General features: G+C 37.5%; 3 protein-coding genes and 1 non-coding gene across 9 annotated transcripts in view; 1 reads left to right on the top strand and 3 right to left on the bottom strand.

Moving 5' to 3' along the window:
* Fnip1 (folliculin interacting protein 1) overlaps positions 1 to 98,869 on the bottom strand; it is a 104,857-nt gene extending 5,988 nt beyond the window's left edge. The window contains exons 1-16 of one of the 2 annotated variants that reach the window (XM_047556040.1): positions 98,697 to 98,869; positions 53,778 to 53,904; positions 42,171 to 42,305; positions 34,598 to 34,698; positions 34,303 to 34,377; positions 32,562 to 32,653; positions 30,402 to 30,485; positions 28,871 to 28,942; positions 25,854 to 25,989; positions 23,797 to 23,998; positions 19,180 to 19,265; positions 11,167 to 11,313; positions 10,151 to 10,320; positions 6,396 to 7,809; positions 5,448 to 5,616; positions 1,840 to 2,037 (exon numbers count right to left, since the gene is read on the bottom strand). In XM_047556040.1, coding sequence (XP_047411996.1) covers positions 1,840 to 2,037; positions 5,448 to 5,616; positions 6,396 to 7,809; positions 10,151 to 10,320; positions 11,167 to 11,313; positions 19,180 to 19,265; positions 23,797 to 23,998; positions 25,854 to 25,989; positions 28,871 to 28,942; positions 30,402 to 30,485; positions 32,562 to 32,653; positions 34,303 to 34,377; positions 34,598 to 34,698; positions 42,171 to 42,305; positions 53,778 to 53,904; positions 98,697 to 98,788 — 3,300 coding nt within the window. In that variant the 5' untranslated portion in view covers positions 98,789 to 98,869. The remainder of the gene's footprint in view (positions 1 to 1,839; positions 2,038 to 5,447; positions 5,617 to 6,395; positions 7,810 to 10,150; positions 10,321 to 11,166; positions 11,314 to 19,179; positions 19,266 to 23,796; positions 23,999 to 25,853; positions 25,990 to 28,870; positions 28,943 to 30,401; positions 30,486 to 32,561; positions 32,654 to 34,302; positions 34,378 to 34,597; positions 34,699 to 42,170; positions 42,306 to 53,777; positions 53,905 to 98,696) is intronic. The other variant, XM_047556041.1, reaches the window with a different exon arrangement.
* An 8,700-nt stretch (positions 98,870 to 107,569) lies between these two features.
* Positions 107,570 to 210,829, bottom strand: Meikin (meiotic kinetochore factor). The gene is made up of 12 exons (XM_047554798.1): positions 210,724 to 210,829; positions 210,484 to 210,574; positions 210,012 to 210,099; positions 207,836 to 207,896; positions 199,034 to 199,171; positions 194,314 to 194,433; positions 190,699 to 190,738; positions 154,947 to 155,019; positions 151,161 to 151,241; positions 133,959 to 134,078; positions 117,117 to 117,237; positions 107,570 to 108,007 (listed from the first exon to the last, which is right to left on the bottom strand). The coding sequence occupies exons 1-12, from the start codon at positions 210,827 to 210,829 to the stop codon at positions 107,976 to 107,978; spliced, it is 1,071 nt and encodes a 356-aa protein (XP_047410754.1). The 3' UTR covers positions 107,570 to 107,975.
* Trnaa-ugc (transfer RNA alanine (anticodon UGC)) lies at positions 172,807 to 172,880 on the top strand. The gene has a single exon. It is a non-coding gene; the product is annotated as a tRNA-Ala (tRNA).
* A 4,656-nt stretch (positions 210,830 to 215,485) lies between the features above and the next one.
* On the bottom strand, positions 215,486 to 273,847 carry Acsl6 (acyl-CoA synthetase long chain family member 6). Of its 5 annotated transcripts, XM_047555423.1 has the most exons (22): positions 273,675 to 273,847; positions 257,095 to 257,315; positions 254,032 to 254,146; positions 253,346 to 253,410; positions 252,974 to 253,075; positions 252,364 to 252,463; positions 251,615 to 251,793; positions 250,669 to 250,701; positions 249,332 to 249,383; positions 243,343 to 243,416; positions 241,804 to 241,881; positions 241,669 to 241,746; positions 240,258 to 240,392; positions 239,751 to 239,885; positions 238,400 to 238,495; positions 237,318 to 237,390; positions 234,190 to 234,278; positions 233,423 to 233,539; positions 230,268 to 230,411; positions 229,104 to 229,205; positions 228,131 to 228,202; positions 215,486 to 219,524 (listed from the first exon to the last, which is right to left on the bottom strand). In XM_047555423.1, exons 1-22 carry the CDS (start codon positions 273,721 to 273,723, stop codon positions 219,387 to 219,389), a joined length of 2,247 nt encoding a protein of 748 aa, XP_047411379.1. In that variant the 5' UTR covers positions 273,724 to 273,847; the 3' UTR covers positions 215,486 to 219,386. The 5 variants fall into 5 exon arrangements, with proteins under 5 accessions (XP_047411379.1, XP_047411377.1, XP_047411375.1 ...); XM_047555421.1 differs by lacking the exon at positions 241,669 to 241,746 and having other exon boundaries at positions 251,615 to 251,790; positions 273,675 to 273,846; XM_047555419.1 differs by lacking the exon at positions 241,669 to 241,746 and having other exon boundaries at positions 273,675 to 273,844.
* Between the last annotated feature and the right edge of the window lie 14,511 nt (positions 273,848 to 288,358).

Raw genomic sequence — 288,358 nt, 5'->3', positions numbered from 1 at the left:
GATTTTACTATAGACTATTTTTCAGTGAATGAATACTATACATGTTTGGTGGGCGGGGGGGACCCCAGGAGTTTCAGGTATTAAAACAAAATTCTGGCAGAGTGCATTCCTTTCCAATGAAAAGTTTTAAAGACTCCTAATAAAAGCCAATTATGAGAAAAACACAACTGAATGGATTCCTTAGCTCATCTATTGTTTTGTGGTGTGTATTTTCTCTATAATATTTGCTTAAGGGTGAAAATGCCAATCGTTAACTATGAAATAAATGAATATATAAAATACATAATACAGTTTATCATATTAAACATTTAAAAGTACATTATTCAATGGCATTGAAAGCATTCACAGTGTTGTACAAAAATCACCACCATTCACTCCAGAATATTTTCTCAGTCCAAACAGAAATTCCATACCCTTTAAACAATACCTTGACATTCTCTACTTCCCTCACCCCCTAGTAATTACTATTCTATTTGTAGTCTCTCTGAATTTCTTGGTACCTCATATACGTATTTGTTCTTTTATATCTACCTCATTTCACTTAGCATTGTTTCTGAGGTTCATTCATGTCATAGCATGAATTTTTTTTTTTTGTGGTGCTGGGGATTGAACCCAGAGCCTCATGCATGCATGACAAGGCAAGCACTCTACCAACTGAGCTATATCCCCAGCCTCTTTTAAAAAACAAAGAAAAAATACAAAACATTTTAGGCCAGCGCTCTACCACTGAGTTCAGCCATTTTTTAATTTAATTTTAATATTTAATTTTTTTTTTTAGTTTTGAGACAAGATCTCACTAAGTTCCCCAAGCTGGCCTGGAACTTGTGATTCTCCTGTAGGGAGAATACAGCTTCTCAAGTAGCCGGGATTACACTTGTGTGCCACTGTACAGGTGGCTAATTAAATATTGCACTGTATACATTATACCATATTTTCTTTACCCATTCATTTGCTAATGATAACCTGAGTTATTTCTAACCTTTAGCTATTGTGAATAATCCTGCTCTAAAAATTAAAATGTTTAAGTCACTACTTTTAATTCTTTGTGTATAAATGCAGAAATAGAACTGCTACATCCTATGGTAATACATACTTCGATAAACTACTGCACTTCCTATTTTGTTGTTATTAGTTTTTTGTATACTTGTTTTGATAACTAGTTTTTTCTTTTTTCTTGTTTTCTCCCCCCATTATTGTTGTAGTTTATTTGATTTGGTTTGGCCATACTAGGGACCGAACTGAGAGGCACTCTACTTGATGTGGCAGTGAGGGTTCAGAATGCACTGGCATTCTTCATAAAGCACAGGGATGTAGCATGACCATATTACACATGATCAAAAATTTTGGCCACTAAAATTACAGTATTTAGATGTATACACATAACTTTCAGCCTTAGCTCAGGTGACATAACAAAATACCACAGACTAAATGGCTTTAACAACAGAGATTTATTTTCTTACAGTTCTGGAAGCTAGAAGTCCAAGATCAGGGTAGGGTGAAAGCACTGCTGAGTACTGGTGAAGACTCTCATCATAGCTGGTGGACAGCTAACTTCTCTGTGTGTCCTCAGAGGGTAGAGAGAGAACAATCTCTCTTCTCTTCCTTAGCAGACCACCAATTCCATGATGTGGACTCCACCCTTAAGATCTGATCTACCTTTAATTACCTGCCAAAAACCCAGCTCCAAATACTGTCACAATAGGAGTGGGGAACAACAAACATCCAGTCTTTCAGAAAAACAATGAAGCTAAGCAGTAGTATTTAACACGGGCACATACTAAGTAAAATTTAATCACCTATCACAGTACTGAAAGTTTTTCAAGACTCACACATACTTACAAAATTTGGAGACAAGTTATGCTTATAAAGTTGAAGAGTGGAATGAAGCAGGTTAGAAACAAGACTGGAAACCAACACTTCTTTTCCCAATTTATTATCTGTCACTCGTCTCTGGCTACTGGCCACTTGAACAGTCCATTTATCCATATCAGCTATAATGCAAACAGCTTCTGCTATTGGTTCATCCAACACTGGATGCTGGGGGAAAAAAAAGATTTCAACTTATGATAAGCAAAGTACTCAAGGATAATGCAAATCGAATGAGGCAATGAAGAGATACTAACCAAAAACAAAACAAAACAAAAAAACGTTAAATTCTGACAATCAACAACAAAGAATCCTTGACAGGAAAATAAAATAATTAACTGTAACAAATACTCTGAGACATCCTATAGCAATCATCATAGAGACTTTGTACTCATTACCAGAACTCTGTATCTTTTAATCTAGAACTTCATTTTCATCACTCTTTTGATCATTCATTCATTTGAAAATGTACTATCAACTATGTGCCAGGCAACAGGGAAAATATGTTGTTTAGCTTGAAAGAGGTAAACTATTTTTTAAAAAGACAGAATTTACCCATACAAACAAGTTAATGGTAAAATGGTGCTTCCAAGCACTGATATACCTCAGCACCACAGGGGCTATCCCTTGATGACATGAAGTACCTTGTTGCCTGTGTGTACTAGAGTTTTCCATTTATCTTTTTACCAAGATATATATCCAGAGTAAGATATAGCACTTAAAAGCAGAGAAATGAACATGTACTACCATGGCTGTTCAACATACACTGTTAAATGAAAAACAAATGTCACCCTATTCACACATATATACACTATTATATCCTAGTTGTGTTTTAAAAATTCAGATCTACATCTAAATGAAAACTTATAGAAAAAGGAATGAAAATACTCAAATTAAGCTCTTGACCACAAAGATTTCTGTGAAGTAGGAATACTATAAGTATGAAGAAGGACTTCTGCTTTTTTACTCTGTATATTTTTGTATTATTTAAATTTTTATCAGAAGCATGATACTTTCATAATTAAAAAACTTAAGCTGTAGTTGAAAATATTTTAACTTACTTATATTGATAAAAAAGTCACAAGGCACAAGGCTGTGCCCTTGGTTTCTGATGGTTTACACAAGAGATCAAAGACAAGTACAGGTGGGGGTGGGGGTACATGCCTGTAATCTCAGTCGCTAGAGAGGCAGAGACAGGATGATCGAGAGTTCAAAGGCAGTTTCAGCAACTTAGTGAGGCTTACTATAGCCCTTAACTGCTAAGGATATAAGTTTGCTCCTAGAGAAGCATACATTAGGCATCCTCAAAGGATATCACTTTATCCAGTAATGAACAATCACTCTGCAAAGTCTCTAAGAGAGATCAAATGAAAACCTTTGCTGGCCATGGTCATGCATGCCTGTATTCCCAGTTAAAGTAGGAGGATTGCAAGTTTAAGACTAGCCTGCAAAACATAGCAAGACCATGTCTCAAATGAAAAATAAAAAGGGGCAGGAGATGGAGCTCAGTACTAGAGCAGCCAGGCACAGTATTGTGCACTTTCAGTCCCAGATACTTAGGAGGCTGAGGCAGGAGGAACACCTCAGCCCAGGAGTTCAAGACAGCTTGAGAAACATAGTGAGATCCCCACTTTTAAAACAAAAGGCTGAGTAGTAGGAGAATAAGAAAAAAATCAACCATAAAATAATCATGAAATAATCAAGAAACATTAATAAAATATTTATAAACTATGTTAAAATATGGGGAAATAAATTTGTTAGCTGCTCAGTGACAAAAGTAGAATTCAAAACAAATATAAAACCACACATGCTACATATACATACATGTATATATTCTAAATACAAAGCCTTGATTACACAAATATAAAAATATAGTATATATTCACAAATACATATGCAGACATTATATGTATATGGCTTCACTTATTTGGAATGTATGTATGGCCTCACTTATATGGTATTAAAACACACACACACACGTACATACAGAATAAGGATTAAAAAAAGATATGACACAGAATGCCTAATACAAAACACTACCCAACGTAACTCTGGTATATAAACATTACTATCACTTTATAGCTGAGGAAACATAAGCTTTATTAAATTAATTATTCTGAACCAGCCACACACCTGTAATCCCAGAGACTTGGGAGGCTGAGGCAATAGAACTAGAAGTTCAAGATCGGCCTGGGAAATTTAGCGAGACTCTGTCTCAAAATAAACAAAATGGAGTGGGAATGTGGCTCAGTGATAGAGCACTTGCTTAAGCATGTGTGAGAACCTGAGTTCAATCCCTAGTACTGAAAAAAAATTATTTTGTCCTAAGATATAGAGGTAGTATGTGGCCAAGTCTGTTTTATAAGCATCCACATGCTGCCTAATGACTGTCAGGAGGTGCTTTTGTTTTTATTTTGTTTTGTTTTTGGTGGTACTAGGGCTTGAACCCAGGTCCTCATGCACGCTAGGCAAACACTGAGTTACATTTCTTGTACTTTTTATTTTTTATTTTGAGATAAGAGGCTTGCTAAGTTGCCCAGTGAGCCTCAAATTTGCAATCCTACTGCTTCCACCTCCCAAAGTAGCTGGGATTGTATGCCACCATGCCTGGTTGTAAGTATTTATATTAAGAATAGCAGCCACTGTAAGGTAGAGTTAGAAAAATCTGTTTTTGGCTTTCTGTGTCACAAACAGGACATTACCAGCAACCTTATAAAAATTAAATAAATAAATAAATAAATGCACACTATGAACAGCTTTTTTCTAATAAATTAGAAAGTAGTTCAGTGTTAGAGCGTCCCTGGTTCAATCACCAGTACCACAAAGAAAAGATTAAAAACTAAAAAATAAAAAAAAAAAATAAAGACTTGAATGTTTTTCCTCTAAGATCAGGAACAAGACAATGATATAAGTACTGTCACCCCTTCCATACAACATTATACTACTATTAGGCAGAGGGAAAGAAAAAGGCAGGAAAGGAGAAAGACAGATAAAAGGCATCTAGATTTGAAAGGAATATGTAAAACTATTTACAAATAACCTGAGCCTGAAAGAAAAGCCTAAAATAGAACTAGTAAGATTCAGCAAGGTCTTAGGATATAACAGTAATGTATGAAAGTCAATTATACTTCTACATATAAATAATAAACAATCCCAAAAGAAGATTAATAATCCCATTTGCATTTAAGCACCAGCAATTTTTTGTATTGAAAATAATCTAGTTGATGACCATGTATGAGTATATAAAGGACCTTCTGTATTTCACATTTCCATTTTCATAGATTACTCTGACTGTATACTTGCTTTCACAGTGAAATGTACAAAGATGTAGGCACTGTATAGAAAGTGATGGATTCAGAGAAATCCCTGTTATACCTGACCTAGAGTATACAATCTGTGTTTTCCTCTTAGTATGGGCCACATTTATTGTGAACGGCCATTTCATTCTCAGTGATTACCTAACCCTAACTGACAGAAATTCAGGATTATGTTACATGGTCACATATGACCAAAAATACAAGGCAATTCAGGGTCTTCCTGAGTATGTTCTAAATAAAATGAAAACAGTGAAGGTCACTCACCTGCACAGCATGAGACAAATCTGACACCAAACACTGACGGAGTTTCTCATCACTCCCAATTCCTTGAAGAACAAAGTCAGGCACGTATGATGAGCAGTAGCCTCCCAGCAAGGATCTCCCAAAGTTCGCAATGTTGGGCTGAACAGCACTCACTTCAATTAACTTTGACCTGGAAGAAAGATTCCCAAAGAAGACAAATCTAATTAGGAATAAAGATATTTTACCAATAAAAACAAAACAAAACTGGGAATTCTACTAGTCCATATTTCCACTTCTTTTATTTTATACAAAACATACTCAGAGTAAAATCATCCTTAAATAAAAGCTTACTCAGGTGCTCAGACCACGAAGTACTCTCTTATTCAGAGAAGAAGGTTCAATAAACAACTTTGTAATGTGAGTGAGTCTTTCATTAGTATGTAGAGCTGTCCTTGTGTTTTTAACACAGTCCTAATATAATCAGATTCTAAAAACTGCTATTCAAAACAAAGTTGCTAATTCTGTTATCCATATCATATTTGGGAGTATATCATTTCTAAAGCCTGTTTTCTGCTCCCTGTTATACCTGACCTAGAGTATACAATCCGTGTTTTCCTCTTAGTATGGGCCACATTTATTGTGAACGGTCATTTCGTTCTCAGTGATTACCTAACCCTAACTGACAGGTTTTGGCCCTTTTAGGAACATAATTCACTCCATAATGGCTAGAAACTCCTAAACAGTAAGTAATCTATATATATATCAACTATATCTTCACAAAGCCTTTCTGGGGTGCTTGTGGGGTATAACCTTTAATACTCTGAGTAAGAGTTCATGATAATAAAAAAGAGAATATGGAAAGGACAATGATCTCTTTTTTATATTAGTTACTACCAACCTTTAAAGACCAGCTAAACAAAAGAATGGTACATAAAAAGGCCAGTTTATAGGTGAAAACTTTCTACTTACCCAGGAAAAGGTATCTCATCCTCTTCTGCCCAATCTTCTTGCTCTCCTCCATAGTAACTGCTGACTTGTCTTGGCATATCATGGCCCGTATCTTCACTTTCACTATCCCCAAGGGCACTATCTGAACTTTCATTTCTTGGAATGTCCCATTCAGTTCCTACAGCAATTTTTTTCTCTGAACTCTCTTTATCCCCATGGGGGACAAGAATGGAGAGTGTATCTCTTTGGTCCTGCTGAGGAAAGCAGGTTTTACACAAGTCTTGGTGAACTGTTTCTATACATTTACAAAGTTCATTGTTCTGTTTGCTATTTTTTGCACACAGTCTTTTTGAAAACTCTAACATACAGCAGTGTTCTTTACTGTCTGTACTTGTTTTAACTGGAACATCATCAATAGTCCTGGTTTCAATTGAATCATCATTAAAATATTCATCAAATAAGCTCAGACTTTCTGGGTCTGAAGGACTCCAACAGGGAAGTTCACAGGGCTCTCCAGAAATCATGTTTTGTATATCAGACTGTACAGATTGGTCCTTGTTTGGCTGTTTAGTTTCTTGATGTATATCATTAGCCCCTCTGTCTTTCTTCACTGGTTTGGTGTGATGCCTGGTAATCTGATCCACCACAGCCTGACTCCTGAGTTCAGTATCTGAATCAGGTGACATAGAATCCCCAATCAGAAAAGTAACCTTTGTCTGGATTGCCTCACAAGAAAATGCAGCAGGCACAGTCTTATCTGGGGGTTTCTTTTCCACAACTATTCCTGTGGATCTCATTGCTTTGCTTGTGTGATTGTCTGGATCTAGCAATTCCTTACTCTGCCATGTTTCCTCTGTTGCCTCTAAGTCTGTTTCTGACAATACACATTTGTCTACTGGAGCAGATCCTGTGCAAACAACAGTCTCTAACTTGGTGTCAAGGCAAGTTCTTAATTTATCTCTATACTGTTTAACATCGACAGCATTTTCTTCTTGGCAGTCAGAAGGAGAAAGCATTCTGCATTCATCCGAAATTGCCAGCAGTTCCTTGTTTGGAATATCTTCTTTCTCTTGCTGTGACACATTTTCTGAATTTTGCCCAAGGAGTGGATGACTACAATATTTACAATTACAATTAGAAGTTCTTGTCTCTTCTGACTCTTTAAAGAGCAAACTGCTTTTGTTTCTATGCATTGTGATAAGCACATACTCTGATTCTTCTATTTCACCTTTCTCTAAAGTGGTAGTAATCACTGTGCCTGGCATAACAATGGCTTCATCTTCTCCATTTTCTAAAAGATGGGTTTCTTGAAGTTCAGAGCATCTTATGAAGTAAGTAAGAAAATAAAGCAGCCTCTGGACCATGTCTTGTCGTTTGCCAACTACCACAGTCCTTGCTAACCGTACAGGAGAGCCAATAGCACCATACAAGTCCCCTGCAATAGAAAAATGTTAATGGACATTTTCCATACACAGCTAAGGAAGCTGTTTTCAATCATGAGAAAACTACTCTTATTGAATGAGTAGTAGCAAAATTTTACTTTTAGTTCTTTAAAAGAGGACTGACTATTCAGGAGAATAGGACAGGGAGAATGGTTTTAACCAGAGAGAAAGGTGAATGAAGGAAACAAGCCTCTTCCTTAAACACCTGCTATGATTTTAAAACTTCAAAGAGTCACATTTACTAGGAATATTCTCTATACCAGGCACCAGACAGAGAATCTTTACCTGGGTGGAGAAGTACTACCTGAAGTAGTTCATATACAAAGATTCTATAAGCTGTGTGCAACATAGAAAAAGAAAAGCATAGTATCTGGTAGAGACCAAGAAGAGGAAGGAGCAGTGGTGGTAAGGAGCAGAGCTGGAGTAGTCACATCACACATTCCTGTATTTATGCTATAATTCAAATTAAACCTGGAATCTGTGTGCAAAACAACTTACAAATGGAGAACACAAATTTAATAAATTAAATTTAATTCAATTTTTGCAAGTTGTCAGTATACACATTTAAAAATCTCTATTTTTCCTTTATAAAAACCCCATACTTTTTAAAGGAATGAACATATATAGGTCTCAAATAAATGTACGTTACAGATGGCACTGTGGTAAGTTTCCTCCTCTAAGACCCAAGCTCAAATATTACAATGCCATTGCTCCAAACTAAATCCAAAATTCTCACTAATTACCAAAAATTCAAACTGCTGATGACTGGCATGGCAAGTCAGTCTTTCACAACTGGTCCCACTTTACTTTTCCAGCTATACTTTCTTTGAATTAGTATTCTTGCCTGGATGTAACTTATCTACAGTTTTAAACACTATCAACTTTTTGAAGGCAAAGACCAAATTATTATTTATTTTTATATCCACCAGTGCTCTTTGCAGAATTGCAGGTTCAATCCCCAGTATCTCCCCCAAAAAAGTGTTCCAATTTTTGTGTACATGTATGAATAATGAAAAAGCAAATCCCATCATTATGTATATTATGCACTAATTTAAAAATGTGAAAAAATGACTACAGAATTGAAAATAAATTTGAAATGTCCAAATTAAAAAATACTAATGAATTGTTTTAAAAAATAATTAGTATCCATGTAAAAATGTTACTCAGCATTAAAAAGAAATATTAATACATACAACATAGGTGATTCTTAATTATGTTGCATGAAAGAAGTTAGACCAAAAAAGGTATGTATTATAACAGAAAATAAAAACTAATTTATAGTGACAGAAATCAGACTAGTGGTTACCTGGAGATGGGGGAGAAGGGTGGAACAAGGAGAAAAGAATTACAAGGAGAAGGAATTACAAGAAGGCATGAGGCAGCCTTTGGAAGTGATAGATATTTTCACCATCTTGATTATGGGGATGACATCAGAGATAATATCAATAAACACAGAGATAATATCAATTTGTATACTTCAAGGATTCATTTACTGTATGTAAACTGTAATTCAATAAAGCCACAGGAAGGGGAGGAGGAAGGGAGATTGATTAACATGAGTTGATAAGCTACATGCCAATCTGCCTGGCAAGCTCAATCACCAGAGTAACTTATAGGAAGTTTCTACCAAGTCACCAAAATGTTCTCGTCTTTTCTTCCCTTCACCATCTAACAGAAACAGAATAAAGTAGAAGTAATAGCTGTTTGCCAGACACTATTCTGAAGCACTTTACATGTATTATCTCATCTAATTTTCATAACTTTTTGAGGTATGTATTATACCCCTTTTTTAGTAAGAAAATTATGGTTCAAATGTGGTATGCCTGACACTGGGGAGTGCACTATGTTTCCTTCATGCCCAGAACTTATCAATCATCCACTCTCTTCTATCACCCATTTATTTAGTAATGCTTAGTAATAAGAAAGAACATTTTCCAAAGTAACTTATTCAACAAAAAGTGGAACAACAGAAATTAACTGTTTCTCAACTAGATTTTATTCTAGCTATCACAGGTGACTTTGTTGATTAATTCTTTCTAGACAGAGTGTGAAAATGCCTAACACACTGAAGACCCTGGAGATACCAGTAAATCAGTTACTGGTCTGCAACTCTTGCTTTACCTGCCATTCTCTACGTTCTCTAGTTATACGGAATGATAATAGGCTTAACATTGATAGGACAATTTAACAACCATGTAAGGACAAGTGCAGAAGAGATGCTTTAGAATTAAGGGGGTGAAAGAGAGGATTTTATTATTTTTCTTATAAAAAATTCAAGATAGTTACACAAAAGTCTAAGTACAATATACAGTGTAAGAGTTTCAGGTTACATACCCAGTTGTGCCCAGAGTGGATTATATGGATGAGTCTTTGCTAACATGTCCACACTCTGGGAGGAATGTTTTTCTAAAAATATTTTAATAGGTGGTTGTCCATTTGGCATGACTGTTGGAACCCAAGCAAGATGATTGGTCAAAACTGCAGTTATGAGAGCTGGCAAGAATCTGAAAACAAAAAGCATCCCATCAGATTCTATTGTACCTTCATGAAACCTTAGGTAAAACATTTTAATAGAATAAGCAGAAAGAGTACATATTTTCAAGGCCAAATAGCATAAAAAAGAAAAGGGAAGAGAGTAAAAGACAGGTACGCTACCAGAATGAAAAAGTAATAAATCTTTTCCTTGGGTACAAGTTAAAGAAAATCCTTAAAATAAAGAGAACATTCACTAGTTATTCTGAATCATAATTACAAAACAAAGATGCCATTTTACTTGAAAAAATATGGATTCTTTCAGTGTTTAATCTGCTTAGTTCATTAATGAATCAACCAGCAGGTTGGTTTCCAAATTAATGAATGGAAAAAATGAAGAATAGTATTAAGAAAACTTTGTCTACCATCAAAGAAAATAAAAACATCTGAATTACTCATGTGGATTCTGAGGACTTGGTGAATAGTTAAAAGAAAACAGTATGATAAAATATCACATTAAAAATATATCACTGGAAATTCCTAGCACTTCCTATGTACTTTTTATGAAGCTATCATAAATGGATATAATTCACAAAAAATGGGAAGTCTCAGAGAATTCTGAAAGATGTCAGGAATTTTGACGTAATTTAAGACATTTTTACTATTCTTCATGCACAAGTTTTGCAGCGCTCTTCCACACCCTATTGTTAAATTATTTTTAGAGTACTGTTTTGATTACTAATAATATGAAATAATTACAAAAATAATGGATCATCCTCCCAGTTCCATAATTGGGTTTGCTCACATTCTAGATATCTAGTTACAATAAATAACAAATATACATACATACAAATATAAACAAATAAAGCAAGTCATACTGATTTTTGGAAGCATTTTCCATTAGAAAAGTGAACTCCTTCATGAATCGATGACAAAGCTGGTTCTTTTCTGGAGTTCCCGACATCATTGTAAGCCACACAGGCTCTCCAATTCGTGGCATTGTGTAAAGATTACAAATTGTTGTTCTAGAAAGAATGGAACATTATGAAATTTATTGGAACTATGATATTTAATGGTTCCCCAAATTACCTACTCTTAAAGTTTGTTACCAGTTTAGGACTTATACATAGATTGTTAAAGCTTTTGAGAAAAGTCAATGAACCAAGTCTTTCCTTCTTTGTCATCAGCATAGTAGCATGGGAAATGTTTTGAACATACATTTAAAATACAATGGTTCTGGTGCTGGCTCTGCCTCTTAGTGACTGTGTGTCCTATAGTAAATTATTTGTCTACTTTAGATATCAATTTCTTCTAACTGTAAGACGAAAAGACAGGACTGGACAATTTTTAAAGCCCCATCAAGCTTTACATTTCTAAAGCATATGGAGCACTTAAGCATATTGTAAATAATTGACATATGCAAAATAAAAATATTCTGATAGGGTAACGGCTTATCCATCTACCCACTCAAACCAATAGTTCACCTGTAATTTGTTGCTCTTTAATATAAAAGTCTGGAGAATGATGACTCTACACAAACATGCTGTTTTATGAATCTAAACCTTCTGCAGTTTTCCCCTCAATCAACACTAAAGAAAATTAATGAACAATTAATACAGTGCTTTCTTAGCTGTCTCTTGGATTAATTTAGACAATACCTAGTCCTATGACTTGTATTATATCCTAAACACTTCAAAGCATATTCAAGTAGGCAAGTTTTTTCCTTTTATATCAATATATATTCAACCAAGTCCTATGTACTGAACAGGCAAAACAACTGCAAAGTTTGAGGTTTAAGAATCTTGTAAGTCTTGCAGAAACTACAAAATGGTGTCCTATCTTCTACTTTTTAGAACAATGCTAACAGAACTTTTGGCAATGATGGAAATACTCTAAATCTGCAGTGGTAGCTATCAGCCACATGTAGGTTATAAACACTTGAAGTGTGAGCCACATGACTAAGGAACAGAATTTTTTATTTAATTTAATTTAAATTAAGTAGCTACATATGACTAAAGACTCAAGAGTGTACTGGACAATACAGTCCTAGCAATTTTTGAGACCACCTCAAAAAATTCTGTTATTATCTACCTCAACATTATTTCTCTAACACCTAGAATAAAAATAAAAAAGGAAAAGAAAGAACCAACTCCAAAGTGTCTATGCAATGAATCTTTAACTAATGTGAACACAACTATTACAATAGACAGTAATAACAAATATAGACTAGTAAGTTCTTGGCAGGGCATAAAATTATCACTAAAAATTAAAGGATTTTTAAATTTTTTTAATACTGGGGATCTAGTACCCAGGGGTGCTTAACCACTGAGTCACATCCCAACCTTTTTTTTTTTTTTTTTTTTTTTTGTGGTGCTGGGGATCAAACCCAGGGCCTTATGCTTGCAAGGCAAGCACTCTACTAACTGAGCTATCTCCCCAGCCTCAACCTTTTTTTATACTTTATTTAGAGACAGGGTCTTGTTAAGTTGCTTAGGGCCTTGCTAAGTTGCTGAAGCTGGTTTTGAACCCAAGATTCTCCTGCCTCAGCCTCCTGAGACACTGGGATTACAGACATGTGCCACTGTGCTCAGTCTAAAGGTACTTTAAATAAGATCAAATAAGATTTTTATAAAATAAGAATTTGAGGTATTTCAGAGAGAAAAATGAACAGCATACAAGCTAGGAACATATAAAATGCTTATCTTAAAAGTTCAAATAGGACAGAAAACTGCAAATGATTATGCCCTTTCAGTTCCAAGGTTCCAAATGAACACTAATTAAGAATTTGGAAGCAGATAAACCACTACAACACGTAACTTTGAAAGAGAATTTTCATTAGTGAAAAATAAAAATAAGCAAAACATGTGAATGAAGTAGCACAGTGGAGGGAGCTATAGATTACAGTTGCATAGGAGAATGGGCAAGGAAGAGCTCATTTTTTTTTTCCACTAAGACAAAAAGAGGAGTAGGACTCTCAAATGCAGGTGAAGTAGAAGCCAATAGTTAAGATATATAACAGAAAAGTAGGAGACTAATTTAAGGTGTAAATGATTGGTGACCTGTACCTCCATTTCATTTCCCCACGGAATGACTACTTACAGGGAAGCAAAAGGAGCAACAGTCCAGTGGAATGATCTCCCTGAAATTCTTCCTGATATTTGTGTTTCATGGAGTATAAACAGAAATAGAGCATATCATATAGTATTAAAATTTCATTCTGGGAAGATGAAAGATTAGGGAAAAATATCTAAATATGTTCCTTTATGGAGTTTAAGAAACAATCTCCTAAAGTGAAGGTCTCTACTCAGAAGCTGTTTTGCACAGAACTCCCAAATACTGTCTAGTAGCCCACTCACAAAATATGACTGGGCAATCAAATAACACTGACATTTAAAGAAAGCCTGCAAGGAGAAAGAGGCAGAAAAAGAAAGCATGTGCACATACTCTCACATATAAAATGACTCTGGAGGAAACAAAAAATGCACAAAACAGAAGAGAGCTTTTAAATAAAATTCTACTGCATAGTCTGAAAGAATATGATAGAGGTTATATTTTCCACAGAAAAGGATTATCTGAAAAAAAGCATGAAAGGTTTTCTAAAGTTTAATTAAAAAACAAAAGGGACAGAAAAACAATATGAAAATAATATATTTAGAAAATGAATAAGACAGAATGGGAAAAAAACACACCTCAGATAGAGGTTAATAATCTCCAAGATATATAAAGAACTCAAAAAATTTAATACCTAAAAACAAATAACCAAATCAATAAATGGGCTAAGAAACTGAACAGACATGTCACAGAAGAAATATAACTGATCAACAAACATAGGAAAAAATGTTCATCATCTCTTGCAATTAGAGAAATGCAAATCAAACTACTCTAAGATTTCACCTCACTCCAGTCAGAATGCAATTATCAAAATTACAAGAAGTGTTGATGAGGATGTGGGGAAAAAGGTACACTCATACACTGTTGGTGGTACTACAGATTGGTGCAACTACTTTGGAAAGCAGTATAGAGATTCCCAAGAAAACTTGGAATGGAACCACAATTTGACCCACTCCTCTGTTTATACCCAAAGGACTTAAAAATCAGCATACTACAGTGATGCAGTCACAACAATATATAAAGAAGCTCAGTTCACAATAGCAAAACCATGGAAACAATCTAACCCTTCGACAGATGAATGGATAAAGAAAATACACAATGGACTATTACTCAGACTTAAAAGAAGAATGAAACGATGGCATTTGCAGGTAAATGGATGGAACTGGAGAAAATCATGCTAAGTGAAATAAGCCAATCCCCAAAAACCAAAGGCCAAATGTTTTCTCTGATAAGCAGATGCTGATCCATAGTTGGGGGTGGGTAGGGAAAAATGAAGAATTTTAGATTGTAGAGAGGGGAGTGGGGGAAGGGTGGGGGTAGGTGGGGATGGGAAGGACAGGAGATTGAGACAGACTTTATTGCCCAATATATGTGTATGAAAAAGTATTTTTTAATAAAAAAAAAGAAAAGAAAATGAGTAGGAAAACATTAAAGAGGCATAAAATAGCAATCCAGAAATGCTACCTTCTTTTTTTAAGAAAAAGGATTTCAGAAAGAAAAATTAGAAAAAAATAAATGATCAAAAAAGCCCAGGAAATTTACCAAAGCTGAAGAGTAGTGATTAACTTGCCAAGAAGATAAAGAACTAAGGGGTAGTGTGATCCACGTATTATGGCAGAAAATAAAATGATCTAAATTTGATAAATCAAGAAATAGCATATTCTATTTAACAATACAGAGGTAAATAACAGAATAAATGAGAGAAGATATTATTTCTGGTACAATACGGAATACTATTCAACATAAAAAGGATGGAATCCTGACATCTGCAACAACATGGGACAAAACTGGAAATCATTGTTCACTGAAATAAGCCAGGCACAGAAAGACAAGAAACACAGGTATGATTTCACTCACATGTGAAATCTATAAACTGTTTGCGGAAATACTGTTTACAATGACTTACATTCCACAATGTTATACATGTTTCAAAAGATCACATGGTACCCTATAAATATGGGTAATTTTATGTGATTTATTCACCAAATAAACAAATTTAAATTAAAAAATGTAGGGGCTGGTGCTGTAGCTCCATGGCATAGTGCTTGCCTGGCACTCATGAGGTACTAGGTTCGATTCTTAGCACCACATAAAATGAATTTTCCATAAGTTTCTTTAGTACAGTGCTAGGGCTACAGTCAGAGCCAGACCACTAACATTAGAATAATGGTCTACAGAGGGTCTTTGTTTTGGTGTTTAAAGGGTTAAATATGCGCTGTGACCCTAAGTATCATAAGTGAAAAGAATGCAAAGAAATTAATTACACATATTGTTTCTTACTATATACAACACTATGTTATCATTAACAACTCAGAAGTAATGATTTCTTCGGAACATTTCTTTCTTCCATCCTAATAACTGAGCCCTATTCTTCAATGATAAGAAAGGTAAATATTTTCAGTCAACTGTCCCCTTGTTTTTCCCATTCAGTGCCCAGAGAATTAAAGACATGATTTAGTCTTCTCTGATATGCATAAAGTGTAAGTAAAAATCTTAATCTTTGCCAGGCAGCAATATTAAATGAACATGCTTCCTGTTTCTCTAAGTTTCAGGGTTGCTGTATTCATCTGAATCATTTCCTTCCTGTTCTCAACTACCCAAAATGTATTAAGCATCTGGTATCAAATTATGTAATTGTTCATTTTTAATAATCACTATATTAAAAAAGTATGGTCTAGCTTTGTTTTTTGAAATGGCTTTTTTATGAAATCCATACAATACTGAAAAAGCTAACACTGAATCAATAGTGTTAGTTAAAATGCAGGGTTAGCTGGGTTCCTGTGAGCCTGTGGTCACAAAATCTCATGAATCCATCAATCAATCCATCTTTTTTTGTTTGTTTTTTGTTTTTTCTTGGTGCTAGGGATTGAACCCAGAGGTGCTTAACCACTGAGACACATTTCTAGTCCTTCTTATTTTTTATTTTGAAACAGGGTCTCACTAAATTGCTTAGGGCCTTGCTAAGTTGCAGAGGCAGGCTTTGAACTTGCAATCCTCCTACCTCAGTCTCCCAAGTCAAAACCTTGTTTTTCTGTGAGTCTCCATTTAAAGATACCTTACTTAATATATACTTTGATTCATTAACATTAAATTCATGGTCTGTGGCACTTAACTCATGCCTAAATGAAGCTTATCTAACACACGCATTTTTTTCTGTTAAGGCACATCACATCATTCTTATGCTTAGGAACAAAGATAGCATTTCGGCATTATGTTTTGGGGCTATTTTTAACCATAAAATCACTATCAAAAGGCACAAAAGGGGCTGGGGAGATAGCTCAGTTGGTAGAGTACTTGCCTTGCAAACACAAGGCCCAGGGTTTGATCCCCAGCACCAAAAAAAAACATGAAAAAAATGAAAAAAATGAAAAAAAAAAAAAAAAAAAAAGAAACTTGGCACTAAGTAAATATCAAAAGGACACTGTTTATGGTATAAGAGTTGAAATAGAATCACCTGTTTGACCTGATCCGGGAAACGTTTATTAGATGCCTCAAAACTTGTTACTATGCTCTGTACACATCTACAAATTACAACAAAACCACTTCTAATACACTTTGGGGTTAACATATAGATTTTATTGCATAGAATTCTTAAATAAAAAGTCCATAAATAATGAGGACTGTCTATATAAAATTAAAGTACTTCTAGGTAGACCTTTTATTAAAAATCATTATAAAACCTTATAATGTATTTTTTAAAATATTGTTAAAAATGATTGAGTTCCCCATGCAAGGGCAAAAATTCAAAACCTGCAATATTACAAAATGTGATACTTGAAAAAGTTCTTATAATAAGGATTGTTTTAGGTAAATAAGCAAATTGGTTGAAAACACATTTATAATAATTGCAGTGCAAAAAAGTACCTAAACAACTTAAATAAAAACATTAAAATAGGGCTGGGAATGGTGGTGCACACCTATAAACCCAGAGACTTGGGAGACTGAAGCAGGAGAATTGCCAAGTCCAAGACTAGCCTCAGCAATATACTGACAAACTTAGTAAGACCTTGTCTCAAAATTAAAATTAAAAGGGCTTGGGTATGCAGCTCAATGGTAAAGTGTCCATGGGTTTAATCCCCAATACCAGAAAAAAAGCCTAAAATTATGATATTAGAAAAAATTAATATATATGTAGAAGGAATGAGGGATGTAGCTTAGTGCTGTAATGGCAGAATTATCACTGCTAATGTAGTTTTTGCCTGCGCAAATTATTTCCTTCCAAAACCAAACAAATAATAGAACTTGAAATCAAATTCTGTTTCCCTACATTTCCTCTGACCACTGAAGTTACTATACAGAAAAGCAAGATTTATTAAACTTACTTTAAATGTCTTTTATCCCCAAAATTATGGTGAATAGAACAATGATTAGACATTTTTCTCCTCCTCAATCAATAGCTGATTATTACACAATACCCATAAAGAAAACTTTTTCAATATAAACCCACCACTCCTCTCATTCAATGTCATTTAAAGAAAAAGAGGTGTATATATGACATGCCTATATACTTTCAACAGCAGTATCACAGGTAAAAACAGCTTCTCATTTCAATATGTGATGGGCCACTTATACAATCCAGAAAATCCCTGCCCCAATAAGGGACAACACAGTTATCAACAACAAAAAATGTGATCGGTTTCTTTAAAAATGAAGTACATGGATTATAAGTAATTATAAACCCTCTGTGGTAGATACACATTTTCGATTTTAGTTATTATGAATTTACTTTTGTAGTTCATTTTAAAGTTAGCCTATGGCGACGAATATTGATTAACTAAAGTAATAAAGTTTCATTTAAAATAAATTTATCTAGTTATAAAAGAGGGGCAATTTAAAGAGAAATATTAAATTAAAATGACAGATAATAAATAGCCTTGGGAAAATTATGGAAGTATGATAAGAATGATTACAGTTGGAGAAGCACCACTATAGGTTATGTTTACCAGAGAAAAAAGCAGTGCCACTGATCTTTAAAACAATCTACTAGACTATTAATTTAATTTGACTATTTTAGACTTTTTAAAAAAAAAATACAGGGGTTGAACATGCTAATGGAGTTGCCCAAGGTCACTGAAGATAGTAAATGGCAGAGCCAGGGTGAGAACACAAGTCAGTCATTTCTAAAGTCTAAGTTCTTACTCTCTCTGCTATACTCTCTCTTCAGGCTAAAGAAAATAAGACTGAGATGATGAAGTAGACTTAAAATGAATTTCTTCAAGGGAGACACACATCAGTCATTTAGTGTGATTCCAAACTTAATTTCATTTGTAATATATTTGCCATATATTGACAGGGCAGTTGTGGTCATGTTGGGGCTTTAGGTACAATTTATGATGAGTCAGAAAATACTGTCAGAAGAAATCCTAGTCACTGTGCCATATCTAGAGAAAGGACCAAGCAACAGAACATAAAGTTCTTTCTGCTTATATCCATATATCTTTATATTCATGGAATATTTGTATCCAAGAACATCTGATTACTATCACTGGTTACAGAATACTTAAATTATTCCCTAAACCTAGGAACTCAGGAGAGAACAAAACATACTTCTGCTTAAACAAAGGATTTTTCAAGTCATATATGCTTTGTCAAATGGTCCAATACTAAAAACAATACCACTGATGACTACCAAACATGCTTTAATTCCAGCAACCCTCCTCTGACTATGGGACAAAAAACAAATGAAAAACTAAATTTTATTAGAAGTTAAAGAAAAGAAATATCTTCCTGGGTATACTATGAAACAACTCTGTTATTATGTAAAACTGGAAAATATGTACCTGAATTCATTTAGGGCATCAACTATTCGATTATATGCCAAACTCCTCTGACTGGCATCAGCTGATCTCCGGCTCATTTTCATAGCCTTGAAAACAATCATTACATAGTTAATTATGCCAATCATGGTCAAAAAATGGAAAAAAAGAAAAGAAAAAGTCATATATTTACACAACACTCTACCAACATTCCAAACTGGAAAGAAATAAAGAAGATATACCCATTTACAGAGGCATTCTCTTCTGAACCTTTAGTCAATAATTATGTCAAAATTCCAAATTTTCAACTGCTAGATCTCTTATTTTAATTATCAGACTGCAGAATATCAACACACAAAGAAAAGTGATGTCCAGAGTCTCTGGGTTACAGAAGAACAACTTTTTTTCCTAAACGAAAACACAACTTAATGATAACTTGTTAACAGTAGCTCTTGTATTTCACAGATAAAGCTTCTGTTAATGCTTATTTTTAAAATTTGGAATGTAAAATTTCTTCTGAAATGTATCTGAAGTTATTAGTAATATTTGTTTTCTTAAAGACTTAATCAGTCTAAGATGGGAAGCCTTGTTCTATGAAGACAATAATGAGATGCAGATTAGGATATAAAGGAAAAAAGAACTTCGGAATTTTTTACTTCATCAAAGAGAATTTAATTCTGCATTCTTTATGTAATTACAAATTTACTTAATTAAAAAAAAAACACAATTAGGAAGTTATACCACTTTATGCCAGAGATCAAGCATCATAGGATAAAAGTTTGTTTCTTTACACTGTTAAACTCACAATTTATAAAGATGTGAATATTCTTTTGCTAGAATTAAAGTAGTCTTCTTTAATCGTGTATTTTTAAATTACATTAAAATTTCAAAAAGAGGCACAGAATTCAAAATAACTGCTAAAGTAATCAGAGATAATTTACAGTTTTTAATTTTAAAAAAAAAAGTGAATAATTTGAAAGCTGAACCTAGACAGTAACATCTTTGGATGATCCATGGTTTACTAAATTCTATCACTAACTACTACAGAACTTTTAAAGTTCCATTCATTTATATAAATATATTTCGTTTTATCCTTTAGCCTTAATAAAAAATGAGATATTACTCATGAAGAAATATTCAGACAACTGTAAGTATTAACAGTACACACTTCAGGTTACAGAATGGTCAAAACACTAAAACATGAAAATACATAAAAAGTAATCTTTAATCTATTAAATCCCAACTTTTGAATTCAAATAGTATTTCAAAGTTACCTTAAGTGGTATACTTGTTGCTCAATTTAAATTTTTATATTTGTTCCACATCTGGGATGATGGGATAAAAGGGGTTAATGAGTTCTTCCTATCAAGTTTTGTTCAGAACTTCAAATATTTTTCCAACTAACTTGAAATGTTTCAGTCACTCTAATGTGTGTGTGATGAATTTGGTGACAAGAGTCTACAAAATGTGAGAGCAGTCAAGTGAAGAAAATTTAACCAGGGTCTAACTTCAGATAAATGAAAATGATCTTCAATTGTTCAGTAAAAAAGTATTGCTAAGTGACTATTTGTTTTTTTTCATAGAGTCAATGTAAACAATCATCTGTATCTTCTTCAGAGGCAGATAATCCATAATTACTACTGAGTTACTGAGGTGCATCCTCTGCATTCTAAAATCATTCTAATTATCTCCCTACCTCTTACCCCTAGTCTCTCTTAAATATATTGCCAAATTAGTATTCCTAAAATACACCTTGGAAACAGTCTTAAAAACAAAGTCAAAACTCCCTAGTAAGCATTCTAGATTCTTTGTGATTTGGTCCTCATAACTTCAGCAGTCATAACTCTCACTATTCCTCTTCATATTCTTTCCCTTCCACATTCTATCACAGGGACTGGGAACTTTGGTTATAGCCACTGACTCATTAGTTTAATTTCTGGGAATTTCCTTTAAAAAATAATCTATAAAGTTCACCAAGATATTATAAGCAGTAATTAACTGAAAAAGTACAAATGGCCCAATAAGGAAAATTAAGTAATTCACTAAAATACTTTTAATAATTTTTTTAAAAATTAAGATCCATTTATGTATATGTTACAATGATTCATTTTTTTAAATGGGTACATAATTTAATAAATATGGACAGTATTATTTCTACTAAGTACAATATAAAATAATATGCATAGCAGAGGACTAGATAAGACTTTCAGCAAAATACTAATGAGTTTCCTTCGGGTGTCAAAGACAACACATTTTCATTTGATATTTCAATATATCTAATTTTCAAACTTTATGTTTAAAAAATCCTACACATCTTCCAGATACAGTCCAAATGAAAATTTCCTCTAACAGGAAGGCATTTTTCTTTGTTCTGAATTCCTAAAAATAACTTTGCTAGTTGGGTGCAGTGGTTCTTGCCTATAATCCCAGTGGCTCAGGAGGCTGAGGCATGAGGATCACAAGTTCAAAGCCAGCCTCAGTAATTTAAATAGGCCCTAAGCAACTTAGTGAGATCCTGTCTCAAAAAAAAAAAAAAAAAAAAAAAAAAGAAAGAAAGAAAGAAAAGAAAAGAAAAATTTAAAAAGGGGTTGTGGATAGTCCTCAGTGGTTAAGCGTCCCTGGGTTCAATTCCTGGTACAAAAAAAAAAAAAAAAAAAAAAAAAGTTGGTGCAGCCACTCTGGAAAGCACTATGGAGAATCCTAAGAAAAACTGGAATGGACCCACCTTTTGACCCAGTTATCCAACTCCTCGGTTTATACCCAAAGGACCTAAAATCAGCAAACTACAGTAACACAGCCACATCAATATTTATAGCAGCTCAGTTCACAATAGCTAGAATGTGGAACCAACCTAGATGCCCTTCAACAGATGAATGGACAAAGAAACTCTGATATATATACACAATGGAATACTATTCAGCCATAAAGAAGAATAATATGGCATTTGCAAATAAATGGATGGAATTGGAGAATATCATGCTAAGCAAACTAAGGCAAGCCTAAGAAACCAAAGGCTGAATGTATTCCCTGGTAAGTGGAAAATTATATATAATGGGGGTGGGGGGTGGGGAATGAGAGAATTATGGGGGAACTTTAGAATATGTAGTAGGAAATGAGAGGGAGGGGGTATGAAAAATGGTGGAATGACATACATCATTACCCTATATACATGTATGATTACACAAATGGTATGAATCTGCATTGTGTACAACCATAGAAACGAAATTATGTACCCCATTTGTGTACAATGAATCAAAATGCAGTCTGTTAAAAAGTAAAAGCGAAATAAAAATAATAATAATTTAAAAAAGAAAAAAAATTTTCTTTCTTTCTTTTTTGCTTGTCCTCGTTTTGTTTAAGCTATTTTAGGTTCTATCTCATATTCTACAAAATTCTCTATTTACATATTTGTATTATATATACTTATCAGCAAAATGACACACTTTCTTTTTCGAACACTTTCTCCTTTGCTTCTCCTAAAAAAAATAGTTTTTCCTTCTAACTCGAAGGTCCGTCCTTTTTATCTCCCGTTGGTTCCTTCTCATTGCCTCAAAATCTTAACTTGTGAAATGCTCCACAACTCAAAACTAGGATTTTCTCTCTTCTCTTCCTCGATCAATCTCAAACCTTTTAAATACTATCTATATACTGATGCCTTCCTCTCTAAGCTCTAGAATCATAAAAACACGTGAATGTTTAGGAGGCATCTCAAAAAAGATTCTTGATTTTCCTCCATCAAATGGATTCCATATGGAGTCTTCCCCACTTTGGTACTAGCAACGCCATCCTTCTAACTATTCAGGTGAAAAGGCTTATAGTCAATCTCACTGCTCTTCACACCCTAATTCTATCCATTAGCTAATCTTATTGGCTCTGTTTTCAAAACACATCCAGAATCTAACCACTTCTCACCAATTCCATTACTAAATTGGCTTCGGTGTTCATAATCTCTCACCCAGATTGTTGCAACAGCCTCCTAACTGGTCCCACAACATTTACCTTTGTTCCTAGAAACCTATTCTCCACCAGCACTAAGAATGATCCTCGTAAATAACATCCTTTCTCCACTCCAGTGTTTTCCTATCCTTCCTAAGAGTAAATGCCAATACTCTTTCAGTGGAATCCTATAAAGCCCTACGTGATCTGCTCTCACTTCAAACCAGACACCCTGGCCTTCCCAAACACTCTAGTTCATATTCCCCCTATCTCCTATTTTATTTTATCAGTGGACTTCCTGACTTGCCTATAAAAGTTGATAATTCTTCCTTACAACACTCCTTAGTTACCTTTCTCTGTTTTTCTTTTCTCCATAGCACATACTACCATATACAAAAACCATATTCATTTATTTTGCTATCTCATGAGGTCAAGAGTGGTGCCTTCTTTACAACTTCTCTTCAGTTACTAGAATAGTTCCACTACATTATGGGTCCTCAAAAAATTAGTTTCTGAGTGAATGAATAGCCTTAGGTCTTCTAAAGATGGTAACCTTCTTCAAAAAGGTTGTATCTTATTGCCATCTTCAAGAACATTTTGTAAGTCATCTGCAAAGTGGCTTTTAATTCTTTTGCCAAATGAATGCTTAATTAGGAGAATAAATTATAAAAATAAATATCTTATAAGATATAAATAGCTACTTACCTGTTCTATAGCACTCTTTAATTTGTTCATGTGGCTTTCAAAGAGAGGAAAATGTGAAAAAAAGAATTCATTAAATTTGTTATTTTCATCTTCATCTTTGGATAACGAAAAAATTACCCCAATTGCAATCTTCTTTTTCCTCACAATTCCTGGGTTAGGGCCACAGCTTTCATCTGACAGATTAAAGCTTTCTTCTATAGACCTTAAAAATAAATGTTTTTTATTTTAAAAAATTAATTAAATTTGCAATTCAATCTTCTTGATAATTAAATGTAGGCAAATTAAAGATCTTCTGAATGTTTTGTCAAATAAATCTGAAATTTTATATCAATTTTGTCTTTGAGAAATACACTGGCTATCCTTTCATGCCCACATTTTTATAAGAACGTTTACTACAGATTCAGGCTGGAAATATTTTTGCCTAATTAGAGGTCCCTGAAGAAGCGGATGACCTCACTTCACAATTAAGCTACATATCTGAATTTTAAGGTGTTTAGATGAGGCTGGTATAAACTATTTGATGTTCTAGGATCTGGTGCTCCTTTCAATTTCAGAAGCAAAATCAAATAAGATAGATAAGGGAGTGAGTAAATGAGGAAGCAAGAAGTTTCATTATCTGTAGTATACTTAACATAGACTAAAAAAAGATCTTTGGAGAATAAATTGCCAAAATAGAAATACGAAAAACTGAAATATCAAAAACATACATGAATCAAAGATCTAAACATAAAACTCTCAGAAAAAACACAAAGGATAAAAGTCTCTTGATGCTGGATTTGGCAATTTTCTTGGATGTAACACAAAAAAACAGAGGCAACAAAAGAAAAAAACTGCTAAACTGAACTACATAAATATTAAAACTTGTGTATCAAAGATTATTATCAGCAGAATGAAAAGGCAATAGATGAAATGTAAATTCTTCACACTTGGAAATCAAATATTCAGTAAGGGATTAATATCCAAAACATATAAAGAACTCTTACAACTCAACAAGAAAACAAAACAACCTGATTTTAAAATGGCAAAGGAGTTTAAGAGACATTTCTCCAAAGAAGATATACAAATGGCCCACAGGCACTTGAAAAGATGCTCAATATCACTAATAATTGGGGAAATGCAAAGCAAAATTAAATGAAAAACTACTTTGCATCCACTATTAGCATGTCTATTAAAAAAAAAAAAAAAAGGCAGGGGGGTGGGGAGAAGAGGCTGGAGTATAGTTTAGAGGTAGAGCACCTGGCTAGCATGTGTAAGAACCTGGGTTTGATTACCAAACTGCAAAAACAAAAACAATACAGAAAATGTGTCAGGTGAGAACGTGGAGAAATTAGAACCTGTCTATATTACTGGTAGAGATGTAATATAAAGAAGCACTGTAATAAACAGTGTGGCAGTTATTCAGAAGTTAAAAGTAGAATTATCACTTGACCCAAGCAATTCCAATTCTGGGTATATACCCAAAAGAACTGAACACAAAGACTCAAACAGATATTTGTATACCCATGTTCAGAGCTACATTACTGACAACACTTAAAAGCAACCTAAGAGTCCACTGAGAGATAATGGATAAACAAAATGTACTTTTATTAAATGTTATTTAGCCATAAAAATGAATGAGTTTCTGACATACGCCACAACAATGATGAACCCTGAAGAATCTTACTAAGTGAAACAAGGCAGATATAAAAGGACAGGTACCATATGATTGCACTTACATTAGGTACAAAGAACAGTAAAATTCATGGAAAATAGAATAGTGGTTGCAAGAGGCAGAGGAAGGAGAACTGAGGTGTTATTGAGTTTCAGATTGGGAAGATGGAAAAGTTCAGGACGGAATTAGATGCTGATGATGGTGTAAATGTACTTAATACCACTTAACTGTACATCTAAAAATGATTAAAACAGAAAATTGTTTTCATAACTTACAAAATTAAAAAAGATACAATTTAAAAAGTCTTCAGTTCCAGACTTAAAACATTAAATACAAGTCCAGGTTCCAAAAACCCATATGCAATTGTGTTTAAGAATTAGTCAGTCTTGTTCAAATTCCAACTTACCATCTAGGAAATACCCCATTTTCCAAACTTGTTGTTTGGCTGCGTCGCCAACGTCTCTGGTAGCTGCTGGCACAACTTCGGGTAAGTGAGGAGTTTGGGGAGGGAAATGGGGTGATAAGCAAGCTGCTGAGAGATGCTGTTAAGTCAGAAGAACAACAAGTACAACACATAAGTCAATAATAACTAAATGTAATGTCAAATTTCTTTTTAACAAATTTAAGAGCAGTGATTCAATTTTTCATTTTGCCTTATGATCCTCTCTTCTAAAATTTCCATCAAAAATATATCATTCATGAAGAAAAATCACATATGTACTGGCAAGAAACTCAGACAATCCCCTTTTGGCATCTTTCCCCCACCCACCCCAGAAGAAAACATGACCACACTGTCCCCTAACTTTGGTGAACCTTAAAGGAAATGTGATGCCGTTCAAACAACGCAGTGGATAGATTTTTAAGAACAAAAGCTACATTTTGAAAGATAAGTGTCTGGCTTTCATACAGGTAATTTAAGAGCACTTATGGATCACTTGTGCACAGGTGTTCAAACTTACTGATTTGATTAAGAGTCACGACTGTATCTACTATGCTACAAAAAAGAGTAGACGCTACAGATTCATATCTGGAGTATTTTAAGGTGACAACACATTCCAGTAGATCTTACTCTAGTTATAATTGCTGCAATCTCAACTGTAGGAATTGTTCCTTTCCCAAACCCTTTCTTTGAAATTCCCAAGACCAGTTTCTTGCTTGAGAAATTGATAGCTATAAACCTCTATTTTTCCTTCGGTTAGAGATCTTCACCTTCTCCCCAGTAGATCTAAGGTATGCAATTAAGGGCTTACTTTGTTTGGCAATATTTTAGATTTCCATCTTTATAACCACATACTGAAAATTGGTGATCAAAACATAAAACATGGAAGTATTAATGTCTTCTATAATGTACATGCCAGATGATAAGTTATTTTGGACACCAGAATGGAAAACTGAGACACTAACATTATGAAGACCTATTCATTTGAATTCTGACAAGTTCAATGATATAGACTAAAGCTTTATGTACCACACAGTTTTCTCTTGAAAAGATCACATTTTTCTCAATTAGAATTTTAAGATTTTGTATTCTACAACTGAATATGTAAATCTAATCAGTATGACTACCCTAATTTTAGAAAATGCTACCCTAAATTTAGAAAAAAATACATTTTAATTACTCTCTTGTATTAAAAATAACCCTATTAGAAGAAAACAATTAACTTAAAAGGTATATATGTTAAATGAATTTAATGAGTTGAAGCAGTCTTACAGATTGGTTTAGCCAGGTCTTTCAATTTACAGATGAAAAAAATGAAGTACAGAGACACTAATTGTCTCCCAAATCCTAAATAAAATAATGAGAATAAAATTCCTATCCCTTATTACTTAAATACAAGTTCTATCAAGCAACATGATGGCTACAAGAATGATATATTCTTGAGGAATGCTAAGAGAAGGGAGGTTAAGTGTTTTCATTACAAAAATGATATCTATGTGAGAAAGTACGTATGTCCATTAATTAGAGTGAACTATTCCACGATATATATGTTTCAAAGCTTGTGCTTTAAGTAATAAACATGATTTTATCTGTTAATTTTAAATAAATAAATTTGAAAAAAATTCCTGACACAGAAGAAAAGTCTAAGTCTCTAGCTATATAGAAACAAGAGAAAAATACTCTAGATTCCCCACCCCCCCAAGAGCTGAGGACTGAACTCAGGGCTTTGCACACATTAGGCAAGTGCTCTGCCATTGAGGTAAATCCCTAACCTCTCTAGATTCATAATAACAAAAATAATAAACTCAATTAGAAAAAAAGCTCACTATACAAAATATGTAAACTCTTCGTTATTAGAGTAGAAATTCTATCCATCAGAATTGGGTTTCGTTTTTTAATGTTTTGTTTCCCAAATACAGATGCCTAAACACTTATCTAGGGTAATCATTCCTTAGGATCAGAGTTTGAACAACTAAAAAATTTTCTGGAGCTTCTCAATGTTACTCTAATGCACACTGAGTAATTATAATACATGGTAAGTTTCAACTTACTTTTATATTTCATTTACACTGAAAAATTGTACCATAAACAATTAGATAGCAGAGTCATATAACAGTGCACATGGATAATAAATTCACTTAAGATCATCACATCTAATGGTATTTCAAGTCTAAGATCACCTTCCTTTTAATTAACACTGATCTCCAGGCCCCAGTAAATAATTCTTATTTTACCTAACATACCTTTTTATATACTTTTTACCTGGATAACTTCCATTTTATTTCTCCAGACACAATTCAAGCATCACCTCTCTGAAAAGCCCTGCTGGCACGCTACCCCTTACCCAGGCTAACAGAGAGGTACCCTTTCATTGAACTTCCTTGAACAGGCCTATCATGAACACACCATTCAATGAATTAATGACAGAAGACTTTCCTGTTCTCCCAGTAGCCTCTGTACTTCTGTGCTCCTTAAGGGCAGAATCTGGGCTTTGTCTCACTACCCCAATATCCAGCATGTTTCTGTAAATGTCTGCTAGACATAGAGATTTTGAAAAGTTTCATACTTTAAAGAAAAATATACAACATTGGTTCATAATGCCTAAGCTTTTCTGGGCAAGAAACTATCTAAAAATATAAACTTTAGTTAGCAGCAAGTTAACTAGTTTTTTTCTTGTTTTGTTTTGTTTTCTATTATGGTTTCTAAGTATTCTTCTGAGCAGTATTTTTCTTTCTTGTAGTAGCTAAGCCTAAGATAACATGCATGCATCTAGGCCATATTCCACCAGGTACACTTATTAGTGAACATGAAGGTTAAATTTAAGAGGTATTTCTCTGCTCTTGCCACAATCCTCTTGTATGTCAAGTATCAATATTAATAACTGTACACATAAAATTAGATGATAAAAACAGGGGTAAAAAAAAATCAATGCAGCTAACAGCAATCTCGTAAAAAATGGAATTAGTACATGAACCCGACATTACCAGAGCGTGCTATGCCACTGTCTCTGTCCTCATTAAGCTCTCTTCCAGGCATGTCCATTGGGTTACTATGAACTGTAAATCAAGACAAAATCATCAGTTATAGAATATATTCATATTCAGGTGGATATTGCTCCTTTTAAAAAGCAAACTAAATCATGCTCATCTCATTGCATTCCTTTATTTTTTCAATAGCATGGCACCAACCCAACACCAAGAGCCATTACTCAGTTGAACAAGCTTTGAGATCTAAAAGATTTGAGATTTGATGCTGAATAATCTATGATACAATATCTAAAGAAGTTAGGGGTAACTAAAATCAATTTTAGAAGCATATTTAATAACAGATATTCACAATACACTAGTAAATGAAAAAAAAAAGCAAAGTACAGAACAGTATGAATGTTGACTGCTGTGGCTCATTGATGGGTTATCTTATGGTATACTTCACTGATTCTGACTATATCAATGTTTAAATGGACACATAACAAAAATAAACATTTTTATAATAAAAAAGAGAAATTTGAAATGTATACCAATTTTGTTTTTAAAAGATGGGGGGAAAAATAAAAATAAAAAATAAAAAAAATAAAAGATGGGGGTCTAGGGCTGCAGCTTGGCGGTAGAGTGCTTGCCTAATACGTGTAAATTCCTGAGTTCAATCACCAGCACCACAAACATACAAAAAAAAAAAAGGTATATTTAACCAACAAGATGGTTAATGCACTTTTTTGCCTATTTTTCATATTTTCCAAATTTTCTATGATAATAATGTATTGTTCACATTTAATATTTACAGGGAAAAGAAATAGTAATTAAAAAAAGAAAGGCTAAGTGAATACAAATCTGAGAACAATGACCAATAAATCTCTAAAAATCTCCACAAGAAGGTTACAATGCCAGGTCACTGTGTGTGAAATGTGTGAAAATATGGAATAGTACTAGATTCCTATAAATATAAAATCATGACCACATACTCTATAATAAATTTAAAGATATAAATGACTATACTCAGATATGCCTTTTACAGAGCATTATAATGGTGCTTGTTCATCTAAATCTTAGCTCCAAGAAACACTGCTTTTATGAAAAAATCTAGATCAGAAATTTTACAATAAGAGGATATTTTCTGCAATTGGTGAACTACCATACAAAAGCTGCTTAGCCATGGAAACAAGACAGTGTCAAATATAAAATTCCAAGTTGTAGTATAAGAAACAATGTTCATACTAAATTTTGGTTTAGGAATCTTAAGTTAAAATCATTATGACAAAATGGGAAAAGAAATGACATAAAAATATCGTTTTTTAATGAAAGGAAATTTCATAAAAATATCAACAGTACTGATAATTTCATGGAACCATTAGGAATATATTCAGCAGGAAGGGATTAAGTTCTTATAGTTCCTAAGTAATGCTTTCTTAACCACAACCTCCCCAACTGCATTCATCGACTCTCTTGTTTCCACAGCTTAACTACAGATTCTAGCCTCTAGGGCACAACAACTAGTCTACCCACACAGCACATGGCAAACCTGCAAAGAAAGAGGCGCTCCTGATCAGGCGGAGCGGACCCTGCTCAGAGAACGCCCGCCTGGGGCTGCAGAACTGTGAAAGACCTACATGGCAAAAATGTAAAATACACATGAAAGAGGGCTGTTAGAGAAGCTACAATGCGTCAGGGAAAAAAGATAAGGCAAGGTAGCACAAAAGCAGACTAACAGATATGGATGGAAACTTGTAACTTAAATAAGAATCAAATAGTCTTCCCTTTTTGAAAAAGGATGGTCTTCCTCTGAGTCGTGGTTCATGTCAACAATTTCTTGCCTATTTCTTAATAAGCCCATATATAATAACAGAAATATGTTTCTGCTATACAAGGTAAAAATTAAATTAAATATTCTATCCTTTCTAATGTAAAACAATTTTGTAAAGATTCAAAAGACAATAATGTCATCTACATAGGCCAAATAAATTTCTTTAAAAAGCCAGTTAAGATTACAGTATTCTCCTGCAACAACAATAAGAATACCATCTTAATGCATTTAGCACAAGAATAGAAAAGGGTCTTACTGACAGAGAAGCACATTTTTTGCATACTCTATGATCTCCTGTCCCTAGGTTTAGATACATATTGCTGTTTTTCTAAAACATTTCTTTCCCCAACTATCTGGCTAATCCTTCAAAGTTTAGATTTGACATCCTCAAGGAAGACCTCCATGACTCTCCAGGAATGAGTGAGGTGCCTCTCAAAATGTTCATTACATTACACCCTGCTCTTAATTTTGTCTAAGAATTCACTACAGTATATTATAATTATTGGTACTACTTTTTGGACCCCCACTAACTATAAGTTCACTGAGGCAGAAATTATCTGGTTTCTCTAGGCCTAGCAGAGTGCTTCACATATTACAGGTCCTCAATAAGCACTAGATTGATTGACTGACTGATTACAAATTTAAAGAAAATAAGAAATAGTGGGCTGGGGATATACCTCAGTTGGTAGAGTGCTTGCCTGTCAAGCACAAGGCCCTGGGTTCAAACCCCAGCACCACAAAAAAAAAAGAAAGAAATAGCATTCGCCTTTCCTTGAATTCCAATTAAGAATGTGCAAGTACAAGCCATTCATTATTTAAAGCCTGTTCTTTATTAAATGGATTTTCTGCTCTATTAGAACAGAAAGGATGAGTAAATGTAGCTTCAATAGTGTAATTTTCTAAGTGACAATAGATTTGTACTATTAAAAGGAGTAGTTTTTAATAAGCCCTCTGAGCTCTTAATAGTGTCAAATTATAAAGAAAAAAAGATCTAGTTATTTCTTTGTAACAGTCCTACTTTATTAAAATGAAGTAATAAAAACTAGTTGCCTAATATAGTTAGTTGCTCATCTGAAAAATCATGACTTACAAAAAATAATATTTACTGAGCAAAATGTAACAATGCTCAAGTTGGGAGAAAAATGTTTTCTGCTAATACATAAAACTAACGATATTTGTTAAATTAATTATAAAAAAGTTCTTACTAAACAAGGAATGAGAGAAATATCCATATTAGGTTAATTGCTGTCCACTCCCTGAGATTTTGTAGTTCTTTATGCAAAAGGGACATAGTGTAAGCGGCGGTTTAGTTGTGCTTTCTAGGACAAATGACCAGAAATTTCAGAAATAGTTTGTCATTTTAAAATGTTGAGCTTACAAAATAACAACAATTAGCTAACCACATTACTAAGTTGTTAGTCTAATACATCTTTTAAGAAACAACAACTTTGGATGTCTGCTCATTTGAATTACAGATCACAAAAATGAGAACCATTTTAAAATGACTTTTGTGGTTAGGAAAGAGGAGAGGTAAGGGACAATATCAGTCTTTCTTGGTTGAAATATTTAAGAACACCCGTATGGGATTTTCTGTATCAATGAAAGAACCTTTTAAACTACGTCAAATTTAAAAACAAAAATGGTGAAGACAAATTATATCTCCATCATTCTTTCAGGTACAAAATAAATATTACATCCTAATATAAGCAAATGTTTTCTAAATATTACAAATGGTGTATGTGCAATTTACTTGCATTTCCCAAGTATGGTATTTGAAATTCTTTAGTTTTATAACAGATTTGCATGCTTAAGAAATAGATGCAAATCCTTGTTACTGTTAACATTTTCTAAACTTATAAAGTCAAATGAACCATTTACCTATATTTCCAAGTAGTCCATTAATAACTGTGTTATTATCAGCCTTTAATGTATTATTGTCTTGATTGATGAATTCAAGACTGTCCTGTAACCTAGGGAGGGAGAGAAAAATATAAATTCCAAATTCATTCTATGCTTTAAGGGCAATTCTGTGTACATCCTAATGAAATTTTATAAGCAAAACACTCTTTAAGTATGTATACATATTAGTATTATAAACTATATATAACCAAGTAATCATTTAAATGAGGGGTTAGCAAACTACATACAGCCTTAGGGCCAAACCAGTCTGCTGTCTCTTTTGTTTATATATTGTTTATGGTTGTTTTAATGCTGTGAAGCAGGGGTGAGAAAGTACAACACACTGTGGCTCACAAAGTGAAAAATATTTAGCAACTGGTCCTTTTATAAAGAAAAGTTGATGACTCTGATTTACATTACCAACAAAGTTTTATTTTCTTTTTAAATATTTTTTAAAGTTGTCAATGGACCCCTATTTTACTTATTTATATGTGGCACAGAGAATCAAACCCAGTGCCTCACACATGCTAGGCAAGCACTCTACTACTGAATTACAACCCCAGCCCACCGACAAGGTTTTCCCTCAAATTTTGTAAGTGAAAATATTTTCTCAACATCTGGGTGTGGGGGGATGAGGGAAAAGAGGAGGAAGGAAGAGGCAGAAAAGGAGCAGGAACTGCAACCAATCAAAAAATATCTCTAGTATACACATTTAAAATAGCTTACATTACTACTTTCAGTGTATCTTTTAGAATAACAAAAAAATTATGCTGTTAGTGCAAGTACCCTTTCAATAAATTTCAGAAATTATTACAATAACTTAGAAAAGGTGAAACTGAGGTGATTACATCTAAAAATCAATGATCTCTAATTTCTACTTCACCGATAAACTCAAAATTCAGCATTTTTCACATCAAGATTTTTTTTAAAGTTTTCACAATATTTTTAAGAACATTTTCCTTTTTTTGGTTCCTGGAAGTAAAAGAAAGAGCTGCTGCAGGTATTAGAAACATAGCTAATAAAACTTCAAAACAGAAGCAGTTTTAAATCATAAACAACTAAGGAAAGTTCAAGAGACTTTCTCTAGTTTCCTTGCTGCCTTCTTTCCACCTCAGGTTGGGTCTTCACCTCCTGGATCTCCAACTAACCAGTGAGCTCTGATTTGGCACCCACAGAATTCATCTCTTGGGGTCCACTACCACCTAAGTCCAATCCTCATAGTTCATTTGTTAGGTTCTGATAACAGCCCATTATCCAGGCCTACCATTGTTTCAGCTAATCTTAGCATTCATAGCTTATCATAACCCCCACAGCTATTATTACATACTATGTCTGATACTGACATGGCTGCCTAAGCCACTCTTAATAGTCTGGAGTTAACTCTGCAAGGGATATGAAAACTGAAGAACACAACCCTACAAAAACTAACTTAGCACAGAACTGGAAAACTAAAAATCAGCAGGTTAACCTCAGATGAAAATACATTCAACATTTTCATTCCAGATATACCATCAAGTGAATTATAGAAACAGAAACCACATCTCCTATTTTTCAATTAAACTCAAATGATGCAATCTCCATAAACTTTCAAACGTGGGGAAGGCAAAAAAAAAAAAAAAAAAAAATCTGAAGTTGTGTTATAGCCCAAAGAGCGATTCTTTTATTTTCATATCTGTGTATCAAAACTAAACCATTTCTCTCTACATTCATATGCACTTACGTATTGAGACTTCCACATATACTGCTGCCAGTCCGTGCAGTAAAAACTTTGCTGAGCATGAGCTGTGGAGGTGAACTATGAAGAAACACAGAAGGTCAGAGAACTCTTTATTTTAAAGAAAAATTTGTGAATCACCCAGATTTTACATCATAACAACAAGAGCCATGAAGTAGCATTAAAACTATAGATCATCATAAATCACATGACATGCTCAATCTGAGTGAAAAATCAAATGAAATTATGTCATCTTCAAAAAGAACTGAATTCACTTTAAAAATTTAAGAAAACCCCTCACCGGATTTGATGAATTTTTAAGGTGGATCCTTTGTAGCTCATTGCTACCGAGCCAAACATCATCTCTCCAAGCATATTGGCATCAGAAGAACACCTTGAACTCTGAACAATAATCAAAACATTAGTAAAATTGCAAAAATTTAAAATCCCTATGACTTTTTCAAATATTGATTTTTATTTTAAAAATTTCTTTTGTTATAATATTCTATGCTGAGGGTTTTAATTCTTTGTATACACTGTTCTAAAACTTGATTTTCTTCATTTTACAATGTCTCATACAACTAACCATATTCTTAACACAGAAATTTAACTCATTCCTTTTAAAAGCTGTACCATAACTGGGCATGGTGGGACACACCTGTAATCCTAGCTACTTGGGAGGCTAAGAGTAGGAGGATCAAAACTCCAAGGCCAATCTGGGTAACTTAATGAGACCCTTCTTAAAATAAAAAAATAAAAAGTGACGGGGATGCTGAGTTCAATCCCTAGTACCACGAAATGAAAATACTATAAGGTTAGATCAGTTCCCTTTTCTGATGAATATTTAGGTCACTTTCAGGATTTTGCTAATAAAAAATTAACATTCATTTTTTAAATATTTTTTAGTTGTAGATGGACACAATACCTTTATTTTATTTAATTATTTTTATGTGGTGCTGAGGATCAAACCCAGTGTCTCTCATGTGCTAGGCAAGCACTCTGCCACTGAGCCACAACCCCAGCCCAAAAATCATGCTTGATAATGTATTAAACACATACAACATTTCTCCAGGAGAGATAACAAGTATAATTCATTGACTAGGTAGAATAATTCTACTTACAGGGTAAACTCTTCACATATGGAGTAAAGTATCCACATATGGGGTGATCTGTATCTATTTTGTATTAAAAATAAAAGGACTGTAATCTTCGATTCAATATAACTCCTATCGAAATCCTAATGGCATTTTCTACAAAAATAGGAAAACAGCCTAAAATTCATATGACCATGAAGTCAGGAAGAGCCTAAGAACCTAGAGAAAGAATTAAAGTCCATGAATAGTCTAACAACCTTGAGAAAGAAGAACAAAACTGGAAGCAACACACTCCAGATTTCAAAATACATTTCAAAGCCATAATAATCAAAACAGTGTGGTACTGGCATTAAAAACAGACATCAAAACAATGGAACAGAATAGAGAGTCAATATATAAATTTGTACCAACTGATATTCAACAAGGGTGCTAAGAATACGCAAAAGGGAAAAGACAGTCTCTTTAACAACTGCTTCTGGGAAAACTGGATATTCATATGCAAAAGAATAAAAGTGGGCCCTTACACTATATACAAAAATCAGCTCTAACTGGAATAAAGACTCAAATGTAATATCACAGGAGAAAAGCTTCATGACATTGGTCTAGGCAATGAATTCACAGATATGATGCTATAAAGCATGGGCAACAAAAGCAATAACAGACAAACAGAATCACATCAAACTAAAAAACTTCTCATAGCAAAGGAAACAAGAGGAAAAGAAGTCAACCCATGGAATGGGAGAAAATATTTACAAATCATATTTAAGAGGTCAATCTCCAAAATAAACAAGGAACTCCTAGAACACTACAGTAAAAATGAATAAACTGATTTTTAAAGGGGCTAAAAGACTTGAATAGACATTTTTCCAAAAAAGCATACAAATGGCCACCAGTTAAATTTAAAAATACTCAACATTATAATTAATCATGGAAATGCAAATCAAAACCACAATGAAATATTACCCACACCTGTCAGGTTGGCTATTTCTACCCCCCCACCACCACCACACATACAAAAATTTTAAAAATAACAAATGTTGATGAGGATGTAAAGAAACTGCAAACCCTGATGGTGGGAGTGCAAAATGGTGTAGCTGCTCTGAAAAACAGTATGGAAATTCCTCAAAAAATTAAAAATGTAACTACAAAGTGATCTTGCAATCCTACTTCCCAGTATTTTATCCAAAAGAATCGAAATCGGACTCTCAAAAAGCTATCACCATACATGGCACTATTCACAATAGCCAAAATGTGGAAATAACCCTAAATGTCCATTGACAGATAAATGAACAAAGAAAACATGGTATAACATACAATGGAATACTATTCAGCCTGAGAGAAAAGGAAATTTTAAAACGTAAAACACAGATGAATCTTAAAGACAACATGCTAAATGAAATAAGCCAGTCATAGAAACATAAATATTGTATGTTTCCATTTGTATAAGGTATCTAAAATAATCTAATTCATAGAATCGAAATCATAATGGTAACTGTCAGGGTCTGAGAGGGGGGGAAAGGGAGAGTTACTTAATCAAAGGGTAATAAGTTTTCATCGAACAATCTGATAAGCTCTAGAGTTCTATCTGTAGTGAACAGTGATATAATGTACACTTAAATTTTTAAAAGGGTAGATTCTCATATAAAGTGCTGCTAACATAACATATAAAAATAGGAGGCAGTACTGGGAATTTAGCCTAGGGGCTCTACAACTGAGCCACATCCCTAACTCTTTTTATTTTTATTTTTGAGACAAGGTCTCACTAAGTTACTTAGGGCCTCACTAAATTGCTGAAGCTAGCCTCGAACTTGCAATTTTTTGCCTTAGCTTCCCAAGTCGCTGGATTACAGGTATGTGCTAACACACCCAGATTAAAACAGACATCTTTGAAATATCAGAATGTCTGTTTTCAGAGAATTCTTCGTTAATATATTTCCATTCTTCTTTAATTGTCCTCACAGGAGTTTGAAAACAGTTAAAAAGACACACTTGATACCATTTACTATTCATATACTACAGCAAATATCACTAAAAAATCACCTACTAAATATCTATTCGCTACTTATTTTTTAAAATCCAATTAGTTTCAGGGCCCCAATGTACCCAGTTGGAAAAAAATTACATTTCACAATCTCACTTGAAAGCAAGAGATACAGTCATTTCTATAACACTGGGACTAATGATTGGAGTAGCAGTTTTCAGAAACACCAATTTACACATTTGACATGGATCTAATCAATGAGATATAAATGGGAAGTCACAAGAGATGGAGATGTTATGACCACAAGGCAACAAGAACACATCATCTCTAGCTGGGCATGGTGGTGCACATCTGTAATCCCAGCAGCATAGAAGGCTGAAGCAGAACTGCAAGTTCAAGACTAGCCTCAGCAACTTAGTAAAACCCTGTATCAAAATTTTAAAAAGGAGCAAGGGATGTGATTAAAAAGGGATGTGATTCAGTGGTTAAGCACCCCTGAATTCAATCACTAGTACCAAAAGGTGGAGGGGAAAGAGCATATCATCTCTGATTAGGTAGAAAAATAGGGGAACCTTAATCTCTGAGGACATCTTAAAACCCATAAATCATATCTATATGACATACCTCTGGACTTCTTGTCACATGAGGAAAACAACCCATAAATCTGTGTAAGCCACTTTTATTAGAGTGTTCCTATACAATTCCTAATTGATGCAATTACATAATCAATCAATGAGGAAGATGACCTAAATGACTATTTTTTTTTCTTTTTTTATTTTTTTTTTATTATTATTGTAAACAAATGGGATACATGTTGTTTCTCTGTTTGTACATGACTTTAAGGCATACCATTTGTGTAATCATAAATTTACATAGGGTGATGTTGTTTGATTCATTCTGTTATTTTTTTCCCTTCCCCCCCACCCCTCCCACCCCTCTTTTCCCTCTATAATAAATGACTATTTAAGATAGTAAATGAGCAATTATTCACAAATTTTACTAAAGTGTTTCATCACGGGAAAAGAAAAAGGACTGGGTCATATTCCCAGTCCTTTTTATTTTTATGTTGAGACAGTCTCACTAAATTGCTTAAGGCCTCACTAAACTGCTGAGGCTGGCCTTAAATTTAAATTCCCCCACTTTACTCTCTGAAGTCACCAGAATTATAAGGCGAGTGCTACCACATCCAGCAAACTAGAGAAATGCAAATCAAAACTACCCTAAGATTTCATCTCACCCCAATTAGAATGTCTGTTATCAAGAACACAAGCAACAATAGGTGCTGGTGAAGATGTGGGGAAAATGGTACACTCATACATTGCTGGTGGGGTTGCAAATTGGTGCAGCCACTCTGGAAAGCAGTATGGAGATTCCTCAGAAAACCCACCATTTGACCCAACTATCCCGCTCCTCAGTTTATACCCAAAAGACTTAAAATCAGCACACTACAGTAGTGATGCAGCCACATCAATGTTTATAGCAGCTCAATTCACAATAGCCAGATTGTGGAACTAACCTAGATGCCCTTCAGTAGATGAGTGGATAAAGAAATTGTGGTATATATACACAATGGAATATAATGCAGCCATAAAGAAGAATAAAATTATGACACTTACAGGTAAATGGATGGAGTTGGAGAATATCATGCTAAGTGAAATAAGCCAAACCCCAAAAAACAAGGCAGAATGATTTCTCTGATAAATGATTGATGATACAATATGGGGGCAGGGGGAGGTAAGGGAAGAATGGAAAAAGGATGGGTCATGTAGATGGAAATGAGGGGTAGGGAGGGGGCAGGGGAAGGAAAGATAATAGAATGGGACAAACATCATTACCCTATGTACATGTATGAAGACGCAAATGGTGTGACTTTACTTCATGTACAACCAGAGAAACGATAGTTATACTCCATTTGTGTACAATGAATCAAAAACAAAAACAAAAGTTTATAGTTTTCTAAACATATTATTTTTTCCAATGAGATAAAAGGTAGGGTAAGGAGTAGCAGATTTCAACTAAAATTCAACCATACCTACAAACTGTATCCCAAAAAACCCCAAAATCCATTGTCTGTAACATATTCTTATTATTCATATACATATACCCAAATACAACTTAAAGGAACAAATAAATAGTTCAAAATTAAAGCTCAGTCCCCATCAGTCCCACCCCCCCAACTTCCATTCAGTGGTCTTTCTATATTCTGATACTTCTGTTCTTAAAAAGCCAAACCTAAGTCTTTTCTGAAAATGAATAGACTTTATGGGACAAACAGGATATGGTGGTGGTAGAGAGCAAGGGCTCACCACCAAGCTGAGGCAGGCCCAGAGGTCCTCAGTTAGCATCTCCTGTGACAACATCAGAAAGATTTCAGACATGTTGCTCAGCGTAACAGGCATGAGTTTATTAGAAGGGGTATGAAAAGGGAAAAGGGGGACATTCTCAAGAGAAAGTGGGTCCTCTCAGAGAGGAGGACCTAAAATATTTTAAAATTATAATCAAAACAAGACAATGAGAATTCTGATTTTACAACTGAAAACTAGGGAAAATACAGATGCACATTATTTTTCCTTACATAGTAATGATTTTTTTAAACTCACTGGTATGTTTATTGTCTATTATAAATCTTTCTTACTATTTTGTGTTTAAAAATCTATATATTTGTATTTTTTTTACCTTCTCTGAAAAACATTCCATTACACATAAATATTTCATATTATTTTATATATATATATATTCATATATGTAATGCTATTTTCTTTCTCAGACCTATGTTCTTAATTTTGTTGTAATAAAGACATAAAGTTAATTTTCAGGAAAAATAATTTTCAGGAAAAATAATTTATACCCAGGTTCCTAATAGGAAGCATCTCTTCTATTCCTGGAGTTTGGTTCAGATTTAATTTTTATTTCAAGGCAAAGAGGTTTGTGAACTGAGAACAACATTTCAGAAATAAAGCAGAATAATTTTTTAATGATAAAGCAGTTTTTAAAGATTAATGCCAATCTTACTTGCAAACTAAATCACTATGGTCAAAATGAAAATCTTCCCTTATAAACTTATTTTTGATGTGTCTAATTCCATCATTATTTTGACTAAAATAACTTATTTTGACTAAAATTATTACTTCTTATACTAAGCAAACTATACAAATTTAAATTTTAAGGCACTTTTTCATTTTACCACTGTATAAAAATCATTAGAAAGCAAAATACAATAAAAATAAATTGCTATTTAAATGTTATGAGATCCAGGCTTGGTAGAGAAGGCTTGTAACCTTAGCAACTCCGGAGGTAGATGCAGGAGGATTGCAAATTTAAAGCCAGCCTTAGCAACTTAGTGAGGCCCTGAGCAACTTAGTGAGATTCTGTCTCAAAATAAAAATAAAAAGGGCTGGGGATGTGACTCAGTGGTTAAATATCCCTGGTGTCAATCCCTGGTACCAAAATAATAATAATAACAATAATATAAATAAATAAATTAAATAAATAAATAAATAAATTTCATGAGAGCATGTAATTTTCTAGGAAAGTTCTCTATGCCTGTTCTGACACAGATCAGATAGTTAAAATGAGTATCATTGGCATGTTATATAATTTAAAGTGACTTAATCCCCAATAAAGGTTACATAATTAAGAAAAGTATTATTACTGCTGGCTTTTTTAATCCCTTAAATTCAAGGCATTATCTTTCCAAGTACTCACTGATGGATGCTAATAATCTGTTACAGGCTGTGTATTAAAAAGATAATGTACTAGTTACCTGAGAACACACTTTATCAAGTACTGTGAACTATGCTTCAACCACTGAATGCTTTCTTTAAAAACAACAACAACAACAACAACAAACTTGAGATGCTCAGACAAAATGAGATTGTAATAACTCACTACCTTCAGGATCTCTCTAATCTTGATCAGTTTGCTAGTTATTTATTTTTAACCACATAACAGAAGGCAAGTCTGTGCAAATGAACACAAATTAGAAAACTTCCAAATTGAGCAAAATGGCATAAGGTAAATGGGCACTACATGGCACAGTATGTTAGAAACTGTTTAAGGTATCATGTCTATGATGAAGGAAAATGGAGAAAGCAGAGAGAACTGTGTAGTATCACTTAACAGCTATATTTGTGTAACTTCAGAGTCTTCATATATACTGCCTCACTGATAAAGTAGTGTTAAATTTTCATCAAAACAGAATTATCTCATTACAAACAATTAAAAAGTCCAAGATTCTATTTTGGTACTACTAAATATAAAATACGATTCATGCAAGCTTGGATGACATGAATAAATTCGCATTAAGTGACATTTGCTTAGCATGACACTGACCACTGATCTTAGGTAGAAAGTAGTTAAGTTTACAAAGAAGCTGCTATGAGTTACTGATTTGTTAATTCTATATCTTAAAAGAGGCATCATGTTACTTTTGAAAAATAAAAACATACATTTCTGGTGGTATGTATCTCCAATTATACTGTAATATCATATCATGAACTGTATTACTTTATATTTATCTTCATACTCCAATAATGAAAAGATACATAAAATAAATTATTCTGGTAGAACAATAAATAAGATTTGAAAAAAAGAAAGAGAACTCTTGGCTATCTATATCCATAGTTCTCTATACTTTTCCTATCCTACGATTTTCCAAAGTTCATAAAAATATTTAATTATCTGTCTCAGTATCTAAAATGTAAAATGCTCCAGGAAAATAACTATCATATCTCAGGTGTCTAAGATGGTGCTCTAAACGTATTTGTAAATCAATAAGTAAATAAAATCAGTGATCTTACCTGGTACTTAGGACACTGGTCTTTTACATCAGAAGATAAAGTGATAGAACTATCCAAAGAGGAAGAACTATCTCCTCCAGGCTTCAGTTGGCAGCATTTCCCAAAGACTTTGACTTGGGCATCACTGCAGAGTTTCTGAAATACAGTTGATATTCCAATTCATATTCTAATAGATTTTTTCACCATATATAATACAAATTTAATCACAGCATAAAAACCTTTGTAAAAACCAAGGATGAAATAACTAAAAATAATACAATCTTAATATAAACTCTATTTCTAATTTGCTGTTTTCTCCAGGACTATCGGATATTCTTTGACACAGAGATATAACATTTGTGGAGTTTGTACTGCACTTTTCTCACTAACTTTACTGAATCACAAGAAACTTTCTATATTACTATAGTCACAAAATTCATTAATAGTGACTTAATAATATACACTGGCAGTTTTCAAATCACTGGTCTTAAAACCCATTTTGTTCTTATAAATTATTGAGAATCCCAAAGGCCTTTTGCTTACATGAGTCATAGCTATTAATATTTTCCCATATTAGAATTCAAAATTGGGAAAGCTTATTTATCAACTCAAATATAACAATAAATTCATTACAAGTTAACATAAACAACATTGTTTTTAAAAATTACATATATATGTGTGTGTGTGTGTGTATATATATATATATATATATATATGCTGGGGAGAAAAGTAGAGATGGGAGGAGAAATGCAAAGGAGAGTTATTTTACCTTATGTACATATATATAGTATATATATGCTTAATCTTTTGAAGTAAGAATGTATTCATGTAATGAACATAAATTTATCATAAGAGTTGAACTTGCAACTAGAAGATTGTACAATCTAGTATGAAAGAATGTGTTTCTTTCTCTTTATTTCTCTTCCTCTCCTCCCCATTCCAAATGGGTTCGAGAGCTTTCACTGCTCACAACTACCAAAGCTGCAATCAACCAATGTAGATTAATGTCTGTTAACATTCAAAAATACTACCAATGTCTGTTAATACTCTAAAATAGTACTTCAGTGCTTTATCAGTCACCAGGATACTCATTCTTCCAAGTGAGAGGTCTCAGTAGGTTTTAAGAAGAAATAATTGAGATGGGCACAGTGGCACACACCTGAAGTCTCAGCAACTAGGGAGGCTGAGGCAGGAGAAATCACAAATTTAAGGTCAGCCTCAGCAACTTAGTGAGGCCCTAAGAAACTTGGTGAGACTCTGTCTCAAAACATAAAAAGGGCTGGGGATAGGGCTCAGTGGTAAAGGCCTTCTGGGTCCAATCCCCAGTACCAAAAAAAGAAAAGAGAAGAGGAGGAAGAAGGGGGTAGTGGGAGCAGGAGGAGGAAGACCAAAGCAGCAGCAACAGTTACCATCATCAAAGGCTTTTCAAAGAGGATATTTAATAACCTCTAAATCATCTCTAACCAAATGCTTAAGGGGGAAAAAAAAAAAAAGAAGGGCTTTTGAACTAGACATGAATTAAAAAACTAGATTTATGGTCAATTTACTTGATCTCCCTGAAACTTCATTTGCTATCTGTTTAATGAGAAGAAAAGCCCTACCTAATGACATTTAAGGAAAAATGTATGCACACAAACACAAATATATATATGTATATATATGTATATACATATGTCCACATATATGTACACACACATTACACACAGTATTACAAAATAAGGTAATTTAGAGAACTAGCACATGCTTACTGATGTTTAGTTTGTAACTAGAAAAAAGTTAAACTAGAGAACTAACATAAATCAAACGACTCGGACTTCACTATGTATTTCCATTTACATTATTTAATTTAAACACTAAAAATATTAGTATTTTTAGCATAAGCACCCTTGGCCTCATCCTAGTAACATTACTACTTAACTGATCACAAACAAAATGCTAGGCCTTTATGTACCTTTTCTCTACTACTCAGAAAGATACTATTAACTCTTTTGCATACAAAAAACCTGAAGCCCAGAACGGTTAAAGCAACTTCACCAAGTTTATAAGAGCTACTAAGGCTATTATCTACTTATATCTGAAACCTAGTCTGCTTGTCTCTTCTACTATTGCAAGCCACTCTTTCATCAGTCAACAAAAGTACAGTACAGTATGTACTATGTGTACCAAGCCCTACTGAACACAGGAACTAACAATCTAACAGGAAAAAGAGATATTTAAGTAACTATGCAAATATGTATAATAAAGTATATATTTCATATGTCTAATATACGAATAATAGCAAAAGCTAGTTTATATAAGCACTTACTATCTGAGTCAGGTACTATTGTGATTTACCTAAATTTACTCTTTGATTAAACTTAAATCTCTTAATAAAATTTAATGAATAAAATTTAATAAAAATATGCTTTAGCGGGGAGAGGTACCAGAGACTGAACCTAAGGTTGCTTAACCACTGAGACACATGCCCAGCGCCCCCTGCCTTTTACATTTTTTATTTTGAGATAGGGTCTCACTAAGTTCCTTAAGGCTTTGCTAAATTGCTGAGACTGGCTTTGAACTTTTGATCATCCTGCCTCAGCCTCCTGTGTTGCTGGGATTATAGGTGTGTCCCACGGTTCCTGGCTCTCCCTCCCATTCTTAAATCATGGCTCTTTTGAACCAAACAGCAACAATTGTAGCAGCAGATGGTCCTCTAAGGAGGAAACAATGCACAGTTGACAACCCAGACTAAGAACAGTTCTACTATGAGAAGAAATTGTAGGAACAGGGGCTCAATTTTCTTACTATTTTACTTTCATTCCTAAGGAAAGTGATGACATACTTTAATCAAGCAATATCCTCTGCTTACGCTTACGAAATGTTATAAATATTACTAAAAAATAAATCTTTTTATAACTGACTTAGAATTTTATTAGCCATTTATACATTCTCAATCAGAAAAAAGTTGAAAGTTTAGTACAGAAAAACTTCAGTTTTTCTGAATCACACAAGAGTAAGTTGCCATTTTGATATGTGATCAGCTCTGAATAATGTGCATTTCCTCAAATCAAGGACATTACTCTCTACATTTCTAGAATATAACCAAAAATTCAGGAAATCATATTTGATACATTATAATCATCTAATCCTCAGGGATCTATTAAAATTGGCCAATTGTCCAAGTAGTATCCTATAGAAGGAAAGAACCCAATTCAGATTATTAAATTTAAATGTTTGTTATCTCTCTTTAAACTCATTCAGTGTGGAAAATTCTTTAGTCTCTTTCTGACTTTAATGACTGTGGCACTTTTTGAAGATTTCAGGGCAGTTATTTTGCAGACTGAATTTGTCTCATGTTTCTCATAAGATTCGGGTTATGCATCCTGAGGTGGAATATCACAAAAAGTGACAGGGTCCTCACTGAATCCTATCATGTAGCAATGATTTCAATTTGTCCCATTAAATGATTACATTCTTAATAATGATGATCACTTTATTTAAGTGCCATCTACCAAGCATCTTCACTATGAAGAAATTCTTCTTTGTAATTAATATTTTGGTCAGGGGAGATTCAGAAACTATATAAATACTCTGTTCCTCAATGTACTTTCAATTTATTCATTGACATAAATATAGACTCATGCATTTATTCATGAATTTTAGTCTGCTACTATCATTATTTGGTTTTGTTCCAAAATTTTCTTCCATTTGGCCAATGAGAGTACCTTCAAAGTGGGGCTTTGTTTTGGTTTTTGGTAGGTATTTTTTTGCTTGTTTGTTTTATGATACAGGGACTGAACCTAAGGGCACTTAACCACTGAGTCACATTCCTAGTCCTTTTTATTTTTATTACTTTTTTAAAATTTTGAGACAGGGTTTCACTAGCTAGATTGCTTACAGGCTTGCTAAATTGGTGAGGCTGGCTTTGACCTGCGATCCTCCTATCCCAGCCTCCCAAACTGCTGGGATTAACAGGCATGTGCCTACCACATCTGCCTCCATCTATTTTTGATATGTTCCCATCACTCTCGGAACTTGTAGTACAAAAAGTTTCAGACTTAACTTTACCTTTTCCTGCCGCAAACAGCCCAGGCACAAGTCATTTCTGCAAGAAGACCTGGTTATTTTTAGCAGAGAATGGAATTTAGGAAAACACAAATCTGGATACTATGTATGTTCATTATAATGGGGTCTCATTGCCCCCAGGGTCTCTCAATGGACAGAAGTAGAAAGTGTATTTTTGTGTCTACATATACACATGTATATTTACATTTATTGTTTGTATATGTATCTGCATGTACATGTATTTTTAAAAAATAGTTCACACCAAAATCTTCAGTCGCACTCCACGACTACCATACAGTTCCTGTAGTTTTCTCCATTTCCTAATTTCTAACTCCCTTCTCTTATACTTAGAAACAAGTTTTCTATCATCTTTAATGTGCATTTATTTGATCAGGGTCCTGGGATATAACCAATCTCCCATTTCTCTAGTCTTCATGAGGAATGAATGCCCATGAATTCGAGTGCTTTCTCCACAAGCTACAATACCAAGGGTGAGTGCCCTCCTCCTTCCACTCAGGCATGATGTTAGACTACACCTTATGCAGATATCCTCTTCAACCTACCTGGGCTCTAACACCCAGCTCTGGGTCAGTGTGCCTCTACCATGTGATTTCTGTGCTCTGCTCTACTGGTATTAGGACTGAATTGTTTGGATAAAGGAGAAGAAAAGGAGGAAAGGAGACATGAGGTATTAAAATGTTTAATCTAGGTATATAATCATGTGACATTCCAATTTTCTATCACAATCGAAATTCAAATAACTAGCACTTAGTTTTTCAATTTTCTTATAAAAGTCCCATAAATTTTCAACTTTTTTTGTATTCTGTCAATTTTTAAAATTTTGTTTTATATAAGTAATATGTTTATAAGATTCAAAACTCAAAACAATATAAAAAGGTATACACAAAGAAGTCTAGGTCCCATCCTTATTCAACTACTCTCAGTCTACACATTCTCAATAGGTAAAATAGATTTTGTTGTTTTTTTTTTTGGGTGCTGGGGATCGAACCCAGGGCCTATGCTTACAAGGCAAGCACTCTACCGACTGAGTTATCTCCCCAGCCCCGGTAAAATAGTTTTTATTGATTTTTTATCCTTCCACAGTCTGGTGTTGTAAATATAGGCATAATACTTTTCCTCCTCTTTTACAGAAAAATTCAATTCTGTTCCTTGCTTTGTTTTTCACTAATATACTGGAGAATTTTCCTGTCTTTAGATAGCTCTTCACTCTCTTTTGATATAGGTGAACAGTAATAGAGTGTGTAAGTACACCACAGTTTATTCATCTATTAATGGATGGCTGGTGGAAGTGCAACAGCTGGGAGTTATAAATTACAAAAGTGGGGGCTAGGGATATAGCTTAGCTGGTAGAGCGCTTGCCTTGCAAGCACAAGGCCCTGGGTTCAAACCCTAGCACCGCCAAAAAAAAAAAAATTACAAAAGTGGGGGCTACAGCTTATGGCTCAGTGATAAGAGTGCTTGCCTACAAGTATGAGGCACTGACTTTAATCCTCAGCATCACATAAAAATGAATAAATAAAGGTAATGTGTCCATCTACAACTTTAAAAAATTTTTTTTAAAAATTAGGAAAGTGTTTTCCAGGTTGTCATGTCTTTAAGTTTTCCTTATGGTGTTTTCTGTTTATATTTTTTTTTGTTTTGTTTAGTAAAAAAAACTTTTTTTTTTTTTTTTTTTAAATGTGGTTCTCAAATTTACCACTCTTCTACTTTGTGGATTCTGGATTATAAATCATAGCTACAAAGGTCTTTTCCATTCCACAGATACTTAGAAATTCACTCACGGTTTCTTTTGTAACATAAAAGTTTGGTTTTTTGTTTGTTTGTTTGTTTTTTGTTTTTAACTGAGACCTCTGAAACCTCAAGCCCCCAAATAAACTCGTCCTCCTCTAAAATTGTTCTTGTCAGGTCTTTTAGCAAACAGCAGCAGGGAAAACAAATCAAAACAAAACAAAACAAAAAACCCTGACTAAAACACAGTTTCTTGGTTCAACCAAATGCAGAAATGGATGAGAATTCCACTGTGAAATAGTGTCTTCCCTCCCACTACACATAAGTGGGAATTATGATCCTCTATTATCTTTACAAGGAAAACTGCTATGTGTCTTACATATTTATATGGACTTGTAAAGTATTTTTACAATGGTCATTTTTTAATACTGAAGTAGCTTCAAAGTAAACAAATGTCATTAACATGATTTTGATTTAATTAATTACAAATTTATTAAATCAAAATGTAACTATCAGAACTCTGAGGAAAGAAATTGAAGACCTTAGAAATTGGAAATATGTCCCATGTTCTTGGATGGGCAGAATTAATATTGTTAAAATGGCCATGGTACCAAAAGCGTTATATGGATTTAATACAATTCCTTTTAAGATTCCAATGACATTCTTCATAGAAAGAGAAAAAGCAATCATGAAATTCATTTGGAAAAATAAGAGGCCCAGAATAGCCAAAGCAATCATCAGTGAGAAAAGTGAAGAAGAAGGTATCACAATACCAGACCTTAAATTATACTACAGAACTACAGTAACAAAAACAGCATGGTACTGGCACCAATACAGACATGAAGACCAATGGTACAGAATAGAAGACACAGAGACAAACCCACATAAGTATAGTTATCACATATAAGACAAAGGTGCTGTGATAATACATTGGAGAAAAGACAGCCTCTTCAACAAATGGTCCTGGGAAAACTGGAAATCCATATGTAACAAAATGAAATTAGACCCCTGTCTCTCATCCTGCACAAAACTCAACTTAAAGTGGATCAGGGACCTAGGCAACAGACCAGAGACCCTGTGCCTAGTAGAAGGAAAAATAGGCCCAACTTGCCATCATGTCAGCCTAAGAACAGACTTCCTCAACAGGACTACTAAAGCACAAGAAGTAAAATAAATGGGATGAATTCAAACTAAAAAGCTGCTTCACAGCAAAGGAAACAATAAAGTGAAGAGAGAGCCTTCAAAATGGGAGAAAATCTTTACCACATGCACATGAGATAGAGCATTAATCTCCAAGATATAAAAAGAACTCAAAAAACTTATCACCAAAAAAACAAATAACCCAACTAATAAATGGGTAAAGGAACTGAGCAGATACTTCACAGAACAAGAAATACAATCAATTAATAAATTATATGAAAAAATTTTCAACATTTCTAGCAATTAAGAGAAATGCAAATCAAAACTACACTGAGATTCCATCTCACTCCAGTCAGAATGGCAACCATCAAGAATAGAAGCACCAATACTGTTGGTGAGGATGTGGGGGAAAAGATACACTCAGACCAGGGGACTGTAAATTGGTGTGATCACTCTGGAAAGCAGTAGGGAGATTCTTCGGAAAACCTGGAATGGAACCACCATTTGAACCAGTTATCCCACTCCTCAGTTTATACCCAAAGGACTTAAAATAGTGATGCAGCCACATTCATGTTTATAGCAGCTCAATTCACAATAGCTAAGCTATGGAACCAACTGAGGTGCCCTTTAGCAGATGAATGGATAAAGACACTGGCATATATACATAATGGAATATTGCTCAGCCTTAAAGAAGAATGAAATGATGGCATATACAGGTAAATGGAAGGAGCTGGAATAATATCATGCAAAGTGAAATAAGCCAATCCCAAAAAAACCAAAGGCCAAAGATTTTCTCTGATATGTGGATGCTAATTCACAATAAGGGTAAGGGGAAGAAAAGAGGTATTGTGGACTAGAAGAGGGGAGTGATGGGAGGGGGCGGGGCATGGGGTAGGAATAACCATAGAATGAATTGGACATGATTACCCTATGTGCATGTATCATTACATATCCAGTGTAACTCTACATCATGTACAACCAGACATGATGTAGAGGAATGAGAAGTTATACTCCATTTATATATGATGTGTCAAAATGCATTCTACTGTCATATATAACTAATTAGAACAAATACATAATATATTTAAAAAATTGCTACACATGGTGGCACACAACTGTAATCCCAGCAGCTAGGGAGGCTGAGGCAGGAGGATGGTGAGCTCAAAGCTAGCCTGAGCAAAAGCAAGTTGCTAAGCAACAAAGTGAGACTCTGTCTCTAAATAAATACAAAATAGGGCTGGGGATGTGGTTCAGTGGTTCAATGTCCCTGAGTTCAATCCCCAATACCAAAATAACATAACATAATATAACATAACAAAAAAATAACATAACAAAAAAAATAAAATAAAATTAGGTTGACATATAGGGGTAAGTTTAGACTTGGTATTAAATTTTGGGTTTGGTTAGGTTTAGGAAATGAATATGTATATCAGGAAACATGAATATTCCTAAGACTGCAACTGGAAATATGAATATATGATCTGAAACAAAATGAAACAATAAATGTTGGCGAGGATGTGGGGGAAAAGGTATACTCCTACATTGCTGGTAGGACTATGAATTGTTGCAACCACCCTGGAAAGCAGTATGGAGATTTCTCAGAAAACTTGGAATGGAACCACCAATTGACCCAGTCATCCCACTCCTCAGTTTATACCCAAAGGACTTAAAACAGTGATGTGGCCACACCAATGTTTACAGCAGCACAATTCACAATAGTTAAGCTATGGAACCAACCTAGGTGCCCTTCAGCAGATGAATGAATAAGAAAATATGGTATATATACATGATGATCATAAAGAAGAATGAAATGATGGCATTTGCTGGTAATGGATGGAACTGAAGACTATCATGAAATAAGGCAATCCCCCAAAACCAAAGGCTGAAATGTTTGCTCTTATAAGTGGATGCTGACTTGCAGAAAGCATGGGGGGGTGAAGAGGCAGTGAGAAGGGGAGGTTCACTGGATTGGACAGGGCAGAGTGGGGGGAAAAAGTGAGGGATGGGAAAGACAGAAGAATGAATCAGCCACAACTTTCCTAGGTTTATATATGAATACACGACCAGTGTATCTCCACATCATGTACAACCACAAAAGTGGGAAGTTATACTCCATGTATATATGATATGTCAAAATACATTCTGTCATGTATAACTAAAAAGAACAAATTTTAAAAATTGGAAAAACACAAAATATAATTATCTTCTACTGGACAACTTTCAAAAGAAGTCTTTTTCAGATATAATCTAAAATTCAGATTAAGGTTGACGTTAAACTAAGAAACTTATAGCTGCTTCCAAATGATAATACGTTCACTTGTTTTTGGTAAAGGGAACAAAGTAAAGCAAGTAAGCCTCATATCTAAAGCTTGGATTTCTATTTATAATTCAAAATTACACTATGTTCAACATTAAGACCTTTTTTAAATCTCATTTTTAGTAAACTATATGACCAAAATACAATTCTTATTCTTTCATAAAGATGCTTTAAACTAAGATATTTTATATATTTTTAAAAATCAAAAAAAATCAACACATTTAATTATATAAATTAATGAGATTCATTGTTATTTCTATATGTGCATCACTGTGCATTGATCATATCCATCCACCCTTCTTCCATCCTCACCACACATACCACACTGGCACCCTTCTCAGTCATTAGTAATCACCTCAAGAAAGACATTAAATAAACTAAGAAAAAAATGAAGGGTCATGGAAAATGAGTCAAACATAAACTATAGCACAGCCAGGCATGGTGGCTCATACCTGTAATGCCAATGGTAGGAAGACTGAGGAAGGAGGATCACAAGATCAAAGCCAGACTCAGTAACTTAGCAAGACCCTGAGCAACTAAGTGAGATCCTGTCTCAAAATAAAACAATAAAAAGGGCTGGGGATGTGGCTCAGTGATTAAGTGCCTTGAGTTCAATCCCCAGTACCAAAACAAAAAATGAACAAAAAAACTCATATACTATAGCAGAAAAGATTATTATTATGCAAGATGAGAATAGTCAATGATTTATTTTCATCTTGTGAACTACTAATGCCTATGGACCAAAATATTGTACAAAAAGTTTAGAACATTAATTATACCACCTGATTCTTCTTTGACTACACGGAATCCATGATTTGATATTCCAAAGGTACAGGTAGAATAAACAAACAAAACATCCCTTAAAGATTCGAGTGGCTTAAAATTGGTTGCAAATGGGTAGTTCAATGTATTCTGTACTGTTCAAAAGCAATATATGAAATTTTCAAGAAAGTATTTAGCAGATTTTGAATAAACTTCTGAATAAAATTTATAATTTGTTTGTTTTTGTGGTACTGGGGATTGAACCCAGGGCCTCATGCATGCTAGGTAAGTGCTCTGCCACTGAGCTACATCTCCAGTCCTAAATTAATTAAAATATGACCTGCCTACTTACCACTCATGGGCAGTATAGAATTTAGAAAACATAGGTGAATAACAGGTAAATTTTTTTTACTTTTCAGATTCTTTTTCCTAATCTAATAATACACACACAAAGACAGTCATGGTATATGAATGTAAGCAAAGGATTATGAGAATTCTTAAGGAGAAGAAATATACCTAAGGGAAATCAGAAAGGATTTATAAAAGTTGTAGGTAAAATGAATCTTGGAGGGCAAATTTTTATCTAGGAAGATAGCATTAAAAAATCAGACTGTTGGTATTTATTTAAGGTTGTTTGATTTCTAGGCACTGATTAAGTTAAAAGTTTAAAAAACTTCTTTTTAAAAGTTTAAAAGCTGAGTAATAAGTGGATAATATTAGAATAGAGCCAAGAGACAAATTACTATTGAGAGGGGAAACTAAGACACACCAAGGAGAGACCAACAGATAGAAAGGAGAGACTAAGATGAGAGAGGAGACCAAAAACCATGAGGATAGCCTGACACAAAAACAGAGGCATCAACAGACACCAAGAGGAACAAAGGGTAGAGACAGAAAGAGAGAAAGGCACAGTTATGGACTGAATGCTTGTGTGTCCCCAAAATTCATGTTAAAATCTGAATTCCTAATTTGATGGTACTAGGGAATGAGGACTCCTAAAAACTATCTTCTCATATGGAGTTGAATAAGTCATGAGAGTGGAGCTGTTTGGGATTAGCTTCCCCATGGAAGGAAACCCAGAAAGGTTCATGGTAGGATCTTTCTTAAGAGCCTAACATTCAATTTGATGAAAATCTAAGTTCCTTCCTTTTAGCAACTCATAAGCATTCTATAAGTTTCTTTCACAATACTTAATCACAATTCAGAATTATTTATATATTTATTTGTTCAATGTCTGCCTCCCCAAATGAGGTGAGGTACCCAAGAGGGCAGAGCCTGGTAAATTCCAGGTGTCTGGGATCTTGTCAATAGTTATTTGCATAAACAAATGCTTCCCCCCGCCCCAGAATGAAAAGAAGTATGGTATCTAAAAATATAATATATAGAGACATAAAGGTCAAACTAAAATAGTTTCTGGTCAGATCGATGACAAATAATACAAGTATTTTCTTTTTAAAGAAATCGCAGAATCAGAACTCTGAACTTTAAACATGTTCTATACTGACAAGATACTTTTAACTGACAAATGAGTATCACAACTGAAATTCTACTCATTCTTTCTCAAATTATTAAAATACTTAACATTAAATTTCAAACACATCAATAATGATACTCACTGATACTGACGTGTCCTCATTTTTTCTCTTAACACTGGAGTCAAACAAGACATTTCTCCCTCGTCTTTCACAATCTTGATATACAATCAGTCGAATCTGGCTTGGATCAAACTCTGGCAAAGGCCAACTTGAAAGAAAAATATATATTAGAAGCACTTTAGTAATAAATATTCCATATACATTTTTATAAGTACTTAAATAATAGGGCTGAAAATTATATTATTACCAAGGAACACATAGCATATCTTTATATAAACTATCATTATTTAGTTTGGGGCCAAAAAGTTATATAGTTCTTACATTTTAGATTAAAAATAAAGCAAAACCAAAATTATTTTGTTTTAAATTAAAATTTGTAACTAACATTTAGTATATACATATAAAATATAGCCATCCTGTATGAATACAAAAGGAGCTAATAAATATATATAAGTACATTTAACATAATGAAAATATAGGCTGATTTCATGGCATGGACCTAGATGACATAAAAAGATTAAACCCTTATTTTAAAATAGTTTTATTTTTTCTTCAATATGGAAATGTGGAAACAAAAAATTTTCATTTTAAGATACAAGTTTTTAAAAAGTGATAATCAAGTGTTATAAAAATTCTTCCACAGTTCTAGTGTGAATCAAAACCGGCACAGTCTCTTCTAAAAACTCTGTGTGTGCGCACATGCATATGTATGCATGTGCATGTGTATTTGTGTGTTAGTGTTAAATGAACAAAAATTTACTAAAAATGAAGTTAACTGGAGCAATTCCACTCCAGAAGAGTTTACTATAAGATAAAAATGTTCACAGAAGAACTGTTCTTAACAGCTAAAACTAGAAACAATCAAAATGTTCTATAATAGCAGAATGGGTAAATATATTGTGGTGTACTCAGACTATTAAATATTATACAATGAACACAATGACTGAACATCAGACATAAGACAAAAACAGGGACAGACTATGAGCAAAATAAATCAGACACATACAAATAGCTACTATATTTTGCCATTTATATAAAGGTTAAAAATATGCAAGGATGCATAACTAGTTTTAAAAACTGTAAGAAAATGAGCAAAAGGGGCATACTGGGTGGAGTGGGTCAGTGAATTTTTTTTTTTAAACTACCAGGAATTGAATCCAGGTGCACTGAAAAGTTGAGCCACATCCCCAGCCCTTTTTTATTTTGAGACAGGGTCTTGATAAGTTGCTTAGAGCCTCACTAAACTGCTGAGGCTGGCTTTGAACTTCCAATCCTCCTGCCTCAGCCTCCTGAGTCACTGAGCTTACAGGCATGCATCACTGTACCAGGTTTCATGTGTTCTACGTTTTGACTCAACAATACCTACACAGATGTTCCCTTGACATTCTATATTAGTAAAAATCATATCACTTTTATTTTATGCACTTTTATACATGCAAAATATTCTACAATTTAGAAGAGTAATGGTGTGCATGAAGTAGAGAAGAGAAAGGAAGATAAAAAACAATGAAGGGAATGCAGGAGAAAATAACCAGGTTAACTGAATGCACTATTGACAGGAAAATTGTTAAGAAATGGAAGACCCAAAATGAAAAGAAATTGAAGCTATTGGTCCTAGTTACATCAGGCTAAATGGTCAACTCCTCAGACAGTTCTTGATTGGGTTCCTGCATTTCCTTAAGGGAAGTTTACCTCCATTAATGCATGTGAAACTAACTATAACTGGCAATATAAAACATCTACATCTCAAATTATTGACAGAAAATACAATTTTAGTTTTCTCCTGTCCAATCCTTAGCAAATGTTTGGTGTGTTAAAAACTGATGAAGCCTTACTCTAGACATTCAAGGTAAACCAGAGACTCATCCTTAGACCACAGTGATTAGCATCACAGTGAACTGCTTTTACAAAACTTTTTTCACGTTATGTCAAGGAAATGTCAAGGACTTTGACAGGCAAAAGGGACAAAAGGAAAAAAGGACCATAAAGATGGAAAAGACTCCAATAATATAGTTGAAATGATGAACAGCATAATCTAAGCTAGTTAGGAAAGGCAGTAATAGCAGGAGGCTAGCAAATTTGAAGTAAATGAAGATACAATATTCAAAGTACTAAGAAAAAGGAACAAAAATACACAAAGCAGAGTGTGTATGGGAGGTAGGACAAGGAGTATGAGATTACATAGGGTGGAATGTTACAGTTAAAGATTAATTTATAATATGCTTTAACATGTTCTCTTTAATTAATTAAGAGAATTTCAAAAAGTGAAGAATCAATAAGCCAGAAGTTGGGGACATTTCAGTAACTTAAGAACAGAGAAGAGAAGCAAAGAAGCCAAGGAAGATCAGTGAAGACATATCATCAGAGAGAAAAGATCCATGGGAAAGTATTATTTCAAAACCAAAGTCAAGGAAGATAAAGGAAGGGCAGTGCACAGCACCAAATGTTGCCAAAAGGCCAAAATTCATGAAGACTGAAAGAGTCCTTGAAATTAAGCAATTTGGTGGTGTGGGTACTTGTTTTAGTCAGCTTTTTTGCTGCTGTGACTAAAAGGACCTGGCCAGAACAACTGTAGAGGAAGAAAAGTTATTTGAGGGCTCACGATTTCAGAGGTCTCAGTCCACTGACAGCTGGATTTATTCCTTAGGTCTCCAGGTAAGGCAGAAAAACATGGCAGAAGAATGTGGCAGAAGGAAGCAGCTCACATCATGATCAGAAAGAAGAGAGAGATCTCCACTTGCTAAATACATACATACATATCTCCTCCAAAGCCACGCCCACCTCCTCCAGCCACACCCTACCTGCCTTCAATTACCACTCAATTCACTAACTGGGTTTTGCATAGACACATACATGAGCTTTTTGGGTCAGCTCACATCCAAACCATAACAGTACTCTTGTTAGAACAGTGTCAGTGGAGAAAGAGAGGAATAAGTAGTTATTAACCACTGAAAAGAACTGAGAACATAAGAGAGCAAGTAAAGGTTTCTCTATGAAAAGTAGAAAGACAGTCAACAGTGCTGATAATATAACTACCATCTAAACTACTAAGTTTTGAAAGTAAAATGGAGCCCTAAACAGACAGGAGGAAAGTGTGATTATTTGGACAATCAAGTTATAGTCACCCCAGACAGATAGAAGAGATGAGGCTATATGAGGCATTTATTTTGTAGGACAAAGGTGTATGTGTACAAAATATATAAGAATATGTAAGGAACCAAAGTATACACTTAAGGTATATATTTCTAAGTCGAAGGTAAGGAAACAGAAAGAGTAAAAGGTAACTAGATGGAATTGCTAAATTAAGATCCCAGAAAAGTTAGGATAGCATCCTGGACAAGGGTGCCAATAAGGAACTGCCAAATATACTTAATGAGGCAAGAAAAATGACCTACAAATGAAAATTACTGCAAATGGGTTTGCAGGTTGGAGAAACAAAATTGAGCATTTACATTTGATCACTTTTTTTTCCTGACAGGTAGGGATCATTCATATGTATAAACATCTACGAAGTGGGTGGCCTGAATTGAGGTAAAGGGTTTGAAACAAAAGTCTAGCAAAGTAATTGAAGTGCTAACTTGACAAAATTAGAAGTACAGTCAAGGTGAATTAAAAATCTCAAATCTGTAACAGGACTCATTTTCTGTCCTACCACAGAAGATCCCAGATGTGGAAGAGACAAAGATAGACAATAGAGGTTTTCTGGGCAGATACAAGGGAAAACAGGAAGTAAGGCTGTTAAGAGTAACTTACAGAAAAAGAAGGTCTGGATTTACTGAGAGAATGTGGCCAGAATGGACCTGTCAAAGAAAAGGAAGAATAAAACAAACATGTGTTCTCAATGAAGTTAAAGAGCAAGTTTGAATAAGGATATAAAGTTATGGTCAGAATAGAAATATCTCATAATGAGCAGATTCAGCTAATAAATATGGTATAGTAGCCACGAGGAAAAGATAGAGGTATGAAATCAGGAACTGAGAGGTCAGAATGTTAGATGTGTGGGCTTCCAAGATGATGACACAAAGTGATGTGCAAAGACAGACTATCAGCTAAGTGTTGAAGTTCTAAACAATACTAGAGAACTACATGCTACAGGTTTACTAAACAGAGCAAGGGTGTGGTATAATGTCACAGGTCTAGAAAAGAAGTTGTTTTCATGAGACAAAAATAGTCTCCAGGCAATAATGGTGGGCGCCAAGTTATAAATAAGCCCAGGGTTGGGTAGTTTGAGGGCAATAAACATCCTTTACTTAAGGAAAAAAGGAAATATGGTCTGTGAAGGCAAAAAAAAAGTACAGAATTTGTGAAGAAAGTGGGGATACATGCAAAGTATTATAAATAGTACAGAGAAAAGGCAGCATACGCATTGGGGAGGATGGAAGAAAACATGAAGAAGGCTCACTACTTGGAGGGGATTAGACTCTAGAACATGCCTGAATATTCCCACGGGAATGGAATAAAAGAGTAAAAATAACACAAACTATATTTAAATCAAAATCTGTGTGAATCTGTTTTGGTCTAGAAAAGACATTCATACAAAATTCTAGTTCAAAACAGCAGCAGTAGCAATTAAGAAATGCTGATCAAAACTCATTGTGGGGTGGAGGTTGGGGGTTGTGGTTCAGTGGTAGAGTGCTTGCCTCGCATGTGTGAGACACTGGGTTCAATTCTCAGTACCACATAAAAATAAATGAATAAAATAAAGGTCCTCAACATTCAAAAAAATAAAAAAACTCATTGGGGAAGACATCTGTGCTTTGACAGAGTACATGATGAAATAGAGAAGGGTTACTAATAAAGCCCCAACTGTATTTACCTAATAATGAAAAGAAGTTGTGAATTAGGAAATCTATAGTCATAAGAGAATGACAAACATATTATCAAAAAGTGACCTAACAAATTATTGTATTTGCAATATACTAGGAGAACATAATATTAAATAATAATAACTCCAAAGAGGTTCATTCAATAGGCAAATTTTAAATGATAATAGTCACCCAAAATTTATTCATTTTCATCAAGTGAAAGAAAAGCATAAAGGACCTACCTAGAGTTATGTTCTGGATAGTGCTAGCTGATCTCTCTTCTTTTCCCCTCTATCCTTACTCTACCTTCATTGACGGTACTCAGCACTCAAATTGTTTAGATTCCTAAGTCTTCTAAAATCTAATCCACCAAAGTTTGTTACTTCATCATGTTGCCTCTTATCAAAATTTAATGGAAGACATATCCAAGCCAAATCATCAGTGGTAAACATACCATCATCATTTACAAAAACTACCTACAGAGAAACTTTCCTCAGTTTTAAGTCACAGTGTTCACTGTAACATTAATTTAAACATTGGTAAATGTATTCAGTGATGAACCACTAACTATTTTAAGACTCTACACAGATGTTATTTATACTTCATGTCAGCTTATCTTCTCTGCATGTTTTATTATCTGACACATTCAAAGAATGCCAACAGAAAATAAACATGCTGGAATAGACACCCCCTTTTATACACCTTCACTGAACCTTAGGAGACCATGTGAATACGTGTAAAAGCATGTCACTACCAAAATGGGGCTAAATCATGCTTTTGGTGGGGGGTACTTGGGACTGAACTCAGGAGCACTCGACCACTGAGACGCATCCCCAGCCCTATTTTGTATTTTATTTAGAGACAGGTCTCACTGAGTTGCTTAGTGCCTCACTTTAGCTGAGGCTGGCTTTGAACTTGAGATCTGATCCTCTTGCCTCAGCCTCCCAAGTCACTGGGATTATAGGGTATAAAGTATGCATTCTTAATGGGGGTGAAATGACTTACAGGGGGGCAAGTTGGTTCTTGGAGGAGTGTAGGGAGAAAGACTTAGATATTAAAGGGACTGTAGCCTTCCAAAGGGTCACGGGACATAAGCGAATCACAGTATAACGGTAATATCAAAAATTTCATAAGCAGGGGAAATGGTTATTAAGGAAAATGGGAGTAATAAAGGCTCCTTAGGGGGCCTAAGGAAAAATGGGAAAAAATGAGAAACACTGAGATAAATACTAGTTTATATAAACAATTGTCACCCTCAAAATTTGTAAATCACTTTTTTTCTTACATGACCAACTCTTCTGCCTCATCGATCATCTTAAAATTTAATTTCATGCCACTGTAAAAATATACCAACTGATCTCTTCCTCTGTCCTGCTTTCTTTTGATTATCCATACATTTTCATTTCTATGTAGCATGAAAGGGTGTTACTATACAATAAACTAATCAAATCTGAATTTTTTTTTTTTAGTAAATTCATTCAGTAATCATCTGTAACACACTAATCATGTGTCAGCACTGTTCTTTCCTGAGCTTTATTTATCATTGTTATATCTCAGTGAAATGGAAACAAGCACAATGATGCAGGCTAGCTCTAAGAAACCATTAATGTCCTATGCTCCTGCATGAAATGGTGGAAGATAGGAACTAAGTTTCAAAAGCTATGCATGTAGTTAGGGACTTTCCCTCCCCACACACAAATGAAATACCTGAAAAGCATTCTCAGTTTGGTATAGGAGAGAGAGGTAAAGGAGTGAGAGAAGGAAGAAAAAAGGGGAAAGAAGAATGCAAAATTAGGCTATAAGAGACATATAAAAAACATTCCCATTGTAATACCAACTTGTCGAAAACTGGTCACCATCAGAACCCAAAAGCATCACAGTCACTTCAAAAAATATTTTCTATTCATGGGTCAAAACTTCTGAGTTCTTAAAATCCTGCAGGCAGACTATGCTTTAAAACAAATCTGCTACTGGGGCTGGGGCTGTAGTTCAGTGGCAGAGTGCTTGTCTAGCATGTGAGAGGCACTGGGTTCAATCCTCAGCACCACATAAAAATACAGTAAAGGCGTTGTGTCCATATACAACTAAAAAATATTTAAAAAAAAAGAAACCTGCTACTAACTAGTCAATTTTAAAATGCGTCGCCTAGTTGGGCATGGTGGTGCACACCTGTAATCCCAGAGTCTGGGGAGGCTGAGGTGGGAGGATGGAAAGTTCAAAGCCAGCCTCTGCAACTCAGTGAGACCCTGTCTCTAAATAAAATACAAAATAGGGCTGGAGATGTGGCTCAATGATTAAGCGTCTTTGAGTTCAGTCTCTGGTACCAAAAAGTAAAAAGTGTCTCCAGAAAGACACTTTTATATATAGTCTTATATAAGTCTATAAAACTAAATTCTGCCACAGAAATTTTCATTTCTGTGCAATATTTGTCTTCCCCATTTCCCTGTCCACATAATCTTATTTCATATCTTCTTTGCCAAGTGTTTCCTTATTACTTCTGAGTCTATTTCAGAAAGCACTTCTTCCTGCATCCGTTGAGGATGCCAAATTATACCTAAAATTTTTGACTCCAACTAGTAAGTTTCAGAAATCAAATATTTTTCTGAGTCTTCAGATTAATGTTTTCTTTTCTCTATTCTACGGTATTTTTTTCCCTAAAGTTTTTTCTTCTCCAGTTCCACCCCTATACCCTTTACAAGGAAAGAAATTTTCATTCTGAGATGTTTAAACTGTCCTTGACCTCACTCTACTGTTCGGTTGAATGCTTGCCAAATCTGTTATTTATCCAGGAAGCAATTCCTAGCCCAAACATCATAGTCTAGAAAGGTTCTATCATTGCAACTCCACTACATTGGAATTAGAATACTTTCACTGTCAGACTTTCTGGCATGCTGAACAAATGAATTATATGAATAAACAATTTCCTGAACACACAGACATCAAAACAAATGCCTACAATTTTTTTTTTCTTTTGCCGAGGTGGTTTTCTTAAAAATGTAGTTCTCAAAGAGTAAATGAAGAAAGGTGATGATTAATAGATGAAAGGATAGGTGAATCCTATAGCTTTCTCAAACAGTGAGAACTGCATCAGATACAGTTTTATGATTGGCACAGTACTTGCATTATTGCCAGGATCACATAACGAAGAAATGCTTGATTTTTTTAGCTAAGCAAGTACCATCATCAGTTACAGCATACCACTATTGTACCAACTTTGTTTTCTATAAAATTCAAAATGATTTTGTAAACAGCAGAAATTCCTCCCAGATTGAAAACTGGCTAATCACAAATTAACCTACACACTATAGAGAAGATGGGAGACACAGGAATGTTAAGGAACCTCAATTAATACCGGATAAATTGAGGACCATGTCAGTAAAATCTTAAAATAACTATAAGAATAACTGGATTATGATCAACAGTTTAATACAATGTTGTTTTACTTAGAAATACATCCATGGACACATACACAAAAAAACACTGCTTTCCAAGTATCTGCTGTCAGTTTTTCTATGCAAACAGAACAAAAAGGAAAAGGATGTGACAGAAAAGAGGATCGTAAAACACATACATCAAGTATTAATATGATAGTATTTATAAATTATCTATTTTTAAATAATGATAACATCTGCTTAAAACACTCAAGTAATCTAATAATGCAAATTACAACTATTATTCAAATTAACTTGTCATAAAATAAGTACATCTAACATCTTAGCATTGAAGTTTTTATGTTTTAAAGTAAATAGATTACCAAATTTGTAACTAGACAAGGTGATTTTTATGTTGATACATAAAAATAAATCTTGAGTTAAGCTGTACACTGGTGGTATCCTATTTCTATTAAGCAGTTCCACTTTTCAAAATCCCTAAAAACTCCAGTTATGCACAACTGCCAACCCAGGTTAATAATAGCAATGAACCAACTCATCTGAAACCACAAGACTGTCAGGTGACATAACAAGAAGGCTGGATTTAACTCAAATAAAGTCTCTCCATGCTGCAATGCACAAAGGCTTAATCCCAGCTACAGTACCATGAGGGCCTGCAAGTCTTTAAAAAATTTGTTGTCCACAATGAAATCTATTTTTACAAAAGACTTTATCTATACAGTCCTATGGTTTGACAAGTAACATCCTGCTTGTTTCACTGAAGAGTATGGGATATTTACAGAAGCAATTTACAAAAGTATTTCAATTCTTTCATCTCTTCTACTTTAAGTGTATGACTAAGAAAAATAATCTAAGCATTCTGAAAACTAAGTGCTGTCCTGGCAGTTGGTACAAACCAGTAAGGCCAAAGTAATTTTTTTAAGGGTGGGCTTTAATTCAATAAGGACTCTCTAAGCTGAATGCTCAGGCAACCATGGCTAGAACTCAGCTCTTCAATAATCCACATCTATAAGGAATTCAGGATTGTCTACTAAATAAGAAAGGAGAGTTAACTCCTTTCTCAATTTGTATGTCTACACTCTGCAATTTCAGAAAAGACCACATACACTCTTGGAACTCACAGCAGGATTGTATGCTACCTGGATGGCCAGTAAATTTGGAAAACCAAGTACTAAAGATCATAGTCCTCAGAGTGATCAGTATGTAAACTGCCTCACTAATTTGAACCTTTAAGTTGAATTTAAGGAGACAAGTCTAGCACAAAATTCTGTCTCTGAATTTATAAACTTCAATAAAGCTATTACAGTATTTGGCTAGTCCATGAAAGAGACATTTTAGCTCACTTGACTTTCAGTTGGCTTTGTATTTTAACATATATTAGAGTGTTCTTCCAGAACGCCAAGGGCTGTCTCTGTGAATGTACGCTGATATGACTAATGGAGTAACAGAAATGCCTGAACACAATGGACTATTAATCCCAACCTAAGAAACAATACTCTGAGAACAAGAATCATTTACCACATCCAATACAGCAGAAATAGAAGAATGGGCTCCAAATTAGCTGAACTTGGATTTAAATCCTAACTGTGACACACTGTGATTTTTTTTTAAGATGTTGATAGACCTTTATTTTATTTATTTATTTATAAGTGATGCTGAGAATCGAACGCAGTGCCTCACACATGCTAGTTAAGTGCTCTACCACTGAGTCACAACTCCAGCCCCACACTGTGATCTTAAAGAAGTGCCTGAATGTCTCTAGTCCTTAGGTTTCTCATCTTAGGTTTCTCACCTTAGGTTTCAAAACTACTTCTAAAATAGGGAAAGGGATATTTTAGCTCTTCAACCCTTAAAACAACACATCACATATCAAGAGTTTGATAAAGTCTCTTTTGGTTCATTACTACAGCTACTTGTCCATTCAAAATATAATGTCTCAGTTATAAAAAACTATATTTTAAATTGTAATACTCAATGTTTAATTCTAATAATCCTACTACTTGTTGAGATATATAAAAATTAGTCACAATGGATCCAACAATTTCACCACAGTTCATTAGAAAGAAATTTAAAATCCATTTTTGATTGATTAAGTGAGAAACCTATATGCAGACACAAAAGTAAATTGAATACTTTCACAAGGTCTTGTCCAACAAGGCAAGAAATACTGCCTACCTAGAATCTTTGATATAAAATATGTGAAGCAATTTACTGGTTAAATTACTAGATATCAAGTTCAGAAATGTCCTAAAGCTAAAAACTGGGTTTAAATTTGTTTCATATTTACACATCTACTGAATACACGGCATAGTGCTAGATGACTCATATGTACTACTTCCAATTCCTGTATCATCACTGGAAGCAACCATTTTATTTTATATAGAATTACACCTAAGGTTCCACAGCTTGTTTAAGATAGACCATGATGCAAACCTGGGTTTAATATAATCACATATAGAACAAGCATGTTTATTGTAGTACTAAATGTTTTCAGTGGGAAAGAACTAAAAACTAAACTGCCCATCAACAAAAGACCTGGTTAATAAATTATGGTATGTTCATTTACAGTGTTACATATAATGGAATAATCTGAAAGCCTTTAAAAGGATAGAGCTATTCGTGAAAACCTTCAAATTAATTATCACATGAAGAAAAGCAAAGTTCAGAACAGTATGCAGCTGGGTTCAGGGGCACAAGACTGTAATCCCAGCTGAGGAGGATAAGGTAGGAGGACTGAGAGTTCAAAGTCAGCCTCAGCAACTTAGCAAGACCTTATAAACAACTTGATGAGGACCTGTCTCTAAATAAAATATTTTTAAAAAGGCCTGGGGAGGTGGCTCAGTGGTTAAGCACCCCTGGATTCAATCTCTGGTACACACACACACAAAAATAAAAAAACACAAAATCACAGGAGGCCAACATACAAATATGCTTTTATGTGTACTACATAGTCTCAAGGAAGATAAATGAGAAACTTAATACAAAGATACCCAACTGCTAAAAGAACTGACCTCAAGGAAATAAAACTAGAATTGGAGAAAGAAAAGGAGACATTTATACTTTCTGCATCATACTCTTCTACAACTGTAGTCTGGCACCAAAACTTCACATTCATTTCATTTAGTCTGGCACCAAAACTTCACATTCATTTCATTAAGCCCTTCTTTGATTCCCCAGGTTTTGCATATCCTCTGCTCCAAGGAATACAGAATGACTTGATTACCACCATACTCTTAGAACAACATGATCTTTTTTTTTTCTCTGAAGGGTTTCAGGACAGAAAATCAAAGGTCAGAGAAAAGTCTGATGACACTAGCTTGAAAACCAGCCAAGTGCCACAAAATGAAGAAGCAATCAAGCAATATGAAAATATTCCACAGAAAAGCCAGTAGTTGAATTAAAGTTAATTTCTCTAATGTCAACCTAGTAAGCTTCAATTCGCCACATGTTCAAACAAAAAAATCTAAATTTCATCAAGCTCTCTTGTTTCTATCACCTAAATGTTTTAAATCAAACCACCACAACCACACTACCACCATTCTGGTATGAGCTACCATAAACTTTTTATTCTTCTGGCCTCTCCTGCTTTTCTGCAATTCATGCTCCACCCTGTCACCATAACTAAAGTGGGAAAATGTTAACATGTCACTCACTCACTTAAAAATCCCTTGTCATATCACATTCTTTTTAAATATATATGTATTAATTTTTTTAGTTGTAGATGAACACAATAACTTTTGTTTTCTTTATTTTTCGTAGTGCTGAGGACTGAACCCAGTGCCTTACTTGTGCTAGGCAAGTGGTCTACTTTTTAGTAGACTGGGGCTTGCCCACCCTCTCCTTAGCCCATCCCTTGCCCACACCCAATAGGTTCTTCAAACGCAGAGCTTTCAATCCAAAATGACCTTCATTTATCCAGACATGGTGATACATTATAATGCCAACTGCTTGGGAGGCTGATGCAGGGGAATCTCAAGTTCCAGACCAGCCTGATCAGCTTGGTGAGATCCTTTCTCAAAATAAAAAATAAAAAGAACTGGGGGTGAAGCATTTGCCTAGCATGAATGATCCCCAGTACCATGAAAACTGTTTAAAAACAAAAACAAAACAAAAAATACCTCCTTCATTGTGTTTGTCCTTTGCTCTGTCATTTTCCCATCTGCCTGGTTAATTTTCAGGTTTTAGCTTACAAGAAGTGTTCCTGATCCCTCCCCACTGCTCATCCTACATCTGTAATATTCTCCCTCTCATTTGCCTCCATAGCACCTCTCTCCTTCAATTGAGCACTAGATTGACACCCTGTATAACCACCATTTTGTGCTTAACAGAGTAAGTTGTAAGTGCCTATTTCCAGTCTCCATTCCCACTAAACCAAGGGCCCTGTTGAGGATTCTTGGTATACAGCTGTATTCCAGCCTCTAGTAGTATGGCTGACATTCAGTAGCCTCTCAGTAAGTGGACATTACATTTTGAAGAAAACACTAATAAAACTTCTTATCTTGAGATCAGTTTAATGATAATAAAACACTAAACAGGATTTTAGTAGGTTTTCTTTATGGCGAGATAATACTTTTGAACCTTTTTTCTCATACTTTGAGGTATGTGATCATTTCAGATAGTACTATGTATATCCCCTCATTCTTTATCCTTAACATTGAGAATAATCCTTCTAAAGATAATATTAACTAACTGTACAATCCTCTTCTCTCACTTTCACTAAATATAAGAGGGTAGGAGGTAAGTTATAAATATTAGATTTTATGGGAAACTACCAAAATATTTAATTTTAAATATCCCCTTTCTTTAACTTTCCTTCTCACTGCTGATCAAACTGAAAGTATAAAACCTTTTTAAAAAGTATTTAAAATATGTGGAACTCACAGGAGCTGGCCTTCAAGTTTTATTATTTTGGCTCCCTAGAGAGGACTTAAGCTTGAAATTCTCTATTTACACATCCATAATATGGTTTATAAAACTTATCTCTTCTACCAACTTTTATCATATAATTGCTGGGAGAATCAAATAAGATGATATGCATAAAAGCAACCTATAAGCTATTACTCATGGCTTTGCCTTCTTGGGGACAAAGCATTCATCCTGTAAGAACCCTGGAAAAACAGCATGAATAAAGACAGATAACAGGTGTGCAGAAAGGAACTGACAATGGCAGGTCTAAGACAAGACTGGCCTTTGGTTTGGCATCAGAAATCCAATTGATAAACAGTTTCCTGTAATAATATGAAACTTTTCATAAGTCCAAGTGTAGCTTACTTTGACTAAACTATTTGTATGAATAATGTGGTTTATGCTGAACATCTATATTTCTTCTTAGTGTCTAGGTTTTGGTATGTGCTAGTCAGAGGCACTTTTGTGATTCAATCCCCAGTAAAAAACCTGGCACCATAATTAAAACTGTCAATAGTCCACCAGAGTTTGCTTTCTCCTTTCCTTCCTTTAAACAATAGAACTACCAGAGTTTTCAGAAACATGGCTACCTGGCTACAAACTACATTTCCCAATTCCCTCAATATAAGTAGCCAGGTTACTAAGATAAGCACACAGAAAGGAATACTAGAGGAATTGGCATGTGTAAATTCTAGGCCATGTCCTTAAAAACAAACTTCTTTTCTCCTTACCTCTTCCAGACAGCTGGGAAACACAACTAGAAAAGCCTCCTTGGGCTTCAAAAGGAAAGCCTCACATTAAAAATGACAGAGACCTTGTTGCTGACTTACCAGTTTAGATTACTAGATGACTTCATGCAATGGCACTACCTGCTAAGACTACCACCTACATTTTTTTTACTATCACATGAGAAGTAGTTTTATCTTACTTTACTCTATCTCATAAGTTTATAAAGTTTAGCTTGTGTCCTGATATGTATTTAAACCAGTCCAGTTTCAGATTTGAATCTTGCTTCTTAAACAAGTTACTTTCCCTTTCTAAGGTCAGAATCCATAGAAGACCACTTCCAACTCTATGATTCCAAATTTATTATTCAGAATGCCCTGTCAAACCAGACTTTAAAAAATTTTAATAATATTTTTATGTAACCACAAGATACAAAATACTATTTTTCAACATCTATACAAAATTTATGATAGCTTAAATACTGTTTTCATAGTAAGTATTAGAAACCTGTTTTGCATTTATTATATTTACAAAATATCACTAGCCACATTTCAAGTACTCAGTAGCCACACCTGCCCAGTGGATGTGGCATGTGGGATAACACTGATGTAGTACATCTAATAGAATACTGTTCATAATAGAATATATACTTTTCAAGACATGTTATATTTTTAAAAACTGACCTCATGCTAATTTACAAAATAAGTCTGATCAAAATTTAAAAGAATCAGTGTTACACAAATCATTTTCTCTGACAATAATACAATCATGCACCATATAACAACATTTCAGTCAACAATGGGTTGCATGAATTGACAGTGGTTCTTTAAAATTATAATGGAGCTGAAAAATTCCTATTACCTAGTAATGTCACAGCCACCATAATAAAATGCAATACTTAGGGGTTTGTGATAATGCTGGTGTAAACAACCTTACTGTACTACCAATCCTATGAAAGTACAGCACATATAAGTAAACACAGTATATAATACCTGATAATCCTAATAAATGATTGTTACTGATTTATGTATTTACTACACTTTTTATCTGTTACAGTACAGACCTTCTACTAACTAAAAAGTTTACTGTATGCTGTGATAACACCAGCAGCAGCCTTCTACATCTTGAGTTTACTACATCTCTTGATTGCCTCAAGAGGTCATGTGAAGTGACTGATACCATGTAGACTTGTATAAGTCTACTATACTATTACATTTGTAAAATAACACATTTCTTAGAAGTCCCATCACTAAGTAGCACATGACTATACATTATCAGAAACTTTGAAACTTTATTAAACAGCATGTGGGTCAAGTTACCAGACTTTTTATTAATCATGCAATGATGGAATAGGGTGGACACTATGGTGTTTTTGGGAGTATGAATTTAAGAGACTAAGCTTCATTTTTATAACCAAGTATCTAATAATGGGATAGTCTTAGGTTAAACTTAAAACACATAAATTCTCAAACTCATAATTAAGGGATGTAAAGGCAGACCAAGGTACAAGTGTTATTCTCAAATTTATTAATTGTACTAGTAAATGTTATAAAGATTAAGGTAAATACCAATACTTGTTTTTGTACAATTGTTACCAGGATACAGAGGAACTTAATATTATTATGAAGCACTTAGCACAATACCTGGCATATTGCGAATAACCAATAAAAGGTGGCTGCATTTTATTCACTAAACACACCTACTGTGCCAAGTCCCAAACTATGATTAAGAGAAGATATTAAAATATCCTATTATTCTGTGCTACAGAAATACTACCTGTGTAAGTTATACATAAAAATGAAAAATAGCTTCTATAGAATTAAAAGCAGTCATTACAGACTTAGAAGAGACTATAATTTAATTAACAAGATAGGAAATATACATATTATTATATAATCTAATATTGGAACATGAAATACATCCTAAATTCTGTAGAAAACTATACCTGAAAAAGCACTGTAACATGGGAAGATAGGCAAAGCACTGACTAGGACTTACAAAAATGAGACTAAAATATAAGTAGCAAGTTCACAAACTGACTAAACCCAAGGGTTGTATTCAGATATGGAAAGAATGGAAAAGTAAAATTCATACACTAAAATTGTCAAATATAAAATTATAAATTTTTTCAGATGAGTCAAAATTAAACCCATATCTCTTAGATATGATGACTCCTTTCCCATCAGGATCTTGTATGTTCTAGTCTTATAACAACTGCAACAGTGATTCTCAGACCTCTGATTCCAATTTTTCCTCACTCTGTTCCATCTGAAATAATTTTCTAAAACACAAAGTTCATTATAATACCACTGCTAGTTTCCAACTGCCAGTAAACATATTTGAGCCTCAGCATTATCCCAACCTCTCATTTCTTGCCATTCCTTTCTATGCAATATCCAGACACTCTCAATCATCACCAAATTTGCCATATCCCTTTCCTGAGACTATGCCTAAACTAAATTTAGGACACCTTCCCTAACAGAAATAGAGGTAACCACAACGTAACCTTTCATATGTACCTGTAGAATAATTTGTAAGCACATTATAATCATCTGCTTAACACTTCCTGGGCACTGTGGGATTATGTACATGCAAAGATAAATGAGACAAAACCCCTGCTCAGATTCCCACTATAACTAGTTACTGAAGGGTCAATCTCACAACCTAAGAGCTCTTGGGGAAGGGATTCTTAATGTGGATTCTACTTATAAGGATTATTCAGTGTGGCAGTGTACTTGGATGAGGAAAAATGCTACCTTTACTTTCACTAACCTCGAACTACAATTTAGCATTTCCTTCTAAAGACAGGCAACAAACCTTGGTGGTAAAAGCAGTTCTATAATGATCACCAACAGGAATCATAGTCTCACTGCTACAGTTGATGGAGATATACAGAAAATAAACCCATCAATATTCAAAATTACAATACTTATTAGATCCCCTGTTAGGTCTCATTAATGAGTTAATGCAGTACATACTATATATCGCAAATTTAATATTTTGACAACTATTTTAAAATAATGAGCTTCCCTCTGTAATCCTATGTATTCTATTTAAATATTTATAAACATTTTTTTCCTAGAAGAGAATCTTTACATTTTTACCAGGCTGCCAAAAAGGCATTTGGCAGGAAAAATTATTAAGAATGCCACTGTGTTATGATTCCATGGAGAAAATGTGTCTAGCTGAGGGACACTGAAAAAAGAAAAACTGATGATTTGAGATGTTCAAGAAAAACTTAGCCAGATTTATATTATTTATTATCATTATCATCATCATCATCCAGTACTGGACTGGGGAATAAACCTGGGGTATTTCTACCACTGAACTATACATCCAGTATAAGATTTATTCTTAGTAATATTTTAGTAATTGTGAAAAAAAATCAATTTAAAAGATTTCCTGCCATCTTTTTCACCTGTAATTAAAGTGTACTGACACACTTAAAAATGCTATTCTCCTTTTCCTTCAGTCCCTCCATTTCTTTTTCCTAACACTTTGTATTTTCTTTTTTCACCTCCATTCTTCCATTATCCTCCTTTCTCCACCATCTCTGTTCATTACATACTACATTTTTACATTCAACTTCATGCATATGTTAATAAACTGGAAATTGTAATACAGATATTTCTTAAAATGTAACATTGTGGGATGTACTTTGTAATGGACACATCACTTTAAAATGTGCATTTTTGTTTCTTTCTGTAGTAGGACTCTTGTCCCATTTATTGTAATTACTGTGTTGGGATGCTTTTCTATTTATGCTGTAACTACCTCGTTTACACTCAGGTGAAAATTCTATAAAATGCTTAATTCTATAGAGCATTTTGGATTAAACACATAAAAAAGAACCCTACCCTAGGAGATCTCATTCTTTTATATGGGTGTAGCACAGTGTCTGGCAAAAAAAAAAAAAAAAAAATGCCCAAGGTGCCCACAAAATGTGCTGACTAAATGAATAAAACATGTTTGAAGTCAATTATTATTTAACTCCTTTGCATTTTTAAAAAGTCAAAACAGTCTTATTTTTCAAATAGTGTAAAGGAAGTATATGTATATATCAGATATGACATTTCATGCCATACCTGTAAAAAGGTAATAATGAACAAGCTTTGGGGAAAGACTCTTAAAGAGTTCTAAATACACATCTGATTTTTTTTCCATTCCACATTTTTCCTTTTTGTTCTGTAGGATTCTGAAATATTCATTCAAAAAGACTTTTTGTTATTATAAAAGACTGATGAGGTCAATTCACAAAGGTCACTCCCAGAATAAAATGAGGCCATCTAAATGCTTAGGTCTGCATGTTGAAGGCAGAAAGCAAGGTTAGACAGCTGTTAAATACAAAGGAAAGAACAGAAACACAACTAAGGTTACCAGTAATATGATTTTTTTAAACACTTAAAAATTTTTAGAGAACTAGAATATTTAGGATACATCATGAACATTTTAAGAAATAGGCACTAAACTTGAGATTTCTCCCCAAAGAAGGTCTTTTCTTGAGGAGGAGTCTGGGAAACTTCTAAAGTCAGACATACAATACTAATAAATGTTTCATCATGCTCTCTCAATAACTTCTGAGAATCATGAAATATATTAATTTGTTATTTATTAGCATTACTTAGCTTTTATAAATATATGAACAAATACATTTAAATGTAATACTTACTTTGTGTTGTTATATTAAAAATGGTTTGACCTAAGGTACTAGTATTTTAGAAGTATATGTGCAAGTAAAAGTAATTATAATCAAAGAAAGACTCTAATGCATAGTTGAGCTACAGTGGAACATTAGTATTTGTTTAGTATTCAGTTTCTAGTTCCAAACTACTATAAATAAAATATGAGACAGCAAACAAACCTACGTAATACCAACTGGTACTAGAAGACAACAGGGTCCCCACCCCCATGGCAAACAGTTATTTTATTGTGCATGCCATGTTTTCAGAAAGCTAAATAATCTTTCCTCTTAGCTTTTAAAATTAACAAGTAAATATATCAGTATATACTCAACTTAAGATTTTGGCAGGAAGAAATGTAAAATCTTAAAGCATCTTTTCTACACAAATATAACAAAACAGTAAGGTTAAGAAATAGTTCATTTAAAAATAAAATATCTAATTGATTATAATTGAATTTAGCACTCTTGGCAGTTATTTCTGCTCTCTAGGTAAATACAGAATTTTATACTAGTAATTTTAATTTGGTTTTTGTCAAAATTAATTTGGAAAAAGTGAATTTAGTAAATAGTCAAATATAAAATATTTCTAACCCATGACTTCTAAAATATCTTCCCCAGTTCTAAAATTTAAATTCTGAGATACCTGTTATAATATTTAAGGAAAGTCAAATTCATGGTTAAGATCTATTTACATTTCCTCTCACTATAAAGCCAAAGAAAAGATCAGTAGTTGCCAGCAGTTAGAGGTAAGCACAGGATCTATTTGATAGAGGAGAGGGAGCATGAAAAAATTCTTTAGGGCACTGGAATTATTCAGTATTGGTGGTTAACTCTAAAAATCTGGTCATGTGTAAAACTCACAGGACTACAAGTAAGTACATATACATATATGTTCTCAGTAGCACCATTCACAAAAATCAAAACATGGAAGAGTCTATCAGTGGATGAGCATATACATACATAATATAATGTACTATTAGTTATAAAAAGGAATGAGTACTGATCTGTTCATGGTACAATATGGATGAACCTTGAAAATATATTAAAAGAAGTTGGAGAGAAAAAGTCAAACGTTGTATGATTCCATTTATATGAAATATCCAAAAGAGATAAATCCATAGAGAGAGTCAGGGGGCTTTAGAGGGAAGTTTGGAAATAGAAACTCCTGAAGAGACAAAGGGCTTTGCTTTGGAGTAACAGAAATGTTTTGAAACTACAGAGAGGTAGGTGGTGGTTACAAAACATTGAATGTACCAAATGCCACTGAATCGTTCACTTTAAAAGGGTTAATTCTGCTGGGCATGGAAGAACATGCCTATAATCCCAGTGACTCAGGAGGCTAAAACAAGAGGATCACAACTCAGGTCAGTCTTGGCTACTGAGACCTTGTCTCAAAATAAAAAATAAAATTTAAAAAAAGGACTTGGTACTAGAGCATCCCTGGGTTCAATGTCCAGTACTGCAAAATAAGATATAAAAATAAAAGGGTTAATTTTATGTTATGTGAATTTCACCTCAATAAATTATACATATATAAAGTGCATATATCTACATAAATGTCTTTTCACAGGTAAGGAACATGACAGTGACAATGACTATGAAGCTGACACAGTGTGATATGTGCTTTAAAAAAACAGAAAAGTCATGTCTACATTCAACAGGATTACCATTTAAAGACTATGCAAAATACTGAAAAAGTTGAATAATACTAAAAAAGACAGAATGAAATGGAAAAGAACCAAAGTAACACCATTTTGTTTGGACCTGACTCCACTGTATGCTTGCTTGTAATGCTTTGTTTTTCAGCCTTCTGACAGAAGCCTGTTAACAGAACATTAGGACTGTCCTGCATCCCTGACTATGGTCCTGATGTATACAAGATGGCTCTAAAATGTATAATCGAAACAATTCTCTCATGTAATCAAAATATCTGTCTCAACGGGGTCTTTCTGACCTATAAGTGCCTCAATTGTTCTTATTGTTTTGCCTTTATAAACTCTGTACTTTCAAGATTCAGGTGCTGGGAGTTCTTTGAGGCATTAGTCTGCTTCCAGCCACTTGTCTGGCATGTTTGTTCAAGGACCTTTTTTTCCCTTTCAACTTGGTTCAATATATATGGTGGTTTGTAATTCTCGGGCACTCCATAACAAGACAGAGAGAGGACTCCATTCATCTGTAAAAATATAGTCATAACACAAAAGGAAAAAGATTCTCATCTGATTCACAAGTTTTATTTTAATGCAAAATTTTAAAATAATGTCAGTAATCCTCTGGAATCATAGATATTGGTCATTTGATTTGCCAGCTCTGTCAGGATACGAAATTCACCAAGAAAGTAAAAACATGGTGTTGTCTACAGTACTCATGAAGTGGGGCAGGTGGTGTGGAGGGAGGCCTTACCACCAAACACATGAAAAAGCAGTCCCTGATAGGTAATCAACAGCTTCTCAATTACCAGTGTTGGGTACTATGACATCAGAAATCTGGGATATTAAAGCTGAGGCCAGACTCATGCCTTCATTCATTACACAACTGTCATCTTTTATGTGTCATAAATGTGGGAACAGAAAGAGAGTAAGACACAGGTCCTAAACTTTGAACCTTCAGAATTCAAATTCAAGTCTCATGAGGATGTGGAACAAATACAATGCTCATATGCGGCTTGTAGGGTGAAAACTGATACAACCACTTTATAAAATAATGTGTCAGAATCTAATAAAGCTACATATATCCGTCTTATGACCTATAAATTCAATCTGAGATATATATTTCAACAGAAATGTGTACATATCTTCTCTAAAACACTTGCACAAAAATGTTCATAACAGCATTATTCATTAAAACCCCAAACTGGAAAGGACTCAAATATTCATCAATGATGGTATAAGTAGGTAAACTATGGCATACACATACCCTGGAATACTATATACTATTGTAGTTTTCAACCAGGATTGATTTTGGCCCCAAGGAACATTTGGCAATGTCTGAAGATATTTAAGGTTGTTGAAACTGGGTGGTACCACTACATCTAGTGAGTAGAAGTCAGGAATTCTAGTAAACATTCTAGGATGTATTGGAGGAGCTTCCCACAATGTATTATTCCATCCAAAATGTCAATAATGCTGAATTTGAGAAATCCCATCCTACAGCAATGAGAATGCATGTATAAATTAAAATATGTTGAGAAAAGAGTCAGATAAAAAAGAACACATGGATGATTCCATCTGTATAAGCCTTAAAATCAGGCAAAATTAATTCCTGATGTTAGAAGTCAGAACAGTAGGGGTCATGATGGGAAATTCAAGGAAACAGGCAATGTTCCACTTCTTGAGTTAATTTTTTAGCTAAATAACTGTGAGCTGAATAATAAATAATTGTACATTTTCTGTAAATATGTTCTTCAATAAAGTTTATTTTAACAAGTCCAAATGACTATATATTATAAAAAGGGAATTTTACAGTATTCAAATTTTTAAAATAGAAGTGTTTTTCCTATTTCAGATCAGCTAAACTTCCTATTATGCTGGTGAATATTTCTATGAAATGTCTCCCTTGGAGTCTGATAATTCCATATTCTTGCTCTGCCACTTACCAGCTGGGCTGACCTTGAGCAAGTTTTTTTTTTTTTTTAATATTTTTTTAGTTATCAACGGACATTTATTTATTTATTTATTTATTTATTTATTTTTATGTGGTGCTGAGAGTCGAACCCAGGGCCTCACGCATGCCAGGCAAGGGCTCTACCACTGAGCCACAGTCTCAGCCCCTTGAGCAAGTTTTATTTCCCATATTTATGCCCTTTTTTTTTAATTACAAAAGCACCAAGAGGTTTTACGACAAGGGAATACGAACAATAAACAAATATGAAATATAAAAAACCTCATCTTCACAACCTTTCCCCCCAATGTAATTACTACCAACATGTTTGTTTCCTTTTGTCTAGGTGTTTTTCTTACACATACATGGATGTACCTATTATAGAGTTGGCATACATAAACTTACAAAAGTAAGATCATATTGAAAAATACCCTGGAAATCTCTACCAAAACATACTACACAATGTTCTAATGTACAAACAATAACTTATTTAAACAAACCTAATTACAGACACAGCAACAACTTAAAACTGGAAACAACCTCAAATAATGCTTCAAATAATTCCTCCCAACGACCTCTCCAAATAGATGGACTCATTATACTCCAAACATAAAAAAAACAGGGCTTATTTTTAACCACTCTTTTACCAGAGTAAATTGTTTTTCCTAATCTTTATCAAGCTAAGAATTCAATAAACTACAGACTTGATATTTTTATTTTTTAAATTTTCAATGTTACATATCATTCAGAATTTTAAAATGGCTTCTGTGTATCTTCCTTGTCATATCACTTGTAAAGTTTTTAATTGCATTAATTTTAAGTTTTATTTTTCTCATGCACAAAACTGACCTAACACCAATTAGTTTATAGGACTTTTTAGAAGTCAAATGTAAAAGTAAGAGAACATAATCAGTGTTTGGTAACTAGAGCTATACCTCAAAATCACATTGGAGAGCTTTAAAAAAAAACCAGAAGAATCATACATCCAAAAATCTATCATAGAAGATTGAGAATGAATTCCAGGTAAGACAACCTGAAGATTTTTTTACAGAGGTACCCAAAGTGATTCTGTTGCACACCTGAGAACTACTGGCAAATTAGAATTAGAATATGAACCTTTTCTCACATATTACCAAAAATGTATATTCTTTTTAGATATATGCAGAATCTCTGCCACTGGATTCTAAGTTTCTTGAGGTTGAAGACTATTAAATAAAGTCTCCTATGGCTTTCCCCACAACACTGCTTAGACTAGTTGAATAAAAAAGCTTTCATTTTATGAAGTGCTAAATCCCAAAGCAAGCATTCTTACTTAGTAAACATATTCTACACAGATCAATGTGCTTTGACTGATTAGAATAAAATCTCAAAATTTCTTCCTATATTTCAAAAACATGAATGATCATATTAAAGTATATGATGAATATATGACCTCTCAGAACATTCCCTCTGAACTATAGAATGTATCAATAAAAGTGTGATATGTGTTAAAAGAGTCTAATTAAGCAAATATCAAAAGAAAACATCTTTTCAACAATTGGTGCTGGATGAACTGGATAGTCATAGAAAGAAATATGAAGTTCAATCCTATCTCACTCAATACATAAAGTATAACTCAAAAAGAGTCATAGACCTAAACAAAGAAACTAAAAAATGATAAGCTTCTAAAGGTCAGAGGAAAATGTCCTAACTTTACAAAAGTGCAAAATTTTCTTGCAACCAAAAAACACTTACTATAAAACTTGAAAAATATAATGAACTAGACTTCATCAAAATTTAAGACTTCTGGGCCAGGTGTTATGACACACGGCCTATAATCCCAGCAACTTGAGTCTGAGGCAATAGGATCGAAAATTCAAAGCCAGTCACTCAGTGAGATCCTGTCTCTAAATAAAATACAAAATAGGGCTGGGGATGTGACTCAATGGTCGAGTACTCCTCAGTTCTTCAAACTCTGGTACCCAACCCCAAAAAAGATTTTTGGTTTGTGAATGACAGCATTAAAAAATAGATAAACCAGAGACAATGAAAATTAGCAACACATGTAATCTAACAAAGAACTTTTATTCAAAATGTATAAACAAGTCTTAAAACTTATAACAAGAAGCAAATAATTAAAATTTTAAATGGGCAAAAGGGTTGGACCCTTTACATCTTTACAGAAGATATACAAATGGCAAATAAGTTTTAAAAAAAAATCAGTTCAACACTAGGCATCAAGGAATGGCAAATGAAAATTACAATGAGATGCCATTTCACACCCAAAAGAATCACTAAAAGACTGATAACAAGTGATGATAACTGAATTATCATACATAATGTTCATAGCAGCATTATTCATTGCAACCCCAAACTGGAAAGGACCCAAATATCTATCAATGATAGTATGGTTAGGTAAACTATACATAACAGTAGGTAAAAACATACATAATATGTATTCTATAAGACATAATAGTCTCCCAAACTGGAAATAATCCAAATATCCACCAATTGATATAGGGATGAACAAATTTTGGTATTATCAATATAATGGAATACTGATCTTCAATAAAAACAATGGGCTACTGAAACAAGCAGCAACATGGTTGAATCTCAAAAACATGCTGATGAGTGAAAGAATTACACACAAAAGAATGTTTAAGATTTCATGGGTTGGGGTTATGGCTCACTGGTAGCATCATCACCTAGCGTGCGTGAGGCCCTGGGTTCAATCCTCAGTACCACATAAAAGTAAAATAAAGGTATTGTGTCCACCCATAACTAAAAAAAAATTAAAAAAGAAATTTTAGAACAGGCAAAATTAATCTATAATGACAGAAAGCAGACCAGGGATTTTCTGCAGGGGTGGAAAGGTAGTCAGGGTGGTAAATGACTACAAATGGGCAGATACACAGGAACATTTGGGAGTCATACAAAGTTCTAAATTCTCAACTGCAGCAGTAGTCATTATACTGCTGTACACAGTGGTCAAAAATTCATTTAAGTATATTGCTTTAAAATATACCAAGGATTTGTCTCAGGTACGGTCATACATGCAGATGACGACACATAAATGATTATAAAGAAAGAAGACATTTAAACTCAAATGTCTCTAGAAATAAGAGGAATACACCACCACCCCACCACCCCCCACTCCCCGCCAATACATGACCACATGGGGAAGCACTACAATTGGTTAGGAGTCAGGAAAACATAGCATGAGCCTTTACTGTAGTTTTCATGGGAAAGAATGGGCAAGGCAAGTTAAGAAAACTAAGCAGGTTTAGGATTGGCTAGCTTGAATAATTTCAGGGGTCAAGAGGGTATGCAGACTACCTTGGTAGCTTGATCTGGCCCTGCAGTGACTACAAGAGCAGGACAATGGCCCAGACATCTAAGGAAGTGTAGTTGGAGGCTAGAGCTCTAAGCTAGGTTGTTTGCATGTGAAAGGCATCCTTTGCTATCTCTAGGAATTAGCTAGCTCTTAGAAGGGACAGTCTCCAGGACAGGTAAGTCCCCAGATGTGAAAACTGGAAAATACAGAAAAAAAGAAGGTATGATTAATATGTACATACTTAAAAAGGTGTATCTTGTCAAATATATTTTGATAAAGTTGATCTAAAAAGAAAAATTTTAAGAACAAAGATACATCAAAGAACTAATTAAAAAGATAACCAATACCCCCCCCAAATTACTTAGTTTAAAAAGAAAAAGAACCAAAAACCATTCTAATTTTCTGTAACAGAAACATGATCTAAATCTGGAATTACTACAGAATATGAATTTTAGCAATTAAAAACTCAAAAGTGGCCACCAAGATCAGTAAGATTTGTTTTTCTTTTTGGTTATTTTTCTATGGTTTATGCAATCATCACTGGTTGCTGTAGTCCTACAGCATCTAACCGAAGGTGTCATCTTTCCTCTTATTTTCTTGTCCAGTGATTCTAATCCCCAGCTACACATTCAAGTCTGATAAAAATGGTCTGGAGGGAGGGCTGGGTGTTAGAATCTTTTAAAGCTTCCTGATAGTTTGTTTTTGCTTGTTTTATTTTGTTTTTTTGTTGTTCTGTTTTGTCTTTTGGTGCTGGGGACTCCTGCAGGCTAAGCACATGCTCTACATCTGAGTTTACTCCTAACTCCTTTGCATTTTTATAAGGCACACTAGCTCCCATAGACCCACAACAGTGAAAAAAGAAGAAAAAAGAACTAGAGATCTTAAAATGAGAAACCAAGCATCTCCCCTTATAGAAATTGAAAAGTTTATAATTCAAAGGACAAGTGATAGGATCCCAGTCAACCAATTCTAAAAGAATAAATTACTTGGCATGAATCATTACAGTCATTTGACTGGCTTCTAAGACTCTGAAGACAATGACTTTCCCTCCTGCTCTGGAGTCTTCAAACTACAGCCCAGAAATCTCATCATATAAGTTCCTATTATAATCTCTCACATACATCCCTTGTCACATATGGAAGAGTTTCTCCATTAGAATACATATAAGGAAACATGTATGAGTCAGAATAGACTAGGATATACTATTGCAAAGACAGGAAGGAAGAGGGAAAGTGGAAGGAAGGGAAAGAAGGAAAGAAAGAATCCAACAGTAGTCGAACACATAAAAATTTCCTTCTCACCTAAGGTTCAATTTAATAAGACCAGCTGCTCTCTACTGCAACTTCCTTTTAAAACGTAAGTTAGGAATGTGGACTGTTTCAATAGTAGTATACCAAGCTTCAGTCCAGAAACAATACAAGAGAATGTAATTTTAGCTAATGGCCACAACAGTAACATGGCCATGTCTGAGTACAAGAGGTGGGAAGTAGGAAAAGGTACATGAAAATCCAGTGAGAAGAGAACTGCCTTAGGAGTGGAACTGATGGGCCACAGTATATGAGCATTTCCTACTTCATTAAGTGATGCCAGTTTGCTTTCCAAAGAGGTTGTACCAATATATATTCCCATGAGGACTATAAGAGAGTTCTCACTGTTTTACATTCTCATTAATATTTGGTACCATTCAAATATGAGGCCTTTGACAAACTTATTACATCAATCTGTCTGCATGCCACTCTTTCCCTAAATATGCTGGCTGTGGTTTCAGTAGACATTCTTATCTATCAAACATGACCTAAACATTACAAGATTAAGAAAATTCCATAATTTTATCATAAATGGGAGCTGAATTTTATCAATGAATCTGCACCAATTGATTAATATTCTGGTCTTTCTCTTTTAATAAATAATAAGAGCAACTAACACATAATTCAATATGCTGGACATTGTTAAAAGTACTTTACATATACTGATTCATTTAATTCTTTCAACAAACTGATGAAGTATTATTTCATTGAACAAATAAGGAAATTGAGACACAGAGATTTAATTACTTGCCCCAGGTCCCACCAGTTAACAAAACTGGCATTCAAGACAAATCGAAATGTAGGTTCTTTGTATTAATCCATTTTCTGTTGGTAATAACACAATACCACAGTCTGAGTACATTATAAAGAGAAGTTTATTTGTTCGTGGTTCGGTCAAAGGGCAAGGGGTTGAATTTAGTGGTGGCCTTCTTGCTGGCATAGCTACAAGGCAGTGAAGGGCATCCACAAGACAAAAGATAGGAAGGACACATGTGAGTCATCTCTCTTCTTACAAAGTCACCAGTACTCAAAAATGGCTCCCCTGTTGACTTTATCTAATCCTAAATTACCAAAGGCTGTAACTCTAAACACCACATTCAGATTTTATTTCCAACCTCTAATACCTCAAATGTGGATTAAACTCCAACATGAATTTTAGAAGAGACAAAATATCTTCAAACCACAGCATGCTCCATCTCTTGCTACCTGTCAGGTTTTCAGAAATTTCTCAGTTGCCTCATCTATTTTATAGGGATAGTATTACCTATCTCATAGAGCCATTTTAAAAATTAAATGAATTAATATACTTGAAGTCCTTAAAGTTCTGCCCAGCATATGAGCAATAAATAAATATTTTACTATAAAAGTTAATAATAACATTCTTTTATCTTTTTCATTTCTGCTTATCTATAGAATTTTTATTCTTAATTTTATCTAACTCTCATTTCTTTTCCTTTATAGCTTTTTTATCAGGTTCAATACATCTCAAAGAAAGTTTTTGGATTCTTATTCTACTGTACATTTGTTTTCTATATGGTTATTTTTTGGCCTTTAGTGTACTACTTCTATTTTTGAGAGTTCTATTCTGTTTTCCAACTCCTTAAGTAGAACACTCAACTCATTGAACTGTGAATCTTTCCTCTTTTCTTAATAAACAGTACAAAAACTTCACTGTAAGATTTCAGTTACTCATCAAGTTCTGTAACATTATAATTATCATAATTCAGTTCTAATTATTTTTAAATTCCATTTAGGGTTTCTTCTCCTTTGATTCATATGCTATTTCTCCAACTGTTCTATGAAAAAGAAGAAAAAGATCACGTTTCCTCCAATTGCCAAGGTCAGGTTTCTATATAAGTTCATTATGTCAAATAAATGTGTTAGTTTTGTTTTTAAAATATTTTTTATTCTTTTGTTTTTAAAGAAATGCACTTTATCTTATTTTGTTTTTTAATTTTTTAGTTGTATATGGACACAATACCTTTATTTTATTTATTTATTTTTACATGGTGCTAAGGATCGAACCCAGTACCTCACACATGCAAGGCAAGCGTTCTACCACTGAGCTACAACCTCAGCCCCCAAAATATTTTTTATTCTTAATTTTTTTTCCTTCTTAATCTTTAATAGTTAAGAAAGATATAACATCTCCTAAAATAATAGTGGACATGTCCATTACTCCTTGACAATTTTTGCTTTACGTATTTTTAAAAGTGTTACATATTTATAACTTTCTGGTGAGTTAGACCCTTTGTCATTACATTTACCAACACTAATTTTTTGGTTTTAAAATATATTTTATTTAAGTGGTGCTATACCAGCTTTCTTTGGGTTATTTGTCTAGATAGTTTTTCCTAATCTTTTGTTTTCAATATTTCTATATCTGCATTTGTGTGTCTTAGGGATTTATTTTTTTGTAACAGCAGTCATGCAGCTGCAGTTTATTTTTTCCAGCCTATGAACTTACTGTCTTAATTCTATTATATAGTCTGTTTCCACTTATGCTGAAATTTATTTCTACTATCTTCTGCTGCTTTGCCCTTGTTCTGGGACTTCTATTTCTATATTCTTTGGACTTATGTTTATCTAGTCCATTTCCCCTTTATTCGTTTGCAAAGTTTATATCATTCCCCTTGGAATCCATAGAGGACTGATCTAGGAACCCCTACAGATACCAAAATCCAAGGATACTCAAAGTCCCTTTATAAAAGGGTACAGAATCTGCATATAATCTACTGCACATTCTTTTATATGCTTTAAATCATCTCTACAGTACCTAAAATACCTAATAAAATATAAATGTTATGGAAATAATTGACATACTGTATTGTTTAGGGAATAGCAAGAAAAAAGTCTATACATGTTCCAGTATATATTTTTTCAAATATTTTCAATTCACGATTGATTGAATCCATAAATGTGGAACACACAAATATGAAGGGCTGACTGTACTCTTCCCCCAACCCCAAACACTGAGAAGTGAACCCAAGGACTCTTAACCACTGAGCCATATCCACAACCCTTTATTCTAAGACAGGATCTAGCCAAGTTGCTTAGGGCCTCACTAAGTTGCTAAGGTTGGTTTTGAACTTGAGATCTTCCTGCCTCAGCCTCCTGAGCCACTGAGATTACAGGCATGCACTACTGCACCTAACTGACTATACTCTAGTACGCATTTAGCATGCAAACTTGAAAATTATAATGTCCAGACTATATGCTTTTAAGTTAACATTCTTATCTTCCTCTGAAAGATAAAAGAACTTTAGAATACTTTAATTCTACTCCATTCGCTCCACCTTTACCATTTGTTCCTGCCTCGCCCCGCCATTGAAGATGATGCAATACCTTTATTTTTTTTAATTTATTTTTTATGTGGTGCTGAGGCTCAAACCCAGTAAACATGCCTAATTTAGTGGTGACCTTCAACTTTAAAAAGCAACTAATAAAACCCATTTCTTATGCCTGCATCCAGTAAACATGCCTAATTTAAAAATAAAACCTTATTGGGATAATTCATGTACCATACAGTTCTCCCATTCAAAGTGTTTGATTCAGTTGTTTTTAGTTATTCACAAAGTTGTGCAGACAATACTAGAATCAATTTTAGGGCATTTTCGTCACCTAAGAAGAAAACAAGTTTCACTGGATGCCAAATTTAGGTTGATATTTTCTCTCAGCACCACAAAGATATGTCAGTGGATTCTTTAGAAAATAACTTGGTATTTATTCAAAAATTTAAACACACAGATAACCGACATAATCCAGCAATTACACTAATCAGTAGTAACTCTCAATAACCCTACTCTCTGCCATTTATGTTCCCCCAGCCTTCGACAATTATAATCAACCTAGAATTGGTATCTAGTGGAGCTTATTTGCTAGGCAAGTGCTCTACCACTGAGCCACAACCCCAGCCAGACCATTTCTTTTTGCATCTCAAACATTTTTCTAATAATACATTCTTTCACCTTTTGTCTTAAGAACATACATGCATACACATAAACAAGCTATTTTAATTCTCAAATAAGCTCCACTAGATACCAATTCTAGGTTGATTATAATTGTCGAAGGCTGGGGGAACATAAATGGCAGAGAGTAGGGTTATTGAGAGTTACTACTGATTAGTGTAATTGCTGGATTATGTCGGTTATCTGTGTGTTTAAATTTCTGAATAAATACCAAGTTATTTTCTAAAGAATCCACTGACATATCTTTGTGGTGCTGAGAGAAAATATCAACCTAAATTTGGCATCCAGTGAAACTTGTTTTCTTCTTAGGTGACGAAAATGCCCTAAAATTGATTCTAGTATTGTCTGCACAACTTTGTGAATAACTAAAAACAACTGAATCAAACACTTTGAATGGGAGAACTGTATGGTACATGAATTATCCCAATAAGGTTTTATTTTTAAATTAGGCATGTTTACTGGATGCAGGCATAAGAAATGGGTTTTATTAGTTGCTTTTTAAAGTTGAAGGTCACCACTAAAACTATAGTCAACAGAACCACAATAGCAAATAGCATCCAAACATCATTACTTCTTAAAGTTGCAGGGACTATCTACTGTTTACAAAAATTTCTTGATATTGCGTTCTCTACTATATGAACCTAACTAATTTTTCACAATTCCTATATTCATGCCAATCTATATTCCCAAAATTCCTTAAGCCTATCTATGATTTTCCGATTTTCCACCTTTATACTCTGCTCATTTTGTTCCCAATCCCTGGGGTCCTTTCCTTATCTGTATCTGTCTAAAGCATAACTTTCCTTCCTCTAGCTAAAGAAAAGCTGTCCCAATTTGACTTACTAGAGAATTTCACACTTTTTTTTTTTGGGGGGGGGGGGTTACTAGGAACTAAATTCAGGGACAGGACACTTTACCACTGAGCTACATCCCAGCTGTTTTTATTTTGAGACAGAGTCTTGCTAAATTTCTAAGGGTCCTGCTAAATTGCTGAGCCTGGCTTTGAACTTGAGATACTCCTGCCTCAGATTCTGGAGCCTCTGGGATTACAGGTAGGCTCCACTGTACCCAACAGCACTTCATACATCCTGACATTTCAGTTACTTCAGCACAATACATCCTACCTTATGTATTAGGCTTTGAGTTTCTTGGCATCTATCTTTTTTCCTTAGTATCCACGTTTGACAAAATGCTTTTAAAAAGGTAAATCTGTAAAACTGTACTACTTTCTGCAGTCAAAGCAAAACTGATGTCACAGTGTACTTTTGAATGGCTTACATAGACAGGTCTGATTTCATTTATATTCTCTACATGGCTGAGAATAAATATATTGGAATTAAATGTGCAATTTGACATACACATAATTTGTGTTATGTAACATATTCAAGAAGGTAATCTGTATACAGATTGGGAACTATCATAGAGTATACACTCCTCCTAACAAAGAAATGCTGAAGAGAAACTGTCAATTAAAGTATTTAGCATCTGTCCACCAAAAGACAAATATAAGAATATTCATAAGAGCACTCTTCTTACAGGAAACAGAAATAATCTTTTAGTTAGAAATAATTCCCGATCAATAACAGAACAAATTGTTGTGTAATCACACAAAAACAACCATACAGCAACAATTACTATTACATGTTATAATATGATCAAATGTGAAACATCTTGAGAGGTCAAACACAAGACCAACTACATGATTATAACATGATCTCATTTACACACAGTTAAACAGACAAAACTAATCTACAGTGTTAAGAAGTCAGGATAAAGGTTGCACTGGAGAGACGTGAGGGAGGGCTAAAAAGGGAAATGAGATAGGCTTCTAGGATACTGGTAATGTTTCTACATCGGGGAGCTGATTACATAAGTGTATTCACTTTGAAAAAATGTACTGAACTGTATGTTTATGATTCACACTCTTTCCTGAATACGTTTATACTTTCAATAAAGTATACTTTAAAAAGGGGAGGAATAGAGAACAGCAATGGGATAAACTAAAGAAAAATTCAACTATTATAAAATATTTACAATCTACTGCTGTTTCTCTTACAACTGTCGTTGAATTTGCTAATTTACATCCCCTCTTAATTCTTTCTAGGCCTGAAAGACCCTGTAGCTGCAAATCAAAGCATCCATCTCTGCAATCCAGTTTTTATGATGTTGGAAAGATTACATGATGTTAGCTTAAGTTTTATAAGGTAAATGCAGAATAGAGAATAAAAGGATAATCCTATGAATTATTAAATACAATGTAACTCAAAAGTACCATTAAGTTATATGTACAATGGAGGATGGAGTATTCAGGTAGAAAAAGTTATATAAATGGCAGTATTATTTTTAACAGTTTAAGGATGGTAAACAACCAAATTATCAATAAAAAGTTGGTTAAATAAATTATTATACCCACTCAATGAAATGATATGAAAACCCTGCAGCTGTTAAAAAGAACAAAGAGGGGTTGAAGTAGAGCTCAGAGCTAAATTATGTAAGGCCTTGGGTTCAATTCCTAGTACTGATTAAAAAAAAAGAATGAAGATGATCTCTATAAACTGATACAGAGTGATCTACATTATCTATTAAGTGAAAAAGCTAAGTATAAAATAATTTTAACAGAACAATACCTTTTCATTAAAAATGGGGAGAAGATAATATTTACTAACGTTTTCAAAAAGAAATGATAAAAATCAAAACAAAAATGATTAGTATGGGGAAGAAGAAAACAAGAGAGGAGATAGGAATGGAGTCTAAAATTACTTGGATCATTTTGTTTTAAAGTTTTGATGTTAGAATCATATATGTTTTAGAAAGCAAAACAAAAAGCCATCAAAGATTAAAAGAAATTTATTATATTCACTTGGTGACTTAACTATACAGAGAAGAATTATTTCAAAAGGCTTTAAAACAAAGGATAGAAACTAAAAACAAAAAGCATTTCAATGAAACAAACTACATTCAATGGTTTTATAGCTAGTAATAACAGTGATAGTGTTATTCTTAAACTATTACATATGTTATAAAATAAACAAGTAAGCACAGTGCTGTTAGAAAACAAGAATTTTCAGCACAGGAGACAGAAATAAGTTTTAAAAGTTAAATTTATGCACTGTAAAATTTAATTAGAATTGAAAATATCAGTGGTAACTGTTTTTATTTTTTAAGAACAATAAAAATATTATATGTCTTAGCTTTAGCCTCAGAAAAGACCTAGGAATAATGACAATCAGTGACAGTAATGAAGACCTCTGGAATACAGGAAATGGTCACTAAATACTACTAGAGCCAAAAGGAGGTGGATCCTTGGGGAAAAGGTCCCTGAGGCAGAAATACACCTGGAAATATACGTTGTAGTGCTTGAAAGACTATTAAGGTCATGTCAAAAGACATAGCAAACAATCTCAAAGGACTCCCACTGGCCAAAGATGGCTCACCAAAAAACACAGTGACTATAACAAATTGAAAATACACAAAAATAAACATCAACTAAAAAAATCTCACTGATCATCTCTGAAAGCTGCCAGAATGCCAAATGATTATTTGAAAAACTGGTAAATAAAATATACTGCCTTTCCTTCAAATTTCAGAAAAAGATAATTAGCAAATCATTTGCACACCTTAATGAAATACTACAAAAGATCTCCAAGTTTAGCCCTCACACCAGCAACATTAACTAAACAACTTGTCAGACCTACAAGTTCTTAGGGATGGAACCAATCATTCTGAGCTTTTCCAGATCTCCAGGAAATTCTGATGCATACTAAAGTTTGAAAATCACTGACAAAATTAATTTAGTGATCATCATTAGTGGTGGCTAAAACCATTAACTGAAAGATTAATGGGCAACCTTATAATGAAGGGGATCAGGGTAACACCATCTGAACCTACTGATCAACCTTAGCACCACTAAAAATGGGACAACTAGAGATTATGTGCTTCCTGGTGAAATGTAATACCAACTACAAAATACCACCAATGAAGCAGTCTTGGTGCAATAAAACAAAAACTGTATCTGAATCCAATCAAGCCTCTAGATCTAACTTCCAATGAAAATAATAAGACTGATGATGATGATGAAGAAAAGAAGGTGCAGAGAGGAACAAGGTAAAGCATACCATGAGGAGGAAATAATAGCCAAATCCAAATTACAGAACATTCTACAGACAAATGAATATGATGAACCTTAGTAGAATCCTACTTGAAACACAACTCAAAAGAAACATTTCTAGCACAATCTGGGAAAACTGGGTATGAACTAATCATTAAATATTAAACACTGTTCATTTTTAGACAATTTTTTTAGAGATTCATACTCAAATATTTATAAGTGAAAAGACAGGAAGTTTATAATTTGCTTTAAAACACTTCAACAACAACAAAATGAACCCATAAATAGTATTCATGTTTTGAATAAAGTAGGGAAAAGAATTAAAATTTTTTTAAAATGTTGATATCTGTGAAATCTAGTTAATGGTAAATGTTATTTTATATTCCCTTTACTTCTCTCTTTGAATCTTTTTATAATAAAAAGCATTCAAGATTTTCAGGAAATCAACATTAAAGTGCACTGATTCAAATCCCACTAAAATGACAGAAAATGATATATATCATATATCTTTTAAAAATTAAGAGAATAGAATATAGAATTTCAATAAATATTTCAAAGATGAAAACTAGCAACCAAGTTTTCAAAAAACAGAAGTAACTTAACAAACTAAAGGTCAATATATGGGAGTATCAATGCAGAACCAAAAGATTCCTCCCCTAAGAACACCTGGGAAGCAAAGGCCTTGGAATGTGGAGGAGAGGTGTAAGAACAAAAGTCTACATATTACTAAACTATGTAGTTAAACTAGAATTTAATCCTTAAAAGGGATTTGAGGAACCTACCCAGGATTACTGAGAAGTGTCTTTCCACCTAATGAGATAATCTGGCAATTTCCTAGTCTTGTATCTTTGGTTCAATAAAAATATCTCAAAATGATATGTGACCACTTGATGCAGAGTCTGGATTTCTCTAAAATAAATGCTAAGAGCAGGAGTTGTAGACTTCACTAGTGGAAAGAATGAAGCAAATAAGTAAATAGTCCTGGTGTGGGATCATTTTTGTATAGGAGTTCAGTCTTCATAAAAGTGTCAGCACATTAACTGGACTCCTAAATAATTTAATTATTGTTGTTGTTGATGGATCTTTTTCTTTATTATTCATTTATTTATATACAGTGCTGAGGACTTAACCTAGTGCCTCACACATGCTAGGCAAATGCTCTACCACTGAGTCACAACCCCAACCCCCTATAGTATTTTCTGACAGAATCTGCCAACTGCTTCTGAGCAATAATATTGTCATTATTTGTTGTCTCCCTTTGGATACATCTGCTTAACCAAACAAGGAGAGGCTGGATGATTAAACAAAACAAGAGATTGTTGGTTATACTGGAGACTTAATTTGTGAACCCAAAACCTTAACAAGTAATCTCTTGATCACTGAACTACACATTCTCCCTGAGAAGTATGTACTTTTTCCAACAAAATTTTGTTGGGAGTTATGTTATTGTGGAACAAATGAGATGAATAGGTGGAGATGTTAATTAAAAAAAATTTTTTTTGTAGTTGTAGACTGACAGCATGCCTTTACTTTGTTTATTTTTATGTAGTGCTGAGGATTGAACCCGGGCATGCGAGGCAAGCGCTCTACCACTGAGTCACAACCCCAGCCCCTGAAGATATTATTTAATGCCATGCTGTACTAGAATCTAAAGACTTGAAGCAGATTTAAATTACAATTCTTGTTGTAACTTTTAAAAAATATTGTGAATTTATCAAACTGCACATGAATCAAGTTTTTAAAAAATTTGTTTTTTAGTTGCTGGGGATTAAACCCAGGGTGCTCTGCCACTGCAACATACCTTCAGTCCTTTTTATTTTTTGAGACGGGTCTCACTAAGTTGTTGAGGTTGACCTCAGATTTGCAATCCTCCTGCCCCAGTCTCCTGAGAAGCTGGTATTACATGTGTGCACCACCATACCCAGCTCAGGTTTTAATACAATTTGTAATGGTTGGATGAGGCTGCCCATTGTAGCACTTCTTTCTTTGGATTCTCTGGCAGTGCAAAAATTCTACATTACAAACTGAAAAAAAGTAAATGCATAGCTGGGCACAGTGGTGCAGACCTGTAATTCTACGGCTTAGGAAGCTGAAGCAGGAGGATCATGAGTTCAAAGCGAGGTACTAAGCAATTCATCAGTGAGACCCTGACTCTAAATAAAATACAAAATAGGGCTGGGGGTGTGGCTCAGTGGTTGAGTGCTCCTAAATTCAATCCCCAGTACTAAAAAAAAAAAAAAAAAAGTAAATGCAAGGGCGAAGTCCATATACTGTGAGGTTTACCTTCTCTGTTTTCTTTACACAAAATAGATGTGTATTCTCTCTGGAAAATGTCCAAAACCAGAACCAAGCTTATTAAAGATTTATGAGAAAAAGGTAGAGACACAGTTTTGAAAACAGGAGAATATGCACAAGAATGAGTTCATAATGGAACCACCATTTGACTCAGCTACCCCCACTCCCTGGCCTATACCCAACGAACTTAAAATCAGCATACTACAGTGATGCAGTCACATCAATATTTATAGCAGCTCAATTCACAATAGCTAGACTGTGGAACTAAACCTAGATACCCTTCAATAGATGGATAAAGAAACTGTGGTATACATACACAATGGAATATTATTCAGCCATAAAGAATAAAATTATGACATAATGCAGGTGAATGGATGGAGTTGGAGAATATCATGGTAAGTGAAATAAGTCAATCCCAAAAAACCAAAGCCTGAACGTTTTCTCTGATAAGTGGATGATGATACATAACGGGGGACGGGGGGAGTAAGGGAAGAATGAAGGATGGATTGTGTACAGGGAAATGAGGGGGGGGGGAGGAGAGATAACAGAATGAGACAAACATCATTATCCCATGTTATGTATGATTACACAAACGATGTGACTTTACTTCGTGAACAAACAGAGAAATGATAGTTGTACCCCATTTGTGTACAATGAATCAAAAAATAATAAATAAAAAAGAATGAGCATGTAGAAATTATAAATATGATAGCTGAAATAAATAAACACATAAAAATTCAGTGAAAATATACTGCTGGCTGAAATTTCCAGAAATAGACCAGAAAGCTAAGATTAAAAGTGGGAGAGAGAATAAAAGAAAAAACAAGAAGCTTGAAGGATGATAGTGGAATGAATCTGACATAACTTTCCTATGTACATATATGACTATACCACAGTGAATCTCCACATCATATACAACCACAAAACTGGGATCTTAATTAGAATAATACATACTCCGTGTTTGTACACATATGTCAAAATATACTTTACTGTCATGTATAACTAAAAAGAACAAATTTAAAAAAAAAAAACTTGATATAGGAGGCTATCCCTGAAGGATCTTACTAATACAAGTTCCAGAAAGTAGATGAAATTAAAGAAATCATATAAGAATTTCCCAGAACTAAGGTATCTTCAGCTTGAAAAGCCCAGCAAGTATCAGCAAATTAAAAACCAAAAAACTCCAACAACAAAAAATGCACATCACTCTGAAATTCTAATTGAAGATAAAAAGAAAACTGAAAATTCCAAAAAGCTTCATAAGTTAGAGTTATATCTTTGCACTTCTCCAACATAATCCTGACAGCCAGAAGACAACAGAGCAATTTCTTCAAATTTCTGAGTTAAAACGATTCTTAACCTAGAATTCTGTAACTACCAGACTGTCAACCATGCATAAAAATAGAATGAAGACACTGTTAGACTTGCAAAATCAGTTTTAAGAACAGCGGAGGTTTCCAGATGGTGTGGATTTCTTTTCATTTTGAACATTCTGGGTTCTTGGATCTTATAAGATTGTTAAGTGGACTTTATGGGGAACTGGAGTAACAACTTAATCTAGCTTTTTATATAATATAATAAGAATTAACATAAAAACCATATTTTAGAAGTTCCATCAACAGTCTATTCGATTCACCTCATTAATCTCATAATCTGCATTTTTTTGTTAAGGATATCTTTAAAAAATTATATAACAGAGCACAACAAGGTAAAGAACAGGTTAAAAAGCCTCAAAGAACCTAACAGCTGCATCCCCCAAATGCAACCATAACTGTACAAACTGAAATGGCTCATTATCCACGTTTTTTTTAGAATTCATATTTATATATATACTTTTTAGTTGTAGATGGACACAATACCTTTATTTATTTTTTTACTGTGGTGCCAGGATCAAACCCAGTGCCTCACATGTGCAAGGCAAATGCTCTACTACTGAGACAAAAACCCCAGGTCAATCCACATGTTCTTGACACCAATTCTGCCACTCTAACCACTAGGATTACATTAGAGAGAAGCAGAAGTACATGAAAGTAGACAACCACATTTGGAGAGACATGGAATAAAATGCTATTATGTCCAGGGAAACTCAATATTGGGCAATGTATGCTCAAGGAAGTAGGTCCTTAGGGTTCTGGCTGTATCCCTAAAGAGGCTGTTAAAATACTGTTCCAGTTCCCTATAAGGTCCTCTTAATCATAAAAGGACTCAGAATGTTCAAAAGGAAAAGAGATTCCCACAGCACCTGGCAAACTCCTGTGTTCTTAAAAACTGTCATTTCCAAGGAAAGTCCATTATTTATTCATTCTTTTCGGCAAATAATCACGACAGGGAAGATATCTACTCATATGTGTGTGCACAAATGTGTATACCCATTAATTGTACTAAATGTTATGAGGGGTACAAATGAAGGATACAATCTATTCTGGAAAAGAAGGCCATCCTTGCAATCTTAAAAAAAGAAAAATCAAGGTAATGAAATTATCCTTTACATTGGCAAACAATGTTTTAAAAAACCCTGCTTAAATCACTCATTAAATGAATAGCTTTAGGAAAATAACCCAAACAGGTCTGTTAAATCAACTTCTTCAATTCAGTGAACTGTTTTTATTTCTCCATTTTTCAAATATTTAGTAACTGTCTTCTTTGAGGCAGGTACCAAAACTACAACACTGAACAAGGTAGATGGAGGCCTGCCCTTATGGAACTTAAAGAATATAAATACATAAAAATGCAGTAGCACACCCCTGTAATCTCAGCCACCTGGAAAGTTAAGGCAGGAATTGAAAGTTCCAGGTCAATCTGTGCAACTTAGTGCAATCCTGTCTCAAAAGAAAATAAAAGGGTCGGGGATATAGCTTAGTGGTAAAGCACTTGCCTAGCATGTGAGACAATGGGTTCAGTCCCCAGTATGGGGAAATAGCTGCAACAGGCTGGGGATGTGGTTTAGTGGGACAATGCTTGCCCAGCATATGTGAGGGCCTGGGTTCTATTCCCACTGCCACACACACCAAAAACAAAACAAAAACTGCCACAGCAGGGAAATATAGGTTCTTCTGGAGTTTTTTTTTTTTTTTTTTTTTTTTTTTTTTAAAGACAGACTATAGCCACAGTATTTCAAATAACACATAAACACACAGACCAGATTTGTTTCAAGAAACAGGGGCTGCGGTTGTGGCTCAGTGGTAGCGCACTTGCCTAGTATGGGTGAGGCACTGGGTTCGATTCGCAGCACCATATATAAATAAATGAATAAAATAAAGACCCATCAACATCTAAAAATAAAAAATAAAAAAAAAATCATCCAAATCAAACTCCACATCTGAAAGAAGGAACCAGAACAAGGAGAAACTGGAGGATGAGGGAGGGTAGGAATTTGAGGGTCCACCATCCCATTTAATCTGCAAAATAACTCTGACAATAGATGCAATAAACACTAGGACTCTCTTTCCAGTATTTACCACCCTACTTCAACCACCATTTTGTGCTACTAGCTCTGGGTATACTACCACAACCAGAGTAACTCCATTGCCCTCACCTAGACCTAAACCAATCAGTGATCATGAGTAAATTCAGTGCTGATATAAGCAACAAAGAAATCAGGGCTTTTGCTGGAAATCCTGGAGTAGTCTGTCTCCTGAATGACATGATCTGAGACAAAGGAGATCTAGATAGATGTACTACTTGTAGAATTTCAAAATAAGAGAACAGAGTCTGAGGACTCAGTGATTAAATGCCAGAACTCAGTTTTAAAAACAAGCAGTCTGATTTTAGAACCAAAAGACACAAACACCCCCTGACCCTGCACCACACACTTCACCTTTAATGACTACATGATAATGCTTCCCTAAGTTATATACAAATACTGCTAGGTCAGGAATCTGAACTCAGGTCCAACACATCAGGTACAACTCTACAGGATGACATGTCAAGTCGAGGAGTTTGGACTTTGTTAAGAATTTGTTGTTGTTGTTGTTTTTTTTCCAAGTATGAAGTGTTTGGTAAAGACCAATTAAAAGGTTGCTACGATAGAAAAAGAATACCTCCTACAGTCAGGCAGTGGTACATGCCTGTAATCCAAGTTACTTGGGAGACTGAGGTAGGAGGATGGCCAGTCTTAGCAATTTAGCATGGAGTCACTGTCTCAAAAAAAAAAATTGTAAAAAGGGCTGGGGATGTAGCTCAGTGGTAGAGTACACCCATGGGGTTCAATCCTTCAGAACCATACATGCATGCACGCGCACACACACACACACACACACACACACACGAACATAAAAATTCTCTCCTACAGACACTAAAACATGTTTCTAAAGAATATAACAAAAACAGGAATTGTTTTTTTGAGCAAAACATGAATTATGTCCTGTAAAAATTTCACTTTAAACCTTCTACACCAAATTAAAAAAAAAATAATTTAAGCACTCCTTTTTATACAAACTGCAGTTACTAGGTTTACACATAATTCTTACTTCTACTGGAAAGCAGCCTAATGGAGAAAACATATCTTCTAGAGAGCACCTTCTTTGCCAAACTATTTAAAAGGCATAAATAAATTACTGTTTCAATTCTCTAAGTAACTGAAAAAACAGCCTCCCTATATCTTTCAAACTCATTTCCATCTCCAGAAGCTTAGGTAAGAAAAGCCCATAGAAATCTATGAGGCAAGAGTTCTAAGAGTAAAGACTAAAAGGAAAGTGGTGGTCCTTGGCCATCTTTTCCAATGGAATAACCATGAAAGAATATATTGGAAGGTCCCTGTGGCATCTTTATCAAAACTATCTCTCATCCTAGAATCCTACTTAAGGACTTATCACCAATGGACCCCATATACTGGTTACTGCAGGAAATGCCTCTTAAGAGTTAAAGTTAGTTGCCAATATCTAACTGCGCTCTTGCTTGATTTAACAACTTAAGTTGACTAGAACAAAACAAACAAAATGAATTTTAGAAAGAAAACCATGGTAACCTGGAATAAAAAGTAAATTTTAGTCTATTCAAACCTGCTTGGGTTAGCCTGTAATTCCAGATGCTCAGGAGGCTGAGGCAAGAGGATTCCAAGTTCAAAGCCAGCCCCAGCAACTTAGCAAGGCATTAAGCAACATGGTGAGACCCTGTCTCAAAATAAAAAAGGGCTGTGCCAATGGTTAAGTGCCCCTGGGTTCAATCCCTGATACAAAAAACAAAACAAAACAAAAAACCTGGGTTACTTTAAAGATGCTGAACACAACCTTAGGCAAATGTAAATTAAAGCCACAAGAAAATACCACTATCGCCCCTCAAATGGCTGTAATCAAAAGATTTAAAAATGGTTAAAATAGTTAATGTTATATGACATGTTTCTTACCACAATAAAAAATTTATTTAATTTTTTAAAAAGACTAATAAAGTACTGGAGAGACTATGGAGCAACTGTAAATTTCATACACTGTTACTGAGAATATAAAATAAAACTATTGTGGAATGAGTTTGATAATTTTTAAAAAAGTTATACAAACAGCATTTGATACTGCAATCCTATTTCTAGATATCTGACCAAAAGAAATGAGAAATATATTTCCAAATAAAGACTTGTACACAAATATTCACAGTAGAATGGATAATAATAAACCAAATTTGAAAACAAATGTGCTCCAACTAATGAATGGATAAACAATTTTGGATATATTCATACAATTTTGGATATATTCATACAACTGAATACAGTGGAATACCATTCAGCAATAAGAAGGGTGGGTGGACCCACTAATAAAGGCAATGTGGAGAAACCTCAAAATCATCATTTCTGGGGAAAATAAATCAGACATATAACAGTAGATTACATTCACATACAATTCTAGAAAACACAAAACTAATAACAAAGCAGATTAGTTTTTAAGTTGGGTTAATAAGGATTAATGGCTGACTACAAAGGAGCATGAAGGAACATTCTGAGTCATAGAAGTGTGCTAAAATTTACTGGGGTAGTAGGTACGTACATATGTGTACATACAATAAAACTCAGAATTGTTCTCATAAAATGTATGTATGTTCTATTGTATACAAATTATAGCATTGAAATAAAAAAAAAAAAGACCTGGTCGATTAGATCTAGAAGTCACTAACGGTGTGATGTTAACCAGGGTTCTCATTTTTTCCACATTTTAATAGCGATTATTTCTATGAGGTACTGCAATTACTGGGCTTCCACAGAAAAAGGTTTATATAGTTATCTATACCGTGACTTGCCCTATCTCACAAGGTTGTTGTGAAACATCAGAGGAGAAAGTTCTTTGGCAACTGTAAAGTATTACACAACTACACAGCAGACTTTACATTTTAAAAAATTAGACAAAAAAGTTTTCACATCAGTGACTTGAAACCCTTGTAAACTTGGGTATCCAAAGTCAGTCTTTGCTCAGAAATAGTAAACAATTGCCTATTTAAATGTGAACTTTTAAGTATTCCTCTAGAACCTGCTTCCTCTTGTCTCCTGAGTTACTGGATATCTCAATGTAGTGTTATCTAGATTGACTTTCATTTTTCAAAGGAAAAGTTCTAAAGAAATGTTTAATGTAAGTCAGGTGAGCATGCCAAGGCATTCACTCTTCAATGGAAAAGATCAAAACTTAGAAAACTGCCTTTAAGTAAGTACTTTCCAAGACGTTCACAATAGAAATTTTTCTTCCTCTAAAAGTCAGTTAAATTTCTTCCCATTTAATATTACAATTCTACATATATGTACTGAATGGTTCCTGACCGTGACCTGCATTTATGAAAGAGAGTGAATAGGAATATTAAAATCTTTAAAACCAGTGTGGTACACAATCATTGCATACTTGTACCTGTTGCAAAATTTGACAGATTTTCATTTTTTCCTACTATTACTGGATAACTAGGCTTTCTGCTATCCTACCAATTGAGTGATGGCTGACATTTGGCCTAGTTCTACTTGCAAGTTTCCACACTGCAATAAGTATGAAGGAATTTTGGAAGACACACAATTATCTCCTTCAAATGTAGTTTCACAGCTAAAGTTTACTTTCAATCCAAATTTGTACCAAATCCAACCATCATAAAAAGCTATTCTACCAGCAACAGGTACAGCATCCAAAACTTAACAAAGCCTATAATATCACAAAATATTTTGCTATCGTTTTTATTCTTAAAGACTCCTTTTCGGTAACAGTTGCAAGGGGTAAAATTCTACTGCCAATTCTAACATCCGACTTCACTTGACTTAGTCCTACTTCAGTCTCGTCAGTAGTAACTCTAACCTCTTAGGTATCATATTTCTCCTTCGATAACATTAAAGTCGCTCAGTCCGGCAACCGCACAGTTCCAATTTTAGTTTCCAAGAAACCTGAAAGAACGGCACCTTGCCCACTCGCGCCTCCAGCCCTTTCTACACTCCAAAGGATGGCCAAACGTGCTACTCTCTCCACAACGCCAACCAAGCTGGAATGGAGCTGCCAGAGGGCGACTGGTCACGGGGAGGAGGGGAGAACTCCTCGGCCCGGAGGACCGCGGCTGAGGTCCAATCCAGCCCGCGCCCAACTTTCCTCGCGGCCAGGAAGGCGCGTGCACCCAAAAGCTTAGGCCGCGGTGCTGGGTCCGAAGAGGAGCCGCGCGTGGCTGCAGGCAAGACGTAAACAAACCAACCCCAGAAAGGGGGAAGGGGCAACGACTAGGAGTGCAGTGGGGAGGTAGGACCTCCAACCCTCCAGTCCGCAGCTGACCCCACCCCACCGTGGACCAGGACCCCGACCCAGAGCAAAGCTGCCGCATCGGCCTGAACACCAAAGGCCCCAACACTCATGGAGCTCACAGGCCAACGCTCCGCGCCCCCCGCCCCGCAGCGCCCTACCTGAACGCGCAATCCGAGTCCCGGGCGTCTCGGCCGGGCGCGCCCAGCCCGTTCCTTTTGCTGAAAAGCTTCTGGAACAGCGTAGGGGCCATGCTAGCCACCGCCAGGCCGGGGTCGCTCGGCTGGGTGCTTGCTAGGCCCCCGCTTCTAGAGCCGCCCCGCCACCCCCATGGGCGCCTCAGTCATATGACAGAAATTAGTCACTTCAAACGGCCACGGCGCGCGGGGCGGGGCGCGAGGCGAGGCCGGCGTTCATTGGCTGGCAGTGAGCCGCATCACGTGGCGACGCACGAAGCGGGGGGGAGAACGAGGCGGGGGCGTGGGGCGGAGCCGGCTCCGATAGGCTAGCGGGTGGATCCCATCACGCGGCAGCTTAGGGGGCGGGGCGTGCGCGGTGGGGAGAGGACCGCAAGGTGGTTGGATTCCCGGGAGAAAGCGCCTCAGGTTCACGTCCTAGGTGAAGCTGTCAGTAACTGGAGCTATTGGGGACGCACAGGGTCGACGCCAGTGACTTCGGGACGAAGACGCACCCAAGACATAGGTGCTTAGGGAACCAAGGGCAACCGACCGTTCCCCGCCGCCGACCCTGGTTCTACATCACACCTTAATCCGGTAGCCTGTAGTGCAGAGAAGGCTCCGCGGCCAGGGCAAGCCCAGGAACCCGGGCTCTCCCATAGCCAGCCCGGCGGCCATGAGCCAGTACTGCCGTCACAGTCATGGCTAACAGGAAAGAAGTCCAAGGGCTTAGGCAGCCGCTCTAGTTTCCTTTATAGAGTTTAGAATCCCTCCGGGAATTAGTTTCTGGGAAAAGCGAGCGATTGGAGGCTCAGGAGTTAGGCCAGTTTCAGTAGCAAGAAACAAAATCACAAGGAAAACCAATGGAGGCAAGAAGCTGTAGAAAGCATCTATGTATGAATATCTAACCCCTTACGTTAATTATTTAGAACTTTAGGAGCTGAGAGTGTAGCTCAGGGATAGAGCACTTGCAACGCATGCATGAGGGCCTAGGTTTGATCCCCAGCACCAAAAAAAAAAAAAAAAAAAAAAAAAGGTTTTCGGCAGTGCTGGGTTTTGGCTCAGTGGGAGACCACTTGCATAGCATGAAGTCTTTGGGCAGCGTGAGGAAGAACAGAGATCAGAACTTCACAAAATTTAAAGTATATCTTAATGACTTAATGTCTCGGTGTCAGGAAAGGAGGAATTATGGAATCGTAACCAAATGATGGGGGAGAAATTTCCCCCACCGAAAGAAAAAAAAAAAAAAGGAAGAAAACATGGTTCATAAATGACCTTACAGTCTTATTAAACCCGGAGAGGTAAAACATGTCAGGGTTCAAATCAAACTAGTCTTGCACATTATTAGCACCCCATCCATTCACCTACTCCCCACCTCCAGCACAGGAATTTAGTACAACGGGATGCAATGTCGATGTCTGGAAATAACTGGTATGTGTTTGGAAGGTTAGATAAACATGCTTTTCTAAGAATTTCACTTAACTAGGCATATAAACCTAATTTTCTTTAAGTGGCCAACAACTCTGATTTGCCACTAAAATTTAAGCTATAAATAAATGGCTCTAACATAAACAAGGTAATTGGCAAAATTAATATCTCAATGATGAGTTCCAATGTTAAGATTTTTTAAAAGCACTAATTATAGATGATTAAGAAGTGAATGTTTTCATTCCACGAACATTTAAGTTCTAGGCACTAGGATCCACAGTAAAACAAAGAGCTAATTTTCTAGGTAAATGGTAAATAAGGTAATTTCAGATGGTGATTAGTGCTGTAAAATTAATAAGTACGTAGTGAAATAAGAGCAATGGGAAGCTGGGTGTGGTAGCACAAGCCTGGTAATCCCAGTGGTTAGGGAGGTTGAGGCAGGAGGATCCCCTAGTTCAAAGCCAGCCTCAGCAACTTAGATCCTGTCTCAAAATAAAAAAATGTGGGCTGGGGATATAGCTCAGTTGGTAGAGTGCTTGCCTTGCAAGCACAAGGCCCTGGGTTCAATCCCTAGCACTGCAAAAAATAAAAATAAAAATAAAAAAATGAAACACTTTGGGGATGGACCAGTGGGGGTGGATCAGTGGGTAAGGACCCCTGGCAGTTCAATCCCCAGGGAGGCAGGAACAGAGAGAAGGTATTTCTGAGGTGGGGAGGTTAAAATCATTCAAAGGTCCTCTGTAGGTTATCTAAGCTTCAGAAGTTACAGGGTAATACAGCTTAAATAGCAGAACTACATTGCTTATACGTATAAGCCCCTGGACTCCGATGTCAAACACTGAAAAATTTTTCAATATGGTAAAATGAACTACTTTTTTTCACAAAATGTTTGAATATGGAATGAAATTTTTATAAACAAGAATAAAGTCCACAAGTTTTTAAAAAACAAAAAATGTACATCCTATCAACGAAGCAATCATGGGGAAATTTTGTTTTTACACTAGCACATTATTCTAAATGAGTGCAAGTAGAAACAGGTTAAAGCTTTCTTATATAGGGGGAAAAACAGTAAGGACTAATGGCTGTCCATTGGCTGGAACAGAAGAGTACTTCCAGGTCTCCTCAGAAGGAAGTCTGCAAGTACAATAACCTTGTGTGCTTTCATCTTAGGAAAAAATTACTTCATGGGTAACTATAGATATTAATAGTAAGGGAAAGAACATCACTGCTTACATAAGAGATAATTTAATATTCTCTAATCATGTAATAGCTTCATTTCTATAGTCTCAGTCTTACACTTCAAAGGTACAGAGAAAAACTAATTTACTTAACATTCATCATCACATTTTCCCTATACTGCAGCATAATAATAAAATTGCAGAATTCACTGAAATGATACAAGTTTATAACAAAAAACAACCACACTTAATTTTAAATATTTTCAAGTTCAGTATCAATGTACATTATATCTTCTTCCCTTTTACTTAAAATATCTCACAGAGAAGCTGAGGTGTCCTGAAGTTTAGGGAATCAGTCAGGAGAAAATGTGAGAAAGACATAATTGTTGTCTACTCAATTATGCTGTGTTATATGAATGTGAAACAGTTGAGTTACAAATAGACATAAGGCCTACACTCTCACTCAAGAACAGTAGATTCAATCTATCCCAAATCCCAACAGCCTATGGTCTCTGTCACCTACTTCCAAGATCACCCTCCTGAAAATATAAAAGTTGGGTGACTGAGCCAACTTAGGGCCTAACTAAGTTGCTGAGGCTGGCCTTGAATTTGCAATCCTCCTGCCTCAGCCTCCCAGTTGCTGGGAGCATGCACCACTGCACCCAGCTGTCAGTTTCAAACAGAAGGATGTGATCCAATTTATGATTTTACGTTGGCTGTTCTGTGGGAAAGGAATTATAGCAGATTAAGAATGGAAGCAGAGAGACAAAATTGGCGGTTCCCTGCACTTTAAGGGAAAACTAATTGTGACTAATGAGTTATTTTAAGAAATATCTTTATTTCTTCATTCATTTTTTTAATGTGGTGCTGAGGATTGAACTCAGGGCCTCACACAGGTGGGGCAAGCACCCTACCACTGAGCTACAGCCCCAGCCAAAATGAGTTATTTTGGAGACATAACTGGCCAAAATTCTAATTGGAATGAAAAACCAGTACAATTCCTATGTTTTTGCCTTATGCAGCTTAATCCATTTTCTGACTTTAAAAAAAGACCAGGGAAAATACAGGTTTAAAAAGGAAGATTGAGTATACTATGTATAGAAAAATTAAGTTTGAATTGTCTATTAGACATCTAATGTGTAGATTTCAAGTAGATTATATGAGAGAAGCCAGGACTGGAAAGAGAAATTTTTAAGACATCGCTCATACATAGAATTTGAAACAATGCAATGTTTGATTTTTCCTAGAGAGAATATATACATACAGAAAAAAAGTCAAGGATTATGACTCAAAGAGGGCAATACTTATAGGTCTAGAAGGACCCAACACGAGAGAATTAGAGGGAGCTGCAGTAAGATTGAAAATAATAATAAATGACCCTGAAAGGACAAATGGGTTAACTGTGTTGAATGCTGCTGAAAATTTAAGTGTTCATTATATTTGTCAACATGGAAATCTTGACCATAGCAGTTTCAATGAAGTGATGTACACAAAAGCCTGAATAAAATAAGTTCAGCCATCTGCAGCTGTAGCTCAGTGGTAGAATGCTTGCCTCACATGTGTGAAGCACTGGGTTCAATCCTCAGCACTACATAAAAATAAATAAATAAAGATACTATGTCCATCTTTAAATAAATTCAAAGCAGAGCAGAGAGGAAATGGTAAAGCAAGTGTAGAAAAGTCTCTGCTGAGGTGGAGTGCAGAGGAAGAGGAAAAGGGAAAAATTAGTTTGCCTTCTTTTTTAAAGAATGGACATACTGGAGAATTTTATATGCTAATCAAAATTGCCTAACAGGGACTGAAAATTAACTACCTATTATGTTCCAGGTTCTAAGAATACAATAATTAACAAGACAGATACAGTCCTTGCCCTTAAGGAACCAACAAGTCAATAACAAGTTATTACAGATTGTGATAAGAAATCAAATCTTTACCTTATAAATTATAAATTGGCTTGAAATCCTCACCTTGAATTCTATTAAAAATGTACAAAAGAAGGCCTTTTATATAATGGCACACTTCCATGACAAATCCTCTTTAAACAAATATTTTTCAAACAATATGCTTAATGTAGGTTCTGCTGTGCTAGAACCTAGAAATACAATAAAGAAGAAGGTATTTCTTCATTCAAGGAGCTTACAGTCTAGGAAGAAAAAAAAAATCAGGGCTGGGGAGATAGCTCAGTTGGTAGAGTGCTTGTCTTGCAAGCACGAGGCCCTGGGTTCGATCCCCAGCACCACAAAAAAAAAAAAAAAAAAAAAAATCAGGATTTGTGCTAGGCATGGTGGCATATGCCTATAATCCCAGCAGCTCAGGAGGCTGACGGAGGAGGATCACAAGTTCAAAGCCAGCCTCAGCCACCTAGCAAGGCTCTAAGTAAATTAGCAAGACCCTGCCTCAAAATAAAAACTAAAAAAAGGGCTGGGGAAGTGGCTCAGTGGTTAAGATCCCCTGGGTTTGATCCCTGGTACCAAACAGCAACAAAACACCACAGGATTTGCCAGGCAATTATAAGGCATTGTAACAAATGTAGGCAATTCTAGAAAGGTCTTGATTATAAAAACAAAGAATGAAATCAGTTCTCATAACTGGATCTAAAGTTGATGAATAGTTCAGGTACGGCTTTCCCTAGGGACTACAACAATGGTATCAAGAACTTAATTTCCTTTCTTTTTTTGGTGTAAGGATTAAACCCAGGGTCTTGTGTATGCTAAGCTGAGCTCTGCTATTAAGCTTAACTCAAAGTCCAAGAATTCAGTTGCTTATCCCATCTCTAATTTCTCTGTGTAGATTCTATTCCTAGGCAGGATCTCTAACTGTGGACAAGAGATGATTTCCTTTCTCCTCCAAAAGAATAAGGAAAAAGTCTATGTCCCAGCATTCTAAGGAAAAACTCTGATTATTAAACCAATAGCATCATTTTAGGTCTTGGACCCATTCCTGAAACAAGCAACATGTCAACATTGGGAGTGCTAACATTAACTGACTTAACTTCCTAATGGTAGGATTGATCCTAAACCATATGGCTTGAATATTTAAAATCCATACAGGATGGAGTTACAGGGTAATGAAAGATGTAGGGGAAGTCATCACACATGTTTATAACTAATATCCATGGTAGTTAAGAGACAAAGATTTGGAGTCACTTTGCACAGGGGTGGTAAAGCTACAGGTGAATGAGATCACACAGGGCAAGTTTGCATTGTATGAGAAGGGGCCCTAGAACAGAACCCCAAGAAGTACCAAAACTTAAAAGATTGAGCAGAGAAAAAGTAGTCTTGAGAAGAAATAGAAGAGTGTGCTAGAGATGAGATGAAAGCCTGGAAAACAATATTTCAGAGAGATCACCCCTTCCTGGAGGCTTTCAGAAAAAGAGTAGTGAACCAGTTTGTAATATCATCAGCCGGAAGAAGTTGGGCAAGATGAGAACTGAAAAATACCCCTTAGATTAACATCAAGAAGGTTGCTGGAGCTGGGCATTGTGGCACATGCCTATAATCCCAGCAATTTGGGACGCTGAGGCAAAAGGACTGAAAGTTAGAAGGCAGCCTCAGCAACTTAGCAAAGCCCTAAGCAACCTAGCAAGACCCTGTCTCAAAATAAAAAATAAAAAGACTGGGTATGTATAGCTCAGTGTTCAATCCCTTGTACAAAAAAGAAAAGAAAGGTTGCTAATAGCTGGGCATGGTGCTGATGCAAGCCTATGATCCCTGCAACTTGAAAGGCTGAGGCAGGAGGATCACAAGTTTAAGACCAGCCTGAGAAACTTGGGGAGAACTGTCTCAAAATAAAAGATGAAAAGGACTGGGAATGTAGCTCAGTTGCAGAGTACACCTGGGGTGGTGGGGTAAAAAGTTGTTGGTAGCCTGAGGACAGTGTCAATGGAGAATAAAAGTTGAAGCCAGATTGTATGTGTGCATGTGCATACATGTGTGTAGGTGTGTGTTAGTGGGGGAGGGTGAGAAAGCATAAAGCGTTCTTTATAGGAAACATGGATGTAAGCAGGTGAAGAATGGTGGGTTATCTAGAAGAACATATGGATTCTGGGACTGGGGTTGTAGCTCAGTGGTAAGAGTGCTTGCCTAATGTGTGAAGCACTGGGTTCGATTCTTAGCATCACATATAAATAAATAAAATAAAGGTTCATCAACAAAAAAACTTTAAAAATATATGGATTCAAACAAAGATTTAAGATGTAAGCTGATTAAACATTTTTAAATGCAAGTTAGAAAGCAGTAGTAGAACAGGAAAGGTTGAAGATAAACTGGAAACTTTGGGTATCACACCTTTTTATTGTTTATATAAACACATAAAGCTACATATACAATATGAGATAGAGGTTATTCATAATTGAACAAACCATGATACCCTGGGTGGGACCCACTCCATTTAAAATTTTAAGAATGGAAATGACAAACCTTTCATGTATTTTGAACTGGATTTTTAAAAGAGGATATCTGAGATTATTTTTATAAGGTATAATTTGAAAATATAATTTTAAATGCTTAAAAATGAAGTTTAATTAGTTATAGGCCATAATAAAGGGGGGGGTTCCAGGTCCATTACTAATCATTTAAAAATCACTTAGAAAATGAAGACCCTCTCTCCAGAAAGAGATAAACTCCTTTTTTATGCTTATCTAGAGAGGTTCATTTGTAAGACCTCTGAGGTCCGCCTTCAGGTCTAAAGAGTACAACCTTCTAGGATTTGCCACCAGGTATCCTCTTTGGACTTACGTCTGTCAGCTAGCAGGCTTCTACTTTTCTTCCTCTTAATCATAATTGAATTTATATCCTCCACTCCTAAACTTTGAGTGCCAATTCCGATTCCTTCTTCCCTATTACCCTTCCCTGTGCTATAGTCTATGAAACAAAAGTACTAAAATAGTTCTACCTTCAAATCCTGGCTATATCACTTTCTTAATTATATAACCCTGTACAAGTATTTACCTCTCTGAGCTAGATATATTTTCTTTATCAGCAATATGAAACTCTCAAATGTTTATTTCCTCTAACCCCACCAGGCCCAATCCAAGAATCAAGTATCATTTTTTCTTACAGGAACGAACTGCCTCATTAGAAACTACTGAATACTTTATCCTCATTCTTCCCTTCCCCCTTGGTTTATAAACTTCTCAAATGTGAGGAACAGGGCTTTCATTTCATTTCTTATTCCCTTATTGCTTATCATATTTTTGCCTTTAAAACCAAGAATTGCTGACTTGAGTACTAATGTATAATATAGGTCTAAATTTTATACTAGCCTGCACTATTAATGTTCTACATTTCCTCACAACGTTTTCATATTTCACTGCTAGATGAAATCACAGAGTCACAAATGGCTTAGTGTTTGTGGCTTAAGGCCTTGTCAAATCATTTACAATATCTTGCTGGGACTCCTATCTTCAAAAAAATACTATATAGGTTAATTAGCCTCAAATTAATTCATGTACTTTATGATTTTCCTTGATAATGAAGCACCTTTGAAAAATTTGACATTTACTTTTTTTAAAAAATACTTTTAGTTGTAGATGGACACAATACCTTTATTTTACTTTTATATGGTGCTGAGGTTCAAACCCAGGGCCTCATGCATGTTAGAAAAGCGCTCTAACACTGAGCTACAACTCCAGCCCTTAATTACTTTTTTATGTATAATAATATTAGTAAAATGATCAGAGTTAAAATTCCACCAACAGTTATAACACTGTACTTGGTTCACTGGTAAGACTGCTGTTGTTTAGGAAGGGCATTGTTGAGATGCCACAAATTGAGTTGCCAAAATAATAATAATGGTAATCTTACAGAGAGTACTAGCTAAGGAAGGTTGGGAAGGGGATAATATATTAAATATTTAGTGTATGATTGACTGTACATATTATATATTCCCTGCTTCAGCAAATCTTGAGTATAGAGTTTCTTTCAGTCAGATCTGGAATTAAGTCTCTTACTCATGTGGCTTCAATTAAGTTCTGTTAAAAACACCTTGTAGGGGCTGTGGTTGTAGTTCAGTGGCAGAGTGCTTGCCTAGCATGTGTGAGGCACTGGGTTCAATCCTTAGCACCACATAGAAATAAACAAATAAAATAAAGACATTCTGTCCATCTACAACTATAAAAAATGTTTAAAAAAACACTTGTAAAATAAGCATTTTCATTTTTAGGACTTTAACACCTTTACTACTTTTAATCCATATGAAGGATAAACTTTGGAGAGAAAACAATCAAAGTAAGTTACATAATTCCTTGGTGCTGGTTCTTTATAAATAGTAAATTTGTCTATTTTAGTGTACAGTCTTCAAGTATCAGCTCTTTGATTCTCATTTTACAATACAAATAAATATATTTAAGAAGCATATGAGGGCTGGGGTTATGGCTCAGTGGTAGAGTGCCTGCCTAGCACATGTGTGGCACTGGGTTTGATCCTCAGCACCACATAAAAATAAAAAATAAACATATTTTATAAAAAGAAGCATATGAAAAGAATGTTTCTTTTCTTAATTGACTAAAAGTAAAAGATAAGAACCACAACAGAATTTCTACACAGAGATACACCACAAATTAAAATTTTTAATTTCATGTTTCAGGTAGGCATTCTGCTTTTATTGATTTTGACTTCACGTTCATATCTTCAGAGTAGTGAAAATTCAGCCACAGTTATTATATCCTGCCATTTGTTTTTATTATAATATCTGGAAAGAAAATATAAAAATAGATTACATCATTAGGAAGCAAGTATCCAGCGGCTATTTGTAACCAATTCCTGGGGTGAGAGTTCTTGATGTCTAGGTTGCTCTAGTTTCACCCCATCAAGCCTTAGGAAACAAATGCAGACATCATTAACAACAACAACAGAAAGAATGTCTGGCTCATCTCTTCCCGGATATGATGGGGGAAGTTCTCTCTGGAGACACAAGGAGATCTACTCAATAACATTGTGGAAGAAAGCCCAACAAAGACTGCTATCAGATACAGCCATCCCAGGTTCTCTAACCCCAATCCCTAACCTGGAGGAACTGACCCAATTGTGCTTCTCATCCTTATCCTCCTCAGCCACCACACTCTCCCATCTACCCTTCCTCTGCATTTCCCCACTCTTTGTTGCAACTGAACCCAGATTTTTTCCCAAACACAGCATTCGAGGGCTGATTCCCCCATGTCATATCAGGAACTCCAGGATGGAGCAGTTTTATCTATTTCCCATAGCCACTTTTACATGATGATACACTTCATCCTCTGACCTAACCAGTACATATCAATGGTTCTGAAACTTTGTTATACTTTCGAATTAATTTTTAAAATTCTGATATCTAGGACATACTCCATACCAAGTAGATAAGAATCTCTGGGTGAGGGATCCAAATATCAAGACAATCAGGAGGGACTGGGATTGTGGCTCAGTGGTAGAGTACTTGCCTAACGTGTGAGGTACTGGGTTCCATTCTCACCACTGCATATAAATGAAAGAATAAAAATAAAGGTCTATCAACATCTAAAAAACATTTTTAAAAAACAGGAAATTTTGATGGGCAGCTAAGTTTTGGAACCTATATATCTTTGCTACTCAAAGTGGGGTTCAGGGACCAGTAACATTAATATCACCCTGAATATTTTTAGAAATATTGACTCTTGGATCCCATTCTAAAGTTACTATATCAAAATCTCCCATCTTAACAAGATCTTTCAAAGAATCACAAGCCAGTTAAAGTTGAAAGAAGAAAAATAAAAAGAAAAAAGAACTATTAAAAAATAAATAAATAAAAATACTTTTTTAAAAAATTGGACTCTGCTACCCTATACTCCTTCTTCTTGTTGTTTTTAATAACACCAGACACTATCTATTCACTTATTAAAGGCTTTGTTCATGGTCATCTTCTCCATACAAGTTTCTAGGTTACTTACCAATGAATCATCAGCTCACCCAACATTCTAGTACTCTTCACCTTCCAACCTTTATTTGCATAACCAAGACTATGAACTTTATTCTCCTGTAGTAATCTAAAATGCATAATTTCTGAAACTTTACTGTACTAGAGAGACCTGGGGATCATCTTCTAATTATCCTTCTTCCTCAGTATCCTACTTCAGTGCTAAGTCACTAAGCCCTATTATTTGTATTTTTAAGTTTAGATTGGTTCACAAACTTCAAAACTCCTGATTGAGGTTGTTGAAGCAATGACCTGAAAATGTGCAGTACTTATAAATTCCTCATGTGGTCTGAACACTACCCTTTGAAATATGCTAGCTCAGATTTTTATTTTCTCAACTTTGTTCATGAGATCTTTGTAAAAATTTCACCTGGACTTTCTATTTACTGGTCATTTCTTCCCAAACCACTTCCACATTTTTGCCAGAATTATTAAATAAAAAAAGTAAATTTGACCAAGGACAAAAGAAAAATTCATATGGTATAGGAGATTCTCCATCTGCCCCCTGATTTCTGCTCAAGACTCAGTTCTCAGAAAGTCCAGTGTCCACTTGAGCCAAACATAACTAATTTCCATCTTTTATCTGAGGTTGCTTTAAGTCACCATTCCTCCCCCTCCTTGTTGGTCCTTCTTCCAAGAAGACCTATGCTCAGGATATCCCTTGGTCCTCAGTTCATCTTCTAGAGAATTTATCATTTTTCTCGTACATCCCAGCAGAGTCCACATGTATCTCTATTAACGCACATATACCTCATTGGAATTGTTTTAAATATCTGTTTCCTCAATGGAATTATAAGTTTTCTGAAGAGAATAACTATATCATTATCTAAAAATCAGCAAGTAAATGCATTTAGTTCAGGATTTAATAAATGTTAGCTGAATGAGTGAACCAAATACAGGACTTTATTTTCTCATTCATTAGCTATCTACCAACAAAACAACAGGCTTGAAAGCCTCCATGATGTCAAACTAGTTGAATTTCCTTTCTCCCAAGGAAATAACTAGCGTATTACATCTGTATTTGTACTAGATCAAGGTCTGTGTCAAACTATACGCACCTACATGATATATTCTTTATATGAGATGGCATAACCAAACTAACCATAAAATACAAAAACCACTCAACATATTTTAAGCTTTTTGCTATTTAACAAAAACCAAGGAACATTTTCAAAACAAAGTATGATAGACTTGAGGAATCAACCTCACCTGTAAAAGCAAATTGTAATTATTGCATAATGAGTGATTATGAGGTGTCAGATATCTTACATAGATTATCTCTAATCCTCACAACAATTCTATAAGGTAAGAACTACCACTGTTCCAATTTTACAGGTTACTACCTGTAAAATTCAGAGCATTTCAGTAATTTTCTCAGTTATAGAGCTAGGATTTAAATTAGGGATGTCCTATTATTAAGTGATTTCTACCACTACTATCTCCCAGATATTTCAATGGAACTATTCTCACACTTTATTTGTCCTGTACCTGTGTGATTATTTCTGTCTGCTATTATTATCTAAAAGTCAACCTTCTCTCTAAAGATACATGTTTCTAGTTAAAGGCTGAAGGTGTTTCCTCCCCTGGATTCCTATGGTACCTAGTTCTAGTTCTGTTTTTGCCAGCCAATTATTGGCAGAATCAGAATTTGGGCAAGTCACTTATCAACTTGGTCATTTTGTTATGTAGAATGAGCAAAATAGAATAGATAATTATATAGTTCTCAAATTTTAATAACTACCTGAATCAGTACGAGTTCCACATATTTAAAGAATCCTGTACCTTTAGAGATTGTAGTTTACCACGTCTGCAGTTACTCAGACCACACATGAGATATCTAGTATCAGGTTGCTGTCATCATCTTCATACTCCTTCTTTTTTAAAACACCACCTCCTCTATCATCTGTCTTTTCATTCACTCTCATCAATTTTTTTCTTTAATCAGCACAACTGTCAACTGTTAATGAATAAGTGGCATACTGAACAGGGTCCTAGACCATCAAAAGTGAGCTGCAGTCCTGATTAGATTACTGCCAAACTAGCTAAAACTTTAAATGCCAGTACTAAAAATAGGCCACTACATATTTAAAACAACACGATCACAAGTTAGCTTGGGGCTTTGCTATTTTTACTAAAGGAAAGGCACAGACAAATGGTCAAAGGTTGAAAGGGAATTACTTAAGCAAGGGGGCTGTTACAGAGAAAGCCTAGAAAGATGCCAAGAGGTGGCAGCATTAGTTCAACATTCTTCAGAGAGGTCTCTAAATTAAATTAAAAATTGGTTTGAACGCTCTAAGAACCACCCAGATACTTTTTGGTATTGATTTGTTACATAATTACTCTCAGAATATTGAGAATGCCTGATGTCAAAAATAAATATGACAGGCCAAAAAGATCAAACTGAAAGTTCTACTTTTAACTTTTATTAACATATTATATCTACACAAAAGGTACATATATGTGTACAGATTAAAGGATTTTCACAAATATTACACATTTACTTAACTAGCACCCAGATAATGAAAGAGAACATTACACCTGGAATTCCCCCTAACAATGTCTTCCAGTTAATACCCTCACTTCAACAAGGGCATCCACTATCCCTGCCTGATTCCTGTTATAGTTTAGTTTGGTCTGGTTTATACTACATACATATAATAATAAATGCATTCTTAGTACGATTGGCATCTTATAAGAAATTCATATGATCCAACATGTAACAGTTGCATGTAACTGTTTATTGTTGATTTTCACTGCTATATAGCACTCCAATATATGAATATACTATAGTTTATCCATTTTACTTGATATACTTGTATAGTTTCCAGATTGGGACTATCATGCATAGTGCATATTCTAGTATATATCTTTTGTTGAACATATATACACATTACTGCTAGGTGTATATTCCTAAAAGTAGAGTTGCCAGGTCTCTTGGGGGCAGTGTTCTATCTCAGTGAAATTTCTAGGGGTTCTGTGGTATGAGGTACCTTCTACAGTAAAGGAGAAGTTCTTTTTTTTTTTTAACTTTATTTTACTTATTTATTTTTTGATGTGGTACTAAAGATCAAACCCAGTGCCTCATACATGCAGGCAAGCACTCTACCATTGAACCACAACCCCAGCCCAAGGAGAAGTTCTTACATCTGGCCCTTCCTAAAGCCAAAAAGGAGACATAATACCTAGTTGGTTTTATGGATTTTATAGTTAACATCTATCTCATTTGAGTGTGCTACATTTACCAAGTGACTTGAGAAGCTGCTAGATTTGACAGGAGGCTGAAAACAAGAAAAGGCTCCACAACAGGTCCAGACTACTATTTAAAATGCTATGACATTTTCACTATATGGTCCAATAGATCCAATGGTGCTTGAAGTGTCTGTGACAGATATGGATGTTTGTCAGGTCTCTGTAGGTGAATCACACCTATAGAGTGTGGATTCTAAGGATTTTGGAATAAAGTCCTGCCATCCTAAGTGTATAACTACTCTCCTTTTGAGAAACAGTGCTTGACATATTAGTTGGCCTTATCCATAGGCCACCAAGTTACCATGTGACTACTATGTGCTATCTGACCCACCAAGCCATAAAGTTGGTGTGAAGGTCAGGACTTTGTTATCAAATGAAAGTGATGTATATATTCAATATTGGGCTGAAGCATGAACGGAAGGCACAGTAAGTTACATGAAACAGTAGCCCAAATGCCCAAGCCCCTGCTTTAGCTAGGTTACCTTTTCTCTCCCAGTCTGCATTTATGATGACATGGGGAGTTCTCTGAGATCAGTTAACTAAGAAAGACAAAGCTCAGGTTTGGTTTAGAGATTTTTCTGCCCCTCTCTGGGACATATATAAGGAAACTGGAGAAGAAAATTTCTCCCTGTGGGCAGAACATTGAGTAGTGCATCTGGTTATTTGTTTTGCTGGAAGAAGAAATGGCCAGATGTTGGATTATATATTGATTCAGAGGTAGTAGCCTATGGTTTGGTTGGATGGCCAGGAATTTGGAAGAAGCATGACTGGAAAATTGGTGACAAGAATGTTTGAGAAGAGGCACTGGATAAACCTCTCTGAATGGTCAAAAAAAAATGAAGATAATTGTGTTCTATCCATATACACACAAAATGGTGACCTCAGCAGAGGAGGGTTTTAAAAATCAAGTGGTTAACCAGTTCTTTTGTCTGCCAGTCTCTTTCACCAGCAACCTCTATCAGAATAAGGATAGTGAAAGAGGCTGACTGGGATTTCCTCTGCTTCCCACATAAACAAAGTGGCCATGATGGCAGGGATGGAAATTATATACGGGGTCTGCAACACAGACTTCCATTCACCAGGGTCAACCTGGGTACAGCCACTACTGAGTGCCCAATCTGACAGCAGCAGAGACCAACAATGAGTTCCTAATATGGCACTATTTCCTGGAATGATCAGTTATTTAACTGGTAGCAGGTTGATTATACTGGATCATTTCTATCATGGAAGGAGAAGTATTTTGTTTTTATTGGAATAAACACTCAGGATATGGATTCTCCTCCCACCCCACCCCCCAATGCTTCTACCAAAACTACCACCATGAATTTATGGAATGCCTTACCCACTGTCAGGGTATTACATACAATATTGCATCTGACCAATGAACTACACAGCAAAAGAAGTACAAAAATAGGTCAATGTTCATGGAATTAACTAGGCTTACTATGTTCTTGAACATGCTAAAGCAGCTGGCCTGACAAGAGCTGTGGAATGGCCTTTCACAGGTTTATTAATAGCATAGTTAGGTGGCAATAACTTGGGGGACTGGGGCAAAGTTCTCCAGAAGGCTGTAAATGCTCTTTTTTTTTTTTTTTTTGCAATACTGGGGATCAAACTCAGGGCCTTCTGTTTGCGAGGCAAGCACTCTACTAGCTGAGCTATCTCCCCAGCCCTGTATATGCTCTTAATCAGCATCTGATATATGGTACAGTTTCTCCATAGCCAGGAATAAAGGAGTGGAAATAAAAATGGTACTACTCATTATTACCCTGATGACCACTAGAAAATTTTTTCTTTCTGTTTCTGTGACTTTATACCTTTCTGACCTAAAGGTCTTAGTTCCAAAAGGAATAATTCTTTCACCAGGAGACATAGAACTGAAAGTTAAAGACTTCCACCAGCCACTTAGACTCATAGTCAACAGCCCAGGGGCTAGGGTTGTAGTTCAGTGGTAGAGCACTTGCCTAGCATGCATGAGGCACTGGGTTAGATTCTCAACATCACATAAAAATAAGTAAATAAGACAAAGGTATTGAGTTATTGAGTCCATCTACAACTAAGAAAAAAATTTTTAAAAAACCAGGTCAGTATGGGATTTATACAATTGTATGGGGTGATTGAACTGGACCACTATGAGAAAATTTGATTACTACCTCACAATTGCAGTAATACAGGAATATAGGAGATCCTTTAGAATATCTCTTAATATGCTCTGTGATTAAGGTGAATCCCATCTAGGCAGGAAAACTAATGATCCAGACCCATCAAGAATGAAGGAATGGGGGCTGGGGAGATAGCTCAGCTGGTAGAGTGCTTGCCTTGTAAGCACAAGGCCCTGGGTTCGATCCCCAGCACCAAAAAAAAAAAAAAAAAAAAAAAAAGAATGAAGGAATGTAAAGGCCACAATCACCTGAAGGCAGTGGGAATATGGAATGGGTAGTGGGAGAAAGTAATTATAAATACCAACTGTGATCACATGACTAGTTGAGCAAATATTTGTTTTCTTCTTCCTCTTACCATCTTAACATATAACATAAAATATATTACCAATAGTTAACTTAATCACAGTTTCAAAACCATAGTATATTAAAGAGAAGAGTAAACATCACCCAAGGACTTTAGATTCTCTTCTGGGGGAAGGGTTGTATAGGACAGCTGTATCATGTTAGTCAGAAGTATGAGTAATGTCTTTGTTACTGGAAATTAAGTATGGCTTAAGATATATATGGATGCATAATTGACAAGGGCTGAACTGTAATGGTTAATTGCATAAGACAACTTGGCTAGGCTATTTTATATAATTTAAATGTTGCTGTGAAGGTATGTTATAGATACTAATATTGATAATGTGGGTAGACCTCATCCAATCAGCTTAAAGGCCTTAGAGCGAAACTGAGGGATGGGGATAGAGCTCAGCTGGTAAAGCACAAGGCCCTGGGTTCGATCCCCAGCACCAAAAAAAAAAAGAAAGAAAAAGAGCAAAACTTAGGTTCATCTGGAAAAGAAATCTGCTTAAACACTACATCAATCAGTTTCTGCAGGAGTTTCCAGTTTGCCAGCCTATCCTATAGTTTTCAGGTTTGCCCAGATAGACCCCATAACCATGAAAGTCAATTCTTTGAAATAAATCTCTTTATACTAACATGTACATTTCTACGTATGTATATAAGTATACACATATGTGTATGTGACATACAGAAGTGTGTGTGTTAAGAGTCAGAATAGAACAAAAAGATAGAAGAAAGGCAAATTCTCTCTCTCCTGAAGGTGGGATGATCATCTATTCCTAGCCTCAGGTAAGTCTCTGACTTAGAGACTGGCAGATTTTGGGACTTGGACCTGCAGCCCCCAGCTTTTCAGGTCTTTAGCTGTGAGTTATACCATTGATTCCCCTAGTTGGCAGAACTTGACTCTGACTCAGCTATACCACCAGCTTCCCTGATTCTTCAGCTGCAGATGGCACATCACAGGGCTTTGTAGCCCTCATAATCATGTAAACCAATTCCCATAAATATACCCTCTCATATATCTACATATTTCTCTATGTATCTATTTCCATATCTATTTCTGTATCTTTCTCTACCTCTATGAGCTGGTCTGTGTACGTGTCTATCTCCTATTGCTTCTGTTTGTTTATTTATTTTTTTGGAGAACCCTAACTAAAACAATTATTAAGTGTCCAATGAGTAGTACTGAATTAAGTATTCAAGAAACTTATTACAGACGTGATGGCACACACCTGTAATCCCAGTGACTTGGGAAGTTGAGGTAGGAGGATCTTGAGTTGGAACCCAGCCTCAGCAACTTAGTGAGGACCTAAACAATTCATCAAGTCCCTGTCTCTAAATAAAATATAAAAAAGGACTGTGGATGTGGCTTGGTGGTTAAGTGCACCTGGGTTCAATCCCTGGTACCAAAAATAAATAAAAGAGATCCCTATAGACTTAGAAAATGCTCAAAGCAGGTACTGTGGAGGACAAAAATAAAGAGTGAACAACTTTGATGAATTGAAACTCTACATAATACATTAAATTTCAGTTGCTTAATTGGCTGCTTGCTCACAAAAGTTTCCAAGGTTCCACTGAGTAGACATTCAGGAGAATAAAAAATAATAATAATTTTTAGTTTAAAAGCTGTGAAAAATTGAATTCCTCTCCAACGCTTGGTAGATCTAAGACAAACGCATACCACTTTAGAGTCTTAATAGTGAAGTAATAGTGAGAAATAAATGAGATGATAAGGTTCTTAGCATAGTGCCTTTCACAGAGGAAGTACTCAACCAATGTTAGGTGAATGTAAAAACTTTTTCATATCTTTAAAAAGAACGCTTCTAAATTGAAACCCAAACAACATGAAATTTCAAATTGTTATAAGAGTAAGTATCCTAGATAAACACATTTTAAGTCAATGTTATAAGCTAATTTTTTCAAATGTTAAATTGTCTTTAAAAATATTTTAATCAAGTTCTTAAACCTGATCAGACGTTTATAATTTTACCATTTGCCTTGTGTGCAAGAACGTTCAGAATACAATTTATAACCAAATTTCCCATGTACACAGGGGATTTACAATGAAAAAAAATTCTGTAATCCAGAAAGTTTGCTTTGCATTTATAGTACAGTACCTTGAGTAATATCTTTAGGAGGAGAATGTTTCTTCTTTACAGTAACTGCTTTATTTTTCATTTGTCTTGTTCCTGGTGATGCCCTAATAATACAACAAATTTCTGATGTATTTGGAGAAATCTAAAAAGGAAAAAAAAAGGAGTTATATAATTCCTCCAAGTACCATATTTTCATGTTACTTTATTTCAAATACAAATAGTCTCGATATCCATATTCCATAGATATTAAAACTAGCAAGTATTTAATGTTTACTCCACTCCAGACATTATTTCTAAAACATTTGTTTATTTAATACAAGAACTAAGAAAGACAGATTGTTATCCCTATTTTACAATGAAGACATTTAGTTTCAGAGAGATTGGATAACTTATGTAATAAGTATAGAGAATAAGTAAATGTGGAGTTGAAATTCAAGCACTCCAAAATGGGAAAGTTTGTATGATTTAATGAATTGAAATGCAAATTTAAATTTAATTCTGAGTCAACCACTTGATTCCACAACCTTTCAACTCAAGTAATTTGGACAATTTCCTATCAAGCAGTCTCTGGAATTAATAAATACCATATTTTTTAGAAGTGGCATATCTTATTTGTTAGAACTCAGAAGATACATATTTATCAAAGTTTTTTCCTATTTCAATTAAAGTCTATATGGAAACCTCTTCAATTATAAAATTTATTTTATCCTCTGTGGTAGGTATCTGGTGTTTTCCTGCTTATTTTTCATTCTTCTGGCACTTGGAAGCATCTACCGGTTCTACCAGCCTGCACTTCACCCCTTTCTTCTGAATCAGGTGAAGTTGATAATACTTCTGAACTTCACAGTGACTGCAAGACCCAGCCTAGCCACTGAACATATGCCATGAGTTTTGGGCTCAGACAAGAGCACTATAAATGGGGCAGAAGGAAGAAAAGGATAACTGAGATTCTGGCACCAAACAAAAATACTTAAGATGGCTAGAGTGCTTCCAGATTGATATCCAGTCCTTGTTATAGCTATTGTAGTAGAAACAGACACATACCCTCTTAGGAGGATGGGAACCCCCAATTTAGGTTTATAAAAATCTTACCAATACGATCACATGAATAAATGAGCAGATTTAGGGTCAGGGTCAGAATTGGATTCTGCTCTGAATAATTCAAAAATACATTTTGCCTCTTCCTAAAATTTGATTATAATGACAATAAAGGAAGCACCAAACTTATGAGAACTTAAGCTACCAAGTATAAGACTGTATATCAAACAATGGACATCAGTTGTTGGAATTGCCAAATTAGAATGGAATAGTAATGTATAAAACTAAAGAATCAACAACTGAAATATCTAGGATGAACAAGCAAAAAGAGACTATCAGGCACTAAAAGCAGAGTTGAAGAAGAAACAATGAGAAATATTTGAAATGAAAAACAAATTTGTTGAAATAAAAAATTCAATGGAAAATTTAAACAGCAGAATGGACACAGATGAAGAGGGAATTTTTGAAGAAATTACCCATGATATAATGAATAAATGAAAAATATTAAATAAAGGACAAAAGACAGAGAGGATCAAATTAGGCCTAACATATGCTAATTATCATTTCAGAGAAAATAAAATAGATCACACTTGAGAATTTTCTCAAACTGATGAATAACATGGATCCAAAGATTCAGGAATCCTAATATCCCAAGTAAAAATTTTAGAATTAATAAAGAATGGCAAACAAAAATAATGCACAATTATACCACACCCAAATTAAGAAACCTTGAAAGAATCCAGGGCTGGACACTGGCACATGCCTATAACCCCCAAAATTTGGGAGGCTGAGATAGAATGATTGTAAATTCAAGGCCAGTCTCAGCTAGGTTCTAAGCAACTTAATTAGACCCTGCCTCATAATAAAAATAAAAAGGGCTGAAGATGTCCCTCAGTTGGTAAAGCACCTGTGGGATCAATCCCCAGTACCCCCAAAAAAATCCAGAAAAAGATATATTATATCAGTCTTCAAGACCAACCTTATGCTCAATGATTTGCTAGAAGGACTCACAGAATTCAGAAAAGCTGTTATACTCACAGTTTAAGGTTATTATAGTAAAAGAATACAGATTTAAATCAGCAAAGTAAAAAGGCACATAGGGCCAAATCCAGGAAGATATGCTTTCAGTTGTTCTCATTCAGTACAGTCACACAGACAGGACTCAATTCTCCCATACATCAAGTGTTGCCAACTAAGGAAGCTCAGCAAGCCTTGATGTCTGGGTTTCTGTGTGGAGTCAGTCACAGGCATGCAGTGCCTACATAAGTGACTTTATCTACTCATATCTCAGTCCCTAGAGGTCAAACTAATACAAGATGGTTTAAAGTCTCATGCATCGAAATCTGCTATTTACCATAAATCACATGGTTAGCATAAACCATCTAGCATGGTCCAAGACCTCAGGCACAATACTTCAAGAGCTCAGAGGTCATCTCTCTGGGACCTGGCCACAGACAGCCCTGTGGACCTTGAAAATGTGCAAACTTCTTGAGTTAACCCTTTCCTGAATATAAAAGGAAAGTTGCAACTGCAATATATATGTCAGAATATAGTGAAATGATACCATCAAAGAGCAGATAAAAAAGTATTCTTAACATAGAAATGTGTATCCAGAAAAAACTATCTTTCAAGAAGTAGAGGTATTTTAATTCTTTCAAAAATTAAGGGTATTTTTAAAAACCTGAGACAATATACTACCAAAGATCTTCGCTAAAGAAATTAATCTATATGATGAATTTCAGAAAGAAGAAAAATTATTTCAGAAAGATGATCAAAAGGCAAGAACTTCAACTGTACTACAAAGCAATAGTAACAAAAAACGGCATGGTATTGGTACCAAAATAGACAGGTAGATCAATGGTACAGAATAGAAGACACGGACACAAACCCAAATAAATACAATTTTCTCATACTAGACAAAGGGGCCAAAAATATGCAATGGAGAAAAGATAGCCTCTTCAACAAATGGTGCTGGGAAAACTGGAAATCCATATGCAACAGAATGAAACTAAACCCATATCTCTCACCATGCACGAAACTAAACTCAAAATGGATTAAGGACCTCGGAATCAGACCAGAGACCCTGCAGATTATAGAAGAAGAAGTAGGTCCAAATGTTCAACATGTCAGCTTAGGACCAGACTTCCTCAACAGGACTCCCATAGCACAAGAAATAAAAGCAAGAATCAATAACTGGGATAGATTCAAACTGAAAAGCTTTCTCTCAGCAAAGGAAACTATCAGCAATGCGAAGAAAGAGCCTACAGAGTGGGAGAAAATCTTTGCCAATCATACTTCAGATAGAGCACTAATCTCCAGAATATATAAAGAACTCAAATCAAAAAACTCTACACCAAGAATACAAATAACCCAATCGACAAATGGGCTAAGGAAATGAACAGACACTTCAAGGAAGAAGATCTACAAGAAATCAACAAACATATGAAAAAATGTTCAATATCTCTAGTAATTAGAGAAATGCAACTCAAAACTACCCTAAGATTCCATCTAACCCCAATTAGAATGGTGATTATCAAGAATATCTAAAGCAATCCTCAGTAGAAAGAGTGAAGCAGGGGGTATCGCAATACCCGATCTTCAACTCTACTACAAAGCAATAGTAACAAAAAACGGCATGGTATTGGTACCAAAATAGAAAGGTGGATCAATGGTACAGAATAGAAGACACGGACACAAACCCAAATAAATACAATTTTCTCATACTAGACAAAGGGGCCAAAAATATGCAATGGAGAAAAGATAGCCTCTTCAACAAATGGTGCTGGGAGAATTGGAAATCCATATGCAACAGAATGAAACTAAACCCATATCTCTCACCATGCACGAAACTAAACTCAAAATGGATTAAGGACCTCGGAATCAGACCAGAGACAGTGCATCTTATAGAAGAAAAAGTAGGTCCAGATCTTCAACATGTCGGCTTAGGACCAGACTTCCTCAACAGGACTCCCATAGCACAAGAAATAAAAGCAAGAATCAATAACTGGGATAGATTCAAACTAAAAAGCTTTCTCTCAGCAAAGGAAACTATCAGCAATGCGAAGAAAGAGCCTACAGAGTGGGAGAAAATCTTTGCCAACAATACTTCAGATAGAGCACTAATCTCCAGAATCTATAAAGAACTCAAAAAACTCTACACCAAGAATGCAAATAATCCAATCAACAAATGGGCTAAAAAAATGAATAGACACTTCACAGAAGAAGATCTACAAGCAATCAACAAACATATGGAAAAATGTTCAACATCTCTAGTAATAAGAGAAATGCAAATCAAAACCACCCTAAGATTCCATCTCACCCCAATTAGAATGGCGATTGTCAAGAATACAAGCAACAACAGGTGTTGGCGAGGATGTGGGGAGAAAGGTACACTCATACATTGCTGGTGGGGTTGCAAATTAGTGCAGCCACTCTGGAAAGCAGTGTGGAGACTCCTTAGAAAACTTGGAATGGAACCACCATTTGACCCAGCTATCCCACTCCTTGGCCTATACACAAAGGACTTAAAATCAGCATATTACAGAGATACAGCCACATCAATGTTCATAGCTGCTCAGTTCACAATAGCCAGATTGTGGAACCAACCTAGATGCCCTTCAATTGATGAATGGATAAAGAAACTGTGGTATATATATACAATGGAATATTACTCAGCCATAAAGAATGATAAAATTATGGCATTTGCAGGCAAATGGATGAAATTGGAAAATATCATGCTAAGTGAGATAAGCCAATCTCAAAAAACCAATGGACGAATGATATCGCTAATAAGTGGATGATGACACATAATGGAGGGTGGGAGGGGTTAGTGTTAGGGTTAGAGTTAGGGTTAGGGAGGGGGGCAAGAATGGAGGAAGGAAGGACTGTATAGAGGGAAAAGAGGGGTGGGAGGGGTGGGGGGAAGGGAAAAAATAACAGAATGAATCAAACAACATTACCCTATGTAAATTTATGATTACACAAATGGTATGCCTTTACGCCATGTACAGAGAAACAACATGTATCCCATTTGTTTACAATAAAATAAAAAAAAAATTTAAAAAAAGAATCAAATAGACCAAAAACGCTGTAATACTCGGTAACCTTAACATACCCCTGTCAATATTACATAGATAATTCAAACAAAAACTAAATAAAGGTGCTACAGAATAAAAAATAATTTATACTTAAAAAAAAAAAAGAATACAAGCAACAACAGGTGTTGGCGAGGATGTGGGGAAAAAGGTACACTCATACATTGCTGGTGGGGTTGCAAATTAGTGCAGCCACTCTGGAAAGCAGTATGGAGATTCCTTAGAAAACTTGGAATGGAACCACCATTTGACCTAGCTATCCCACTCCTTGGCCTATACACAAAGGACTTAAAATCAGCATACTACAGAGATACAGCCACATCAATGTTCATAGCTGCTCAGTTCACAATAGCCAGATTGTGGAACCAACCTAGATGCCCTTCAATTGATGAATGGATAAAGAAACTGTGGTATATATATACAATGGAATATTACTCAGCCATAAAGAATAATAAAATTATGGCATTTGCAGGCAAATGGATGCAGTTGGAGAATATCATGCTAAGTGAGATAAGCCAATCTCAAAAAACCAAAGGACGAATGATCTCGCTGGTAAGTGGATGATGACACATAATGGGGGGTGGGAGGGGTTAGTGTTAGGGTTAGGGTTAGGGAGAGGGGCAATAATGGAGGAAGGAAGGACTGTATAGAGGGAAAAGAGGGGTGGGAGGGGTGGGGGAAAGGGAAAAAATAACAGAATGAATCAAACAACATTACCCTATGTAAACTTATGATTACACAAATTGTATGCCTTTACTCCATGTGCAAACAGAGAAAAAACATGTATCCCATTTGTTTACAATAAAAAACAAATAAAAATAAAAAAATAAAAAGCACTGGGGATGTAGCTTAGTGGTAAGGCCCTCCTGGGTTTAATCCCTAGTAACAAAAAAATAAATAATTAAAAAGCAAAAAAAAAAAAAAAAAAAAAAGGCAAGAAGGTAAGCAAATATAAATATATGTAATTTAAATGAACATTGACTGAATAAATTAATTATGATGATGTTGATGATGATTATAACTTTTAAAAGAATAGAACCAAAATACTGTAAAACAAAAGTACATAAGCGGGAAAAGAATGATTTGACTTAAAAGTGTTCTAAGGTCCTTGAAACTTTTCAGCAACAAAACTGAGTTACTGTTTAATCTTTAGACTTTACTAACTTAAATATAGTTGATAAATTTTTAAGGATAGTCATGATATAAAACAAAAAGGAAAGTATAAATTCCAAAACAACAAGGGGAGAGGTGGAATAAAAAAATTAAGAAGTTTGTTTAATGTACCAAAAATTGTTAAGGAAAAGGAATCATATAAAAATAGATAAAAAGAAATAAAAATAAATATAATTGAAACAAGTCCAAATATATTAACAATCATAATCCATGTAAGTAGACTAAACTTTATTACTAAAAGACAATAAAGTTCACTAGAGTGAAAATCCAGCTATTTACAAGAGACTGACTCAAAATAAAAGAACTTGATAAAATTGAAAATAAAAGAAAAGACAAAGATATACCAAGCAAGTACATAGAGAAAAGTAGGGTAGCAATGTTTATACAAGACAAAAAGCAGAATTGAAAACAAAAGAAAACATTATGAGGGACAAAGAGACTTGCTAAAAAATAAAAACAAGGACAATTCACAAGAAAACTTTAACAGTTTAAAATGTACCTGAAGTCAATAAAATAGCTTCAAAATACACAAAGCAAAAATTTATAAGCCCACAGGAGGAAGCTAACAAATCTGCCATCATTATAGTGCCTAATTTCAACACATTATTCTTTCTTATTGATGACTCAAACAGATAAAATACCAGAGAAGACATTTAAAAACTGGAAAACAGAATTAACAAGTTTGATTCAGAGAAACTTCACATATCAACAATTGCAGAAATAAATATTATTTTCAAATATAGTAAACATTTAATAAAAATCAATCATGAACTAGGCCATAATACACCTGTCAACAAATTTCAGAGATCCATACTATGTACAGACCACTTTCTCTGACCACAATGTAATTAAATTAGAAGTGAACAATAAACATAAATAAAGAGTTCTCACACACTTGGAATTTTTCAAAATCCACATTTCTAAGGGAACTCTTGGGTCAAAGGAGAAATCATAATGCAATTCAAAAATACTTAAATGATAACATATTAAACTTGTTGATACAACTAAATAAGCACTGAAAAATATGTAAGGTAAACCCAATGAGAATATAAGAAAGAAGTCAATAAAGATAAGAGCAGGAATCAATACAAGGTAAAGATATAATAGAGGGTATTAACAATCCCATAGATTAAGAAAATGAACAAAACTTTCATAAGACTAATTTTTTAAAAATAGGAGAAGTATTTAGAATGAAAAAAGTCATGGATACAGATATACTAAGTTTAAAAATAGAAAAATATAGACAACTTTTATGATATTGATTGAATGCTTTTTACAAAATGTATCAATTCCTAGGAATAAATGACTTTCTAAAACCAAAGAAGAAATAGAGATTTGACAAAACATTACAGAGAAATTAAATCTGGGATTACTCTTCCCACAAATAAAACATCAGACCCAGAGGGACATGTTCTAATAAACTTTAAATTAATAGATAATTTTGATCTTACATGGAATAAAAGCAGTTTCAGTAATGAAAGCCCTCAATTTCCATGCCAGGAAAGCTAATGGGTATATTAGTTTCACTAAAACAATGCAAAAATAAAAAGCTATGGAATAGGAGAAACAGGTTTGCAAAGGAAATCACCAGGAAGATGGTATATGGAGATCCCAGGATGATACGCGGAAGCACAGAGGGAAACAGTATGCTATTATTAGAACAAGGCAGAAGAGTGCAGTAGACACTTCTTTAATAAGTTGAAATGTGATGTATCTGTAGATTAAAAGTGATATAAACAACTTACAAAGAGTTTAGGATTGATTCTACAGAAAAATAAGAAGACAAGTGTTACAGGATAAATTATATTCTCCCCCCAGAAAGATAGGCAGAAGCCCTAACGACCAGTACTTACCCAAGATACCTTATTCAGAAATAGGGCCTTTGTAGATTGACCTTTGGACAAGGTCATTAGATTGGCCTTAAATCTAATATAACCAGCATTCTCTTAAGAAGAGGACAATCTGGACATGGATAGACACATGAGGGAAATGTTATATGAAGGCACAGAGACACAAACAAAGAGGAAAGATGGCATGTGAAGTTGAGAGGCAGAGATTGGAGTTATGATGTCCTAAGACAAGAAATGCCTGTGTCTTAACAGCATCTAAAGAAAGATTCACCCCTGGTGGGTTTGGGGAAAATATGGCATTGCTAACACCTTGATTTCAGACTTCCAGTTTTTAGAATTGTGAGAAAATAAATTCCTGTTATTTTAAGAAGCCACCTCATTTGTGATACATTGTTAGGCTGATTTCATAGTTTCTTCAACACCAAATACTAACAAACAATCATAATGGACATGGATAACTAGTTTTGTCTGCTCAGCAAGATTCTCATCTTCCTTTTGTTTATAAACCTCATTCCCTGACCACAGAAGTGGGCAAGAGGTCCAGGCTTATTCAGTTAGTTTGCCATTTTTTTGAGAAGGACAGTTGATCCAAGGGATAGGCATGTGACTCAGGTAAAGCTAAGTAGGTCCTTAACTAGGACTGAAATACACGTACACATACAAACTTCTCCCCTTCAATCCAGGTTATCATAAAAAAAAACCACAGCAGATGGTGAAAGCCTGTATGCAGTAGAAGCCCAAGAAAATAAAGCCAATAAAAGCTGAGATAAACAAAATAAAAATGATCATAAAAGCACCTGGACATTTCAGGAGGAATTTATAACAAGATCCACTGAATTTCTGGATTCTTCCCATTTATGAACTGAAAAATCTTCCTACCCTTTCCCTTTTTGGTTCATGCTATCTGGGTATTTGTATGTGTGTTTGTAACAAGAAACCTATGAAATACAATAAAACAATGTCTACTGAGTTCTATAAAGAAATATTTGCAACCTAAGATTATTGTACTTCACTTACCTTTCCTTTGTACAGACACAAAGAAATTCTCAGATAATAAGAGTCACAAAAACACTGTATTCTTCATGAAAATTTTGCATTCAGACACACCCTAACTAGGAAATAAATGAAAGTAAAGAACTCATGAGGGAAGAAAACTGGTGATGAATACTAGAATAAACAATGATACATGTTAATAATTGTACAAAAACAAATGACAATATTTTGTTTAGGAAAGTTGTGTACTAAGTGTTCATTTTATTATAATAATTTAATTTTATTTTCCAGCTTTATTGGATTATATTTGATAGATCAAATTGTGTATATTCAAGGTGCATAACCTGATCTAGTATACATATATATTGTTTACTGACTACCATAATCAAATTAATTAATGCAACTTGCAACACAGTTACCTTTTCTTGTTTGTGTGTATGTAGTAAGTACACTTAAAATCTGGTTTATTATAAAATTTTAAGTGAAGAATACAGTATTATAGTCTCCACGTTGTACATTAGATCCCCAGAAATTGTTCATGTTGTAACTGAAAGTTTGTATCCTTTGACTATTATCTCTCTACTTTTCCTCTTCCCCAACCCCTGGAAACTGCTCTTCTATTCTGCTTCCATAAGTTTGACATTTTTAGATTCTATACACAAGTCAGATCACATAGTATTTGTCTTTCTATGTCTGTCTTATTTCACTCAGCACACTATCCCACAGGTCCAAACAGGTTGAAGAAAGCAGTATTTCCTGATTTTTAATGGTTGAATAATACTCCACCACGGGGATGTCACATTTTACCCATTCATCTGTGGACACTTAGGCTGTTCACATATCTTGGCTATTGTGAATAATGCTACAGTAAACATGGGGGTACAGATATTTTTTCAAGACACTGATTTGATTTCCTTTGTATATATACCAAATTGGAATTGCTGGACTGTATGGTAGTTCTATTTTTTAATTTTTAAACCCCATATTATTTTCCATAATAACTAAAGGAATTTAAATACCAACCAACAGTGTACAGGGTTTCATTTTTTCTATACCCTCACCTATGTTTGTTACCCATTGTCTTTTTTATAATAGCCTTGTGAGGTGAAATCCCATTTTGGTTTTGCTTCCATCCCCTGACAATTAGTGATGTTGAGCACTTTTTCATGTCACTGTGGATCATCTGTATGTCTTCTTCAGAAAAATGTCTATTCAGGTCCTTTGACCATTTTTAAACCCAGTTATTTGATCATTGATTCATGAGCTCCTTTTATAGAGTGGATGTTGACCCCTTATCAGGCATATGGTTTACACATATTTTCTCCCATTTTGTAGCTTGCCTTGTCACTTTGTTGGTCATTTCCTTTGCTAAGCAGAACATTTATTTCTAGTTTGAGGAAGTCTCATTTGCTTATATATTCTTTTGTAGCCTGTGCGATTGTCATATTCAAAAAAATCATTGCCAAGACCAACATCAAGAAGTTTTCCCCAATTTTCTTCAAGGAACTTTATGGATCTTAAGGAACATAAGATTTTCAGATCTTACATTTGAGTTTTTAGTCCATTTGGAGTTAATTTTGTATTTGGTATAAGACAAGGATCCAAGTTCTTTTTGCATGTGAATATCCAGTTTTCCTAATATATTGAAAAGACTATAATTTCCCCATTGTATACATTTGATGCCCCTAAGATTACTTTAGGACATATGCCTGAGTTTATTTCTGAGCTCTCTATTCTGTTCCATTGACTTATGCCTTTTTCTATACTAGTACCATACTGTTTTGATTATTATAGTTTTGAAGTATAATTTAAAACTGGGACATGTGGAAGGTACTGTGGCACATGCCTGTAATCCCAACTGCACCAGAGGCTCAGGCAGGAGAATTGCAAGTTTGAGGTTGGCCTAAGCAACTTAGCAAGACCCTGTCTCAAAATAAAAAGTAAAAACAATTGGGCATGTGGTTCAGTGGTAGAGCACCACTGTGTTCTGTCCCTAGTACCAAAAAGTACATAAAATTAGTAAATATATAAAATAAATAAACCAGGAGTGTGATATCTCCAGCTTTCTTCTTCTTGCTCAATATTGCTTTAGCTATTTGGGGTCTTTTGTGTTCCATGTGAATTTTAAGATTACCTTTTCTATTTCTGTAAAAAATGTCATTGGAATTTTTGTAAAGATTGCATGAAATCTGTAGATTGTTTTGCTGTGTGGATATTTTAACAATATTAATTCTTCTAATCCATGAAATGTGATATCTTTCCACTTATCTGTCTTCTTCAATTTCTTTCATCAATAGCTTACAGTTTTCAGTGTATAGAGTTTTTACTTCTTTGGTTAAATTTATTTCTGTTTAGTTTATTGGCCTTTTCTATTGTCTTCTACTTTCCATTTCATTTACTTCTATTCTAAACTCTATTTTTCTTCCTTTTTCTGACTTTGGACTTAAGTTTGTTCTTCTCCTAGTTCCTTGAAGTGTGGAAAAGGTTGTTAACTTGAGAATGTTCATTTTATCTTGCATAGGCATATCACTATTATTTTCCACCTTCGAATTATTTTATGGCATCTGGTAAGTTTGGGTATGTTGTTTCCATTTTTCTATGTCTCAATATACTTCCTGATTTTCCTTCTGTTTCCTTTCTTTACCCATTGGTTGTTTAAGACTGCTTTGCTTTATTTCCACATATTTGTGAATTTTTGAAAAATTCTACTGTTTGTGTGGTTTCTAATTTTATACCACTATTGTCAGAAAAGATATTTGAGATTACTCCAATCTTTTAAAATATGTTAGGATTTGTTTTGTACCCTGAAGTGATCTATTCTAGAGTGTCCTTGTGAAGAATATGCTGCTGTTAGACAAAATGTTCTGTATATTTCTTGTTAGTATTAAGTCTACTATATTTCCTTGCTGATCTTCTGTCTGGATGTTCTTCCATAGTTGAAAGTGAAATCTACTATTGTCGTATTGCTATTCCTTCAGTTTTTTATTTTCAAAATTTGTTCCAAGTAGTTATATATGACAGTAGAATGCATTTTGACACACTGTACACAAATGGAACACAACTTCTCATTTCTCTGGCTGTACATGGTACAGAGTAACACTGGTCGTGCAATCATACATGTATATAGGGTAATATGTCCGTCTCATTCCACCATCCTTCTTACCCCCACACCCCCTCCCCTCCCCTCACTTCCCTCTGCCGAATCCAAAGTTCCTCCATTCATCCCTCTCTCCTCCCCCATTATGGATCAGCATCCACTTATCTGAGAAAACATTCAGCCCTTGGTTTTTTGGGTTTGTCTCATTTTGCTTAGCAATGATATTCTCCAACTCCATTTGATTTGTTCTTCTTTTTCTAGGGCTTTGAGATATAATGTTAGGCCATTTATTTGTTGACTTTTTGTTCTTTTAATGAATGAGCTCAATGCAATGAACTTTCCCCTTAGCACTGCCTTCAGGGTATCCCAGAGATTTTGATATGTTCTATCAGTGTTCTCATTTACCTCTAAGATTTTTTTTATTTCCTCCCTGATTTCTTCTGCTATCCATTCGTCATTCAATAGTATGTTATTTAGTCTCCAAGTGTTGGAGTAGCTTCTAGTTTTTATTTTATTGTTAATTTCTAATTTCATTCTGTAATGATCTGATAGAATGCACGGTAGTATTTCCATTTTTTTGTATTGCTAAGAGTTGCTCTGTGGCATAATCTTCCCTTCAGTTTTGTTAATGTTTGTTTCATATATTTGGGTGTTCCAATGTTGGGTCATATACACTGACATTTGTTTATCTTCATGATGAATTGCCTCATCATTATGTAGTTATTGCTTAAGAATCAGTAGAATACTGATCAAGGCATACTTATGGAACTACCTGAGGACAGGAAAAAAAGACATCTGAAAAGATCAGGAAGATTAGCATTGGTGCTGATGCAGGAGTGAGAAAAGTGTCTGATCCCACATGCCGGTCTGGGAAACCTCATAATTCATAAAAGATTGAGTTGAAGTCTCAGGAAGGTCATACTTTAGTCATGGAGAATAATTGTCCTAGACTGAACAACTCCAGACCTGACTAACAAACCTTAAAGGGAAGGCCTGAAAGAATCAAATAGTTTTTAAGTTTCTTTCAGAAGAAAGCTCAAGAAGATATGAAGAAAAAATCATCTATTAATATTATACTCTAATCAGATTTCCATGTAGGAAAAAAAAAACAGAAAAACATGACCAAAAATCAATTAATAATTGACCTGACTCAGAGCAGACATGAATGATAGAATCATCAGAGAAGAACATTAAAAGAGCTAGCTAATATTCCATGTGTTTGAAAAGTTAAATAGAGACAAGAAAGATAAAAGAGACTTAAAATGAATTTCTGGGACTGAAAACTATGAGATGAAAAATACACTGAAAGGGATTGACATCATATTGAACACTATAGAAGAAACTGTGAATTTTAAGACAACAAAAGGAACTATCCAAAATGAAAACATGAAAGAAAAAATATTTTTTAAATAAAAAGAATATGAGTGAGCTATGGGACAATATACATTTAATAAATGGGCAACAGGAGTCATCAAAGGAAAGGAAGGGGCACAGAAAGGACATTTTAATTTTAAGGAAAAGTTGCTGAAAACTTCCTAAACTTGACTATAAGAAAAAGCAAAACAAGATCAGAGATCCTAGTTGCTCAAGAAACTGAAGAATTAAAAATAGCAGGAAGTTATACCAAGATATATCATAATCAAATTACTCAAAATTACTGAAAAAGGCTAAATTTTAAAATCAGACAGAGGAAAAAAATAAATGCTAATGTGCTGAGGAACAAAGATAAGTATAATGCTAGATTTCTTGGGCAACTTTTTTTTTTTTTTTTTGGAAGCGGGTATTGAATCCAGGGGAGCTTAACCAGTGAGTCACATTCCCTGCCCTTTTTATATTTTATTTAGAGACAGGGTCTCACTAAGTTGTTTAGGGCCTTGCTAAGTTGCTGAGGCTAGCTTTGGACTTGAAATCCTCCTGCCTCAGCCTCCTAAGCTACTGGTATTATAGGCATGTACCCTTGCACCTGACTAGGGCAACATTTTTTAAGTATTTTAATAAAAAACTGTCAATCTAGAAATCTACATCAAGTACAACTGTTTAGTTGGCTTTTCATTGCTGTGACCAAAATACCTGATAAGAACAACTTAGAGAAGGTTATTTTGGGCTTATGGGTTCAGAAGTTCTTTCTGTTAGCTGACTTTTATTGCTCTGGGCCCAGGGTGATGCAGGACATCATGACAGAAGGGCAGGGTGGAGAAAAGCTATTCAGCTCCTGATGGTGGGAGAGGAGAGAAGAGAGGGAGGGAGGGAGGGAGAAAGGGAGAGAAGGAAGGAAGGAAGGAGGGAAGGAAGAGAGGAAGAGGGAGGGATGGAGGGAAGGAAGGAAAGAATGAAAGGAAAAAGAAAAGAAAAGAAAGAAGAGGAGAGGAAGAGAGAAAGTATGTATAAGAGAAAATGTAAGGAGTCAGAAACAAAATAATCCTCAAGGATAAAATAATCACCCAGTGACCTACTTCCTCCAGTCATATCCTACCTGTTACCATTACACATAGTAGTCCTTTCAAATTATGAATCAATCAAATGGATTAGTCCACTAATGAGGCTACAGTGCTTGTAATCTAATCATTTTACCTCTGAACATTTCTGCACTGCCTAACACAACAGATTTTGGAGGACACCTCATATTCAAAAGATAACAACAACAATTTTCAAAGATGAAGGCAATAACAAAGACTTTTTAATTATAAAAAGCTGAAAGAACTAGCCACTAGTATATCCACACTTTAAGAAATGTTAAAGGAAATCCCTTACGGAGAAGAAAAATGATACCAAATGGAAATGTGGGTCCATACAGAGGAATAAATACTCAAAACTTTTTTAAAAAATTTTTTTAGATGTTGATAGACCTTTATTTTATTCATTTACTTATATGTGGTGCTGAGAATCGAACCCAGTGCCTCACACATACTAGGCAAGTGTTATACCACCGAGCCACAACCCCAGCCCCTCATACTCAAAACTTTTAAAAAGATAGTGTTTAAGCAAAATAACAATTACTTTTGGTGTCTATTACATATATAAAAGTAAAATTATCTCTGTTCACAGTTGATAAAATTTCATATGTTGAAAATTCTAAAGATTCCATTAAAAATCTGTCAGAATAAACATATTTATGAACATAGCAGGCTACAGAGTCACCAACAAAAATTAGTTGTACTTCCACATATTGGAAAAATCTGGAAGGTAATTAAAAACATCATTATGTTTATAATAGCATCAAAAAGTGTAATTAGAATTGACCAAAGAAATTATACAAAGACTTATACAATAAAAACAACAAAACATTGCTAAAAGAAATTTGAGATAATACATAGAAACCCATGTTCATGGATTGAAAGACTTAATATTGTTAAAATGTCATTATTATCCACAGTGATCTACAGATTCAATGCAATTCCTATAAAATCCCAAAGATATTTTTGGTAGAAACAGAGAAACCCATTCAAAAATTCATATGGAATCTCAAGGGACCCCCAAAGGCCAAAACAATCCTGAGAAAGAATAATAAAACAGGAGGACTTCAGAACATACTACAAAACTACAGTAACCCAAACAGTGGTGCTGGCATAAAGACAGACATTTAGATGGGAGTGGTGGTACATGCCTGTAATTCCAGTGACTGGGGAAACTGAGGCAAGAGGATTGCAAGTTTGAGACTAGCCTTAGCAACTTAGCAAGGACCTTAGCAACTTAGTGAGATTTTACCTCAAAATAAAAAATAAAAAAAGAACTGGGTATGTAGCTTAGTGACAAAGCACTCCTGCATTCAATTCCCAATATGTTCCCCCACAAAAGACAGACATACAGTCCTGTGGAATAGGGAAGACTGCAAATAAGCCAGCTTCACATTTATGTTTGAATGATGTTTGTTTGTTACTTGTTTTTTTTTTGTTTGTTTTGGTACTGGGGAATGAACCCAAGGGTGCTTAACCACTGAGCCATATCCTCAGCCCTTTCTTTTATTTTTTATTTTGTGACAGTGTCCTGCTAAATTGCTTAGGGCCTTGCTAAGTTGCTGAGGCTGACTTTGAACTTATCAGTTCTGCTGCCTCAGCTTCCTGAGTCACTGGGATTACAGGTGTACACCACCACCATGTCTAGCTGTTTGAATGATTTTTGACAAGTTTACTTGGTACCCTATGGGAAAGAATAATCTATTCAATGAAGAGACCTAGTAAAATTGAGTATCCATATGTAAAATAATTAAGCAGGACCCTTACTAATATCATATAAAAAATTAATTCAAGTGGATCAAATACTTAAAGTAAGTCTTAAAACAACAAAACTTTGCAGAAACAAGAAAAAGCTTCATGACATTTGATTTAGCAATGATTTCCTCATATGACACCAAAGGTACAGCTACCAAAGAAAAAATAGACAAATTAGACTTCATGAAATTTAAAACTTCAAAAGATTCTGTCAACAGAATAAAAATGAAACACACACAATTGAAGAAATATTTGGAAATCTGGTATGGGTCCTTCTTGAGATGCATGTAAATGATGTTACCCTTAACTGAGTTATGGATTTCTCCTAGTGACTCATATAAAAAATATCTAGTATGCAAAATAGAACAATAATTTCTTTTAGTAATTGCAGAAAAAATTGAAAATGCTACCTCATTTGAAGAATTTTCTTGCAAACTTGACACAGGAATAATTTCATTTGAATTAACATAACTGCTGATATTTGGAAAAAGTTCTTCAAAAGGTGCTTTTTGCACTGAAGACAAATCAATCTATAAAAGAATATGTTACTCTTTCAGACAGGTTTCAAAAACAATTATTTTTAAGCAATTAAATGAAGTTATTAATACTCACTTATTGGAAGCATTTTCTTATGAACTTGACAAGTGAACAATTTTATCTGAATGAATATAATTACTAACTTTTGGACATATTTCTTCAAAATATGCATGTTTAAGATTACTCTTTTGATTTAAACTTGTTTTTCAAACAAGAATTTTTGTTTGCTATACCATACTTTTCCCCATTCATTCATTCAAAAAATATTTATCAAGTACTTATTAAGTGAAACTTGATAACCTGGCAACGGTACCTTCTGGACAATTCTACTCCTAGGTATATATACCAAAGAGAAATAAAAAGATGCCCACACAAAAGCTTTCACACATTTATAATTTATAACAACATTATTTATAAGTCATTGATGGAAACACCCAAAACTTCCATCAACACTATTTATATCAACACAATGAAATAATACTTGGTCTTAAAAGGAAATGAAGTACTGAAACATGCTGCTATATGGATGAAACCTAAAAAAGTCACAAAAGATCATATTTTGTAATTCCATTTATATGAAATGTCCAGAACAAGGAAATTTACAGCTACAGAAGGCAAAGGAGTGGTATAGAAGAGCAAATGGGTGTTAGCTAAAGAATATGGGGTTTTACAAGCAACAACAGGTGTTGGCGAGGATGTGGGGAAAAAGGTACACTCATACATTGCTGGTGGGGTTGCAAATTAGTGCAGCCACTCTGGAAAGCAGTGTGGAGATTCCTTAGAAAACTTGGAATGGAACCACCATTTGACCCAGCTATCCCACTCCTTGGCCTAGCCACATCAATGTTCATAGCTGCTCAATTCACAATAGCCAGATTGTGGGACCAACCTAGATGCCCTTCAATTGATGAATGGATAAAGAAACTGTGATATATACACACACACACACACACACACACACACACACAATGGAATATTACTCAGCCATAAAGAATGATAAAATTATGGCATTTGCTGGCAAATGGATGAAATTGGAGAATATCATGCTAAGTGAGATAAGCCAATCTCAAAAAAACAAAGGTCAAATGTTCTCTCTGATAAGCGGATGATGACACATAATGGGGGGTGGGAGGGGTTGTGTTAGGGTTAGGGTTAGGGTTAGGGAGGGGGGCAAGAATGGAGGAAGGAAGGACTGTATAGAGGGAAAAGAGGGGTGGGGAGGAAGGGAAAAAATAACAGAATGAATCAAACAACATTACCCTATGTAAATTTATGATTACACAAATGGTATGCCTTTACTCCATGTACAAACAGAGAAACAACATGTATCCCATTTGTTTACAATAATAAAATAAAGGGAAAAAAAAGAATATGGGGTTTATTTTTAAGGTGATAAGAATGCTCTAAAATCTATTGCGATAATGATAGCACATATCTATAAACATACTAACATACAAAATAAAGACAGAATTTTAAAGGCCACGAGAGAAAAGAATCAAATTACATTCAGAGCGAAACCAATAAGAATATCAGCAGATTTTTCAATCCAGACCCTAAAAGCTAGAAGGGCCTGGAACAACATATACCAAGCCCTGAAAGAAAACGGATGCCAACCAAGAATCTTATACCCAGCAAAACTTACCTTCAAATTTGACGATGAAATAAGATCCTTCCATGATAAACAAAAGCTAAAGGAATTTACAAAAAGAAAGCCAGCATTACAGAACATTCTCAGCAAAATATTCCATGAGGAAGAGATGAAAAACAACGATGCAAATCAGCAACAGGAGGCGCTAGCCTAAAGGAATAGCCAAATAAAGGAGAAACCAAATCATGTCAAAAACAAATATGAGTCAATTGACTGGGAATACAAATCATATCACAATAATAACCCTGAATGTCAATGGCCTGAATTCATCAATCAAAAGACACAGACTGGCAGATTGGATTAAAAAGAAAAATCCAACAATATGCTGCCTGCAAGAGACTCATCTCATAGAAAGAGACACCCATAGAATAAAGGTGAAAGGATGGGGAAAAACATACCATGCACACGGACACAGCAAAAAAGCTGGAGTATCCATCCTCATTTCAGATAATGTGGACTTCAAACCAAAACTAGTCAGAAGGGATAAAGAAGGACATTACATGCTGCTTAAGGGAAGCATAAATCAGCAAGACATAACAATCATAAATATCTATGCCCCGAACATTGGCTCATCCACGTACGTCAAACAAATCCTTCTCAATTCCAGAAATCAAATAGACCACAACACAATAATACTAGGCAATTTTAACACACCTCTCTCACCACTGGATAGATGGTCCAAACAAAAATTGAATAAAGAAACTATAGATCTCAACAACACAATCAACGATTTAGACTTAACGGACATATATAGAATATACCATCCAACAAAGAACGAATACACTTTCTTCTCAGCAGCACATGGATCCTTCTCTAAAATAGACCATATTTTATGCCACAAAGCTACTGTTAGCAAATACAAGAAGATAGAGATACTACCTTGTACTCTATCAGATCATAATGGATTGAAATTAGAAAAAAATGACAGAATAAAAAAAAAAAACATCTCCAATACCTGGAGATTAAATAATACACTATTATTTGATGAATGGATAACAGAAGACATCAGGAGGGAAATAAAAAAATTCTTAGAAGTAAACGAGAACAAAGACACATCATATCAAAATCTCTGGGACACTATGAAAGCAGTACTTAGAGGAAGATTTATTTCATGGGGTGCATTCAAAAAAAGAAGTAGAAATCAACAAATAAACGACTTAACACTACAGCTCAAAGCGCTAGAAAAAGAAGAGCAGACCAATACCAAAAGTAGTAGAAGATAGGAAATAGTTAAAATCAGAGCCGAAATCAACGAAATCGAAACAAAAGAAACAATTGGAAAAATTAACAAAATAAATAGTTGGTTCTTTGAAAAAATAAATAAAATTGATAAACCCTTAGCCACACTAACAAAGAGAAAGAGGGAGAAAACTCAAATTACTAAAATTCGGAATGAACAAGGAAACATCACAACAGACACGAGTGAAATACAAAACATAATTAGAAGCTATTTCGAAAATCTATACTCCAACAAAACAGAAAACCTCGAAGACATCAACAAATTTCTAGAGACATATGAATTACCTAAACTGAACCAGAAGGACATACACAATTTAAATAGTTCAATTTCAAGTAATGAAATAGAAGAAGTCACCAAAAGCCTTCCAACAACAAAAAGTCTGGGACCAGATGGGTTCTCAGCCGAGTTCTACAAAACCTTGAAAGAAGAGCTCATTCCAATACTCCTCAAACTATTCCATGAAATAGAAGAGGAGGGAACCCTCCCAAACTCGTTCTATGAAGCCAATATCACCCTGATACCTAAACCAGACAGAGACACATCGAGAAAAGAAAATTTCAGACCAATATCCTTAATGAACATCGATGCAAAAATTCTCAACAAAATTTTAGCAAATTGCATACAAATATATATTAAAAAGATAGTGCACCACGATCAAGTGGGTTTTATCCCAGGGATGCAAGGTTGGTTCAACATTCGGAAATCAATAAATGTCATTCACCATATCAACAGACTTAAAGTTAAGAATCACATGATTATTTCAATAGATGCAGAAAAAGCATTCGATAAAATACAGCATCCCTTCATGCTCGAAACACTAGAAAAAATTGGGGTAGTGGGAACATTCCTTAACATTATAAAGGCAATCTACGCTAAGCCCATGGCTAATATCATTCTAAATGGTGAAAAACTGAAAGCGTTCCCCCTAAAAACTGGAATAAGGCAGGGATGCCCTCTTTCACCGCTTCTATTCAACATCGTCCTTGAGAATCTAGCCAGAGCAATCAGACAAACCAAAGAAATTAAAGGGATACGAATAGGAAAAGAAGAACTCAAACTATCCCTGTTCGCTGATGACATGATTATATATTTAGAGGAACCTGGAAATTCCACCAGAAAACTTTTAGAACTCATAAGTGAATTCAGTAAAGTAGCAGGTTACAAGATCAATGCTCATAAATCCAATGCATTTTTATACATAAGTGATGAATCTTCAGAAAGAGAAATTAGGAAAACTACCCCATTCACAATAGCCTTGAAAAAAATAAAATACTTGGGAATCAATCTCACAAAAGAGGTGAAAGACCTCTACAATGAGAACTACAGAACACTAAAGAAAGAAATTCAAGAAAACCTTAGAAGATGGAAAGATCTCCCATGTTCCTGGATAGGCAGAATTAATATTGTCAAAATGGCTATACTACCTAAAGTGCTATACAGATTCAATGCAATTCCAATTAAAATCCCAATGATGTACCTTGCAGAAATAGAGCAAGCAATTATGAAATTCATCTGGAAGAATAAAAAACCTGGAATAGCTAAAGCAATCCTCAGTAGCAAGAGCGAAGCAGGGGGTATTGCAATACCAGATCTTCAACTCTACTACAAAGCAATAGTAACAAAAACGGCATGGTATTGGTACCAAAATAGACAGGTAGATCAATGGTACAGAATAGAGGGCATGGACACAAACCCAAATAAATACAATTTTCTCATACTAGACAAAGGTTCCAAAAATATGCAATGGAGGAAAGATAGCCTCTTCAACAAATGGTGCTGGGAAAACTGGAAAACCATATGCAATAGAATGAAATTAAGCCCCTATCTCTCACCCTACACAAAACTCAAGTCAAAATGGATCAAGGACCTCGGAATCAGACCAGAGACCCTGCATCTTATAGAAGAAAAAGTAGGTCCAAACCTTCAACTTGTTGGCTTAGGATCAGACTTCCTTAACAGGACTCCCATAGCACAAGAAATAAAAGCAAGAATCAACAACTGGGATAGATTCAAACTAAAAGCTTTCTCTCAGCAAAGGAAACTATCAGAAATGTGAAGAGAGAGCCTACGGAGTGGGAGAATATCTTTGCCAACCATACTTCAGATAGAGCGCTAATCTCCAGAATCTATAAAGAACTCAAAAAACTCTACACGAAGAATACAAATAATCCAATCAACAAATGGGCTAAGGAAATGAACAGACACTTCACAGAAGAAGATGTACAAGTAATCAACAGATATATGAAGAAATGTTCAACATCCCTAGTAATAAGGGAAATGCAAATCAAAACTACCCTAAGATTTCATCTCACCCCAATTAGAATGGCGATTATCAAGAATACAAGCAACAACAGGTGTTGGCGAGGATGTGGTGAAAAAGGTACACTCATACATTGTTGGTGGGGTTGCAAATTAGTGCAGCCACTCTGGAAAGCAGTGTGGAGATTCCTCAGAAAGCTTGGAATGGAAACACCATTTGACCCAGCTATCCCACTCCTTGGCCTATACACAAAGGACTTAAAATCAGCATACTACAGAGATACAGCCACATCAATGTTCATTGCTGCTCAATTCACCATAGCCAGATTGTGGAACCAACCTAGATGCCCTTCAGTTGATGAATGGATAAAGAAACTGTGGCATATTTATACAATGGAATATTACTCTGCAATGAAGAATGATAAAATTATGGCATTTGTAGGCAAATGGACGAAATTGGAGAATATCATGCTAAGTGAGATAAGCCAATCTCAAAAAACTAAAGGACGAATGATCTCGCTGATAAGCGAGTGAGGACATATAATGGGGGGTGGGAGGGGTTAGCATAAGTTTTAGGGTTAGGTTTAGGGTTAGGGATAAGGAGAGCGGTAAGAATGAAGGAAAGAAGGACTATATAGAGGGAAAAGAGGGGTGGGAGGGGTGGGGGGGAAGGGAAAAAAAAAATAAACATCATTGCCCTATGTAAACGTATGATTACACAAATGGTATGCCTTGATTCTATGTACAAATAGAGAAACATAAATAAAAAAAAAAACTCAAAAAAAAAAATAAACATACTAAAATCCACTGAATAACACATTTTAAATAACTGAATTGTATAGTTTGTGTATGACTGCTCATCAAACTTTTTTTAAAGATCCCACTAAAAAGAGTGTTATCATGAGCTAGCAGTTCTACCACTTCCAGATATATACCCAACACAACTGAAAACACTCTCACAACATACATAAATGTTCATAACAGTATTATTCAAGATAGATACTAAATTAAAATAGCCCAAATGCCCATAAGTTGAATTGGTAAACAAAATGTGGTGTATCCATAGACTGTGATATGATTTGATGAAAGAAAAGGAACAAAGTACTGATAAAGGTCATAATATTGATGAACTTTAAAACATTATGCCAAGGTAAAGAGGTCAGGCACAAAAGGTCACATTTTACATGACTATATGAATTAATATCTAGAAAAGGCAAACATATAAAGACAGTAAATTAGCAGCTTGTAGACAGTCCCTAGCAGCTAAAGGGAAAGATGGGGAAATTACAAATAATTGCTAATGTGATAAAAATGTTCTTGAATTATATTATAGGGATGATTGCACTGCAACTATGCTAAAAAACACACAATTATGTACATTATAGCATGGTAAATTTTATAAAATGTAAATTACAGCTCAAGTTTTTAAAGATTTTTAGCATTTATAAAATTGCCATTAACTTAGTTTTGTAGGAAAAATTCATTTGGGTACATTTATTCCTCATCAACACATCTTTCCCCACCTTTTTTTGGAACTGGGGATCTAACCCAGGGGTGCTTTACCACTAAGTTGCACTCCCAGTCCTTTTTGTTTTTTAATTTCAAGACAGGGTCTCGCTAAGTTGCTGAGGCTGGCCTTGAACTTTGCAATCCTCCTGTCTCAGCTTCCCTACTCGCTAGGATTACAGGAGTGGGCCACCATGCCTGGCTCATCTACACATTTTTTTAAGTTGTAGATGGACACAATACCTTTATTTTACTACTTATTTATTTTTATGTTGGTGCTGAGGATTGCAATCAGTGCCTCACATGTGGTAGGTAAGTGCTCTACCACTAAGTTACAACCCCAGTCCTCACCTACACATTTTAACACCAAAGAAAAATAAAAAGAAACACTCATTTTATGAAAAACATATTACTTTTTAGAACAGTAGAAAAACTGTAAGTAGAGTGTTATCAAAACCCTTTCCCCTAGCATAAGCATCTCATCTTTGGTTAACTATGTTCCACTAAGAGCCTGTTAAGGGTAAGAATGTCAACTCTGTTACTAGGTAGCATTGCTTATGGTAAAAATGATATCTGACCGCAAACCTGCGTCTGGGACAAACTACAGATACAGTATAAATAAATAAATACTATAAAAGATGCCCCTATTTGGGTTTTTCTAGAAGCAAGGACTCTTGTAATTAGGTGTTTCCCTGTAGAGACCTGTATTTTGTTACAAAAGATACTGTCTCATTCCCTTGACCAGAGCTGTCCCCATACTGCTATGTGCGCTGCTGCATGGACTTCTGTTAGGACTGCTACCACTATGGAGAAACACCTGCTGCTGCCCTGCTAGCAAGCTGTATTCCTACATGGCTCAGTTGAACCTAAGAAAAACAGATTAGGTAAGAGCTAAAATTATAAAACTGTCAGAGGTAAACACAGGATAAAGACTTCATGACATTAAATTTGGCAATGATTTCTTTGATAAAACACCAAAAGCACAGTTCAGCAAAAAACAAAGTTCATTAATTGGACTATATCAAAATGAAAAACATTTGTGGGTTGGGGTTGTGGGTCAGTGGTAGAGTGCTTGCCTAGCATGTATGAGGCACTGGGTTCGATCCTAAGCACCACATAAAAATAAACAAACAAAATAAAGGCATCGTGTACATCTATACCAAAAAAAATTAAAATGAAAATTTAAAAAAAATTTGTGCATCAAAGAACACTATCAACAGAGTAAAAAGGCAACTCACGCAATGAGAAAAATATATTCAAACCATATATCCAATAATGGGTTAATATTCAGAATATACAAAGAATTACTACAACTGAACAACAACAAAAATAACCTAATTTAAAATGAGCAAGGGGTTTGAATAGATGTTTCTTCAAAGAAGACATACAAATGACCAATGAACACATGAAAAGATGCTAAATATTAATAATAATTAGGGAAATGCAAATCCAAAGCAAAATGAAATTCTTTCATGTCCAAAAGGATGGTTACTATAAAACACACACACACACACACACACACACACACACAGAGCAGAAAACAAGCAGTGTTGGCAGGAACGTGGAGAAACTGGAATCCTGGTGTACCACTAATGAAATTATAAAATAATGCAGACCTTATGGAAAACAGTGTGGTTGATACTCAAAATATTAAAAATTGAATGACCATATAGTACAGAAATTTGCCTTCTGAATATGTACCCAAATAGGGATTCAAATGGATATATGTACATTCATGTTCATAGTAGCATTAATCACAATAGACAAAGACAGAAGCAACCCAGGTGTTCATTGATGCATGAATGGGTAAACAAAGTGTGATACTGTATATACAATGGAATATTATTCAGCTTTAAATGTGAAGAATTTCTGACATATTCTACCACATAGGTGAACCTGAAAACATTATGCTAAGTGAAATAAGTCAGTCACAAGGACAAATACTGATGGGTACAGGGGTACATGCCTGTAGTCTTGAAGCCAGAATTAAGGACAGGTAGTTAGTGTAGAAATAGGAAATCGAGTCAATTCGAGGAAACGAAGCCATGAAGCCATCTGCCTTTGGAAGTTGGAGACTGCCCCTGGAAGAATGGAATGTCAAGGATCTCCGGAGCCCATTGATTACCAAATTTACCTGCCTTTATCAAGGACTGCAAGCAAGGAGCTGCTAATTAATGCCTCCTGGGCCCTTGCCTGCCTGAATCACCTTGGCCCTCCCCCTGCCCATGGCTTCTCACTTAATGCAAAACCAGGCCTTGTCATGTAGGCAGGAAGGAGGGAGAGATAAGGGGGGAGAGTACTGGAGAACAAAAGAGACTTTAACCTATAAAAGATGTAGGGTGCACTCACTTCTTGGGACTTTTAGAACATCAGCCATGGCCCCCTTCTCCCTGCCGGGAGAAGTCTGTATTATTCCCTTCAAATAAACCTGCTTAATATGCTTGCCTTGGCGTGCTTCTCTAGTGTTCAATCTTCAACATTAGAAGGAGCAGAACTCGTCACCGGTAAACGGCGGTATCAGATTTGGAGGTCCCACCGAGATTTACGCCAAGGTAAGTAAGCTTCTCTCTCCATGCACATCTGTTTGAGGTGCATCTTTCTGTCTCTTTATTTTTGGAGGGCAAAATGGGCACCCGTCGGCTACTTAAATGCAGTTAGTGCAGCCGCCATTCTTAAGACTCTGGTGAAAGGTTTCCCGGCCCAGGCAAGTTTCCAATCACCTGCTCTGTAGGCATGTTGGATTCTGCTGAAGCCGTTTCTTACTTTTCTGTCCAGGCCTGGAGCGCAATTGCCGCAAGTACACAGTGTCCCTAGTCCTGATCTGCCCAGGATGCGTGGAGGCGGAGGAAAGGTTGGAGCAACTGCGGGGTTCTCGGCCCGGGCTACTCTCGGGTGGACCCCAAAGGTTCCTTCTCCGGACTCCCCCTCCCGACAGCCCTGAGGGGTATCCAGGGTGATCGGTAGACAAGGCACTGAGGAGAAGCGCCAATCACCTTTGCCTCCGTATGGGCCGCACAGTGCACAACACTCCCGCAAATCCACTCCCTCCTGGATGCTCCCCTTCCCTTGCTGGTCAGGCATTAGGAATTCAAGCTGTAGGATTAAGGCCTGGGATGATTAGTATGAAAATGCCCAGGTTCCCTTTGTTCGCATAGTTAGCCTTCACTAGTCTAGACATCTAGAGTCTCCCCATTACCTTTCCCATGCTTAAATGTGCTCACTGTGTTCTCTTTAAGCTGCAAGAGGGAGGCATTTAAAAACCCCTCCCGTGAGACCCTCCAAGCAAAGGGTGTTATACGCCTAACAACCAATAGATGTCCCCTCACCCTCTGAAGATTCCTTTAGTCTACAGGGCAAGAAGATAGGTAAAAGGCACACTTTTTACTTTTGTCAGCGCTTTTCATAATTAGGAGTTTATAGTGGCAGGGAGGAAAGCAGTAATGCCCTTAAGTCTGAATCCTCCCAGGGTCTCTAGCACAGGGCAAACTAGGACCCTAGCACTTTGCCAAAGAAGGCCAGAAATAACTTTGGCAAAGCCAGGTGGTGAGAGACGGGTTTTTCTGGACCGTAAGGAAGCTCAAAGTTAGGGAGACGTCCCTAATACTTCTAACTCAGAAGGGAGCTTCTCTCTCAACAGTATTGCCAGGTTCACCACTAGCCTGCATACTGCTAAATTGCAAATGAAAAGTGCCTTTCATATGTTACCATGTTTGACATCAACAATCTCTACCAAGAGAGGAGAAAGTCTTGAGGAATCGCCCACTAAGGGAGGAAAATTGAGGGAACCCTCCCAACTTACGATAGACAAAAATTTAAGGAGGCTTTTGGAGGATCCTAATAAATATTGAGATGTTTCAAAACTTATGCCAGGTATTTGACTTAACCTGGAAAATTATGCTATTAACCATCTAGAGCACAGGCACTTCCCAGAAACCATCCTAACTGGGATTCAAATAATGAGTAGGATGCCTAAAAAAACTATTATGCAGCCTTCAGGAAAGTCCTGCTATTTTCATGGAGAGACTTAGGAAAGCAATAAGAAAGCACACCACTCTGAATCCTGAATCCATAAAGGGCCACCTACTTTTAAAGTATAAATTTATCATTTAGTCAGCTCCAAATATTTAGAGGAAATTTCAAATTGGCACGTGGCCCTGATCAATCCTCAGATGATCTTCTCCAGCTTGCATCTTCCATTTTTAATAGACATCAAAGGAAAGAAAAGGGAACATATAGGCAAGAAAAAGGACTTATTAAAGATCATTCAAACTGATAGAAACTTTTAATGCCTTGCAATAGCCCATGCAATTTGCCCATTTAGGAGTTAAAAAGCAAACTGCCTAGTCCAGACCTTAGAATAATGAAGCAGTAATTTCCCCCACCCTGTAGTTCTTAATCCATACACTTTTATCTTGGATTCCAACTGCTGCTTGGTTTACTAAGTCAGATTTAAAAGATGGCTTTTCCTGTTTATGCTAGACTCTGAATGGCAATTTCTGTTTGCCTTTGAGGAACCAGATACTGTATCTCAACTAACCTAGACAGTGTTGCCTCAGGATTTAGATGAACCTCACCTGTTCTGGGCAAACCTTAGCTAAGGACTTAACAAAATTCAGAGACAAAACATTCTGTGATTGTTCTCCAGTAAGTAAAGTACATCCTTTATGTGCCCCCACCCAGGAGGAATATCAAAAGGCCATTGCAGAACTCCTAAACTTCTTAGCTAATAGGAATTAAAAGATCTCAAAAAATAAAGCTTAATTACATCATCAACAGGTTCAATACTACAGGAAATAGCCACCATAGGACAATATTCTGCCCCAGGAAGGGGCCTTACTTCAAGCTCCTGTCCTCAGCTTACCTATGAAGCAAAATTTAACCTGTTTGTCACAAAAGGGGAAAATAAATCCTGGATAGGCAGCCATAGGCAACTCAATAACCAATGGCATATCTCAGTGAGGAACAGCAAAGTAGCTTCATTCTCAAAAGTAACGGAAAATAAGGTCTCATAATTTTCTTTGAAATCCAACCTGTCCTGATGAGATGGCTAAAGTGCCTTAGGCACAAGGTTTCTATTAAAACCTGTTAGATCCTTCCAGATCTCAGCCAAGGCTTACATTGAAATGTAAATAGGAAGCCTAAAGGCTCTGTAGGAGACCGGTCTCAAACCCAAGGAAAAAAAAAGGTAAAAAAGAGCCTTACCTAAACTCCAGCAAAAGTGAATTTTATGGTGCTTACTGAAGTAATTAACGGCCGTATCATTTTTCCAGGACTCTTGTTTTTTTTTAATTCTATATTTTTTTGAGCTCATGATTTTTTTTGATCAATTCTATTTTTTATTCAACTAGAGTTTTTGAACATCTGTTACATTGCAATGGAGATTCACCTATAAAGTTACAAGGCCTTTGATTTTGTGTTATTTGTATGTCGTGCTCTCTGGTGTCATGTTTTGTCTGTATCAAAACTGAGCGCTCCTAAAATTAAAATTTAAAAATGGATCCAAATACGTTTAATTCACGTGATTTAAAGGTTCAATTCAAATTGGGTAAACTAATGAAAGTAAAATGTCTTTGAAAATAACTCACAAGTCTCTAGGTGGTCAAGCTAATAAATATTGTTAATAAAATGTCTAATATCAATTGTTTCTAGGACTTTTCTTCAACAGGAAAGAGACAGCAAATACTGTTCAGGACACTTGTCTGATTTCTTGGTTTTTACAGAACAAGTGAATTAGAGTTAACATGTATGGGATTACTCAAATGTGTTTGTAGAGACATCTGATTAATTTGCAAAGTTAAAATGCTAATTGTTAAATAACATCAAGTACTCTTTTAACTCCTTAAATTCCATGGGGCATCATACTTAAACATTATTGGTGTTTTCATAGGTTGGTAAATAAAAGGGTTTAAACTTGCTTTGTGTCATCACTAACCTAAAAACAAGGTTACTAAGAGTTATGTCCTAACAAGTGCAATTCTATATACAAAGGGTCCCAAAAGTTTCAACTGTGTTTCAATTAGAGTACTATAAACAGCAAAATATTCAATCTTATTAAAATACAGTAATTTATCTAAATTCAGAAATTTCATAAGAGTTGTTTCAGAATGTGAACAAAAAGGGGTCAACAGATAGGAAAGAGAAAATAAAAGGTTCTGGGTATGGAAATATATTTAGTAAAAGGAAAAAGGAAATGTTTCTGGGTAAGAAAGTGCTTGTGTGATGAAATACATGAGGGTCTAAGTAAGTGCTAAGAAAGTCTGTGTAAGTAAAGGGCAAGTTTCAACAAGTCTGTGTGAAACTAAGTTGGTTGTATGTATGTGAAACAGCTAAAGCTATTTAAGGTTTTTCCTAAGGTGAAATACTAATGTTCTGATATAAACCAAAGTTTTATCTATATGGTAAAATGGCAAGAATTTCTTAGAAACACTAATTTACTCTTAACTTTGTGTCTATTAAGATTTATTCTTTAGAACAATTAGTCTTAAAAATTGGGGTGTATACAATTATGGTTAAATAACTGTTAGAGTATTGTACTGTGTTACAGAGTCTACATTTTTCTTAAAAAACTAAATTTGGTAAGAAAAAAGTGTCAAGGTAATTGTGAAGTGGTCACTATTTGTATATTAAATGTGTTCATATTTTTCAGGTATACAAGTTTTAAAGCAGGGAATTTATCAAGCTGCTATTCTCCAGATTAAACTTGTCTGTAATGGTAATTTTAAGCTTATAAAGAGTAAATTTTATTGGGGATTAATTTCTATCATTTAATGTTCTATTATAGGACCTGCTATCAATAGGGTATATGTAAAATTTGTTACTTTTTACACTAAGATAAAGAATTTCAAATATAAATGTATTTATAAAAGTTAGAGCCTGACTTGTTTAAAGGTTAATTTTGTGAAACATGAAGGTATTTTGCCACTTTATCACACAAAAGGAAAGTTAAAAGCTCTCTCAGCCTTTCTTTGATTCATGTTTTAGATACAATGTTAAATTGTGTAAATTTAAAGTTTATATAGACTCAGGAAACAGTATATGTAAACTACTTAATGATATTTAAGGAAGAAGCAAAGATCAACATCAGAATTAGAACACTTAAAATCTGTAAAGAGCCACGCCTTACCTGAGATAAGGCTCTGCCTCCCACCTTACTGCATGTTAGAGTGACTCCAAAATAAGTCAGACTTCAGCTTATTTAAAGTTATAATCAAAAGATTGGTTTTTTTGTTGTAAAATTACTATGATCTCAAATAGGGAATATAATGTGGTTCTCAGTCAAAATTCAAGATAGCTATTATACAAGCAGAATATATTTTTACTCTTGCTAATTTCATTTTGTAAAACTGTTACCTGTTAATGTTTTGCAGAAGTAGCTGCCTCAAGAACACGCAACCTAGGTAACTTGTGATAATAAGCCATCACCTAACAGATAGTGGTAACAGATACCAGAACAGATAGTGGTAACTTCCAGTACTAATGCAGACTCCAGTTAGAAAAAAGGGTAAATGACTGTAAAGTTACGGACATTGAAGTTAAAGCCCAGTACTCTTACTTTATGACTGGTGAGACTGGCTTGCTGGATGATTAAGATCAAACTTAGAGATTGGAATTAAATACAGAAGGCAAGATAGACCAGTATTTGGAACTTTTGCCCTCAGTCAGCCTGAACCCACGAACAAGAGAACTTCTCTAAGGAGCTTTGCAACTCTGGGTCACACAACCTCCTGATCAAGGAGATTGTTGAGACTAGAGGATGAAAAATCACTCAGTGCATCTGCTGCAAAGGAGGGTCATGGAAAAAGGGAGACATCCCTTGATGCTTCCAAAGGAAGTCACCTCATCAAGGAGACCCTGCCTAACCAATGGCACTGGTGGAGCTAAGAAGCTGCTCTTAAGTTCTCTACGAGTGGCCCCTGTGGGAACCCAGCTGACTCTAACAAGACAGGAACCAGGTCAATTTGACCAGCTTGATCTTAGACACCCAGCAAAGCAGTTAAAACCAAAATATAGCCATTCTTGGGCATTTAAAAGAAATAATATTTAAATGTAACTTAAGATGTACACTTGTGTTAGTCCACTACAATAAAGACAGGAAGCTATAAATAAAGATTCTTCAGCAAATGTGCCTGATAACTATCAAGAGAAACTGCCAGAGTCAGAAGTTTTTAGTCAGTTTAAGGCCTGCAGACCTTCCTAAGCTACATGGGTAGACTTAACCTATGTTTGCTCGTATGATTATCTAGCCCTAAGTAACAGAAGTATAGATCTCTCTACTAAACACAAGTTATACCAATAAAGGGATATTTTACAAAAATCAGATGACATTAAGTAGCTTAACTATATTTTCTGGGGACATCTATGACATTGAGTTAAATGTTGTGTTTACATTCCTGATAACCTGGACAATGTTAAAGTCCCCAAATAAAGGCCTTGTCCTCTCCATCCTTTGCTAGGCCTAGTTATGGGAACAATTTCTCAGTTCTTCCACCGCCTGGTGAGAGATTGACTTCTGTCATTTTCATGATACTCAGTGTTATGTTCCAGATGCTGCAACATTTACTTTGTACTAATCTCATTTCAGTACTCATGTCTTTTTGTTCTTCTATCATAGAAGCACCCACCCCCAGATGACTTTACAACCTGCTCTTCCCCAACCAGACTTCTACCTTGGACCCCTCGATTGACCCGATTTTTAAAAGGAACTCCAAACTGCTTGCCCCTCGCTGCCCCCTTTCAGCTTCGAAGCAGCCAGAACGACCGACGCCCCCTTTCTTTTCCTTACAGCAGTTAGGAGTTCCTAAAGCTAAAGGGGGGAATGAAGCCAGAATTAAGGACAGGTAGTTAGTGTAGAAATAGGAAATCGAGTCAATTCGAGGAAACGAAGCCATGAAGCCATCTGCCTTTGGAAGTTGGAGACTGCCCCTGGAAGAATGGAATGTCAAGGATCTCCGGAGCCCATTGATTACCAAATTTACCTGCCTTTATCAAGGACTGCAAGCAAGGAGCTGCTAATTAATGCCTCCTGGGCCCTTGCCTGCCTGAATCACCTTGGCCCTCCCCTGCCCATGGCTTCTCACTTAATGCAAAACCAGGCCTTGTCATGTAGGCAGGAAGGAGGGAGAGATAAGGGGGGAGAGTAACTGGAGAACAAAAGAGACTTTAACCTATAAAAGATGTAGGGTGCACTCACTTCTTGGGACTTTTAGAACATCAGCCATGGCCCCCTTCTCCCTGCCGGGAGAAGTCTGTATTATTCCCTTCAAATAAACCTGCTTAATATGCTTGCTTTGGCGTGCTTCTCTAGTGTTCAATCTTCAACATTAGAAGGAGCAGAACTCGTCACCGGTAAACGGCGGTATCAGTCTCAGATACTCTAGAGCCAAGGCAGGAGGATCACCTAAGCCTAGAAGTTTGAGGCCAGCCTGGGCAACACAGGAATACCCCATCTCCAAAATCAAACAAAAGAACAAATAGTATATGAATCTTCATATATGAGGTATTAGGGTAGTCAAATTCATGGAGACAAAAAGTAGAATGGTGGTTTCCAGGGGCCAGGCAAGAGAGAAACAGGGAATTACTGTTTAACAGGTATAAAGTTTCAGTTTTGCAAGATGAAAAAGTTCTAGAGATGGATGATGGTGATGGCTGCACAACAATGTAAAAGCATTTCATCATGCTTATTGGCTAAGGTATGGAACCAACCTAGGTGCCCTTCAGCAGACGAATGGACAAAGAAAATGTGGTGTATATATATATATATATATATATACAATGGAATATTACTCAGTCATAAATAAGAATGATATTATGGCATTTGCTGGTAAATGGATGAAACTGGAGACTATCCAAAAAACCAAAGGCCAATGTTCTCTTTTATATGCCAATGATAACTTACAATAGGGGAAGGAGGAGTGGAGGTTCATTGGATTGAACAGGGGGGAGTGAGGGAAAGGGAGGTGGAGTGGGAATGGGAAAGACAGTAGAATGAATTGGATATAACATTCCTATGCTCATATATGAATACACAATCAGTGTAGCTCCATATCATGTATAACCACAAAAATGTGAAGTTACACTGCATGTATGTATGATACATCAAAATGCATTCTATTGTCATGTATAATTAAAAATAACAAAAAATAAAAATCAATAAAAATAAATTGTGCTTAAAATTCTAAATCTTATGTTACATACATTTTACAATAGAAAGTATAACTCTGGTTGATGCTATAACATTCCAATCTTTCTCCCTTACATATACAAGCAGGATATAGAGTACTTCCAATGAAAGCATGTTATGCAACAGAAAAATGTAGATATTATTCTAAATAGGAAATATTCCTCTGGTGTGACAATAGTAGAAGAGTGGGGAGAGGAGGAGCCAGAATACTGATACCAAAGGTGCCCAATGCTAATACTTACCACAAAATCAGTTCTCTCTGAAGATGGAGTACTTGTTAATAGGCCTCTGTTTTTCTTATCAGGAGTACTGGAATTTGTTTTCTACAAATGATTATAAAATATGGAATTGAATAGCAAAAGAAACAAACTATATAGTAAAATAAAAATTTAGTTAGTAGACTAGATCATAATGTAATACTAATAAAATCTTTAATTTGCTAATTAAACTTTAACCCATTTGAAGGAAACCAAAGAATTTTCTGACTTAAGCTAGGTTATTCAACTTCCAAGAGAACTCTATGTGGCATAACAACTACACTGGAATACTTTGGTTGAAATTACTATTAATATAGGAAGAGAAGCTAATTAGAATGGTGAATTAGGATACAGTGCTTTGTTAACTGCTGAAAAAAGTATTTTACTTTCAGTATTTGTTTAATTTCTAGTATATTATTGTACTTTTTATGGAAAAAGATTATAAATTATTCCTGACACTATTAAAACATTTAAGTAGTAGCAAGGATTAGTGCTTTAAAATGTATAAGTTTAAATGTAAATATATACTTTCACTTATGGAACACCAAAGTTAAAAAATTACAAAATAAAAAAATATTATAAAATAATATATAGACTCATTTGCTACTTTTTTTTTATTTCTTTATTTAGTTGTTGTTGGATCTTTATGTATTTATTTATTTGTTTACTTAATTTATATGCAGTGCTGAGAATTGAACCCAATGCCTCACGCATGCTAGGCAAGTGCTCTACCGCTGAGCCACAACCTAGCCCTCATTTCCTACTTAAGGATGCAGAGATAGGCAGACAGATGAACCGAACAAAGAAGTCTAGAAGAACAAGGAGAGAAAGAAAGACATAAGATTCAAGAGCTAAAGAAAGTGAGAGGGGAAGAGGGAGAACCAGACTAAGAGAGACAGGGAGGAGGAGAAGGGAGGGGAGAGAAAAAAAGGAGAGTGGTGAGAGGGAAGTTAGAGAGGAAAGAAGAGGGAAATGGAAAAGAGAAAGAGAGAGAGGAGAAAAGAGAGGAGACAGACACCAAAAGACTGTGAACCGAAAAAGATGGAGAGCCACAGAAGGAGAGCAGCAGGGAGACTATCAAGACTACAGATAGGAAGTAGAGACAGAGATTGAAGCTGAAAGAGACAAAACACAGGACAGCAAAGACAAGGAAGCAGGGAGAAAGGCAGAGCTGAAACAGGCAGTTTTATTTCTAGCAATCAGCTGCTGTACCAACCCTTGAGTTCCAAGAAACAATCAAGTCCTTCTGATAAATTTCCTTTTTGGGGGTACATGTCTATTATTTGATGCCAACTCCTGAACCCAAACTCAGAGATAAAACTTGAAAATCATAAGATTCTATAATAGGTTTCTCTTTCCTTATCTTTTCTTTCACTCTTTATTTTCCTCCTGTCTTAAAATCTCTTAAATAGTCGTCAGTTCAAACAAAACATAGAATAGAGTATAAGGAAAGTGTTTATGAAAAAAATTCAAGGGTATAAATACCTGGTACACTGAATTGCTAGCCCTCTAACTTAGCAGCTATGTCATATTTTAATTTCTTCATCTGAACAATGACGATTACTCCTTGAGATTTGTGAACAAGTATCATAAATAATATATGTAAAGAGAACTTACAGTGTTTAGGGAGTCAGAGATACTCAGTGATAGCTGTTATTACTATCATCATTGCAGAAGCCTTGGAGGTACTTTGCTCAGATCTACCTGAACAAAGAACCTGCTGTTACATTGCAAGGAGTGCATTTAGCTGATATCCCCCAGCTGCAATATCTTTAGGATCTATTTCACTTTCAAGCTGAGGCCACCATCTTCTCTGGCAGCCTTCAGCCAATGTCTAGGCATAGCAGCCAGTACAGAATTTTGTAATGGATACTCTTTGCTCCAGAATTCCTCAGTGGGAGAGTTTTTGTCAGATTTGCATTGAGGACAGAGGTTATTGCTGCCCACTGCTTCCTCCCACTTTCCTTTCTTAAGTATTTTACCCTCTCCAATAAGCCACTTGAATGTTTAATTATGTCTTGCTATCTGTTTCCCAGTGGTCCCAATAACACAACTGTCAACTATCAGTTCAATCTCAAAAATATCAGCCTGTATATAGCTATAAGTATAATAGCTTATAATAAGCTTCCTTATATTTCCCCCAGGTTTGTTTTTAAATTATGCATTTCTAAATCTTCACAATCAATAAATTTTCTTTTTATAGTTTTCTTAATAATTATGAATTAATAAAACATTAGTAGACTCAATTGAGAGTGGATCAAGGACCTAAGCATTAGACCAGAGACCCTGAGCATAACAGAAGAAAAAGTAGGCCTAAATCTACATCAGGCTGACTGAGGAACTGATCTCTTTAACAAGTCTCCTAAAGTGTAAGACGTAAAATCAAGAATCAACAAAGGGAATGGAATCAAACTAAAAAGTTTCTTCCCATCAAATAAAACAATCAAGAATGTGAAGAGAATGCTGGGGTTGTGGTTCAGTGGTGGAGCACTTGCCTGGCATGTGTGAGGCACTAGGTTAGATCCTCAGCACCACATGGAGATAAATAGAATAAAGGTACTGTGTCTATCTACAACAAAAATATTTTTTTAAAAGGATGTGGGCTGGGGTTGTGGCTCAGTGGAAGAGCACTTGCCTAGCATGTTTGAGGTACTGGGTTTGATTCTCAGCACTTTATGTAAATAAATAAAATAAAGGTCCATTGACAACTAAAAAATATTTTTAAAAAAAAAGGATGTAAAGAGGGAGCCTACAGAATGGGAGAAAATCTTTGCCACCTGCACCTCAGATACACTATTAATCTCCAAGATATATAAAGAATTCAAAAAGCTTAACACCAAAAAAAAAATTCCAATCAATAAGTGCACAAAGGAACTAAATAGATACTTTAGAGAAGACATACTATCAGTCAACAAACATATGAAAAAATGTTCATCATCTCTAGCAATTAGAGAAATGCAAATCAAAACTATACTGAGATTTCATCTCACTCCAGAGAGAATGGCAATTATCAAGAATACAAGTTAATACAAGAATATAAATGTTGGCGAGGATATGGGGGAAAAGGTACACTCATACATTGCTGATGGGACTGTAACTTGGTGCAAACACTATGGAAGGCAGTATGAAGATTCCTCAGAAAACTTGGAATGGAACCACCATTTAACCCAGCTATCCCACTCCTCAGTTTATATCCAAAGGACTTAAAATCAGAATATGACAGTGATGCAGCCACATCAATGTTTATAGCAGCTCAATTCACAATAGCTAAACTATGGAACCAACCTAGGAGCCCTTCGACAGATGAATGGATTAAAAAATGTGGTATATGTACACAATGGAATATTACTTAGCCATAAAGAGAAATGAGATTTTGACATTTTCCAGTAAATGGATGGAATTGGAGACTATCATGCTAAGTGAAATAAGCCAATCCCAAAAAACCAAAGGCCTAATGTTTTCTCTGATATGTGGATTCTAATTCACAATAAGGTGGGGGGAGGGAAGAATAGAAATACCTTGGATTAGACAAAGGTGAATGAAGGGAAGGGTCGGGGCATATGGACAGGAAGGGTAGTATAATGAATCAGACATTACTTTCCTATGTTCATATATGAATACACAACCATTGTAGTTCCATATCATGTACAACCAGAAGAATGGAAAATTGTACTCTGTATATGTATACTATGTCAAAATACATTCTACTGTCATGTATAATTAAAAAGAACAAATTTAGAAATTAAAAAAAAAAAAAACACTACTGCTTACCAGTATGGGTTCCATGGGCTTCGAAAGTTGAACTCTAGTTACTGATCTACCTCCACTGCTTTCAGGAGCAGACCTATGGTGGAATAATGGAACCTTGATTTTTAGATGATGAGAGTTTAACTTTGTTTGAATATTTGTATCTCTATCTTCAGAATCTTTCTCAGCCTGAAACAAATTCACAATCATAAAATACATTTCACAGAACTCTTAAAAACATTTCCAAAATCTCTAAGGTGTGCTATTATTCCTTCAAAAGGAAAAATAAAGATTTAAACTTAAAGAATGTTTTAGTTAGGTTTTTTGCTACTATGACCAAAAGACTGGACAAAAACAATTTCAGAGGAGGAAAAGTTTATTTGGCACTAAAGGTTTTAGAGGCCTCAGTCCACAGACAGTTGACTCCATTGCTCTGGGCGTGCAGGAAGTAGAATACCATGATGAAAGGAGTAAGAGGAAGAAAGCAGCTCAAGACATGGCAATCAGGTAACAGAGAGAACACTCTGCTTACCAGGGACAAAAATATAAACCCCAAAGTCATGCCCTCCCTACATCCTGCATCTACACCCTAACTGCCTCTAATTACCACCCAGTTAATTCATATCAATGGTTTAATCCACTGATTAGGTTATAACTCTCATAACCAAACGCTCTACCTCTGAACAATTCTTACAATGTCTCACATATGAGCTTTTGGGAGATACCTCATATCTAAATCATAACAAAGACAAATAAGTTTCTAGAAAAAATGATTCATTCTATATATTTGAATAAAAAAAGTTCGTTAAAAGATAAAACAGTTTGAAATACTCAGCTCAAAAATTTTTCCTACCACAATGGTAATATTTCCCAAATAGTGTTAAATGGAAAGAAAACAAATGATAATGAGGTCTGTTTATCCATATTTAAAATTAAAACTTGGTGAAAATACTAAATGTATTTATAATTGTCTTTATTATAAATAACTCTTCATTTAAGAAAACAAAAGTCCACTTCCCATCAGGAAACTGCAACTATTCTAAAGTATGTTGTTTTGTTAACTAATACCTGTACTGAAAACTAGAGACTGTTCAGTGACTGCTTGTTCTATGTAACTTGTCTTTTGTTTTCAAGATATATTTAAAATATATTTAAAATATTATTCAAAATTTAAATTTATTAAACATAAGTAGGGGGGTAAATTTTTAGTTAGGGGTGGGCATATAAGGAAGATAGTAGAGAGGGGAAGGGAGGAAAGTATAAGAGGTATAAGGTATATTCTAAGCCATAGAATGAATCAGAGTACAGAACTAAGAGTGGTATTCAATGGCCTCAACTGAAGTTTTTTTTCCTTAAAGATTTCACACCTTGAAAACAGATTTTTCTCTCATTTCTGCCCTCATTCTAAGCAACTCCATCCACTAAGTATGTAACATATTCAAATGGTCTCTCAATTCCTTGACTTCTTCACTTCAAATAATCTTTTCCCCTCATGCCACTTCAGTCACTCTGTGATCAAATCTCAGTCCCTACCTTCAACAGATACTCAAGAATCACCAATTCAAATAATATCCTATATACTTCCAATTCTGTTCAAATGTCCTTATGGAACATTTACACCTCATTAAAATCTACAACTCACTTATTATTCAGTCTTCACCCATTGGCCATCTCTTGTCTTCTTTTCTTAATGAGCTACCACCATCTATCATAACTATTTGCTATCCTCCTTCCATCACACACAACTAACAAATACCGAATGAACCCTAACATCTGTAACCTCTCCACCTTCAGTGTAACTGAGTGCTGGGAAAACTGTAAAATCTGGACCATCAGTGTAACCACAAATTCAAAAAAGCCACAGACAAGTAAGCATTTATCTAGCTCCTCAGGACTACTTCATACTTACTCTATTTTACTTAAACTTCTGGCCTTCTTTCCTTTGTCATGCTCAGTTGACACTCTTGCCCCATACTTTACTGAAACAATAGTAGCCAACAAGAGAACACTACCATCCAGGACTCAAAAAATTTCAGGACTTGGGACTAAATGTGTGGCCCTTATTAAAATTTTATTAAGAATTACAAGATAGTAATAGTAAAGCATTAAGTGAAGCATGAGGTCCTATTAAATGCAAAGTTAGTTCCTCCATCATTACATTTGCAAATTCACCACAATGAAAATATCTCCCTTCTTTTAAAGGTCAGTTCCTATGTATGTATTCTGGATCTGTGCTTCCTTAGCTTTTCAAGGTCTTTTCTATTCCATGTAGTAAAGGGGAGTTTTGTGGTTTTTGAAAACAGCTTTATTTTATGTACCATATACCATAAAACTTATTTTATATACCATATACCATAACATTTTAGATACCATAAAATTCATCCATTTAAAGTATAAAATTCAGTGTTTTTAAGATATTTACAGGGTCATACAACCATTACTACAATCTAATTATAGAACATTTTTGTCCCATAAAAGAAGTCTCAGATAAGTAGCAGTCAATTCCCATTCTGCTATCAATAGCCTTAATAAACCATTGATCTATATGTACATATTTGCCTCTCCTGTAGGTTTTACATAAATGGTATCACATAAGTGGGACTGAAATCTTTTATGTGATCTAACATTTTTCAAGTTCATTCATGTTGTAGCATGTATTGAGGTTTCATTTATCTTTATTGCAGAATAATATTTTTCATATGACATACTTTATCAACTTATCAGGAGATGGGCATTTGGGTTGTTTCTACTTTGGGCTATTATGAACAAAACTTCTGCGAACATTTACATACAAGTTTTTGTGAGAATATATGTTTTTACTCCTCTTGGGTATAAAACTTAATGAATAGAATTACTGGATACATATTTTAAACATTGAAGAACTGTCAAACTGTTTTCCAAACTTGCTATGCCACTTCACATTCCAAGTAGGATGTATGAGGATTCAAAATTCTCTATATTCTAATATTTATTATTATGTCTTTTTATCATGCTCATCTTAGTGAACATGAAGTAGTATATCATTGGGTTTAATTTGCATTTCCTAATGTCTAATGATGTTGAGCATCATTTCATGCAGTTTGTACACATCAAAATCCCATGGATAGGCAGGTGTGCTGGTGTATGACTATAATCTCAGCAACTAGGGAGGCAGAGACAGGAGGATCATATGTTTGAGGCCAGACTCAGCAATTTACTGAAGCCCTAAACAACTTAGCAATTGTCTCAAAACATAAAAAGGGCTGAGGATGTAGATCAGTGTTAAAATCCCCTTGGGTTTAATTCCCAGTACCAAAAATAAAATTGCCCATGTGTACACACACACACACACATCCAGGAAGACTCATCTACAATGAATCTAGCTTTTGAGAAGAGGCAGATCACACAATAGCATAAAAATGACACTAATGCAAGATCTGAGTTAAAATCACAAGATGCTTGATGTATACAGATGTGTGTATATGTGAGAGAAAGAGAGAGAGAGAGAGAGAGAGAGAGAGAGAGAACAAGGGGGGGGGAGGGAAGGAGGGGCAGAAGAATGCAGGGGCAAAAGAAAGAGGAGGAGAGAAATAGATATTAGTAGAGGTTGAAATTAAGTATGCATGGAAACAGAACAAAGACAGGTAACCATAAGGAAGTGAGGAAGTCAGGAAAAAAGAATGTAGAAAGTATGGGGAAGTTTTTTTTTTTTTTAAATGTATGCTAAAGAAGTGAAATTTAGGCCAAGTTTAACTAGATCTCTAAGCCATGGTGAGTATACTGGGTTGGGTAAAAATCCACCTGTACCTTCTTCCTCCCTTCCATCATTCTCATTAGCCCTCAAAAATGATATAATATATGCCATCATAAAAGTAAAACTTCTGGGGCTGGGGAGATAGCTCAGTTGGTAGAGTGCTTGCCTTGTAAGCACAAGGCCCTGGGTTCGAACCCCAGCACCCAAAAAAAAAAAAAAAAAAAAAAAAGTAAAACTTCTTGTGACCCTGTGTTTCCATTCAGTTACTGTTCTTTTTCTCTACTTCCCTTCAGAGTCCCTTCCACACATAATTGTTACTTCCCTGTCTTCTATAACTCTTCAACCCAATCCAATATTGTTTGGCTCCATTAGTCCACTAAAATTCTTCTTGCTAATGTCATCATTTTCTCTCATGATTTTAAATTAAAATGATCATTCTTTTAAATTAGTGAACTTTGGAACTTAGGAAGATAGTGGAAGTGAGCTAGGAGCTGGTTCTGATCTCCTCATAACACAGAAAGGAGGCAGCAAAGGAAATGCACAATTGAGAGGTGGGTGACAAAATATATTCTCTGTTTATTCCTGTAACATTACAAAGTCTGAGATCTGTAGAGACTGGGAGATAAGTTATCAGAGTAGAAAATAAACTGAGTTCCCTAATCCCAAACTCAAACATGAGGATGAGAAGCAGGGAACAGACATCCTCTTAAGTCCACCCACTTAAAAATAGTAGAAAGACAGACAAAATTTAAAGTACAACAGTAACAGAAGTTTCTTTAAAACAGTGCAGACAGTTTAAAACCAAATTGTGAAAAGAAAACTGAGCAGGAGGCCCACATCTTGTGGAGCCCTCAGTCAACCACTTACCCCCTTAAATCAACACCGCATCTTCCAACACCCAGAGAGCTGCAAATTAAATACAAGGAAGTCCCCTGCAGTGGAACTTCCTAAGAATCAGTCCAAAAAACTTCTAGAAGGATGACTACTAGTTGAAAGTTGCTGAAACCCCCTTCTTCCTCCCCACTTTTAGCCCTCACTAAAGGTTTGAGTAAGTTTACTAAATTTAACAACTGATTTTTTTTTACCTATTCCAGAACTTTATTATAGTTTTATACCTGAATTTGAGGAACCATAGAGAACATATACAACACGTTTTTGTTTCTTATAAGGTTGAATGGAATGAGGCTTGGTTCTAAAGTGATTATAATAAATAAGGCTCAGTGGTATCTCAAAGTAGTGCTGATATTGGAATCAGCAGAGGTAACACATTGACTTAAAATATCATTATCTGGATATTCACCCAACCCAGGGCTCTTAAGAAAAAGAAACTCACAAAGTAGTAAAGTAGTTCTTTATTTAAAATAAGTCAGAACTATACTGATAGATGGGTAGACATACAAACAATATGAAAAAGCAAGAGACCAAACCCTTCAAACGGCCCATAATGCTTAAACAACAGACTTCACTGATTCCACAGTGGAAGAAATGTCAGAGAAGGAATTTAGAAAGTTCATAGTTAAACTATTCCATGAACTAAAAAATGTAAGAAGTGAAATCAGAAAGAAAATACAGGAAGTGAATGATCATTTCAATAAAGAGAGATTCTGAAAAGAACCAAACAAAATCTTCTAAATGAAAGAATCAATAAACCAAATTAAAAATTCAATCACCAATAGATTAGACCTCTTTGAAATAGATTTTCAGGACTTGAAGACAAAGCATATAATCTTGAAAATAAAACTAACCAGTAGAAAAGATGTTAAAGTTCATAAACAGAATATTCAAGAAATCTGGGATAACATTACAAGGCCAAATTTAAGACACATTGGAATAGATGAAGGTTCTGAAATACAAATTGAAGGAAAGAACAATCTTTTCAATGAAATAATATCAGAAAAATTTCCAAACCTTAAGAATAAATTAAAATTCAAATACAAGAGGCATACAGGACTACAAATATACAAAGTCACAATAGATCTACCCCAAGACATAAAAATGGCTAACATACAGAATAAGGATAGAATTTTAAAAGCTGCAAGAGAAAAACGATTGTTCACATTTAGAGGTAAACCAATTTGGATTTCAACTGATTTCTCAACCCAGACCATAAAAGCCAGGAAGGCTTGGAATAATATATACCAAGTTCTGAAAGAAAATGGATGCCAACAAAGAATAGTATATGCAGCAAAATGAAGCTTCAGAACTGAAGATGAAATAAAAACCTCCCATGATGAACAAAGCTAAAAGATTTCATAATTAGAAAGACTGGATTACAAAACAGACAAAATATTTCATGAAGGACAATTGAAAAATTAAAATTAAAATCAGCATGGTGGTAGAGTGCTAGCCTAGCATGTGTGAAGCACTGGGTTAAATCCTCAGCACCTCATAAAAATAAATAAACAAAATAAAGGTATTGAGCCTGCTGACACCCATGCTGAGGTCAGACGCCATCACACAGAGTAAGCCAGTCCACCAACCCCCACGCTGAGGTTGGACGCCATCGCTGAGCCTGCCTGCCTGCCCCCCTACTGCTGAGGGACACTGCACTTGCCTCTGTGCTGACTCAGCACACCCTTGCTGGGGCTCCCCAGCTTCTTTGGAGCTGGTGCAGGCATTTTGAATTATTCCTGAGGGTGTGGCCATCATCATCAGAAGGGTGGCTCCCTTCCTGAGTCACCTACAGGAGACTGCAGGCCCTTTGACAGGACTCAGGATTCAAGAAGAGGAGATATTGAGAGACTCGGGACCAACTCAGAGCCGCCGGGTGAGTCTGTCCTACTGGGCGAGGCTCACTGGACAGGTCAGTAGTCCTGGAATGCAGGGAACTTCGTGGAGTAGAGTTGCCCAGTGAGACTCCCCTGCTGGAGCCGTGAACTTGAACAACTGGGAGCATTGTAGAGGAGGACCGACCAGCAAGAGGTTTTGGTGCAGAGTGAGGGTTCCAGGCCTGGGTGGTAGGTCCGGTCCCCAGGGAATGTCATAGAGGAGGGCCATTCAGAGAAAGAATCCCCCACAAGACCAGGCTTCCCAGCCCAGGCGGTAGTTCTGGTCCCCAGGGAACATCACAGAGGAGGGCTGCCCAGTGAGAGTCTCAATCACAGGGCAAGTTTCCCTGGCCCAGGAGGTAGGTCCAGAATCCTGGAAACATTGCAGAGGAGGGCTGCCTAGCCCAGGTGGTAGTTCTGGACCGAAGGGAACTTCTCAGAGGAGAGCTGCCCAGCGAGATGTTCCAACCAGGTGAGTCTTCCCCGCTGGGCGAGGCTATCCCACCAGGGCAGTAGAACCAGAGACACAGTCTCAGACCAGACATGTCCACAGTCTAGCCCCCTTTTTGACTGACCATCAGTCAATAAGTGGAGGTGCCTCTGCCCACCAGCAGGAAATATACCCCACCTGAAGGCCACCACACCTGGAGGGGCAGCTTCCTTGTGTATCACTGCATTATCAAGTTCCTCCAAGACTTCAGGCTACTGAAGGCTAGGAGGCAAGTTATTGGAAATCTACAGGGACACTATAAGTCAATAGATGAAATCTGCAGTATCTCAGAGTTTCACAGGGGTAGATACCTGACGAATGTGAGAAAACAAAGAAAGAAAATGTCCCAAACAAACCTAGATGCTACATCAACAAAATCCAATGACACCATGGCAGAAGAAATGTCAGAAAGGGAATACAGAATGTACAAAATTAAAATGATCAGAGAAGCAAACGATGAGATGAAAGAGCAAATGCAGGCTTTGAATGATCACACTGCTCAACAGTTAAAAAAGCAAATGTGGGAAGCAAAAGATCATTTCAATAAAGAGTTAGAGATACTGAAAAAAACAAACAAACAAAAATCCTTGAAATGAAGGAAACAATAAACCAAATTAAAAACTCCATAGAAAACATAACCAAAAGGATAGAACACCTGGAAGACAGAACCTCAGACATTGAAGAAAAAATATTTAATCTTGAAAACAAAGTTGACCAAACAGAGAAGATGGTAAGAAATCATGAGCAGAATCTACAAGAATTATGGGATATCATGAAAAGGCCAAATTTAAGAATTATTGGGATTGAGGAAGGCTTAGAGAAACAAACCAAAGGAATGAACAATCTATTCAATGAAATAATATCAGAAAATTCCCAAATCTGAAGAATGAAATGGAAAATCAAGTACACGAGGACTCCAAATATACAAAATTACAACAAACCCACACCACGGCACATTATAACGCAAATAACTAACATACAAAATAAAGACAATTTTAAAGGCTGCGAGAGAAAAGAATCAAATTACATTCAGGGAGAAACCAATACAGATATCAGCAGATTTTTCAACCCAGACTCTAAAAGCTAGAAGGGCTTGGAACAACATTTTTCAAGCCCTGAAAGAAAACGGATGCCAACCAAGAATCTTATACCCAGCAAAACTTACCTTCAGATTTGACAATGAAATAAAATCCTTCCATGATAAACAAAAGCTAAAAGAATTTACAAAAAGAAAGCTGGCACTACAGAACATTCTCAGCATAATATTCCATGAGGAAGAGATGAAACACAATGATGTAAATCAGCAAAGGGAGGAACTACCCTAAAGGAATAGCCAAATAAAGGAGAAACCAAGTCATGTCAAAAAACAAAAATGAGCCAAATGACCAGAAATACAAATCATATCTCAATAATAACCCTGAATGTTAATGGCCTGAACTCATCAATCAAAAGACATAGACTGGCAGATTGGATTAAAAAGAAAGATCCAACAATATGCTGCCTGCAAGAGACTCATCTCATAGAAAGAGATACCCACAGACTAAAGGTGAAAGGATGGGAAAAAACATACCATGCACATGGACACAGCAAAAAAGCCAGAGTATCCATCCACATATCAGATAATGTGGACGTCAAGCCAAAGTTAGTCAGAAGGGATAAAGAAGGACATTTCATACTGCTTAAGGGAAGCATAAATCAGCAAGACATAACAATCATAAATATCTATGCCCCAAACAGTGGCTCATCCATGTACGTCAAACAAATCCTTCTCAATTCCAGAAATCAAATAGACCACAACACAATAATACTAGGTGATTTTAACACACTTCTCTCACCACTGTACAGATCTTCTGAACAAAAATTGAACAAAGAAACCATAGATCTCAATAACACTATCAGTAATTTAGACTTAAAGGACATATATAGAGTATACCATCCAACAAAGAGCGAATACACTTTCTTCTCAGCAGCACATGGATCCTTCTCTAAAATAGACCATATTCTATGCCACAAAGCTAAGGTTAGCTTATATAAGAATATAGAGATACTACCTTGTATTCTATCAGATGATAATGGATTAAAACTAGAAATAAATGAGAGAATAAAAAACAGAAACTACTCCAACATATGGAGATTAAATAATACATTATTGAATGATGAATGGATAACAGAAGACATCAGGAGGGAAATAAAAAAATTCTTAGAGGTAAATGAGAACAAAGATACATCATATCAAAATCTCTGGGACACTATGAAAGCAGTACTTAGAGGAAAATTTATTTCATGGAGCACATTCAATAAAAGAAGAAAAAAATCAACAAATAAACGACCTACACTACAGCTCAAAGCCCTAGAAAAAGAAGAAGAGAGCAACACCAAAAGTAGTAGGAGACAGTAAATAGTTAAAATCAGAGTTGAAATCAATGAAATTGAAACAAAAGAAACAATCAAAAAATTGACAAAATAAATAGTTGGTTCTTTGAAAAAATAAACAAAATTGATAAACCCTTAGCCACACTAAAAAAGAGAAGGAGAGAGAAAACTCAAATTACTAAAATTTGGAATGAACAAGGAAATATCACAACAGACATAAGTGAAATACAAAACATAATTAGAAGCTATTCTGAAAATCTATACTTCAACAAAATAGAAAATCTCGAAGACATCAACAAATTTCTAGAGAAATATGAATTACCTAAACTGAACCAGAAGGACATACACAATTTAAATAGTTCAATTTTAAGTAATGAAATAGAAGAAGTCACCAAAAGCCTTCCAACAACAAAAAGTCTGGGACCAGATGGGTTCTCAGCCGAGTTCTATAAAACCTTGAAAGAAGAGCTCATTCCAATACTTCACCAAGTATTCCATGAAATAGAAGAGGAGGGAATCCTCCCAAACTCATTCTATGAAGCCAATATCACCCTGATACCTAAATCACTCAGAGACACATCGGGGAAAGAAAATTTCAGACCAATATCCTTAATGAACATTGATACAAAAATTCTCAACAAAATTTTAGCAAATCGCATACAAAAATATATTAAAAAGATAATGTACCACGATCAAGTGGATTTTATTCCAGGGATGCAAGGTTGGTTCAACATCCAGAAATCAATAAATGTAATTCACCATATCAACAGGTTTAAAGTCAAGATTCACATGATGATTTCAATAGATGCGGAAAAAACATTTGATAAAATACAGCATCCCTTCATGCTCAAAACACTAGAAAAATTAAGGGATAGTGGGAACATTCCTTAACATTGTAAAGGCCATCTATGCTAAGCTCATGGCCAATATCATTCTAAGTGGTGAAAAACTGAAAGCATTCCCCCTAAAAACTGGAACAAGGCAGGAATGCCCTCTTTCACCACTTCTATTCAACATTGTCCTTGAAACTCTAGTCAGAGAAATTAGACAGGCCAAAGAAATTAAAGGGATATGGATAGGAAAAAAAATTTAAAAAACAGGAACTCAAACTATCCCTATTTGCTGATGACATGATTATATATTTAGAGGAACCGGGAAATTCCACCGGAAAACTTTTAGAACTCATAAGTGAATTCAGTGAAGTAGCAGGATATAAGATCAATGCTCGCAAATCTAATGCATTTTTATACATAAGTGACGAATCTTCAGAAAGAGAAGTTAGGAAAACTATCCCATTCACAATAGCCTTGAAAAAAATAAAATACTTGGGAATCAACCTAACAAAAAAGGTGAAAGACCTATACAATGAGAACTACAGAACACTAAAGAAAGAAATTAAAGAAAACCTTAGAAGATGGAAAGATCTCCCATTTTCTTGGATAGGAAGAATTAATATTGTCAAAATGGCCATACTACCAAAAGTGCTATACAGATTCAATGCAATTCCAATTAAAATCCCAATGACATACCTTACAGAAATAGAGCAAGCAATCATGAAATACATCTGGAAGAATAAGAAACCCAGAATAGCTAAAGCAATCCTTGGCAGAAAGAGTGAAGCAGTGGGTATCGCAATACCAGATCTTCAACTCTACTAGAAAGCAATAGTAACAAAAATGGCATGGTATTGGTACCAAAATAGAAAGGTGGATCAATGGTACAGAATAGAGGACATGGACACAAACGCAAATAAATACAATTTTCTCATACTAGACAAAGGGGCCAAAAATATGCAATGGAGAAAAGATAGCCTCTTCAACAAATGGTGCTGGGAAAACTGGGAATCCATATGCAACAGAATGAAACTAAACCCCTATCTCTCAACTTGCACAAAACTCAACTCAAAATGGATCAAGGACCTCGGAATCAGACCAGAGACCCTGCATCTTATAGAAGAAAAAGTAGGTCCAAATCTTCAACATGTCGGCTTAGGACCAGACTTCCTCAACAGGACTCCCATAGCACAAGAAATAAAAGCAAGAATCAATAACTGGGATAGATTCAAACTAAAAAGCTTTCTCTCAGCAAAGGAAACTATCAGTAATGTGAAGAGAGAGCCTACAGAGTGGGAGAATATCTTTGCCACTCATATTTCAGATAGAGCACTAATTTCCAGAATATTAAAGAACTCAAAAAACTCTACACCAAGAATACAAATAATTCAATCAACAAAAGGGCTAAGGAAATGAACAGACACTTCACAGAAGAAGATCTACAAGCAATCAACAGATATGTGAAAAAATGTTCAACAGTTCTAGTAATAAGAGAAATGCAAATCAAAACTACCCTAAGATTCCATCTCACCCCAATTAGAATGGTGATTATCAAGAATACAAGCAACAATAGGTGTTGGCGAGGATGTGGGGAAAAAGGTACACTCATACATTGTTGGTGGGGTTGCAAATTAGTGCAGCCACTCTGGAAAGCAGTGTGGAGATTCCTTAGAAAGCTTGGAATGGAACCACCATTTGACCTAGCTATCCCACTCTTTGGCCTATACCCAAAGGACTTAAAATCAGCATACTACAGTGATGCAGCCACAACAATGTTCATAGTTGCTCAATTCACAATAGCCAGATTGTGGAACCAACCTAGATGCCCTTCAATTGATGAATGGATAAAGAAACTATGATATATATATATCATATATATATATATATATACACATATATATATGCATATATATACACACACATATATATATGTCATACATATATATATATATATATATATATATATATATACTATGGAATATTACTCAGCCATAAAGAATAATAAAATTATGGCATTTGCAGGCAAATGGATGCAGTTGGAGAATATCATGCTAAGTGAGATAAGCCAATCTCACAAAACCAAAGGACGAATGATCTCGCTGATAAGTGGATGATGACACATAATGGGGGGTGGGAGGGAGGCAAGAATGGAGGAAGGAGGGACTGTATAGAGGGAAAAGAGGGGTGGGAGGGGTGGAGAGGAGGAAAAAAATAACAAAATGAATCAAATACTATTACCCTATGTAAATGTATGATTACACAAATGGTGTGCCTCTACTTCATGTACAGAGAAACAAGATGTATCCCATTTGTTTACAATAAAATAAATTAAGAAAAATAAAATAAAGGTATTGTGTCCATCTACAACTAAAATAATTTAATAAAAAATCATCATAGGAAAGAATTACACTAGAAGAATAGTAAATTAAATGAGAAACAAATCCAATTTAAACTGGAAATTGGAAATAAATCAAAATGGCAGAAAATAAAATCTTCTTTCAATAATATTGAATGTAAACAGTCTAAACTCTTCACTAAAAAGATATAAAACTCTTTCAATCAAAAGGTTGGCATATGGGATTAAAAAATAAGACCTAACAATATATAATTGCAAGAGAGTCACCTCAAAGGAAAAGACATCCACAGACTGAAAGTGAAAGAATAGGAAAAAACATACCATTCATATGGGTCTCATAAATAAGCAGAGGTTGCTATTCTCATATCACATAAAGTAGACTTCAAGCCAAGAATGATCAGAAGAGTCAAAGAAGGTCATTTTGTACTGCTTAAGGGAACCATACATCAATAATATATAATGATCATAAATATGCCCCAAACAATGGAGCATCTATGTACTTTAAACAAAACCTCAATATTAAGAATCAAACAGACCAAAAGAATTATACTGGGTATTTTACATGCCTCTCTTACCACTGGATAGATCATCCAAACAAAAACTAAGTAAATTCTACAGAACTAAAAAATACAATTAGTGATATGGACCTTTCAGACATCTATAGAATATTTCATTCATTGACAACTGAATACACTTTCTTCTCAGCAGCACATTGAACATTTTCTAAAAAAGGTCATACTTTAGGTCTCAAAGCAAATCTTAGCAAATTAAAAAAATAGAGATAATACCTTACACCCCATTATATCATAATGGAATGGAATTAGAAATCAATTATAAGATTAAAAACAGAAACTATTCTAATACCTGGAGATTAAATAACACACTTTTGAAAGATAAATGGATAGTAGAAGAAATCAGGAGAAAAATAAAAAAAAATCTTAGAGGTAAATGAGAATACTGATACAACACATTAAAATCTCTGGGATAGTGTGAAGGTAGTTCTAAGAGGAAAGTTCACAGCACTGAGCTCAGATATTAAAAAAATAGAAAGATACCAAATAATCTAATAATACATCTCGAGGTCTTAAGAAAGGAAAAACAAACCAACACCAAAATCAGTAGAAGACAGGAAATAATTAAAGTCAAAGCCAAAATTAATGAAATTGAGATTAAAAAAAATATGAGATCAACATAACTGTTGATTTTTTTGAAAGGATAAAACAAAATTGGTAAACCCTTAGCCAAACTAACCAAAGGAAACAGGGAGAGAACTCAAATTATCAAAATCTGAGATGAAAAAGTAAATATCACCACAGATACTACTGAAATCCAGAGGATCATCAGAAACTATTTTGAAAATTTATACTCCAATAAGCTAGAAAATCTTGAAGATACTGACAAATTCCTAGAGGAATATGACCAATCCAAATTGAAACATGAAAATATAGAAAATTTAAACAGATCAGTTTCAAGTAATGTAATTAAAGCAGCTATCAAAAGCCTTCCAACAAAGAAAAGCCCAGGATGGGATGGATTCTCAGCTGAGTTATATCAGAACCTTAAGGAAGAATTAATATCAATCTTCCTCAAATTACTCCTTGAAATAGAAAGAAAGAGGGAATATCACCAAACTCATTCTCTGAAGTCAGTATCACCCTGATATTAATACCAGACAAATTCATATCAAGGAAAGAAAACTTCATATCAATATCCTCAATGAACACAGATGCAAAAATTCTTAATATTGGCAAATTGCATATGAAAAAAAACATTGAAAAGATAGTACACCATGATCAAGTGAGTTTCATCCCACGGATGCAAGTTTGGTTCAACATATAGAAATCAATAAATGTAATTCACCACATAAGTGGACTTGAAGACAAGAATCACATGATTATCTCAATAGATTCAGAAAAAGCATTCAACAAAATATAGCATCAATTCATGTTTCAAACACTAGAAAAACTGGGGACAGAAGGAACTTACCTCAACATTGTAAAGGCTATATATGACAAACCCAAGGTCAACATTATTCTGAATGGAGACAAACTGAAAGCATTTCCTCTAAAATTAGGAACAAGACAGGTATGACCACTTTCATCACTGTTATTCAACACAGTTCTTGAAATTTTGTCCAGAGTAATTAGGAAAGAGAAGGTAGTTAAAGGGATACAAATAGGAAAGGAAGAGCTCAAATAATCTGTCAGTGACATGATCCATGATCTTATATTTAGAAGACCCCAAAAACTTCACCTGAAGACTTCTAGAGTTCACAAATGATTTATCATCAGCAAAGTAGCAGGATACAGTATCAACACCCATGAACCAATCACATTCTTATAATGATGAAAAAAGAAATGAGGAACACTATAACATTAACAATTGCCTCAACAAAAGTACTTGGGAATCAATCCAACAAAAGAGGTGAAGGGCCTCTACAATGAAAACTATAGAACACTAAAGAAAGAAATTGAAGAGGGACTTAGAAGATGGAAAGTGCTCCCATGTTCTTGGATAGGCAGAAATTAATATTGCCAAAATGGTCATCCTACCAAAAGCACTAAACAGGTTCACTACTATTTCCATCAAAATTCCTGAGATATTCTTCACAGACAGAAAAAATTAGATATGATATTCAATTGGAAAAACATAAGAGACCCAGAATAGCTAAAGCAATCCTTAGCAAGAAAAGTGAAGCAGGAGCCATCATAATACCAGACCTCAAATTATACTACAGAACTACAGTAACAAAAACAGAATGGTACTGGCACCAAAACAGGCAAGAAGACCAATGGAATAAACCAGAAGACATATAGAAAAATCCACATAAATACAGCTATTTGACACTAGACAAAGATGACAAAAACATATGATGGAGAAAAGACAGCCATTTTAACAAATGGTGCTGGGAAAACTGGAAATACATATGTAATAGAATGAGATTTACCCTGATCTCTCACCCTGAAAAAAAAGTCAATTCAGAGTGGATCAAACATGGGGCTGGAATTGTGGCTCAGTGGTGGAGCACTTGCCTAGCATGTGTAAGGCACTGGGTTTGATTCTCAGTACCACATACAAATAAATAAATAAAGTTTCATCAACAACTAATAAAAAAGTTTTTAAAAAATTAAAAAAAAAAAGTAGATAAAAGAACTAGGAATTAGATCAGAAACCCTGCACCTGCTAGAACAAAATTTAGGCCCAACATTCCAACATGTTGATTCAGGAACTGTCTTCCTCAACAGACTCCTAAGTGCAAGAAGAAAAATTAAAAAATCAATAAATGGGATGGCATCAAATTAAAAAGCTTCTTCACAACAAAAGAAACAATTAAGAGCACGAAGACAGAGCCAAAAAAATTGTACAATATCTTTGCTACCTGCTCCTCAGGGGCATTAATATCCAGGATATACAAAGAACTCAAAAAACTTAACATAAAAAAAGAAAAACAGGAGCTGGAGTTGTGGCTCAGTGGTACAGCATTTGCCTGGCATGCGTGAAACCCTGGGTTTGATTCTCAGCACAGTATACAAATAAATAAAAAAATAAAAAAGATCCACTGGCAACTAAAAATATTTTTAAAGAATCCAAATAACCCAATCAATAAATGGGCAAAGGAACTAAACAGATGCTTCTCAAAAGAAGAAATACAAATGGTCAACAAATATATGAAAAGATGTTCAACATCTTTTGCAATTAGCGAAATACAAATTAAAACTACACTGAGATTTCATCTCACTGCAGTCACAATGGCAATTATAAGGAATAAAATTATCAATAAATGTTGGCAAGAATATGGGAGAAAAGGTACATACATTGTTGGTGGGACTGCAAATTGGGCGTGCAACCATTCTGGAATGCAGTATGAAGATTCCTCAAAAAAACAAAAATAGAACCACCATATGACCCAGCTATCCCACTCCTCAGCATATATCCAAAGGATTTAAAATCAGCATACTACAGTGACACAGTCACATCAATATTTTTTTAAATTGTAAATAAATGGGATACATGTCGTTACTCTGTTTGTACATGGCGTAAAGGCATACCATTTGTGTAATCATAAATTTACATAGGGTAATGTTGTTTGATTCATTCTGTTATTTTTTCCCTTCGCCCCACCCCTCCCACCCCTTTTTTCCCTCTATACAGTCCTTCCTTCCTCCATTCTTGCCCCCCTCTCTAACCCTAACTCTTAACCCTAACACTAACCCCTCCAACCCCCCATTATGTGTCATCATCCACTTATCAGCAAAATCATTCGTCCTTTGTTTTTTTGAGATTGGCTTATATCACTTAGCATGATATTCTCCAATTTCATCCATTTGCCTGCAAATGCCATAATTTTATCATTCTTTATGGCTGTGTAATATTCCATTATATATATGCCACAGTTTCTTTATCCATTCATCAACTGAAGGGCATCTAGGTTGGTTCCACAATCTGGCTATGGTGAATTGAGCAGTTATGAACATTGTTGTGGCTGTATCTCTGTAGTATGCTGATTTTAAGTCCTTTGGGTATAGGCCAAGGAGTGGGATAGCTGGGTCAAATGGTGTTTCCATTCCAAGCTTTCTGAGGAATCTCCATACTGCTTTCCAGAGTGGCTGCACTAATTTGCAACCCCACCAACAATGTATGAGTGTACCTTTCCCCCACATCCTCGCCAACACCTATTGTTGCTTGTGTTCTTGATAATCACCATTCTAATTGGGGTGAGATGGAATCTTAGGGTAGTTTTGATTTGCATTTCTCTTATTACTAGAACTGTTGAACATTTTTTCACATATCTGTTGATTGCTTGTAGATCTTCTTCTGTGAAGTATCTGTTCATTTCCTTAGCCCTTTTGTTGATTGAATTATTTGTATTCTTGGTGTAGAGTTTTTTGAGTTCTTTAAATATTCTGGAAATTAGTGCTCTATCCGAAGTATGAGTGGCAAAGATTTTCTCCCACTCTGTAGGCTCTCTCTTCACATTACTGATAGTTTCCTTTGCTGAGAGAAAGCTTTTTAGTTTGAATCTATCCCAGTTATTGATTCTTGCTTTTATTTCTTGTGCTATGGGAGTCCTGTTAAGGAAGTCTGATCCTAAGCCAACAAGTTGAAGATCTGGACCTACTTTTTCTTCTATAAGATGCAGGGTCTCTGGTCGGATTCCAAGGTCCTTGATCCATTTTGAGTTGAGTTTTGTGCAGGCTGAGAGATAGGGGTTTAATTTCATTCTGTTGCATATGGATTTCCAGTTTTCCCGGCACCATTGTTGAAGAGGCTATCTTTTCTCCGTTGCATATTTTTGGCCCCTTTGTCTAGTATGAGAAAATTGTATTGGGCTGGGGATGTAGCTCAGTTGGTAGAGTGCTTGCCTTGCAAGCACAAGGCCCTGGGTTCAATCCCCAGCACCGCAAAAAAAAAAAAAAAAAAAAAAAAAAAAAAAAAAAAAAAAAAAAAAGAACAAACAGTGAAAATTTTTTTAGACTTATACCTCAGTATTTAATTTTCAGGGGGCAAATGTAAATCATAACGTACTTTTGTTTTCAACTTCTACTTGTTTATTGCTAAGTAGAAAAAAGCATTTAATTCTGTACATTAACTTTTTACAATCTTATTATAATTGCTTATTAGTTTCAGGAGGTTTCTGTCAATGCTTCGAATTTTCTTTCTTCCTTTCCAATCTGCATACCTTTTATTTCCTTTTCTTGTCTTATTGTACTAGGTAGGACCTTCAGAATGATACTAAATAACAGTAATGAGAAGGGATGTCCTTGCTTTGTTGCTGATTTTAGGGGGAAAACCTAGAGTTTCTTACTAGTAAGTATGATGTTAGGTGAAAGTGTGATGTTCTTTATCAAGTTGAAGAATTTTCCCTCTGTTCCTAGTTTGCTAAGAATTTCATGAATGAGTGTTAGATTCTGTCAAATGCTTTCCCTCCATCTACTGAAAAGATCATGTGATTTTTCTGATATGATGAATTACATCAATTTCAACTGTGGAAACAATTTAGCATACTTGGGGGTCAATCCTACTTAGTTTGTTATATGTAGTCTTTTTTCTATATTGCTCAATTTGCTAATATCCTGTTGAGCATTTTTGTATCTATGTTGATTAGAAATATTGTTCTGTAATTTTCTTTTATTGTAATGCCTTCATCTAATTTTGGCATTAGATCTTGGTCTATGATGACCTCAGAACTATTCCTATACATAAATACACACCTATATCTATTTCCTCTTGTGTGAATCTTGTCAGAGTATATCTTTCAAGGATTTGGTCCATTTCTTCTATATTGTCAAATTTATGGACATGTAGTTTTTAATAATATTCCTTCACTATTCTTTTTTAAAATATTTTTTAGTTGATGGCCCTTTGTTTTATTCATTTATATGCAGTGCTGAGAATAGAATCCAGTGTCTCACACATGCAAGGCAAGTACTCTACCACTGAGCTACAACCCCAGCCTTTCCTTCACTATTCTTTAATGATCACAGTTTTTTAGTGATATCACTTCAGTCATTTCTGACATTGATAATTTGTGTAATCCTTTTCTTTTTGCTAGTTAGTCTTGCTAGAGACTTATTAAGTATATTGATTTTTTTGAAATGGCTTTTGATTTTATTTTCTCTATTCATTTCCTGTTTCCAATTTCACTGATTTTTTTAACTCTAATTTTTATTATTTCTTCTCCTCTATTATCTTGGATTTAATCTTCTTCTTACAGTTATCTAAGGGGGAAGCTTTGAATATTGATTTAGATCTTGCTACTTTTCCAATATACACATTCAGTGCTAAGAAGTTCCTTCTAAGCACTGCTTTTCCTCTATGCCACAAATTTCAGTAAATTATATTTTCATTTAATTCAAAATATTTTGAAATTTGGTGATTTCTTCTTTTTTCAATTTGTTCTAATGAGTTATGCATGACAGTAGAATGAATTTGACACATTGTACACAAATGAAGCATAACTTTTCATTCCTCTGGCTGGACTTGATGCAGAGTCACACCTGTTGTGCAATCATACATGTATATAGGGTAATATGTTCATCTCATCCCACCATCCTTCCTATGTCCATACTCCTCTCCTCTCCTCACTCCCCTCTGCACAATTCAAAGTTCCTTCATTCTTCCCTACTCCTGCTCCATTATGGATCAGCATCTGCATATCAGAGAAAATATTCAGTCCTTGGTTTTTTGGAATTGCCTTATTTCACTTAGCATATTCTCCAGCTCCATCCATTTACCTGCAAATGCCATCATTTCATTCCTCAAGGCTGAGTAATATTCTATTGTGTATATGTACAACATTTTCTTTATCCATTCATCTGTTGAAGACCATCTAAGTTGAATCCATAGTTTATGCTATAGACATTGATGTTGCTGTGTCACTGTAGTATGCTGATTTTAAGTCCTTTAGGTATAAACTGAGGAGTGCGATATCTGGGTCAAACAGTGGTTCCATTCCAAGTCTTCTGGGGAATCTCCACACTGCTTTCCATAGTGGTTGCACCAATCTGCAGTCCCACCAGCAATGTATGAGTGTACCTTTTTCCCTACATCCTCACCAACATTTATAATTGCTTGTATTCTTGATGATTGCCATTCTGACTGCAGTGAGATGACTGCAGTGAGTGTAGTTTTGATTTGCATTTCTCTAATTGCAAGAGATGTTGAACATTTTTTCATATATTTGTTGATTGATTACATTTTTTGTTCTGTGAAGTGTCTGTTCAGTTCCTTTACCCATTTATTGATTGGGTTATTTGTTTTTTTGGTGTTAAGTTTTTTGAGTTCTTTATATATCCTGGAGATTAATGCTCTGTTTAAGGTGGGTGTGGTAAAGATTTTTTTCCCATTCTGAAGGCTCTATCTTCACATTATTGTTTCCTCTGCTATGAAGAAGTTTATCAATTTATCTCTAACTTCTTTCCTTCTCCCTTAAAAACATCACATCCTACACTACTTCTGTTCCCTTTTTGTCCATCATTTGAAACGATAAACCATTTTAGCAAACTTACTGTTTATACTGTAGACAGTAATTGAACAAATCACTTCTGTTTAATGCAACAAAACTTTAGATGCCATTTTAGAAGCTGTTTGATCTAAGATTGTATATTGTTTCCCTTGGATGCTGTTAATATTGGTCTCCCCCTAAAGATGAGGTACTGAAAATCTTTAGGGACCTATAAGACTATAAGGAGAAACCGTACTACCTCAGAGCCATACTGCTAGATGGGAAGACACACAAAAAACATGAAAAAAACAAGGGAACAAAGCTCCTTGAACAAACCAAGATGGTTCAACAATAGAATCCATAGATAACACAGTATAAGAAATGTCAGAGGAGTTTAGAAGGTACATAGATAGACTAATCTTTATAATAAAGGATGGTATCAGAGAGAAAATTCAGGAATTGAAAAATCATTTTAATAAAGAGGCAGAGGTTATAAAAAGGAATCAAGCAGAAATCCTCAAATTGTAGGCAACAATAAACCAAATTAAAAAAATCAATGGAAAGTATTACCAACAGACTAGATGACTTGGAAGACAGAATCTCAGGCAACGAAGACAAAACATATACTCTTGAAAATCAGGTTGACTGTACAGAGAAGATGGTAAGAAACCATGATCAGAATTTCCAAGAAATATGGGATAACAAGAAAAGACCAAATTTAAGATTTATTGGAATAGATGAAGGCATGGAGATACAAACCAAAGGAATACACAATCTTTTCAATGACATAATATCAGAAAATTTCCCAAATCTAAAGAATGAAATGGAAAATCAACTATAAGAGTCTTATAGGACCCCAAATACACAAAATTACAGCAGACCCACACTAAAGTACATTATAATAAGAATGATTCATATATAGAATAAGGATAGAATTTTAAAGGCTATGAGAGAAAAAAATCAAATTACATATAGGGGCAAATCAATTCATATCTCAGCTGATTTCTCAACCCAGACCCTCAATGCCAGGAGATCCTAGAATAACATATATCAAGCTCTGAAAGAAAATGGATGCCAACAGAAAATTTTATATCCAGCAAAACTAAGCTTCAGATTTAAAGATAAAATGAAACCTTCCATGATAAACAAAAGTTAAAAAAAATTCACAACTAGAAAGCCTGCACTATAGAACTAATTCTTAGCAAAATATTCCATGAGGAGGAAATGAAAAAAAAAAAAAAAAAAAAAACCCAAAAAACAAAAAACAATGAAAACCAGCAAAGGGAGGAACTACACTAAAGGAAAAGTCAATCAAAGGACAAACTAAGTTAAGCTAAAAGTCAAAAATAAACCAAAATGACCAGGAGTACAAATCAGATCTCCATAATAACCTTGAATATTAATGGCCTAAACTCATCAATTAAAAGACACAGACTGGCAGACTGGATTTTAAAAGAAGACCCAACAATATGTTGTCTTCAAGAGATACCTCTTAGGAAAAGACAACCACAGACTGAAGGTGAAAGATTGGGAAAAAACATATCAGTCACATGGACTGCATAAACAAGTAGGGGTTTCCATCCTCGTAACAGATAAAGTGGACTTCAAGTCAAAGTTAGTCAGAAGGGATAAAAAAGAACATTTCATACTGCTTAATGGAATCACACAACAAGAAATAACAATTGTAAATATATATGTCCCAAACAATGGAGCATGTACATACATCAAACAAACCCTTCTCAATTTCAAGAATCAAATAGACCACAACACAATAATACTGGGTTTGGACATTTTTATCCATATATGTATATATAATATATATTGCTCTTAATTTCTGCCTTAAATAGCTGAAAAATATTTCCTATAAAAGTATTACTTAAAATTATCTCTTTTATTAAAGAAATTGTGATTTATGTAGTTTTTCAACTTCAATACTTGCTTTTTTCTTTGTTTTTTCAGGAGTTGAAAGGCATGTTTTTTCAGCAAGTAAAACCTCACAAGTTGCATTATCTGTAAATAAATACATAGTTTAATACTCTAATTATTTAACCTGTCATTAACTTTAAATCCAGAGGATAGAGAATTCAAATTCAAAACAAACCAAGAAAAAAACCTCTGACTTTAATGACTATATCTTTGTAATAATTTAAGAAGAAAAACTTACTGTCTGTTAAATTATCTGATTTGCCTAAGGAGAACATATCCTTATAAATATCTTTATCTCAAGAGTTCTAGGTTTCATAGCAGTAAACAACGTATAGGAGATTTTCCTCTCAGTTAGTAGACAAATGTGTATGTAATTAAAATTCTTCATTCATTATCCTACACTTCCATCCTACTATATTTCCAGGGTTCCCCCTTCTATTGCAATCTTTCTATTAGTATGTATGTATGTATGTACTTATGTATATATGTATTTATTTAGACAGGGTCTTGCTGTGTTGCCCAGGCTGGCCTTGAACTTCTGGGCTCTCCTGCTTTACCTTTCTGAGAAGCTGGGACTACAGGTATGTAGAGTATTTAAAACAAACTTAGGTCTTGTTTATCTTATCAAAACCTTTTCCCTATATCCTATATCCCCCTCCTGCCATAGCCCTTCTCTCTTATCCATAACCAAGTTTCTTCAAAGAGCTGTCCACATATTCTAACTTCCTCTCCTCCTATTTACTTTCAGATCCAAAGCAATACAGTTTCAGCTCCCACTAAGAGCAGAAATCTTTCCTGTTACTGGCCCTCAATACAACAGTTATGAACTTCTCCCTTCTTTGGCCCTCTTGATTGCTCCTCTTCAGTTTTCCCTTTTCTTCACTCTCCAGACTCAACCCAAAAGAATAATATGTCCTGAATGTCTATCTATAATGTGCCAATTTTAACTACCATATGTATTTAATATAGCATATTATTTTTCTTTATATTTTATACCAATACCTTGATGTAAGGCACCAAAAGATTTGCCTTTAGATTATTCCAGTAACTTTTCAATTCACCTCCCCCTGTAATCCATGTATACCTAAAATGCAAAGCTAATATCATTTGTTTAAATCTCTTCAAAGGTTTTCCACTATTCTCAAGTTAAAATGCAAACTCCTTAATTTGACATACAAAGTTCTTCTTTTTGCGATTTATATATTGCTTACATATTCCTCAGCTCATCACAGAGGCTAAGAATGTTGCCCAATAAAATACAAGATGACAAGTTAAATTTAAATTTCAGATAAACATATTGTGCATCCTATGTAATAGTACAAGCATCTGCAATATTTGGGTCATACTTAAAGTATTATTTGCTATTTATCTGAATTTACATTTAACTGGACATTCTATACCTTTATTTGCCAAATCCAGCAAGTCTGGTGGCTAATCACACCTGTCATCTTCATCACTCAAGGTAAAAAGAAGTAGGTGGGTTTGACAAATCTACAGGAGACAAAACTGGTGCCAGGATTTTATAACAGGTTAGACAGAAAAGTAACAAAAAGTGTTGAGGATTACCCCCAGGTTTCTGACTAATTTGCTAAAATTAGGATCAGATTAGGGATGTGACAATACTCTGTCCTCAATTCTCATTTTATTTAGTCTCTTGATTACTTTTGTCACAATGGGATCACTCCTTTCTGATACTCCTCTCATGGTTTCTGAGGCACCATTTTTCCTGGTTTTCTTACTACTACCACTAGCCAGTAACTCTCAGTTTCCTTTGCTAGGATACTTCTCTTTCCTCACTTCTAAATGTTGAAGTATCCCATTTACATGTTTACATGTTTCTTTTCTATTTATTTTTACTTCCTACATGATCTTATCTAATCCTATGCCTTAAACATCTAAATACTAATTCTAAACATCTACCTACAGTCCCAGTCTCAGTTCTAAACTCCAGACTCCTGTGTCACAAACTGCCTTCATGCTATCTCAACTTGAAAGCTAATAAGCCTCTCAATTTTTAAAAATATTATATCAAACTATATCATACATACTATAACAGTCACTAGTCTTACAAGTATATGTATTCATAAATATATATATAACCACCACCCACATCAATATATAAAACATTTCCAGAACCCTAGAAGTTTCCCATGTAATATTTCCCAGTTGGTACCACTTTTCCAAAGGTTACCAATATTCTGACCTCTATCATCCAGAATAACCTTACCTGTTCTTAAACTTAAGTGGAATTATACAGTACATACAGGTTTGTGCCAATGTTCTTTCATGCAACATTATGTGAGTAAGCTAACAGATCAAATTTAATATGTCTAAAACAAGCTCTCTTCACTGTTCTCCCAACTTACCCTGCCCTATGGGGGTATCAATAAATCAATAAATCATATCAATAAATAGTAACACCATTCATCTAGTGGCTAGTTGCTCCAGTCAAGAATTCACTATTTACCTTGGACTTCTACTTTTCTCTCTTACCTAATATTCAGATTAACCAGAAAACCTGGCACATCTTTTTTTAGAATAGATTTTACATGATTACTGCCACTATGTTGGTATAAGACCATTATCTAATCAGGGCAATAGTTTAACAAGCTCTCCTTGTTTCCATTCTTCCCCTTTGCCTATTTTCCATGTAGTAGCCAGAGTGATAATTCTAAAATAAGTCTAAGTATTTAGAACATGGAATAATAATACCACTTTGAACATCAAGACCATAGAAACACTGAACACAGATGCATAGAACCCAAGGGCTTTTGGATACTTGAGTTTCTTCATCCTGGAGTTTTCTCCCCTGACATGGTAGTTTCAGATGAGTGAGAAATAGCAGTTTTAGATTACTTCCTACCTCACTACAATATATATGAATACCCTAGAATGGTGGGGTACAAGGTGGTAGCCACCAGTCTCATGGGGATATTTAAATTAAAATGAAATGTGATGTAAAATCTAAAAATTAAACTATATACCTGATCACATCCTCCCTCTGCACTAATATGCTTTAAGATATATTTAAGATGTATTGTAAAATAAAATCCCTAGTCCTTACCATGGTATGTGAGATTTTACATTATACTACTTGACTAGCTCTCTGATCACAATTTCAACCATTCATCTTCTTACTCTGCTTTAGCCACATTAACATCTTTCCTCTTCTTCAAGCATGCCAAGCACATCCCACATCTTTTGGTATTTTTTTAAATTAAATTTATTTTTATTGTAAACAAATGGGGTACATCTTGTTTCTCTGTTTATACATAAAGTAGAGGCATACCATTTGTGTAATCATACATTTACATAAGGTAATGGTGTTTGATTCATTCTGTTGTTTTTTTCCTCCCCCACCCCACCCCTCTTATGGTCTTTTTGACTCTAGATTTTCACATGGCCCACTCTCTTACTTTATTTAGCTCTGCATAAATGCTACTTCCTCTGATAGGCCTGTCCTGATTACCCAAAATAGCATGCTAATTATTACTCTCTTTACCCTGACTCATTTTCACTCATTACTTATACCTGATGTTATATATTTATCAGGTTATTTTTCTTCCACCACTATATATAAGCTCTATTTGGACAAGAATCTTGTCATGTTTCCCAGCAACTAAAATAGTTTGTGTCACATGTAAGTACTTAATATTTGCTGAGTGAACTGAATGGTGAGTTGAGATGCCTCTGAAACAACCAAGAGGACATATCCAGAAGACAGTTGCATAAAAGGGTCTGAATCTCAGAGGAGAGTTAGGCTGAGAGAAAACTTAGAAAGTCTGTCTATTACAGAATGCCTATACTTACCCATCACGTGGTAGATTAAAAAGAGATATTAGGAATCAAGAAATTAGCTTTGAAATTTTTCCATACTTAATGACTAACAGCAGTAGATAAGACTGCAAAGAAGCCTCAGGAGGAGTGGCCTGGGAAGTAATTTTCTGTTTGTCTTTGATACTAGGCTATAGGATCCTGGGGACAGAAATACAATAATTTCTCAATTTCCTGACACTTAGTAAAAAGGCTGTTACAGAAATGGAACACAGTTGGATTTTTTGGATTAAAGAATGTGTAAAAAAAAAAGCCTATAGAACAAGATGTGATTTATTTAATTATAAATTTGAAGTTAATCAACACATAAAAGTAAGAATACAAAAGCATACATAATTCCAGAATTACTACTCTGCCTCATCACCATATTTTATCAACAACAGTTTCCACTGCCAAAGCTATATATTTGATATGGTAAGACTGAGGTAAAATCATATTTGTTTTTGGTGTCATTATCAATTTCCCTTTATTCACACATCCCCTTGCTCTTAAATCTGTAAAATGAAGTCTCTTAATATTTACCCTTACTCCTCCTTTCAGGATCTTACAAGTTTAGTTTTTATTATTAGACTAATTCTGCTCACAACAGAAATGATCTTAATAATTTTTATACTTAGAATATAAATTTCAAATATGAGAGAAGATTTATTAAAATAAATCTCCTTTTCTCTTTTACACTTCCACAAATAATACTGTCCTCAGTTCTATTTAAACATTCCTAACATGATGCCTGGCATTTAGTGAACGCCCATTAAAACAATTTCTTAAGGTGAAGGCTATTCAAATAAAAATATTTTAAATTCATACAAACACATCCATCAAGAGCACAACCAGCAGTTCTTACAAGCATACTCCCAACATGATGCAATGAAACTTGTTAAGGGAAATAATTACAACAGAAACCTGATATATAGCAGATGTTAATAGGATGTAAATGTCTTGCTAAGTTTATTCTAATAATAAAATAAATAAGAGTGCCAATAATGCAAGACACTTTGTTGATCCCACTATTTTTCATTCATCTCATATAACCACAATATATCAGTTTACTTATTGTCCTCTTCTACTACTAAAACCTAGGGAAAGCATGTCACTTCCCACTAGTATACCCAATAATGCCTCAGAGTACATAATCAGTAAATGTTTATTAAATGAATAAATGTTGGGTGTTGTAGTGATAGTTAAGACCCTACAAATCTTTATTTCTTAAATACAACCAAGTAAAAAGTACTCAATTTTATGGGGTACCTATTTTGTGAGTACAAGTTATACTGTAAAAAAAATAAAGACATAATCATGAAAATAATTTCACTATTACCTGATTCTGAATTTGAAGTATGCTTTGGTTTGGCAGAAATACATTGGTCTGCTAATGTCATCACTCTATAATAAGAACAAATTAGTAGTATTTTCTTATCTTTCGGTAACTTTCAAGAATCCTCAGATAATACTTAAAATAAAGAATAATTAATTATTCTGTAGAAAAAATAAAATTGGTTAGAAAAAATGTCACCATGTCTATTAGAACAAATAGTTTAATTAAAAAAAAGGCAACATGTTTACACATTTATCAGTGTGAGACAACATGTATAAAGCATTGTGTTTGAAATCAGATGGAACTGATTCAGTTTTGCTACCTATACTTGTGTGGCCTTGAGAAAACTACTTAACATGTCTTGAGTCTTGTTTACTTCATCTGTGTAAAAGGGATATCAATCTTATTTCCCAGGATTCTTGTGGTAAGGATTTCAAATATAAGAAATCCTTTTCCCTTTTGTAGTTCCACAAATAAGACCACCCTTCATTCTACCTAAACATGTAGAAGACTAGCTATTACAAGAGGAATTAAAAACATGAAACCCCAGTCTTTGATCACTATAACAAAAATGCTGAGCAGGACAATGGATTCCTATTAAGAAAGTGGAGTTGCAGGGGCTGGGGTTATGGCTTGGTGGTGGAGTGCTTGCCTAGTGTGTGTGAGGCACTGGGTTTGATCTCCAGCACCACATAAAAATAAATAAATGAAAACAAAGGTGTCTACAACTAAAAAATCTTTTTAAAAAGATTAATTTTAAAAAATGAAGCAAGATTTACTAAAAAAAAAAGGAGTTGCAAACCAAATTCAAGAAGATATTTTCTAAATTCGTATTATCAGTTAATTGAAAAGTTGAATTCAGTGGAAAATAATTTTATTCTTTAATATCTCCCTTTAAGCTCATTTTTACCTGTGAATGAATTATCAGGTGAACTTCTTTTTTACTAATGCTTTGTGGGTTCTCTTGTAATAACTAGATTTTTTTAGGTAATAAAAAACCCAGTACAACATCACATTCAGAACATGTAGTGGAGAAAGTAACATGGTTAGTTTCTTTATTTCTTTTTCTTTCCCCTCTGCTTTTCTAGTAGTTAATTTGGGTTCCTCTGGCATTGAATTAGAAGGAAAGAGCTATAGAAAGTGTTGATCTTGACTGATACTGTTATAAAATGCCATTGGTACTCTTTGTGTGTGAGAGATCCAAATGCTGACCTTTTCTAACCTGAAGTATTTTAAAGGGTTCTTAGGAGAATTCTCTACCAATGGTGCTCTTACACTTGTTGCTATTTATGATCTCAATTTTTTCCTTTGATAATTGACCAGTCAGCCTCTCTGGACTGAGGTTACCTTATCCTTTGCATTAAGATCCATAATTGGCCCCCTTCTTTAGAATTCATGTTTGACCTATAGGTACTAAGCACAAATCTTTGCTGTGACAAACTCTGAAAGTACCTCTAACTTCCTATTCTGCCATTTCAAAGAATCTAACTCTTGCTTTTAGACTTTTCCAGTATGAGTCAGCAACCAAATTCCAAGGGACATAAGTTGAACCTTCTAAATGGTTCTCTTGGAGCTTCTTACTTCTGTTGAAATAAGGAAAAAAATCTCCACATTCCTTGCATATGACACAAATAAAAGAAACAAGCATTCTTGAGGTCTTTTTATACTCTCTGCATACTCTTAGCCTCTTCTAAAATAGCTAGGAGAGAGGTGATAGGCTAATGCTGGAAGAACTGGTTTTGACAACTGGGTTTTGACCTTATCTTTCACAAATTTTGCACAGAAGAGGGAGGGATGGGGATACTTTTATTATTTTGTTTTCCTATATGAGGCCACTGTCCAAATCTAAGACAATATGAAAGCCACATTTAACATTCCTGCTATATTCCTGTCAACATATGTGAGACACAACCACAGAGTTTTACTCTTGCTGTGTGTGTGTGTGTGTGTGTGTGTGTGTGTGAGAGAGAGAGAGAGAGAGAGAGAGAGAGACCCCTCCTCCCTGCCCCCCAAGATAGAGGATTATAGACTTGCAGTTAGGCAGTAGAAACTGACTTCTTCAAATTCAAAATCTGTAAATGGGCCAGGTGTGGTGGTGCATGCCTGTAATTGCAGCAGCTCAGGAGGTGAAGGCAGGAGGAGTACAAATTCAAGGTCAGTCTCAGCAAATTAGCAAGGCTCTAAGCAACTTAGTGACACCCTGTCTCAAAATAAAAAATAAAAAGGGCTGCGGTGGCTGGGGTTGTGGCTCAGTGGCAGAGTGCTTGCCTAGCATGTGTGAGGCACTGGGTTCGATCCTCAGCACTGCATATAAATAAATAAAGGTCCATCAACAACTAGAAAATATTTAAAAGAAAGACTTCCATTTAAAAAAAAAAAAGGGCTGGGGATGTGCCCCAGCCTCCTGAGTTGCTGGGATTTCTGGTATGTGCCATCACACCTGGCTCCAACCCACTCTTATATTGCCATTTATGTTCCCTTATCTAGTGAGTAAGTCATCAATCATCTAGTTCCCTAATCAGAGGGCTGGGGGTCAAGTTGGATTCCATCTTCTCCCCTCAAGCAATTAGTCATTAAGAACTATTGATTATTCCTTATGAATTATTCTCAGGTTACTTCTGCTGTGGTTGCTGCTAAAATTCAGGTCTTACTTGGTATGCTACAACAGTCACCTCTTCAGTCTAATTAGTTCTTCCAATTCATCTTTTTCTTTGTATCTTTTTATTGCTTTAAGACAGAAATCTGATCATGCACATTTCTGTGAAGAGGCAGGAATTTTGTTTAGGTAATGCAAAAATTCCACAAAAATCTATACTTGAGAGTATATTAATTTTTGCCAGGTGTGGTGTACACACTTGTATTCCCAATGAATCAGGAGGCTAAAACAGGAAGATAGCAAATTTAAGGCCAGTCTCGGCAACTCAGCAAGACCCTTCTCTCAAAATAAAAAATTTTAAAAGGCTGGGGAAATAGTTCAATGGTAGAGCACCCCTGGGTTCAATTCCCCATACCAGAAAAAAAAAAAAAAAGTGTATTTAATCTTCACTTCCATACTTATTTAAGCACAGAATACCTACACTTTAGATTCCAACAGAAGACAACAGTATTCTGTTTGCCATTTAAATCTGGGAGGAAAAAAATCTAGTTATAGGACAGTAAAAGTTTTACACAACTATCTGAAGGACACAAAATCTATCAAATAGCTCTAGGCTTTTTCATTGCACATTAAGAAACTCAGAGCCAAAATTTGACAGAATTAAAGCATCTGATTTTTAACTCTTAAGGTTTATTTATTTTTGTTCTAATTCCCTTTCCTCTTACATATATATTCCTATAAAAAAGAAAAAAACTAATTTCCACCGGGTGTGGTGGGCATGCCTGTAATCTTAGTGGCTTGGGAGGCTGAGACAGAAGGATCAATCGTGAGTTCAAAGCCAGCCTCAGCAACTTGGCGAGGTGCTAAGCAACTCAGTGAGATTCTGTCTCTAAATAAAATACAAAATAGGGCTGAGGATGTGGTTCAGTGGTCAAGTGCCCCTGAATTAAATCCCCAGTACCAAAACAAACAAACAAACAAAAAATCCAAAAACTAAAAACTAATTTCCTTGGTTTCCTTGGTACTAACCTTTTTTACAGTTTTATTGAGATAAAATTCGTACATCACACAATTCATTATTTTAATGTGTAAACTTCAACAGTTTTTAGAATATGCATAGTGTTATGCATCCATTATAGTCACAATCAATTTTAGAGCATTTTCATCACCCCCAAACCTTATACCTATTTCCATTAGCAGTTAATCACCATTTCTTTCCAAACCTCTCAGCTTTAGGCAATTACTGATCAGCTGTCTGTATTTATTTGTATATTATGGAGACCTCAGATGAATAGAATCATAAAATATGTGGTCTTGTGTGACTATATTTTTTCATTTAGCATAATGATTGCAGGGTTGATTCATGTTGAGGCCTATACCAGTATTTCATTCATTTTTATTGCCAAACAATATTTAGTTGTATGGATATACCATATATATAACACTTGCCCATTCATATGTAAATGGACAGTTGGGCTGTTTCTACTTTTTTGGTAATTATGCATAAAGTTGTTGTGGACATTCATGTGTAAGTTTTGTGTAGATATATGTTTTTATTCCTCTTAGGTTTGCATATCCAGAAGCAGATTGCTGGTTCACATGATAACTACATGTTTAACATTTTGAGAAACTGCCAAACCTTTTCCAAAGCTGCTTCACTATTTAAAATTCTCACCAGTGGGTTGGGGAGATAGCTCAGTTGGTAGAGTGTTTGTCTTGCAAGCACAAGGCCCTGGGTTCGATCCCCAACACGGCAAAAAAAAAAAAAAAAAAAAAAAAAAAAAGTAAAATTCTCACCAGCAATATCTGAGGAGGGATACATTTCAATTTCTCCACATCCTGTCTCTGATTTTAGCTTTACTACAAAGTGTGAAGTGGTATCTCATTGTAGTTTTGGTTTTCATTTCCCTAATAGTTAATGATACTGAACATTTTTTTCATGTTCAGATCCTTTCTCCATTGTTAAACTGGCTAATTTGTCCTTTTACTATTGTACCAGTTCTTTATATATTCTGGATATAAGTCCCTTATCAGATATAGATTATGAAAATATTTTCTACCATTTTGTGGATTACCTTTTTCATCTTCCTGATGGTGTCTCCTAACTTTGTTTTTAAACATGTGTGAATTTTCTATAAGTTCCTTCAAATTCTTTGAGTTAGCACATTTTTAAAATTTCATAATGTACTATAGTTCTACTGAAAATTGATCAGAAGCTGTCAACACATTCAGGATAAAATTAAAATCCCAGGGCTTAAGGTCATACATGGTCCAGACTGTGACCACCTCCTTCAGTCTACATTCTGTGACTCTCATGAAACACCCTCTATCATTTAGTCCACATGCCACAAATGAAACTCCTTCTTCAGTAATATGTCTGTCCTCAGTCTTCCCTATCTTAACAATTGGTAACTCCACTCTTTTCTTTTTTCCTTGAAGGAGCCCTCAAAGCAAGAAATATTGGCATCATTATTTCAACAATAATAATTCCATCTCATACAAACTTGTTTGAATCAAATCCTAATAGATACAGCGTTTTTAAGACGATTACATGCATAATTCATTGTTATTTGCTCCCATGAGCCAACAGAAGTCAGTCTGTTCTTAAGCTTTTACAAAGAGACAAGAACAAGCAATCAGTGTGTATTTTGTGAAAATTCCTAAGGCAATACTGAATACTGCCCTGGGATGGTAGCTCTGTTTTGGTAATTTACAATGAACAGAATATTTTTCAGACTACCAAGAATATAAAGAATTATAGGTCCAAATCAATTTAGTAAAATGATATAATCATTTGTAATCCATGGCATTATTTTCCCATAATATTGCATTTCATATGATATGAATTTAGAACAAAGAAAATGTGCCTTGCTGTCATAACCATACACTAGAGGAAAGATAGCCTCTTCAACAAATTTTGCTGGGAAAACTGGAAATCCAGATGTAGTAGAATGAAATTTCATCCCTATCTCTCACCCTACACAAAAACCAACTCAAAGTGGATTAAAGACCTAGACATTAGACCACAGACCCTGTGCCTACTTGAAGAAAATGTAGGCCCAACTCTCCATCATATTGGCTGAGGAACTGACTTCTTCAACAAGACTCCTAAAGCGCAAGAAGTAAAATCAAGAATCAGTAAATGAGATGGTATCAAACTAAAATGTTTTTTCACAGCAAAGGAAACCACCAAGAATGGGAACAGAGAGCCTATAGAACGGGAGAAAATTTTTACCACCTGTACCTCAGATAGAGCATTAATTTCCAGTATATACAAAAAACTAAAAAAACTTAACTCTCCCCCCGAAAAAAAGAAACAAATAACCCAATCAATAAATGGGCAAAAGAACTAAAAAGGGACTTCACAGAAGAAGAAATATGAATGGCCAACATAAACATATGAAAAAATGTTCATCATCTCTAGCAATTAGAGAAATATAAATTAAAACTACACTGACATTTCATCTCACTCCAGTTAGAATGACAATTATCAAGAATACCAGTAAAAATAAATGTTGGCAAGGATATGGGGGAAAAGGGTCACTTGTACATTGCTGGTGGGACTGCAAATTGGTGCAAACGCTGTGAAAAGCAGTATGGAGATTCCTCAGAAAACTTGGGATGGAACCACCATTTGATCCAGTTATCCCACTCCTTGGTATATATCCAAAAAAATCAGCATACTACAGTGACACAGCCACATCCATGTTTATAGCAGCTCAATTCACAATAGCTAAGCTATGGAACCAACTTAGATGCCCTTCAACAGATAAATCGATAAGAAAATGTGGTATCTATACACAATGGAATATTATTCAGCCATAAAGATGAATGAAATTATGGCATTTGCTGGTAATGGATGGAACTGGAGACTATTATTCTAAGTGAAAAAGGCAATCCCAAAAATCCAAAGGCTGAATGTTCTCTCTTATATGTGGATGCTGATATACAATATGGGGAAAGAAAAACAGAAGTAGTTTGGATTAGACAAAGGGGAATGAAGGGAAGGGAAAGACAGTAAAATAAATTGGACATAACTTTCCTATGTTCATATATGGATACACGATCAGTGAAACTCTACCTCATGTTCAACCACAAGAATGGGATTCTTATTAGAATAAGTTATACTCTATGTATGTATAATATGTCAAAATATACTCTTCTGTAATTTATATCTAAAAACAACAAAAAAATTGAGTTTCAAAAAAAAAAGAAAATGTGCTGAGCAAAGGACTAGAATAGAATGTCAATGTTACAGTTTTGCAGATATCAAGACTAACAGAAAAACAAGGAAAGAACAAGATTGAAATTATCACAATTAGTACATTAAAGCAAATTCAAATTTGCTTATTAATAGCAAATATGAATAAATAAATGCTTGACTGATTTCTACAAATGAAGCTTAGATATACTATTTCAGTTTAAATCAAATAACTTCAGTAAGATCAAAAATATATCTCATAAGAGTTTTGTAAAATGTTATTTTTATTGTTTGTTCTATTTAGTTATACATGACAGCAGAATGCATTTTGATCCACTGCACACAAATGGAGTGCAACTTTTCATTTCTCTGGTTGTACACGATGTAGAATCACACCATTCATGAAATCATACATGTACCTACGATAATGATATTTGTCTCATTCCACCATCTTTCCTTGGCCCCACCTTCTCCCCTCGCCTCATTTTCCTCTATGCAATCCAACTTTCCTCCATTTTTCCCTTCCTCCTCCAAGACTCCTGTTATGCATCAGCATCTATTGTATAGGTCTCCCATTAAGTTGAAATTGTGGAGTCACTTTTGACTACTTTTTCCTACACCTCATCATTCAGTCCATCAATAGATCTTGTTAGTTCCACTTTCAAAATACATTCAAAATCTAACCACAAGTCACCACCTCTGCTCTTCTTACTCTGGTCCATACTCTAATATCTCTTGTTTAGATTAGTACAATAGCTTCTTATCATTTCCCTAATTCCTCAACTCCTCATAGTCTATTTTCATCACGGTAGCCAGGGCAAATCCTCTAAAACATGTCATGTCACGTCATTCCCAGTTCACTTGCATTGACCTACATGTAACAACAACAACAATAACTCACCTGGCCTCCTGCTGCTTGTCTCACTTCATTTTCTACCTCACTTCTCTCCAGAAGCCCAGTCCTTCTTGTCTCAGGGCCCTCTTCTGGCTCTTCCTTCTCCTGAAATGCTCTTTCCCCAATTTGCCATGTCTCTTTAATATTTGCCCAACTACTGCCTTTACAATGACAATTTCCCTGACCATACTATTTAAAATATCGAACTTCCACCCTAATATGCACTAGTCCCCATCTTGCTTCTCCATATCATTCATTACCATATAACACAGTATAATTCACGTGCTTATTTGTTTATTGTCTATCTCCTCCAACTAGAATTAAAAACAAAAGTTTTTAATCAGTTTTGTATACTACTGTATGTCCAGCAATTAGAACAGTCCAGCAATTAGTGAGGCCTCAACAAATAATGAATGAACATCTGAGTTTATAGACTGACCAACATATTTGCCATAAAACTGTTAGAATACAGGGTTTTAAAAAGCACAACTTTAAAATTTGTAGTTCTTACTTTTTTCTATTGCATTTTTGATAGTTTTCTGAAGAGGTACCTAGGAAAGAAAAAAAACCAATATATTAGAAATATATATAAATTCTAAGATACAAAAGAGGCTAAATTTACTCTAGGTAAAAATAAATATTTCTCCAACCACAGATAGTGATAATGCAGTTCATTTTTATAATTCCATTGTTTTACATATCTGCCAGTTAAATTAGGTAAAAATATTTTCAAAATATCAAAGTAAAACCAAAAAATTACAAAATTCTATGAGATACAAGAATCTGTCACCTTGTAGTGGGACAGTTCTTATAATTTTGATGCCTTTTTACATCTTAGGATTCTTACGATAATCCTGTCAGTCAAATATACCAATTTATTATCCTAGTTTTACATATAAGAAAATAATAACTGGTTAGATTACAAAACTAACAGCTAGATACCTAATATTTAAACTCTGGTCTCACAGTTCTTAGCCCCATATCAAATATCTAGAGACGCATTCTAGCAGATTGATTAATCACAAGCCTGTCTCTAAACCAACATATTACTGCCTCTGGTATACTAGAATGTTCCTAGGAATATAATGAACCATAGGGTTAGTCTACAGAAGTTAGAGAAGTTGCAGAATTTTATGTTAGATTATAATCTAAAAATAAGAACAGTTAGGGAGAGGTGAAACACTTCCTTGAGAGGGAGGTTCTCAACACAGAGTGGTCACTTAATCATCTAGCATCTACTCTGGTTTTGTTGATAAGACTCTCCTGATTTTTCTTCTAACTATCCCTTCATAGTCTATAACTCAATTCAGTAAGAGCCTTGCATCCCCCTGGCCAAAGTAACTGGGTCAGGGATAGGCATATGAATCAATTTAAGTCAACCTGGAAGTGTTGGGGCTTCTGTTCAAATAGGAAAGAGAAGCACTTTTTTCACTGAATTTGAGGCTGTGCGCATCAAGAAAGAAATTGCTATGTGAAGTGACTTGGCCGAGTGTAACTAACACAAAGGAATCCTGAGCTAAGAGATGGAACAGAATCTGGTTCTACTGATACATTTGAAATCCTGGATTGAATTGTATATACAATTAGATTTACTACTGGATTTTTCAGGTACATGTGGCAATAAATTCTCTAATTTTAAACTGAATATAGTTTGAGTTAGTTTTTTTTTTTTTTTTCATTTGCAATGGATAAAAATTCTAAAGTGACAGGAGAAATTGCCAAACTAAATATATAACAGAAGAAAAACCTTTCAATGTTAGAAATACTGTTTCCCAGGAAACTACTGACTCTCCCGTAAGGAACCCCCTAACCCAGCATTTAGTTTTTTGACTACTCTTCTTCACTTAGTGGCAACTCTAGTAAGTAGGCTGACGACATTCGTTCCTATTCCCACTCTCCAATTTTTTCCATTTTTTCATTGGCTTCTACCACTATAGAAGTTAGGATACAAAATACTTAGTTTCTCAGTCTCCCAAGTAGTAGGTAGATACATGATCCAGTTCTGGCCAATAGATCTAAATAAAAAATCTGAAGGAGAATTCTGGGAATGGTTTTTTTTTCTGGAGATATGCATGGCTACTACTGACCTTTCACATTTCTTTTGCCAGAAACATGGCTATAAAGCCTAGAGATTTAGCAACTATCTTATAACTATGGAGTAACAAGTTGACATACTTGGAAGCAGAAAGATAAAAAGAACCTATCATTTTGATCCCATTAGTGAGGGGGCGGGGCTAAACAAGCTCATACTGGACTGGTATATGAGAAAAGTAAACCCAATATAAATATTTTTTGGGGGCATGGCAAAAAGTACCATGAACAAAAGATAACTGAAGAACTTGGAGAAAAGACTCACAAATTTAGTGAAATACATCAATCTATTACCTTCATTTATATAACAGATAAAAAGTTAGTATTCTTAATATATAAAGAACTGTTAAAATTGGGGGTAAGGGTTGGATTATGTGACTCAGTGATAGAGCCCTTGCCTAGCATGTTTGATATCCAGCACTGAACAAAAATTCTCAGGATAAAGGATGAGAAACCAGGTAGAAAAATGGGGGAAATAATGAAGAAAAAATTTATACACGAGATTGAAAAAAAAACTCAAAATGGTCCTCAAACATATGGAAAAATTTTAAACTCAAATATAATCAGAAAAATGCAAATTCAAGTAATAGATATCATTTATCACATATTAGGGTAGCAAAATTTTTAAATATCACAATACATCCTGTTGGCAAGTATACGGAAGACACACACTTTCATCCATTGCTAGTGGAAATGCAAACTGATATGACCTTTCTGAAGAAAAGTTTGGCAATATCCAACAAATCTACATATCCACTTATCTTTCAACCCTGCCATCTGCCTCTGGGCTAAAAATAAGAAAATCTATATCATAGTTTATTCATCACAGCATTGTTCGTGGTGGAAAAATATTGGGAAAAAATTAAATACCCAATTCACAGGAGAGTGGTTGCAAAAATAAAGGAACAGTTACACAGAGTACTAATGTGAGAAAGAGTTCTATAAACTATTCTATAAACCCATAGGGAATGATTTCTAGTATAGATTGCTAAGTGGAGAATATAAAGTGAACAAGAGAAGTTATATAATGTACTGTCCTTCATGTAAAAAAATAGCAGTATATAAAGAAATGCATCATTATTTACTCATTTATATAAAAGAAATATAGGAAGGATAAATCAGAAACCAAACAGATTGATTACTTATAAGGAACAAGGGATAAGCAGGTAGATAAAAGAGAATGGGATAAGGGTGGCAAGAAGAAAGAGTGATAAATTTCTAAGAACTTTTTTTTTTTTTGTATTAGGGATTTAACCCAGAAGCATTTCTGTGGAATTCTTACCAAAAATTGCACAACTTAATTAAAATCATGAGAAAACATTAAGACAAATCCAAACTGAGGGACATTCTATAAAATAAATAGTCAGTCATCTTCAAAACTACCCAGATTATGAAAAAAACAAACTACTCAGCTCATGGAAGATTGAGGAACTGTTACAAAATGCAGGAAACTAAGAATTAATACATGCACAGGGGATCCTAATAAGGATTCTGAAATAGAATAAGAGATATTAGTGGAAAAATCAGTGAAACTTGAATAAGGTCTGTAATTTAGTCAATAGTTCTATATCAATGTTAAAGTCCCGGTTCTGATATAATAAGATAACATTAGGGGCTGGGCACAGTGGCACATGACCATAATCCCAGTGAGGCGGAGGCAGGAGGATTACAAATTCAAGGCCAGTCTCACAAGGTAGCAAGGCCCTAAGCAACTTAATGAGATCCTGTCTCAAAATAAAAAAAACAAAAACAGGGCTAGGGATATAACTCAGTGGTAAAGTGCCCCTGGGTTAAATATCAGTACCCTCCCCCCAAAAGAAAAGGAAGAAAGATTCTGTAAGTCTGAAATTAGATCAAAATAAAAAGTTATAAAAAAGCAAACTCATGTACTTATACTACTATTATTGTTATTAATTAATAATCCCAATAGATAAATTTAGCTTAGAAATATTCAGGAGAAAAAAATACTGTTTTTTGAGTATAAATGAAGGATTTTTCCCCCCGTAACATGAGAAAAATGAATGTAAAAACTCACTCAAAATTGCAGAGAAGTCTGAAAACTGTGGCATCTTCTCTATTGTTACCGCTTTACTGGTATCCAGAAGAGTGGAATTCTTACATTGCTTGTGTTCTTTCAACTTGGGATACTCCCAATCTAATAAAGCAGAGGGAAAAATGACATAAAACTTGGAGTAACAGTTTAGAAGTGGCAGATTACCTTCCTTCACTCAAGTTAGAGCTGTAGTCCACAAGGAAGTTTGGTAATGAGTTTTGGAGGCAACAGAACAAAAAGAGAAGACTTGATACCATCAAGGTAGGAAATAATCTACTTGTTTTTGTTTTAATTTCTTTCGCTGTTTTGGAATTTACAGTGTTTTGCAATTTAACTCTATAAATTATTCTTGAATATTTTATTCTTTTTGATGACACTAAATGAGATTATTTACTTAATTTACTTTTTATATAGTTTGTTTTTAATGTAAAGAAATGCAATTGACTTTTGTGTTAATTTTGTATCCTATGACATTACTGAATTTTTATTTGCTCAAATAAGTTTTTGTGGAATCTTAAGGTTTTTTTTTAACATATAAAGATCAAAGATCATATCATCTGAAAATAAAGGTAGTTTTACTTCTGTCTTTTCAATTTGGATACTTTTATTCTTTTTGTTGCATAACTGTTCAATAGTGTACTGAATGGAAGTGGTAAAAGTGAACATCCTGACTTGTTCTTGATCTTAGAGGAAAATATATCAGGTTTTTTTAAATCATTCAGTATGTTAGCTGTGAGATTTTCATATTTGAGCTCTAAGTTGAGGTAGCTGTATTCTTTTTCTCATTTGTTGAGTTTTTACTATAAAAGCATTCTGTCAAATGTTTTTCTTGCATCTATTGAGATGATTATGTGATTTTGATCCTTCATTCTCTTTTATGTGGTGCATCACAGTGACTTATAATTGAAACATCCCTGCATCTCGGGAATAAATGCTTCTTGGTCAGGTGTAGAATCCTCTTAATATGCTGTTGAATACAATGGCTAATATTTTGTTGAGAATTTTTGCATCTATGTTCATCAGGGATATTGATCAACTATAGTTGTCTTTTCTTTCAGTATTAGTTTGGCTTTGACATGAGAGTAATGCTGGTCTTGTAAAATGAATTTAGAAATGTACCCTCCTCTAATTTTTTAAGAAACATTTAAGAAGAAATGGCATTACTTTTTTTTAACTGTTTGGTAGGATTTGCTCCTGAAGCCACATAGTCCTGCACTTTCTTTGTTGGGAAGTTTTTTGATTACTGACTCAATTGTCCTTACTAATCATTGGTCTGTTGAGATGTTCTATTTCTCATGATTCAGTCTTGGTAGGTTATATGTTTCTAGGAATTTATTCATTTCTTGTAGGTTTTCTTATTTGTTGTCACGTAATTATTCAGTCATCATTTGTGATTCTTTTTATTTCTGTGGCATCAGTTACATTTGTCACTAACTTCTAATTTTATAAACTTGGATCATTTTTCTTGGTAAGTCTAGCTACAGGTTTGTCAATGCTGTTCGTCTTTTCAAAAAGTGAATTCTTAGTTTTTTTCCATTGTTTTTCTGTTCTCTATTTCATTTCTTCTCTAATTTTTATTATTTCTTCCCTTCTGTTAACTTTTTTTTCTAGTTCCTTTAGGAGTAATATAACCTTGTTTGAGATTGTTCTTTTTTAATGTAGTTATTGCTACAAAATTCCCTCTAAGTACTACTTTGGCTATATTCCATGATTATGTTGTGTTTTTGTTTTGTCTTCGGATAGTTTCTAACTTTTTAATTTACTTGACTCACTGGTTGTTCAAGAGTGTGCTAACTTCCACATATTTGAATTTTCCAGTATTCCTTCTACTACGGATTTCTAGTTTCATTTCACTGTGGTCAGAAAAGACATGTGAGATGACTTAAATCTTAAATCTGTTAAGACTAGTTTTGTGATCTAATATATGATTTATCCTGGAGAATGCTGTATGTGTGCATGAGAAGAATGCATATTTATATTCTGCTGCTGTTAGATAGAATATTGTGTTGTTTGTTAGGTCCATTTGGTCTACAATGTTATTGAAGTTCACTGTTTCCTTTCTGATTATCTGACTGCACATTCTATCCATTGTTGAAAGTGGGTATTGAAGTTTCCAACTATTATTGTATTGCTCTATCTCCCTTCAGTTCTTCAATTTTAACTTCATATATTTTGGTACTCTGATGTTAGATGCATATATACATTTGTATGTTATATCACCCTAGTGAGTTGACCCTTTTATCATTACATATTGTCCTTCTGTGTCTCTTGTGAGTTTTTAACATCTATGTCTCATATAAATATAGCCACTCCTGCTTTCAGTTACCATTTACTTGAAATATCTTTTTCCATCTCTTGTAGCATATGTATATTCTTAAATCTAAAATAAGTCTCTTGTTGACAGATATAGTTGGATCTTGTTCTTTTATCCATTTAGTCACTACATGGATTTTGGTTGGGGAGCTTAATCCATTTAAATTATTCATAACTAGATTTACTATTTTCATTTTGCTCATTTTTTAATAGTTCTTTTGTCCCTATTTCCATTCTTGCTGTCTTTGTTTCACTAGGTTTTTGGCATTGATACTTTGATACCATTTTATTTTCCTTTTGTGCATCTTCTATAGATATTTTCTTAATGATGATTGTGGGACTAACACAACCTTATTTAGGGCTGGGGTTGTAGCTCAATAGTAGAGAATTTGCTTAGCATGTGTGAGGTACTGGGTTTGATCCTCAGCACCACATTAAAAAAATAAAAAATTGTGTGCTCATCTACAATTTAAAAAAACTTTGTTAGTTATAATAGTCTATTTTAAGCTGATAATTTCAATTAAATACAAAACTACACTTTTGCTTCTCTACCACATTGGTACTGATGTCACAATCTTTACATATTTTTATGTTGTGCATCCATTATATTTTTATAGTTATAATTATTTTAATATTTTTATCTTTAACCTTTATACTAGAATTAAAAGTGATTTATACACCACTATTAAATGTGTTTGTTTTGGGGGAGTGTTATTGGGGACTGAACTCAGGGGCACTTTATAACTGAGCTACATTCCCAGCCCTTTTAGTTTGTTTTTATTTTGAGACAAGATTTCACTAAGTTTCTTAGGGCCTTGCAAAGTTTCTGAGAATGGTTTTGAACTTGTAGTCCTACCTCAGTCTCCCAAGTTGCTGGGGTTATAGGTATACACCATATCACCCACCTTTTTTTTATAGTATTCACTATTTACATATATTTTCCTTTACAAGTGAGTTTATACTTTCATGTGCTTTCCTGTTGCTGTTTAGTGTCCTTGAGTTCAACTTGAAGCACTTCCTTTATCATTTCTTGTAAGGTAGGTCTAGTGTTGGTGAATCTCCTCAGTTTTTGTTTGTCTGGGAAAGCCCTTATCCTTCATTTTTGAAAGATAGTTTGCTAGGTATAGTATTCTTCATTGACAATTTTTCTTTCAGCATTTTGAATACAATTATCTTACTTTCTTCTGACTTGCAGGGTTTCTGCTGAGAAATTCAATGAGTTTTACAAGGGTTCCCTGGTTTGTATCAAGTCACTTTTCTCTTGCTGCTTTTGAAATTCTTTGTCTTTTGACAATTTTATTGTAGTGTATCTCAATGTGAATTTCTTGAGTTTGTGAACTCCATTGATTCTTTATTCTTGAACCTCTCTATTGAATATTTAAGTTATTATGTTCTTTTGCTCCAATATTTGTTTTGTTCTTTTAAAAATCTTTCTTTTAGTTGGGCATGGTGGTGCACACACCTGTAATCCCAGTGGCTCTGGAGGCTGAGGCAGGAGGATTGTGAGTTGTTCAAAGAGAGCCTTAGCAAAAGTGAGGAGCTAAGCCACTCAATGAGACCCTGCCTCTGAATAAAAATACATAATAGGACTGGAGATGTGGCTAAGTGGTTGAGGGCCTGAGTTCAGTCCCTGGCACCCCCCACCACCAACATTATTTTTAGTTTGTTGAAACTTTCACTTAATTCATGTATTGTTTTCTGGAGTTTTACTGGGCATCTTTATGATGAATATTTTGAATTAGTTGTCAGATAATTCCTTGTTTTAGTCAGTTTTGCATCTCTGTGACCAAAAGACCCAACAAGAATAACTTAGAGGAGGAAAAGTTTATTTTGGCTCATGGTTTCAGAGTTTCAGTCAATGGTTGGTCAACTTCATTCTTTGGGCCCAAGGTAAGGCAGAAAGGCATGGTGGAAGAAAAATGCACAGTTCATGACAGTAAGGAAGTAGGGAGAGCTCCTCTTGCCGCCAACAAAATAAATACCAGAAGCATACCCCCAGTGACCTATTTTTCCAGTCCCACTTGTATCTGACTAGAGTTACCACACAGTTAATCTATGTTGTTGAAAAGTAAGAGGAGTCCATGAGGTAACAGATAACCTATACAATTCAGGAGAACAAGAATACGTTAAATTATGCACAAAATTGAATACTAATGGGATGTGTATGTAAGTGCTAAATGGCATTTCTCCATTATTCCCTGACCTGAGGGCTCTTGCTCTATATTCCTATGTGACTAAGCATGAAACACAATGGTAGTGGTCAGAGAACAGAGATGTTGGTAGGGAAGAGAAGTATGCCTTCTCAAAAGGAACATTCATTTGCTGGAAGAGTTGTGGATAAAGGAACAATTTCTAGTGCAAATAATTAAGGTTGAAATTATATTCTCACCCAAATAATATGATCCTCTGAACTGTTCAGGTGATGAGAAACTACCTAATTCTTCTTCAGTACTCTTGGGTTCTGTGTAAGACTCAGTGGTTGAATAGCTCAGGAGAGAATTGGAAACATCACATGGCAAACTTAGTCCTACAGAATAAAAAACAAACAAACTGTTTTAATAGAAAACAGACTTGAAATCCTAAGAATTCAAATTTATAGAAATGTACATATAGCTATACACTAAGAATATAAAACTGCTTCCACCCACAAATTAATTTGAATCTTAGGAGATTGAACTCAGAGACACTTAACCACTGAGCCACATTCCCAACCCTTTTTATTTTATTTTGAGACAGATCCTGAGGTTGGCTTTGAACTTGCAATCCTCCTATCTGACCTCCTGAACTGTTGGGAATATAGGGGTGTGCCACTGCACCTGTGAAAGTAATTGTTTTTGATATTGATAAAATGCATTATAATCCTATATTGTTTTTCAAAGTTTTAGTTTGTTGACTCACTCCTTTTCCACTTTCGATTCTTGGATCAAAAATTCAAGTTCTACATATAAGCTAAGTAGCTAAGGAGGGAAAAGGGTGAATCGTTATTTCATCTAAAAAAGAATGAGCCTACATATAGACAAACAGATCAAAGAAATCGAATAGATAGTCCAGGAATAAACTCACACATATATAAGCAACTGATTATTTTTGGTTCACAGAAAATGTCATTTATTCCATAAAAAGAAAAATGGAGTACACATTATAAAAGGTAAGAACATGCTACATGGGGACAGTAGTAAAATTTCAACTATTAATAAAATTCATTCTAGCAACTGATTTTTTATTTTTTTTTTTGGGTGCTGGGGATTGAACCCAGGGCCTTGTGCTTACAAGGCAAGCACTCTACCAACAGAGCTATCTCCCCAGTCCCTAGCAACTGATTTTTGATCAAATTTTAAGGGCAATTTAGTGGCAAAATGATAATCTTTTAAACAAATTTCACCAGAATAATTGAATATCTATATGCTTAAATAAAACAAAAAACTTCACATTCACATTGTCCATCATATAAATTAAAAACTCTAAATGGATCACAGACCTAAAAGTAAATCCTAAAAGTATAAAATATCTAGAAAAATATGGGAAAAAATCATGAGACTGAATTAGATAAATATTTCTCCAATATATCATTAGAAGGATGAATCAAAAAACAGCAATGATAAATTGGACTTAATCAAAGTTAAAACTTCTCTTCAAAGGAAATTTAAAAAGAAAAGACAAGTTATAGACAGGACAAGCTGTAGATATTTGCAAGTAAAATGAAATCCCAGAACATACAGAATTCTGAAAGCTCAATAATCAGAAAACAAACATCCCAATAAAAAAATGGGTGAAATATCTGAACAAAGACTCTCCCAGACCAAGAGGTGTCAAACAAATTCTGTGATAGTGAACTAGACTGAAGAACTTCCCAATGAGGAGAGAAAATAGTATTCAGAGCTTAGGAAAACCAGAGGGTTTAATAAGAAAAGAGAAAATACACTGTTAAATTTAGTCAGCATTTATTGAACACTTCTAACATGACAAGAGAGACATCAACACTAATAGAAACTAGTGGGGTAAAGAGGGTAAGGATCAAAAAGGGAACACTGCTCTGAATACCTATTGTTTCCTGTCATGGAGTTGACTTATGTCTTGTCATATGTCTTATGTTCATCTATTACCTACCTGAGGAAACTAACTCTTTATCCTTCATCCCTCACCTTTTTCTCCTATTCCAACCTTTTTGTTCAAGATGGAAAATGTTTTCTATCTCTTCTGGCCACCAATGCAACACTTAAATTGATTGACCCAATTTACCATCCTTCTTTACAGCTTCAGCTGTTGGAGGTAGGTTATCCCTTTGAGCATTCTTTGCTTCCATTACTCCAAATGCCCTAGAGTAACCTGCCCCTGTCCTTGCTACCTTTCATATTCTTCTTGTTCTGTCTTTATCCGCTCACATGTTATATCTGTCTTGCCTTCCATTTCTCAAAATTTCATGAATACCACTCACTGCAGAGCTATCCTTTCCACCAAACCCTAGAACTCAAGCCAGGCTCAGAAATAAGGAAAGCCCTGTACTCACCATCTGGGTAGTTGGGTAGAGAAAAGAATAAATAAATGTTCATGCTGTATCAGTGGGAGGTGTTCCTGGTGTCACAAGTTAGAAATCTAAATGCATTTAAAATTAGTTTTATCAAATGACACTATACATTTTTTGAAAAGTCAAGTAATTCTAAAAGGTTTATAACAAAAGCTGCAATCTCTTTTCTCATAGCTCCCAACCATAATTCCCTAACTCTCTAGTAACCTCTACCGTGTACTCGATTACTATTTCTTTTGATAGTCACCTTCTTTATATTTCTAAATTAAATATATTTAACATTTATATTATTGACTGTTCAAATATATTCATAGTGGAGCCATCTATGAACTATATTCACAACCTCTTTCCACAAGTTTTTTCCTTTGAGTGATTTATTACCTAATTTAAAAATTAGTTTTCTAAGTACTTATCTCTATTATTTCATCCCAACTTTTTGCAGAAGCATAAATTTTCTCCCAATATTTAAAAAAATTGGGGGTGGGGGTTGTGGCTCAGTGGTAGAGTGCTTGCCTAGCATGTGTGAGGCACTGGGTTTGATTCTCAGCACCATATAAAAATGAATAAATAAAATAAAGGTATTGTGTCCATCTACAACTAAAAAAAAAATTTGTTTAAAACACCAGGTTGTTATTTTTCCCTCTCTCTTATTTCTTTCTCTCCTTCCTTCTTTCTTTTTCCCCTTCTGTCCTCATTTATTTTTCCTTTTTACTCTATTTAAGAAATATTGTGGGCTGGGGTTGTGGCTCAGTGGCAGAGTGCTTGCCTAGCACAAGTGAGGCACTGGGTTCAATTCTCAGCACCACATATTAAAAAAAATGAATAAAATAAAGGTCTATCAACATCTAAAAAATTTAAAAAAAAGAAATATTGTTATTGGAGATCTCATTTCACTAGCTCAAATTTGGACAGGTTTTCCTTTAGACAGGTATCTACTTCAGACTTTCCTTTGTTGTTATCCTAAGAAACTCTTTCACATGTTTCCTGTATGAAAGCCTTTAATTTCTGGATCCTGTGATTTCCATATTGATTTACTGATTTTCTTAGAACATTTCCTTCATTTTCTGAGAAAAGGTGCATAGAAACTCCATCTAAAATTTTCTTTATGCTATCTTCATATTTGAGTGATGGTTTGGCTGGGTACAGAAATCCAGGTTAGTCTATTCAAGAGACTGATTCTACTTTTTGATGTGTGACACCTTTTTTTTTTTTCAGAAGTAACAGCCTTTAGTATTACAGGATTTGGCCCTCTAAATTACAAAGTTATTCCTCTATCCTAACCAAGTGTTGTAATCAATACAGCCCTCCAGATATTTACTAGGTACTTGAGACAAGATTTCTCCCAGTTTTCCTTCCAAACTAAAATTCCCAACCAGAAACTTAATTATACTCATGAAGTTAACAGATTCTCAACACCAGAAATAGGTTAAGGAACTCTTGCTTAACATTTGTAGAAGTTCAAGTTGACCAAAAGAAGACACAGGTTTCTCATTAAACTTTTGTTTAAATGGGTCTCAAAATTCTGTGACAGATTTTTGGTCAAGTTGTTTCCATTAAAAAGTACTGATTTTAAAAACTAATAACTTAAAACTGCCACACACACACACATACAAATGGGCCACAAAACATTCTCCCTTCCTTCTGAAGGTTTTATGATGCACTGTTATCATTAATCAGTCTTTTACTATTAAACTTAAATGGCTAATTGAGACAAACAGTTCTGAGATGGTTCTTCCACCACTGATTAAGACTGGGGTGGCAGGTGTTGGGGGTAATATTCATTTAGCCTTCTGAGCTTTCAGGACAGACTTGATGACCTTGTTAGCTCCAGCAGCCTTCTTGTCCACTGCTTTGATGACACCCACAGGAACTGTCTGCCTCATATCATGAACAGCAAAATGACCCGGAGGAGGATAGTCAGAGAAGCTATCCTCAAACCCCATGAGGTTTTCCTGGAACCACATCAACAATGGCAGCATCACTAGATTTCAAGAATTTAGGGCCACCTTTTGATCACTTCTGACCAGAACAGCAATCAATCTTTTCTTTCAACTCAGCAAACTTGCAAGTAATGTGAGCTGTGTTACAATCTAGTACAGGGGCATAGCCAGCACTGATTTGGCCTGGATGGTTCAGGATAATCACATGAGCAGTGAAACCAGCTGTTTCCATTGGTGGGTCATTTTGCTGTCACCAGCAACATTGCCACAATAAACACCTTTGACAGACACGTTCTTGACATTGAAGCCCACATTATATCCAGGGAAAACTTCACTCAGAGCTTCATGGTGCATTTTAATGGACTTTACTTCAGTTGTGACATAGACTGGAACAAAGGTAATCACCATGCCAGACCTGAGAACACCAGTCTCCACTCGGCCCACAGGAACAGTACCAATACCATCTATTTTGTAGATATCCTGGAGGGACAGATGCAAAGGCTTGTCAGTTGGACGAGTTGGTGACACGATGCAATCTAAAGCTTCAAGCAGTGTGGTTCCACTGGCACTGCCATCTTTACGGGTGACTTTCCATCCCTTGAACCAAGGCACATTAGCACTTGGCTCCAACATGTTGTCACCATTCCAACCAGAAACTGGCACAAATGCTACTGTGTCAGGGTTGGAGCCAATTTTCTTAATGTAGGGGCTGACATCCTTGACGATTTCCTCGTTATCTCTTCTGACTGTAGGGTGGTTCAGCGGAATCCATTTTGTTAACACCAACAATTTGTTTCACACTCAGTGTGTAAGCCAGAAGGGCATGCTCACGGGTCAGCCCATTCTTGGAGATACCAGTTTCAAATTCACCAACACGTGCAGCGACCATCAGGACAGAACAGTCAGCCTGAGATGTGCCTGTAATCATGTTTTGGATAAAGGTTCTGTGTCCTGGATCACCAATGATAGTCACATTATACTTGCAGGTCTCAAATATCCACAGGGAGATGTCAATGGTGATACCATGCTCACACTCAGCTTGCAGTTTATCCAAGACCCAGGCATATTGAAGGAGCCCTTTCCCATCTCAGGTTCTTTTGTCGATCCCACCATATTTGTAGATCAGATGGCCAGTAGTGGTAGATTTCCCTAAATCTACATGTCCAATGACAATGATGTTGATCTGAGTCTTTTCCTTTCCCATTTTGGCTTTGATTTATCAGTGGTTTCATAACACCTGTGTTCTGGTGGCAAACCCATTGCCTGATGTGTGACTACTTTTAAACTTCCTTCTTCCCCTTCTGCCCCACATCTGGACAAGGTAATAAGAAGCCCTGGTGCTCATCATTTGAAAAAGTTTCAAACTACACATGGAAATCTCATTCTCTCACTTTAACCACCATAAAAATCCCAGACCAGTCTCCTTTCCCTGCCTACTCAAGTGATTTTCAGTTGTTTGGGAGTCACATTTCTCTCCAGAAAGCCTCATTATATGAATAAAAACTTTCCATACTATCTTGTGTAGATGGTATCACAGGTCTTGAAATCCAGATAAAATTTTGGGTGAATTTTCATCCTACCCTTGCAAAATCAGTTGTCTTCAGAATCGTAAATGCACTTTTTCCACCATGTTCTAGTTTCTTCTTGCAGTTGCTCTTCAGAAGTCCATTGTCATCCAACTCTTGATTGCTTATTTGCAACTGCTTTTATCTCTCCTCTGGATGACTAAAAATTTTCTCTTTATTCTGAGGGTTTTCAAAAGATTTACTATTGTACCTTGCTATGGGTCTTTATTTCATTTATTGTGATAGCATAGTTTATACTATCTGAACTTTGCTCTTGCCATCTCTGTTCATACTTTTCAAAATCTAAAAGGTGCTTTCAACATATATACTTATGACTATTTTTAATTCTAAAAACATTTCTAGTTTTATGTGTTCAATAATTTCCTTTGTGTTTACTCTAGAATATTGGGAATCACTATTTTTCAGATGTTATAATTCTTGGTTTCACCTTCTAATTATTTTAATAACAGTACTGATTCAGATACCACAAAGTTCACTGTTTTCAAGGGTATTATTCAGTGACTTTTGTGTATCCTCACAGAATTATGCCACCATTGTCACTACTTTTATCATTTTTTTGATATTTGTTCTACTCTCTCATATATTTCCTTAAATTATCTTCTGTTTCTATAGGATATTTTATTTCTGATTTTATATTTTTAAAATTATTTTTGTTCTATGAATTCTCCTTTTTATAGCATCCTGCATTTGTTTTTTGAAACATTTTTTTATCACCCTGAGTATATTAACAAAACTTTAAAAAAAGAAAAAAAAAAGGTTTCTTTCCTTTTCAATATCTGTGTCATTCAAGTTTATTTTTATGTGGTATCCATCTTTTAACAATTTTCTTCAAATGCCTGATAATTCTTGAATGTTCAAGGATGAAGCACTAAAAAGCATTATGAATGGGGTTTAAGAAGAGGTAGGTTTTACTGAAGGGTGTTTAGACAGGGACCAGGCCATGACTGCCAGAACATAGGTCATCTCCTCTACAGAGAAGTTTCCAAAAGAGGAATCCTCTCTCCTACTTGGGGTGTATTTGCCTGAGTAAGATAAGGGGTCCAAGGGTTTTACTACTGAGTATACAGACTTTCACTTAATTCTCTTCCCTTCCATGCCACCCCTATTTTTCAGTATAGTACCTTTCCTCTGAGCAGTACCTAATATCTCTGAGCCCAGTCTCTCTGCTTCGATGTATCTGGACTGCTAGAGAAGGCAGGAGGGTAGTTGCCTTCACAAGTATGGATCAAAGAATCTTACTGCCACCTTAAAAATTTTCCATACATCCCAACATTATACCCATTCATTCAGGAATATGTCATGTCTCTAATTCCTGAACCTATGGCTTGACGCAGTTTGCTTCTTGGTTTGTACTAGGAACTAAGCATTAAGCCTTTTTGTTTTAAGTCACTAATTCAATGATAATTCATTCATCTCAATGATAATTCATTCATCTATCTTCCAGATGCCAAATATTTTTGATTATCTCTTACCTGCAACCGTGTGTTCTTCTTTTCACCTAGTGGTTTCACACCTTTTTTATGCCTTTATTGATACTTTAGTTGGGTTTCAGAAGGGAAAAATAAATGTGAAGGTTCAATATGCCACATTAAATATGAAATTCTTAAATAATTTTTCAAGGTGTACAAAGTTACTAGATTGTACTCTGCTTGGGAGTAGTTCTCAGGGTTTTATTCTGGCAGCAGGGACTGGTAACTGCCAGTGTTTCCTATACAATTAGGAGATAAGGGGAAGGATACCAGGTATTTCAAATGTAGCTCTTTTTTGGGGGGGGGTACTTGGGAATGAACTCAGGGGCACTTGATCACTGAGCCACATCTCCAGACCTATTTTGTATTTTATTTAGAGACAGGGTCTCACTGAGTGGCTTAGCACCTCGCCATTGCTAAGGCAGGCTTTGAACTCTCAGTCCTCCTGTCTCAGCCTCCCAAGCTGCTGGGATTGCAGGTTTGTACCACTGCACCAGGATCAAATGTAGTTCTTAATCTATCACCTTGACAATTCCTTCAGGGTCCCTTCATTATAATTTTGGAGGATTTTTTTGTTTTGTTTGTTTTGCTTTTGTTGATCAAGCTGGAGCATCTCTAGAGACATTCTTACCTCTGCAGTGGTTTGTTTCCACTCTTGATATATTCACCAATCTGATCTTATTTGCTTTTAAGAATTCCTAAGAGCCAGGCACTGTGGTGTACACCTGTAATCCCAGCAGCTTGGGAGACTGAGTCGGGAGGATCAAGAGTGCAAAGCCAGCCTCAGCAATGGTGAGGTGCTAAGCAACTCAGTGAGATCCTGTCTCGAAATAAAATACAAAATAGGACTGAGGATGTAGCTTAGTGGTTGAGAGCCCCTGAGTTCAATTCCAAGTACCTCCCCACCCCTCCAAAAAAAAAGCAACGAAGAATTCCTCTGTATTTCTGGCATGCTGATAACTTCCTTTCTTTTTTTCAAAAATAACTTCAATTATACCAGTATGTAGATGAATCAAATTTCTACCACCAGCCCTGCATGCTCATCTGCCTGTTTGACATTGCTAGTCATCTTAAAGGCATTCATAACTTGCAGCAAAAGTGATCATATCATTCCCTAATTTAAGACTTTATTGGCTTCCTGCTGCTGCAAAGATAAACATCAATATTTTGACATGCACAAGACTATGCAAAGTCTCTAGTTGATCTATCTTATCTTGTAATCACATTTCCATCTATTGACCATCTTTCAGTTCATTGAACACATAATGGTCAGTCCCACAGTAAGGTCTTTGCAAATGCTGTTCTCTCTGCCTGGATTTCTCTTTACTCATCTCTTTGTATAGTTAATTTCTACTCTCCTTCCTTAGATCTCAATTCAATTGCTATTCCCTCAAGGAAGCATTCCATAATCTTACTAAATTCAATTAATTACACTCAAGTCAATCTCTCTTTTGTAACACTAATCACAATAATAATTTCATATTCACTAGTATGTGCTTGCAGGCTTTGGGGATGAGGTCTAGAGTACAATCAGAAGGATTTACACTCTGCTAGGGGAAATGTTTCCATTTTCAATGTTCCACTGAAACAAGAAGCTGAGGAGAGATACAACTTATTACTGATTAGGAGGAAAGACAGAAAGCAAAAGAAGTTTATATCTAATAATCTTACCTGATACTAGTTCACTACTAGATGAACTACTATCAACCTGGAGGTCCTCAGTCACTGAGTCCTATGTGGAATAAGAATTCAAGATAAAGCATAAATTATGAGACTCAATATTTTCATATTATATTGATTTGGTTATTCTGCACATGAAAACTAATGTCAACTTTGTATATGAGTTTCATATGTATAATAGATTCAGCTTACTGATCACAGATGCAATCCTTTATGTAATATTGTATCTAAAAATAAATACTAAACTATAATACTATGGACACATCTAGGGAATCAACAATATAGTAGTCCACTTACTACTGTGAGATATACCAGTAAATAGAAGATGAAGGTGAATATTTTTCTGATCCCTAAAGGAAGAAGGATTTTTTCTCTAAATATAAAGGCAAACAAATACATTGAAAGAAAAAAAATTAATACATAAGTCTAAAATTCTAAAACTAAAAGACATAAACAAATATGGAGGGAGGTGGGGATATAGCTCAGTTGGTAGAGTGCTTGCCTAGCAAGCACAAGGCCCTGAGTTCGATCACCAGCACCACAAAAACAAAACAACAACAACAAATATGGAAATATTTGTCATATGGGTATAAAACTGTCATCAATATGTAATGAACAAGTCAGGCACAGTGGCACACATCCCAGTGACTTGGGAGGCTGAGGCAGGAGGATCACGAGTTCAAAGCCAGCCTCGGCAATGGTGAGGTGCTAAGCAACTCAGTGAGTCCCTGTCTCTAAATAAAATACAAAATAGGGCTGGGGATGTAGCTCAGTGATTGAGTGCCCCTGAGTTCAATCCCAAGTACCTCCTCCCAAAAATGTAATGAACAGGCATTACACATACAAAGAGAAAAAGAAAAACAAATGGTAAGTTGAGGGGAAAATGTACCAACTTCACTTGCATTCAAAGATATGGAAAACAACTATACCCTTCTCACTACATAGATTTTCAGTTTGAGTAATATGCCAATTTGCCAACATGATTCAAAAAACTGTAAACACAATCCACCCTTTGACCTATTGCAAAGTATTTATTTATTTTAGTGTAAGAATGTGAGATACATTAAAAAAAACCTTCTGTACCAGGATATCTACTAATATCTGTAATAGCAAAACCTTAGAAACAATCTCAATCTCCCAACATCAGAAAATACTTAAATTACAGTATATCTAATAAGACAGAACACTATGAAGACACTAAAAATCATTTTTGAAGACAATCTAATGTTAAGGAAATATATATAAAAGCATAAAAATTTGTAAAATGTTTAAAACAGAAAAAACAGACAAATATAAAATTTTGGAGAAATTTTAAAAATACTTTTTGCATAGTATAAATCATCTATAAGAAAAACTTCATTGTATGCTGTTAAAATGAGGTAAAAGTATTTTTTAAAAAAAAGCCTTAGGTTGAAACTGACATCTCCCAAACCATGCTACAGAGGAATATGTAAGCTAAAAATACAATCAAGTTTAATGCTAATGTCAGATAAGTCACAATTCATTTAAAAATTTTTTCAGTTGTTAATGGACCTTTATTCTATTTATTTTTATTTATATGTGATGCTGAGAATGAAACCCAGTGCCTCAGGCATACCAGGCAAGCACTGTACCACTAAGCCACAATCCTCCCGGAATGACATACAATTGTACAACTTTAAAATACTTTACAAAAGCCATATTAAGTATACCAAGAGATTATATATTCTAATGAATAAATGTTAGACTGCTCTGTAACATACTGAATTTTTAGTAGTGAGTCATGTTTCTAATGGTTAATAGAAAGTCAAATGGAAACCATGAAAATGGTTTTAAAATGTTGAAGTGCTACCCAAACAGAAAGAAATCATCAAATAACGTTTTGAACCTCTCACACAGAAAATTAGCCAGAAACACATTTCTTCAATGTTTGTTAAAGAAAAAAGTGAAAATGAATAGCTATGAGACGACCTGAGTCAAAAATGTAAGGTCTTTCTATCTAAAAACACACCACTGTTGATTAAAAAAACAAAACAAAACAAAACAAACAAACAAACAAACAAAAACCCAGAAAACTATGCAGTTTCTACTAAACAAAGACCATTTTATTCTTTCATTTGGAGGGGCACTAACTCCTGCAGGTCTCTAGGCTGAGTATACCTACCCACCATAGAATAAACGTACATACACTCAATGGAGCCATCTTCTCATTCTGGGTCTCTACCTGAGTCCTATTTTCTTGCAGGCTTCTCTCTCCTGTAATTCTTAACTGAGTGCTAACAAACAAACAAACAATACAATTAGTTTGCACCATCTGGATTTGACTCTACATGTCTCTTTCATGTTGTTCTGAATCGGAAAGGATCTTTAGAAGCACCTTCGGGAAGAAGGACGGACCAGAGGATTTGCACCAATACCCAAATGGTGTCACAAATACTTTCCTAGAGGTTTTACATTTCACTTGCTTTAGAAAACCTGGCAAGCATTTTTTTTTTTTAAACAAGTCTTTGTGAAGTCAAATTTCTTGGTCTCAGTAAAGCAAAATTAGAGTATTCCATTTTCTCTCTTTTTTGAGTCTTAGAATGACAGTCTGCCTTGCAGAACATTAGAACTGAGTTTACTAAGAAGCAAGTGGCCTGGGCTTCACTCAGACTACCCACCTCGGCAGTCCAGGGCCGCTAGCTCTCTGCCTGCTCCGCTCAGTCTCTGCTATCTTCGGCAAACCGTGCTCTTTGCCTTTCCCCTTCAGGCCTGCAAGAGGGCGGCACATTTCAGGGCAAGAGCCCTGGTAGCCCGCTCAACGGCCTCGGGGAACCCTGGGCCCAGGCCGCCCTGCCCAACCCGGGGGCACCCAGCAGCTTCCCCAGGCTCCATGGAAAGGACAAGCCTTGGGCTCAGACCTGGCCGGGTCTCTGTCTTCACAGACGGGCCTTGGTCTGGAGTCGGAGTTAGGTTGAGCCTCTGGCCTGCCCGCTTCTTGTAGGTGTAGACCCGTAAAGACCACATGGCCACCCCACCCCTAGGCCTTGGGAGCCTCGGGGGCCCTCGACGTCCTTATCGGCCTTGTCCTTTCCCGAGTAATCAAGCTACAGTCAGAAAAACCGTGCAGGCCTGCCGAGCAAGACCTCTAAAACCAGAGCCGGTGAGTCTCACTCCCGCCTTTTTATCTCGTTGAGGTCGAGCAGTGGCTTCTGGGAAGATGGAGGACCCGGAGGCTGCGCGCCCCCAAGCGAGCGCTGGGCCTTGGGCTCCCTCACCACCAGCGGAACCCAATTTTGTTGGTCTTTACTCCGTGCAGGAGGTCAGTCCTTTACTTTTCATTTACTCATTAGTCAGTTAGGCCCAACATGGGCTACCCAGGCCTTCGCCACTCTCCTTCGCACTGCATAGACCTTAGGAATGGAGTTTTAGGTGTCTGGGCACAGGCAGTCAAGCTAGGGATCAGCCCCACTTAGTGCAGGAACTTCAGAGATCTGAGTGCACATTAAGGCGATAAGGCGCATCTACTTGGGGAATAAACTTAAGCCCCTGGGGCCACCAGTTTATTGGCACTTGAAAGTCTAACCAAGCCTTCCAGCATCCTGGACTCTCAGATATTTCTCAAGGACAAAGTCCCTTAGTCTGTGCTCAGGAGCTATCTCTTGGACATCTGTGCATCTTGTGGTCAAGGCAGAGAACTTCTCAGGGGTTCCCCAACCCTTGAGCTCAACTCAGTGAGCTCCCATTGTCTCCACACACCCAGGTTGAACCATTTAGCTGTATCCAATAAGCATATTGCACACAATAACTATAACAATCTTTTTTCTTAATTTTTTTTCACAGCATTGGAAAATGCAGACTGCAGAGATGAAATTAGGAAAAGCTCAAAGATTTTTCTGGGACTATAAGCACGTATACCCAGTATATTCATAATAAAATTACTCTGAAGTTTTTTATTTAAAATCTCATAGAAACATTGATGATAGTTGATTTAATATGTAATTATCAAAATATAATATAAAAACAACAAAAGAAAGAACAGAGGGTAGGCATTCTTTCCTGATTAGATAGATACACTAGTACTTTGAGCCACTGGAATAGTATTAACTGAGCACCTTTCTCTGTGTTAGGCATTGTGCTAGATTAAATACAGAGACAAATCAGAAATAGTCCTTCAGGCAAAATTTCACAGTTGTGCTGCAGTGTAAAGTGATTATCTTATTCCAACATCCTTTCTTTAGTCACATTCATAATATGCTAACAGCCTATATTCTATAAGCCAAGTGTTGTGGCTCCCCTTTCTCCTTTGGGGGCTCTTGTGAAACCTAAAGTTCTTAAGTGACCTTTGTGAGGTCTGCACCCTGAGAGGTACTAGATTCAGAAATGGAAGAAATATTGAAAAATGAAAACAGACTAAACCAAAAACTGATCTGCTCTTTGGTGGTCCTAGTCCCTAGAACTCTGCCTTACTACATCGAATCACAGAAACTGAAATAAAGGCTTATGGGGATTAATCATAGTTGTAAAATTGGAATAAACTCTGGCATGATTTCTTGAGCCAAAAGAGCCCTTATGTTACCTGAGTCCTTAGGCAAAGGCTCTAGCCCTGGTAGTTCCAACAGACCAGGCTCTGGTCACCTGTTCCAATATGCCAATCAAAGACACCAGCAGTGGTAAAGGGCAAGAAAGGAGCTTTTAATCAATGTGGCCATGCAGGAAAGAACACATGTTGGGGTACAGTGACCTAAGATCTGACTTCAAAGGAATGACAGAAACTTTGAGGTTTTATAGAAAAGAAGGAACAAAGGCAAAGATTGGGGGTTTGGATAGCTGGGAGATTTATATAGCTAGCAGAATAAATTACCCTGGTCAGGCAATGGTCTGATTATCTCAGGACTGGTTTGTGAAGCTCTGGGATGTTCAACATCACTTGGGGGGTGGTGGTGGCAATTTGGTTCCCAACATTAGAAGCTTGTGTAGGGAGGTGCTTCAGTTTCATCGTGGGGTAGACAGTCCCACTTAGTGGGGGCAATCTCATTTTGGGTTGATCTATTTTGTGAGGCTTGGCAGTTGCTTGAAGGTAGTGTCAGTCCTTTGTAATAAAGATGACTATTCTGGAATCCAAGAAAACTGCAGAAGAAAATGACTCAGAGGGAAAAAAAGTTAAAAAGACAGAATCAGAAAGGGACAAAATGTTGGTTAAGAAGGTGACTGCGCCCTCATTCACTTAGAAATGATCTAGTTGTTCCTCATTTTGCAGCTGAGGAAACCACAGATTAGGGAATTTCCTTACAATGGATGGTTGACATAGGGGGCATGACTGTCCTGGAATTTGACTAGTGTTCTCATTCTGTTGCCATTCCTTCAAACATGTGTTGGGAAAGAGGTAGGGGAGCAAGGCCAGGTGTTTGAAGCGCTTGGTAACTGGGGAGAGGAGGGACTAGAGACAGAAGTAATCTGTTTACAACTTCACTAGAGCCAGTCTATAAAATGGAAATGAAACATGGGTCTTATTATAGCATGGAGCATGGTGTTGGGTTGTCATGAATTTGAAGAATAAAATCCATGCACACAAGAGTGAGAACAAAGTAACAGGATTTATTATAGTAATAGAAAGCAGAGTTCCTGAATAGGGAAGCGTCCCAAGAGAGATACTGAAGAGTGGCTATTGTTTGGGGGTTGATATAGGTTTAAAGAAGTCAGCCTCCTGCCCAATCACTCAATATCCACAAGGTATTCATGCAGCCTTTAGTCCAATTAAAATATAAATTAGGCGTTTTTCCTTCTTTGGACAGGCATGAACCCCAGTGACAAAGGTTCTGATTTAAAAATAGCCTTTTTAATAAGTTTCTTAGCAAACATCTGTAGGTACTGTTTGTGCTGTACTGCCAGAAAGTTACCTACAGGCCCATCTCCCTATGTGCCCAGCCTTATCTCTTCCTCCTCACTTAACTATAAGAAGGTGAGGTAGGGCAGAAGCATCTCAACTCAGTCATCTATCTCCCCTAATTCCAATCCCATATACACAGACATCAGTACAAGTGTTGGGTCATGAGCGTTAAATTGAACTCCCATATCACGGTTGTACTGCTCCCACACATAGACCTAGAACTCAGTTGATGGTGTTTTAGTTCATCAAATGATGGATTTGACTAGGTTGGAAATAGTCATGGATATACTAATGTCTATGGGTAAACAAATTCCAATTTTTGAAGAGATTTATGAAGAAAGTTTTCTTTCTGTATAATGGTTTATTATGGAGTAATCTACAGAATAGCTTCGTTTGTGGGTTTTAGGGTTCCATCTGAAAACCAGCTTATTTTTGCTCAGTTTACAATAATGGAATAAATCATAGAAATGGATGGAATGTACCTTCAGATATTATAGTGTTAATATTCTACAACTTAAAAAAAGGGGCCAAGGAGATTTTCCTTCAGTAGGTATTTCTTGAACATCCATTTTGGGGCAACTCAGCCTGGGGTGGGGACAGAAGGACCATCAATCAATCAACCATGTGGGAAGCTTCTAAGTTTGAAGCTGAGTTTTAAGAAATGAATGCTAGTAGTTGGGGGATTAAAGGAAAGAGATTCTAGAGACAAAGAACTATATGTGCAGAGACACAGAAGCATAGGAAAGCTTGATGCTTTGAGGGCACTACAAAAAGTAACTTGTGATTGGAACCAAGGCTCCCTGGGGAAAGGGCAGGATAAGAGATGCTAGACTTTGTGTGCTTAACTAGGGAATCTGAACTTTATCCTGGAAACTATGGGAAGTCATCAAAGGAATATTAAGCAGGAAAATGGCATCACCAGATGGCCATGGCTGAAATGTGTATGGTGAAAGTTGAGGAAGCTGAGGAGGGAACATGACTACTTAAAAAAAAAAAAACTGTACCATTCCAGATGAGAAATTAGGGTGGCCCAAACCACACAAATAGCTGTAAGAATAGAGAGAAGTGGATGATAGCACATATATGAAGACAATCTGCAAAATGTAGATATGACAGAATGTGCCATCTTAAGAAACTTTAATTTGAATATGATTAAAAGATATTATGGAAATAATGTTTGAAAAAACATCATGGTGGAAAATTCAAAAAAAATTTTTTAGTTTAAAAATGATTTAAAAATCCAGTTGGGTATGGTGGCACATGCCACCATCATTAAACAGAAATACAAACTTTTTCTTTCCAAAATAAGGTTGAAATAATACTCCAGAGGCAAGAGGATTACAAGTTCAAGTTCAAGGTAAGAGGATTACAAGTTCAAGGCCAGCCTCAGCAACTTAGAGAGACCCTAAACAACTTAGCAAGACTCTGTCTCAAAATTAAAAAAAAAAAAAAAAAAAAAAAGGCTGGGGATGTGAGTCATTGGTTAAGCACCTCTCTCTGGGTTCAATTCCTGGTACCAAAAAAAAAAAAAAAAATTGAAGACTTAAATCCAGGACACAATTGATGATAGTAGGAGTTCCAGCAAAGGCCTGTGCAAAGAAGAGTATCCCTGGGTGCACTGTAAGATTTTGGAGTTTGGGGAAGCTTACAGAGGATGCGGATGATGTAGCATATTCTGGTTAATATAGCTTGATCCTCTGGTGCTATAAGCATCATGACTGAAGATTACCAAATACACTCCTATCAGGGAATTATGTGATATAAATACATAAAATAGTAATTGTAAGCGATTTTGAGAAATGAAAAATCTTTATTTTTTTTTACAAAAGTTTTCATAAATGCATTTTATAGTTGGTATGCATGCTACTATAACAAATTAAATGAAAATATAATTGGTTAAGATACTTTTATGCATATTTAAAAATTAATATTTTAATCCCCTCAATTTTCAAAAATTGAAAGTAGAATAAGCAAGTCCTCAAAAAAATATCCATTTCCACCCCCCATGCATTACTGCAATGATTTAACAAGGAAAATTAATCAGTCAAATGAATGTTTAAAAACCATTGTCACTTTGTGAAAATCCTTTCTGTGGAACCAAGTTCAGAAGTGCTTGTATTTCAAGTATTTACCTATTGTCTCTGTGTTACAACTATTGTGTTCTCACTGGAGAGTTTTCCATTTGGAGTTTGGTCCCCATCCTCACTTGGATACTAATCCCATTCTGATTGTAACTAATTATAGATTCACAGACAGGATAATATAGCATATTTGAGAGAAAATGTAGACTACTAGGATCCTTTTTTCTTTTCATTTAAATGTGTCCTTAAAATAAAAACTAGCAAGAAAATACAGCCAACTTACAGTTTACCAATTTCACAAAGGATTTTTCATTCTTTTTTTTCCTGAGATATTAAGCAAGTTTCTAAGTAGTCTGTTTTCATGCAAAAATACATTTTCCCATTCTTCACATTCATTTTTATAATATTTTCTATTTTAAATAACTAAATCACATTTGTGCTTGGTACATTTGGAGCAGAAAAGATAATTCTTTTTTTAGAGCAGAAAAATAAAAGATTATTGATTGATGGGTGATACAATCAAATTAAGACTTCAAGTTGCTAAACATTACCTGATTGCAGAAATCCCAGTGGAAACTTGTTTTTTCTCATGCTTCTAATTTTACCTAAATTTAGAATGTAAGAGTGACTTGCATATGTTTAATCCTTAAACTTCTGAGTTCCTAACACATGGACCTAGGCCTATGTACTACACCTGGCCAGTCAGTCTCTTCTCCCATCTGGAGGGGAAGCCTCAATACTACGTAAGGCCATTTTTATGGCAACAGGAAAAAAAATTGGTACATATTTCATATAATAATATACACAACAGGATTGGTTTGTAAAATGAGGAACAGGTCAAAAAGGCCAAACATTTAAGAACATATTTATGCTTAAGCAACTGACTCTGTTACACCTGTAGTCTTAAACGGGATCTTATGGTCAGAGTGAGTATGACTCTTAAGTACATAACTTTTTCTCTATATTGGTTAAAGAGAAACACAAACTTTTTCTCTACAAAATAAGATTGAAAAATCTGAAGCAAGAAGGATTTTTTCATTAGTACATATTGCTTCATTTGTCCATTATTACAAAATTAAGTGGGATTAGAGGAATAGATGAGTACATGCAGTGTATTTAAGGCCCACTGTTTACTTTTCTCAACACGTCTGCACCTATCATTGGCCCAACTGTGATAATTAACTAGAGATCAGGAAGTCTATTAGAGCACAGGATCTTTTGAGTGACAAAAAGAACTCTTACGTTTTTCGTAATTAATCATATCAAACTGCTATAAGGTGTAAATGGAATCAAAATAAGTCTTAAATACTTAAATTGCATTACTCAAAATTCTCTGAAAATTCTATGAAATTCTCAAAATTCTATGAAATTTTGATTGAGTGGAAGGGCAATGGAAACAGCTGCTTTTTTTTGAATTGTGAAGCTACTTGCCCTTAAAATAGTATGACTATAAATTCAGGTAATGATTTTCATCTTTAATTGGTAAAATATTTATTAAATATTTTTAAAAGCCAGTGATATACAGATATAGATTTGGACATTTTAAGTATTTGTTCAGTCAGAAATGCCTTTGAAAATTAACATTAATTTTTAATACAAGGCATGGTGGCACACACCAATAACCCCAGTGACTCAGTAGCCCGAGGCAGGAAGATTGCAAGTTTGAGGCCAGCCCCAGCAATTTAGCAAGACCTGGGTGCAATGGTGCACACCTGTAATCCCAGTGACTGCGGAGGTTGAGGCAGGTGGATCACAAGTTCAAGGCCAGCCTAGCAAGTGAGCAAGGCCTAAACAAATTAGTGCGACCCTGTGTCTAAAATAAAAAAATAAAGAGGTAAAGGGCCCCTGGGTTCAATCCCCAGTAACAAGAGAAAAAAATAATAATGTGCACAGAACTAACTCATTTGTTAAATGTCAAATTGCAAGTCTTCAGAAGACTATGGCAAAAGTATATGTAAAAAACTGAATAAATACATCAAACGATGCTGTTGTCTACTTTTGTTTGTTTGTTTTTTTTTGCGGTACTGGGGAATCGAACTCAGGGCCTTGTGCTTACAAGGTAAGCACTCTACCAGCTGAGCTATCTCCCCAGCCCTGTTGTCTACTTTTGATAAGACTGAAATGTAAGTGTACAAGCACTGATGTAGATTCATCCAGTAGACCCATTGATTATGCAGTTTTTAACTGACAGCATTCATTTAGAGTTTGGACTTCTTCCAGAGGGAAGGAGCTTCTGCCCTTTCAGCACATATAATTTGAATTAACACACATAAATTGCATATGAATTGTTTGTACATTTTCAGAGTCTTATCCCTACTGAAGAAAACACTTTCCTAGGAACAGTGCCTTCTTCAGATGCATACTCCATAGTTTGGAACTGATGTGCTGTCCAGAAATCAGGGCTTTGGTTACATCAATTTCTTGGCACCTAGGTACAGGGTATATCCAAATACATAATGCAAGAAAGGAAGTTTTATGGTTAAACTTAGGAGCACTTAAAGATTCAAAGAATGGAATTATGTCACTAGCATGACAATTAAGATGGACTTAAAGTTTTCTAGGGGCAAATTAAAGAGGTTCTTCAAGATTATGTTATTAAGAAATTATTTTCTTTGGAAATAGTATCTACTTCTCCCCATATAATACCTTGATAGGATTATTGAAAGAAAGTGAAACTGTTCAGAATCATATCCATATTTGGTTTCCCAGGCCTGGCATGCACATATTGAGAATGGAAGAGGGAAAGACCCCAGCAAGGAAATATTAGGTACATTACTGCTCCTCACCCTGAGAAAAAACTCCAAGATTCTTCTTAAGTATTCCCCAAGGGTCTGTTCATTGTAGAGTCAACAGATTTTAGAATTCATTATGGTAAGAAATCCATGAATATATGCATACTATTTTTGATTAGTTTTACATTACATTTTTATAGGTAGTCCTTGAATATCTTAACATTAATAAATGAGAAAATATATTGAAAGATCTTTGTAAGTTGTTCTATGATTATAATGTTCAAGATTATCTGAATTTGCATTTTCATGAATAAAAGTAAAAATCAGAGATAAAACTTCCACCTCAGTAAGGATTGTCATGTTTAAAGAATCTGAAATCACGTAGAATGTGAGTTATGATGTTTTCTTTTAGTGTGATTCTATACACATCGTTTTAATTTTTAAGTCTGACTTAATTGTAATTTTGATAATCAGTTGTTGAATGAGGTAGACATTGCCTAGATATTTGCTCTATCTTATTATTCCACAAATAATTAAGTACAATATATCAGTAGCTTTTCCTTTATGTTTAATAGGAGTTCTGTGAACATTGAGAATATATTACTTTTAGTGGTACACAGTTCTTGAGGAAATGTCTTAATTTTTACATTGCATTTGCGATATTTTTAGCAGCTTGCTACAATATAATTTTAATAAAAATAAAGTGTACTCGGTGATGATAGAGAAAATATTGTTAAAGACCTCTTGGGACAGGAAAAGGCTCAGTCATAAAATCAGGTGCTTATTCTTTCCCAGCTGTGTCATTTTTACTCATTAACTTTCAAGAATTACTATAATATTGCTTCACAGTCCATTATACTGAGAAGAACTTTCCTTGAACTTCACATGGAGGTTGAGTAAAGCTCTTCTATTTGTTTTTTGAAGTACTCTCTCAGCTCGGGTCTCTTAGCCTTTAATGTTGGTGTCAGCAAGCCATTTTGAACTGAGAACATGTCAGAATGGATGTAAATGGCTTTAACCTAAAAATCAAATGCAGAATACATCTTTAACAGGAATAAAACACAGCATTAATAGCATACATGGTGAAAGTAAACAGATATATAGGAACAGATGTGTTGATAAACACTATGCTAGGTCAAAAAATTATGTTAATAATATTTCAGCCCATTTGATGTGTCTAAAAGTCATTTTACCCCTTCCTTCTAATTTGGCCAGTCAACAGAAATGAATTGGTTGCTTACTCTGTGCCAGGCACTGAGGATACAAAGAGGAATCTTGAACATACATACCCACCGGGAGCATACATCTGCACCCAGGAGAGCAGATGGAGAGATGCTGGGCAATGATTAGTATGGCATGCACAGGATGAAGGGCCTCCAGCTCAGTAGATGGTAGGGGAGAGGGAGGAGCATCAGGGAAGACTTCCCACTTCAATGAGTATTAGAAAAATGAGTAATAATCAACCAGCAAAGGGGGAGAGATGGGTAGAAAAGGGCACAATAGATAGAGGCAGCCGCAAGAACAAAGCCAGGGGTGGAGGAATCATAAATGGCAGAGTGTAAGAAGAGAAACCCAAGGGGTTTCTTGTTCTTGTATAAAATAGGTAAAGCGAGGGATGAAGCTGAAGTGGTAGATGGGTCACTTTATGCAGGAGCCCAACCTTACTCTACAGGGTGGTACTGAGTGTTTTCACACAGATCAATGGCATGGCTGAACACACACCTTAGAACATTCTCTCCAAGAGAAGTGGGAAGGTGGTTTGTGAGAAAGTGGAGACTGGAAACGGGAACTATTCAGAAGGACGAGGCCAATTCATGGGAGAGGAGTGAAAGGCTGCACTCGTGGCAGCAGCAGAGATGGAGATGAGTAAGCAGTTCTAAACCATTCACAGATGAACTGGCAAGAGGAGTAAAGGAGGCAGCCTCTGGGATTCCCAGGTTTCTGTTTTAGATGGCTGCCTAGAGACAGTGATGCTATTCACAGGAGGAATATAGTCTGGGGGACATGATAAGGTCAAGTGAAAAAAAAGTTTCACTATGGAATTTTGTGAAATCTACCAGAGGGGAGGCATGGAGAGCTCACACTCAGTGTCCACATTACCTATACCCATGAGGCAGAACCCAGGCTTCTTTCAAAGTCTCCTGGTGAGGCAGAATGGGGACTGGAAAGGATGGAGGAACTGATCTAGGGGAGCCTGGTGAGGTTCCTCCCATGTGCAGCTCCAGTAGGAAAGCTCATAGGCAGTTCTTTGAGAGTCCTATGTTCTGACCTTGGGTGGGCTGCATCCTGAAGTGATGCCATCACTAAGAAATTATGTCCTGAAAACTGGGACTAAATTCAGTAATTTTGTTGAGACAATACACTTACATCTTTAAATAGTGATGCTATTTAATCAGGGCTGTGAAATGCTGTACTTCAGACTTTCAAGAATTAAATCAAAATATATGTGTTAAATGCACATGTACATTCACTTATCACTAACTGATAATTATGGAGGAACTAGTGTGCGTCAGGTACTGTGTTAGGCATTGGGGATACAAATAAGTAGCAGTCCTGCCCACATGGAATATATAATCTAATAAGATAATACAACTACTATGGGCACAAACAGAGAGGGCCACTAATGGCAGTCAGGTGGTTGCTTCCATAGTGCCCATTCCCCACTTCTTCCACATTAATAGAACCATGACTTGGTTTGGGGCCAGAACAATCTGTCAATCATCACAGTCCTGTTCTCTGATTTCTTAACCATTTCTTAGCCCACAATTCCCAAACCTGTAGCTTCCACTTTGTGACCAGGAGGTAATAAGCCAATGTGGAGATAAACCAGAATGGAGAGTGGAATAACAGATGAGTCTAGGTCTTTGAGGATCTGCACATACATGGAACAACCTTTCTTTCAACTTCTTGTGTGTGGCATGGGGGGGAGGGGGAATCAAACCTAGTGTATTTAAGACACTGTGTGTCAGGTTTTTCTGTTAAAGCTGACTGCATTTCTAAAAAAAAAAAAAAAAAAATGTACTACAGATGGAGTATGGAGTATAGGGTTACTCTATCGCTGGGCTAAATCCCCAACCCTTTTATTTTTACTTTTTGTTTTGAGACAGGGTCTCACTAGTTGCCCAGGTAGGCCTTGAACTTGAGATCTACCTGCCTCAGTATCCTGAGTTGCTGGGATTACAGGAGTGTTCCACCATGCCTGGCGTGACTGCATTTCTGATATACCATCTAAGCCATACTTGGGCAGCGTTCACTGAAAAGGGATGCCTGAGTTGAACGCTGAAGGATAAGTAGGCTTTAGACAAATGAAGATAGCAAGGGGGGAGGGTGGCTGCTATATGGTCTGAGGACAGGAGGCTCATAGAGGCAATATGGGCCAACACATATCGGGAACACTCACAGTGTAGGCTATGGCCTAGGGTCCAAATGATGAAGAAAGGTATGGGGTTGGTGAGGTTAACCCGTCAAATTATAAAGGATCAATACACCTAGCTAAGGAGTCTGAACGTAACTCTTTAAACAGTTTTATGTATTAAGAAACTGACTCAGAAGGGCTCTTTGGAGTGATACTCTGTTAAGAATGGATTGAGGTGGGGTAAGAGTGGGAGACAGAGGACCAGCCACCAGGCAGGGCAGACTGGTTTGGGCGATGAAGTTGGTGTTGGGGGTGGAAGTTGGCTTTGGGTAGAAAGGCAGCATTAGCAATCAGTTTATTGGTTTGGGTAAAGAGTAAAGAAGGAGAGCTAAGAATGACTCTAGGTTTCTGCTTGAGCAAATACTAGTGTTAAAAACTGGATGAGGAACAGAGATTTTTTTGGAGGTGGTTAGATCAAGCATTCATATTAAGCTTGACATGCTTCTGAGATAAAATGGGCTTTGGACATTGGATATATTAGAGCTGCAGACTGGGCTTGAGAGAGGGAAGGAGTGACTTGAGGAGGAGAAAGAAATCAGAGTGTATACAGGCCATGGGAAGAAGAGTGAGAGGTCACTGTGTCTGATGCCACTGTCCTATGAGGGAAGTTCACAAGGCCCAAGGACACGATAAGCTCAGAAAAGAGCTTATTTCAAAAATCAACTTATGCAAGGAATTTCAATGACTGTTTTCAAACTCTCTGATGCTAACAGTCTGGTTCCCTGGCAGGTGAGTATTTATTTATTTTTAAATTTTTTGTAGTTGTAGATGAGACAGAATACTTTTGTTTATTTTTATGTGGTGCTAAGATTGAACATGGTAGGCAAGCGCTTGCCAACTGAGCTACAGCCCCAACCCAGCAGGTGGTTATTTAAAGATAAGAATGCATTTTTTACTCAGAAAACTCTTTATTACATTCATTGATTTTTAAGTTTTTAAAATTTTTTGGTACTAGGAATTGAATCTTGGGTTGCTGGACTTCTGAGCTATGTCCCAGCCTTTTTAAAAAAATATTTTTTATTGTTGCATTATAATTATACATAGTCATGGGATTCATTATGCCATAGTCATACAGGCACTTAACAAAATTTGATCAATCTTATTCCCCAGTACCTTTCCTTTCCCTCCCTTCCTTCCTCCCCCACCTGCTTGCTCTACTCTACTGATCTCCCATCTATTATTAGTATTATATATATATTTTTTAGACAAGGTCTCACTAAGTTGTCCAGGCTGGCCTTGAACTTGTGATCCTCCCTAAAAAATTCTAACAGATTCTGACATTTTTACCCATATTTGTAACTAAAGAATGTGAAAGTTTTCAGACGAGCACAGCATTAGTAAATCAGATTCATCTTTGTCTCTTAAGATACTCATCCAAGGGGCTGGGGGTTGAGACTCAGTGCTGGAGCTCTTGCCTCACCTGAGTGAGGCCCTGGATTCAATCCTCAGCACCACATAAATAAATAAAAGAGAGGTATTATGGTCATCTACAACTAAAAAAATTTTTAAAAAGATATTTGTCCAAATGAAGGATTCATGTTTGTCTTAGTGTAGCATAATTTGGTAATACAAACAGCCTTTGGAGGCTTTCAAGTGTGTCAGGGATGGAACGAATATCATGCTAAAAACACAGCTAGCATTACAGAGAGCCAGTTAACTTCACCTCATATGTGGAAATATTCCTACTTGGATTTCCAACTTTAATAGCTGGAAATCTGAGGTTTTGGGCTAAAGTTGGATATTGTGAAATATTTCAAAATTAATTAAAGTTTTTATAAAGAATGTTTTGTTTGCAAACTCTCTCAGTGTGCTTTCTACTCAAAGAAGCAAGGATTTGGTCAGGAAAAAGGACGCTATTTTTTCGACCCCAAGGAATATACTTTCCCCCTAATTTGTTGTTATCAGGCATAAGTCATCCTATGACACGTGCAAGTCTTTGGAAATAGGTCCCAAGAGAGAAGTTTGGTGTACTGAGGAGGGAGTCTACAGAGGATATGCTGGGGGGGATGTGATGTGGGTATAGGAAGGTAGCAGGGATGGAGGTAGGGAAGGGTGGTGGGATGAAGTAGGGGAGAGGCAGAGACAGTGGAGGTGGCACGGAGGAGGGAAGAGGCAAGGTGGTTAAGTATCAGAGGGGAGTAGAGAATAGAGTCCCAAACCAACAGTGGCAGCACTGTTCAACTTGTGTATGTCACTTAACTTTAAAAGTCTTGAAATCACCGTTTGGTGACAAAATTAATTAGCTTTTAGAAAACATTAACATAATCTAAAGCAAGTTTAATCCTAGATGCATTGATATAATAGCTCACATTTAAATATGAAAAACTGAAATATGAAAAACTGTCAATATGAAAAACTGAAAAATGGACAGTCCAGAAAAGTTCTCTTCTGACAGAAACAATATCATGTAAGACTTTAGTAGATGTAAAGCATCTACCCTCCTTCTTTTAATAGCACACTTTTAAAAAGGAAACATGCAAGTCAAGATATAATTTCTACAGTATCTGTACAGCCTGGGTTTCAGCTGGTCTGCATTCCCAGTAGCACATGAAGAACACTATGTAATTGGGACAAGGATCTATGTGCATTGCCAGGATTTGGGGTATACATCTCTGAAAATATGGCAGTAACAATCTATAAAATATATAGTACAGGGAAGATGAATTTTGTAGGGAGAACTACATAAAGCTATTTAGATGGTAAGTAAAATAAAACATGATCTTAGGAAGAAAGAATGGAAACAGGTAGAATGTGAATATCTGCCAAAACAGTTCTCAGCACATCTTGAGTTTCAGGGCTTGAGTGGAATATCTGCAATACAACTTATCTGCCTGCAAAATAACTCTGCCTGAGAAGAGACTATATCATCTAATACAGTTTTGCAAAGGCCAAGCAAACTAGCAGCTTAAAGTCAGCTCCCATCTTAGTCCCTCAGCGAGCAGGTCAGTATAACACTGCTGCCAGGATGCCAGTCCTTGCTTGAGTCTGACCTACAGCCCTGAGCTATTTTAATTCTTCTATAAAATACCTATAAAATCTGCTTAAGTGAGAAAAAGTTTAGTAAGTAATTGGAAAAAAATGAGTTGAACCAGTTGTTTAACACTGACCTTAACTGTGGGCCTCAAATCAATAGGTTTTTTTCTTTCCAGAAGTAAATCAATTTTCTATAATAATTATACATTTTCTCATAAAAACCAAACTTCCCAATTGTGAACCTGTAAAAAAAGGCATGAGATTCCCTCTTCTCCAGTAATGCTTAAACATGCCATGAAACTGGCTTCCCAATTTTTAATGAGTAGATTTTTGTTGAGAAAAGAAGGAAAAAAAAAAAAAAAAAAGAAGGAAGGAAATGCTAGTGTTAGCTTTCTTCCTTGAAAGTCACAGAAAAGAGACTGCATAGCTTTTAACATTTTTTAAATGTAACATTTAAATTTTGCATTGGAATAAAATACCTCAAAAGTGTTCCTTTATGGCAACATAAAAGCATGAGCTTTTCACAATTTTGAAGAAATATAACATTTTAATTTTTCAAAGGTATTACTCAATGAAAACTTGACTCTGTTTGAATGAATAATTTAGGACAGAAGCAATAAACAAAAAAGATAAAACATTTAAATGAATTAGGAAAATGATCATTTCTGAGTTGCTAAGTAAGTATTCATTTCAGGAGGAGGAAATACAGTAAAATATTTCTAGGGAGGGAATTTGAAAAGTCCATTAAGCATTGACAGTTCATATTGTCTATGCAAATTCATAAGGCATATAAAGATTAAGAAAATTATTAATCATGATGGTTAACTATGCTTAAATACTTCCCAGTCACCTACATATTTTAATTATTGATATAATTATTATAAATACCTCCTACCTACTTATTAAGATATATCTTACAAAGATCTCTATAAATTAATAATGATTGACCTAATTTGAAGAATTGGATATTTTTGGAAGTTATTCATATAGTATATCAACTTTTTTATTTTTGTAATTTAAAGTTGAATGCAAATCAGCCCCCTCAGAAAATCTGAACTTCTTAAGCATTTAATAAATTATTTAAACTCTGGACCTGGCTGTTTGCACGTGTATGTTTAGAGTTAAGCCTTCACTGACTATTCGTTTTTGAGGAGGGAAAAGTTCCTAGGACAAGCTGACAATGGATTATGGGCTAACTGAAACAATTTGTGCTGAGCTTTGGCCCTGAGTCAAGAGCATACCCTTCTAAGGCCTGAGGCCTAGTGCTTGCTCTCCTGTGGTCAGCTGAGAGCGCACGCTGTGGTGGGAAGGAAGCCGAGGAATGAGGAGGAAAGGGGAACAGAGAAAATCAGGAGATGACAACCTTGGCAATATAACTAAAGACCTCAGCATGGCAGCCCTCTATTTGAGGTTACCATGGTGAGGACAGATGATTAGAACAGAAACTGTTTAAGGCATGTGGAAAGTCTCCTTTCAGTAAAGACCCTAACCAAAGCAATGATTAACACTGGAAACTTAAACCAAAGGTCCCTCTTAAGTGATGGTACTTTTTTTTTTTTCCCCACCCCCTGTGAAAAGGAATCTGGATGTCCTATAATTATTCTTATGTCCTGGGGAAGTCATGAATCCTAACGCCAGCAGAGGGCGTGCAGGCCTTATTAATGTGGAAGGATGCCTACAAGTGTGTTTCTGGAGGGCTTACCGCCACCCTTCAATTTATGACATAGACCCAGACCAACTGGTCTCACTCACTCCTTTGTGATCCATGAACTACATGGTCAGTGTGATCCAGTAACACATCTCCCCATTAAGGAAGGGCAATGAAGTTAGTTCTATAAAATTTGTAAATTTAAGTAATTATTATGCACCCCAAATTGACCTTTCATTCAAAAAGATAAATGTAATTTGCCTGAATGCCTCAAGATTTACTTATCCAGGCTTTAATTGCCCTAAAAACATACTGACAGATCTTTACGTTCATCTATTTAGAGAGAAATAGCAATATTCTTAGATCCTAAAACTATGTTTAGATTTTCTCAGTTTGAAATTAAGAAACTAAAATCTTCATTGCTGGAAATGTGTCTTTAAAATGTTTTTTAGTTGTAGATGGACACAATACTTTTATTTTATTTATTTATTTTTGTGTGGAAGATCAAACCCAGTGACTCACATGTGCTAGGAGAGTGCCCTACCACTGAGCTACAACCACAGCCTGGTGGAAATGTATTTTAACTGCAAATCAACACATGACAAGAATTTTATATTTAAATCTGATTTTAAAATGTTTCTAGGTTATCGAATTAACAGGTAAAAATTTTAAATTTTCATAAACCTTACAGACTCCTCACATTATTTTTGAGGAAACAAAACTTTATGAAAAAACGATTCTTAGAAGATGTTCATTTTTATGAAAAATAATTATTTTAAATACAAAGAACAATTTTAAATCAGGATGTTATGATTTTGTGCTTAGAGAATTTTTCTCCTTGATTTTTTTTTTAAATTTTAGTTGTAGATGGACACAATACCTTTTTAAAATTTATTTATTTTTTATGTGGTGCTGAGGATCGAACCCAGTGCCTCACACGTGCGAGGCAAGCTCTCCACCACTAAGTCACAACCCCAGTCCCTCTCCTTGAATTTTTGACAAAGCAGGATGTATATAAATGGTACATGTAAGTAGGACCAAGTATGCATATGAACTCAATTACAATAAGAACCCAAAACTGCATCGAGTAAATGTCTGCAAGAACTGCTTGTCCTCTCCTTAAACATTCTTCGTTTCCTCCTCTTTGTAGAAAGCACACTTAGCTGACAGATACGAATGGCCCGAGGGAAGACCCATATCTCTCCAATGTACTAGCAAGTGAGCCTGCCCACTGTAGCCAAGAAGACAGTCCCCATAAAATTAAAAATAAGATAGGACTCTGATCTTTAATATTGCAAGCATCTTGGGATACATGATCTACTAGTGACAGTGAGGGTAATATTTCAGTCTTTTGAATGCCTGAGATTATGAGGACAAGCACTGTCTCACTTGTCCAATGACCTATTTTAATTCAGGAGGCGGCTGTTGTAGTCAGCCCCAAACAGGCCTTCAGGGGTCCATTGGTACACAGTCTGCTGGCTGGCCACATCATAAAGGGTAAGGAATCTAGGTCAGGGTTGCCATTGGGTTAATTTAATTTTCATCACTAACTAAAGGACTGAAAGGATTATAGGGAGGTTAATAGTTACCTGTTCAAAAGAATGGAGTCCACTTTCTTTTCCTAACCTTACCATATCTTCCAAAATGGTTTTCTTCAGCTCCTGAATTAAACCACAGAAATATAATCATAAGAACATATTTTGAAGTGGGCATAGAGGAAACAACGTATTTTGAGTAAAGAGCAACTGGTAATGGTGCAGACACCGGTTCCCTTGCAACTGCCCATTTGGGATGTTGCTCCCTGGAAGCATCTCAATCACCATCTTGTATCAGGCAAATAAGGGCTGCAGTTGGCCTAAGGAGTGGCCATGAAAAGGCTAAGTGACTACTCAAAAAAATTGTTTTTTAAAGCAGCCTGCTGGTCAGCCTGGTGAGCCCTGCTGCCCTCAGATGAGCCCAGGTCCTGGGGTGGGGTGGGGGTGTCTATGGTTGCTGCTCAGAAATTGACCAAGAGACTTGAGGAGCTAATGCTGAGGTCAGAGAGCAGCAATCCTTCTCCAACATGAGCCATGAGAAGGTTTCAGGAAGGTGGGAATGGCCAATGCTCTAGGCAGGAAGAACCGTGATCCTGTTTCAATTCCACGACTCTCTATAAACCCAGAACACACAAAAATCACATTTGGAGAGTGCACAGTCAGTAAGACAGAAAGCCTGGGCTTGCATCTCACTCTGCTGTAAACCAGCTATGTGGCCTTGGACGAGTCACTTCCTCCCTGGCCTGGTCTCCTCTGTGCCGCAAGACAACAGGGCTGGATAAGCTTTCTGTGATGTCTCCTGATTGTAAAATCCAATAGCTGGTCGAGTTTCTAAGAAGAAATATGAATTTCTTCAATAGTAACCAAAAGACAAATCTCTGGTTTAGGATTTCCACTGTATAGAAAGTGATATTAGAAATTCCCTATGTGTTTGAATTCCACTGCTCTAACAGCTTTTCTGCCCTTTGCTTATGTGGCATCATAAAACACTCAATTGCCTTTAAGGAAACAGCCCTAAGATACTGACCTTATTTTTGCAGAGATCTGAATATTGTCCTTCAATTCCTCTCTTCTGGGCCCAGCAGGGCATGACTTCAGGGTCAGGCACTACAATGCCCACCAAAAAGGCCTGGAATGCCCACCAAAGGAAAATAGTCATGACAAAAGCTTTTAAAGTGGTTATTTGTGGTCCAGCATTAAAAATAATCTCTTGGTATTCTCGGGCTCCACCCTTTTCTAAAAATAAGCACACGCTTATGAAACATTTGTTCATGTTATGAAACATTTTCTCCAATATATCACACATTCTTGACTGTTCATTTCCTGATATGTCCCCTTAAATTTGATATGGGGGATATTTAAGGACATCAAGAATCAGTAAAATTAAAAACGAGAGCCAACTTTGATTCTCGTGCCAATCTTAAACCTGCATATTTTTTTGATGCTGATCAAACAACTCTATGATCCAAATTCTGTGAATCAAAACATGTTTCCCAGGGTTTCCAGACCATTTAGAAATTTTTACATCAGTGAACCTTCATTCATAAAAAGCTTCACTTTAATTTTAATGGCTTTCTTCAAAAATAATTTAATATTTAGTTATATTCATGCAGTGACACCATAGAACATGTATGATATCTTTGATATCATAGAATATGTTAATGATCTAAATAATAATGATGGTAAAATAAGGAGAAACCCTCTCCCAAATAATTTAATCCTAATAAACTATATTATCATCAGTACCATTATTTGTAACACTATACCTATTTATCTATAAAATTTTGCTTTTGTATCTTTTTAAAAAAATATATATGTTTTTAGTTGTCAATGGATCTTTTATTTTATTTATTTATATGTGGTGTTGAGGATTGAACCCAGGGCCCCACACATGCCAGGTAAGCACTCTACCACTGAGCTACAACTCCAGCCCTGCTTTGCATCTTATCTCAAAAATCTCTCTTGGAAGTAGGTAGAGCATAAATTAAAAGTAGTGGGCACGTTCATGATTACTACTTCAAACAATTTACTTGACCTAACTGCAGTTAACCAAACTAAAAGTAATTAAGTCTTCTCCTTTAGAAAGGAATTTTCTCTCATGATTTAAATTGCTTAGGCAGATCCTGGGGTCTGATCGGAGATTAAAGTTTACTCTAGATTTTTCAGCAGTCCATTGCGTGCAGAGCCTTACCTTTAAGCTGTCCCCATGGACATAGATTTGCGCCACAGGTTCACTCCGGATATAGATGTTCTCGATCTTCTCAGGTGCAACATATTCTCCCTGAGCAAGTTTAAATATGTGCTTTTTCCGATCAATAATTTTGAGAGTTCCCTCCTGTGAAGTTGGACAAACAGCCTCCTGAGAAGATGGCACTGTCAAAATGGAGTCCTTCAACTCTGCCCTTCCCCAGCCTGCAGATCCCCTCCCCAAACTGCTCCTCCCTGCTGTGCACCACAGGTCAGTGACATTCAAGCTCTGCTGAGCCCTGCGTACCCACTGTCCTTTCCTTTTCCTTGGCCACTCCGACATGTGTCTAAGATTCCCCATCAAACTTCTTTTTCACAGACTTCCCAGAACCTCACTACCCTCAGAGTGCTACAAAATGAGGCTGTTTGTCTCACAGGATGCAACACATCCTACGTGAAGCCCCTCATGACCATCTGGTCACTGAGCCCCAGACCTGGCCCTGGCCTTGATATGTGCCTCTCCTGGATCTTTAGCTGTTGGGCTTATCCATCCTTACTCATAAATCCCTTTTTTCCTCTACAGTTTTTCTTCCCTCAAAACCACATCACGACCAGACTTCTGCATACATTCTGTCCCCACTCCATCTGTTTGATCCACCAGAGCCAAGCAGTCTCTAGAAGACAAAAAAATAAGCAGGCCCTATTTTGCTCAAAACTCTGGTGGACGGCAAGTGCTCTTCCTACACTGGTTTCTTTGGTTCTCATTGCACCCCAGGAGCTGGGTGTTGTCACCCTTGTTTCACAGATGAGGAGATGAGGATGAGATAACTCAGTTAACTCTGCCAAAGTCACACAGTTAGGAAGCAGGGGATTTGAATTCAGATCTTCCTGGATTAGAAGACCATACCTTTCCCTTGATCTATCTAATGCTATACAATCATAATGATTTCTATGGGCTGGGGTTGTGTGCTAGAGCGCTCGCCTGGAATGCAATCCTTGGTACCACATAAAAGTAAAATAACAGTATTGTGTCCACCTACAACTAAAAAATATATATAAAAATCATGATGATTTCTAAAAGCAAATGTCTTTATAGATGATTTCTACCTAAAATTTAAGAATTGAGCATTCAAATCTTGCACATACTCTTCCAGAAAACAGGAAAAGGAAACAAAAACTACTCATCAACGCATTCAGTAAGTTCACACTAAAACCATAACAGAATTGTATATAATAGGAAATTACAGGCCTGGCATGGTGGTGCACACCTGTAATCCCAGCTGCTCAGGAGGCTAAAGCAGGAGGATGGAGAGTTCAAAGCCAACCTCAGCAAAAGTGAGGTTCTAAGCAACTCAGTGATACCCTGTCTCTAAATAAAATAGGAAGTAGGACTGGGGATGTGGCTCAGTGGTTGAGTGCCCCTGAGTTCAATCCCTGGTACCTTCCCACAAAAAAAGGGAAATTATAGACCACTCTCAAAAACCATAATAGAATTGTATGTAAAAGGAAAATTGCAGATCAAGCTAATGTATGAATAAGTTGAAAAGCCAAACACAATTTTTAGAAAAATAATATGAAGAAAAACATCACGACTAAGCAGGACTTATGCCAGGAAAGCATGATTTGCCTTACATGAGAAATTTAGCAAGAATACATATTTATTTCAATGGTTATAATAATAATTTGAATTAAAATTCAGCTATCACTTAAATATAAAAATTTTAGAAACTGACTTCACAAGCCTCCTGCCTGCTGTTTTAGGGTGTATTGGAGCACAGGCAGCTTCACATGAACTGATTTGCTTGCTTCTCACCAAGCTCTGTGAGGTGGGTGGTTTCATTCAAGTTCAGGACATCAGCGGCATATCTAAGTTTTGTGGGACTTTGAACTTTTACAGTTTAAGGGCCTTCTAATATAAAATGAAGTGCAGGACTTTGGAAGGTGTGGATGTAAGCGAGACTGAAGACTGAACTGATGGGACAGTCTGCCTTCTGTAGCTGATGGGACAGTCTGCCTTCTGCAGATGTCCTGGACCCATTGGCCTCTCTTCCCCCATACCTGTGGGCCTTCAGTTGGAACTGCTTGCCTTACACTCCTCCTCCTATCTCTACTCTGGATTGTGCTTCTCACTCTTTCCTTTTCTCTTAGAACGTGGCTTATTCTGAGACTTGGATCCAATAGGCACCTGTCCTCCCCTGCCTTTCCCCAGGTGTGTCTTCCCACTCATGTCCATCACATTGGCTCAATAATGTTAAAAAATGTATGTCTTCCCTGATCAGAGGACCTGGCCCAGGACATACACTGGGGATAAATTCCTGTCTGCCCCAGGCATGAGGGTTTCTCATGGGAAGCACACGTATCCAAGCAGGGACAAATTGGCCTGCCAGTCCACAGGGTCCAGACAGGAATCAATATTATTCATATGTCTGATAAATTCAATGCCTCTAAATGTCCAGAACAAACCTTAGCAACTTGCCGGAGACACAGAAGAGGCTTCCTGGCTGGGCTGCACCAGGCAAGTGCTCTCCATGTTGGCAACAGAGCCTTTTACTGGTTAAAGCATTCATCAAAGTATTTCCTATGTACCAGGTACTGTCATAAGTGCTTTACAGATATTTTCATTTGTTCCTCACAACAGTAACTAATGTTACTATTCCAGTTTGAGAAGTCAAAGAATGAGGCAAATTTGTCTCAGATAGAATTTGCGGGCCATGGCTAAAGAATGCTCTCTTTTTCAGTAATTGTGTCATTGTGGAGTCCAGGAGAGGGATGGGGCTTTGCTCAAGGTAACAAGAGCAACTGCCAGCAGAGTCAAAGAAACTGCAAGCACCCAGCTGCAAGCACTTCTCAGATCCCCAGACATCTCCCTTCTTCTACTCCACCATCAGATTCCACATGCTAGCATATCACTATCTGGAAACCATTAAGGGGAGGGAGTTGGCCCCCAAGACCCCAGCCATACCCTCCCACACAGGAGGAAAAGGAAAAGGAAAAGGAAGCATTGAGGGGCAGGTAAGGAAGACCCTCTCAATCCCTCAGGTGTTCTTGTAAGAATATCTGTCAGGAAAGATATGGAGAAAATTCCTGCCTTAAGGAACCAGATCACATATCCTCCCGCCACCAAAATAATTGGCCCTCTAGGATTCCAGGTACACATACCGGCAGCCATTTCCCAATGTCCCCAGTGTGAAGCCAGCCGTCACTGTCCAGAGCTTCCTTTGTCCTCTCCTGATCTTTTAAGTAGCCTTTGAACACGTTTGGTCCTCTCACACAGATCTGTGGGGTAAAACACCATGGCTTCTCTCAGCCACAGCATAATGAATGCCAGCAATGAGAAGCTGTCACCAGGCATAGGGAGAATGAGGTATGCTATCCACCAGCAAAACCCATGTGGAAATCATAGTGATGGGAACACTTGCCAGTTCTCTCTGCCTTTTAAGCTGTTTTTTGTCTTTTCTCAAGTAGGGTCCTCCCTGCTTTTGCCCCTATTCTGGCTACCCTTCTTCCTTTGCCATCTCTTCTCCTTCAAGAGCCCTATGACCCTGACCATATGCTGCTTTGTGACACTCAGTGGGATGTCATCACGAATACTGATGGCCAGATGATTCTGCCAGAGACGCAGTCAACTTCGCCACCCACTCCCATGGAATGAGAAAGTACAGGCCAGCTCATCTGGTCTATTTGTACATGGCCATGTTTCTTCTGGGGCACATTATACAGCAGCAGGCCATGCCACAGTTAGGAGAAAAAAAAAAAGGGTGTTTTAAAACAAAGTTTAGGACCTTAAAATCTTGATTTAAGTCAAATTAATCAGTAATTTAAAATGACTGTGTACACAAGGCAAAAGGAAAATAATTCCGTTCCTACTTGTTTTTGTTTTGCTTGTTCTTACTCACAGACATGAATGGCTACATCCTTAAGTTTACCTCTCCCTCTCCTTTGCAGGTCCAATAGTTCAGTTCCTCCACATCAACAAGCTTGATATGGTTGCAGGGCAGAGGTGCCCCCACATGCCCTAGAACACCAGAGTAAGAAGGCACTTGTCACTGGTCAGATCAGATTTAGCACTGAAAAGGCCCCACCTGACTGTAAAACTCTTTAATGGTCAAAGTGGGGAATTATGGAAGGAAACCAAAGCAGCTTTAGACAGGTATTTGTCACAGGCAAGTATTGATGATAAAACAATGTTCTGGAGAAAGCAAAGGCCAACCTCCACCTGGCCATCATTTTAAATTTGATTCTTAAAAAGAAAGACAGGCACACCTGGTCCAGCATCAACCTGCACAGGGGCTTAGGTAAGGAGGAAGTCAGGAGCTTTTACAATAGTGCCCACATTATAACATTTTCCACATTGTCAGATCACATATCTCAGTTTGGGGATCATACAATACAGCTATCATTTGTTTTTCCTCTAGCCACCAGTCTGTTGACTGGTGCATAGGAAGGACCTAGCAATCGTGTCAAATTGTGGGTTCTGACTCAGTAGGTCTGGTTTGAGGCATGAGACTCTACAACTCTTACAGGCACCATGGTGATGCTGCTGCTACTGGTCTACATGTGACACTTTGAAGAATAAAGGGAAAGGAAACTGGAATGAGGTAACTCGCTCTCCTGGGGTGGGGAGATACCAAATTTTCTTGGTCTTATATATACTCCAACCACGGGATTATATCTGTCATTTTCTAGTTATTATCCTTTAAGTTAAAGGATTTCATAGCAGGTGCTAGCCAAGGTCCTGAAAGAAAAGTAAGCTATGTCTATGAAAAGCCAGGCTGTGACACTTTGGTTTCTCTTTTAAAAGAGAGGTCGCTGAGCCTTTTAAATACTGTGCAAAGATATCACACCCTCTCATAGCCAATAGTCTTATAGGTTTTTAAGGTACTAAGGAATAAAAATCAAACAGTTTGACTGGGTGCAGTGGTACATGCCTGTACTCCTTGGGAAGCTGAAGCAGGAGGATCGCAAAGCCAGCCTCAGCAACTTAGTGAGGCCCTAAGCAACTTAGCAAGACCCTGTCCCTACATAAAATATAGAAAGGGACTGAAGATGTGTTTATATGTGTGTGTGTGTGTGTGTGTGTGTATAATAAAGGAAAATGTAGAAGAAGGAAAGTGTCCAAAAGGAAGGGAATATGTGAGAATGATTTGCCAATATGACAGCAGTTAGTGAGCCAGAACCTCTAAAGATGGTTCCCGAAGATTTGTCAGTGGCAGGGTGACTGAAGAACCATGCAAAATAGACTTTATCTGGCTAGAGTTTAAAGACATAGAATTAAAAAATAAAACTTCCACACTTGGATTGGCTAAATATGATTTCCATTTAGAATCCATCTTTCGAGTTTCTACTGACTATCTCAAGGTACTCTGAAAATAGTGTTGCATTTATGAGCATATTTTATTGCATGTACATCACCCCAAATTTTCTGGTTTGGAGTTGAGCAAACTCAGGTTCAAACAGTGGCCTAGGCTCACAGAGAAAGTTGTTATGTTGTTATCTTGAAGGATTTGTTATTGTTGTTGACTGTTTTCCAGCTTCTTCCAGTATCTGGTCTAAATGTGGTGATGGATAAATAATCCATGGGCTTCCTATTACAGACCTGCTTCCCACTCCCCTGAGGGACAAATCTCCTCAGAATGGGAGTGTGGATGGGAGCTGCTCCTTTCCAAAGTACCACTGCCTTCTAGACATTAATATCACAGGAGACCATAGTTCCCAAAAGGACTCTCAAATGGTCATTTAAGAAGTAGTTCTCAGACTGGGGTTGTTGCTCAGTGGTACAGCACTTGCCTAGCATGTGTGAGGTCCTGGGTTTGATCCTTAGCACCACATGAAAATAAATAAAATAAAGGTATGTGTCCATCTACAACTAAAAAAAAAAAAAGATTAAAAAAAAGAAGCAGTTCTCTTTCAGAAGAATAGAGGGGAGACCAGTAGAGCAGAGGAAGGAGATTGAGGGGAAGGGAAGGGAGATGGGGAAATACTGGGGAGCAAAATCTCTATCAAATTATGCTAATTCCATGTATAATTGTCACAATGAATTCCAAAAATTGTAATGCACCAATTAAAATATTAATAAACTATATAGAGTGGCACATGCCTATAATCCCAACGAGTTGGGAGGCTGAGACAGGAGGATCACACATTTGAGACCAGCCTCAGCAACTTAGCAAGATCCTCAGCAACTTTGTGAGACCCAGCCTCAAAAAATAAAAAGGACTGGTAATGTCACTCAGTGGTAAAGTGCCTCTGGGTTCAATCCCCAGTATGTGTGTGTGTACGCAAATACATTTATATATGAGACTCTACAACTCTTATAGGCACCATGGTGATGCTGCTGCTGCTGGTCTACACATGACATTTTAAATAATAAATATATATATAATAATAGTAGAAGGGTGATCAGTAGAGTAGCAAAAAAAGGAGGAAGAGGAGAGGAGGAAAGGGAATTTACTGGGGAATGTGATTGATCAATTTTTGGTATGTATATGTATAAATATGACACTGAATTCCATAACTATGAATACTTATAATGTACCAGAAAGAAAAAACAAAGAAAGAAAAAGAAAGAAAGAAAGAAAGAGAGAGAGAGAAAGAGAGAGAGAGAAGAAGTGTTCTTTAGTCACTATGAACATGCTTCTCCTTTACAAATTATATTCAATTCACAGGCTTCTTCTTTCACTCTAAAACCTAGTTCTGAAGTGATTATAAGTAAGACTGTGCACTATTTAGAATCTGTAAAATCTAATACGATGATACTATAAGCATTTTTTCCACCTAGAATAGTAATCTTTTGCTCTATTCTTCTTTTGGTATAACTTCTACTTATCTATGAAGGAAACAGGAAAATATAAAAAATAGGAAAACACAAAAAACTTACAACAAAGAAAACAACAGACCTATAACGTCATGACTTTTACATAACCATCATTAAAGTTTTTCTTCTATTCCCTTTGATTTTTTCTGAATTATTCATGCAAATTCAATTTCCAAGAGGGAGATTTTAGATTCTGCTGTTTTCAAAACGAGCTGCTCCCACATCTCTAGCCCATCCTACCTGAAGTCCAGTCCCCAGGTGTGGTGAAGGTGCATCCAGCAGTACACTCAGTTTGGCCATAACCTTCATAAACCTTTGAGAAAAACCTGGAAATCACTGTGGGCACAAACCCTCCCAGAGCTGATTATCTGCCCTTTTCAGTTAGCCAACCTCCCACTGACCATTGGTGTAAGGGAAGGTGCTCTGGAGGCAGGTAACTTCAGGGAAAGGTGAATGCAAACAACAAGTATGGCCACATTTGCTTAAAAATAGTGCTACTTTCCCACACTTAGTAGATAAGGTTATGTAGCTTGGGATAAAGATTTCTGACCTATTTTCAACCATTGACTCTATTTTCCATGTGGATAAATGGGTATTAGAGATAAGCATTTCAAAATTCACTACGTTTCATTAGAGCCCCTCTTATCTGCATGAAAGCTCTCACCACATGGAAGAGACTGCCTTTGGAACAAGTCAGACCACATTGGTGTGGAATAGGAGGATAGCATAAGAAGCATGTGGCTTCTAAAGCATAAATATATAGTCATGCACAATTATGAAACAGACATATTTGCTTGACTTGAAACCCATCAGCCACAACAATGTTACAATACTAAATAAATGTTACAATACTAAATACTAATCGAATGGACAAATGAAGGAGAATTTTTAGAGACAACAAAGACCACTGAATCAAATAATATATAAACAGGCTTTCATCCCCTCCCTTGTGCTCCTTTTCTGAGATATTGGGAGATATTTTACGGGCTGGGGAATGCAGAGATGTGGAACAGGTGTGGGACAGTTTCTCTGGCACATTGAAGATTCATATATAGTATATCTGATCCCTTTGTCCTTTGCTAAAACCTTCCAAGGGCTCAGGGAAAGTAATTTGCCAGAGTGCACACACATGTGTTTTCCAGAGTGTGGCAAAGGTATCCCGTTTTAAATGGCTCTGGGATTTTTTTTTTCATCCTTGGAAAAGGGAGATTTATCCCCAAAATCTTGTTCCTCAGATCTTTTTCTGTACAGTAGAGGGCAAAATAGATCTCCTGCTTGATGCACATCCCTCTACCCCCATAGAAAGTCATACAAGGCAATACCTGGCACCCCAGGGCTGCCCGGAGAAATCCCAGGACTGTTGGTGATGCAGGGGCTGCTCCAGTAACAATCATCCGAACACGTCCACCAAGACTGGCCTGTGGGAAGACAGAAGAATCTGCCAACATTTGTGTTACCTGAGATGATTTCCTGCCCATGTGGATCTCACTCAGGACCAACATTGAACTGGGTGCTAGGGTTTGGAACAAAGAGAAGACCATGAACTGAGGAAGTCCCTTCCCCTTCCAAATGATAAACCCCATCAGTTCTGTAACTTAACCCATGATAAAACCAAACAGTTTTTTGGCAGGGTGCTGAGGATGGAACCCAGAGTCTTGCACATGCTAGGTAATAGCTCTTACATTGAGCTAAACACCTAGCTCCTTGATCAACTCTTTTATGTCTCTTGAGATTAGTGGCATTAGTCTGTGTGGCACTCTATAATGCTGGTTTCCCTTTCCTTAAAATATACCAGTGCTCTCTCACTCTTTCATCATTCATAAGCATCCAAAACAATTACTTAGGGCAATTTCTTCCAACATCCATTTTAATGGCATTATCTTTTTTTTCATGTATAAATCAATACAATGCTTTATTTACTACGCACTACAGAGAACAAAGAATACTTGAAACACTTTGTTTCTGTAAGTTGAGCCAAGAGAGTTTAAATATTAATTTTCATAGCTAAAAATAGAATAGCAAGAAAAAAATGAGTATATTCTACTAATTAACAAGATTTTCCTTGGGTAATACAGAGCTTGAAGGCTTTATACAGAGATACAGAAATGTGCAATTCTGGACTGGACTGGTTTGGAGAGGATGAAGGGACAGGAAACAGGAAAGGAAAAGAATATTCCTGAGCATCAAACTAGAACCTGGTGCTGCTGGAAAACCACTGTGGTCAGAGTTACAGGGAAAGGCAAGAGAACCTTCAGACTCTAGCAGCATCTTGGTGGAGCACTGACCAGACTATCGAAGTTACCCTGATGTCTGTGGAGGTCAAGAGAGCTACTTACCATGGGTCCTTCTAAGTAATCACCACAAATGAAAAGTGACTGATTTAAAATTTCAATTGTAAGATAAACTTTTTTAAAAAACTACTTTTTTAGATGTTGATAGACCTTTATTTTATTCATTTATTTATATGTGGTACTGAGAATCAAACCCAGTGCCTCACACTTGCTGGGCAAGTGCTCTACCACTGAGCCACAACCCCTGCCCTAAAATAAACTTTAATTGCATGAGTTATTATTCCATAAGATTACAGGCCACTGGGATGAACTTCTCTAGTTCCCCTGTAAGATCATCCACTGGACACAGGTGTCATTCTGTAATCACTTGCTCATTTCTTACCTGAATCTTATTAAAGAAGAGTTCATCCCAGATACTGTTATTTCTGATGATTCCACTCCGGACCTCAGCCTGCTTACGCTTTGCTGCGAACTCCAGCAGCCAGCGCTTCAGTGGAGTGTCTGCCTGGCTGAAGATCTGAGGAACACACATTGCAAATAGCTGTCAGGGCCTGAAGTCATGTCCCCAAGGAAGAAAGCCCAGATTGACCATCAGAGAAGCCACACTCTATTATACCCCTGCAGGAGGTCACTGAATGTGTGACATCAAGCTGAAGGTTAACTCTGACGAAGTCCAGGCATCTTGTAGAGATTGAATTTCGTAAAAAACACCTCCCCAACCAAGGTTTTGGAGAATAGGAAGAAAATGGGAGATGGAAGAGCAAAATTTAAAAAAGAGTCAGAGAATATAAGTGAGGAATTAACTTTCAGGACATGGGGCTCCAGAATCTGTCTAGAGAAGCAGATAAGCTGAACCTCAGCCTGGCTACAGACTCCCCGCAGGGCTCACCTTGTCATACATCCGGTTCAGCAGTCGTGGGACCACAGGGAAGATGGTGGGGTGTAGAGCCTTCATGTCATCTGAGAGAAGGCGGATGTCTCCCTGGAAGAAGCCAACGCGCCCTCCGTGGCAGTAGACAACAGACTGGAAGGGAAGGACAGGAAGGTAGGAGTCCATTAGGATGGGCAGGTCGCTCCTGGCCGCAATCCAGAGCTTTCCAAACTCCATGAAGGGCACCCACAATCCAAGCCCAGCTCTGGCTGCTGCCATGAGACATGAAGAGTGCTATCTGAACCACCTCCCCATCCCAAATCTTCACATTAAGTCCTACTCAGGCACAGGGAAAAGAAACGAGATGGAGTGGGATTCTGAGCTTTCGGTAGATGCCAAAGCAGCCATATTCATGGAAGCCTACCCACACACCCACTCCCCAATGCGGGACATGGGCCTCCCTGGAAACTAGGTCTCCCAGATATGTACATCTTATTAATGGATCTGTTTCAGGTCCTGGACCCTGTGGGTTTTCCCAAGGATATCTCTGTAATGATGGAAGGACTTATTCTCACAAGTACTAGAGCTGCTGCTAAAGTTGGCTGTGGGTGCTACTTGGTGGCAGGTTAAGTAACAGGGAGTCTGTCTAGTTTGTAGTGAGACTAAGAGCATATCAGGGGCCTTATATGTGCTCCTGTTGTTAATGCTCACAGCAACCCTACAAGTGAGGCAGTATTCCTAACCATCCCCTTTACAGGTTAGGAATGCATAGCTCACTTTATCCTGGGTAAAGTGACTTGCCCGGGGTAAAAAAAAAAACAAAAACTAGTTGACAGTAATTACTGGCATTCTAATTCAGGCCAAGAAAGCTGGAAAGCTTGCCCTATTATACCAGATCTCTCCCAAGGCAAAATTGGAAAGGCTTAAAAGACACAGTTTATTTATAGGCTGGAACCCTGAGTGACACAAGCATGGAGAATTCTTTGTCCCCACAGTAACATATGGATTCCTCCCCTTACTATACCCCCGCAAGGCCTGACTCAGACTCAAGCTAATACTAGTCCCCATCTGCAGCCTGAGGAGCCATGACAGTTTGATTCTTTACAACTTGTTCTCTTTCAGGAATTTGTGAGTTATGAGAATTATGGAACTGGAATGTGTTGGCCATACATGGAGCGGTACTACACAGAGCTTGGATGGTAAAGCAAACTTCTGCAAAGTTGCTGTGCTCTCAGAGCAGATGTTACGAGCACGGGTCTTCCTGGAGGGACTGATGGGGTGACCAAGGTCCTTGGACCCTTCTGACCCCTCTGGTACCTTCTGAGGATAGGGCATTTTGATTCTACTTCATACTACCAGTGACAAATGACATCTTGCTAGGGCTACGGGTTCTAGGCACAGGTTGTGCCTCTCTGTGCCAGGGCCTTACCTGCACCATTCGCTCAAACATGTGTGCTAAAGGCAAATAGGAAAAGTGCACATCCGCACAAGTGGGAGCCCACTGACTCTGCAAGAAAACAGAAGGAGCCCAGGCAAGTCCCAGTCAGTCAGGTGGGCGTCTTACCTGGATTACTCTCTCAAACATGTGAGCCAGAGGCAGGAAGGAGATGAGCACATCGTCCTGTCTCGGAAAGATCACTTTCTGCAGGTGACGGGCATGGGAGACAGAAAGGAAAGAAACACTGACAGGAAGACAACAAGAGAGTCATAAAACAATAAGAGAAAATGGTCCTGGAGGGGGCGAACAGGGAGGGAGGGAAGGGGATGGAAGGTGTGAAGACAGAGTGATATGAGAGAGAGAAAAAAATGAAGGGGTGGGGGAGAGGGAGGAAAGGTGCAGAGAGAAAAGAGAGAGAGACAGGGCAGCATAGGAAGCGAAGTGTTAGGTCGCAGCGCCAGTGGGTCTAGGTTATCTGCAGAAGCAAAGAGCCAAATGAAGCACACATAAACCAGCAGAGTCGGGCTCCGCAGGGAAGGGCCTGCATCTCACTTGCAGTCAGTCGGCGCCAGCCTGGCTCTCTCCCCTTCCTCCCCACAACTGTGGGATCTGCCCCAGACCCCATTTGCCCAATCTCCCTGGGTCTTGGCTTATCAGCACTTCCTAGTCCTTCTTCAGAGAAGGGGGCCCAGAGAGCCCAGGACAAAGGAAGAGACAAGGCCAAGTCCCAAAGAGGTGGCTGAATCTGGCCTCCCAAGCCACAGTCAGGGAACAGGGCCTTAAAGGGGAAAGCTGACAGGGAGCCCTGCTGCAGCCCACCAACACAGGTGAGACTCACGCTAGGGACAGAGGCTGCTTGGGCCAGGAAGGGGCCCAAGGAAACAAGGAAAGTTTTCTTTGCTGGACAGCTTGGCTCTTCTGGACTACCTTTTTGGACCAGTTTGGACAAACCCTGGGAACGTAGCTCATGGCTCCTAACCTGAACTCAGACACCAACCGTCTCTCACAGTTGTCTATCAAAGTACATGATTGGGGCATAGGCTTCATAATATCACCTGGAGAGAGATGCCTCCACAGTGGAGACGAAGCCTAACTCCTATGAAAAGGTACCATCCTTTCTCCTAAGGGAAACTGCAGAGCATACTTACCACACCTGGGGGGACCTCCTTTCTTAGCTGGTTATAAAACACTAACATGCTTTTATCAGGCCAAGGTATCAAGCTTTTATGATCTTAGATTTACCTTTAAGTACAGCTTTATAAATTTGCAGTTGTGGTTGTTTCTCAGACTCTAGTAGTCCTTAAACACAAAATGACTGAATTAAACCCTGACCTACTTGAGAAACAAGTTAATAAGGGCTACTTGCTGAATACATATACAAAAGGACAGGTGTCTCGATTTTTGAAGTTAAAAATGAAAAATAGGTTTACAAACTTTTCTTTCTGGTATCAGTACTCTTAGAAATCAATCAAGTGTTTGTCAGGTATGGGGTTGAAAGGGGCTTTAAAAGTGGGGTTGCTCTATTGAGAACAGAAACTCATGCCTATGAATGGCAGCCCAGATTATATCAGGGGGAAAAAAAAACAATGAAACAAAACAAAACAAAACCCTCTGAGGTTTGAGGTTGTCCTCAAAGACCTTGTATAGTAAATTTACTTTATTCACCTCTGTCACTTTCAGAAAGCCTGAGAAATCAGCCACCACGTTCCCATGGGTGAGCATCGCACCTTTGGGGTTCCCTGAAAACAGAAGGCAAGAAGAGGAAATCAGTTGGGAGTCCAAGGGCCACTCCTTGAGAATAGTGCCCAAGTCAGCAGTCCCAGACACCACCTGTCCACCCAAGTCTCTGGCCTTCACCCTTGGCCACCTCAGTTTGAGGAAGATGAATGCTGCTCCAGGCACCTCTATCCTACAGCCCTTCAGAGCCCACTATGAGGCTCCCAGAAGCGTGGCACCAGAAGGCAGGAGACACGACTGCACAGGCAGAGTGCCTCAAGCCTGAAGGGCTTACTACTTGAGGCACTGTTCCCGCTCCCACTCCCCTCAGGGAGCATGGGCTCTGTGCCCCGCCCGGCCCCTCACAGGCTCCCAGTGCTCAATGCTGCTCTCTAGGCCTGACCTGTCTCTGCTGGCAGAGGACATCCTGCTGCATCTGGTACTTGGCTCAGGCCAGGCTGGAGATCTCTGTGCAGCCCCTTCTACCTGCTTATCAGCAGAGATGGTACACAGACGTTCTTGCTTTGTCTTCAGATAACCTTTCGCTATGGTTTGGGAGACTTGGTCCTGAGGGCCCTTGAGGAAGTCAGGTACTACTAGGATGGCTCAGTGGGTAGAGGTAGGTGGGGACCCAGGCAACAGCATCCTAAGGAGGAAGGTCAGCGTGGCCACCATTTCATGTCAAGGTGGACACAACCCTGATGTTGCTGCTGGACAGATCTGTCAGAGCTCAAATCCTAGCCATCATGGCATCACTAAGCCACTTCTCTCTCATTTCCTTACCTGTATAAGAGGGACAATTATCCCCACCTCACAGGGCTCTTACAAGGTCTAGGGATATAATCCATGTACAAAAGATGTTAAATTAGATGTTTTCACTGAAGTAGCAGATATAATAGCCATGAAATGCCAAATATGAGGGGGCAGGCCACATGCAGAGTTTACTCAGGAAATATCAAATAAACCAATATGCTAATTTTGGAACCCTTATCAAGAAGGAGGTAATAAAAGACCTGAATGAGGAGAGACCAAGAGAATACTGTATTGAATGCCCCTGAATTTTTCACTTTAAAATGGTTAATTCTGATTCTGGGGATTGAAGCCAGGGGACACTTTACACTGAGCTAATTCCCCAGTCCTTTTTTATTTATTATTTTTGAGACAGGGTCTCATTAAATTACTTAGGATCTCACTAAGTTGATAAGACTGACCTCGAACTTGCAATCCTGCTGCCTTAGCCTTCGGAATTGGGATTAAAGGCATGCACCACTGTGCCCAGCAAGGAGCATTTCTTCAAAGACAGCCACACTAAGTTGTGTAGCCCATCAAAAGGGAAGGAATGAAGAGTCTTCCCTCCCAATCCCTACCTGAAAGCTGAGCTAACTCAGACCCTAAAGGCTCACTTGATGTGCTGCCTAGAGCAGAGGAAACCAATGAGAAAGGTGAAGAAGCCAGTGGTTGCAAATCATCCTCCTCCTCCTCCCAAGGATTGGATATGGAGTTTGCAGAAGGAACATCAGTCTGAGCAGGTAGTGGTACAAACAGTGCATTAAGAGGAATCTGTCCACAAGCCCAGTTTGCTAGGGTAAAAGGTCTGCCCCACCCACACCACTCCACCCCAACAAAAGAGGCAGGAGCTACAGTAGAGGAGGGAGCAGATAGCCTAAGGGGGTAGGGAGGTACTGCCTACATCAGGAGAACTCAGGAAAGTGCCCATCAAATAAAGAGCAAGTTTTATATATTTGCCCAAAACTATATCCAAATGTTCATATCCCACTTACTCATACTCTAGCTCCACTTTGCAGAAGCATCCATTACAAAGAAAAGCTGGGAGAGGAGAAATAACAGAGAGGAAAGGAGGAAGGGGGACCATACCCTCCCTGCCAAATTCCCAGCAAATCCTACTGAGGAGGGGGAGGAGTCTCAATGAACAGGAGGGATTCCTAGTTTAGACTGATACTTGTAATTAAGGCTCAATTAAGGCTCTGACTGTAACTTGTAACAGCCACGGAACTTTTTTTATTACCTGAAAATGACCAGAAAAGGCCCAAGATACCTGAGCTTTTTATTTAGGAGCAGAAGAAAAAAAAAATCCCCTCATTGAGCAAGTTGACAGGAATGAATGGAGATAAAAATAATGTAGTTTTCATAATTACAGCCCATGAGACCTGCTTGCTCAACTTGTTGGTGACCCATTTGGCAGAGACAAGAGCATCACTAACAGCCCCATGTATGAATTAAGAACCAGACACATTCATCTGCCCAAGAAGTGTGTGTGTGAACTCCCAGGTCTGCAAGTTTTGAAGAAATGCCCGACCAAATAGTAGGTATGGACTGAGAGGTGTCACAGAATAGAGTCCTGCACTACACAATTTTAGATCTGTGCGTCTGGTGGGCTTACTCATGCATGATAGAACCTCAGGGTGGAAGGTTTGAGGATCTCCAGAGAAAGATGTCTCCAAAGTCTTCACTCAGTTTGGGCCCAAACACTCAATTCTGCTTAGATACATGCTTTTCTTCTCCAACATGATGCAGGAAGTACATACCTTTTAGAAACAAAGGTTTTCTTGTGGATATGAATGTAATTGTATAAACTTTTAATAACATATTGCATTTTTATATATTCCCAAAGTGTTCAAATGATTTCCTCAAGTCATCTCTAGATCTGGTCCCAAAGGATGAAGAAAAGAATGTTGGCAACAGATTGTGAGGCCCAGTTAAGACATGAGAGGTAACAAGCTTTCAGAATTCTCTGCTTGCTTGTCTGATTTGGGAAAATATATGCTTCTGACAACATTTCCTTTAAACACGATATAGAAATTTTTCCAAGTTTTTCACGTGGAGAAACAGCAATAAGTCTTCCAACATGGACTTAAATACAATCAATTTTGTAGAATTCACCTGCAGATTTTCCTCTGTTTCTCTCCTTTTCTGGTGTGAAATCAGTGACAGGCACTGCCCCCCAGGCCTCAAATGTCTCAGCACTGAGACCTGCTCTCCATTCCCACCTTCCACTCATAAGCATTAAATGTGTTCACTTAATACCCAAGAAAACCAAGGTTTAAGAGAGGTCAGGTAATTCTAAAGTTACACAGCAGGAGTGCTGGGATGAACCAGGAGCACCAACAGGTGGTTTTATAACATCCTCTGGGTAAAACTTAGCTACAGTCAACATTGACAGAATCTCTTCTCTGACTCTTCACCTGCTCCTTCAGTGGGAACTCCATTGTCATCATACCTCCAACTCCAGTGTCCCCAGGCCCTGCTCCAGGCCCGCTCCACCTTCCCTCAAAGCAACATTTTCCATCTTGCTCCTGGTCCTCTGTGTGTGCTGTGTCCTTCGCTGGGAACATCCTTCCCTCTCTTCTCCTTCAGCTATCTACCTTTCAGGACTTGCTTAGAGTGATGTCCTCTGGGAATCCTTTGTGTCCTGCTATCCTGATGACTCGGTGTTTGGGTACCCCATGTCGCCCTTGAGGTGGTGACCACATGGTACTGGAACTGTCTGCTAGTGCACACTGTGAACTCATGAGTGCAGAGGTGTGTCCCATGTCCTCCGCCCCCAGTGGTAAGTCTGATGCGTAGTGAGTGCTCAAAAAATGATTCAAATGAATATGCATAAATAAGAAAAATAATACCAAAAGCACATAGACTGAGAAGAGTATGTTTCCTAAGATTATTGTATTTTCTTCTCTGGGAAGAGAAGGTATACGAACTCATGAGGATACAACTATCATTCAAAGGACCCAACTTCTAAAATGGGCTGTAGTTTTACCCATAAATTATCTTTTTTTTTTTTTTTTTTTTTGAGGGGAGTTCATATTTTTGTCCAGGAAGTAGTTATTTTGAAATGAACGACCAGCCACATATCCATCAGACTTTGCTGGATAAAAGAAGCACAATCTCTCACCTCCTTGCAGGCTCTCCTGGCCTGTCTAGGGGCTCCAAGTATTGGCTGATTCTAGGGATTTACTCAGGAGTTTCCACCCCATGGGAAGGAAATCTTCCTGGAATTATTCCACCAGAACCAAGGGCCAAATATCAGGTTCAGATAAGACTTGCGATCTTGCCTCACTCAAAGAACGACATAGCCCTGGATGATGCTGAGCCAGGACACTGAGCATGCGAGGGAAACCAGCTAGCCTGTGACATTGAGGACACACATGGCTGATGTGCTGACAAGAGGATGGATACAGGAAGCACAGCACGGGCTTAGCCTAAAGGCAAGGGAATATAAGTGTGTGGCCAGACTGGGAACTATCAGGCCCAAGGTCTGCTTACTGCTTCAGCTCTGCTCTGGCACCAGCCACAGATTTGAGTGGAAAGCTTGGGACACTAAATCACAACCCATTTTCTGGGCTCCATACATTCTGCTTCCTCCTCAGAGCTTGAGTCGGGTGTCTCTGCTTTGGACTGTGAATTCACAGCCTGGAAAGCACTGGACATGATGTCTGCCCTCTCCAGTGGGGCAACGGCACTTTTCTGCATCATGAAGTACTTTTCTAGATGTGGAGGCAGTACCTGTGACCAAGTATCCACTAAAGACCTGAAGGCACACTGGGAAGGCAGGGGTCCAAAGCCAAAGGCCACAACAGTGACCTGCTCTTCAAAATCATGTCACCAAAAATTCATGCTGTGAAACTCATGTCAAAAAGACCCTAAAAATCTCTATTTAAAACATAAACCTGAAGGGCATTTTTGGGTTCTGGGTTGGCTCTGGATGTCAGCTCCTGAAGAGTAAAAGGGCTCTGTTTCTTTTCTGAAAAGGTTTAGCAGAGTATAGTGGAAAATCTTTAAACCCACTTGAACGAATGGCAAACATCCATCTCCTTTTAGTAAAGCCACATTTCTCATGATCCAATGACATGGATAATCCTGCAAAGGTCTGCCAAATGCCTTGGAGGTTGCTTCTGTGGAAGGTGCTGGGAGCCTTAGTTCATTGCCCCCCTAAGAACTATTATCAAAGTGGGCCAGTCCTAGAAAAACAAGGCTAGAAACTTCTAACCCATCCAGGGCAAAGCAAATGACTTCCCAAGTCATCAGATGAGATGAAGTGACAGCAATGAGAACAAATCTGGACAGGGAGTTAGGAGAGGAGGGCACAAGTCCTGGTACCTCCTCTTGCCGGTAGTGTCCCCAGGAGCAGGCATGGTGCTGACCCTGTTTGATTCACTGACTGTAGTGAGGTCCCAGAAGCATGTGAGAGGGTGGGCAGGCACTATAGACTGCAAAGTGCTGTGCCTATGCCATGGTCCTAATGTGTATTCTGTCTCCCCCAGGAAGCCTTCCTTGATTGCTTCCACCCATGCTAATACATGTGCCACTCTGTCAGGGCCAGGCACAGACTGTGTCCTCTTCCTGTCAGTCTTGCCCTTGGTTGCAGAGCATTTGCCCTTTTACGTGCCACCCCATCTTCTACTTGGCACTATTAGTCACCCTCTTTACAGGTGATAAATTGGGAACAGTGATGGCAGAGAAGTAACTGGTTCATAGTGCTCTAGCAAAATGGTAGATGGGACTCAAACTCAGCCTCTTAGACATCAAAGACTCAGACTCCTTCCTCAGTCCCTGCTACATAGGCCAGATGCGGGTAGGAAGCACAGGGGTGAGAACAATTTCCCAAAAAGAAATGACCCTGTGAGAAAAGCTCTTTCCCCAGTAAATTATCCAGCTGTCCAGGTCTTCACTGGCTTAGCTATGGGAAGTTCCAAGGTCCCCATCTACTCCTCCCAGTCCACACTGTCATCTCCATTTGGCCACTCCTGTCCTGTTTGGTGCTGGACACTGGCAGCAGCAGAAGGGACCAACATCTGGAACCAGGCACAAGACAAGGCTCAGCCCATCTCACAGAGGGCACCAGAACTCCTGAAATCACCCACCAGGCTGTCAATATAGGGTGCAGGAAGCCATGGCTGGTAATCTGAGTGCCACTGCTTACCTGTTGTGCCACTTGTGAAACACACAATGGAGAGGTCATCAGGCTGTGGGGGCTGCAGGGGTGAGAAGAGGTGTGTGTTAGGGAAACCCAGTGTGAGCCACCAGGGCCCAAAAGCCTGGATCCCTCCACTACCCGGCCTCATATGTGCACTGTATGTGGGTTATGTGGGTGTGGGTATGTTTTGAGCTGCAGTTAATAAGCAGCTGAGCTCCCAGGAAAGGGGAAAAGAAGCTAAATGCATGGACATAGGTCTGTCCCACCAATCTCACAGTTGGTCTGCTGCTTCCCAGCTCTCCAGCCTAAGCTGAATTATCTTAGATAGAGCTGGGCTGCAGTGGTCACATTCAGGTCTCTACCAAATACCCCTCACCTTTTTAGTGGGTATGGCCCAGTTCCCTCCTTCTTTCTCATTTTCTCCCTGATAGCTGGAATTAGTCTTGGGAACACAACATGTGGCTCAGGTATTGAGTTGCCTATTGAATCCCTAAAACTACTTTGCATTAGGCACTGTCATGGCACTGGGTCCTAGGGTCACCAGCAGGAGTCTGTTTAGTCTGTTTGCACAGAGAGGATGGCCTCCCAGAGAAGGTGATATAAGTTAAGATAGAAGGACAAACAAGATTTCTCCAGATGAAGTGAGATCATGTATTCTGGGAAAGGAAATAGCTGAGCGCAAGTACAGAGGCCTAAGAGATAGGGTGTGCAGAAGGACTGGGGAGCGGCTTTTTAAGGCTGGAGCCTGGTACATGGGAGACGGGTAAAGACCCTGGGCCACCTGTGAAGGGCCCTGAGAAGTAGGGCTATGACCTGTTCAGAACTGTGTGGGAAAGCTCATTGCGGGTGGAAGAGGAGGAAGGACTAAGCTAGAAGGAGGCCTAGAGGTCAGAGGCTACCTGAAAACTTCCCCATAGCTCAGCCCAGGGGACACTGGGCTGTAATCCAGCCCCAAGCAGAATCATATGGGGATGGATACAGAAAAGTTCACAAAGCAAAGACTAGTTCTGCCCATTCATTCTCTGGAGAGTTCACTACATTCAAAGGGAAAAAATAAGACTTCCCCAAGAAAAACTTACCAGAGAGCCAAGGGTACCCAGGCCTGGCTGCCCTTTTGTCTCCCTCCCAAACATCAGACTCCTGTTCCAGGTCCTTCCCTGGGCCCTCAGCCCACAGAAGTCCTGGATGCCCAAGGAGGCGTTCCTGAGTTGTGCACAGGAATTGCATATTAACATGGAGGTGCTTCTCTGACCTCTCTGCTGAGCCCTGCACACAGTAAGGGGATCTGAGAGAACAGGCCATGCCATCTTGCTCAATGAAGACTTACTGGCAGATTAGCTTACCACAGGAGCATGGTGATTCGCTTGGCCACAGTCCTAAAAAAAGAAAATACTATTTAAATATTTACAAGTTCTTAAAAACAGAACAAAATAAATTCAGCATCTGGGCTTACTCTTGCACCAAGCCCAGATCCTATATCTAAACATGGGCTGCTGTGGAAGATGCAACCTGACTTGCCTCTCCTCAGACATATGTCGAGCCTGAGGTTCCTGTGAGAGAGGCAGGTGTCTAGATGTCCTAGGCCCACTCCATACAATAGACAGGGAGCCCAAGGTCTGGGGCTAGGCATTGTGCACATGACAATGGGTTTGGACATGTTGGGCTTAAGATGCCCATAGTACAGCTAGGCACACATGCAAGACAGAGTGGCTGGGTGGTCTAGGCTTCTGAATGAGCATTCAATGCTGTGCAATGGGTAGGAGTTGCAGTGCAACATGACTGCTAAAGTCATGAAAGATCAAGTGCACAGACATTATGGATACAGGGAGCAGCAGACAGAGAGGCAGGACTAGAGGCCCCAGGGCCCTGGATCCAAGAGCACAGTGGAAGTCAGTTGCTACTGAGCAGGGCCTGAGGGCCTGGAGGCCAGTTCTGAAGCTGTTGAGATCTGGGTCCCACTGGCAAGAACCCTTCCAAGACTCCTGGACCTTAAGTCTAGTCTTCAGAAACACATAGGCTGATATAGGTAGATGTGAGGAAGCCTCAGAGCCTGTGCAAGTGCCTCTCATGCTAGCAACCATCATCACCTATTGGTGCCTGGTGACCTTAACTATAGAGTCTTCTCTGTGGCTTATCCAGGCCTCCCTCTTCCAGCCCTTACAAGTCTGACCTGTCTCAACGCACACCTAAAATATTCACCCAGTACATGAAAGGAGCAAATGACCAGCAGCTCTGACTCAGTGACGAGCCAACAATGGCTCAGCAAACAACCCAGAAGCAGATTCTCACCTCCACAGCTTGCATGGACTTGATAACCACCCCGCACTTCTGCCCTCTCTCTTTCAGGGCTTCCTCAAACGGCTCCATCAAGATGATCATCTTGAGCCCTGGAGTCTCCTTCCTCTCCACATGCTCTAGTAGAAGTATAGCTTTCTGAGGTTTATCCACAATCACAGTGCTGATGTCTGCTGTGGGGACGACCAAGGAGAGTCAGGCTAAGGGGTGCAAACTATGACTGTGAGCAGCATGGCAAACAGCAGCACTATGGGCTGTGTATACCACAGCTTGTATAAATAAATGTTTAAGACAGGCTGCGGGGGCCGTGTGTTGTGTGCAAAGGAACACACCATGGGTCTTGAGTATAACCAAGGGAAGAAAGCCCAGGAATTTCCTGTAGCAGACTCCAAGCTTTCCTTTGCTTCAGACTCAGCCCCCATTATCCCAGGTCTACCTGGGATATTTATCCCACCCTCACCCCTACAAGTATGCCAAGCTGCCATGAACCTGAAATGGTAGCCTATGTAGAGGCTGGTTTAGAGGCTTCTTATTGACATTCCATCCCTGTGAAAGGAATCTTTAGGTGAAGCCCAGGTGGGGACAGCTGAGACTCAAGAAGCCAATTCAGGGTCCAAAGTGTAAGCCCCTATTGTTTTCTGAGAGAATAAGCAAGTGCCTCCTATGAATGTTAGATGATCACCATAACCGGAGAGGCTGGGGACCAGTTGCTAATGGTGGGAGCAGGTGGCAGTGGGGCTCACCTGTATTGATGATGTAGCGGATAGCCCCAGGGCCCAAAGTGTCATAAAGTGGCACCACCACCATGGAATACGTGTAGCAAGCCAGCTCTGCAATGATCCACTATGGAAACAAAAGGTCAGGATAGGGGGAGAGGAGCTAAGAGGGCCACACTGCCCCTCCAACCAGGAAACCAGGGTGCCTGCTCTAGGCCCTGTGCCTGACACTGTGAACAGCAAGGAATCCATAAGGCTGACAGGTTGTGGTTGCTCACCCACAGCCCTCTAGACCATGATGACCTACGGAATTCTGTAACTCCTGGATTTCATGTTCAAACAGCCCAAGGTCCATTTCTAGGATGCTCATGCGCCTTTTCATGACTTTCCTCCCCCTTGGCTCAAAGGACAGCTGTTTGTGGGGCTAGGTGTGGTGTGGATGGAGTTCTGCTGGGGTATCTGCTCCTGATGAAGGACAGAACTGGGGTAGGGTAGAGAGGATGGTGCTATGGCCCCAGGGTCTCCCCCTTTTTTTCTTGTCCCAGACCCTATAAATTGTGGGAGCAGAATTATTCCTTGTAGTACCCAACCCCTTCTCCACTAATACCTTGTAGGACCAGTCAGGACAGATACTCACCTCTGGTCGATTTTGTGCAAAAACACCAATAAACTGATCTGTACATGCTTTACAGTTGTGCTGGAGAAGTCCGGACCCCAGAAATTCGGCCCTATCAGCCACCTGCACACAGATGTGGGGAGGTCATAGGCAAACGAGGGTTCTTCAACATGGGTGAGATCCCAGGTGGGATTCCTATAGGTCTGATAGACCTCCCTGACTCCCTGCCCAGGTAGGCCCCAAATCCCTCAAGGCTACTGCCAGGAGATTGGTGGACAGGCTAGAGAAACAAAAGATGACCCTCTGAAACCCAGCAAGGTACCCATAAGCCCTTCCCTCCAAGTGCCAGGTCTGCATGAGTGGACAGGGTGGGGCCCATCCTTTGTCACTCACCTCCTGGTAGGATAGCCACTGGTAAGGCTGCTTGGGCTTCCTGAAGCCGAGGCAGGGCCCATTCCCTGCAGAGACAAGCAGGCCTTGTGCAAGGGAGGAGGGCAGGATGGGTATACTACCCCTGTCCATCAGGCACCTGGATGGACATCCCATACTGTGGGTATCCACGGGCCATGTGAACTTTCCCCTAGCTGCCTAACCCAGAAGGACCTAAAGCATGCAAGCATGGCATCTTTGCATAGATTAGGGAGGCCTAGGAATGGGACTGATACAATAACTGTCCCTACCATGACGTGTGTGACAGTCCCTACTGCAGACCCCCAAAGACCCAGATGCCTGGAGGCAAGGAAAAGGTGGCAGGCTGCCTCTCTGACAATCTCCCTTTGCCTCATACACTTGGGTCACTCAGACATCTCAGAGGCTCAGGCTCAGAACCATGCCAGTCAGTGATCTGACAACCCGGCTCATCAGGGGATGCTAATGGGGTGTATACAGTGAGGGGCCTAAAGTCAGGCAATCCTAAGGTCAGCCATTGGCCATATAATGCAGTTGTTTCTCTGACTGGTAAAAGAGGGCCAGGAATGACTTCTCTGATGAACCTGGGCCTGCTCACCTGCCATATGCCTGTTACCACAGTTCCTTGTCCACCCTTACACCCACCCAGTGCCTTCCACAGTCCTTCTCACCTGAGATACTAAGCCCACGGCGAAACACCTGGTACATGGTCCGGGCATCATCATAGTAGTGGGTAAGCAATTGAGGGCTCCCTCCGATTACAGATCGCCGGGCCCCGCCACTGTCCTACAAACCAAACACAGGCCAGAGAAGCTGGCTGAGGCAGGCAGGGCTGTCACAAAACTATATACAGCTTAGATGCACACCTGGTCTACAAAGTGGGGCTGTGTGTGCACACCTATACTGTATACTGTCAATCTGTGTGTATCCATACTCTAATATAATTGGCTAGTGCATACAGGCCCAGTATATGAGTGTCTATATCACACACACACACACACACACACACACACACACACACACACACTACTGCATTCACACACCAGGTCAGCACACATAAACAGTACAGAATTTTCAGAAACTCTTCATATACACCCATACAATGGAACAGGAAGTGTTGACTAGAGCCAAGTATCTCCTGGCATAAGGTTCAACCACCCAAGTGTCCCCCATTCCATCATCTGCTCTTAGGCCCCTAAGTTAAGAATCATTTAGGTGTAGTCTTTAGCTAAGAAGGCTGCCATCCATCATTCACATCATAGTGTAAATGGTTGAGGGCTGTGCTGAAAATACTTTTCTAGGAACTGAAGCCTAGGAGGGAGGCTTGAAATCACACTAATATTCAATGCAGGTGGGCAGGGCAGTGGGACCCTGGACCCTCAGTGTAGAGATCCAGAGTAAGAAGGAGTGAGTATCTTCTACACTGGGACAAGGGAAAGGTGTCTTTACTGCTTCTTCCCTTCCACCCCTTGTATACCAGAACTCTCCTGTACCTCAGCTCTGTGTGGTCTCTGAGCATTATTCGGGCCTGCCACTTCTTGGAATACCAGGTCTGAGGAAATGCTGTGAGCAACACTGAGCAAACAGGCAAACTTAAAACCACAGGCAGCTCTCCACTGTTTTGGAGTGGAAGGTTCTATTTGGCTAGTGCTTCCCAAGTTTCCAGGCCCAACAAAGGCCTGTGTGGGAAGCTGGGGGCATAAACATTTGGATCTGGTTAGCACCAGGGTGACATATGATAAAGCAGAAGATGGTGTGCAAGGGACAGAGGAGGTTTCAGCAGGCGTGTGTGTTGGGTTGTGACTGCCAGACAGATTTTGAAAATGCATAGGTGTTTGCAGAGCAGAATAAGGAGCAGGAAATGGCAGTCTGGGCACCAGCAATAGCAAATACAGATGTGTGGGGCAGGAGCACAGGTACATCTGGGGACTGTAGGCAATTCATGGAGCTCTAGATGGATATGGTAGGACAGCAAACCAGAGAGGGCTGCAGATCAAGACAAGGAGTCTGGACTTTGGCTTGAGGGTCATGGGCAGCCAGGGGAAGGTTTTAAGCAGGGGAAGTGATACAATCTGAATTGTGTTTCTACCATGCAACATGTGGAATAAGTCTGCCAGGCCCTATGTGCTCTGCTTGCCTTTCACCACCTTTCCTGCCTCTCTCCTTTATCTCCTTCACTCCAGACACTCTGACTCTCTACTCTCCTAAGGCGAGAGGCCAGCTCAGCCTTTCTTGGAAGGAAGATTTAACTTTGTCCCACATCCTGTCCTCTCAGCTATACCCACAAGCTGACTCTGTAGTTCTCAGACACTGAGCTAGGCCATCCCTCTTGCCACCTGACCCCACGCAGATCACCTCCAACCCAGACACCTGCAGGTGCCTCCTCATGCCTGCCCCTGCCATGGCCACCCTTCCACAGCATGAATTGGCCCTGTTTCTCTCTGTTGAAAGCCCAAAATAAATCCATGCTACCCACCCTATGTGTCCTTTCTTAGTTCATGAGCATCTGTCCCTGCTGACCTCTCCAAGAAAGTTATAATCTTAACCAAAAACAACCATTCTTAGTGCTTTCTCTGTATCACATCACCAAATTCTTACCACACCATAGAAAGCGGGAGCTCTTTTTATTACCCATTTTACAACTGAGGACACTGAGGCTTAGAGAGTAAAGAAACTGCCAAGAACCATAGAGTGAGAGGCCAGAATCCAAGCCCAGGACTGCTAATCACCAAAGGCCATTCTTATTACCACTCTGCTAGCCCCAATCCAGCCCCTCTCCATTGCCCAGCACCCAACCTGAGTCACCATTCCCTAAAGCTACCATGTGCTTTATCACACATCTGAGTTTTGTACATATCATTCCTTCTCTGGAAAAATGTCCTTAGGATCCAGACCCCTAGCTTGACCTGTGCCCTCCCCTACCAGGCAAAACATTCCCATGCTCAAGATCACCGAGATGTACCATCAAGAGCAAAAATTACAACAATGTATGTATCATGATATTATTTAAAAGTTGGGGGGCAGGGGTGTTATCTGCACATATTCTCAAGGCTAAGAAAGAATCATTAAGACAAGTTGCCTCAGGGTAGGAGAACTGAGAGGCCAGGGGAAGAAGGTAGAAACTTTTCAGTATATGTCCTTTTGTTTCTTACAACCTGGGAGAATGTATCATCAGTTCAGAACAAACAGAATTACAGTTTAGAAAAAAAGGCAAATTGTAAAAGGGCAAAATAAATTCCATAAACTTCATAAAGAAGCCTGGAAGACACTTGTGTGCTGGGCCTCTGTACCTTCATTCCCATGGAGGCTCTACCTCCCCATGTGCTCTGGGAGGGTGGGGCTCTGGGGTGGGCTCAGGTCTGGATTCCTGCACTAACCACGACTGGGCATTGGAAGAGTGTAGGAGGGAATTTACCTGAAGTACATGGGACCTGCTTAGCCTACTAAAGCACCAATGAGTCAAGGCCCTCTACCTGAGAGGCTGGCAAATGAGAAGCCCTGTGCAATGTCAAAGTCAATCTCTGCCAAGGGACAGTTCCTGGGAGAGGCAGAAGGAGCATCTGGCCAGAGACCCTGCCCAAGGCTGCTGCAGAGCTTGCTGGCTGGCTGCCTGGGGAAACTGGGATTTTGTGGGCCACTTGAGGTCAAATGAACCACAAGTTTGGCTTCTACGTTCAAGATACCTGTTCTCTGCCCACTACTTTGCACAGCCAGACTGCTCCCGCCCTGCTCACCTCCACTTCTTCTGACTGCATCAGGAGGTTGCATGGTGGTCTCAGGGCCTTTGGCCGGTGAGTGAACCAGTAGGCAAGGATGGCAGCCAATGCACCCATGCTCACAAGGGTGGTGGCTGAGAGACTGCGGAAAAACTGGCCCAAGTCACCCAGCTCGGGCAGCCGCAGTATCCTCAGGATCTCCTGTGTCTGCATCTTCTCCAGAAGTGAGAGGACAAACTCTGTAGAAAACAAAAGATAGATGAGGGAGGAGACCCAACAGACAGGCTTGGGAGGGATCCTGGATCACAGATGGCACACTGACCATGGTCAGGCTCTGGCTCAGGATACTGAAGAGTAGACCATGGGCTAGTTGGGGGTGTACAGTTTAGGGTATACATCCAGAAGGCCTTTTCCCATGGGAGGCTAGAGCCCTCAGCACTCATACCTGACAGTCAGATACCTGACCCAGTTTTCCTGAGAACCACATGCTCAGGCCCTGGGCCATGGCTGACAGCTGCTTTCACATCTTCGAGGGGCCAGGATGTGTTCTGGCAGCTCTGGGCATGGAGCTGCTCAGGCCCTAGGACCTGGACACTCTGCCTTTCCTGTGTGACTGTGCTCACAGGGCTGTGCTTATCATTGCTCCTGGGGTGTGGAGAAGATGGAAAGGTAACAGAAAGGCTCAGAACATTGCCCAGGATGAGTGGGATGGAGAGATAAGAGCTCTGCCTGCTCCCCCTCTCAGTTCCCAATTCCAGGACCTGACTCAGAGTTCAGTAGTGCACACAGATCAGCCTGAACAGGTGCCTCCAGGCCTCATGACACAAAGGCCATGACCTAGCTGACTGTATGAGCACTATGGCTCTGTGCTGCCACACACTGAGTATCAAGAGGCACTGCTGACCCCACCACTGACTGGGCCCTGTACTGTCCTTCCTGACCCCTTCAGTTAATGTCCAGAGGAAGGGGGAGGTAGAATGTACTAAACTGGCAGGAAGAGAAAGAAACCAAGGTTCAGCAAGAAAGGGCTCAGCAAAGTGCTATGTGTACTCCTAGAGGTAACCAGTATTGGTTGGGATGTGATGGGTGGTGGTCAGGGGGCATCACCCACTGCAGCCCAAGTGGTACAGTGGGCCTCTCAGGGAGACATGGGGTTTGGACAGTGTGGTTTCCATGAAAAGCACTGGTGACCAACTTTGGTTCCAAGATAACAAGTTCCAGGGCGATCCTGTGTCTTCCTGTTAGCCACTAAGTAGAGAAGTGTTGACAGAGAAGATACACAGTTAGGTTGGGCTCAGAGTGGGCCAGGCGTCAGATGCTGGCATCCATACTGGGACCCCTTCATGGCATTGTTTCAGTGGGACCTGAATCTAAGAAGCTCCCTAGAACACCTGTAGGTCTGTCATCCCAATGATGGCAGAGTGGGCCCCAGCAGGTACCCTCCTCATGGGCCCTCAGCCCTTGGAAGCATTGCCTGTGATTTCCTTTCTTGGGAAACAAGAAGAAATGCAACAGTGGCGACTCTGCAGCCCTGGGATATGAGCCAAACAATTGCTTGACCCTTGAGGGAGGAGAGATCTGCTGAAATTCCAATAAATGGTATTTGTGCTAAACTGTAACATTACCACATGGACGATGAGGTCACTGATGTGCAAAGTCATTGCAGAGAGAGAGAAAGAGAGAGAGAGAGAGAGAGAGAGAGAGAGAGAGAGAGAAGTTCCTTGGTTAAAGTCCACTCCCCTTTGCTTACAAACTATGTATAGTTCAGTATATATACCATCTCTTTGAATCTCCACTCCCCAATCTTTAAAATGGGCATAGTATTACGCAGGCATGTAAAGCTCCTTGTACTACATTTAGTAGAGTCAAAGGACCAAAGAAACGGCTAAAGGATGTGCTTTTCAGACAAAGGGGCTGCTCAGCCTAGGAAACAGAAAAGGGATCAGAGGCAGGTCTGGTTCATGCTGGTCCAAATGGTGGGCGGAGGCCGTTGGGTCCAGGTTCTGTGTCCCCACAGAAGGAATCGATAATCTAGAGGTGCACAGCAGGCTGAGTTCTGGGAACACTCACCAACCTCCCACAGGCTCCAAGTGCCCAATGAAAGTGAGCCCCCAGTCAGGCAGAGCGTTCTCCCTGAACTCCTGAGCCCGTAGTCCAGTTTTATCAGCAGTTTTCTTAAGCTGAGTCAGTTATAAGGGCACCACAGGAAGGACCCACTTCTGGCAGAGAGATCATATTAAGGTTCTGCATCATCAAAACAGAGGCCTAGCTGTGGATTACAGTGAATTTACCCAAGGAAAACCTCTGTGGATTGCTCTGGGAAGGTAGCCAGCAGGCCTTCTTGGGACATTGACTTCCCTGTGCTGCAGATGGGAAGATCAAGTCACAGCCAGACCTCTGAGATAAACTACTCACTACTTGGTGGAATATTAAGACATGTTCCCTAGCTCTTGGGTGGGCTCTGAGCTGAAATGACTACACTGAGTCAATGTGCTGAAAAGTCAAGGCCCAAGAAGCCCCTGCCCAGTCTCTGAGGCCTCAGCTATATGGTCCCAAAAGTTTTAAAGGGAACCTGGAAGGATATCTCATGAACAACAGTCCTGGCCCTTGGAAATTACAGACAGACCCTAAGCTGCCGCAGAAAGTGGGTGTCTGTGGCACTGGGTGCAATGCTGGAGTTGTCACAGCATACAGCAGAATGGACATGCCATTCATCCATCCATCCACCCATCCACCTGACCCTCATATGGCCCCTGCTATCCCCAGCTCAGTGCTGAGCCTGTTCTCAGTCCCATGGCAAGGAGACATGAGGGAGTGGGCAGCGCTGGGAAGTGTGGTCCAGGCTGTGCTCACACAGAGGGAGTGAGAGAAGGTGCCTGAGTTCAGCACGGTGAGTCTGAGCGGGCTTCTGACAGGGAGTGATGCCGATGCTGAGACTAAAGAACAAAGAGGAAAGGGTGTCCCAGGCAGAGGGCAGCGAATACACAAAAGCTGGAGCTGAAAGAGCACAAGGAGCGCTTAGGAAACGGAATCTTCTGTTCAGATAATCAAGTTTTGAGCCTGTAGAAACTTGTACAAAGGTCAGCACTGTAAGTCTGGGAGGCCGGCCTTGTGGATCTGCTGAGCTCTGGGTCGTTACATTATCACAGTTCTCACAGAGGTGAAAAGCAGGACTTGTCTAAACTTCCTGAATTCCTGATGCCTGGGAAGCCCTTGCCATCGCACTGCACTGTGTCATCCTCCATGTACTCACTGTGAGGAAGTAGAACATGGGGCTCCTTCTTCAGTGAGAGAGGAACATGGTAGGTGCCATAGAACCAGGACTCAAACCCCAAACCATTCCCTTGTCTTGTGTGGTCGCCCCAAACCTCCCAATATTGGACGCAGTCCCACAAAACATCCTATCCTTCACATTAGTGTGAAATCCACAGAAAGCCAGCTCCAGCCTGCTCAGAAGAGCCTGGTTCAATTTCTAGGAGGTGGGGTCAAGTGCAAGGCTGAGAAATCCTGGACATGGGGATCAGCCTGTCAGATCGGTCACATGCTATTGTCTGCTCTGCACACACCATGAGTGGGCTTCCTCTTGGCCTCACATGAAGAAGTCATCATCTCCTAGCTGGGTCCGTGTCCTCCCACTGGGAGTTATAGAGTCCAGTGGGCTAAAGACTTGGCCATCCACTTCTCCTCAGGTGAGGTGCCCACCCTTGAGGAGGCATCTGCAGTGGCTGCAGCTCTTCTAGCCCTGAGGCCGGGCCTGTACCTTTCTGTGGCTGGCCAACAACCAGAGGGTCTCATTCTTCCCTGTGCACCAGCTTTCTCAGATAGTAAAAATTACTAGCATTTATTCTGAGACTCCCTTCAGACCTGGGAGCTACTGAAGGGCAGCACTGTGAGTCCAGGTCCTCTAAGGACACTGGCCTCAAAGCCAACCCACACCATCAAGACCTTGGCATGTAGATGGTAGGACTAGGTTTGGGAGTCTGGTCTCCTCTCATTATATCAGGGGGCCTTGACCTCCTCTGATCTCCTCTCTGTCAACCAGGGCTAAGGCTTGGTGGTCCCTGGGGTTATAGCCATGTCTGCCTCCTTCTGTGCCCCAGGAGGTTCTGTGGGTTGCAGCAGCTATGAGTGGGAGAGGTATATGCACCCAAGGGAATCAGTGGTGCTGATGTTGCCAGGTGAGTGACTATGTTTGTAAATATTCACCTGGTAGGAGGACCCAGCCCTCAGCAGGCACTAGCCTCATTTTGCCCCCAACCCCAGCACATCCCATGCCTTTTCCTCCAGTACAGACTCACTCAGAATACCAAGTAATGACAGAGGCTAGAGCACTGGGACTTCCTCCCACCTTACAGGTCCTCTGCTTATTCAGGGCACATGAAAGCAATAGCTCTTGTGACCCAGGATGGGAGAGAACAGGAAGAAAGGAGCCATAGAGGGTGGCATGTTGGCTCCAAGGTGGTAGGGTGGCAGAGGCAAAACCCTGGAACACAGCCCCTTTGTCGATGTCCCTGGGGTCAGGGGTTTGACTCCAAAAACCTTCTGCTAGTGCAGCCCCTTTCCCCCCAGCGATCGATACCATCACAGTCTAGCAGGATGGCTCTGCAAGAAAGGACTACTTCCTAAACATTTCTCAAACCTGAGTCCTCCTCTCCACCTACCCGGTCCTGGACCTGGTCCACGGGCAGCCCACAATGCTATGCCAGACTTCTCATGGTTCTCCTTGCTCTCACCTGTGCTTACACTGACAAATCAATGTGACGATATCATGCCACTGCTCCAAAACTTTATCTGGTTCCCTATTGCCTTAGGTCTAAATTCCAAACTCATGCTGGCCCTGAGGTCCTCCATGCTCCTCATATTCTTCCCTTCCCTTAGAATCACTCCAGTTTCTTTCTGCATTAGCCTGGGGTGGGAGTTCTTATAATGGAATTCTGGGTCTCTGCAAACCCCCAAGAACCTCAGAAATAGTGGGGAAGCACCAGTCAAGCCACCTTATCATCAAAGAATCTCCTTAGCTTCCAGTAAAGAGCTCCAAAAAAAAAAAATTACAACTTCTCCCAGGGTTTAGAACTCAGGAGACCTATATTAGAGGGCTTGGGAAAGGGCCCAAAGGGGGATTCCAGTGCTGGACTGACCTTGGTCCAAATCCTGGCTCAGACTCTTGATAGCTGTGTAGCCTCAAGCAAGTCACTGCACCCCTTTGGGCCTCATCTCAAACAATCTCATGGATAGAAAGTGGGATGCCAGGTACATAGTACAGGAAACACTGGGTAAACAGGAGTTAGCTGAAGCAGTTACTCCCTCTCTTTGCCAGTCAAAGGACTCAAAGACAACTTGCAAAAGCAAATGCATTCACACCCTACCTTTCCAGCGGGCTTCTGGCACTGAGGAGGTGGCTTAGCTGGTCCCACTAGAACCAGCCTCCTTTTACAGGGCTTGTGGGGCCCAGGGAAAGAGGTTACCACATCTTGATCAAAGCAAGAAAGTGGAGAAGGCCCTGCCCCTGGGTATAGCTGATGGTAACAGCCGCCAGCTCTCAGAAGCCGGGTAGTGGAGAGCTGTTAGCCGTGGAGGCAGTGGCTCCCGGGTGGCTATGGGAGCAGGTCTGGCAGGAACCAGGGCACAGAGCAGCTCTGTGAGGAGCTACTGGCCCCTCAAGGCCCCCGCTGGCCCCCCTTCATCTGCACACGGGGCGGTGCTGGCTCTGATCAGCTCAGAGCTAAGCAACCCAGCCTTAACCCTCACTCTGCCAGCTTGCCAGAGCTTCCGCCCACACCCCTCTGCACCTCCACCCACCCCACCTTGTCTTCAGTCCTGGAAGAGAGTCTACCAACGGGAGTTATGAAAGGACAAATCCTCCTTACACATCCATCTGAGACATTGATTAGGGGCCAGGAGCTTTGTCCATGGACTGGTGACCTACAGTGAGCATGAGCAGTAGGGGTGGTGGGAAGCTGTGGGGAGTGAGGGGTGGGGATTCCAGATTTGTGATGCTGAAGGAGGGCGGCACCATCCACCCCTGCACTCTGCCTCCAGCCTCTCCTTGGAGCCACCTCCACTCCACCCCCACAAGGTCACAACCAATCTTGGGAGAGAAAAGAAACTGGGCATAGTTTCAGATACAAACAATATCTACTCAGGGATGCTCTGGGGAGTAGGGTCAGAAGGTGGAGGATGGTTCATCTTCTTTACAGGACCCCAGGGTAGCATACCAGCCCCTCCCTAATGCCTACCCTAAGACACTATTTCCTGGCTTGCCCAGGATGGCCACCCTGGAGCCAGAACCCACACCCTCTCCTGCTGGAACCAAAGCCAAGCTCTCTGTAGTACTTCTGCCAGACTGGGGCACCTAGGTACCAGGCCTCCCAGGGAGAGCCTCAGTGTTTTGAGGTCAGTCTCCACAGGGTGTGGGGAGGGGGCTGGCTACTTCTGCAGCTCTTTTAATCTGACTTTTGCAGCTTTTCACTTACTTCCCTGGCTAATGTGTAGCTGGTTGGGCTACACAGGCATGCAGCTGCACCTGCTAGTGAGAAAGACCCAAGTGCAGGCCACAGGGCCCAGCTCAACACCATCCCCAGGCCCTACCCACACAACAGGAGCATCTGGGCACTTCCAAGTCTGTTCCTGACACTTCCCAGGCCACTCTTCACCCAAATCCAATCCACCTCCCTGCAACAGGAATGTCCCAAGTAATGACCTAGTGCTCCAAGCTCCCTCCTGAGAGCTGTTTGCTCAACCTGCCTGGGAAATCTAAAGTCCCAGGTTTGTAACACCTTCCATGGGGCTGATAAAATTCTTTCATTGCTCATTCCACCATCTGGGGCAAGCCATGCATACACTTTCTGCCTCAGCAGCCTGTACCTAGAACTTGGCCCTGGCATCTCCAATCCACCTTGGTTAAAACTCACAGATACCTGGACACCAAATTTTGACCCACAAAGTCCTTGCCCTTCCTTCTTCACAGGACCTCTACTTTTCTCTAGATATCTTTAAATAAGAAAAATCTTCCTTTAGTGTTTCTCAGGAAATCTAGTAGTCACAACAAAGTCCTGGTTGATGGAAAGCCATGCAAGGTACTGGGGGATAAAGCTGGGACAGCAGTTCCTCCGTAGGAAGCATGGTTCCCATTGCCGAGTCAATAACTGCACAGATCTTGCCCAGTGTGGAGGTGCACACCTGTAATCCCAGCAACCAGGGAGGCTGAGGCAGGAGGATTATAAATTCAAGAGCAGTCTCAGAAACATAGCGAGGCCCTTTCTCAAAAAACAAAAACAAAACAAGACAACAACAACAACAACAACAAAAACAAGCAGAACAAAACAAAAAAACAGACCTCACATTCACTCTGTGCCCACTGACCTGTGGAGACGCACACACCACAGACCACATTCAGCCCAACAACCACCCCATCTGCAAAGAGATTCAAGTTCATCTCTGCTGTGGGAGAGGGACTTTCTCTCAACTTTCCTCTTGGGTTTTAATTACAATCACAGAATCACCGATGATTGGGGCAGAGATGGGACCCAGGGCCTCCATAACTCTGGAACTGCCAGGGGAAACCCACTCTGCCTCCCACAGGAGATAAATGGGCCCATGATACCAGGTTGCTGAGTTACACCTTGAGCCTCCCTGAGGAGCCCAATTATAGCTCTGAAAGTAGAAGTAAGCTCCTCAATGTGGAAAGACCTAAGATCGGCTACTTCGTACAGCCACCTGTCCCAGCTACCCAAACTCACAGAGAATATACCCCCCTTTAGCAGCCTTCACTGCCTCTTTGCCCCCATCCTCACAATAGAACCTCTTAAGAAACTCACTCACCCCAAGCCCTGGCCAGGGAACATGGACCCACATTCCTGACGACAGTACCAGAAAGCCAGGCTCAAACAACACTTTCAGGAACTCAAAAAGATGAGTAACCTTGAGAAGAGAGGAGCAGACAGAAACATAGTATCTTCTCCAAGCTCTGAGATAATACTTGTCCTTACCATGAATCAGGCATAGCAAAATTCTCAGAACAAAGAGGGACAAGAGAAGCTAAAGCAATGGCAGCGGCTCCTTGGAAATATTTTCAGGGAATGATGACCAGGACTGATGAGTCAAGGTCTCACTGTCCTTCATCCCAAGCAGGCATAACCCCAGGGATACTGGTGAGGGCCATGGTCACCACATGGGCAGAGGGACACCCCCTGATCAGGTCCCACTGTACAGGAAGCCAAATCTTGTGGCTGCAACACGATCCTTTCCCTTCCCAGTTGTGTCCACATTAGGACTGCCAGTGTCCTGGCCTCAGAAGCAGTGATCCATTTCCATCACTGGCATAAACTGTGGACACACTACAAGCCCTCCAGTGATGGACACATCTGGTAGGAGAGATAGGTTCTCACCGGCAGGTGGGCAGGGTACAGGTGGGACAGAGGGTAACCTCCTGCAGCTAGGAGGAAGTTCCTTGAGGTAGGAGGACCCTGGCAAGATATGGTTGGAGTTATTTAAGCATGGGGAGCAAGAGAAGAATTTGCTCACCTCCTTTTTCACTTCTGGTCTGCTGAGGATTCCTGCTCAGGGAGAAATTCACAAGACTGAATCTGAGACACATCTTCCATCCAGAGTGAGAGCAAGGTAACAGTGGAGGCAGTGTGAGAAGGGAAGGAGAGCCAGGCAAGGACAGAGTGACACGGTGGGGTGGCAAGGCACAGGAAGAGCCTGTAAGACACTGGGGCACCTGACAGGAGCATTTGCACAGAGGAGGGAAGGAGGCACAGGCCTGGCTGAACTGAGAATCAGAGCAGGAAGCTAAAGCTGGCAGCATGGTATTTAGCTGCAGAAGGCAAAAGATTGTATGTAGTTGGTACTCTGTGTATGCCTCATTCCTTCCAAGTCACAGCCCACAAGCTAACAACACCCACCAGCTCACCTGATCTAGCATCTTGGGAACTGGGGCTACAAAAGTACCCCAGGCAAGCTGCGTCCCTCTATCCCTGCCAAAGAGACTACTGCTACAGCCAGGAGCCTGCCTGGCTCCTTTACCCACCATTCCAGGTGTATTGTCTCTCTGTGTGCATTAGACAATGAGCAAGAACACAGTTTTGCCTTTGGTTGAGGGTACATTTCCTAGAAAATATGATACATAGTTTAATTTTCTGGCAAAATTGATAAATAGCTTAATTTTCTTGGCTGCCCCATATACTGGCAAAATACTTATTCTCAATTGCCTCAGGAAGAAATAAATCTGAATTCCTCCCAGTTTAGCAAAATCCAATGTTGGTCAACAGGAATCTGCCCACTCCTGAGTCACCCCTCTGGGGTTCAGGGTTGATGGGCAGTTGTAGTCTCAAGTGGCCCTCCTGCCAGCAACCACCAAATCCTGTTGTGGCTTGTGAAAGTATTCACAGGGTTAACACCAGGCTCAAGTAGTCCAGCCCTTAGCTGGGCAGGAGCACTGGGAACTCAGGCCTCCTTTTCAAGGCCAGGATGAATGGGGTATATGCAAATGGCCGCCTCCCGAGGAGCCAGGAGGGCAGGGGAGGGCTTGTGGCTGGCAGGCCTGCAGCACTCCACTTGGCCTGTCACATGAAAGGGTTTGTACTCCTGCTGCTGGCTCCGGTGCCCAGCCAGGCTAGGGCTGTTCTCACCAGAAAACAAAAATCTCTTTCAGACCAAAGCAAAACGAGGCCCCAGCTGGCCCAGGAAGGCCATTGGACATTGTTCACACTGACCCAAGGAGAGCACCCATCACTTGAATTCTCACTTTTCACCCACTGAAAAGAACCCACCATGTTTCCAGAGGGAGCTGGAGGCCTCTGTGGCCACAGAGAAAAGCACCATGTAAGGTCAGGGTGGGTGGGACCAAGAAATAGGGTCAGCCCTTCTGAGCCTCTCTATGGGCATTATCCTTTTCAAAAATATGAATGGCTGAGACTGAGGTTGCAGCCTCTTTTGTAGAAGGACATTTCAGTGAGTCTCATGGTGCTCATGGTAAACATAGAGAAAGAAATGGAAAGAAAAAGGTGCTGCTAAACAAAAACACCTTGGAGTGCACAGAGGACTTTTAAGAAGGGAGACCTCGTGTATCCTCTGCCTGGCGCCCACAGTGCTGCTGACACAAGTGCCCCCGAGCTGTGGGAGGAGTTTATGGTAACCCAGAGCCCAGTGTGTGGGATTCCAAGCTTCCAGGACACTCCAGGCCCAGATACCTTCCTCAATAAAAGCACCACAGCAAGGTCAGCCTCTAATCTTTTTCAGACTTTTAGCTGCTAGAAACGCTATTTTTCTGCCGCCCTAGGGTCACCAGGATCTGTCCATTAACTGCTGCATAAATCTTGTACCTCAGGAGCACAGATGAGACTTGGACTAACAGGAGACAATGACAGAGCAAGGTCATTTAGCCTGAGCACATCTAGGACAAAACCACTTTGGAACTGATCTGAACCAACAGGAAGGTTAGTGGGTGCTTAACAGATATCCCATGATCCAAGGGAGACAGGCCTTGTCAGCTCCTCAGCCCAAAGAAAAGGCCCAGCTCTGATGACTGATAGTCCACTGTCGCCTCCCTCCTTGGGTCTTCCTGCATTTAGTTGGGGACACACTACATTCTCATGAAACTAAGATGCCAGACATGTCTCTGAAAGTTCAGAGAGCCATCCAGGGAGGAAAATTAAGAGGCAGCAGATGGGGCAGAGAGAGGACACTTCAGAACAGATTTAAAAAATAAAAAGTGGGCTACACAGGTCACCACCTACCCTGCCGTCTGGCCTATGGCAAGATCAGGGTCATATGTATCCACATCCCCCACCAGCCCACTGGCCAAGTTTAGGAAGAGGTGGTTTGAGGCAGGGTGGGGTTGAGTATGGGTAAGTTAAAGGAGTCCTTCAGAAAACCACATCTAGGGCTGGAAGATAAAGTCACTATTAACCCTGAAGGTCTCTGACCACTAAGCAGGATCCTGGGTTCTAAGTGACTTTAGGTAACCTCAGCACCAGAAGCAGAATAAAGGGGCTAGAAGTGCTGACTTTTCCAAAGGGATCCCAGCTGTGTCCCCCTTTTCTATTCTGGTAATTTTCCCCTCTCACAGACCTGGGAATATCACTGTCCAGCCTTGAGTCAACCTCCTTGACCAATCTCACTGGCTGGTCATATCCTACCTTAAAGCTCTGTCTCAACTCTGACTGTCATTTCTGTATGGCCTCTGACTGACCTTGCTGTCCAATCTCTGGTTGACCTCACCATCAATTGGCTTTTCTGCCTATTTGGTGGGATCTCTGATCAGTGTCCAGAATGGTCTATCGTTAGGGCTGGGGTGGGTGGGCAGGTAAAGCCCCACAGAATAGCTTAAACCTCAACAACAGTTCACATGTTACAAGGGAAAATGGCTTTATAGCAGGGCCAAGTCCTGCTCAATCCCTCAGGGTCTACTTTCTGTATAGGTGGGCCACACATTTCTGGGAGGGTCCTAGGAACTGGTTAATGAGAACTGTCACCAAGGTGCCCATTCAACCTGGACTTGCCTGCTCTCTCTCTCTCTCTCTCTCTCTCTCATTCCTCCAATGACCATCAATCACTAGATCTGTTCCTGGTCCCAACAGGTGCCAATCTGATCTGCTTGTTTCAGGGTCTGCAAACTGTCCTTGTTTTCTGCTGTAAATATCCAGGAGGCAACTATCTTGGACTATAGGCCTGAATGGGTAGATGTCAAGCCAGAAGCTAACTACCCCCAATTCTCCTCGAACACAGTGACAACCCCTAGGTGAATGCCTGGAATAAGTGTGGGAAGAGGAAGGATGTATCTGGGAAAAGCAGGTGAATAGTCAGGTGGGACTACTTGGAATTTTAAATCCTTCAGACTCTTGAGACTACCGGTTGGGTCTCCGAATAGCTCAGATTGGCTCAGACTTTCCCAACCTACTACCCACTTTCCCACTTCTGTCTATCACAGACTGTAAGCTTCACATGAATCAAGGGTTACAAAAGGACGTAAACACACCTGCCGGAGAGCTAAGTGAACAGGTGAGTGAATGATGGGGAATCACCCCTGAGCCCAAAGCAGCATCTCACCCACAGCACTCCCCTCCCCCACCAATTCTGGGCCCAATGGTTGATTAGTGGGAACTCCTGCAAGACCAACACAGGGAACGGGGCTATCATACCAGGCCATCCATGAGGTGAGGACCTTGACTGGGCATTCCTCTCAGCTAAGCTTGACAGAGTGGCCAGAACGCCAAGTCTACCAGGAGGCCAGAACCTTAGAGCTCTAAGGAAACAACAGCTTTTAGAGAAGACTACCTTCCCCCAAACCAGTTCCTCCTGAAGCTGTGAGTTGGTACATTCATTCATTCATTCATCAAGCCCTTTTGGAGCTCCCGCCCCTGCTTCTCTTCCAGGTTGCACTCATTCTCAGCATTCAAGGTTATCCAGTGAAGGCTGACCTAGACCTGCCAACAAGGAATTCACACCTGCTTTCCCCTATTGCTTCTACCATATTGGCATCTTCCCCCAGGTTGGCATAGAGCTTGGCATCTTGATAGACGTACACTAAAAGTCTGTTGTTTGCTGATTGACTTGTGGTGAGAAAATAGCTTATAAAGTAAATACATCACCATTTATAAATACATCACTATTAAAATAAATTATTCTCAGGGAATGCTTTATTCATTTATGCAATAAACTCTGACACACACTGTATGTCTAACCCTGGGTTGGGGATACAGAGATGAGACATCCTGGCTTTGCCTTCGAGGAGATCATAGGACTTATGGAAAAGGTCAAGTACTGCTGTTCACTGGAACGTGTGTCACTAAGGGATGTATGTGGCTTGTTGATCACAGAGATGGTGTCATCCACATTCCCAGTTCCAGATATACCTTTCAATGGCTACCACCATACAGAATAATATCAACATGCTGTGGCTTGTCATTCTAGGCTGGTGGAGTCTAGCCCTGGCAACCTCACTGACAAGCAGAATCTGTCCCTCGACTTCATTTATTCCTGTTGCCAATCTTTCCTCATACAGGTCCCTCTGACTGCTATGCCTTTTCTTTCCCTACTTCCTTTTTGCATGTTGAAATCCTGGACAGCCTCTGGACTGCAAGTGTGAGGATGTGGATATGACTCACAGGTCTTGTAAGTTGCTTCCCCATTAAAATCTCCCTGGGTCTCAGTGCTTCATCTAGTAAGTGAGGCTAACAATGCCACAGGGCAGCAGGAAGATTGAAGGAAAGCTTAAAGAATCACAGAACATCATGGTTAACAGTGAAAGAGTAGCTAAATCAACTGGGCATGGTGGGGCACAGCTGTAATCCCAGTGGCTCAGGAGGCTGAGACAGGAGGACTACAAGTTCAAAGCCAGACTCAGCAACTTAGTGAGGCCTTAAACAACTCAGTGAGACCCTGTCTCTAAATAAAATACAAAAAGAAGGGTTGGAGATGTGGCTCAGTGGTTGAGTGTTCCTGGGTTCAATCCCCAGTACCAAAAAAAAAAAAAAAAAAGTAGCTAAGTCAGCATGCTTTCAACAACACCCCCCACAAGTACACACATACATACCCAGTACTTCATTCAGTGAACATCTGAGTGCCTACATGTGTCAGGTGTTGGCTAGATAAACAGTATAGTTTCTGTTATTCAAAAGTCTAATTTTCACCTCTTTTTGCAAACAAGCCAGAACCTCATCCTCACTCACATCACCATATGCGTGGGACAGCCTTGGGTTCTGTCTGGAGCTGTAGCTAAGCCAAATTCAGCCTTCTGAAGGTCATCCTAAAAGCCCTTCTACTCATAAGAGAGAAAAACAGCTAGAGAGCAGAAAGGCTGAGTTCTGCTGCCCCCTGGTGTCAGTGTGCTCTTGCTGGAGCATCCCACCCTAACCATACAGGCTGGAGAGAGGAAATGTTCCTGAGGTCAGAATCTACCACATGGTGACAGACTGTGAAAATCCAGGCTTTTTTCTTTCATGAGGCATGTCCCTAGCTGACCAGACAGCTGTCTGTTCTGCCTGCAGCTCCAGCACCATCTGTCTCAATTTTTGGCTGCCTTCTTGGGCCTCCTTGAGTGGCCTTAGACCTCACTCCAGTTTTCCCCACTAGTAGAAGCCTGGTGGTGGGGGTGGGGGGTGGGGATCGTGGGGGGTTGTATAGAATCTGATGGGACTGAGCTGAGCAGAGCATGCAATTCCCACCTGTCCTGGCAAATTCAGCCAGATGCCTGCCTCACCAGTCTTTGAACTGGCAGTTCTGCCTCATACCACCAGGGCCAGTTCCACTTCCCTTAGGGTAATGACCAGGGCTGAGACCACATCCCTTCCCCTTTCTGGAGCCCAGCCTCAACTCACACCATTCTTGGGCCATATCTATTTTCACCCATAATATAATAATAGGCTCCCACCACATTCCTGACCTCCACTCTCCTCCCCTGGCTCAGCCTGGCCACTGTGGCTAAATAGAAAGTTCCTCTGCCCATCTCCCACCTCAGATAAAACCCTTTTCTCCATGCCCTCCTTCCACAACTCAGGTTACCCCAGCACAAGATGCTGGAGAGACACACACACACACACAGATACACCACCATAGTTTTCTCTGTACACATTTGCTGGTCTGACTTTCCCTACTTGGAGTTTGGCCTACCAGTCTCTGACAAACACCCCAGTATGCCACAGACGCCTACTCTGACATTCCAGTGGTCAGGCATGCAATTGAATAGACTGGACACTATACAAGGGTATGGAACTATATCAGCTTAGGAGGTGGGAACCCTTTGAGAAATCTGTCTACCAATAGTGATGCCTCTTTCTACTTTGTGCAAAGGAGCCACATAGGAAGCTAGAAGTTGTCCTGTTTGAGCACTCTGAGGTCCCTGGATAGTCCCTCAGAAAGGTAGATCTCCTCATTCCCTATCCAAGAAAGTACCGTCTTTAGGAAATGTTCCACAAGGAAACAGGACAAAAGGCCAGTTTTAAGTTGTTGACAACAGAACTTGGCTTGTAGACAAGGACCCCACATATTGAGGGGGGTTTTCTCACAAGCTGTTGATGACCCTTGTCACAAGTGATTTTGCAGTCCCCAGACAACTCCCTGAATCCATAGAACACCAGGTTTTCAGAGAGCTTCTTTTGAACCCATGGCTGGGGCAGGGGGCTTCCTGTGGGTAAGGGATCTTAGCAATGGGGAGAAGCTCTGACACCATCCATCACTCAGGCAATAAGTGTTGGCTGTTACTATCATCGCCATCATCATCGTTATGATCACCATCATCATTTTGATTACTCCTGACCCCAATGCTAGCCCTGTCCTTGCCTGTTGGGTGTGTATCAAGACCAGAGAGGCCTTGCATAGACTGTCATCAGACACTGGCAGACAGAAGGAGCTTAGGAAGCTGAAGGGATTAGAGAGGTCTTACCCCTCCCCCACCTCAATGCAGGGGGAGTATCCCTGTGGCCTAACTCAGGGCAGCAGTGGGGGTGCAGGAAGTGATTACCTGGCCCATCAACCCTCCAGGTTCAGGCCTGTTACAACAAAGCACCTGGTACTGGTTGATCAGTTCAAACCTCAGATCAAATCCCAGTCTACCAGATATTGTCTGCATGATATTGGCAAAGTCGATTAACTTTTGAACCTCAATAAAAATGAGATGACACTACCAACCTCCTACTATTTGCTATGAATATTAGATAACACATGCAAAAGTGCAGATAAGGATCTCTAAAGAATCAACTTCTTCCCCTTCTTTGGCTCAGTAAAAACTCCATCACCATCTCTGATGGTGATGTTTAAATGTAAAATAATAACAAACACTGACATTCATAGAACATTTGCTTTAGGCTAGGCCAGGTTGAAGGCCAATTTAAGGGTAAGCACATCGCATAAATTATCAAGCACAATCTGTACATGGCAGTGGGGCTGTAGGTGGGGGTATTATACTCAGAAGGACCCAGAGAGAGGTCAGCATCCAGGCGTGGGGATATGGGGGTTGAAAAACGCCTGGCAAAGATCCAACAGGGATCCTCATGGACTCCTAAGAGGGTTGCAAGGATGAGAACTCCTATGAGGGGTAACAGAGGGGGCTGGAAGCAGTGGGGGCACAGCTCCAGGCACAGCCAGGGCAGATGAACCCAAATTTACAGCAATCTTGTACTGTGGTAGGAGGGCGAGCAGGGAGTGTTCCTAAGGAAGCTTCTGGCAGGGATCCAGAAGCCCTGGTCAGTCCTGGTTACACAGCTGACCACCTACTGCGGGACCTTGGGGGCCAACACCCTTGGTTTCTGGTCGCAAGAGATGGACAAGGACGCAATAAGTCTGTCCCCACATTGGCTCGGGGCCTAATCTGATCAGCAGGTCCTCGCAATAAGGGGAGAGGGGCGCTAGAACCCAATGGAGGTTGTTGTGGAGTCGCAATGAGCAAGGCCCCCTATCTCCGCAGCCCCAGCTGCTTCCCAAACCCGGCCCGGAGCCCGCCGGAACTGGGGACGACCCGGAGACCTTGAAGGGACAGCCAGCAGCCAGGACGGGGGGCTCCACAGCCACGGGAATATAACACCCGCACCTTGGGCCAAGACACCACAGCTTACCGGAGATGGAGGTCAGGGACCAACAAGGACGGCGCAGGGACTTACCCACTAACAGCCAGAGGGAGCCCCCCGACACCAGGAAGAAGGTCAGCATGTCGGTCAGCCGGGCCCAGCCTGGCCCGGCACGGCCTCCAGGGCCCGCAGCCCCGCAGCCCCACCGTAGCCGCGCTGCCGCGCCGCCGCCGGGTATTTTTAGCCCCCGCCTCCCGGCTCCGCAGCTCCCCGCCTCCCCGCGCCGCTGCGGAGACTGGGCGGGAGGGGGAGGGCGCGGCGCGCGCTGCGCTCCAGAGCCCCACTCCCAGCCCCGCAGCCTGGAGGGGTCAGGGCGCCGCCCGCGCCGCCCTCCTCGGAACCGCCGAGCCCCGGGCGGGGGAGGGGTCGCAGTGAGCACCAGCTCTCTCCTCCTCCGCGCCCCCAACGTTCTGGGGAAACGGGCTGGAGTGGGGCGCACGGGCGACGCGCAATCGTCAGTCACCCACCCCACCAACGCGCAACCCTTACCTCCTCGCGACTCCGCGGTCTGAGTTTTATTGCTAGGTAGGCTCAGGTGGGAGTGGAGAGGCAATCACCGGTCTTAGGAGTTGCAAAAGCTGATGGACTGAGTGTCCACTGAGCACCCACCCCGCTTCGGACCAAGTTTGAAGACACAGCCTGCGCGTGCCACATCTGCGATCCAGTGAAAGGGAGCAATGAGGGTCTACCCAGGTTCTGGCAAAGTGGTTGACTAGATTGGACAGTGCCCAGATCTGGGGACGCACAAGGTCAGGTCTGGGGCCACACAAGGTCACAGGAAGCCTTATGTGGTCCTGGGCTGCCATATGTGGTCACCAATTGTAAGCATGCCCACATGAAGTCACAGGCAACTACAAGGAATCACAAGTGTCCCATGAGGATACTGACTAATGGTCTTCATATACAACAGTGTGTGGCACTTCATAAGTACGGCTATACGAGCCACCCAGTCTCAAATGGTCCCACAACTGGCTGAAGGTTTGTACACCATTTCGGTGCCTGGGATTATTGCACAATTTTTTGAAATAAGGGTAGGCATTCTGATGGAACCCCGTGGATATTTGCGCCTGGATTTCAGGATCACCTCCTCGCAAAGGTCTTGCTTCTCAAACATGCTAAGCCCACTAAGCTTCCAGCACCGAGGACAGCGCTCAGGCAGCCCTGCCTTCTCCACATGCAGCCCTACCAAGTCAGGAACTGGTTAAGACCAGAACCAAAAAAGAAAAGGGTAGGAAACTAGAAAACAGAAATCAGAAAGCTCAGGGTGGACAGAGGAGACCACTTGCCCTGTGTGCACGTAAGCCCACGCTTAGCGGGTAGGTGTGGGGACCTACATCCAAAGCATGAGTATCTGGCATGTGTGCACCCAGGTCTGTCTGTGTGCAATTTATAAAGGTGCAAGTCTGCAGATATGTCACTTTCAGTCTTTAAAATAGAACCTTTTCACAGGATCTGGATCCTGGGAGAGCTGCTCTTACTTGAACTCAGTCGCAGCCTGGCAAGGATTTGCTGAAATCTCAAACTTGGCAAGGCTCCTCCAAGAAGTGTCAGAGGCTGTGTGATAGGATCCCTCCCAGCAGGTGACATGGCTGTAAGAATCCCTAACCCCCACACCACCACTGCCACTGGCAACAGACTAACTGAAGACACAGGGGTTATCAGGAGACCCAGGGGAAACAAGAAGACTGGGCAGAAAGAATGTATCTCCCCAATTAGACTGGCCCAGGGAGTTTGGCAATTTCTCTGTAGACCAGGGAACCAATAGAGTGTTTTTTCACAGAGTAAGGGGCACAGGATCAGGCAGCAAGTCACAGGCCCAGTCTTCCTCTGCAGCACTGAGAGCTGCAGGAGTGCTCCAAGCCCCTGGCTGGCTCCTGGCAGCCTCCTCTCCAGAGTGATGTCATGGGACACATTTAGCCTGGCCTCCTGCAGAATGTCGCATCCGGTTACTTTTCCTACAGATAACTCTGCTCCTTGCAAATATTTTAATTCAAAAACCTATGTAGGAGCTGTGACTGATTACAGCCTAACTGATTATTTTTCTGTTTTCCTGAGCATGACTTGGCTTCTCTTGAGGGATGGGAACAGGAAGTTCCTGGGCCTGGCTGTGGAATCATGGCCAGGTCTCTCCAGGTCTGTTCCCTCAGTGGGTGAGGAGACTTGCTCTTTTCTGTCCTGAATCTCCTTCCTTCTCCATGGGTTCTCCATTCATGGACCATCTATGGGTTGCTGTGACTGAGATTACTAGACTTCTTGAGTGCCACAGTCATGGGACTCAGCAGGAGGGAACCCGGAGCAATGCTAGGGGCAGTGGGTGGGGGGCAGCCCATAGACATTCCTTCTGGTTAGCAAAAATGGTGACCAGCTCTGTTCACATTTATTTCCACCCACACCAGCATTTCTGAGGGCTGGCAATTGTTTTCAACCCTGGCATAGGGTCTGGCCCAGTGAATACAGAGACCACTATCCCATTTGGCAGGGCAGAAAATCTTCAGGCCACAGAGCAGTTCTGGCCTCCTCCTATTCATTCACTCTTTCAGCTTATGTCCACCACTATATACCCTGCATCTGGCCTCCTGCTGGAACTTGGAGGCAGGGGAGACAAATCAGAAACAACAATACCAGTAGTCTAGCATGGTGAGCCTGGGGACAGAGGATTGATCCTAGTCTAACCCTGGCAAGGTCTCCTTGTGGAGGAAATATTCAACCTGGGCCTAAATCTTGGGGTGAGAGTTTGCCAGGCTTCAAAGTGGGTCAAAGTATACCATTTCTAGGCTGTCATTTCTGATTCTGTCATGCCATGCAAGCCTGGGTAAACCTCTGCCCCTTTCTGTGTTCATTGGTACAAGGTAGCACTGATCTCGTGACTTCTAGATATCAAAACTAACTAGCCATGACTCTGCTGCCTTTTAAAAAATTTTTAGTTGTAGATGGACCCAATATTTTATTTTATTTATTTCATTTTTATGTGGTGCTGAGAATTGAACCCAGTGCCTTGCACATGCTAGGCAAGTGCTCTACCACTGAGCCGCAACCCCAGCCCCTCTACTGCCTTTTCATCATCACAGTTGAGTGATCACTTTCTAGGCCTGCAAGCCCCAATGTCTACCATATCCTGTCTGTTAATGGCCATAAGAAACAGCCGAAGATGAGCTCAGCCACTATGGGCTCAGGTTTTCCTGCTCCTAGGACATCTAGAATATTATTCTTCTCTGACAGTGTGGACCCTCTGTTATTTGTATCTTCCATGCCTTTTTGAACACTTATATTTTGTTAGCTCCTCACATTGTAATTACTTCTCTCCTATGAAGCCCACGAAATTCACTTTTTCAGCCTTAGACTGGTCCTTCCTAAGGGTCTTAGAATTTTTCAATGTGAGGTGACTTCGTGGGTCTTTGATCCAAAAGCTAGCAATATTGTGGGAGAAAGTCCTGTCCAGGACTTAGCACAAGAGTGGTAGCAGAAGTAATGGTTGGTGACCTAGATGTCCTTCAATTGATGAATGGATAAAGAAACTGTGGTATATATATACAATGGAATATTACTCAGCCATAAAGAATGATAAAATTATGGCATTTGCAGGCAAATGGATGAAATTGGAGAATATCATGCTAAGTGAGATAAGCCAATGTCAAAAAAACAAAGGACGAATGATCTCGCTAATAAGTGGATGATGACACATAATGGGGGGTGGGAGGGGGTTAGTGTTAGGGTTAGAGTTAGGGTTAGGGAGGGGTGCAAGAATGGAGGAAGGAGGAACTGTATAGAGGGAAAAGAGGGGTGGGAGGGGTGGGGGGGAAGGGAAAAAATAACAGAATGAATCAAACAACATTACTCTATGTAAATTTATGATTACACAAATGGTATGCCTTTACTCCATGTACAAACAGAGAGACAACATGTATCCCATTTGTTTACAATAAAAAAAAAAAGAAGTAATGGTTGGTGGATGATTCTAGGAATTATTACTGAAAAGTGAAGTTTGAGGCTCGCTCTTCCTTCCTTCCTTCCTTCCTTTATTCTTTTCTTCTTTCCTTTCTTTCTTCTCTCTCTCTCTCTCTCTCTCTCTCTCTCTCTCTCTCTCTCTCTCTCTCTCTCTCTCTTTATTTATTTATTTTTTTTGTACCAGGGATTATTGAACCCAGGGGCACTAAACCACTGAGTCATATCTCCGGTCCTTTTTAAACTTATTTTTAATTTTGAGACAGAGTCTTACTAAGTTCCTTAGGACCTCACTAAGTTGCTGAGGTGAGCTTTGAACTCGTGATCTTCCCTGGGATTACAGGCATGAGCTGCCACACCTGGCTTAAGGCTATTTCTTGAGTCTTCTCAAAATGAAGGGAGGGGAAGGGGTATGGGGGTAGGAAGGACAGTAGAGCAAAACAGGCATTATTACCTTATGTACATATGTCTGCATGACCAACGTGATCCTACAATATGTATAATCAGAAAAATGAGAAATTATACTCCATTTATGTATGATTTACCAAAATGCATAAATGCATTCTGCTGTCATGTATAACTAACTAGAACAAATACAAGAAAAATTTTTAAAATGCTGTGAGCTACCTAGTATTCTTTGTTTAGTATGCTACTTTTCTGCTTAAAATAATCAAAATGGATTTTGTTGTTTCAAGTCAAGAACTCAGACTGACCTCTTCACTGTGCCACTACTAAGGGTCTTTCCAGCCCTCTAGAGGTTGTGGCTATGGGGCTAGGTATACAGCATAACACACCCCCTATCCCTCTCACTGCATTCACTAGGTATTGGAGGTTCTAGCTGGTGGGGCCAGATCTTCACTCTTCTTTATTCTGACAACCATAAATCTGGAGAACTGATCCAAAACCTTCAAATTCAGCAAAGAATCTACTCAAGATAGTTGCCCTGTCTAGAGCAAAGACTTTTAAGACAAGATGAAATGGTTGGAGAATGACAAACACGTTCAACTCATGTCCTTTGTTAAATAGTACTGTTCCCACCTCCCCCATGTTAATAAAATTGTTTGATTTGGAAAATATAGAAAAAATATGAATTGAAATCTCTTGTAGTCTATCCCCCAAAGATAATAACCAACATAATCTTGCATATTTTCTGATAATAATAGCATCTCACATTTTTGTAGTGCTTAGTATGTGCCAGGCATTATTTCTAGACACTTTACATGTTATGGATTGGCTTGTGTTCCCCTCAATTCACATGCTGATGCTCTAACCCTCAACGTGACTGCGTTTAGACATAGAGACTTTAAGGAGGCAATTTAGGTTAACTGAGTTCATAAAGGTAGAACACTAATCCAAAAGGACTAGTGTCCTGATAAGAAAAGACACCAGGAATAAAGGTTACATGAGGACACCAAGGGAAAGAGGTCATCTGCAAGCCCATGAGAAAGGTCTCACAAGAAACCAACTCTGACATCATGCTGATTTGGGATTTACACCCTCCAGATATGTGGGCAAATAAAATTCTTTTGTTTAATCCACCTAGTCTATGGTATTTTGTTATTAAATTTCTAGCAGACTAAGACAATATGCTAATGCATTTAATACATCAACTTTGTCTTCCATCCACATATTACACAATTTAATAAGTGTTTGTTAAATGAATGAATGAATGGTAGATACTGTTATGGTTTAGATCTGGACTGTCCCCTAAAGAGAGCACATGTGTTGATAGCTTGGCTCCCAATGCAGCAATATTCAGAGGTAGGGCTTTGGGCAAGTATCTTGAGAGTTCTAACATCATCAGTAGATCAATCTATTGATGGATTCATAATTTGTATGGATTTACAAGATGGTAGAAACTATAGGAGGTGGGCCTAGTTAAAGGGAGTGAATCCTTGGGGATTGAATCTTCTCCCCAGAACTACTTTCCTTTCTCTCTCTCTCTCTCTCTCTCTCTCTCTCTCTCTCTCTCTCTCTCTCTCTCTCAGCAATGGGACCAAGAGACTATGGGCTAAAACCTCTCAAACTGTGAGCCAAAATAAATCTTTCCTTTCCTCCTTTAAATTAATTATCTCAAGTATTTTCTCATAGTCACAAAAAGTTAACACAAATACTGTTTATTCAGTACCATATGCTTTCTTCCATGCTGTTGCTTAATTTCTTTAAAAAATAGATATGTGGGGCTGGGTTTGTAGCTCAGTGGTAGAGTGCTTGACTAGCATGCGTGAGGCACTGGGTTTGATTCTCAGCACCACATACAAATAAATTTCAAAATAAAATAAAGGTCCATCAACAACTAAAAATTTTTTTTAAAAAATAGATATGTGATAGTCATTTATGCATTCTACTCATTTAACAGTCAATGTTGCATCCCGCACTGCATGCAATGCACTGTTCTATGTTCTGGGAATGCAACAGCGAACAAACAAAAAGTCCTGCCCACATGGAGTGCAATTGCTCCATGGAAATATCATTACCCAGCTGTCAGACAGGAATTAACCCACTTATTTGGGAATGTTTCTTTTAATTGAAAATTCTCTGATGAGTAAACCAGACAATCACAACTAATAAGATTCTTTTCCTTAAAAAAGGCCAATTAACAACTGAAGGGTTTCTGATACTTTCCTGAATCATGAAAAGACAAAGTCTTTTGAAGTTGTTATCAGTTCACCAGGCTAGGAGTTAGTGCTGCTCAAGCCGGCAGCACCTCAAGATTCCTAAAGAAATACCTATGCATAGGTCTCCCACTCAGGTACGACCAAGATTTGATGCAAATTAAACTATATTTTAAAGACTTGGAAAATAAAACAAACTGGAAGAAAATATAGTTGAATGTTAGCCATGTAAGGGCTTTTTCTGTATAACATAGAAAGCAGAAACCACAAAGGAAAAGACTGGTATTTGGAGACCTGACTACATGCAAATTTAAATGCCTGCAATTTAAAAACTACCATTAAAAATTTAAAATATTAGATAGATAACTTGCAAAAAGTTTTTATGCCACAGTCAACAGACAGAGGGTTTGATATCTAACCCAAATCAAAAAAAAAAAAAAAGAACAACAGTTGAGTTAAAGATGTGAACAGGCAATACAAGAAAGAAGAAGCAGTGTTTTCTACCTGACTGCTCACTAAGGTGGACTATAAAGTAGCTGCCTGAATGTTTGTTCTCCTTCCTCCAGAAACTATGGCAGGTTCTTCTTCTGGAGTCATGTCACACAGGGTACTGACCCCAGTGAGAGGAGCAAGGACCTGCATTCTCACTCATTTGCAAGTCGCCATCACTATTCCCATATAACCAGCATCCAGTTCCTTTCTCTCAGTGACCTCCCAGGCAGCTCACCTCACCAGTCGGGTCAGATGATTTCTAACAATAAAAGCAGGGTAGTGATGATGAGAAAGTATGGGGGTATCTAAGGGTCTGATATCTGCAAATCCTTATTGAGGGCAGTTTGGGAAGATGTGTCCTTCAAAAGTCTTATCCTTTGATGACTACCAGTGGGTTTGCTTAGAAATTAACACAAAGGGGGTAGAAATCAGGAATTATATGTTTATCGAAATTGTGATTAAAATAGTATTTACAGTAACGCCACGTTGGAAACTACCCTAATGCCCAATCACAAGGCTGAAAATTTTTTTTGTACATCTATAGTATGGTATACAAAACAGTGATACAGAAGATTGCACGATGACACAGAGAGATGTTCATGGCATATATCCGATTGAAGAATAGCAGGTTATAGGAGAGGATTCAAGATGGTTGATTAGAGGAAGACTGCATTCTTAGTTGCCTGTGGCTTGGGATTCAAGCAGCAGGAGTACTGTTTGACAAGGTGGGTGAAAGAGGGATTTTGCTAAAAATCCATATTGGACAGTGTCTTATAGATTCAGAAATTTGGGTACATTAAACAAAGAAGAAAGAGCACATTGAAGTCATGCTGGTTGTGGCAATGATGGCAGTAGAAGTGCTGGTTCACTGCAGAGGGAGTGAGAAGACAGAAACATAGACAGATTTGGTATGGAAAAATCCTAGATCAGAAAAGCAGCCTGAACTTAGCTGATTCCGAGGCTGCACTTTGAACTGGGGCTTGAAAAGTGTTTCACAATGGGCTGCAGACAGCTGAGGCAGGAGCCATCTTAAATTGGCTACAGCTACTGCCATGGGAACCAGGAGATCATAGCAAACATTGACACACTGCCCAGGAAATGCTTAATGTGGCCTAGAGTGTGCATAGCAGAACATGGATGAAACAGGCACAGAGAAGATTTTACCCAGGGTGACTCAGGTCAGAAAAGCAAAGGGGAGACCAACTTCCTTCTCCTTGGACTCTGGCGACTCACATGACCAACTGAAGCGAGTTGGGAATCTGAACAGATGAGTGCAAATACATTCAGAGAAATACATTCAGAGACTGAGCCTGGAAAGGCTGTGTCCCTGGGCAGCAGAGCGTGTGGAGTATTGGCTCTCCTGCCCCATGAGTAGTATCCAGACTCCTGGCAGTTATCTGAAAGTACCAGGCCTTAGGGATATGTTGATCTAATCTCTCCAGAGTAGATACAACCCAAAGCCCCTGTGGACTGATTAGATCTACACCCCACCAACCAGAACCCCCCTCATAAAACTCTGCAGCAGCCCCACTCTGGAAGTGCATCCATCCAGTTCATTCACACAAAACTCCAAGTAATAGCACTTCCCATTCCATCCTACCTCATATTGGTGAGAAGGGAAGCTGAGACTTATTTCAACCAGCTTCAGTATTAAGCCATTCCAAATGGGAGCCCTGAGAGCAACACAAAAAGAGAGAGAGGTTAACAACCCTTGCTGTCAGTAAATAGTTAAAGAAGAAATGGAAAGAAAGAGTTGGGCAGAGAACAGAGGCCCATACTTATGATTCCAGTGGTATGGGAGACTAAGGCAGGAGGATCACAAGTTCAAAGCCAGCCTCAGCAATTTAGCAAGGCCCTAAGTTTAATGTCTTTAATTTAGCAAGACACTGTCTCTAAAAAAGCAGGGAGGGGGCTAGGGATGTTTCTCAGTGGTTAATTACCCCTGGGTTCAATCCCTAGTACCAAAAAAGAAAAGATAAGACAAGAGAAGATACAGGTTGGCAGTCAGGATGGATTAAAAATTAAGACTCAACTATATATTGTTTGTAGGAGATACACTTTACAGGTAAAGACAGCCACAGGCTGAAAGTGAAAGGGTGATAATTGATATACCATGCAAATGGAGCTCCCAAACAAGCAGGAGGAATAACTACTCTCATGTAAGACAAAGTGGACTTGAAACCAAAATTAAATCAGAAGAGACAAAGAAGGTCATTTCAGACTACTAAATGAAACAATCCAACAAGAAGATATAACAGTAATATTTATGCCCCAAACATGGGTGCAACTAATGACAAAAAAGAGACATTGTTCAAATTGAAGACTCAGATAGACCCCACTACAATAATGCTGGGTGATTTCAACATACTTATCTTGCCATTAGATAGGTCAAGACTATTTGGAAGTAAGGCACGGTGGTGCACGCCTGTAATCCCAGTGGTTTAGGAGGCTGAGGCAGGAGGATTGCAAGTTCAAAACCAGCCTCAGCAACTTCGTGAGGCCCTAAGCAACTTAGTGAGGACCTTGTCTCTAGATAAAATATAAAAAGGGCAAAGGATGTGGCTCAGTTTTTAAGTGTTCCTGGGTTCAGTGCCTGGTACAAAAAAAAAAAAAAAAAAAAGACTCCTTGGACCTTGAAAATATTATAAATCAAATGAATTTAACAGGCATCTATAGAATATTTTATTCAACAATAGCTAAATATACTTTCTTATCAGTGGTTCATGGAACCTTCTCCAAAATAGATCATATTTTAGGCCACAAAGCAACTCTTAGCAAATACAAAAAATTTGATTTAATTCCTTGCATCTAATCAGATCATAATGGAATGAAATTAGAAATCAACACAATGAAACCCTACAGAAACTATATAAACACATGGAGCTTGAACAATACACTTTTGAATGAAGATTGGTTGATAGAAGAAATCAAGGAAGAAATTTTAAAAATTCTTTGACTCAAATGAGAATGGTGATACACACCAGAATCTCTGGGACAACATGAAGGCAGTTCTAAGAGGAAAGTTTAAACTCTGAGTGCCTATGTAAGAAAATCAGAAAGATCCCAAATAAACAACCTAATGATGCATCTCAAGGGCCAAACTAACCAAAAGAAAAAAAAAAATTAATAAAATTAGAGATGACAAAAGAGAAATAATCACAGATATCACAGAAATCCAGTGGATTGTTAGGGACTATTTTGAAAACATATACTCTAATAAATTGGAAAATCTCAAAAAATTGAAACATTTCCGATCAAATACAAACTGACAAAACTGAATCAAAAGATATAGAAAACCTAAACAGACCAATAACTTAAGATGACATAGAAGCAGTAATGAAGAGACTTCCAACAAAGAAAATCCCAGGACTAGATGGATTCTCAGTTGAATTCTCTCAAACCTTTAAAGAAGAACTAATGGTTCTAATGGAACTAATGAAACTAATACTCCTCAAATAGAGGGGATGGTTCACTTTCAAATTCATTATATGAAGCCAGTATCATACTCATACCAAAGTCAGATAAGTACATAACAAGGAATATCAGAGCAATATCCCTGATGTAATTAGATGCAAAAATACTTAATAAAATATTAGCAAATCATGCTCAACAACATATTAAGAAGAATGTGCTCCAAGGCCAAGTTGATTTTATTCCAGAGATACAAGGATGGCTTAATATATGCAAAGCAATAAATGTAATTCATCACATAAATATACTTAAGGTAAAAATTACTTGATAATCATTAGATGTGAAGACCTTTAACAAAATTCAGCACTCATTCATGATAAAAGCACTGAAGAAACAAGGGATAGAAGGAAACTTCCTCAACCTCATGAAGGCTATATATGAAAAACCCAAAGTAAACCTCACAGAAAACTAAAAGCATTTCCTTTGAAATCTGGGACAAGACAAAGATGTCACTCCTATTTAATGCAGTGGTAGAAACCGTAGCCAGAGCAATTAGGTAAGAGAAGGAAATAAAAGGGATAAAAATAGGAAAGGAAAAAGTCAAATTATCACTGTTTACAAATGATATGATCTTTTACCTAGAAGATCAAAAAAACTCCAAAGAGCTAATAAACAAATTTAGCAAAGTAGCAGGTTACAAAAATCAACATACAGAACCGATAGCATTCTTTTATGCCAACAATGAATCTGCTGAAAAGAAATCAGGAAAACAATTCCATTCACAATGCCCTAAAAAAATACCTAGGAATAAATCTAACTAAGGAGGTGAAAGATCTCTACAAAGAAAACTATAGAATATTGAAGAAAGGAATTGAGGAAGACTTCAGAAGATGAAAAACCTCCTATACTCATGGATAGGTAGAATTAATATTGCTTAAATGGTCATACTACCCAAACCTGTATGCAGATTCAATACACTTCCCATCAAAATGCCAATGACATTTCTGACAGAACTAGAAAAAAAAATAGTCCTATAATTCATTTGGAAGAATAAAAAACACAGCTAAAAAAAGAATGCTGGAGGCATCACAATACCTGACTTCACATTATACTACAGAACTATAATAACAAAGACTGCATGGTACTGGCATAAAAAACAGATACACAGACCAATGGTACAGAATAGAAGACACAGAAACAAACTCACACATCTACGGTCTTCTCATTTTTGACAAAGTTGCCAAAAACATACATTAGAGAAAAGACAGACTTTTTACCAAATAGTGCTGAGACAATTGGTTAACTCAACATGGATCAAAGATCTAGGAATTAATCCAGAAAACTATACAACTCCTGGAAGATAATGTAGGGTCAATACTCCAGAGTACAGGCACAAGCAACAACTTTTTCAACAGGACCTCTGAAGCTCAGGAAATAATGCCAAAATTTAATAATGGATGACATCAAATTTAAAAGCTTCTGCACAGCAAAGAAAATAATTAGGAATGTGAAGAGAGAATCTACAGAACGGGAGAAAATCTTTGCTAGCTACACTTCTTTCTGTCAGAGGATTAATTTCAGAATAAATGGAACCACAACTATACCACTCCTTGATATTTGTCCTAAAGAATTAAAGTCATCATACTACAATGATACATGTGTATCCATGTTTATAGCAGCACAATTCAAAATAGTCAAACTATGGAACCATCCTAGTTGTCTATCAACAGACAAATAGGTGAAAAAGGCGGTATATATACACTGTGGAATTCTATTTAGTTATGAAGAAAAATGAAATTGTCATTTGCAGGAAAATGGATAGAACTAGAGACCATTATATTAAGCAAAATAAGTCAAACTCAGAAGGTTAAGGGTTGCATGTTTCCTCTCATATATGGAAACTAGAGAGGAAAAATGAAAAGAAAGGTGTGGGGGGAATCTCATGAAATTCAAAGGGAGATCAGTAGAGGAAAGGGACCAAGAGATGGGAGGTGGGGATAAAGGGAAAGAAGTGCTAGGGTGTGGTATTGACCAAATTATATTATTATATTGTGTGCATGTATGAATATGTAACAACAAATACCATTATTATGTACAACTATAATGCACCAATTCAAAAATGTGGGGAAAAAAAGAAAAACAGCAGGTTAAAAAAAAGTATATTCAGCATTATTTCTATTATACTTAAAAGCATGTATATACTCATGAAAAAAATGGAAGGAAAGTTAATAGTGGTTATCAGTGAGTAGTGGGATTATAAGTTTCATTCTTCTTTGAATTTGTATTTCCCAAATTGTCTCCAATGAAGAGACATTTTTGTAGTAAAGAAAAAAGTGATAAGTCATTTCCACAGTCCTCTCTTGGTTTAGAAAGTTCTGGGATACTGAGGAGGGAGAAGCAGGTCATGAGAAGATCAGAGAAATCAGAATAGGTCCCCCTCCCATGTGACATGAATGGCAACTGGGGCCTGTCACCTCCTGATCCTTGTCTCCTACCATCTGCCTAAGCCATCCCCTTCTGTTGTGCCATGAGAGGACAACAGTGAGTGGAGTTGAGGAGAGACAACAGGGCTGGAGATGGCCATGAGGACCTTCAGGATGGCTTGGATCAGCCCAGGAAGATGTTATGGAGGGAAAGAAAGAGGGAAGAAACAGTTCCTGTTAGAAGTGGTAGAAAGAGGGACACTAGGAGGGGACAAGTATCAGGGAAGTCGAAGGAGAAGAGAATTCCTAGAAAGTGGTACATCTCCTGGAGGTTGGCATCTCATTCCCAGACCCCTCTGGGAGAACCAAGAGATCGATGTCTAACACACAGCCCACATGCACTTGGACCCCTGGAAAAAAAGTAGTGCTTTGGCCCAGGGGAGAAACAGGACACAGAGCCCTTCAAAGGTGTGGGAAAAACATTTGCAAGAAATCTGCTAGGGATGGGTACAATGGAGCACACCTGTAATTCCAGGGACTCAGAAACCTGAGGCAAGAGTATCACAAGTTTGAGGACAGCCTAGCAACTCGGCAAAATCCTGTCTCAAAAAATGAAAAGGGTTGGGGATGTAGCTCAATGGAAGTGTCACCCTGGCTTCAATCTTCAGTGCAGGGGATAAAAAAAAGAAAGAAAGAAAGAAAAAAAGAGGAAATCTGCTAGGGGCTGCCACAAATAAACACCCAAGGACCTCCAGAAAACTGATCAACTATCAGGGTAGGGCCCCAGAAACCATCTGAGCCACCTGTCCTTCCTTGCCTAATCCTACGAGGCCCAAGCAGGTGCAGGAACTTGCCTACGATCCCACAGAAAACTAACACCAAATCAAAATTTGGGCTTTCTGATTTCTCTGCCCAAGGCACTACTCATAATTTCTAGGAAGTTTTTCTTTTTTAAAACTGAAAACATAAATAGCCCTCATATTATATAAATGTTTTGAAACCGTATAAAATATTATTTGTCCTCTGATTCAGTTTGAGGTAAATATTGATATAATTTGATGTGACACCAAAATTTTAAGATAAAATAGGTCAAAACTACATGTAAACATAGGCATAGAAATCATATATGAAATTTTAACAGATTAAATACATAAAGTGAATTTCCATGAAAATAGAATCTCTCTCCAGGGTACCGGCAACTGGGGACAGCATCTAAGGAATTGCTAAGCATCAGCCAGGTGTGACTGCATAATGAGTCAGTCTCCTCCTAGTAATTCTAAGACATATGGGTGGTAGGATTATATCTGCAGCAGCTTCTTCAGGCAAAATCTGCTATCTCGATGCCTGCCATTCCATTCCCAACTTTATACCAGCAGCAGCCATGTCCACACAGGGTAGCCCTGTCCCCTAAACACCAATGATCCATCTTGGTGATCAATAATTGAGCCCATTGTAGTTCTTCCCTGGGAATTTGGATTTGAGACTTAAATTGTTTTCTGCAGAGAATATAAATCTGTAAAAAACATGAAAAATGAAGCAAATATATTCAGAGAAAAGATGAAAAACAGGGAGGATTGCAATGTTGGGTTTTCTATGGGACTATGATAGCCAGGGAAATCAGTACCAAAAAAAAAAAAAAAAAAAATCATACTAAGAGAAACCCCAGTCTCAACTATGCTGCATCTCAAAAACAAACAACAGTAGTAACAAGACCACCAGCAACACCAGCAGCAAATTCCAGTAAAGATTTTTGGTCCATTCAGAATGAAATGGTAACTTTTGGTAGCCCCCATTTCCTACTCTGCCCACAGGTCTCTGACTCTAGACAGCCCAA

Source organism: Sciurus carolinensis, chromosome 6, assembly GCF_902686445.1.
Source record: "Sciurus carolinensis chromosome 6, mSciCar1.2, whole genome shotgun sequence".
In the NCBI taxonomy this organism is placed as follows: domain Eukaryota; kingdom Metazoa; phylum Chordata; class Mammalia; order Rodentia; family Sciuridae; genus Sciurus; species Sciurus carolinensis.
The sequence above is the reverse complement of the archived record's forward strand: the minus strand, read 5'-3'. Positions and strand labels throughout refer to the sequence as shown.

Excerpts from the sequence above, each read along its gene's own strand:
- Meikin (XM_047554798.1), bottom strand. The coding sequence starts at position 210,829 with ATGTGGTCTTTACGGGTCTACACCTACAAGAAGCGGGCAGGCCAGAGG. Across the intron at positions 155,020-190,698 it reads CAAAAATGCAATAGAAAAAA|GTCTGCTCCTGAAAGCAGTG; the intron begins GTAAGAACTACA and ends ATTCCACCATAG. Across the intron at positions 108,008-117,116 it reads TCCTAAAGATATTACTCAAG|ATATTATAATAAAAACAAAT; the intron begins GTACTGTACTAT and ends TTTTCTTTCCAG.
- Acsl6 (XM_047555423.1), bottom strand. The coding sequence starts at position 273,723 with ATGCTGACCTTCTTCCTGGTGTCGGGGGGCTCCCTCTGGCTGTTAGTG. Across the intron at positions 254,147-257,094 it reads TGCAGTCAGAAGAAGTGGAG|GACAGTGGCGGGGCCCGGCG; the intron begins GTGAGCAGGGCG and ends TTTGGTTTGTAG. Across the intron at positions 219,525-228,130 it reads GACTCCATTCTTTTGAACAG|GTTAAAGCCATTTACATCCA; the intron begins GTAACTATTAAC and ends TTTGATTTTTAG.